Source organism: Tyto alba, unplaced genomic scaffold (assembly GCF_018691265.1).
Source record: "Tyto alba isolate M040663 unplaced genomic scaffold, T.alba_DEE_v4.0 Super-Scaffold_14, whole genome shotgun sequence".
Taxonomy (NCBI): Eukaryota; Metazoa; Chordata; class Aves; order Strigiformes; family Tytonidae; genus Tyto; species Tyto alba.
In genome coordinates, this window is record NW_024881276.1 from 14,442,069 (window position 1) to 14,689,210 (window position 247,142).

At 39.1% G+C, this 247,142-nt stretch overlaps 2 protein-coding genes and 1 long non-coding RNA gene across 11 annotated transcripts; 2 read left to right on the top strand and 1 right to left on the bottom strand.

The window, feature by feature from the left end:
- The first annotated feature begins 14,436 nt into the window (after nucleotides 1-14,436).
- Nucleotides 14,437-234,767, top strand: CNKSR2 (connector enhancer of kinase suppressor of Ras 2). Of its 9 annotated transcripts, XM_042788744.1 has the most exons (23): nucleotides 14,437-14,598; nucleotides 50,740-50,903; nucleotides 62,888-63,090; nucleotides 74,359-74,446; nucleotides 89,815-89,856; nucleotides 101,989-102,108; nucleotides 108,711-108,770; nucleotides 113,514-113,582; nucleotides 129,448-129,594; nucleotides 139,569-139,702; nucleotides 143,684-143,895; nucleotides 147,829-147,918; nucleotides 149,527-149,741; nucleotides 171,654-171,702; nucleotides 172,306-172,478; nucleotides 176,254-176,327; nucleotides 178,667-178,738; nucleotides 184,618-184,685; nucleotides 189,970-190,070; nucleotides 191,262-191,799; nucleotides 204,377-204,388; nucleotides 228,913-229,097; nucleotides 232,220-234,767. In XM_042788744.1, exons 1-23 carry the CDS (start codon nucleotides 14,535-14,537, stop codon nucleotides 232,433-232,435), a joined length of 3,096 nt encoding a protein of 1,031 aa, XP_042644678.1. In that variant the 5' UTR covers nucleotides 14,437-14,534; the 3' UTR covers nucleotides 232,436-234,767. The 9 variants fall into 9 exon arrangements, with proteins under 9 accessions (XP_042644678.1, XP_042644679.1, XP_042644680.1 ...); XM_042788745.1 differs by lacking the exons at nucleotides 147,829-147,918; nucleotides 204,377-204,388 and having other exon boundaries at nucleotides 228,901-229,097; XM_042788746.1 differs by lacking the exons at nucleotides 129,448-129,594; nucleotides 204,377-204,388 and having other exon boundaries at nucleotides 228,901-229,097.
- Nucleotides 234,768-235,948: 1,181 nt separating this feature from the next.
- Nucleotides 235,949-237,724, bottom strand: KLHL34 (kelch like family member 34). Its single transcript, XM_042788977.1, has one exon. The coding sequence runs from the start codon at nucleotides 237,722-237,724 to the stop codon at nucleotides 235,949-235,951; it is 1,776 nt and encodes a 591-aa protein (XP_042644911.1).
- Nucleotides 237,725-238,884: 1,160 nt separating this feature from the next.
- On the top strand, nucleotides 238,885-242,911 carry LOC116965694. Its single transcript, XR_004409569.2, has 2 exons — nucleotides 238,885-239,175; nucleotides 242,780-242,911. It is a non-coding gene; the product is annotated as an uncharacterized LOC116965694 (long non-coding RNA).
- The last annotated feature ends 4,231 nt before the right edge of the window (nucleotides 242,912-247,142 follow it).

Sequence of the window (247,142 nt, forward strand, 5' to 3'; positions counted from 1 at the left end):
GCTGCCACTGCTGACCCTGTCTGCAGACCCCTGGGCTTTGAGAGGTGGAGGTGGTGGGAGGGTGGGCTGCAGGGATGATACGTAATCAGAGAAGGTGTGGACAGCAGGGCTAGAGCCAATATTCAGTGTCACCACCCGTGATGCCTGCCCAATCTGCATGTGAGCAGCCCTACCGTGCAGCAGGGATTTCACAGTGCCTTTCAGTGACTACTTAGAAAAGAATTTAGAGGTGAATGATAAAATATATACCTCTATATGACTGGTTGCCAGCTCCATATTTTCATTGTCTTTAAGGAAGTTTTATATTTGCTGTGTAACCTAGAGGGGACAAAATCTAAACCTGTCTCCTTCGGATGGAAAAGTCTAACCTCCATGGATACTGTTGTTTTAATATATCTCCATAACTCTGTAGCTGGACTCTAGTTTCCCTATGAAAATAGATCTCTGATGAGAAAATCTGACTTTTTTGGAAGCTCTAGAATTATATCAATAAAATTATAGAATATTAGAATTATGTCAAGAAAAGCACAGAGTGGTTTCACTTTCGCTAAATAATCCCTTAGGTTTCATTGCTAAACCTTGCATCTCACAGTAAGTTCACATTATTTAATATGGGCATATAAAGCATCTTAAACTGTGACAAGGTGTTGTAGGTGACCTCAAATTCAACTCCTAAGGAAAAGCAAATATGCAGGGAACTTATGCAAGAAAGTAAGTGCCCAATTTCTGGACATTTTACAACCAAGAGCCTGGGAGAAAAGGTAAAAATGTAAAAAAGAGAAGGAGCTGACACAGAGCTTGAAGAGTGAAAAATATTTGCCATGATATCAAATATTTGAAAAAAGTAAAGCCTTGTGAGAGTTCAGAAGTTTTGCATATCTTACTTCTTTATTTTTAGATTTCTTTACACTTCTGAGGGTCTGGAAAACTTATAAATGCCAGGACTACTTGGAACCATACTTACTAGCTACTTAATGTATACTTGCTGCATACTCTAACTGATATACTGGTCGAATGGATACACTTAATTTGTGAGGCAATCAAAATTTTAGGGGGGGCCTCAGTGACTACATCTGGATTTCACCCCGAGTGGAGGCAACCGCACACACCTCCCTCCCGACTCCTGGCTCCCCGTGCAGCACGGAGGCACCGGTGGGCCAGCGGGCCTGCGAAAGCGTGGAGCAGTCGGGCTCCAGAGAGCGTCCCCATGGCTGCCGAGAGCACGCAGTCATTGCTATGGCTGGATAATCCACGGCTGTGCCCTCCCCCCGGCCCCACGCGTGGCGGGGTGGGTTGCAAAGGCCTCCTTCACCGGAGTGGCAGAGGGCCGGGTGGTCCTGCGTGGCATGGGGGCTTCCCACCCTGAGCGTGCCCCCCCCCCCCCCCACATCGCTCGTCCTCTCTGTCCTCCAGCAAGTCGAGGCATCCCCCCGGGGGTACCAGCGTTTTGTTGGGTTTCTCACTGTACCAAATCCCACAGGATAAAAATCTCGGGAGTGCTGTGGGACAGCCTTTTGGGAATGTCTCGGAGAGTTACAGGCTTTCTTTCTGAAATGTCCAAAAGGGAATAGAGCCTCGTGGTTAGGAGGCTGGGAGCCAGGACTTCAGGGCTGCCAGCTGTGCGTGCCGCACAGGTTGCTTAGCCTTTGCGTGCTGCCTTTTCCACCTCCGCAAGAAGAGGATTATAAATATTTCAGAGGAACATTATACATTTTCTTTTATTAATACTGGTACTGCCCGAGACCCCTGAATGAGAGATCCTATATAAACATGAAGGCAGTGACAGGCAGTTATGTCAAGCACTGGGACAAATAGAGTGGAAAAGCCTTTAATGGCTAATCCCAAACATCCACATGCGCATGCACACAGGAAAAGAAAATCTCAGCTTGCTCAATGTAATTCTTGAGAGTTGGTAGGAATTAATGGAGTTACCTGTATGGATACCATGAAGCAATAAAGACTGGAAACAGTTAAATGAGTCTGCCTGCTCCATTCGTGGCAGAAACATAAACTACATGCTCTCTGCATTCAAATGACACATTAAAAGATGTGGCGCATAAATTTGGATACACAGTTAAGGAAAGATACTTCTGGAGTATAGGAGTGTTGATACACTGGTCAGTCCTTGCCAAACACAGCATTTAAAAAAAAAAATAATCTTCCCCCAGTACCAACTTCCTATTGAATATGTGATTTACAAATGCTAATTTTATGAATTTTTTAACTCTTGTAAACTACTCTGAGGGCCTTGAATTGGGTGCAAATGTACAAAATCCTTTTTTACAGTCTGACATAATTTTCTCTGACACTTTGAGCTCCTCTAAGTAGCCACTTGAATACAAATTATAACACACTTGTCTTTTCATATATAAAGGGTAAATAGCTTGAGATATTTTGAAGCTTTATTCAAGGTGTGAGCAGTGCACACACTGGATTAATATCAGTGGGAAACTAATCTTTGAAAAAATCCAGTGTTTTCTTACCACAAATGTTCTCCTTCCTCTTTTTACTCTCTGAAAACAAAATAAGATAATATGTAACATTATGATTATACCACTGTATTTGGCATTTGCATGGTGTTTCAGTATGTGTTTCTCTGTTGCAGTTGTTACTTTAGAAAGAGCTGATGTGACAGAGAATTATGACGCATTATGACGAAACAAACTAATTGACTTTTAGGAGAAAAAGAGCAGAACAATTTATCCTAGTACTATATATCTTTTTCTGGACAGAAAGGTCATGATGACAAAGTAGCAAAATTGAAAAATGATACAACTTTCAAAAAACATGAAAAAAACCCACTTCTCTTCTCTTTGACAAGCTTGTGACGAAGATGAGACTAAAACAAACCTCCAGATACTCGATATTTATAGGCAGTGATGAATGATGAGGTTTCCTGCTCTCTCCTCACGTGCAAGGGTGTTCTGGGAAAAGCAATGCTACTGAAGTTGATACACTAAATTCCATCTTTCATACACTTAACACTCACTTGCTCAGTGCTTTGAAGTTAATGGAGTTATTCTGGAGTTAATTGGGTTTAACTCAGTGGAAAAGTGGACCTACTCGAAGGAGCATTAACACAAAAGACTTTGGAAGCAGGCCTTCACTGCTGGTCAGAGAGCTTAACAGAGCATAGGAAAAGGACGTCTTAGAAAGAAAGGAGGACAGGAGGGTGATGCAGAGGTAACTTGCCCACTCTTTTGAATTGGCAGCTGTGTCACACGCTGTGATGAGGAGGCACTCAGCACCACTCTCCACCAGTTCCAATCAAATATCTTCTCAGTTCTTCATCACAAAAGTGATGTCTATGAGGTAAGATGAACAAAAGAGGACTATCTCAGTGGTTAGCACAGGTCTGAGCAGATATGGGATAATGTTTGCAGAGATCAGAATTAGTTAGTCATATCTGATGCCTCAAATTTATACATGCAACTGCACTAAAAAAAAATAGATCCAGAAAATATATTTTATTGCACATTGTTTAAAAATCTGTCCAAATTAAAAGATTACATCAATTCTAGCTTCTCACAGTAACATTGGATCAGCTGGTCAAAATAATTTTTGTAATCTCAAACCAAGAATGATGCCACCAGCTATAACCTAAATTCCTTCCATGGTTACTGTGTGCATTTGCATAGTAATTGCATTTACAGTACAGTATGCAAGCCCATATAAAATGCCCTAAATGAAATTCATCCCTAAGACTTTTATATCCTTCAAATACATGCATATTAACCAGCAAGGTTTCCTCTTTCACATACTGACTCATTTCCTTCTTCAGTAAATGATCACCGTGTAACTCACTGAGTTTCTCCATGATTATTGGCAGCTATAAGAAAGATTTCTTGCACTAACAATAAGACAGGTGCCATGGAAATTGGGATACATTCATGTCACTTTATACATTTGTGAACAATTTAGCCTGTAATTACTGGAGATGGTGATGGTAATTTTCTGTAGAGTGCAGAAGGATGTGTCACATGTAAAACCTGCTCAACATTTTCTCCTGTTGAGCTGTTACTTTTTCTCTCCTGGACTGAAAGGAAAAAACAGGTGATTGGTAATTTTTCAAATACATCACACTGGGTTCATCTTAGATTCACTGCTAGTATTGCCAGCAGGGAGTACATTTCCTTTTGGTATAAACTATGGAAAAAGGCCATACTTTTGGTTGTCTAAGGCACATTATATGCTCTTGCTCAGCAAATACTGCTGTCAAAGCTCTTTCATCAAAACTAAGATGCAACATGGTCATTCAGGCCATGTTAAAATTATCTCTGAAGGCTGAAGAAGCACTTGCGTCTCATTCTCTACAGGGTTTGCCTGTGAAATTACACAGGCAGCTTTCCTCTTCTGTTTGACACCCAAGTATAACTGCTAGTGTGCTCCAGCCTCCGGCTGGATACAAGTACCTGCAGTGTGAAGGTGGCACATAGTGGATGGATATAAAGCAAGGGGGGGTTAGTGGGCAAGCAAGGAATACAGAGGCTTTTGTCACCCCCAGCATCACCGGCTGGCAGTGTGTCACCCATGTCAAATGATCAGATCTGGTCAGGTGGCCATGGAGCTTCTGTAGCTAGACTGCACATGGTTCTGAAATGTTACCTTCAGAGAGAGAGAGGCTTCAGAGAGGGGTTTTAGCTGTGGAATCATCAGAGACTTTTCATTGCTATTGGGTTTTCCAGCAGCCAAGGTTGTTAGAAAAATGTTTTTCATGTGAGGATAGTAGCCCAGTCCATGACTGCCATATGCTGACTTGGTTCTGAGCATTGCTGACTTCCAGAGTGGACAGATGCAATCCAGTCAAGTTCAAAATAACCTCATCTCTGGAGAGGAATATGTAGAATTCAGGCTGGTTCAGGAGACAGCAGCTGATCCACAAAGAAAGGGCAAACGTACAAATAAATCACTGCAGTGCCTCCAGACTCTGACCTGACCTTTGGCAGTCCCAATAGACTCATTCCAGGCTATTTGCAAGATGACTTATTTCTAAAAAGCCATATGACCACATTTGCACAAGAGGAATTCACATCAGTGTAATGCATTATGCAAGCTCTGATATGAACCTGCACACAGATGCGAGGCAGGTCTTAAATGTGATGCGGTTCCATTTTGAGTATGCAACCATGTACGCCGCAGCAGTGCAAACATTAATATGATGCTGTACCACATATCTGCAGCTGAATAGCTGGTTGAATAAATCTGGATATGCTAGTGCAAAGTCCTCCAGTGTTGTCTGACAATGTGAGAGGAAAGTTTTCTCTGAGACTCCCTCCTTTGAGAAACTGGAAGAGCCACAGATATTGATGCCCTCTGGCTAAAATGCAGGACTCCTCTTTATCATTGCTTTCCCACTGTAGTAACTTTAATAATAATAATTAAACTACATGAATTATGTGCCTTCTCCTCCTGCCTGTGTTGAGTAAGAAGAGAACCTAAGATCGATATTAATTAGATTATGTAGTAGATTCATTTAATTCCCTAAAATGCTCAGAATACTACAGAGAAGAGCACAATGGAAATGCCTTGGAAGATTAGATTAGATAGGTGTGAAACCTGGCTGTTATTGGGATTAATAGAGTTTTTAAAATTGAGATGGTTAGAAGAATCTGAAATGAGTCCATGGCTTGCATTTTTGCTGAGTAATTATTCAAACAGCCGTTGAGAGCTTTGCCAAAGTTTCTGATCTGTGACTCCTGTTTCCTGACTTCTCAGTGCTCATCTTTGCCAGCTACAGAAAGAAAACTTTCAGAACGCTGGGCTGGGGCAGCATTAGACTGTCTTAGACTGATTAACATTAGACTGTCTGGGTAGAAGGATGGCCAACTTTCAGGTGGGACTCTGAGGCTGTGAAGCTAGAGGGAGCTAATAAATGAGAGAAAATGGTTTTATTTGTAGTGTGGCATTGACTATTTGTTCTCATTCTCCTATTTTGTCAAGCACAGGTGTATAGGGGTACCTTGTAGGAAAATAAGCTGTTGTGATACTTCCAGTTGATGTCAAACCGTTTCCTGGAGATTGTACTTAGATCACCTCTTCCAGTCACCTCCAGGGCAACCTAGGGTTCTCCTTTAGGACTTATAACACTTCCAGAACATCCTTGATTTTTGGTTGCCAAAGTATAGAGAATGGGCAACCAGCTGGAGACTGTCCAGGCCCCTGCCCAGCCCTGGCTTCACTGCTGTGGGGAACGGGTGCTGCCGGCTCCAGTCTGTTGTTGACACTCAAGTCAGAGTACAGCAGAGCATGAACTTAGACCTGGAAAGCAATGACAGAGCCTGTGGCATGAATGTAGGCTCTGTCCTTAAGTCTCCAGCAGTAAATCTATCAAGGGCTGGGAATATTTCCAGGCACGAGAATGCTTGTGCTACCAAACTGCTCAAATGTTCCCCAGCACAGCTTTGGGCTATGCCAGCTAACACCTCCTGAACAAGTCCCAAAAACTGTTTGGGTGTTATCATGGCCAGCAACCATTCAAAATATGCAGAATTGTTTTTTGGAGGTAAAGGCTATTTAATGCCATGGACAGGAGCCATTCTGTAGTAGCTGAGACCAGTGCTAGAGAATGAGCCAGGCATGTTTAATTTAGAAGAGTTGAATTCATCAGCTCTAGTCCACCAAGGAACAAGAAAAATAACAACAAAAATGTTTTTGTTTAGCACTTGATCTCAGTATGTTTTGTGAGAAACTGTCTTGCTTCTCTGATTAAAGTTATTTTGACGACTCCGCCGCAGCCCAATTCCTGCTGAGTCACTTGAGGTATTTCGAATCCAACCTGTCCAATCTACCTGCCTTCTTAAATCCTTTTCTTCTAAAACCTGTCCATGTTTTGGATGTTTTGGCTTTGAAGATAATATACTTACATTTTCTCCTTGGTTTCCTCACAGTTTCAATACTCTCCCATGTCTTCCCACATCACCATTTTCTCACTCTTTTTAACCTTCCCCACCCTTAATTCCAACTGTACCTACAGATTGATCCATATGTACATTTGCTTTCATTTCCTCTTACATTCCTTGTTTTTCCCAATTTCTTGTAATATTTTCTTCTGATTATTGTATGGCTTCCTATAGCGTATTCCCCATCATTCTGTTTCACTCCTTTTAAAATGCCAACTTTTCACCTTGGTCCATCATTTCCTTCTATATTGATACTTTTCCTTCGTTATTACAGTTCTTTGACACTGGAAAAGTTCCTTCCCTTGCAAAAATACTCCCCACACTTCCCTTTCATAAAACAATCTTCCTTAGCCTTGTACTTGTTTCTTATGCTTTAACCAGGTCTGGCTGTAAACAGCAGTACAAAAAGAACATTAATGACATGGTGGTATAGAAAAGTCCAAACTATGGCACTGCTGTGATATCTGAACACTTTGCATATTTAAATAAGTCTAACATGTACTCGGGTTAACATTGATCTGCAGGCATCCTTTTGATTTGACCATCAGCATTCCTAAATTCCCTTTGATTTCAGTGTAACACCATATGGATGGACCTTTAGGTCTATGCGTAATCCCAACACAGTTCCAGGGAGAATGTGGGGACCAGGAAGGACAACTTGTAGGAGTAGGACCTTAGGTCACAAATTTCTCAAGCTGTAAACATGAAGCTTCATGTGAATGTATGAATTCTCACATGACTTCCAATCATAGCAATATCAGGGCACATCAGGGCGTATTTAATTGTGACATAGATATGTTGCTTAACACCAGGAATATTTGAAAATATGTGTCTTTCCTTTTCCTAAGAATATGTTTGAAAGTAGTAAATGCTTCTTAAAGCTGGGAAATTTGAGGCTATTTCCATAACAATAGCTTTTAGAGAAAGTTGTCAGGTCTTAGAAAAAAAGCAAACCTGTCAAGTTTTCCTGGTCATTAGGAGCCGAATTGCTCCTGCCCACTTCATCCACAAAAGCTGGCTGATATGAAGTCTTGTGGCACTGGAAGATTTATACTCTCTTTAATTAATTCAGAATAAATACTGTCCAAGCAGGATGGAGCCTGCACAGCACAAACAATGAACATGCTACATTTAAGAGGCCATGTCTGATTTTGAAGACATATGGCAGTGCTTCCTGAAGTCAGAAATAAAATGTAATACTTGTAATATGGCATGTAATACTTTTTGTACTCCACCAAATTACCAGGGAAACAGATTGTGCTTTTCTGAGTATACTGACAAATGTCCCTTCTCATTATGGTTTTGCCCTTTTACATTACCATATCATTATTCTTTTTCTTTTGTACTCCAGTGTGCAATTTAGATGACTACATTCTTCGGCAATTCTAAATGTTGTTTTATTTCCAGGATTGCTTAGAAAATTATCAGATATTTATTATACTTTCACTAATATGAATTAATCAGTAAAAATATATTCCTCAAGGGGAGCCACCCATTGCATTTAGCCAAGCCAACCGACCATTCCAAAGGTAATAAAATAGCATTTAAAACCAGGAATAAATGGTGATATTTCTTTCTAATGAGATTTCCAAGCTGACTCTTGTTGGCAGCCATTTTACATTTGTGATGCTAATAACGACTGGGAACCTGATGTTAATAATTAGTAGCTGTTTTCTTTCATAATCTTTGTCTAATAATTTTAGCACAGAAGCACATTTCCCCTGGGTTTCTTATTGTTTCAAGCAGGGCATTTGTGTTGCAGTAGCATAAATGTAGCCTTAGCCTAGCACGGTAGCTGAACAAACAAACAGCCTCCTCGAGCTCGTGCCTAAAAAAAGAAAATGAGAAGGCCCACATAATACCACCTATCTGTATTTATTTTCACAAAGGAACGGAAAACTGTACTTTTGAGATGGCAGCTCCCCCCACACCTCCAACGGGGTGGCTAACGTTCCTGAAAAGCCCTCTGCATCTGCAGGGGCACATCCACCACCCCTCTGCTGCCAGCTCATACCTTCCCTGTGGCAGCATTGCTCCTTCCCCGTGGCAGCATCACATCGACGTGAAGCTGCACCAAGAGCCTCGGGTGGGAGCAAGTGTGGGATTCGGAAACACAAGAGCCCATCACAGCGACAGGGATTCCTGCTCTTCTCAGCAACAAAATGAACCAGCCACTTGACCCATACAGAAGGAAAAGAGAAATGGATCCAATTTGGTGAGAAGAAGAGATATGAGCAGGGGAAAGATAATTCCCCTCACTGCAGGAAAGGCTGGGAGAAATTCTTTGGCAGGTGTCAATGCAGGAGGACACGTCAGATGGTCAGGGTGGTCCCTCCTGATCTTCAAAATCTATTAAGCCTTTGCACATCCTCCCAAACCTGGGGAAGGAGGAGGTCTCAGCAGGCAATTATTTGAGTCCACTGTTTAAGAGAGGCACTGGGACTCAAATTGCATGTGGAACAGTTTCTTTTTTTATTTTAAATGAAGAAACCTAATTAAAATGATAGGAATTTCCTGGGGAAATTTTCAGCCTGTTCAGTTTTTAAGAGCCTTCGTATTACAAAAGGTGTTTAAGTCCTTGATTTTTTACCCTTTAGCCACCTTTAATCTAATTTTTAATCTCTTAGTAGCCTTAATTGAGTTCTGAATACTTTAAATTATTAAACATCTTTGGGGGATTATCATTTGTATTTCTGATTATACAAACCCAATATCAATTGCACATCCTCCCCCCACCAATATTTCTGTCAAATTAAACCATCAGGGATGTAAGGCATATACTTTAAGGGCAAAATATTTGCTCTTGAAATACTATTTTAAAGACGACTTGTGCTTTCAGGCAGGTTGAAGGAGTTGAGTGGTGAGAAATGAGGAAATGGCAAGATCTCAATGTAGGCTCCACATTAAGTGAGTGCCATTGCCTTTTTGGCCTCTTTGTCCTATGGGTCGAGGCTGCCCATGGATGTGGGGCGAGCGACAGGCAGCTGCTGGTGGGGCGGTGGGCCACGCAGCCCCCCGAGGCACAGGCAGGAGAGCCGCCCGCTCTTCTCAGCTGGGATGGAGCTCCTTCCCACCCCAGGGCCTTCACACCTCCCCACTGCTCCAGTGCCAGGGTCAACTGGTCAGTATGGTGTGTCTCTCTGAATTGGCTGAGGTCTCCATCTCCACCCAAGCCCCTTTGCTCCTCTAAACTTCCCTGATCTGCCCTGCCTCTACCCTCCTCAGAGGCTTACTACAACACTGTACATCTGCTCTGGCATGGACCGTTCTCCTCCTCCTTTACCTGCCCCCTGGCATCAAGGATATTCCTCATTTCCTCTCTTCCTCCCCATCATTCCCACTTCCTCTTGGAAGACGCCTGCACTGGCAGGGACTGAAGTCCTTGCATTGTGAGGCATCGGCTCAGATACCACTCTGGAGACAAAAAGACTCCAGGGAATGGAGGACAGATGGCAGCCCTACCAGGCAAGGAATGAACCCAGTGTCTTTACTCAAGAAGAGTAGCAATGTGCTTTACACGATGTCCCAAGCTGTGAAATAAAATACTCTCCAGTAATGTGGATACAGCATCCAAAGCAGATATTTGAGCATGAGCCAATACCAATGGAAGAGCTCGATTCTTATCAAATAAAGCCTCCCTTGTAAAAATCAGGAATTTATTACTTGCCAAAACACAAACAAGCATTCTTGAGGAAAGTACTAGCTTTTTCACCTTTTTTTTTTTTAAAAAAATAATCCAGCTGGGTTTGTTAGACGTCAGGCTTAGTTACTGTTAGTTTACCTCCACTTGTTTTCATTCTCCTTCCTCTTGAAGGATCTGCTTTAATATCTAGCATCAGAAACAATGTCTTTTGAGAGCTAAATCCCTTCCCTAACTTCAGGAAAAGATTTAAACTTGTCATTGCTGAGCACCTTGTATGTTTTCTAGAGACCCTAGCAGAAAGTCCATGAAGTTTCTGGCGAACCTACAGCTATGCTTGTACCTATCACTGGTATCCACTGTAGAGTCTGGCTCCCTATCCATAAAACAAATGCCCACCCAAGGTACCAGTATTAGAACTTGGATCTAATTCTGTCCATTACCCAGGCTGAGCAGTGCTCTACTTCTGTTGTTGTCCTATTGATTAAACAGGCACAAAAAACATATTGTTAGACATACCTGAACTATTTACTGGTATTATTTACAATTTGTATTGCTGTAGCAGCTACGATTGCCAGTCAAACTCTAGGGAGGTTTGTTCTTGACAATATACCATGACAGAAAGGCAACATCTTCTGTGAGCTGGCAGGCTGAGGTGCTGATCCAGGAGGTGTGCATGCCCAAACTTATCTGCTGGGGCTGTCCATCCATGTCCATGGATGTTTGGAGAATGGATATTTAAGCAGATATATAGTCTACACTGCTGGGTTCAGGCTTGTACTTCAGTAGTAAACTCATTCCTGTTCCTTTTATTTTTCTTTCAATATTGAATTTTACTGTGTACTTACTTTTACATTTACAACCTAATAAATTGAGATTTACCCAACAAGGACATGTATAGATATATTTTTTTAAACACAGTAATTTCTAATGTGCTATATGGACCAGAGTAATTATAAAAGATGAGTTAAGACATAATTCTGCAGTTCAGCGTCTCTGCAGAAGCCTGTCCCACATGCTTTACATAAAAGGCCTGACTCATGCAGGTGTGACGGCAAGATGAGGGCCACTAAACTGAAAGATGAAAACAGCTGAAAGACTTTTGTTAAGGCATTTTGCTGAGACACTTCAGTTTAAGAAGGTCAGCATGAAAAGTCATTCAGCTCTCCTTTTGCTGCCTTACCCTAGAAAGAGAGAACAATAATAAAATCAGGCAGCAATAAATTTAGAGCAAATTAGAAAAATACTTTTATGTAGCACATGTCCTGACTACAGAATTCATTGCTGTAATGGGTCATCAAGTTAAATACCATGGCTGGATAATTTTATCATCACTCATAATGAGCCAAATCCTCCCCACCATAGCCAAGCCAATGCTCTCCAGTGAGACTGAAACAAGAACCAAGTAAAGCAGTGTGATTTACCCCAGCATTTATGAGATGGCTATCCTCTATGAATTTCATAAAGAACAAAAAAGGTGATTAGATCCCATGCTCAACACATCACCTGTTTGCTGAAGCAGGGGAGTAAGCTCCCTTTTACCATTCCATAATTTGCTAAAACACTATAAAAGTAGTGCCTTAAAAGTATAAAAGTAGGCTTTAAAAGTAATAGAGACACTGACCACTGGGACAGTACCGGGTCACAAATGCTTTACTGAAAAACTCCCTTTAGCTACAAATTACCCTAGTAAGCTACAGAGACATCAGTGCCTGCTATAATTACGAACTATAGGACTTCATACATATGTATTGGGAACTTACTTCCCTTCTCACCCATGAAGAACTTCTCAGCACAATGAGAATTACATAATGGTGTTATAAATTATATGCCAGGTTTCAGTCTGATCTTGGGTATTTACTTCTAAACCTTACAAACTACTGGTTTCTAATTAAAATTATGACACGTTCTTTCAACAACAATAACCCAGTATGTAAGGATCCTGCATACCTTACAAGCCTTTCATAAGGAAAAAAGTCAGCCTTAATTTGCAAGTGAGGTTTACTGTTTCGGTGGCTTTAGGTAACGCAACCTCTTTAGAAGCAGACTGCCTCATCAATGTGCTGGCAGGAATGTGACACAGGAGACACATGTCTAAAGCCAAATTCGAGGAAAGTTACAGTGTCTAAGCCCCAGTTTTCAGTGAAAAGAAGTTTCTTCTCAAGGATAAGTACAACCTTTACGGTGAGAGTCAAGTCTAACTACTGCTGCTGGGGGGAGACTTCCTGGGTCTCCAAGGAGAGGTGTCACCAACCCTACGAGTGCCTTACTGGCCCTCATCGCTAGTACTGCAGCCCCCCGTATCAAACCGGGAGAGTTTTTGTCACTGCTTGTGCCATGCAAAGGGATTCCTTCACCACTGCCACTTTGGGGCTGAGGGAATCCTCTTTTTTCCTCACATAGATATTAAAAGTCAGCGTCAGCAGCTGGCGTTCAGCAGCCGACACTGTCAAAGGGAACATCTCGATGGCCGTCGCCTCAGCCTTGGCAGGAGGAGCAAGGAGAATGCAAATGCAAGCAAAGCTGCGCACCGGCCAACTCAAGTAGCAGGAAAACACCCTTTAGCGGAATTTATCCTCCGCCTGGATCTCGGAGAGCTGGGGCACCACCTCCTCAGAGCAGAGGCTCCTAGGAAGACATGCTTGAAAAGCACCCACAGCCATCGGAATCGCTCTGGGCTTGGGAGGGACACCTACAAACAGACACTGTGGCACAGGAATTGCCCCCCCGGGGTAGCCTCTAGGACGATGTGGCCTGGGGAGGACGCAACGAGAAGACGAGCAGCTCCAGCAACGATGGTCCGCTGCAGGGACGGCGGATTTTCGCACCTGCAGCCACCACACCTTGGCGGGGCAACTCAGGGGGCAGCGTGGGCAGAGGAGCCCCCCGCGGTGCCCTCTCCCTGCTGAGGTCGCCCCATTCCTACCCACCCCAATTCTGCTAGCTGACCTCACGCCAGTTTGCCCCACTATCCGCACCCTCGGGCCGAGGCAGGCGAAATAACGAGGGGCAGCTCCTCTCCCTGCCCGAGGCCGCCAGCAGACCCCGGCCGCCGCCGCCGCCCGCCAGCACGGCCCCTTCGAGGCGTTCGGCGACACCGTCCCTCACAGCCGTTTGACAGTCGGGCTTTACTTTAACCAACCAACAAATAAATAAATAATTACCTTTCCCGCCCACGCAGCGATGCTTTTTTTCAAGGGGAAAAAAACCCAGCTAACCCAAACCCCAAGCGCCAGCTCGGTGCTGCTGGCTGCGCTCCCCTGCAGACCCGGCCCCCCCCGCCCCCTAACCACCCCCCCCCCGCCCCGGTGCCCCCGGCCGGGCGGGAGCAGGTGCCCGGCGCTGCCACCGCCCCAGGCCCGGCCCTCCCCGCCTCTCCCCCCGCCCCCCGCCGGCAGTACCTTGCTAGTCATCCCGCCCCCCCCCCCCCCCCGCCGCTCCCCCGCCCCGGGCGGCCCTCGGGTGCCGCTTCCCATTTCAGTTGGAGGTATTTCGGGTGGCAAGGAGCCGCCTCGTCATTTCCGCCAGGAGAAAAAGACACCAGCGCGGCGGCTGCCGCCGAGAGCCGCGGAGCCGGCGGGCAGAGCCGGGCACGGCACGGCACGGCACGGCACGGCCCCGCCAGCCCCCCACCTCGTTCCGCCGCCCGGGGACCGAGCTCTCGGCGGGGCCGGGAGCCGCCGCCGCTGCCCGTGGGGGCGGGAGGCGTCGGAGCGTGCCGCCGCCTCCTCCCCCTTCCTCCTCCTCCTCCTCCTCCTCCTCCTCCCCCTCCTCGCCGAGCCGGCAACATGAACTGAAATCCCCAGAGAGGCACAGAGGCGGCGAGCGGAGCGGAGCGGAGGCAAGCGAGGATTTAGCGGCTCTTTCCTCCTCCTCCTCCTCCTCCCGCCGCCGCCCGGGCTCCGGGCAGCGCGGTCCCGCCGCCCCGCTCAGCCTCACCCCTCGCCCGGAGAGCGGCGGCCGCCCGCGCCCCCCCCCCCCCCCCCCCGCCCCCCATGGCCCTCATCATGGAGCCCGTCAGTAAGTGGTCGCCGAGCCAAGTCGTCGACTGGATGAAAGGTGAGGAGCGGCGGCGGGGCTGCGCGGTTCCCCCTTCTCCCATCACCGGCCCCGTCCCCGCAGGTGCGGAGAGCTCTGCGGATTCCCCCGCGCCGGCTCTCCCGGCGTTTTGGCTTGGGGGGGGGGGGGAGGGAAGAGAGGCGGGCGGCCGTCGGGGACGCGCCGAGGGAGCAGTGAGGGGTCCGGGGGCCCCGGGCTGCCCCGGGGCGTGGGGCCGCGCTCCCCCCTCTGCCCCCGGGCGCGGGGCGGCGGGGGGGGGTGGGTGCAGCTGGGGACCCCCGGCGGCTCATGAAGCTGAGCGGGAGGGGTGTGGGGGGTGGGTGAGTGGGGTGAAAGCTGTGCCCGGGGGACCCGGGATGCTCCCGGGCGGCGGCCGCGGTAGGGCTGTGGGGGGGGGGGGGTGTCGTCGTCCCCCTCCCCCAGAAGCGCGGGGATGCGAGGAGCGTGGCCGGCGGCTCCCGACAGATTCGGTGCGAAATGGCTCGCGAAATAAAAGTTTAACCTAACGTGGGGCGAACGCCCGTGGGGGGTGGGGGGGGGGGGCAGGGATGCAGCCGCGCCCCGCGGGGGGGGGGACGGGGGGGGCTCCGCAGGCGGCGGGGTCGGTGGGTCGGTCCGCGCCCGCGGGAGCGCCGGGGTTGCACCCCCCCCTCCGCCCCTGCGGCCGGGCCGTGGGCACCCACGCGTGGAGGGGTCGCGATCCCCGTCCCCGGGGGCGGCGTTTAAAGATCCGTGATTTACACGAGCCTGGAAGAGTCCGACGGGCTGACGTGTATTTGCACTGCTGCCCTCCTCCTCCTCCCGCTCCCTCACCTGTCCTCCCCAAAATAAAGTCTAATGAGAATAAAATTTGGACTTTCTGGAAATGCTTTTCTGTTAATCTGAATGCACCGACGTGGCTTTAACGCTGCAATTAAAAAAAAAAAAAGGTCTTCTTGTGATTTTTTTTTTTTGTTTTGTTTTGTTTTTGTTATTACCTTTAAGTTACACTGCAGCTGTGTTTTGAATAAATCACCAACTAGTATTATATATCTTTTTATAAAGATAGAATGACCGAATGGGTACAACTTTTGAACAACTGCTACATTGTGGGAGTTCTTTGTAACATGCTGCGTGCTACTAATGTGACAGTTTCATCATCCTTAAAATTTCAAGCATATAGCATATGTTTTCAGTTATTCAATCCTGGCATTTATAGCTGTTGAGTTATAATTATATTCAGTAATATATATAGTTTTGCTGGTTTTGAAGCATTCTCAACCCATAGGATACTACTACTAATAATAAAAAAAAGAGTAATGTGATACTTCATCTTACAATTTAGTAAATATTAATAAAAAACTTGAAGGAGCTACAGATGATCAGTACTTAAAGCAAAGACTTTTCAACTTCAAAATGTTTTATTACAGCTATTTAGCTTCCAACATTTTTACTTCTATATTAAAAAAAAAAAAAAAAGGTTGTGTAGGAGATTTTTTCAAATCCACATCTGAGATACCTCTCCCATATTTTGGGAATGTAGAAAAAATAAGGAATTTGCAGACAGTGAATTTTTAAAACATTTCAAAAATGTAATACATCAAATACTTCCCATAAATGACAGGTGAAGTACATTGCATAGTCTGTTTTTGTGCTGCATCAGTATGAAATCAGTTATTTAAAGACAACAGGCTGACTAAATGATAACATTAAAAATTGTGAGGCTGGATAAAGGTTTGTGGTTAGAAACCTGTGACTAACAGTGCTGTAGATCTGTTTTTTTAAAATTATGTGAACTTTACAAAAAAAAACAGTTACTGCAATTGTGCCTACTTTTTGGATTAGGAAGCTTGCTTTTTAGTGTTTAACCGGTTTATTTTAGTGCAAAAGCTCAATTGGTTCTCTGGAGTACTTTAATTTTTACTGAACAAACACATATACATCACTTCAAGCTTTCTTTTCTTCATTTTCTATTCTGAATTGCAGATGAACCTTCATTTAGAATGAGGTGCAAAGAGACAGAGCACCAGCCTTTGACTAGCACTGTTTGAGAAAAACCTCCTAGATAGCCACAGTAATTCCAGAAGTTGAGCCTTGGAAATAAGTATGACCAGCAGCCATGGGCAGGTCTGCTCCTGCCTGCTGGATGACACCTTGCCGAGTTTGGGGGAAGGACGGTGTGGATAAGGGCAATCGGTCTTGGCTGCAACAACTTCGTTTTCCTCACTTATCCTTTGTAGTGTTGCAAGAAATGTTATTGAAATCTGTGTGAAAAAAAATGCCCTTCTGATGCTTTAAACACATTGTCTCCAACAAATTACATTTCTGAGGTTCTCAAAAATAGCTTATTTGTGTTTTAAGAGGTACCCAAGACAGTTCAATGAGTAAAACATGAACGTGTCTTTGTCATGAGAACTTTGGGGTGAGTGCATTAGTGGTCTTTGCATTAGCAGCAGTCAAGTCTGGTTTGCATAAATTACATTAAACTTCAAGATGCGAGAATATTTTGCTGACTTGCTGGGCTTATTTTACAGAATTATAAATGTTGAACTCTGTTTTAACCTCTTCCTTGAAGTAAGTGCCCTGCAACGTAATGTGCCTGCTCAGAGCAGCTCTCTAAAGGGCATTCTTAAAAACAGATTTCAATGTTCAAAGCAAAATCTTTCCTGAAAAAGGAAAATCCTACTGTTTAACGTTGTTTACAGTTATCTGGAAGTGAGGGGAAATGAAACACTTTAGATTTTATTGCTCTCAGTGTTTTCGTGATGGTCTTGCTGGTATGACCTGAACATTTGCAATAAAAGGCCCCGTCTGGAATTCTTTATTTAGGCAAAAGAGCCATTACCTCAGTGGCATTTTGTTCAGACCCAATGCTTTATCACTGCCCTAATATTAAAGGACATGAAAAATGAAGACAGGGAAAGCATTCCCACTCAGAAGTGTTAGATAAAAGTGCCGACTCTGGGCTGGATGGCTGGATAGGGAGCAGGGTCAAGACCGTGGGTATTCATGGAATAAAATAGAGTCTTTCCAATGTCTTGTCACTTTTTAATTCCTTGATATACACGGTTGGACTAGGGATCCTTTAATAGCCTATGGACTCTAATGCTGCTGAGATACAGAGTTGTACCTGGAATTGGTTATGCACATAAGTGACTACCTAAATTTCAACCTATGAAAATGTGTATGATAAGTTGTGGACCAAAGTACCAGTTAAAACTTTCAAAAGAAAAGGACAAAATGAGTGGAGCCTGTGTCAGCATATGAGGTTTTGTATGGTTTAAAATGAACCTGCTGACAGAAGGTTAACTGTCATAGAGCTGGAAAAAGAGCAGATTGATTAGCTCATCTCTCCCACAGGATGGCATATTGTACGTGGAGGATAAGATGAATATTTAAATTGATTCAAACTGTGTATTATTTTGCTTTTCATATATTTAGTACTAATTTTAAAGGCCCTGCATGGATCAGTGAGCTGAAACTGTGTCAATCACCTCCTCTGCCTTCCCTTTGGAGGACATATGTGGATTTCACTGCCGCGTTACAAGACGTTGGCACGTTGCATAGGCGAGTGCCGTTGAACGTCATGGCTTTCACTGACTCAGGAAGGGAACGTGTCAGATGTGTTTTTGATTTTTGAGGTGCTGAGAAAACTCCAAGACATGCAGTTACTTTCCAAACATTGGATGTTTTTAACTGAGTCTTTTAATTTAACTTCTTTTGTCTGAAGTTACTTATAATGACTGTAGCTTGATAAGGACTTGCTGCTTTCAACAATATTTAGTTTTAATTCAGTACCATCTCTCAATGGCAGAATCTGTTAAAAAAGACAATCCACCTGGAAAAATCGATATTACTTTATCTAACAAAGATTAAATATTTATTTTTTGTTTGCTGAATGACAGCTTGTAGAGCTTATGCTAGGCTCATACAGCTTAAACCGTTGTAATGATAGTCATACTCAAGAAGCTGACGTCTGAGGCATGGAGTTGCTCTGAAGCCTTCTAATGCTAAGGGACGGGGGCTTTTTACCTCTATAAACTCTACCACTGTTTAGAAGGATGTAAATATTTAGGACTGGGGGAAGAGAAGGAGAAACATGAATGTGCTAGCAAAGTGAAAGCAGAGTGCAAAAGGTCCCCATTTGGATGAATGAGTATTGCATGGATTTAAGAACTGAGTTGTCTGCTTCTCGTGTACAGAAGTTCATGTCCATTTTCAGTAGCATGTGTGTTTGCACGGAGTCGTCATGGGCTGCCGACAATTGTGCTCCACTTTGTGTAACGGGAATAACGTGTTCAAGAAAACACAAGAGTTTGTGAGAATGCTCTGAAATGAAAGACTCTAATGCTTAATAATGATTTTTTTTAAAAAATGTTGCCGTGGGGATCCTTTTACTCCTGTTCCTGCATGTGCAGAGCCCTAGGACTTGTGTGGCAACACCCCTGTCCCGCTGCAGTTCCTGAACCACTGAACAGGAGCAGGGAAGCTCATCAGTGAAGGCATGAGCCCTCTCCCAGCGCTGGGATCTAGCAAATGGACTTAGGTTTTACAAACAGTAAGGATAACTCCTGTATTCAGGGTCACTATCAGATCTACCTCATTTTTTTGCCTTGGCTTTCTCTGAAGAAGACTGTTACAGACAGTGTTTAGGAGAGAGCTTTTTCTGGATTGTAGGCTGGACTATAGTGCTACAAAGGCCTGTGAGCATCTACTTTATGGTAGAGAGGAGGTTTGCTTGCACATATGTATGTACCTCATTTCAGGCTTTCAATTTTTTCCACCTTTTTAGTTTTGTTTTTTTTTCAATGGTTTACTGAGTTAAAGGTGCTTTTTTATGCTGCTTCCCTTCATATGGCTTTTGGTAGGGCCCTTAACAAATGTGACTATTAGAAATAATGTGGAAAAGGCTGAGTTGTCTCAGAAAAACAAAAGCTGGATATTTAAGAGTATGAAAAATGCTTGATTCTGAAACTTTAGTTCCTTGTGAAGCTTGTGTAGATGACTGATGAGTTGTAGAATAGTCATGGGCTTGAATAGTCATTGCGAAGTGCCATATGTGGAACAGATCAGGTGTTTTACAATTTGTCAGCATTAAAACTTTTTTTTTCTCCCAAGAAAAGCAAACTGAAGTTTTGCAGTATTGGAGGGTACATGTAGTACTTCATTAGCTTTGAAGTGATGCTATTAAATGGAGTTACGACTTCTACTGTAATGTCTAGCAAGAAAAGCTGTGGAAAAGCTGTAGAAAAATGTGAAATAGTGCTGTAGTTGGAGTTAATTTTCATGAACTCCCAAACTTTTAAATGTATAGATAGTTACTCCATTTGTAAAAAAAGTAATAAGAATTTCAGTAGGACAAGTTGGGGTCTTTTTGGAGAGGGGAGTTTGTAAAAAGACGGATAGTCAAGAGTCAAACTGCGCTATTCCAAACTTTAGTTTTAGGGACTCTGGCTTTAAAATTGTAGTGAAAGCAGTGCTGGAGGATCTCTCTCTTTAGCTTGTTTATTTTTCCTGTGGATCTCTCACTTTTTGCTTGCCCTTCTGATGTAAGGAATTTTAGCAGTATCAATGGCCACCACATCAGTCATGGTGATGTGTTTTAGGGCATCTTAGTTTGTGATTAGAAAACCTCTCCTGCCATTGTTTATCAGCAGAAAATGAAACTTCAATTGAAACGGGGCTGTGACAAAGCCTAACACCCTGGTGTTGCCATAGCAAATGCAATGTTACATAAGCAGTCACTCTGCAAATAATTCATGCAGCCAAATTTTAAGCATAATATGATAATTCATTTCTAAATTAATGATCTTTTGGGGAGGGAGCTTTCCTAGATGAAGTGATCTCACTCTACTGAAATTAATGTGCTAGTTGTGAAGCTTTTTTAACACTGCCTGTTTACACCTTTATTTTGTTTGAACATATTGTTCTGTTTCTGAAACATCTGTTAGTTTAAATATGGCCTCACAATATGTTTTCTCAAGTGCTTTTTTTGAAACAGTTCAGCGAAGTTCTATATTCTGAGCTTATTCAGATTTATTTGCACACTGCAGTGTTAAACCAAGAAATTTACAAATGTCATTTCTGGTTAATGGGTGTCAAGAATTTTGCAAGGTGGCGATATAAGCCAGATCACTTCTCAGATGAGAGTTTTGAAATATATATACAGATGTATTTTTAGAATCTTTGCAAGTTGTTGCCTTTTAGCACTCCATCAGTAACAAACCAGGCAGTTTTATCTGCTAAAACCTGAAGTGGCAAGTGGTCTAGCCTTTCTGTCTGCTCCTCAGAAGTGTAGGTAACCATTTAATCTGGGTAATGTTACTGTAGCATTTGACTGTGCTGTAGTCTCAGAGTCAGGTAGTAATGTTTGTTACTGATTTCCAGAGGAATAGGGGAAAGCTGTTTCCTGAGAAAATTCTTCATGTATAGGCCTGCATTCCGTGGTATGCAACCAAGAGAAAGAGAAAACTCGCTCACCAGGCTTCCTTGCTATGCTGATGCTGTTCTGTGTTTTTGGTTTTTTTTTTTTTTTTTTTGTTTTTTTTTTTTTTTTTTTTTTTCTCCAAGAAGTTACAATTTCCTTATTAAATCACAGGATAACTATATGAATAATCACCTATAGCAAGCATTTACATTTAGTGTGATAATTTAGCTTTAGATTTCTAGATCCAAATAAAACAAAACTGTGCTACTGTCACATTTACTGCTTAAATAATTTACTTAATGAAACCTTTAAACCTTCTGTTTAGAAGCTGAATAGTTATCAAGGCAAATGCTGTAGGATAAGGGTTCCCAAATACCTTACCGAAAAAAAAAAAAAATCCAATTATGGAAGGGCTGTGTTGTGAAACTGAAATGCCACATTTTCTTCATTCATCTCTTCCAGCTTTCCAAATGCATCCACTTTTTCTAAAAAGATGAAGAGATGGAGATGAGTTGTATTTTTCAAGAAGAAGAATTTTGGGAGCCCAATATTAGGTCCATGTTACAGTGAAAATGCAGTGGAAAGCAACTGCCACGTGAACCTACTTTCAGCACTGTGCAGGGAGTTGGACCTAGCAGGACATCTGCTCTAAAATTTAAAATAGTTGACCATCCAAGAGCAAGCGTCTGCTGCCCCTTATAATGCTCCTTTCCTGTGACTGAAGAGTGAAGGGCTGGAAGACACAGGTCCATTGGCTTGGTGCACCCAAGAACTGGAATGCTACACAAGTATCCACTCACATGCAGGTTTCACCCTCACTGCATATGGGGATTAGCAGATGTCTGGTAAATGAAACATTTTTTCCTTGAGGTCTCCAGTGCAGGCATTTCTCTTATGCAAAGGGAATTCAGTATATCAAGTCATTTTAAAGCACCAGAGGCTTGAAAGTCTAGCCCTTTTTGTTCTGCTTATCTGCCAAATAATATTATCTTTGAGAAAATAGCTCTGAGTGTGCACCTTGTAGGGTGCTTGGCATTTCCAGTGTATTCTTTAAGTAGAAATTTAGGGCACTCAGTACCTCAAATGAAGTGCCTAGAACAGTAATTTCAAAGTGTTTGGCCTTACATGATTAACATCTGCTACTGTACCATATGGTGGGAATTTCCAAGTAAACTGTTAATTAATATATGAGTGTACCAGAGTAAGCCGTAATTAAACTTTATTCAGCTGAAGTGTATTATTTTAATATAGTGGCATGCAAAGAGCTATACTTTTGTATTATACCTTCTGTGGTGTGTGTAGAAGAGGGCAAAAAGTTGATGAGAATTAATTGAGCCTTTAAATTAAAGGTTCAAGTAGCTTTTTAAAATAAATGGTGTAAGACTCACATCAACATCAAACAACTACTGATGTGAGTGGAACAGTGCCTTTGGTAATGCTGAATTTTTGATTGTGAATGTTGTGGAGACTACTCTGGTGGGATTTACTGGTCTGCTGTGGGTGGTCAGTGGACAGTGGATGTCCAGCTGAGCTGTGCAAGCATTAGAGCCATTTTCACATAACTTCTGATATTACTGATGGGGCTATGCCTGCACCGCTTGGTCTAATACTGCTGATGGAATGAAATCTTCCTGTGCAAGTTGGCCAAAATGGTCTGGAGGAATGTTAGGATGGGAGCTAAGGGTACGCATGGGCAGGGGTAATGCTGAGACCTCATCCTTGGCCCTCTTGTATTTGGAAGGATGAACGTACCCGTGGATACTGCTGAGCTGCTGGCTGGGTCACCTCTAAGGGCTCTACCCTCCCACAGAGCATGATTGTCATCCGTATAGAAGTTTATAATATTACTGTTTTTGTTAAAGTGTACAATTTATTTTTAGTTTGGCCAGATCCACCAGTTGCCAATAGCTACAACTATAAATGACCTATTTTAAAATAGATTCTTCTTCCCTGGCTTCCCTTCCTTCTCTCTTTCCTTTCTCTCCTGATAATCTTCACATCAATAAGAAGGTGAAGAAAACCTTCCTTTGCATAATGAGGCCAAGTAAATATATGTGGGACATGTCAGTGTTGTCTGAGTAATTCACGAGATGGCATTCTTCCCTCTGAGTCAACACTGAAACCCTTTATGGGAATGACAAGAGACCATGGTGTTTTTAGTGGGATGTCAACCAGAAATCTTGACCAGCTGTGGCTGCTGAAGGCTTGCTGGCATTCTTCATAATAGTGTGAGAGTTAACTAGCACCCTGATTAAATTCCATGTTAATAATTAAAATCTTTGTAACCGGATTCCCCTCATTGATATCCATTACTGACATGTGCCTGCCTTTCTTTACTTGTTTTGTAGTTTTGTTTGTTGCTTTCACGCAGTTGATACTTTTATTTGCTAGGTGCAGTGCCGTTCTTGTCCTTGTTTTGTTTCAGATTTTCATGATATACCAGTGCAGGGACCTGTTGAACACAATGTAGAAGTTGCTCTCTGAAAAAATAACTTATGTTGTCTACAGTCAATTACTGTGAATCTATACTTGTCCTGCTTTGTGTGCGCCAAACAAATAACAATTTTCTTCTTGATTATGCTGATTGAAGTGTGACTCAAGTATGGGGTGAAATATCCAAAAAGTACCTTCTTGAGTGCTCAGCATTGGTTGAATTCTGGCTGGCTTGTTTATTGTCTTGGGTAGAACTGTGCGCCCTTTGTCTCCAGTTCTCTTAAGAGTTTAAGCGTGGCTCTTTTTGGTAAACTTTGTTTTATTAGAGATAATATGAAAAACAAATATGAATTGGTTAGTGTGTTTTTGTAGTCTTTTACTTGTTTAAAAAACTTTCTGTAAGTGCACAATGATGAAGTGGTCGTTACTGCTTTTCAGAGAGGTATTTATTGTTCTGTTCAAATATTGCAGTCTTCAAATATGTTAAAATAAAACTAACTATATGTTAGTTTAACCTATAGTGTGGAAGCTTATTGTTTCTTAAATTTTTCTTTGTTTTTTAGCATAGTCTTGAGTGTTGTGCCCCACAGGTCCTCTTGAAAATACCTGTGATCAGTAATTTCACTGTTGGGTGCTAGACATCAAAATAAGATGTAGTTTTCATTACTTTAGCCATTATTTCATTGTATGTTTTAAACCATATGGATCTTAGCTATTTAATGCAGTCTGTGGTCAAAAGCCTATTTCTGGAGTCCTGATAATTGAATCCAAGAGCACAGTGTGGTGTGAATAATTTGTCATGCTCTGCATGTGGATTTGAGAGAGGGAGGTTCAGCCTGGAACCGTAATCATCGCATGTAAGAAATTTCCATGTAAGTGTCAATCTGAATGTTTGAAGGAAGTAGGACAGTTTATCATTAGAAAAATAAAAAAGTTATGTATATGACAGGGCTACCTGAGAGCAAATAAACTAATTTTTTTAAAGGACTGGATATTTCATAGCCTTTAAAGGATTGTTTCAAATGTCTGCTTTAGCAAATTACATTGCTGTCATAGCATTTGAATGCCTGCATGAGTTAGAATGAAGCTACCTTTAGCAACTATAGAAAGTAAAAATGGTGCATATGCAATCATGAAACTTCCACATTCCTAATATTAGCATGTTCCCTTGTATGTGTGTTGGTTTTTTTTTTTTTTTTTTTTTAACTTTTAAAAAAAGAATTTGGTGTTCCTGGTAACTACTTTGGCTTGAATAAGGCAGCTGAAGAGTCATGGCAAAGCTAATGAAGGAGTGTTAGCCATCTCCCTGATGGAAATGTCAGTATTTGAAAATGGTCTTACCAATTTACTGACCCAAGGTCTCGGGAAAAACAAAACAGTTGGTGCAAGACAAAAAAATTAGTTTTCTATGAAAATATACTCCATGTATTATGTAGTATTCTCTAGATGATTAAAAGATAAAATTTGTTGTGGAAGGCTAAATGTAATTTCTTTTCAGTTACTAAAAGTTTACCAAGCTGACAGGGAGCTCAGTGATTCTTTGCATGTGCTGGCTAGGTCTATAAAACCCTTTTCTGCTACTTATTTGGACATCATCTAGTTTCTCTTGTTCATCCCAACTGTTGTCCCTCAGCTCACTGTAAGCCACACTGAACTATTCAATTATGAACTGGAGGTAACTAATGCTAATGAGATATGAATGAGTAAACCCGAACAGACCAGACAATTAGTGACTGCCTCTGGTGGTGTCATCAGATCACAGGGGTTTATCTGTCTTCCTGAGACCGTTGCTTTCCGCAGCAGGGTGCAGCGGCATGCTGCGGGTGGCTGCCCGGGCATCCACGTGCCAGGGACTGTGGGGAAGGGGCTTGAGACTGCAGGATACCCTGTCCTGAATTCTTTTCACCTCCGCAGGTCTGTGCAAATTCCTGTTTGGAGGAATGAGTGCTCTGTGTGATAGAATAACTGAAAATGTAACTTTGATATGTGATGTGTTCCTTCAAACAAACAAAAATTAACTGAAAATTTGTTTTCTAGTTGAAAAGAAGCTAAAGCTGAATAAAAACTTTGATGCCCAGCTCCTTATAAAAAAAAAAAAATTGAAAGATCCTTATTTTAGAGAACATTTGTTTTTCAATTGATAATGTATTGCAGTCTGTGGTGAGAATGGTTATGTTTTAGATCCAAAGGAAAAATGAACGTTCTCATAACTCTTCAATTGCATATGTATGAAATTAATTCAACTAACAGGCAGAATTAAATAACATCTAGGAATTGTAATATTGTCTTGTCATTTCATTAGATTTCCTCTTTGTCTATGTTCAGTAATATGGTCTACTTCTTACAAGGTAATTGACTCGTATTTACCCTAAGAATTAAAACTGTAAATCTTAAGCCTGTACCCTCTTGCTTAGTGCTCTGAAATACTGTAAGGAGTTTCCTGCAGAATACTGTTTTGATAAATCTTACTAAATCAAAATTCACCTCAAGAAAGAATTAAAATGAGACCTCTGAAGGAAAAGATTGATGTGTGTTGGGATTTAGTTTCAATCGATGATAAAATTGTTTCTAAAATTACAGATTTATCTAATTTACTTTTGTTTTGATAGAATCTTTCAAAGTGTTATGGCAGTTTACAAAGTTGCAGCTCAAAGTTTTTGAGTTCAAAGCATCTCAGTAATGTCAAATGTTATGACTGTACTCCCTAGAAAAATGGCTTCCAGATTACAGTAATTTAAAAATGAGCAAATAGAGAGAAATAGCTTTTTAGTGGCATGATTAGGTATTTAAATCTCAAGAGGTTATTTTTGTTTACTGCTTACCATTTTAAGATTTTTCTGTCACTGTGGAACAGCACAAAATGATAAACTGAAAATGGTTTAATGGTGAAAATCAGCCATCAGTGTTGAGAAAAATAAATACGTGTAGCTCCTCTAGAAGAATGCACCCTCCTTGCATGTAATGGAGCACCATAAGAACAATTGACTTGAATGAACTTTCAATGAGTTCTTAGATGTGTGCCCTTTAAAGTTGTTATCATATGACAGATGGGGAGTAAACTAGCTAGGAGTTCAGAGAGGTCAGATAAGGCCGGCTATAAAGAGTTGTCTGCCTGTTGTGGTTTTTTTTTTTGTTTTGTTTTGTTTGTTTGTTGTTTTTGTTTGTTTGTTTTTGTTTTTTTTTTTTCTTCCTTTTTATCCCCCTTCCCTTAATGACTTTTTGCTGTGGCATATGTGACTTTATTTAAGTTTGCTCTGTGTGCTCTAATCCAATTGCTTTGTTTTGTCAAATGAATGTTTTTTGTTTTGTTTTGAATTTTAGCTTTTGTTTTTAGTATTAAATGTGCATATTTAATTAGGATATGTTATTAAAGATTAGATTCTCACAATGGGATGTGTGCCAGCTCTTGAAATGAAGTCATGCTTGTTAGGAGATAGTAAATAATAAGCTTTGTAAGGTTTAAAAGATGTGTCTTGCAAAACATTAGCCCCTGTAATGAGTGCAAAGTGGCAACAGCACATAAATATCAATTGTTTTTCTCCAGTGGATCCATTTGAATATGAGTTTTCTTAATTTGAATTAAATTTTCTTTTGCCAGTTTAATGAAACAAACAAGGAGGGATGTTTGTCTTTTGAGAAACCACAGTTTCCCATCCCAGAACAATGACTTGTTTTGAACTGGAGGGGAACAATCCAACATTCATACAATATCTTGTAATCTCTGTTCCCAAAACCACGTTAAAAATAAGAAACTGCTGTCCAGCGAATCCGCATTTAGCTGCAAGGGGGAGTCTTGGATTCCCAGCTTTGTTTTCAGGACTGTCTATATTTTGTTGTTCATTTTATCCATAATCTTTTAATCTTCCTGGGAACAAGGGTTTGGAGCATAAGGTTCCCTGTGCTCTTAAATACCTTTAACATCCTGGCTGGTGTGTGTGTGTGCATGTGTCTGGTGTGCCCAGGGTGGCATTGGCAAGAACAGGGTTTGGAGACAAGGATGGGTCAGTCTCCATCCTAATTTCATCAGACAAAACTGTCTGTAATGATGTCCTGAAAGATTTAAGAGTGGCTTTTGATGACTGTGGTCTTAAATTCAGGCATCTGATTTCTGTCTTTAAGTCGGTGAGTGTTTCTGTGGGCCTGGGCAGTGTAACTCCTCTGCTAATAATCTGTGCAGTGGGTTTTTAATTGATGTTTGTGATGTATTCCCTGGCCGCTGTGGGAGAAGGAGGAGCTGGCATAGCCCTTCTTTGGAGTGCAGCTCTAGCCTGAAGAAAGGGGGTAAGTGGGGAACAGTATGTTGGGATACAAATGTATGACGTGGAGAGGAGAAAAAAGGCGTCCTATGCATACACACATATTCCAAGTCACATTGGGTTTATGTTAAATTATTTTTTAAATTTTTAAGGTTTTTTTTTGTAACATTTTTGAAATTACATGTACAAAATAAGTGACTCAGGAGCTATGTGGTATGAGATGTAACCCTGGGAAAGAGAAATTGCCTTTACTAATGAGCAAATATTTCACTTAGATTATTAAAAGGAAGACAAACCCCAACAAGTAATGAAGAAAACTCCCCATATTTAGGAATGCGGGGATGCTTACCAAGTGACCAAAACCTGCAATATCTGGTGCTGAAACTAAGTAGGCATTATGCAAAGTAACAGCATATTTGCTGTGGCTACCATGCTGCTAAAGGCACCATTTTTGGTTAGTACACAAAACTTATGTACTCAATACTGGAAAACCTTAAAAATCCTACATTTCATTTTGTAGGGATCTCTCCTCCGGCATGTCTGAACAAAATTACAGAAAATGGTTCTTCATACTCCTGAAGTTTTTCCCATGTGTTGCTGGACCCTCTGTATTGTTTGCTTTATTGGGGCAGTTACCAGTATTTCCGCAGCAGGTGAAGCGGCTGCTTGCCATCCACTGCATCGCAAGTCCTCTGGCTCCTCCTCATTACAGGGGAGGGAGGAGGTTAAATGCCTTGTGTCATGTCTACTTTAAGTGCACTGAAGCATTTCTAACTGACTGGTTGCTTTTTTTAATGAAAGAAATTTGTCTTGTAACAGCTTTATATGCCCAGCTAATTAAAACCACTCCATTATATTACTCTCCATATATCCTGCTTGGTAGGCAAAAATTGTTTGCTTTTTGACAGATTCATTTCTTGTTGATGCTGGTTTTGTAGGACGCCACTGTCTTGGACTTGTATAACTTAGAAGTAATAAGGCATTAAGGCATTTTATATATTGGAAAATACAAAGATTTGTTAATCATTAACACAGAAAACATTTTCAGGCTTGCTTAGCATCGTAAGTTGCAGTTTGCTCTGTGTGCGTAAAAGCCTCAGCTTTATGGCAAGACTATGTTGAGCGACATTTCATTTGATACATGAAGCTTGGGAATGTGCTTTAAATAAAGAAATCGTTACAACACGCTATGCCTTTGCTAGCAACCTTTTTAAAAGCTGTCAGACAGGAAAAAGCCTTTTTTTAGTGGAGAGGTAGGGTTGTTTGTACTTTCTTAGGCACTCAGTGTTGGTTGATGCCCTTCAGATTATTTGAAGCTTTGTATGTTTTTCCAGTGGTCTCCTCATTGCAGCACTTTGATTTCTACCAGACGGATCTGAGTGTGCACAGGTGGAACTTGAAGACTGCCATGCTGCCTGTCACTCCTGATTTGAGACCTGGAGGTCTGAGGAACTTCACCCAGCTGGGAAGCCAAATCGGCTGTTGAGATGGAGTCACCTTCTAAACAAATCATGCATACCCTACTTTTCCTCCTATCTTTTTCTCGTGCCAAAAGCTGTGGGGTAGACTGAGGATTAACGACCCCATTAACTTTTGTCCCAGCTGTCGAGCAGTCCCTTGACAAATTGTTTGGTGGTCATATTGGTGTAGATTCTATAGCAAGTGGAAAAGGGAAAAAGTCATTATTAGTGGCTTAAAATTTCACAAATTAGATTTTTATTCAGTATATCATTGCTCAGCCTGTTGACCAAACAAGTCTGGCTCTTTTTGCAAATACAAGAGTCTTAAGAATGAAGACCAACCACCCTCACCTCCCCAAAAGGAAGGAATGGAGAGGGGCTTGAGTAGGCACCTTTCTTCATCCCTAAATAGAGAATCATTCACTAGGGATGTTACAGCCTGAATGGCACGACAGAAAAGGTGAATTATTGCGTAGGTTATTTGAAGGGAGAGATCTGGTAACCAAATGATAATTATGCACGCTTCTGGCTGAGCAGTAGAAGCCATCACAATTTGCCATCTGGTTCACTGTTATTCTGACTGAATGTAGGAGGGGAGAGAGTGTTTGTAATTCATAACATGGTATTTTGGGAGAGGCTGGGTGCGGGATACCAATGGAATGGGTGTCTCTTTGTCTCTAGCTCTGTAAAATGTAGGCCCTGTATGACCTGTTTTTTCATACATGAAAAGAGAGGGGCAACATATGAATAGAAGGGGGAGTACTGCAAGTTTTTTTGTTTATATAATAGGAGACCCTTTGGTGTAAAATTCCTTCCTGCTATAAGCTATAGGTCTGCTTTGATCTTGCAAGGTGCTTATCACTGTTACAGTAACCTAGACACTATAGAACAAATTTGTGCTGATGAAAAATAAACAAAACAAATCACCAAAACGTATTTCAGAAGCTCCCTGAAGCTGTATGAGAAATATCAGAGCTTTGACAAAATACTGATACGTGACGTTGCTGTGGGTAGGGGCTGGATATGCATCCCACTTGTTACAAGGGTGGGTGGGGCTTCAGTACAGGTTGCTCAGTAAGTTACAAAATATGAGTCAGGTCATAATAGGACTTTAAGGATTTTTAAAAGTGCTCTACCTGTAAGATTAATAGATCATTTGGTAAGTCTGTATAGTACGTTCATGTGTTAAACTCAAAATGACAGTTGAGGTCCTGAAGAGTACTCATTATTAATAGTCATAGTAAATGCTGACATTCTTGTAAGCTCTCTCTTTTATTTGCATCAGTATTTGTGATGGCTTTAAAAGGAACATTTTCGTGGGTATTTTTGGACTTTCTCAAGGAAAATTTGGAATTGCATTGTCTTACGGTCTGAGACTAAGCTGTTTCCGTTTCTGAGTTTGCATAAAAGAATTGATATTAAAATATCAAGACTGGTAGGAAAAGAAGCATACCATAGAAATTATAGAAAACCAAAGTAACTAATGTAACATGCCTTGAATACACTACGCACCATTTTTCTTGTTTTATTTCCTAATGGTAAAATATTATGACAAATGCTTACGGCACTTACCATGCGCCAGGACAGATTACAGGGAAGAGCAGGTGGCGATGCTTTTCTAGTTTTGGTGGAGGGACGAAAAGAAGATCTTTCCCGGCTCTTGCTTTGGCAGTTACTTGTGCGGTTACTGGTGTGGGCGGTGAGCCCAGTTAGCTGACGTGCCGCAGGGCTGGTGCGGAGCCGCCGACGGGCCCACGGGGGCAACTTTTGCCGTACCCCGGCCTCCCAGCGGCGTTCATGGGTTATTAACGTGCTCACTGGGGGTGAAATTACCTGGCAGGTGAGACAGGCCTGTGTCCAAAGGAAGGGCACTGCAAGATCTCACAGTCAACAGAGACCTCTTTCAGCTGGGTTAATCTGAGAAGGCAAGGTGGGGTTTTAATATTGTGGTTTTAATTAGTGTTAGGTTTCCGAAATTGGTGGCTGCCCTTGTACAAAAGTGTGGGCTGTGGGGAGCAGAGGGAAATCAGAAAGCCTCCTCGCTAGGTAGGCATGAGCTGAGACACCTGAGAAGTCCTCTAAGGAAGTCCTGTAAAAAGTAACTCTGTGTATTTGGTGCTTAAGCTACTGGATCTGCGATGTTCTGATTGTGACTCAAGCAGAACAAAAAAGTGAAGTTTATTCATCACTCCACGATGTAGCGAGAAGCTTTGTAACAGTTGACATTTTTGTCATGTTTTGAACACTCATTAGCACTTCAGATTAGCTATTAAAGGACATGAAACGTTTAATCACCATGTCTTTTCTTGTTAGCGGTACTGCAATGCTTTCTTTAAAAAAACCTGTAAAGTGGAAAAATTGTACTTTAACAATTTTACTTGGGATGCAGCAATTTCAAGCATTGAGATTGCTGGTCTAAGCACTACATTTTCTTATCCCTGAAATCATGTCTTCAAACTCTTGAAATCTTAGAATAGTAATAAAATAATTCTAAATGTCATGCAGAAGCCTGGAAGATCCTCTTTTACTGCCTCTGAATGTTTGGGCATTTTTAGTGTTTGGTGCAATGGTGAATACTTTTACTCATGACTGAAACTAATAATTTCTCATATTCTGTAGGTCTGCTGCTTAATGAATCATAGAATCGTTTAGGTTGGAAAAGACCTTTATGATCATCAAGTCCAACCGTTAACCCAGCACTGCCAATTCCACCACTAAACCATGTCCCCGAGCACCACATCTACACGTCTTTTAAATACCTCCAGGGGTAGTGACTCAACCACTTCCCCAGGCAGCCTGTTTCAATGCTTGACAACCCTTTTGGTGAAGAAATTTTTCCTAATGTTATAAGAATGATACAACATTGGTTCTGTAAGTGACACATTCATTGAATTGCTTTTTCCTTCCCTAGTACTAGTTAGCTATTTACAGAGCTATTTGGAATACACTTCTGACTAACTTTAAAAAGGAGCTCTCAATTATAAATGAAAGGAAAATTTATAAGCTTCAGAAATCCTCAAAATACTGAAGCGCAGTCTTTTATTATGTTTTCAGCCTGATATTCAAAAGGTTCCAAATAACCATAAAATAAAACAGCTCATTCCTTCAGGGGTCTGTAATTGTAGGACCTTTTTCTTACATCAAGATCTACTCCTCTGTGCAAAAGTGGCATTTAATCAAAATAATTTTCATGTAACTATTTGTATTCTAAAAATACAGAATGTGTGAAAGATTAAAAGCAAACACTCATTTTTAATAGTATATTCCAGGGAACTCTGAAGGGAGTGCCATGGAAAATACTAGTTAAAGTTTGCTAATCGACCCCTGTCCTTCCCTTTGCTGTTCTAAATGGCCAAGATCTGCCCTGAGCTGTGGTGGGAGAAGTCTTCAGAATGAATTAAAGCTGTGAGGATTTCTGCCAGCTTTGCTGATCATGAGCACGCAGGCAGCTCCGTGCCTGTGGTGATGGGTGGCGAGGCAGCCCATGGCATCCCATCCCGCTGGGAGGGGAGGCATCAGGCTGAAATGCTGAGTGAAAGTGAGAAGATGAGGGGCTGCAGCTTCTTGCAGCTTCTCCCCTGGCCTTGCAGGGAGCGGGTGTCTGTCTGTCTGTCCCTCTGCCCACATGGAGAAGCTCTGAGCAGAGGTCAGATGGGCTTTGGGTATGGATTGGGGGGTGATCACACCAAAGTCTTCCCCAGCTGGGATGGACACAATGAGGGACCCAAAGTACGGATGCTACAGGGCATGGGTGGGGAAGGAATAGTGGTGGGTTTTTATGTGGGAGTTACCGATGAGAGAGGTGACTTGTGTGGCTTTTGTTCCTGCTTGCATTGATGAGTTGGGACTGGGCTGAGGCACAGTTCTTTCTCCTTGCCTCAGCTGCCCGGGGAGGAAGACAGTGGACCGCAGATGAGGACTGCTGCAATTAGGGAAGAACGGAGATGCAGAAAATAGACTTGTGTTTCCTATAAACGCTGAATGGTAAAGTTTTCTGTCAGAAATAACTCTGAAAACCTGACCAAGAAAAACAATACCTTGTTATGTTTTTCCTGCATGCCAATGGGGTAAATTTTCCTACTGGCATTTAGAGGATACTGAGTGATGAGGATTGGATTTGCAGAAGAAAATCTTCTCATTCTCTCTAGAGCTTAGCTTCTTTCATATGACGATGGAAAAAAACACCTCCCTGCAGGCCTGGCTGAAGTGTAACCGTAGTGGTAAGCCCTGGGGAAGGTGAAATTGATGAGTAAGATGCAAACAAAAAAAGGTCAGTTATTACTACAACTAAATATATTTTTGTGGGCTTGACAATGCAGAAAGTATTCCTTTAAAAAGGGGAAGAAGGATTGTATATACTTAACAGTTTATAGAATCCTATGCTTATCCTTGGCAAAGCATCTTAAGGTCTCAGAAACTGTAAGATGTTACAAACATCTCACAAGGAGACATCTGGGACCCTGCTTCTTGAGATTTCAGTGCAGGGTTTGAGCTGGAGATCTTCTACCTGTGGGCCGTGTGTTAGGTTTTGAGGTTCTACGCAGAGATTAAGTCCTTGAAATTTAATTGCCAGCTATTGCATGTTCAGAATGCTTGCTGATTTGTTGGGTTTTTTTCCTAATACATAACATGGGAAAGTCTTGAAGACTAAATTTGGAAAAAATGGGAATTGAGTTATTTTACCAGTATTAAAGCATTTCTGGATAAAACCCCAAAATTAAGGAAGAAGTCAGTAGGATTTATGCTTGTATAAAACTGTATTAGAATTAATTTTGGAACATAGTCTATATATTAACACTGGCTACTAATGTGTTTTTAATGGGAAAACTTTTTTGAAAATATATCCAAATGCTGATGCTTTTGAGGTTTTGGCAATATTCTAAGGTAAAGACATTAACTTCTAAGAGAGACTGTAAAGGACATGCTTAGGTCTGACATGTATACCTTCTGTAATATCAGTTAAATGATTTAGTCTCCGTGTGCTAACAGCTGAATGTATGTAAGTCCGCAACTTTTTACTAGAACTAAAGCTTCATCACATAACAAGGTGCACACTAGCATCATCTTCACTAGTTTCAGTAGGAGTATTTAAATGCTTGAAGTTAAAATCACGGATGGTCTCAGAAATGAGGCCCATACTGGAGAACTACAGTGTAGCTGAGGTACATATACCTTGGAAACCTTCCTTTGGGGATTTTCTGATTTTGACTTTTTTATTTCTGCCATGTTAATATTGCATTTGTGCTAGCATCTATCATTCAATTTGCACGTAGTTTGTCCTTAGTTACTTTAGTGAGGGTGGTATGTTTTTGGGTTGCCCATAGCTGTGAAAATAAGGTAATAGTGAATAGTCCTGCAAAAGTACTTGTGTACTGACATTGTTTGTCTGTTTTATCTGGGATGAAGGGTTTAAAAGAGAAGCTAAAAAAAGCAGTTGGTTTTTTTATGTCTGTACCGTCAGAAATTTTTTCTAGTTGTTCTCATCTAAGGCATTTTTAAAACATTACTTTCTAATTGCTTTTGTTTAATTGCTTTTAATTGTTTTAAAATGTTTGGGCATTTACAGGGCATTTTTTTCCTCCAGATGAGAATAGGCTTTCTTGAGATGATTTAGAAAGTACTGTTGCTACCAAGTGTCTTAGTTATAAATTTAAACTTGGCAATTTACTTAGTAAAATTCTTTCAAAACTTAAAAATGTTAGGATCTAATGATTTAAGTTGGGCTGTGAAAGCCTCTAATCCTCTGAGTCCAAATTAGTCTTCCTCATCCTATGTGCAGAAAGGAGAGGAGAGACATTTTGGGATGGAGTTCAATAGCATCAGGCCAAACATTGAAAGATTGTTTGCACAGCTGTGTCTAAGCAGTGACCAAACTGTTAAACAACCTAGCAGGGGGAAAATGAATAGAAACTCCTGTTGGCCAGAGGGCTGAGTTTCCTGGACAGTGCTCAGGACGTTATGAAGTCATTGCACATGCTGGGTCAAGGCTTTTACCCATATTTTCCCCTTGTGCTTGGGAATAATTCATGCTTTGCTTTTTCATAATAATATAATTGGCTTAAAGCATTTGAACAGAATTCTGTATTGACCAGTGATGCATTGTAGTGTACTTACCTATAACTTCAATTAGGGAACCTTTGCCTGCCAGTAAACGGATTCACTGATGTGAGAGGAGCCAGCGCCTGTATATCTGTCTTGCTTCCTTGCAAATTGTAAATTATGAAACTGGACTACTGAGCAATAATTTAATCAGTGGCATCAGAAGAGCATTAAGCTCCATTAAATGCGGGTCACCATCAATGTCAGATGAGTATTATATTATGGCTTGCAATTTAGCAATACTCATCCAAAAGGCAATGCTTAGGTTCTTGGCAAGCATATAACAGTTTATTATGGAACAGATGCTTCAGAGCTTAACATATGACTGAAGTGTCAAGTTGTGTCAGAGAAGATGTGCCCAACACTAATGTGGTGCTCAAACTTTGTGAGACACATGTTAGCGAATTGCTCCCTACCTGAACGATGTGTGTTAAAAGTGTTTCATTAATAGGTTCTCCTGTTGAAATCTTGGAAGTCAAAGCACTGCTCTGTCTGCCAAAGACTGGTTTATAATTTGAATAGGTTATAATAACATTCTCTCTGCTAATGGTGGAGATGCAGTTCTCCTAATAAGGAGGGAGGATTCCTATAGGCTGCTCAGAGTTTGAATTTTTATGTAGAAGAAACATAATTTGCTTTTTGGTTCTGGTGTACCATAATATTGCCAGCCTGGTATTTGGAGGATGACTTTGATACCTGTATTGCTTGTCACAGATTTTCCAAGTAACAGCAGTAAGGTGAAACTAGTAATGCTCTTTCTGGGTGGCTTTGCTGATGTTAGCAGCAGCTCTCCCGCAGCAGCTAAATCATATAGAGGCTCTTGTCAGTCTACTCTACAGCTCCTGCCACTTAGGAAAGCTGCATGCTCTAGGAAATGCTGATGTGGAGCTATGCAGGGAGAGAGAGGACGATGAAAAATGGATGCTAGAATAAAATGGTTTTCCCATTCCTGTTTAGGTGTGAAGAGAATAAGGAGGAGATAAAGAAAAGAGGGAGTGGGTTGGGCTGATAGTGACAGATGTCCTGAGGAAAATTTTTGCTGGTGGTGGTGCTGGGAAAGGAATAAATAAGACGTTGATATAGGTAAAGTTTACTTGGTCTTTATGCAGCCTCTAGCTTGGTGGTAAGGTGGGTTCTTCAAGTGGGAATCCTAACAAGATTTCCCTGCCTATCTCCTGAAGATAGTGGTTAGCGTTCTCACCAAAATCTTGCCCATGGTTAAGGTTTTCTTATCTGATTGTAACCACAAGTTGGCCGCATAGTGTTACAGGCACAATATCATGGCAGGATATTTTAAGCCATGTTACAGGTTTTCATTTATAAAGGATTTAATCACTGGTGCTCAGATGTTGCCAGCTAAATTCTTGCTGCTGTGCAGAAACCATCGTTTTTCTGTTTTGTGGCAGTGGGCTGCAGATGGGAATGCTGCAGTTTCAGCTTCAGGAGCCTGGGACAGCTGGGCAGAAGGCAGTGGTCTTCAGGAAGGAGTCCTGTCCTTTGGCTGCAGGGCAGGCTGACTGAGGTGATGGGGCAGTGTGTTGCAAAACCACTCCAGTCAAGTCTCCAGAATCTCCTTCTGCCCTTAATTTTCACCCTAAAATTTGATGTTCGTTTGCTTGTTAAAAAGTACTGTCCCAGAAATCTGCATGTCCTATATTGTTACACTGTTGTCTGTCTTTTAAATGTACCAATTTGTTGAAATTTTAATATTAAGCTATTAATATTAAAACGTCAGAAATTTTTTCAGTTTTCCTTTTTTTCCTCCCTGTTACAGTTGTGAAACTGGCCATTATGCAGAGAACCAGTTCAAAAGGGGACTTTTGCAGTGCAGAACCTGTCAAGAGAAGGGGAATTGTACCTTATCTTTATAGACATTGGAATTGCCATTTCCTATCTACCAGTGCTTAACTTTATTCATGCTTTAATAATAAAAGCCCTGTTATTTCTGAAATAGTTCAAGTTAGCAAAGAGATTCTACAAGAAGTGAAGAGTGTTAAGGTATTACTGTTTCTTAACAGGAGGCTGAAATAATACATTAGCACTAGGATGCACGTGATGCAGTGCAAGATCAGGATACAGCTGATAAATATGCGTTTACCTCACCGGTTGGCATTTGGAAATGATGGTGGAAATGATGCATTTGATACCTTACATCAGGTAATTGGAAATAAAGATGTCTTCTGTCTTTTAAAACAATTCACTCTAAGTCTCACTCAGGTTCAGAAAGTTTATTTTAATGAGAACAAAGGACTTTGTGGTAGGTAACAAGGACAGTCTTTTCCTTCAGTCTTTAGTGACAAGGAGGAAGGCATGCAAAGTCAGCCAGAATTAGTGTGATCAACATAGTAATTATTATTAATTCATTCAGGTTTTATAACTACTTGAAATGGTATCTAACCTTATGTTTCAGGTACATTTTTAAAAACAAATATGGAATAAGGAATCTCTCATACAGTAAAAAAAAATCGTACATATAACAAGTCCTGTTAAACTCTGCAGAGTGAAAATTCAGGTATTTTCTTGTACCTTTTGATCTTGATTTTTTTTTTTCAAGCTTTTGATTAGGTCTGGATGAGGTGCTAACCAAAATACTTAGTATTTTTATACTGATACACCCTCTCCATCCCTTTTCAATATAACGTATACAATGCTTAAAAGGGCAGGAAATAATGGAGCAAGACCAAGAAAATACTACAGTTGGCTATACACAGCTAGCACACAAAGTGTTAAACAGCATTTACCTCCTGGTGATGTCTTGTGGAAATGGGCAGGAATATCCATAATTGGGACACTTTATCCCATGCTGACTGATACAAGTATTTAGTTCTGCCAGCCAGGGATATTGCAGAATAAAGAATGAAGATCACACAAAGGGAACCCAAGCTCAAAATTAATTCAGTGGTAGAACTTTATATGTTTCGTTGTTTTTTTTTTTTTTTTTTTTTTTTTCTTGTTATCTGATAAGCTATGGCAACAATACACTAGAGCCTGTGAAACTGCAGCTTCAATTAAATCTCAGCTCTGGTTTAGCTTGCCATGCCTTCCACATGGCTTAGGGCAAGGCTGTTTGTAAGTATGGCTAAGCAAAATGCATGAGAGCATCACTTTACCTTGTGCTGCCTCCTGGAGGGCACGGTACAAGTACAGCTCCCACTGATGGCACATTTTCTGTAATGTTTCTGGCCTCTTTCTACATGAATGGCTTGGGAGGCTGAGTGCTGTTCACATCTTCCACCTCCCCATTGGCGGTTTCTCAGTGTTGCCTGCAACAGTGGCAAAGTGTGGAGATTTCATGTTTTTCTTTGTGTTTCTTAGCATTAGGCCTCTGAATTAGTTAAGTAAATGTGTGTGTATGTGTGCATTATAAAGCATTAGTAGCACTGAACTGCAGCGTTTTGCACAAGTGCATGTAGTGTGTAATACTAATATTTAATGAAGTACCTCATCCTCTCTTTGTGAAAGAGCTTCAGGGACAAGTTTCATACCATTAACTTAGTGGTATGCAGTTAATAGTTTAAAAAAATTATTAATTTTATGTGACGTGTGCACACATTACTTTCCATGTGAATGTTCATTTCTCTTTCCTGGGGATATAAGATTGACGAGACCTGAAAGAGACTAATATGTTGCTGTAGATTAATTCAGTCTTTGAAGGGTCTAATTCCTAGTTACTGCTTTTTGCTCATATGGATAAATTGTACGAGCAAGTGATTATGCAAAATGAGAAACTAGCTAAAGTGTAACTTAGGTTGTCACTTCAACAGATTTTTTTTTTTTTAATTTTTATGTATTTACAACTTGTGCAGAGCTGACAACATTATTTTAAAAAGTATAGTGCCAAAGAAAATTAAAAACTAACAAATGTACTTTGCCATGATCCAGTTGTGTGGGTTTCACTCCTACTACTTTACAGGCTTATGGTTCATACTGTAGATTTTACATTATGGAATGTGTTCTTTTAATGAGTGAGAGGGAGAGTGGGGAAGAGCAGGCATGTAAAGATGTCCTCGCACATACTTTTATGTAAAGCTCTCTACTTTGAATATAGTTTGAGGCAGATTGTCTTAGCCAAGAAGCTTAAAACTGAAATGCTTTCGACTTCTTAACGTACACTCAACCTGTGCATATCGGAATGTAATACAGATGTACTTGTAGGACTGTTTGTAAAGTTATTTGGACATACTCTGTCCAATTATGGGTGATGTCATTAGGGTTCTTTCATAATTCTGAAATCCTTCCCGAGAGAAGGCAGATAGAGCTAGTGAAAGCTGGATGATGTTATTGATATTAGAAGGAAAATCAAATGTAGGGGAAGGAAGAATAGTTTAGAGTATGGATGGAAGTCATCATATAAACACTCCCAACCAAGCCTTGTTTCTTGTCTACCGTTGCTCCAGAGAAAAGTTCAATGTAAGCATAGCAAAACTGAGGAATTGTGCATGTTGAAAAATGAATTGCATGGGTTTTAACCACACGGCTGGGCTGCACAAAACCCACAGACCCAGAGTGATGGCATCACCAAATCTGAAAGCCTTATCTGAACCATTAACAGATTTCTTCAGTGGTGTGAGACAGTGTAAAGTACTGAGGTAAAGGGAAGCTTTAACAACTGTTGTATTATTTCTTCAGGGACACAGTGTTCCAGCTTGCTCCGAAAGGATGCCTTCTGACATAATAAATTCTTGGCAGCAAAGCTGTTTTTCGTGGTGAAAAACTATAATAAAGACTGTGGCAGAGCTTATTCAACTGTTTTGCGTAATAGCATATATTATCCCATGTGAGGGACGGAGAAGAGGAGAGCCCTTCTTGTGACAACAACAGTGTGTTTAATGTGGCTGCTCCAGAGCATGATATAAAAATTCAAACATGGGAAGGCATTTGAAAGAACAACCAGTGCTTTTTTACTTACTTGTTTAATGTCAGGATGTGCTTGGCTTACATAGAATCACCAAATGGTTTGGGTTGGAACGGACCTTAAAGATTGTCTAGTTGCAACCCCCCTGCCACGGGCAGGGACACCTCCCACCAGACCAGGTTGCTCAAAGCCCCGTCCAGCCTGGCCTGGAACCCTTCCAGGGAGGGGGCAGCCACAGCTGCTCTGGGCAACCTGTGCCAGGGCCTCACCACCCTCACAGTAAAAAATTTCTTCCTTATGTCTAATTTAGATCTACCCTCTTTCAGTTTGAAACTATTACCCCTTATCTTATTACTACATGCCCTTGTAAAAAGGGCATAAACATCTTCTGACTGTCTTGAATATTATACTTGTTTTTTTCCTTTTAATATATGATTCATTTATATTTTGCAGAGTGGTGGGATGGTTACTGAGACATCATATGTGAAGTGATGGAAGTGATGAATATTAGAAGTATAGCTTTCCCTTTCTTCTTCAAGACACTCCTACACATATCAAAGTATTTGACCAGTGATTTTAAGTTACAGATGTTTCTTTGTCATGTGGAGGGGGATGTACAGCTTGTTCTGCCCACAACTCGAAAACCATCCCAAATCTCACACTGTGCTGAATTGTGTGAACTTCTGCTAAAGAGAGCTTCAAGCCTGGGAATTGCATGGGCGTTGCAAGAAGGAAGAATGAACGGGAGGGAGTTCACTCAGAGTTTGAAGAAACTTTCCCTCCTGCCTGCCTGCCTGCTGTAGGCTTGCACGTGTGGTGGCTTTGCGCACTTCCTATAGTTATATGTGCTAGTGTGAAGCACAGCTGCAAATAATCATGGGAGATAGTGGAAACGCTATGGAAAATTAAGACTTTCATATCTTATGTCCTGAGGGGGTGTTTCAGCTGTATAGCCTCTGCTAACCTGTTGAAGAAGCCAATACCACACCTATTTAGACAAAGCCTCCCATCCTTTGGGGATATGGTGGTTTCATTTCAATGCTTACAGTCATATTTGGGAATTTGGTAGTTTGTCATTGCTGCATGGTGGAAAATCTTTCAGAGGGCAGGAGGTGTGCATTAGTGCAATTGCGGTCGGAGACACTGAGCCGTAGCCCCAGGGCTGGGGCAGACGAGGGCTGGTTTGCTTCGGGTGGACTGCACCCTCGCTAGCCCCTTCCAGCTCTGGCACTGTTACGTTGGTGGTGTGCTTGAACCTGGTGGTACTCACTTCAGCCTATTTTAATATTATTAGTGTTCGCTGCTTGCTTGAGGGATGTTTTGGAGAAGTAATAAACCCACACACTGTTGTTAGATGGACAGTTGTTCTCTCCATGTAAACCAGTGGTGTAGCCTTTTTGTTTGCAGGCACCAGAATATTATATGTTTGGCAATAAGCTGAATTTTAATCTTGTATGTTTGACAGCAAGCTGTGTTTTAATCTTGTAAAGTTGCTTTGCACTAGTGCAAAGATAAACCTGTAGAATAAAGTCTGAAGGAGACTGCTGAGAAAAACCTGTTGTGCTCGTTCATAAATTGCTTTATATTTTAGAGGGAGCCAATTGGTAATAAAGTTACTCCTTATAGGCTGATGTATGGTAGCAAATTCTTAGGAAACATCAAATCCCTACAGTAGTAGGGATACAGACAGATGTTGTGCAAGGAATCATTTTAGAGGAGAAAAATGGCATTGCTTAAAATTTTAAAAAAATTATCTGATGAAACACATACCAAACAGATGTTAGCTAATGGTATTTAGAACCCTGATTTTATAATGTTGATTGAAAATTCACTATATGATAAGATAGTTGCAATGTATTCTAGTTTACACGTGATAACTGGAGCAGAAATGTAGTACTTTGAGGAAGAAGTTAAACATTGACTGGACCCAGGAAGGTGTCCCTTTCCTGAGTTACACTGCAAACTGGAGTACATGTGAAAAATGGGAAGCAGAATGATTGTGAGAGTGTAAAAGCTACAAAATGAAACAGAATAGAAATAAAAGTAGCTGTTGAAGGATCTGCCTTTATTAACTGTCCAGCTTGAACTTCATGGAGAAAGAGAAGTTTATCAAGTGACTTGGGTCAGGGCCATGTCTCCTTGTATATTACTTTGAACAGACTCTAGCATCATGGGGCCCTGAATAAGACTAGACTGGCTAGATTCTTGTGTATCATAAAGATATATTATTACATGTAAAGTGACAATGCTACTTTCTCCTCTTGCTTTTTGCAAAGTTTTGGTGGTACGTTCCATGTCCTCAAATCTGCTTCAAAAGTCATGAAGGCATAGATTTAAGTAGGAAAAAAATCAAGACAATCATGGCATTTCGTCTTTGAAATTTTAGGGGAGTATTTCATTGAGTGTTTATAGTCTTACAATCTTGATAATGCTTGGACAACTTATTGGAGAACTTCTGCTTTTGGTGGAATACACTACTTATACACACCCCCACCCCACAGGCTATCTGGTCTTTGTTCATAATGCAAGTAGGTTTCCCTGGAGAGGGGGGGAGGGGAGGGAAAGACAAAAAAATCATTACAGTTCAGATATTTCCAGTTTAACTCTAGATGCTTCCCAAACTGTGCTGAGCTTCTGACCCAGAGCTTAAAATTTGTCATTTTACACATTGAAGTATGAGAGTAAATGCACAGTTTCTTATTCCATCCCCACTGTGGCTGCTCTAGTCCTCTGCAGCTGGAGGTAGTAGTGTTTATCAGGAGTAAATAGATGCATTCCTTTGATTAGCTTCATTTGGGGGATTCCTGATATTTAATGATGCTGTGGGTTGTTTGGCTCCTCTCCCTTCCACTAGCAAAGAAATTTCCGCTGCCATTATCAGCCACACTAACTTTTCAGCACACTTCAGCATTTCCCATGTGCAAAGGCCACAGCTGTAGTTGAACAATATAGTTGTTGTAATCCAATAATAAGAGTCCTAAATATAACAATAATTACAACCTCTTACATTGAGAACAATATTGATAATCAGGGATACTAATCCTTGAATTTCATAGAAATAGAGCTTGACACTGGTTGTTGCAGTGTTATCCATGTTTTAAGATTTCAAATACTTTGCAAAACTTCTGTGTGCTTGTGTAAAGATTTGCCTTTGCTATACAGATGGGCATAATGGAAAGAGAACACCCGGAGAAGTATGAATGATTACATTTATCAGCAGCTAAACAGAACACTTTGGATATTATTCTTGTAATTAAGAAGTCTAACTTGCCATAATAAGCCCTGATTATAAGTAAGCAAGCCCTGATTATAAGTCCTAACATCAAGGGCTGATTTTATTGAAAAAATGTCCTATTAGACACTGCACCCAGTTGAGTCTTATGTATCTTTAAGTCATGCTTGTAGTTAGTCTACATGTACGTTTCTGTCTTTGTCTCTTCTTTTAAATTTAATTTTATTTTTTAAAGAAAATCCTTTTAAAATGTGATCAGTGTGAAAGTCTTTGTAAAGTAGAGCTGTTGATGAGCCATGTATGATCCACTTAATCTTGATTTTTCTGCAATTTTTTGATGAACAAAATTGCCATTTATTGCCAACATGGTCATACAGTTAATATATCCAGGTCCCGTTCATGATCATGAAAAGAGAGTGTATCTGTAGGCATAGAAACAGCAGACACTTCAGAGTTAGATTCCTTGAACAGGATTTGATTTTTAATTACAGAATTCGTATTGACTTGAGACAATACTTCTTTCACTTCAGACTTCTGTTTCAACCCACTGCTGTCACAAATATACAGTTTGACTCTGAAATTCTCACCTGGCATAATGCCATCTCCTCATTCACTGGTGGCTTTTCCTTTGACTGACCACAGACCCTTCTCCTGGCAAGGACCTTAAAAAGAACAGAGCAACATGCAAGGTCTAAAATATACTTCTATTTCAATTCCTTAATTTGCACATCTCCTCAGGAGCCCAGTGTGATACCTTCCTTACTTACCTCACTGCTATACACAATACCTCTGGTCTAGCAGCCAGGGGCTCGGCATTTATAACACCTACAGGATAGGCTGAATTTGGATTATGTTCCTGCTTCTCATGTTCATATCTTCTGCATTCTTCATTCTACAAACTTTTTCTGGATGTTGTAGTATATATCCAGTGGATATCAAGTGGGGTTTTTTATGTATTTTGTTTCTCTTTCATTGTCTAAAAATGTAGTTTTTAGTTAGCAGTACCTCTCAGCTAATGTTTTGACTATGAACAGTTGAGTGTTCCTAGAAAAAAATACATCTACCCTAAACTGTACACAGAAGACATGTAATCTTATACTACATTCTATGAATATGCATGTTGGGCTTGAAGGAATAATTATTTGGATCTCTTCAGTCATTTGTAATATTTATTTTAATGCTCTTATAATTTTATTTGGCTCAGATATATACAGAGAGGGAGAAGGAGTGAGAGAGAAAGTAATAGTGTGAAAGATAAATATGTTTTGCAGTTGGAGGGCTTTTGCCTGAAATTTGCTGATAAGCAGGGCACAAAATGATTGTCCTGCTCTTTTGCAAATACTGCTGTAATCCCGGCATTTGTCAATTATTTTTTTCATTAATCCTGTACCCATTCATAAATCCAGCCCCCCACCCCACCCCCACCCCCCCCCCCCCCCGTTTTAAATATATTGTAATTTTTTCCCAATCTTTAATGAAAGCTGCATCTGGTGTTTCTTTTGCCATCCTACCTGCACTGCTTCTCTGGGATGGAGCTTTACTCTTTTGTGGCAGTTCTGTCCATAGTAGGCATTTGCCATCTACTGCACTTAAAACATTCTGTTCTTTGCTCTGTCTTTTGGCGCTGATAACTGTGACATCTGTTTGTCACATATGAAGCCCAGGAGGTGCTGAAAACCCTGAAGCAGTGAGCATCCCTTACGTGAGCATCCCTTACGTGGGCAGAGGAAAATTATCTTTGCTCTCAGGTGGGAAAAGCAGCTGGTTTGGCTTGCTCCCAGTTTCTGTGGTGACATTCAGACCAAGGGACATGGAGAGTTTCCAAATGCTCATCTCCCACATACAGATTGTGGGAAAACCTGGCCTTTCCTAGTCTCCTGCTCTGGTTCTTCTGGGGAGGAATCGTGAGTGTGCACCCCAAACAGGAGCTGCTGTGGTGGGGACAATTACCTGCTCTGGGCTGCCTGCAGTGTCTGTGCCCAGGAGCAGCTCTCTGGTGGAGGTGGAAGAGAGGGAGAAGTTTTCTGGTTGGTTGTCTTTCTCTTTGACATAAGCAAAGCTTGTATTTTTGTGTAAGTAAAGTGAATGGGTTAGTAGCCTACCAGCTCTAGATTAATAATGCCTAGGTGCAAATGCGTAAATCATAGCACAGTGTTTTAACTTATCAGCAACTCAGTTGAACATTTATGTTTGAAATATATGTAGATTTGTGCAGTTTCAAAGGTGGTCAGTCCTTAAGAATAGTTGGCTTAAATGTAATACATATTTAACAGTGAGCAGGGAGAAAACAACCGTGATTTTTTTCTGAGCATTTAATGTTTTAGTGGTCCCTTCCATCATGCTAGTTTAGGTAAAACCGTTGCAAATAATAGTTTATAATCTGAAAAGGCATTGGAAAGTGCTATATAAATGCCCAGCTTATATTAAGATCTAGTTTAAATTATTTTTTAATGCCTTGTTAAATTCTGTGCTACAGTCCATTGCTTGAACTTGTATCTGTTCAGGTGTAAAACTGATGGAGTTCAGATAGGGCATACTCTTTCTGTTTAGATTGAAAGATGAATTTGTTTGCCTTATATTTAAAAGAAAAGCCCCAAACCTGTCATTTGTTTTTTAAGAAAGCTGTGTGTCTTTCCCTCCTGTGCAAAATTATTCCATGTATTGTCTGTATGTTACTGCTTTTCAGTAAATGCTGGGTTTACAGCATAAGGACTTGCCAAGGGAAGTTGTTAGTTTTTATCCTCATTCTGATTTAACAGGGAAACATAAAAATATACTCTCTTGTCAAAGTTTCAGATATGATAGTTATACCTGTAATGTTCATCATCTTTCTGTTAACCCCAAACTGAAAAGAAGGCTGATAAGGACACAACCTCTGTTATTTTCACTGCAGTTTTCTAAATTTGAGGAAAAATTCTTTTGCACCAATTTGGGGAAGAATATTCTACCTAGTTGCCACTGTTTTTAGAACTGTATCTTCTCATATATATCTGAACAGCTGATTACAAATTGTAGTTCAGATCTAGCCATAGAAAAAGTATTTTAATACTTCTTAGTCTCTTAGAGGTGGGAGGAAAGACTGAACTGCTTGCAGAGGATGAGCAGACTGTGGGATCAGAACCTCAGGATATATTTCATGGAGAGGGTCATTTGACTGTGAATTAGCACAGATCTGCATAACCTGTTCTGACACTGAATTACAGGGCGGTTTGTCAGTTTTCTTGTTTCAAAAGGTAACCTGTTACACACATCAAAATAACTTCATGATCTCTCTGAGGTATTGTCTTGTGTTACTAGGAAATTGCAAGCATGAAGATTTCCCTGGAGGGTAGTGCTGCATCTTGCAATCTTATTCCAGAAAATCATATGAGTAAAAAAACTGAAATGAAACATTTTTTGATCAGTTTCTACTGTGCTTTTGTAATAAAAAGAATTGATTGCATAGAAATCTGCCCAATTTCACATCTGTGAGCCATTAAAAATGGTTAATGATTTGATGAGCTCTGACTTGGCCCACATGAGGTAGGACTTGATGGAATAGGGGAAAAAAACCAGCTCCAGTATGTTCTGCTTACAAGAGAAACTTTTATAGAGAATTTATTTTTTTTTTAATGTTAAATCACTGAGTCTTCTGAGCAGTTTCATTTGGAGGAGCACTCTTTACTTTTGCTATTGTTTTTTATTTGTTTATTCCCACAGACAAGGTAGAGCTTGATTTAAACTTAATGAAGAGTTGTTCCTTTTCTGTTAATGCACAGAATAGTCTATCTGTGTCCATAACACCTCACGGTTATGGAAGCTGACAAAGGTGTGCAATGTGTTAATATCTTAAATGCTCTTCTAGGTCTCAATCAAACTGGCCAGGTAATGAGTGTATACTGGGACTGGGATCGGGACAGCATTGCAAGACTCTGTGGTTGATACGCTCAGGTGGAAAGCATGCAGGGCAGGGGAGTGCTTCTTGAGTAGTTAGGCATCCTTGGAGGTCTGTGTTATTTCTGGGGCACAAGATGAGGAATCTTTCAAGAAAAAAGGAAAAAAAAAAGTTACATTATACAGTGCTTCCTTTAAAGAGTGGGTCTATAAGGAAGAGGAGTACCATACACAGTTTTACTTTAAGCTCTCTTATTATTGGAACATCTGTGCCTTTACATATACTCAAAGTATAATGGGGTTATTTTGGGTGAGCAGCAGAGTTGTTGAGTATGAGACTGTTGGTTGTGTATTGACATCACAAAACCTGTTTGATATACTACAGGGCCTTATGTATCCAGAATATAATAGCGAACCTGAGTTTTGGAGAGAGGCCACTGTTTTTGAAATAGCCAGGTCCGCTAGATGCTTGGCAACCTTAGTTGCACTCATGGCCAGGAGCAGTGAATAGTATACCAAACTGAGTTATTTGCTGGGATTTCTGTGGTATGTGGGTTGTGTGACATCCTCTGATATGAGGGCATCTTGGGGTAGAAGTGCAGCAGACCCTGACAGCCAGAAAGATTTCTCACTACTCTGAGGTTGGGTGGATGCTGGACTTGCAGGAATATCATAATAGACAGAGTGCTCTTAAGAAAGCAGCGCTTTCCATATTAGCTTCCAGGGTGTCTCCATGGACCCTAGGCACCTGATGTTTTTTGGTACATCTTGTCCTGTCCCAAGTTAAACGGCATTATCAGCCAGGAACGCCTGTTCCCTGCATCTCCCCTCCTGTTGATCTGAACACAGCAGTGCTGGCCGGCTGCTCGCAAACAGGGCTGTCTGCTGTGGCTCTGGGGACAAAAGGTGTGGGTGAGGAATGCTGGCGGCCTTTTTGTGTTATTATTATTTCCTATCTGTGCATGGTTTTGTTTACAAAAAGAATTTCTGCTCTTTAATTAAGAAATAGAATGACAGAAATAAATTACTTTAAAAGGATGTTCTATTTAGGGAATGAGGGGAAGTAGTTGTGGCAAGCTATACTGAAAATGTCGTGCAATCTATGGTTAAATTATTTTGTTCATTCCTGGCTGTAGTTTTTACGAAATTGGTGAGTCAAGCAATTGTCGGTAATATTTTTGTTGTCTTAAAATTTTTTTCTTACCCTTTATGAACTACACGCATCTGTCCAGATTACCTTTGAATGACAAAAATACATAGATAGCAGGAGGAGGAAGAGTAATGGCTTTATTTAGAATTAACTGTCACTAAGTGTTTATTAAGTGCATCTGTCATGTCTTATTCTGGATTTGTGTTGCTAGTCTCTTAGCTGGGAAGTTTTTATTTTATTTTTTTTTTTTTGTACCTGATGACGTTGAATATTTTAGTGTTATTCTCATTCATCAGTCTGTGTAAGCAGTGTGGGGCTTCAGGAATATCAAAAGTACTTACTGCCTTCTTTTTTTAGTCATTTAGCAAAAGCACATCTGTGGGCTATTTTTAATGCATTTTTAGATTAATGTTTTATGTATTGTAAAGAATATTAAATTTCTTTCAGAAAATAAATGCCATTGTACATGGGACTGTACTTGTAAAACACTTCATGCAGTTAATGTATCAGATGGAAACGGGCTAAGAAGGGCTCTGGGAGAAAATACATGCAAATATGGATAAATCCAGAAAGCTCAAGTCAGATGATTCAAGATAATGATATTTTGTGTGTGTGTGTGAACAAGTGACAAGGATTCAAGAAGATTTGAGAAAAATTACTTCCTTTTGCAACCTCAATTTAAATGTCTAAATGAGTTCTTGTAGTGCTGGACCTTGGTAAATGGCCTTAGTTTCAAGTGTCAGGCAGAGAAGAATACCCGATTTTTATTGTTTCTTGTCTGTTTGCTAATAATGATGAGCATTAGCTAGCATGCAAGAGAGAGGGCAGCATTTGGATGAACATTTGGATGGCTCCCATTGAAATGCCTTGGGAATATGCAGGATTCATGCTCTTTGACATGTCCTGAAGCAATGGTGTCTGAGAGAAATTAAGATCTTCCCCTTGTACCTCATATTGACTATGCATGTACTGTGTTCTACAGTGAAATATTACTTTTGATTAACAAGCAGTTCTAAGGCCAAAGGCAGAGTATTCAAGTACAAAGGGAAAAAAAATCAAAAATGCGGTGGGGTACCCCACAAAGCAGCATGCTATGTTGTTTTGACCTTAGTGAGTGTTTCTGTCTTCTGTGCATATGTATGGCAACCAAGTAATTTTATGGATCAGTCTTGGTGGTTCAGATAATTCAGTTTCCCCTATTGTACGGGAATGAAACTTGGGAGAATAAAAGCTTTAGCAGATCATTGCTCTTACTGAAAGTTTAATCATTCGTCTTTTCTTTGTTGGAGAATTAGGGAACAATTTTTAGCTCCTCACAGGCTGGTTCAAGCACATCTGAGAACCAGGCTGTGTGGCAAGATGTGATACCTGATCAGTCCTGGATCACCATTTTTGTTCTCTGTTAATATGTTGTAATAGAGTGCATGACTGATTTGAGCAACTATTTGATTAGAAAAGGAAATGAATGGAAGGCATAGCTCCAAATGCTTGATTAACCTAAGCCACTAAGTGGCTTTGTTTTGGAGGCAGGAAGTCTTGCGGCAGGCTCTGGAAGGACGTGGTTGGAGGCTGCTGGAATTGCAGACCTGCTCCTGTGTCTTTGGCCTGGAGTATCTGATTTACAGTGTGTTTGCATGTGGTTTTGTTTTGATGTGTGAATTCTAGATGTTAAAGGCAGAACAGGTCTGTTTCTGCTCCCCAGTTACTCTGTTCTGTGGAGCACACCCAGGTCTTGATTTTAATGGCTGTTCATGCTCAGTAAGCTTTTGTGTGCAGGAGTGACTCCATACAGTTTCTGAACTGAAGTACATTGAGCTGGATCTGCTGCTGCAGTTGGGGCACTGCCAGCTTGTCACTCCTGGATGTATGGCATTAAGCATATTCACACTCTCATTATTCCCTTTGAATTTGTTTTTGACACAAATGCTTTCTTTTTTTCCAAGTCTCTTACAGTGCTGTAATAATTAACAGCATCTGCTGATATGCTGCACCAGAGAAGGATGCAAGTCTTCCTCCCTTCCACTGTTCCCTCCTCTCCCCTCCCAGATGTAATGGAGGCATTGCTAACATACCTGTTATGAGGGGCTGCCAGATAGGCATTCACAGGGTAGTATGCTACAAGAATTGAGGGCTCTGTTTGGGGTTCAGGAGCAGCTGGTGTCACCCACAGGTGGAAAAGCCATGGCTGCCATATCTCTCCAAACTTAAGATTTCTGGGTAGCATTCAATTTTTTATAATGTTGAAATACTTCTCTTAAAGATAGGACAAGTGACCTCCATTGACTTGATTTTTGGTTCCAGCCCATTTTTACTTCCTATGGCAGTACAAAATGTTGCTAAGTTTTTTGTCTTCCCTTCTTCCATCCTGTTTCTGCAGGTCTTGATGATTGCCTGCAGCAATATATAAAGAACTTTGAGAGAGAGAAGATTAGTGGTGACCAGCTACTACGCATTACTCATCAAGAACTGGAAGATCTTGGAGTCACACGAATTGGCCATCAGGAGCTTATCTTGGAAGCAGTAGACTTGCTCTGTGCACTGGTAAACTTCCTGGGGCAGAACGGGGCGGGTGCGAACAGTGTTTTCAGATTCACAGTTTATGTGTTCAAATTTCTAGTCCTAAAAACTATCTAAGTAGTTCAAGAAACTCCTGACATGTAATGTATGAACAATTCAGCATTTTAAACCAGAGTCAAGATAAAGAGCAATATCCACTGACAGGATGGTGCTTGTTAAATGAATTGGTATCAGAGACTTAAGGCTTGCATATCTCTTTACAGAAGAAAAGATAATCTGAAATCACAAAAGAACTAGACTGGGTTTGGTCTGGAATGTAAAACAGTTATATGTGTGAATGCAGTATTTGAGTGCCAGTTGCTCTTTACAAACGAAATATCCTGATATTAACCATGTCATTTTTCACTGATCCTTTCATGCAAATTATGTTTTAGATGATTATTTGAGCTTGCTGAAACATAGCTGCTTGCATTTCACAGAAGAAAGGATTAAATGCTGAAATAATTATCTTCTGTGCAGTTAATACATACATCTTTGATGGAGCATACAGAGGGCTTTTGGTAATGGCCTTTTCAGTCAGGTCAGGTCATGCATAACTGGGGTTATCCCCTCATTGAGGGGTGCAGTGCTGACTTCATCCTTCTTATGAACTTCTTCTGTGTGCCTGTAAAGATTAGTGATGGATTGGGTACACTGTCTGCATTCTCCACTGTAGGAAGGATTGTGAACAGCTCTGCTAAGATGTACCTGACTGCCTAAAGTGGTGTTATGGATTTTTATTGCATGCTACTTCTCCAAGCCCCAGAAGCAGCTTTGAGGAAGCTGAATCCCAATAGAGGCAATCAAAGATGGTAGGTAGAAGGGCTTGTGGGTTGTCCATATACAGCAGCTTTTTCTGAATATCCTGTTGTTGCATTTTTGGGAGATGTGAGGAGTAATGAAGAGAGCAGGAAAAAAAACCTAAAAAATGCAAAAGAGAAAGTAAAAAAGGGTAGAAAAGCTTTTCCATACAAGAAGACATTTGGTTTTAAACACATTTTAGATTCTCTTCTTTAGAGTAGTATTTCTAATATTGCAAGGTCGCTCAGAGAAATAAGTTAACTCCTCTATTTGATTTTAAAATAATGGATAGGATGTAATCCTAAAAAAAAATATTACTGATATAGAAGGGAACATAGAGTTATTCACAAAGTACGTTTCTCATCAGGCAGTGCAAAAGGAAACAAACAAGTAAATACTTTAATTAACTAAGACAAAAATCTAAGTTAGGGTGAACACTGACCATTCTTCCCAGGCACAAAGGGAGACAGATGGTGGCTCTTTCAAAAATAACCTTTTTTTTCACAGAAAAAAACATTGTTTATTAGCTGAAATGTCTTTTCTTCCCAGGTATGTAATTACAGATGTTATCTTTGGACAAACAAACACAACTTGTCTTAGTAACTCCCTTCTCTTAGGCAAAAGTGTATGGAACTAAGTTGAACATAAAGCAAGGAATTTCTAGTGAAGGGTAACACTACATCCCTAATTCATGCAGCAAGTCTTTACCTTCCTAGTCCTTGTTGCACACATAGTGTTGTCTGTTTTTCTGAGTTTGTCCTAAAGAAAACTTCATCACTGGAACACAATAGATGTGTTCAGATCACAGCTTCTAACTTAAGCTGAGGTTTTGCAGTCTCACAATTGGCTCCTGATGGCTCCTCAGGGATACGAAATGTGATTGTTATATTGATTTTCATGGACTTAATTTGAAATTATTGTTCACCAATCAGATAAACCTCTTAGGAAATTTAATTCAGAGACAATCTTTTTGGCTATACTGGTCCTATACTTACAGGCTTTCCTTTTTTTATTGCACCAGTAAGTATCTGTCCCAGGTAGTGCTTGCCCATTCTTCTGATTAGCTTCTAATGTTGACTGTATTGTTTAGGAGAACTTTAAGCCTATGACTGTCCAGTGTAGGATAACTGCTAGTGCAGGTAGTCACTGTGCAAGGGTTTTTTAATGAAAATTATCTGATTATTTTTTCTTTTTCACTGGAGTTTGACAGAGGTTTCGTGATAGAATTTGGCATGGGTTAGAAGTGTATGAGCCAACTGAGTTGACATCTATTTGGATGCTGGAGATGATGGGTGACATGATGGGGTAGGAGTAGTAATGTTAATTTTGCCTTACAAGCATAATCTCTAATCATTAAAAAACAAATGCACCATCACTTCTGATACTCCTTTCCATTCTCTCTGAGTTAGTGAGTAACTACCTAAACAGTTTTTGGCATTGAGGACAATTGAGGGGGACAGAACCACCACCCACTGTTCATTCCTGCTCCCACTCTGCAGGGGAGAGTTTCCAAGACAGAATTGCAATCAGTGAGGAAAGCTTCTGCAGTGTTGATAGCTGATGTGTTTTAAGAACTGCTTTCTTCCTGCCCCCCTTCCCAGCATTGTTTTGGGGTAAACTTCTACTTGCAGTTTCTGCCTTGTCAGCTGTGGACATGGCAAATGGCAAACCAGCTGCTTGTGCTGCATGTCTGTAGTTCACAGTGCAATGTTTTCTTCCTGGAGGAAAGTGGAGAGCCTGAACGTGTGTGTTTGGCTGAGGTGGAGGGAGCATGGGACCTCCTTAACCCAGGCAGAGGCTATTGAACAGCACTAAATACACAAACTGATTACTGTAATAATAGTTGGGAAACAGTTACAATTGATAGCACTATTTAAAGGAGGTTCTTTATTGATTTTTGACAGAAGGTGGGTGGGTGGCTATGGTCTCTCACAGTATTCCCCTCCTGTCATAAGCACTTGTAACAATTGGATCCTCCAGTGTTCATTAAATGATCAGAGAACAAATGGTGGCCTGTGCTATCCATCTTAGTAGAGTCTCTCTTGGATGCCAGCCTGCCATACTGTGCTCTTGACAGGAGAGCAGGCATCCCTGGGGGTGAGATTCACATGTTTTCTTTTCCTGTAGTGCTTCAGAGAAGGAGGAATAAAGATTTTCCCAGCTGTTACTGCTGTTACAGGTCATGCTCACTGATAATGGTGGGGCTGTACATAGTGCATACCATCACTGGAGCTGAACGTGTGCTCCAGGAGAGAGCGGGCAATGTCACTAATGTGGTTTGTCTTCCCTCTCTCCTTCAGTCTGTGAAGGTAGGAGCATGTTCAATAGATTATCTTGCCTCTGTGCAGTTCTGTGGTTTATAAATTCCGTATGTCAGAAAGGGCAAGATAAATGAAATGTTCTCTGTGCTTAAAAGAAAGAAGTAGTGATGTCTGTGATGGCATTTTGTTGCTGCTAAGAATTTGTTGCATGGCTTTTGATCAGTCCTTAAGAAGCCACCATGATGGATATATACCTGTAGAGTTACTCTGTTTCCAGTAAGGCAAGTCTCTTGTCCTTCCCTTTCTGTTCACACTGAGACATAAAACCAAGATCACACTGGTGGCACCTACAGGTAGATTCCTGCTTGATGTGTATGTGCATGTTTGTTCATACTGACAAAATCTCAAAAAACAGTTAATGTCTCAAAACTGGTAGGCAAATGGTGAACTAAGAAACTTCATGTCCAGCTCGAGAAATATAGAAGAAACTGTACTAAGTTAGGGACCATGGTACTTTTTCTCCAGGATACTCCCAGGTAATAAAACATAACATATAAAATATAACATATAAAGTGTATGTTTATATCAGTTATAAAAATTACCACCCAGATCTAGACTCAACAGGATCCTTTTCAGTGTGTGTGTGGTGGTGAAGCTAGTCTGATTGCTGTACATTTCATCAGTAAACAAACAATAGCGTAGCAGACTTTCATCCACACATAAAATGTGCCGAGCCTTGTTTCTTTGATGGTTGCTTTAAGAACTGCATGTGAATGAACAATGCCAACAGAAAGTAAATTGGGGAAAGATGGAGGTGATGCTTATGAAAAGAGAAATGCATACTGAAGAACCGATTACTTAGATAATGCCATCAGATCGCTGTATCAGTCTGCAGGTTTGGAGTGCATCTGGAGGTCTTGTAGCTCCTGAAATACCCGACTGTGCTGCAGAAAGCAAAGAAATGCACATAATTCTTTTTCCATCATCTGTTTGTCAGGAGATGGAGTTTCATTTATCAAAACTGGGCGTGACCATATTTTGCTGAGTGTCCATGAACTCTAAAATTTATGTCACCTTAGTATAATATTTTTCGCAGAAAATGTTACCCTTTGCTTCACTGCCTGGAGAACACAAAGACTGAAGACTGCACAGCCAAAGATTTCTCCTTCCATCTTTAAGAAAATGATCTTATTTACCTGACATATCACCACAGTGCCTCGATGGATGAAGATTTTTTTTTTTCTCTTCAAAATATCATGTAAATTTTGTTTAGATTTATATTTTGGTTTTATATTAAATTTTGTTAATCTAATTAAGATTAAATTAGTTTAATTTGATTTTAAACATTTTCAAATATTTTTTAAAAAGAGACCTTAAAGTGGGAAATATTTTGTTCTGTGAAGATAAGAATATTTAGAAAACTTCAAAAAATAATGTTTGTATGCTTTAAAGTTTTCCTTAAACAAAGAACTGAGTAAAGTCCCTGTGAATTTGCAAAATACTTCTTCAGGGAATCTGAATTTGTGTAGAATAGAGTTTGTTTAAAAAAACAAAACAAAACAGTTTTTGCTTTGTACAGCATACGGGTTTCATGCTAGTTATTTAAATCTGCTATGGCTGCACAGGAATTTATTATACACTGTATATTTGAATCTGTAAAGCTGGAAGATTGCAGCAGATGAAATAACATTATTATTTGGCAGAGAAAACATTGGTGTGCACTAACAGCATGAAATTACTTATCACATTTACCACTAACACAAAACATTTACATGTAAATGAATATAAAAAATAGACCTATTTTACCCATGAATGATTCGATTCCTGTTAAGAATTATGCCCTTTTTCTTAATTTCATCTCCTTGCCAGTTCTTACGCTGAAATCCTTTCCTTTGCCCTTATCACTAGTCAGATCTTAAAACTACTTTTGTCAGTAATAGTGAATCTTAATCACTGGAGTGCTAAATGAGGAAGACTTCATTTCAGAATGGAGATTTGTATGTACTGGAGTTGGGATTTACTGTTAATACTCTGCATGCTCATAGCAGAAAAATTTCTTACCCTTTTTACTATTGCCCTTTGCAAGTTAAAGTTCTGCTTATATATCATCTGCCTTCCTGTCTTCAGCCTGAGCTAACTTAACTGCAGAGAAGGAAATCCTGAAGTACATCACCAAATCAATAAAGCTAAGGAGTTAAAGGATTTCTGATAGTTTATACAGATCACGTTCAAAGTGTTTGTTGCTGTTGTTAGTAAATCTTTTATACAGAACTGCAGTAAACCCTGTGGTATGCCAAAGGCAGTAAATATGTCTGTATGCAAAGGGTGAATGTCCTTCCTCCCACTTGCTTTACGAATCAGTTATGGATCCTGGATACTTTTCTTAGTTGCTTTTTTCCTTTGGGCTGTTTGGAGTTTTGAGCAAGTACAAAATATATGCCCTGATTCAAAGTCGTAGCATGGTTTGGGTTGGAAGGGACCTTTAAAGATCCAAACCCCTAGTTAAAATCAGGCTGGATAAAAATATAAATTGTTTTAAAGAGGTAGTGTGTTCATAATAATCTTTTTTTTATTTTTATTTTTTTTTTTATTTTTTTAAACTGCTGATGAGCTGTTTAAGACTTTATGAAATGCATGTAACGGAATATTTAACTGTTAGTTTGGATTCTGGAAAAATAAGAGCACTTGGCTGGATAGGGACAAAATTACATGAGAAAGTAGCAAAAGAAAAAAATGAGCACTTGGTCTTGCAAAGTCTGCTGATCAAATCAGAGTATGAAGAATAGTTCATATAATTGCTCTATTAGTGCTACAAAGCATGATCAGGGCTTGGCTTTTTGATGTGTTGCTTGATTGTGCTGTAGAAAAAGAAGGGCATTTTTCAGGAAAGAGGATGATGATGATGATTATGAATATTTCCCAGGTTCTGCAGGGCTGTAAGTATCATGTACCTGATCTTTTTTTCTGACTGTAAACATTTTGGACAAATATTTATACTCTTTGAAATAATTTGCCTTTTAATCAGTATATGTTTAATAATTGCAATAAATTATAAGTGTCATTTGAGCTATCTGGCTTTTTTTTCCTTATCTACTTATTCTGTGTTTATGAAACAAATGTGTAAGGATCATGTGTTGTGTACTTCTAAATTACCCCATATGTCAGTGCTATTTGAAGGAGAGATAACCTTAGTGTTGGCATTTTGTGACGCTGGAAGAAGGGTTGTTAGAAATATATGTTGTAGGCAGATATGATGAGGTATAAAGTTACATAAGGCACCTTCCATATGACAAGCTGTGTTCTCAGTTGCTTGCAACTTTGGGCTGGTAAGCTATCTGCCTCATATTTTGTAGGATGTGTTCAGCCAAATGTTTTGGAGAATGAGGTTCAGATGCATTTAGTTCATTTTTAAAAACAACTTTGGAGACAAAGGCTGGAATTTTTCCTGGCAAAATTTTGGCCACCCCAGATTTTGAGGCGTGGTTTTAAAATAGCTGTCACGTGCCATGCTATCAATTTGATGCAGTTTTGATTATTCCTTTAAAAAACTCCTGAGAACTCAGGACTCCATAAACGTTACTGTTTCCAGGTTTCTTGTTTAAAAGCAATAAATAATACATACAGAATTGATGCTCAATAATTAAATATGGAAGATAAAAACACTGAAAAATAGTGAGGAGCAGAATTAAGCTTGTCTGTTGTTATCTGTCCATTTCTTATCAGTCATACACTATTCTTACTCCTGCATTCAGTCTGTGAATAAGTGGAAAGTAACTTTTTAAAAAGTTGCATTAGAAAGAAAACTTATGATTTCATCCTTGTGATTGTTGTCCATATTACTGAGAGGTATCAGGCATAACTGAGAAGTTAAATTTCTTTACATATTAGTATACACTGCACATAACTTATTACACAGTACAGCTATCTAGACTGTAAGATTTGTCTTTTGAAAAGATTGACATTTTTTTTCCTCCTTTAAAAAATAATATTTGTGTGTGTAATGACAAACATTTTCCAAAGAAAAATAAACCTTTACTTTCTGTAGTTTATACAGTCATGGTTGCCTTCTCCAGAGGGGCAGCAGAAATTAATCAATGTAAGCACTGCTATCTGCTCTGCCTGCTTGGAGAAACTGTTTTTGATTTCCTTTTGCCCGCAAGCACCAGTGTTACAGCAGTATCTTCAGTTTCCATCTTGTGTCTCTTCAGTAAGAGTTAGTACTGGTCTCTGTATGTCTTTTTCTCCACATGGTTTCCAGCAGCTTTCTGGGCTGAACAGTTATCTAAGGAGGTAGGCAGAGGGCCCTGATGCTCGTTTCTCTATCTTGGATTGTTTGTATGAGTCAAACAATGTCATTGAACTTGATGTGGCCTTTGTGCTTGGACATGTAGAGGCATTTGTGGTTGCATAAAAGTTGTGATCAAGACATCTGTTCTAAGGTATTTCAGGATTTGTTAATGGGACTGTGGCTATGTCTGTATTGCATATTGTGGTATGTTTAGATCCAGACTTCTTTTGGTATCTGAGCTTGGCTTTTTCAGTTAGCTGCCATGTTTGTGCATTTGCCATAGGTAGCATAAAAATACCCTAAACTAAAGGTCTTGGCAGCTTATAGACACGCTGTCTGAGACAGCAGAGGTAGTTAGTTATATGAGTTAGGAAAACTTTACTTTTTAACCTGTGCTAGCAGTGTGAGCTGCACTTACCTGCCAGCAAGGGTTAAATGAATTTTACACAGGAAAGATATGAAATGAGCTCTGATTTTTTTTTTTTTTTTTTTTTTTTTTTTAATTGGGTTAAGGGGGGGAGACACAATTAATGAACATTAGTCAAGGTAATCCAAGAAAATTGCACTTTACTTCCAAAGTTTGGTTTCTGAACTCTCTTCGGACACTAGTGCTGGTGGAAGGATGGGCTGGCAGAAGGGCTAGGCTGGCTCTCCTCACCAAAAAAAAAGCAAAACTCATCAGTGGTGATTAGAGCTGCTTCTAGTCAGCATGTGAAGAAAAGAGCTACAATTCATTACTCACAATGTCATGTGAAGCCACAGAAAAGTGATTAGCATGTGAAATGTCTATTAATAGCTCCTACCACCTTTAGTTTGAACACCTGCTGACAACCTATTACTCTGTGTAGTTTAGCTTCATCAAGTTCTTGTTTTGTGATTGCCAGAAGAGACTGCATTAGAGCCATTGCTGTTGAGGCAGGGTGTCTCTGAAGAGACTCCTGCACCATGGACTCTAGTTGAGAGAGTGGATGCGTAGACTTGCTTCGCGTCTCGTAATCCCTGCAAGCATGCAGAGATTTCTTTGTGGATCTTTCAGTGACTGAATTTATTTTGGCTAATGAAAGCATAACTTGTGTTAGTGCTGGCTAAATGCAAAGTAGGGGGAAACAAAGAATTGTCTCCTTTGCCTGCAATTATCTTCTTACGGTGCTTGAAAATAAACGCAGTACATTTCTAAGAAAACCATATTGTTAATAGTATATTATCACATATAAAGTATGATTAAACTTGGCAGTTATTATTTGAGCAAGCTTTTTTCCAATATTAGAACATGCAACTCTCTGTTCATTTTTAATGTGGGCCAGAAATATTAGTAGATAAACACAGAGGGATTTTTGTTAGCTTGGCTGCTGTTTTAGGATCCTTCTACTTGAAGGCTTCAATAAACACAGCTGCCCAAAAGTGTAGTCTGCCTGAAATTTATCTCTGTATTTTCTATGCCTGGCTTTATCTGTCTCATATTACAGGTGGAGGCTTTACCAAAATCAGTGCCATTCATCATGTAAGACTGAATTTTATATGTAGCTTAGGTGTTACATTTGTGCCTCAATTTTTTTACGTTAAAGAACACATACACATTTGATGAATATCTGTGAAAATAGACTTCGTATCTGTTAATGTGGTTTCTTCCTTTCCACATATCTGACAATGAAAAAAGACATTTGAAAAAGAGTGCATCTGTAGGTGGCTGTCACTTGAAATGTTAACAAGAGGCCACTAAGCATTGTAGGAGCTGATTGTCTAAGGAAGCATATACATAAATGCAGCCTATTTTCCTGTTGTACAACAAATTTTTGAGTATCAACTTGCTCAGTCCACAGTGGTCAACACTGCAGGTTTTCTTTTTTGCTGGTGCTTCACTTTTGGGTGGGACTAGAGGCCTGTACGTTGCCTGTCAGGGTTCCCGCTATGGTGGGCATGGCACACTGGTGCAGGCTGGTGCCCAACACCTGCCTCTCTAAGTGGATGAGTTACAGTCAAGGTGACAAAGCAGGGATGGAGAAAGAGAGGGAGGTGAAATAATTTGGGGTTGTCGAGGAGGAGTGTTGGGATCCAGCCCGGGCCTCAGTGTGGTCTCCCCCAGCCATAGGCCCAGTGCGTGGCTTGCCTGGGGAGGTGAGTGGGTGCCCAGGCCCAGCCAGCCCCTTCCCCACACCCACCCCCGCCTCAGTTGACCTCATGTGGTTTGAAGACCCGCGCGGTATTTGGATAATCACACTCATCTTATTAGGAGCAGCCCTCTGACTTAAGTTCAACATTTCAGTGTGTCAGAAAGAAGGAAACCCTTTGAGGAGCCCTGTGGGCAGCCTGCGGTTTGTGGTCATTCCCCCTGTGTTTGGGGGCGGTGAGCACCATGTTGTGTGGGTGTCATGGGGCTCACTTGTGGTGTGGTTTTGGTTTGGCCGATCTGTAAGACATTTTGTGTGATGTATGTTTCATCCAGAATATTGTTTGTTTCGTCTCCCCTTAATTTTGCCAAAAGGAGCTAGATGCTCAAGAAGCAGGATGAAATAGGAGCAAACCTCGTATTTTTTCCAACTTACTTCTACCCAGTCTTCAGTCTCCATTGTGCTCTCTCAGCCACAACAACCACAGAAAACTGCAGCAAAAAAACAGATTTATTTTTATTTGATGTTTATCTCTAACTTGGACTGATTTAATAAGTTATTAGTTATAAGATGTTTAGCTGCATAACAAAGCATGTTTTATTTTTCCATCCCAATTTGTTGTTTTCATCTTGTAACTTTTTATTTATAGCCCAACTCTATCGGATGTATAATTGCTATTGAATATTAACATGGTGGAAAAGTCACTGCCTAAACATACAGTTTGTCTAATTGGAAACTGAACATGGTGGCAGAGGATGGTGCTGGTGCGGAAATTGTGCAGTTGGGAAACATGCCTGCAAAGCCTTCCTTGCCAAAATAGGGATGTTCATAGAAGTTGCAGTAGCAGTTTTTAAAGCGCAGCCTTAACATATGGTCATTTACCCTTTAAGCCAAGTCCCAAAGTGGATCTCTGCTGCAGAAAGATGGATGCTGTTTTAGTGGCTCCCTCACAAAGCGTGTTCAGTTTACAAGCGCAGAGAGGGGCTGGCTGGGAGAGGGCAGACAAGCCATGTGCTGAAATCTCTCCTTTCCATGATGATCTCCCATTTGTTTGGGAGTGGATATAGTGGGAGTGCTGGGTCTCTCCAGGGCTAGCTTCAGTGTGATGTTCCTGCAGTCCTTGTGTAATTAAAGAGGAGATTAAGTTCATTTAGTAGATGGTTTGGATTAGGACCATGACAACTGCTGTAAATAATCACACACATCCTCCCCCCAACCCCCCACCCTCCCCGGCCATTTCCTATAGAAAAAAAGACTAAGGGAAATAAGCTTCAGTGGTTTTAAATTAGTATTGGCAAATATATCCCTTTTCCTATCCCTTCTCCTTGTGGACAGATTATCCTGGGGACCAAACTGGGGGTCTGGGAGGAGAGCTGGTGAGGACAGGTGGGGTCACTGGGAAGTAGAGTTTTCTGTGTGCAGCTGAGGGGCTTTCTGCATCCTACTTCATCAGTTGTGGTAGGAAATGGTCCACGTTTGATAGTAAGTAGCCCTTCCCATTGTAAACTGAACAAGTTGTGAGCACCCCATGTTATAACCCTGTGATGTGGTTTAGGCAAGGAGCACCTTCAGAAGTCCCATCTTTTACAGGAACAATATCAAGCCTATGCAATTGCTTACTCCTTTACAAAGGCAAAAGAAGATCTCTTTTGAAATAACTCTATTATTCTTTGCATTTGTGAGGAAAACAAATCTATTCTAAAAATAACAAATCACTGATGATACTATATTATATTGTAATTGAACATTAAATTAAGGCATTCTCTAGCGCTGTTTTAGCAACATTTGTATATATGAAGGATTTTCAAGTACTATTTGTTAATATTTCTGCATAATTATTTCTGTCTCTGCTGCACAGCTGAGGAGCACAATTTAAGTTTAAGGGATTGACTCTTAAATGGAAGCAAAGTTTACAACTTGACTTTTAAAAGGGCAACATAGACATTGAGCAGAGTAGTACTGTCTTCTCTGGTCTGTGGTTCTGGTGGTCCTTTACTGCTAGCAAGAATAAAAATAAGGTAATGAACATGCTTCCTTCATAGAAATCAAACAATAGCAATTTGGTGTCACACTGTATCCATACTGCATACTTCTGCTAGTTGCAAGCCCTCTTGCCTAACATGATTTTAGGAATCAGTGGGGCTATGGACATAACGGACTGATCCCTAACCATCAGATCTACTGAGAGAGCCATCTAATCTACTGAGAGTGAAGCACTGCTTTGAAAATCAATCTTCCAGACAAGGTTTTTTCTGCATTTTGAGATGTTTTTCTCAGTGCATTTAAAACCAGCTACAAGATCACTCATAATTTTGTTCTTCTTTTGTTCTATTTTTATGCACTTTAGAAACGGAACATGCCATACATTTAAAAACTAATGAGTGGGTGTATTTCTACCTTAATTATTAGCAATGGTTAAGTTTTGAAGCAGTAGAGCAGTCTTTCTGTTCTCAGTACTTCATGTTCAGCTGCAAAGCTAACTTTCTTTTCTCTGTCTTTTTTTCAACGCAGAACTATGGTTTGGAAACAGAAAATCTAAAAACCCTTTCTCACAAACTGAATGCATCTGCCAAAAATCTGCAGAACTTCATCACTGGGAGGAGGAGGAGTGGTCACTATGATGGAAGGACCAGCCGCAAATTACCAAATGATTTTCTGACATCGGTAGTGGATCTGATTGGAGCAGCTAAAAGTCTACTGGCTTGGCTGGACAGGTAAAATCTCCCAAATGTGTCACAGGTAACCAGATCATGCACATGCACAAACCCCAACTTCTTTGCGAAATGTAGTGTAGACATTGAAATGGAAGCAGAATTCACTTACAAATTCTGAGAGGATGTTTGTAGCAATTTTTTTCTTATTAAATCAGCATGCAATTCAGAAGGCATTTCAGTACAATACTTCTAAATGCACTGCAACCCTATACATATCTGGAAATACAATATAGCAACAGGATGACATCATTAGGTTATATGTGTATTTTATTTTTAATATAGAACAACACTTTGACCTGCGTAACTCAGATTCTTTGCTCTGATAGTATCAAATTCACAAAACTGTGATCATACATTTCATTATACAGGTGTCAATATATACTTTTAGCGTGTGTGTGTATGTATGTGTTTGTGTGTGTGTGCAAACAAGTATGTTGCATTATTAGGTTTTTTAAATGGCAGTGAAATACCTCTGAAACTGTAGATGAAATTGGAACTGTCTTAATACTTCTACCTCTGTTGCCTAGGAAGTATGTGGGACCAGGACTTATATCTATAGTGACATTTTTCTGATGGTAACAAGAGTAATATGCAGGTATTTAAGATGATCATTGAAACTCCTGAATTGGTTAAAGTTAGTCTATCTGTATGTCTTTATAAAATGTATTACAGTGCTTTTTTATTAGCGAAAATAAAATGCTTACTGTGATTTAAAGGTGTATCTTATTTTGTATCCAGCAGCTGAAGTTTTGTTAAGAGTATGGTCTTTGTGTAATTCTTAGAATCCAACAGTGTTTAATTTTCTTGAGGAAAACTGGCTTCTGTCCCATAAATTATTTCTATATGAAAGGTTTAGGTGAGGCATCAATTTTTTCCACATCTTAAGCTGAACTGCAAACTCTTTCTTTTGTTCAGTAGATTGCAGCTACCACTGCTGCTTCTCTTCTCCTCCCTTTCTAGCCTTTCTCCAAGTTTCAAAACCAGATTACCTAAAGTTGGTCTCCTAAATTTCTGTTTAGTTGTTTAACATTAGATGCGCAGAACAGCAATACAATCTCATGGAAAGAATTTAGTATTGAGACTTGAAAAATTCGAAGTATATTTTTAGCTCTGCCTCTAGCCTGTTGTTGTTAGTTAGAAGATCTGTAGGCTTCACTTTTTCTCCCTGCAAATAACTTTTGGCAGAGAACAGCATATCGTTATGGGCTTTAAAACAGAAGGAAAAGTAGAAAGCCATGTTCTTTTGCATAGGCAGATCAGAATTTGCCACTTCTTTCTATTGAGAAATAACCTTGATTGTTTTCTCATTGGAATTGTGGCTAATGGATAAAGACTGTTAGTTACAATGTTGAGATTTAAAAATTTTTTTTCATAATGTAGTCTGGTATTAAAAGTAAACTTTCACATATATACACACGTTTAATACACTGGAAAACAATGTGGTTTTGGCATCTTAATATGAATTTAGTAGTTGAACTTCAGGAAGAAAGTAGTTGTTGATGTTAGGAAACATCTGCATCTGAGCTGTAATGTGTTACCGTAGTACTGTGCACTGCACCCAAATTACGCACTTTTAGTATTAAAAGACAAATCCAATCTGTAAAATTTGTTTGTAGCTCAGAAGTGTGTTGAGAATTACCTCTCAGTAAAATTGTGTTTATAAAGGCAGATATATTTAATTTATCAGAGAGAATTCTGTTGGCAGGTTTTAGTAGTCGGGGAAGATCTCCAAAATAATTTCTGAAAACATAAGTATTAATTGTACTCCCAGTAAAATCGCAATGACTTTTTTATTTATCTGAAATGATATCTGATCAGACCTAGGAGTTCCAAGAAGTTAAAAATGAGGGCAGCCATGGTGGTAGATTGCATTTAGCAATGCTGCCTTTAGTATCCAAATAATGCTTTCTAGAAGTGATATTTTAATTTCATTCAGATTTCTGGGAAAGTCCTTTTGAAGATCTGTGTAGCTTAAACACCTGGTTCTGGCAGATGTTTTCTGTAACATTTTAAGGCTTTTCTGATTTATGAGCATGTGGGTATTTTGGTTAGGTTTGTTCTTACTTCTTTGTGTCACCCCCAAATTAGGATGAAGGCAGGCCAATAACTACATTTTTCTCAGGAAGTGGGAACATCTGGAGATCAATAGGATTCTGCTTATTATATGCCTTCTAAGAAGCTATTTGGGCCACTAGGGGGAGATAGAAAGATTTTAAAAATACAGTATTTAAAGTCAGGAACATAGATTTAATTTTATTCTTCACAGCTGCTACTATTAAATCTGGGCTCCAAATGTTAGGTTTTCGGTTGTTTTCTAACACCAGTTCCATCTCTGGGGTGAGAGAGAGAGGAGACCAAACCTTTAGGAGGAATAGTGGCTACTAGGTTTATCCACCCTGTTCTAAGAGCCATATTAAGTCATCTCAGTGCAGTGTTTTTTCCAGTCACGTCTGGAAAAAGCAGCTAGCAGCAGCTTCAACATGTACAGAAATGCAGTGATGTGGTTTTTACGTGTGGGGATTGATGATGACTCCATGCAACTTGTGCTTTACTTGCTGCTCTAGCAAGCTCTCTTTTTATGATGTTTCTGTAGGACGCTTGCAATCTATAAGGACCTCGTTAGGCCAGGCACAATTATCAAAAGCAGTGTGAGAGTTGTGATTTACTGAGTTACTTTCACTGTGGCTCTTGCAGTGCCACTGTGCAGGGCCAATCTAAGGGCGCTTTTTGTTCCAGTTCTCTGCCTGGAACAGTCCTACTTCCAGATGTATGTCAGAGATTGAGTTTTACTGAAAACTAGGGTAGCTTTTATTGCCAGGCTTTAAAAATCTTCTGGTTTAGTTTCATTTAGGAACTGGAAAACTTAGTAAATTCTAGCTATTTTCAAAAGAGATTGGTTAATGATTTTGATGAGCATGAAACAGATCTCCAATAACATCCTATAATGAAACTGTCATCACACTAACAAATTATGTCCTTAAACTTTTTAGGCTAATTTTAAGTTCTTGTTACTTTCTCAGCTCACAAAATCTATCCTCTCTTCTACAAGACTTCAAAAAAATGTTTTATCTTAATAATGTTTTATTTTATATTCTTCCCCTAATCTTCAAATTCTTACAGACCATTTTGCTGATGAGATTGGTGCTTTCTTGAAAAACTATAAGTCTTTTGAGAAAGTGTGGTGCATTTCCACTTGACACTTAATGTAGCTCTTAGGCTGATGGAAAACAATGCTTTAGGTTGTAGCAACAAACTACTCACCTGGAATTCAAAGCAAATTGGCATCAAAACATCTCCAGCAGTACTTCTCAGGAATTAGAGTAATATATACAGTCATCCAGGTGTTCAAGACTCCAGTTAGATTATCGGTGTTCTTTTCAGTCTTTATTCCTGTAATTCATGAAAGTTGTATTCTTTGGAATAGTAATATATGCTACCTTTATGAATCCTCCTTCTCTGATGTGTCAGGTTCCTGGAAATTCTTCTGCCATTTGTAGGTCTGACGCATGCCGTCTTGGGGAGGAGTTTTTAAAAATGTATAATTAAAGTAGGATTACTGTTTTGAGTTCACTTCTGTGGATCCACAACATGAATGCATTGCAATTTTGTGTCATGAAGCTATCTCTAACCTCATAAAAATATTTTTTTTTTGGTATAGTAGTATGTCCAGTTGTATCTGCATGTTTACTTGAAATTGAAATTAGACATTTATTTCTGTTGACCCCAGGTAAGGTTTTGTTCTTACAGAACACATTTACAGTCAACTTGAAAACCACTTTGTAAAAGTGTTGCTTCGTGTGTGGATGTGTTAGTGTTCACTGCCTCTCTGGGATTTTTGAATTAAATATATATAATCTATCCATGACTTTCTTGATCTAAAAGCACCATGAACACCTGGAGGATTTTATAAATCAAACTACTTTTTTCATCTTCAACAAAATTATGTTAGATTTTACTGTGTTACTTGCATTTTCAGTGAGACCAGTGAAAACTTCCCACTTTTCAGTTCATATTTGCCTATGGACAAAAAACAATGACATCATAAGGATCCCAGAATATTATTCTGAGCACCAAGCTCAGACCATTTAGCAGTGCTCATAACTAACTTTGTCTCTCGCTGGGACAGAGCAAGCTCTTGTATTGTACTTGCATCTCATTCCTTTTCTACTGATTTGCTACTAGCTATTGTCTGTAATACTGAAATTGTGGTAAGTTCTGAGTGAAGGGTACTCAGATTCATCCAACACTTTTTTTTTTCCCAGAACTTAACGAACTATCTGAGAGACAGACAGAAGGTTGTATTTTCATCAGAATTTGGCACAATGTTGAGTGTTGAGTTTGTCTCCTAATGAGTCAGAGGCTGGTGCAAAGTGAAGGCAGCCTTGGGAGAAAAAGCATCCTTCAAACAAATCCTTTAAGCACTCTGTTTTCCCCCTTCAAGTCCCACTGTATATCATATGTTTTTCTTTCATGGGACAGCTAGATTTAACAGGTAGAGCTCATTATTACAGTCTTAACTGGAAAGAGCTGTAATGCTCTTTGTGGAAGAGGAAGGATTGTGAGGGAACCTGACCTGGGGTGACATTTGGTAGCAGCTGCATGAGCTCTTCTCATCTTGTCTCCTTGCTCTTTCATAACACAGCTTGTTTGGATTCATTTTTTCTGCTGGGTCCATCCTCCATGTTGCTCTTGGTTTGACATGTTGTCTTTATTTACCTCCACCACACTTCCGTTGTCTTTGCCAACCAAACACCCTGGAAATCTGTGTTTCCTGCTGACTGCACTGCGCGAAAAAAATTTCTTGGTAATGCTTCTGGGCTTCCTGCTTCTGCCTATTCTGTAGTGCTTGGGCTGTGTTATCTGAAGCAAGGACTCCTCGTACCACATATCTTGTGCAACATCGAGGAATGTTTTGGATCTTAGCCAATTGTAACAATATTTCTATAAACTATAAATGTGGACTTAGAGACTTGGAGTGAGGATGAATGTTCTTAGGGCTTTAGTTGAATCTTCATTAAAGACGCAACAAAGATAATGCAGTAGTTTATTTTTCAATTAAGAATTTAAGGATATATATTGAACTTCCCATGAGATAATTACTACATTTTCCGTCTGTTGTTGTGTCACAGACTTTAATGGTCATGAATTAGGATTTGTCAGGGAACACTAGATTTTTTTAGTGTACTGTTTGACTCAGCCATCTGTATGGGCAGTGATTCAATATGTCTTTCACAGCAACTTTCCTGTATCCCTTGTTTTTCATCCTAGCACTATCCCCCTTTTGGAAATAAAAAACTTAAACTGCTGCTGCAGATTACAGTGAAGTTACTGCTACTTAGAGTAGTAGTAACAAAGAGATCTTGTGGAGCTAGATTTTGTATTCAAGACTTTCAGTGCTGTGGCCAGAGAAAAGCTAGCAGACTGACAAACATGCACCAGTCTGATTAATTTACCACTACTGTCTGGATACATGAACAAAATGGAACAAGGAGATGAACAAAAAGATCAACTGTAAATAAAAATTGTTAGTCATCTAAAAAATATGGGTCAGATTGCTGACAGTAGTAACAAAATGTAAAATTTCAGAGTAAAAGGCCTTTCTGTCAAGCCTAGGTCTGCTTTTAGGGTCGTTCACAGGGTGGTGGGGTGTAATCCATTGATTTCTAACCCCAGGTGGGTGAGACATTTCAGCATGGCCTTAAATGTGCTAATATTCTGCAAAGCACTTACATGTATACATAAATCCTCTTAAGTAAGGCTAAAATATGTGCCTAAATTTAATGCTTCAGTGGTTAAGTCTGAACAGAACAGGACCTCCAAGCCTCACTGTGGGATATATAAAGTTTTTTGGTGCTGCTGCCTTGTCTATAGAGAAGTGCAGTCTGTAATGATGTAAATGTTCTTTGTTCATGTATGAACAATTGTAGGTGTTCAGCTTCAGCACACCCTTTAAGCCTGCTTTGTATGAAAGCATTGTAGTAGCAGAACACATTCCCCACTCAAAAATGGAGCTCCCTCTTTTCACCGTGGTGAAATACACAATGCATACATTTTCTTCCACTGTAGGTAACATGTTCAGCTAGATTTCTTTGTCTCATTGTTTTTGGTGAATGAGCTTTGGTGATGTTTATGGTCTGACTATTTTGTAGTTTTGAGTGATTCACTGAGAAAACAATGCTTGAATGTTTATAAGCCCATAACTTCTTACTTACAAAGTGTTACTGGTTTAGAGTCTCCTTTATAAGAGACTTCATAACACCCTACTAGCCATTCTTGGTTATTGCTTGTCTTGACAGGGTAAATCTGGTTTACGCACGAGATGGTGGGGGAAAACCAAAAGAGTATAGTGATTCTGTACTCGCCACACAAATAATGCACTTTCTCAACTGGTTTTCAGTCTTAAACCTGTGAATCTTAGATTTCCTTTATGCATTTTCCTTTATACTTGTTTGAATGGTATGCCAAACCTGTCAGTAAGTGCTGCCTAAGAATGTTACGGTACTTACTGTGTTGTGCTACTGGAACAGCTGTAAATGGTTAACAGAGCACGCATTCAAAGAATTCCTTTATCCAGTGTGATTTTTACTGCATTTCTCCCTGATTCTACATAAAGCAGTTCTATAAGAAATACAAGTAAAATGTTTGTTTCATGAAAGCCTGAAATTATGAATGTTAGATGGATTTGGCACAAATATATATGCAACAATATTGTACGTTCAATATTTTATTTGAGCTTAATGTGTTACCTTTGAAGACTGAATTATATTACTGATTTGTTTGCCTTTCTCTTTAAAAGATTTTGGACTATTATGTTTAATCAAACTGCTCTGAGGGTGTTTTCCCTTGTTAGGATGCTAAAACAGTGGTTTTAAACCCCTCACAAGGTCTGTTGTTATAAAATAGGTCAGTACTACAACTAGTAGTGAAATACAATTAACTTTTGTTTTGGGGCAATGCTTTTACTAACAGCAGTTTGTATTTGTTAAAAATACAACTTTTAAAAGTGAAATAGTTATTTCTATGTATCATTTCTCCCTAACCAAATGTTACATGAGGAAAACAGATGAGGAGGCTAAAGCATATGAGGCTGAAAATGTTGATAATGTAGAAATATTGGGTGTATGCATCCTCTTCATAATACACATCTTTTTTTTAATTGGGAAAGATTTTCCTTCACGTGAAATCAGTAGTTGTGAGTATTAATAGCTGTTGAATTGCATTATTTCTTAATTCTGTGAGGGAATTGGCTGTGCTATATCAGTTTAGATGGGGTTTCTACCAATCCTTCAGGGTGGCTTAATTAATTAACGTTAGATAATACAATTTTTTTTCGTTCTGAAAGATGTTGATACTGCTAAAGATTTTAATTGGATCTCAATTCATGAAAGTGTACTCATACATGCATGTGTGTTGCAGTCTGCATTACACACATATAAAAAAATTCATGTTTCAGAGGTGGTTACTATTTATCTCAAACACTGGTTTAAAAAACATGAAAAGAACTAGTAGCGCTCTCATGCCTGGTGTTAGGAAAATCTTATTTCCTATAGATTAAGAGTCTTGAAGTTGATTGACTTTAATGTTAAAATAAAAAAAAAAAAAAAAGCACCGATTGTAAGGGTGTTTTTTTTTTCCCTGGGGAATAAGAGGTTTAGAAGCTCTTCAACTCGCTGGAATCTGTGGTGTCTCATAAGGTGCAGGCTCCCAGTGTGGATTCATACAATGGAAAAATTAAGAGGCTCCCACCTTTTCAGCTGCATACATGATCACAAAACATGTATAAACTTAATTATCCTTGGAACCTATTACCCACTCATTTATGAAAGTGGTTTGAAAGTGAGAGAAAAGGGTGAGACAGTGGGACACTGAGGCCAGCGTCACAGCAGGAAGTGGGGCAACATATGGCCCCAGTCCAGCGCAGTTCCATAGTTCTTGTTTAACTTTAAAGAGCACTGAATTGGACAGCACATGTGTTGAAAATTGCAGTTGTTCTCAGGAGCTTTTCTTCTTTGGAACCATAGGAGGTACCTGAGACTTGGAGGTCCAAGTGGATGCAAAAGATGTGGCTTTGAAAGAAAAGAGTAAAGATTGGAAGCTGATAGAAATGTATCAGCCAAGCCAAGGAAGTATTTTTTAAAAACTAGAGAGAAGTGGTCTTATTAAACAAGGAATTCCTTTTATTTGGTGTGTTTCTGATGCCTAGAGAAGAAAAGTGTTTCAGAGGCCAATTGAAAAGTTATAGTGTGTGTAGGCTTTATTTGCATTTATACATATTGTTTCATCTGTTCACAGTCAATAATATTGTGCTGTACAAAAATGACAATCAGTGGATATATTATCAATGAAGAGGGCTTTTTTGTCAGATTAGTGTTTCACACTGTGTCTTTTATGAAATCCAGTGATCCTACAATGAAGTTTCTGTTGATGTTTTAGTTGAAACAGCTGTCATGTTGTTATGCTAAGTCTTGCTGGACTTTCACTGTTGAAATTGAAGCTTGGGATGTAACACCAAAATACATTTCCTTTGGTAGTACATATTTAAACAGGCCCTCACCATTTCCCCAGCTGCTTATACAATAGTGGCTGTATAGTTGTGTGTGCAGATTGCCTCCAGGAAAGTGGTCTGAACTGGAGAGGGGGAGGAAAGGGAACTAGTTTTACTGGTCCAATTTGAATCTATACCTCAGAGAGACATCAGCAGACGCTGATGTGCGGGAGTTGGTTTATAAGCTAGAGACCTACAGAGGAGGCAGCTTGAGGACCCCATATGTTTTCTGCAGGAGCAAAGTCCATATAACATGGATCTGTCTTCTTATCTTTCCAAGTTGTGAAGCACTTTTCAGAGTATTATTGATTTTTAGTAGTCTCTCTCCTGCCTGCTTCACATGCTGTTTTCAGTAAATCTTCACTGTATAAACTTCAATGTAACAAAAGTGAGTATTGTCTCAGTCCCTTTCCCTGTTCTTTAATGTCAACAAAGTTTCTTTAGGGCATTTCTAAAAATCTTCACTAAGAGCAATGACAGTAAAAATGTAATTATTTTCCTCATGAACCGTGAAAACACTAAATTGTGAAAGTATGAGGGAAGATGATGTGGTGTTAGAAACCAAAGCTTACCATGCGATTTTGTTTAGAGAAATGCTGGAGGCTTTGAAATGTCAAATAGATTCCAGTTGTGTAATTTGAGGATCAACATCCATACTTAAAGTAAAATAATACTATTTGCTGGCTTGATTCCATTCATCTTCAATAAAAGTGAGTTCATGAATGAACATGACCTTTTAAAATTAAGGTTTCAGGTAGATTTCAGAACCTCAACAGTTACAATTTTGAAAGGAAAAATATCAATGTTTTTATACATCTTGGCTAATGTACTACTTACAATTATGGTTCATAGCCACACAGTTCACTTACCTTTTATCCTTTAATATTCTCACATGTCTCCTGAACTTCAGTAATGATCTCTGTGTGTGTCATTTGGGTAGGCCTGCTGTAGTGTGTACCTACTGTGCAGTTGCCATATACTGTATAAAATTTGGACTTTGAATTGTAGTTATGCATCTGTGTCAAATAGCTTTTGTAAGGCACCTTTTGGAACTTATCCACATGCTGTCTACTGTCCTCACCCTCTTGTTGCTTTTGTGTTTCTTAAACTCTGCCTAGCTTCCAATTTCTGTACTTTTATTTTAAAAAGAATGTACTGCTTTTCTCCCTAGAAAATAAGGGCAGAAAGTATATGTCGCTGAATGATGTATTACATCAAATTAAAGCTGCTAGACTTGAGTATGCACCTCAAAGTTCATTCTGTCTTATAAACCATGAGGGCTGGATTGGGAGCCCTGGAGGAGAAAGAGGGCATTAGAAGAAGCAGGTGGTAGGGGAGCTCACATGGATTTATTAATGGACGGTTCCAAATCTACCCTCACTAAAATTTCCATAATACTGCATATGGAAAAGAAATTTAAAAACCTATTAAGAAGCAGTAGAACTACATTTGTAGTTATCGTTTGGACATGCTTATAGTGACTTTCTACTGGAAACTTGTCTCTAAGCTTAAATGAGGAAGGTGTAACACCAACCAGCACTGTAAAACTCTTAAAGGTATATACAAATATGTATGCTCTAAGAAGTGACAGAATAAGGCAGTTGGGGTAGCTTAATTTAAAGGCCACCACACTTGAAGTACTGTTTAGAGATCTTGGCACATTAAGTGATCTATTGTTAGTTTATTCAGACATTACAAGCTTTGTGGTTCTTTACCACTTTCTTTATTTTAAATGTTTGAAGCAGGTATATTAGGGAGAAATGCCATCTTTGTGATGCTAATAATGCCTATAAAAACCTCATTTACAACCCTAGTGAAATGAAAATCTTGACTTCTTTAGAGAAAATAGCAGTCCTGCCTAGTGTTTGGCCACTTCTTGAATTTAGAAAATAGGCCAAATTGAGTTTATAGTTTAACACAGACTTGTAGTACAGAAGTCAGATGACTGCCAGCCTCACTAACCAAATACGTTTTAGTAGTGCCTTTAGGAGGCAAGCAAGTTTCTAGGTAGGCAAGCATTTTAAACATTCTAACTAGAATTTTTAAGGTATAGGATACATGTAGGTGATGTCTCTAAATGCTGGATTTCACTTTTAATTTCACTAAGCACTTCTGATTGTAGCACGGTGTGTGGGGATGTTAGGTTGTGTGTCCAGTTTAGCCTTTGCAGCTGCCTCTGAGCATTGATGCATCTCTGACTCTAAATGCTATTCTTCCCTTTGGATAAAGAATTTACTTCTTCTGAGTCTCTCCAGTACTTTTAGCAGATATTAGATCAGGTCCCAAGAATCTCAGTGAACCGGTAAAATGCTTTTCTGATCCGATTCACATCTGGACACCATTCATATCACAGGTGGAAGTGGTGCCTCTGGTTGTTTTTATGAGGGTATTCCCAAACAAATGCAGAAGGCAAGGTGGGCTTTTTCCGGGGGACTAAATGCAGTCCAGAAATAAACTAGAAGGCTGTGAGAAATAATGCTTTTATAGATGGAATTTCTTAAAGAGGAACTTGAAAACTGCAAAAACAAGGAGAGATGAACATTTTCCATGGATATGTATCCTGTATTTTATAATTTTAGTAGTACATTCTGGGTATTCTCTGTGATTTTAATATCACTGGAAACAATGTGTATTAAGCACATTGTGCACCAGTGAAGCAAGTGGATATATGCTAGTGCTATTTAACGTTTTTTTTTCTTCTTTTTTTTTTTTTTTTTTTTTAGATCACCTTTTGCTGCTGTCACAGATTATTCAGTAACAAGAAATAATGTTATACAGCTCTGTCTGGAACTAACAACAATAGTGCAACAGGTATGAGACCATCTGCTTAGCAATTTATATTTTCCTAAATTGTAAATGGCCATTACCTACCTACTCTGTCTATATCATTGTCTAAAAAAATAAGGGAATAGTAGTAATTAGTGAATGCTTTTTAAAAATTCTGCTTCCTGGCTTTATAATACTAGTTTGGGTTGTGCTATGTATATACTTCTGCATATCTCAGTGTTCATCATGGGTTCTCTAGTCTAATATCATCACTATAAATTTGTGAAATCTACTTGATAATTTGCACATTTAATTATATTTTGTCTTTAATTTTTAATTAACTGTCTGGTCCAAAAGGACTGTATCTATTGGACTTTAGTCATCTGCTCTTTCATACAATTCAATTCATCTAGACACCTATTAAGATGACACATGTTCCCATGAGACTAGAATATTTCAAATACATTTTTGTACATCCTACCTTTAAGAAATGCAGAAGTAGGTACTGAGAAGTACTTGCTTAATGGGCTTTATTTGCGAGTGTAATCTAGAGAACCTTCCCCACCCTTCTGTTGCTTCGCTGTGTGGTTTAGGTCTGTCCCTATCTTTGTCATTCTGCTGAAACTGAAAAGTCTCTTTTGCTGCAAGTTCAAACTAATGTTGATACCAAATTCTGTAGAAATAACCAAGGAAGTTAAAGTGGTTCTGTTCTGTTGAGCATCATCATTTACTCTGATGCATGCATTTCTCAGACCGGTCTGCTACAGGTGACTGTTAAGGGCCTTGGTACCATCTTATACCATCAGTAGGCCATGTGGTTCAGCAGTGCCCGTCATGCAGAGGGAAAAGGGTCCAGAGAGGGTGGCCTCTCCTGGTGGTTCAGCAACAGCAGAGGGAAGGGACCACTGCTGCCAAGCAGAAGTTTGAGGGATTGTTTGCACTTGAGAAGGTGGAGTGGAGAAAAAGGGAGAGAGTGGGCTAGGTAGGAGCACTACGGAGACTTTCTCTGGTTGTCAGAAGCATCACTCCAAGGTGAGCAAAGGTAAACTTCTCATATGGCCTCTTGGCACGACTTTATATGATGTTATTCTCCCTTTTATTAAAGAAATGCATTTTTCTCTGACCCTTTCGTAAATGTGTGCAACACCGATGATTAGCCGGGTTTGGCTCCCACCTGAGTTGGAGACAAGCAGTGTTGCTAGTCCTGTGTGTTCAAGCTTGGGAAATTAAAGTTTCTCGCTTTTCTATATTATTATTTAATAATAATTTTCCCTCAATTATGCTGGGTTTTTTGATGTGGAAATGGAGCATGGGATGTTCCCTCCCCACAGGCCACATAGCGAGGGTTCCTGTTTGTTTCCCAGGGCCAAGGGGTGCCCTAACAGGCCTGTCCTTCAGCTGCCCTGTGTTTCCCCATCAGGCTTCTTGCTGTCACCCTGCCTCAAACTGGGACTGAGGTACCAGTGGTGGTGGCTGTGGAAGAAGAGCCCAGACCTTCGTTTCCTTGGCTGCCTTTATAAAGACACGTGGTTTTTGTCTGTTGTCCTGTGGCTGCTTGTGCTCTTGTTGAGCTGTGAGAAGCAGTCAGTACTCTGGCAAAAAGGAGGCATGGGGAGCATCCCTTCCTCTTGGCCAAACTGCTAATTTTCCACAGAAGTAGCTGTGCATCACTGTCATGAGTCCACTATTGGTGCGAAAGTGGGTAAAATATCAACCGCTGTAGTATTTCCCAGGAATTAGCTCAATATTAGTTAATTTTCTTACAAATTCATCACTCTCCATGATACTGCTAATTCACTAGGATGTAGGTAAATATTTATCTTTGTATATTTTTCAGTGTGAATGAGAGCAAATGTTGCTATTTAATACCTTTGGAGAACAGCAGTTTTATCTTTGCCAAAACTGACATGATTCCCCAATCAGGAAGCAGTTCAGTACATGAATCCATACTCTGAAGTCAAAAGGAGCATTTACATGCCTAAATATAAGCATGCTCTGAAATTGCATTGGGCTGTAGTCAGAAGAATGATAATGAAAAATTCCATTAGTAGTCCCAAACACATGTGGTTTGATCTGTACTTAAAACAAATGCATTCCAATGTAGCATTACAAAATGTCTTCGCTGAGCTCTTTTTTATAGGATCACTGAACACACTGAAAATCCTCACTGTGCTTTCTTAAGCCTGTGAATTGAATGTTTCAGTATCACCTTACTGGGTGTTTTTTCTATCTCAAAATCTGTTTTCTTTTGTATGAAAAGTACTTTAAAGTACTTCACTAACTTACAAACATTTATAATTTAATTTTAAAATGTTTGTGAAAGACCTACAGAAGGCAGTGTTACAATTTTTCTTGTAACAGTAGCTAACAATAGATTTTTATAAAGCTTAGTGGTTTATTGAAAAATATGCAGTCTGTGCATTTCCTTATACCTTTGACTTTTTTTTTTAAGACATTCATACAATTTAAAAAGAGAACTCCAATATTCACCTTAGTAACTGAGCACTGTCAGGATGGAAAACTTGGTTTTGGTGTTGCGTAAGTTACAGCCAATGTTCAGTTTTATTAACCAAAAATGTTTCTTTAGTAAATATGGATGGAAAAAAGCTAAAATTAAGCTGACTTGCTTGAATTATTTTGCATGTTTTAAGGCTAATTGTAATGTCGGTGTTTCTTCATAGAATTAAGTATTGCTGGGTTCCCTCTGCTCTATTATCAGTGCTAAATGAACAATGAAGAAAAAAAAATGACAGAATTACAGTGCTTTCTTATAAGAAAGAAGTCTAAGAAAATCTTTTGAGTGTCTGTGCTTTAACCTTTAAATAATTAGAAAAGTTGGAGTTATAATACCTCCTTAGAGACAGACTTTGCAATAAAATGCAGAATGGCACATACTTTGTTTTAACCATTTCATTTCCTATGTGTGTTGCATGTTGCCCAGGACCCAACTAACAGGCCAGCACGCAGTGCATATTTGCCAGTGGAAGCAAGTCCCTCAGAGCACTGCAAGTTATTACTGTTACTTGCTTTGCATTCACACTAATTGTCTGCTTCTATGCAGCTGTTTTATTTTGGCCAAGGGATTTTTTTTTTTCTCTCCCTTAGGACTTCAGGATATTGTTTCAAAGCCACTTCCTGCAGGTTTTCACTCTTAATACTATCTTCCTTGCTGATGGCTCATTTAATTCAGGGCTTGCGTTCTTGTTTCATTTTTATAATCAACTCTTCCTTTGCTGCAGAACACTCGAGGAACAAAAAAATTATTTAAATAACAAATATGTGAGACCATCCTGATTTTTGCTACCATTGCCTTGCACTCTCTGCCTTTCTCTCCCACACCTATCTGCCTCCCCATAGGAACCAGAGACTGAGCATTACCTGGATTCTCTGTTTACATGGCAATAAGGAAAAAAGGCCTGTTCTTTGTTGATGGTACAAAATGGGTGTTAAAGGATTATGGGTGCACAGGTTGAGGGGGAGGTGTGAGATTGTTTTGGGTTGTGCTTTTTTCCCTTTTGGTTCATTCATGAGTTTAGATTTGTGTTGGCAGAATTGTTCCAGTCACAAATGCATATAAGGAAGAATATGAGTGACTCCTTGTCTTTATGGTGTTCTTGAAAGTGTTGCTATTGACTTAGTTGGGGTGTTCAGCTTCTGAGAGTGCCAGGAACTGGTTCTTCTAAGTGTGCTTGTTTTGTGTTAGAAAGGTAGCAGTAGCTACAATGATAACTGTAAGGAATAGAAGATATATTGCTTTCTTAGATAATCTCTAGGTAGCTTTTATTATCATTCTCAATGCTCTTATTGCTCAGGAACCAATTAAGGTTTCACTAAAAAATCTTTCTTCTTTAGAATTAAACCGCTGGAAATCTTGGGAATATCTGAAAAGTTTAATTTTATATTGACTTTGTAAGTTATCAGACATTTAAAGAAAACTTTACTGCTGAACACTGTAGTCCTTATTACTGCTGTTTAGTAGTGATCATTAGTAGCACTCGTCACATGTTTTTTACTTTCCTTAATCAGCTTTCACAATGATTTGCAGTGTTTATTTAGTTTTAAAACCACTGATGTTTCTCTCACAGCTTTAATGTCTTGTGGGATTTACTTAGCAAGATGTTCCAGCAGAAGCATAGCTGTAGGCCTGTAAATACTCCTTTATAGAAGCTTCACTGCTATAACTTCTCTGCCTAAACACCTTTTTGAAGAGGGACTATGCGGTGGAAGCAATTCTGTGTAACAGAGGTGGAGATGTAGAACAGTCACTTGGCTGACATGGATCTGGCTTTCACTGTTGTCACAGAACATACTTCTGACATCATCTGTCTCACAGCAACATTTGGAGGTAAACTCAGATTTTGGGTGACACAGCTTGAGAACCTGAGTGATGCAATTTGGAATGTGGCAGTGGGAAGATAGCTAAGAAAGACCAAGACAAGCAGCTGAAAATACTGTGTTTGGACATATAGACACCTGGGATTTTGAGCTAAAAGCCCTCATTTAGAGCACATACAGAAGTGCTCTGTGCACTGCCTCAGCTGAGTAATTTGGAGCTTATTCCCCATTTTAAGATGTTTGAGATTTGAAAAAGGAAGTGTCCATATACTCCATGCCCTGATGGACTCACTTCCCATGCTAGAGGAGTTAATCTTTGGCTTCTAGCCATTGTTATCTTTCAGAAAAAATATATGGAAAAGTATCACAAATTGTTTATTGAGTAATGCACTATTTTTGTATGACATGGCATTTTTTATAATAAAATGGCTGTAACTTATGTGACGAATATTAAGGCGTGCTAAGTACAGGCTTGTTTTCCAGTTTAAAGGATAGAAAGGGAACTAACTTTCTCAGCCCCCTGCCCCAACTCATAAAATGGTTGTATTCATTTTGTTAGGACAATGTCAAATGCATGAATAGAGAAGAATAATTAATATCCTTGGTATTAGTGTTACAAAGTGTCTCTCATATAACCTTTTCTATTACAATTCCTCACTTCTGTTGTTAAGTCCTAGTTATTAAGGACTTTAAGGACTCACTAAATATAGCTTCAAAATTTTTGAATTTTGGGTCATACCAAGTACCTAATTACCTCAGGTATCTAATAAAGGTAACTAATAAAGTGACTTTCATAGTTTAGTGGTGTGAATGCTTGATTGGTTCCTCATTAAAGTTGCTTTGCGCTTCCAGATTTTGGGCATTTTCAAAGCAACATGTGTTTGATGGAAACAGTTATGTATTAAATTTTAAAGTTTTTTGTTTTAAATTTTCAACATTATTCCTTCCTTCCACCCCAACTGTGCTATCAGATTTTTGCAGGAAAATCTTTGCTAGCCAACCTGGTAATAATCTCCTCCGTCCCCTCTTTTTTTAAACTAAAAAGGCCACATTCTTGGAATTTCACATATATATGCATAGTACACTGTTTATACAAAATGCCCCATTTCTGATAAGTGTACAAGTGGGGGGGTGAGTATACAAGTGAGTAGGTGAATAGCTGTGGTAAAAAGTTCAGAACAAAAAAGCCCCCCTTGAAAACAATAATATGAGTGTTACAACTTATTGCAAGTAACACTGACAGAAATTTAGACTCACCTTCTATCCTTCAGGTGCTGCTCTTATGAAAGATTTTCTGTTGCATAAGGTTCAAAGCACTGCTCAGAACTAGTGGTGTTTCAGGATAAGTGTTATTCTCTGCAGTTGTTTTCTTCACATTTAGAAGTCAATGTATAAGGTAATAGAATTTAAAGGAGTGTTGGAAATATGAAACTGTTTTTTGTTTACAGGAAGTTATATCAAAGTACTTTCAATTTATGCTCTTTAGCAATGTTTTTCTCTTTTTCATAGTAGAGTAGCTTATTTATCTATAGCACATTTTTATGGAAAATTTCAGATGTAATTTATTGTAATGTAAAAAGTGCCTAAGGTGCTTAACATTGATGTCTTTTTCTGATTCTGGTAGATTATTTCTGCTATTTTATTATATTTTATAAATGACCTACTTGTAGATATATTGTCTGTTGATTTTTGAAGTCCTTGTTGAAATGGGATTAGGCACAGAGTAGCTCAAAGGTTAAAACATCAATAATAGGCTATAGGGATATGAACCGCTACTAGAAATAACTTGATGCCTTATTAGTTGTCATTGAGATATATGCTATAAATAGTTATTTTTTCCTAAACTGTGTGGTCTATGATGTGACATTTTCAAAGTAGTTTATGAAACCACTGCATGCTTTCATAAAATCCACCCTGTAAAGTCCTGTGAATTTGTTAGCTCTGTTTTCATTTCCATTCTTAGAGAAAGTAGTTTCTTTTCCTTGTGGATGGAAGAAGAAAAAAATAAACCCCCAAAATCCCCAAAAGATTTCTGAGTAATTAAGAAGATTAGTTACCAGAAAGCAAAAATGGGTTGGTGGTGTTGGCTTGGTTTTTGTTTGTGTTTTTTTTTTGTTGTTGTTGTTTGTTTGTTTGTTTGGTTTGTTTGTTTTTCTTCCAGATTAATGACTGGCAGCCTCTGAACATGGGGAAAAATGAAATTCAAAGCAAAATAATTTGTGGAAAAGGAGTAGTCTTTTTGATGGGGCATATGTTGGTGAACCAATGTGGCTGTTAAATTTTTCTAAGAAAAGGAGTCTGAGTGGGTCAAGGTAACAGTGAAAGAGTCAGGGACTGTTGAGTTAATTCATGCACTCATGGAAGCACTTACAAAAAGTAGCAGAAAGTTGGTGGAAACTGAGATAAAGTGTAAACAGAGGGGAAAAATGTGTTTTAGTATCTCATATGTTTCCTTTAAATAAAACCTTTTCTTTCTTAGACTGATTGTTGTGGGCACTGTGTCAGTGTGTGTCGAGTGGCATCAGTTTCCATTTGAATAGAAGCAGACAGAGGGTGTGTCATGCTTCCTGTGTAATTTGTTATAAATGCTAAATGTAATCATTAGTGATGGTGGATTAAGATTATGCTGGTCATATCAGTAGAAGTGAAGACTAAGACACTGCATTTTTTTTTTTTGTTATGGAAACTGATTTCCCTTTCCAGAGACAATACAGTCTCTGTAACCAGGTGCAGCAAAGCAAGATTTCACTTCAGTATAGTGAATTACAGAAACTATGTGTTGCTAAGTAGCTAGTAGGACCCTTGATCATGAAAAAAGTGTAGGGTCAATCTTTATTTCAGGAATATGTGAGCCATGTGTGTATTTATTTGCTTAAATCTATTAAAAATGGATCAAGAAAAAAATCCATCAAGATTTCAGATGATCCAATATGAAACAATCAAGTCATAGCTGAGCCTGAAATGCCATCTACTTAAATATTCTTTTTCTCAAGTTCGATTCATCTTATTTTCTATGTTGGCAGAATAACCACCTAGGCACTATATGAAACATAAAATATTTTGCTGCAATTATGTTTTATAAACCAGAATTCTTTTCCATGACAGTATTAGAGGAAAAACATAAGTGAAAAGATATTTACCTCTAAGTGCTCTTGGAAGCGACATTGAAAACTTAAGAACTGCACAACATATCGTGCTACAAAATATTTTGCATGTGAGTTGTAAAAGATTTAGTTATGAATGCATGATGCTTATTTTTCTGAATTAGAAGTGTGGAAAAAAGGGTGTTTTGACTTGGTTGTTCTCCTTTGGATGGAGCATTTTTGCCTCATTTCCAACTTCTTATCTGTTGATAGTTTCAGAGAATTTTATTTTTACCTGCTGAGAATGTTGCTTCATAGAGAAAATCAACCTAAGAGCTGAAATTCAATTTAGACCATGTAAGCACTTAGATTCTAGCAGGATATATGATCAAGTATCAATGTCATTTTAGTTGGTGCTAAAATACTTGCTATGGTATCTGACCTAATGGCATACCAGCTCATTTCAGAAACAGCATAGCAGGAAGAAGTGTTACTACTCTCTATATGCAAATTAAGAACTAATATGTGACCAGATCCCAAAGGAAAGCAAGATGATGTCTTATACTGAAGGAGAGTAGAAGTAATTGGAAATGGAAAATTACTTCAGAAAGATAGAAGAGTTTAGTATACACATTGCATCTCTCTTAATCCAGCGAGCAATTTTTCCCTGTAGTTGCTTGATCTGTGGGTGATTTATGTAAGTTGTGTTAAATTTTCACATGAAGTATTCTGTTACTATGGTGATAGATGCCACTCCATGCTGATTGTTTAAATAAAATTAAGGCAATTCTTTGTACTCAGTAAGCTGGCTAATTGCTATTGGTTTGTACACAAGGGTTATGAATTTAGAGAACTGCAGGTTCATTAAATATTCAGGGAAAGGCTCTAGACTTTTAGAAGTATTTGTGTAGGTTGCATAGGAAATGTCCTTCTAAGTAGCATTTATTTAATAGCTTGCATTGTATTTTTCATAATAGAGATTTTTTTCCTCTTCCCTTAGTATCTTAAATGGTGTGTGCTCACCATTCTGTTTTCTCCCATCTCTGTCAGTTCTTACGTGTGTTTCCAGTGGGGGAGGACAGAGTGGGTTGCTGTAGATACAGATGAGCTCTGGCTTCAGTGTGGAGGGGCAGGAATTAATGATAGAGTGAGGATGCCATAGACCCGATGGCAAGAAGCTGCAGGAATTGAATAATTGTAGCATAAGTGGGAAAGAAATCAAATATTTCTGAATGCAGTGGGAAGAAAATCGACAGGATCTGTGTGGGAAGCGAAGAGGAGTTGAAAATGGCACCCAGGTTGTGAGCTTGTGGGACATAAGGTGGTAAAGTTGTTGACAGAGATAGGGAAAGAAGGGGGGAGCAGGGAGGGTTTGGGAAGAAACGTGATTTCAGCTTTTCGGCATACTGCGTTAGGGCTGGTGGCAAATATCCAGAAGGAGATTCTGAACTGCGAATGTGAACAGAAGGGACGAGAGATCTGTGACTCATCCTCACAGAGATGATAATTAAAGCAGCATGATTTTAGGAGGCTGCTGAGCAATAGGGAAGAGGTTGCAGAAACGGGGAGAGTTGAGGATAGAGCTCCCTGAGACTGTGGCAGTCAGAAAGAGGAGGAACAGCCATGACAGGAGACTGTTGGAGCAGCTCAGTGGGAAGAAAGTCATGGAAAGCACATGTTTTGGGGTGACCACTTAGAAATACAGTATAGGTTTTTAAAAATGGCTGTGTGATTTTTAAAATTCATTTTGTATGGCAGTAGAAGGTTTACCTATGCAAGCACTGGATTGTGGCATAGATTAAGATGAGCTTGCTATTGCATTTTAGGTAGTGAGACGGGAAAAAGATATTTCCCCTTCCCATCTCTCTGTTCTAAACTCTTGTAATTGTTGGTGTCCCCAAGGCCCATACCTTTTGTATTTAAAGTCCTGCTAGATCTCTTAAAATCTAAGATGTGGTAAAGCGCCTCAGGAAGCCTCTGACTGTGTCACGCACTTAATTCTTTGCCTGTTGCGAGAGGAGATTGTTACCTGCTTGCAAGCATTTGTAGCTTTGAGGGTATTTAAGTGCTTTGCTTCTTGCTTTTGTGAAGGGGGGTTGGAGAAGAAGGTGTTGAACAGAGCTGTGTGTCTGCCAATTCTTATTTTATTGTTCCAGTAATTACACAGGCATACCTGTAAGTCACAGCCTGAGCAGAGTTCCCCAGTACCCTTCAGTTTTCTAATCGCCATGCTCTATAGAACACAGCATTTTGCTATATCCTATATTATATCAATCAAGTTTACTGCTTCAAAGCAGTCATCGTTTAATCCTGCTATCAACTTATTAGATATATTTTCTGTGCATTTTCTAAGTAGTGAAAGGCTAAATTAACTCAACCCATCTTACTCTTGTGCCTTTTTAGAAATGATATACCAATCTTGGTCCAAGAAAAGTGATGAAGGATAATAATAAATGAAGGTACTATGATAGCTATAAAACTGTTGCCTTCTTCATGTGTTGGCAACACTTTAGACTTTGTTGTAGTTGTTGTTGAGAACTTTTGTGAGAACCGTCAGTGACAACTCCAGCAAACTTCAGCCATGTGGCTCTCTTACCATAGCTGAATTGGGCAGAATTCAAACCAAATGAGCATTTCTACAGCCAGTGGCATAAATTCCCTAGAGCTAGTGACACTTGAACAGGCTCAGAGGGGACTCCTTGAAGCCAGAACAACTTATTTTTGATGGTGTGGTGCTGAGGCTGAAGGGACTGGGAGTTATGATCTGATCATTCTCAAGTTAATTATTTTTTATTGTTGCTAAGTAGCAAGACTGACAGACCATCCATCTGACATATACTGGTATTAAAGGATTCAGTTACAGTTTTAATCAGTTTGAGAAGCAAAAGGATTTAAAGGATGGCTGGGCTTATTTCCAACCAGTGGCTACATTGATCAAGAGAGATTTTATGCCAAAGGTTTGGCAGTGCATGAGTCTGAACCCCCTTTTAGCAATCGTGTAATTCATGATTTTTGTTACAAATAGAGAGCTGGAGTTACATAGTTTAGAACATTTTGCATGACTTCAAAATAATGGTGACAGCACTTCTATCAGACATCTGTTTTTAAGTTGTACATAAAATCTAGCTGTTGCTCTCTTAAAACTAGACATGGAAGATGTGTGGGATTGCTTATGAAAGATGCATTTCACATGCAACTTCACTGCCATGTTTAAAATTGTGTTCCTAACCTTGCCTACATTTTTATCAGCAAAATACTGGCAAAAACAGTGCAATATACACAAACACACATATGTAAAATGCTTTCATGTAAATTCAGTTGGTCTGCAGAGGAAAACATGCTGTAGCATCACACAACCTGCTTTAGAGCAATGCTACTATTGTATGAATTCACAAAGAACATTTTGGGGCGAATATGTTACCTGAGAATCAGGAGATCTGGTTTTTGTTCTTGACAATCGTGAAACCTGTTTCTGTATCAGTTCTGCCTAGGAAATTTCCTAGCCTTGGAGGAAAAATAAATTAGGATGACTAAATATACATGAGCAACTAAGGGATTCTGCTGAACAAGAAAATACAGTGAAAGAAGTCCATGCCCTCTCTTGAGCACTCTGATCCAAGGATTACTAGAAATGCTGAAATGTTCCTGATTTGTTGCTGAAAGAACTAATATGCATAATTCTGCAATTCTCCCTTTTTGTATCCCTTAACTATTTGTATGTATATATTTTAGTTTCTGAGCTAGCATAACTTTATTCTAAAGTTAAGTCATGGAGTTGACAGGAACTTAAGACTGCCAAGAAGAGTGTAGTGCAGCAGCTGCCTAGAATATGTGGCAAAACCACAAATAATAACAGTAGTAGTAGTAATGATGATGGTAGGTTTCAAGATTATAGCCTGCAAGTACCCTGAGTGGAGAAGTGTTTGACAGGTAATTGCAATAGGTAATTTGACAGGTTGCCAACTTGGACTTGTAAACTAGATCATATATATGTAAAAATAGAAGTCTTTTCTGCTGAATATTATCTCATAGTTATAGTACTGGAGAACTGCATGAACATTTTTTCCCTGTGGGATATATGAACAGTAGGATGAATTGGCAGGTCTTCTAGATATCGGTACTTCACATTTTGAGTTGAGATTTAATCAACTCAGGTGCAAAGAAAAGGACTAAAGATTAAGAAAAGTGCTGGTGTAATTAGCTGACCCCATTCCCCATTTCTGTGGCATACTAAGACGATTGTTTAAAAAGAAAGCAATAATAGTGAGGGGAAAATAAAATAAAATTGAAAACTAAACCATCATAAACATTGTTTTTAAAAGGCAAAATCGACAAATATTTGTGTTTTATATATGTTGTCTCACATCTGAATTGTTCTAGCAGTGTCTGGGGCAGGGTGGTGTGAGATGTGTATATTTTGCAGAACTGTCACCAATCAGTGGTGTCTAGTTCAGTGGGTTTAATTTAAATGTCTTAAGCAATTACTATTTATGACATTACAATAGTATCTTAGCAGCTAAAACTTCTATTTTTTGTAGAAATAATGCAGAATTGTGGTTATGAAGGTCAGAAGTTCTGGAAGAAATATAAATGATGCTTCTCAGTTGCAATGTATCAGAGGTCTTTCTAGTCTTAAAAATAGGTTTTAATATTATACTGAGATTGAAAGTGCAGAAGAACCCCCTTTCTGATTGTTGTGGTTTCCTCGTGCTCTTCATATCTTCCTCCCTTACTGCATCTTTTATTTTTTCTTCCAGTTTTGTACCTCATGTTCGCCTTTCTTTAGGATCTTAGCCTAGTTCCAGCTGCCTCCACAAAGGTCAGTTTTGCCATTTTTGATGCATGAGGCAGAACTGGAGTGGCCATGAAAATCTGATATTATTAATTAAGTTGTTCCATCATATTCCCCTTTTATTTCTCTTTCTTTGAAGATGATACTGCTCATTTTCCTCTCTGAAACTGCTAATGGCCAATATTTGACTACAGACAGGAAGTATAAATTAACACAGAACTGGATTTGTTGCTTTATTTGCAATCTGCATTATTAATATTTTAGAAAATAATGTGCATTTGGAAGATAACCTTATGCTGTTTTAATTGAAGTTTTGTTAGGTTGATTAAATATAGATCACATAGCCTAGCTTTAGTTCTAGTTTTTCTGTGAATATATGTGTGAAGTTTGGAGAATAAGCAAGTAAAAGTAAAATACCTCCTCCCTGTGTATTTCAGTTCATGGGTAATGACAGTATTGTTTCACTAAGTGAATAGCAAATTGGTAGCTTGTGTAGGAGTAAAACTTGGTTGCAGATTTTTTGTGTGTTCCTGCTTTTTTAAAGTAGAAAAAAGTTGTTGTTAAACTTGCAAATGATCTGTTTCTTACCTTAATTGCAATGTTTTGATACTGTGGTTAAACAGATACCCAAGAAAATCTTTCAGGGGTAAGATATGGGCTTGTAGACTAGGTATGGAAGGAAGAGATGATCTTCAGCTGTGGGTGGTATGCTATTAAGATTACAAATTTATTTCTAATTGTATAGTTAGTGACTCTTTTTATAGTTCTCAAGTGCCTTGAGCTCTTTTAGTTGAAATTAAATGGGTATGAAAAAGCAATAATTGTAAATGCTAAAGGCCCCCAGTAATAAGCATTCAGCTTATCATTCTACCTAAGGGATGTTTGAAGAGGGTGGGCACAGTTATCCTCATCACTTGCTTAAAGATAAAGCACAAAGCAGTGGACTGACTTTAAAAATCTAAGGGGAAATAAACTGTTCACCATGAAAGAAAGTGACATGTAGGTTTTGCTCTTGGGATCATTCAGAAGCAGTCTCAGCCCTCATCTCTAGGGATGGCTGTGGGAAGTTAAAACGAGCTTGCCACAATGCAGGGATCAGCTTAGTGACCTTTTCTAGGTTTCTTTGACTAGGTTTTCTAGACTTCAGGGCTGCTCTGGGCTATGCCAGCATGCATCTTTGCAGTCCTGCACATTTCCCTGAGTTCATGCTTGAATTATGTTTAGTTGGATGTCATTCATGTATGGAAAAAGTGTATTTTGGAATTGTTTTTTACCTAAGCAGCTTTTTACCTAAGCAGTTTTTCTGTCTTTTATGAATTACTGAAATGTTAATTTTCCTCTTGCCTGAATATGGAGATGTAGCATTAACAATCATCTGGCTGCTATGTGATGAACTTATTTAGCAATTCCTCCTCCCAGACCCTGTATTTGTAGGGAATTGTGTGTTGAGGAGAGAATTTAAGGGTGAGGCCACCTGCCCCTATTCATAGAATGGATGCCTGAGAAGTTTTCCACTTGCTTGACTGTCTTTTGTAGATTAAGAAATATATATATATATATATATATATATATATATACACGCACACTCTTGGTTTGTCAGAAATAAGCATATTTCTTTAGCTTCCTTCATGCTCATGTGAGAGAGTTTCATTTCAAGGATGTAGCAATATTTCTCTGTTATTCACCGTTTTCTTGGTTGTAATAAGCATTTAAGAACTTGGAGTCCTTCTTCACTTAGGAGTGAGACTTCTCAAATACTATCCTTTCTAATCTGAATCTTTAAACTTACAGTAAACTCTTCCTATTACCAATTAAATAATTGTCTTCTTAAAAGCACTTTTTTCAGTATAAATGTTGCAATCCCTTCCTGCTATTTTTGCAAAATGATTCATAATAAACCATGCAGAACATAGATGTATCCAGATTGAAAATGTTACATGCCCTCCCACATATAACAATGAAATGTGTGTTTTGCTACTAAGATTGCAAATACTTCATTGATGTCTGCATATAATTAAACGTGTTAGATTTTCTTTCCGGCTGTACTTACTGGCAAATGTTTCCTGAATGCCAACAGCTGTTATTAGGAAAATACTCCCTGAACAACCTGCTGCTTCTGCATAGGTTGCTTTGTATAAAGCTTAAGAACACATTGGCTTTTCTTGCCTGAGTAACACTAGAAGAATTTTATGGATTAAAAGTTCACTTTTTTAAAACAGTTGCATAGAAAAAAGTTGTTTTTCTAACAGGATAAAGTGATTTAAAAATGAGACTTGAACTGTGAAAACTTAATCACATTTTTCATGTGGGTTATTAGGTAGGATTTAAAGCATCTATTCTAATCAGAGCTTGCACTAATTACTATAAAGCTACAGCATATGATGAACTTAGAAAAGACTGGTTCTTTCATCAATGTTGGTTGTATTTCGTATGCTCTCTGCCTTGCTAATACCATTTCTCTATATCCACTGAGATTTTGGCCTGTCAGAAAAGCTTTTAGAGCCCCTAGCCTCCCATCTGTTAGTCTTGCTTATAGAAACTGCCTCACATGCTACATAAGGTGACAACAATGTGTATGTGGTCCCCAGCAGGCTGTATGTAATAAGATGGTCCAACTCAAGTTTCCTGTGCATTTTGTATTCCACGTTTGTCTTCCCTCCCGTTGCATGGAGCGTTATAAGCAACCAGTGGTTCCCTTTTCTCTTCTTCCTCCTCCCAGGGTTTTCCTTCTCTTCTTTGGCAAGCTGTGCAAACATGTCGGTTCAGCTCAGATCAGAAGGAATTGTTCACCTTAGTTTTCTTTCTTAGTTACTTAAGACTGTTGCTGGCACCTCTGTTTTTCAGTGTTGCCACTAGAAGCGGGTCATTTTTGTCCATGGTCAGGAACTGCTGGTTGAAGCCACTTGTTTGGCATACACGTGACTAGCCGGTATGTGCCAAAAGGATGTAAAGTGGAGGAAGATTGTTACCTGTCTCAAGGAAGGAAGCAACAGGAACTAGTGAATAGATATTAACATTTACCAGTATTTCCTTTGTGTGGTGGCTTCACACTTTGGTTGCTTGAATCTTTCCATTGCGTTTGAGGACTTGAAATCTTCTGTTTCATCCTAAACACTTTTCGATTCATTTTCTTTTAAGGATAGGTCTAAGAAGAGTGAATGGTTGGATCAATTTAACCTGCCTTTTCTGCTTTGCTTTTTCAGGATTGCACAGTATATGAAACAGAGAATAAAATTCTTCATGTGGTGAGTAGTGTTTGGATTTCTATTAATAAATATATTTGTACAGACTACATAGAATTATAGAGCTGTGTGTTTTGTGCTTTTTCTGTGCAGTGCCAGTGTGATAATGAACCAGTCTGGGTATGACTGAGTGAATGTATGGAACTACTTGTGAATAGGTAATGATGTTATGGAAGCCAAACTTGGCATATGAGAAGCCAGGAACTTTGCAAGGGCTTGTGTTTGTCTGCTCAGTTCCATCTGTTATCTGTAAACCATGGTCAGAAGAATGATTTTGAAAATGGCTTTTTTTTTGAGAGAGACACATATCTGGTTGCTAGGCTTCTATGAAATCATATATATTTCTGTTAGTGATACAGCTTCATTTATACAGCTTTATTCTTCATAGGAGCGTGGAGCTAGCGTAGTGTTAGGAAAATTAATGAAATTCTCTCCTTTTGAATTCTCAGTGTAAATACAAGGGTCTATTCCCAGAATCTATAGTGCTATTGATAATAAAGCAGATGAAAGTCATCAGGTCATCAGAACATGGGGTGAGTTTGAAAGGCTGGTACTTTGGTGGATGAAGTGTCAAAAGCTTGAGTAAACTTTGTCTGAAAACTGCACCTAAGTTTTATATATTAAGTTGTGTTTCATGTTGTGACTGTAGTTTAGTGAGTACTAAGTTAACCCAGAGTTTGTTTCTAAAAGCTAGATACTGAGATATCCTTCCTAAGAGTGAGTAATGAATTGGTTTAATTTAGTCACTGTATTTCACATTTAGGTAGGTTATAATATCTTACTGTTCTTATTACCAGAGCTTAAGCAAGAAAATACTTCATTTCTTTATTTTAAAAGGTGACCTTCCCAGTAAATTTTGCTATACTTTTTTTTTTTTTTTTTTTTTCAGTGCTCATATCAAATGGTTGGCAGGCTGAATTCTATAAGCTTTTGATGTTTTGATTTCACAGTGATGTGGGATAAAACATCTCCTTGTATTTTAAAGTTTCGTTGACATTTTTTCCCTATGGGACACAAAGAATTAGCAATTTTAGTGAGGCTGACATCATCATCATCTTTGCTAGGCTGATCTCTGCAAATATTTAAGTAATGAAGTTTTTAATTGCATAATCTTGGCAAAAGTTGAAGTGCTAGAAGTTTGAAATCATTATATATATCCTGGTTTTCAATGCATGCTTGTTTTCTGCTGTAAGAGCCAAGGGTTTTGACATCTGCTATATACCGTATATATCTTTTACAAATTAGCACAAAGGATTGTAAAGGGAGCTAGCAGTGTTTAGAGCTGATGAAGCGTCAGTTAATACAGTCTTCAACAGAAAATTTTGAGGAAACAGAGGGATTTGTTTAAGAGATGTGGGTGCACAAATTTGAGACAGCTTTCAAAAGTTTTATTATCTTACATTATTCAGACTCACATAAGCTTATTTCTTTAATGAACAGTAACTTCATTGTGGTGACAAGTGGACATATGTATTATTGTGGAGAGCTTAATTAGCTTCTACAATTAGTGCTTAAGCTTTTGAGAAAACATGAACAGAGTGTTGAATGTTTTACTGAAGCCTAGGATTAAAAATTACTTGGATCATTTCTGACCATATTGAATTTCAGCTGATGGATGGGGTCTCACAGGGCAAAAGTTGAGCAAAAGCAATTGAGGAAAGACATAAACCTGTGATTGAATAATCAAAAGTTGGGATTTGAAAACATATTTTGAATTTGAAAGGAAGTATTTTACATGTGCAGCTGAAAAGGTTGATGATAGAATTGGAATTGAAAGCACTCACAGTTCCCTCTAACCTCTCTCCTTGGAAGACAAAAGAGGTGTTGTGGCTTTAGCCCATTAGGCAATCTGTGAATGAGCAATCTAACTGGTAAATTAAGGAGGGGAAAAGCCTACTGATGTCAAGATCTTGAGAGAGTGCATGGTATTTTTATGCCAGTGTCAAAGAAGACAATGTTAGATAGCAATATTTGAATGCATGAGAACAAGCCAGATTAAAGATGTTCTAGAGAGGGATTAAGCATTTAAATCTCCTGTTATAGACTGTGCATCCAGTAAATTTAGAGGTGGATGTTAAAAAGAAGGTTCTCTGATCTAAAAAGAATAGTAGTAAGTTTTGGTAAAAGCATAGAAAGAATCTTGAATGAGAAATGCTGGGAGAACTAGGAAAGAACTGGAGAAGGGAACATGTGCACAGATATTATATATAGAGAAAGTAAATTTTCTCTTCTTAAATTCAAAGACCAAGCTACTGCAAGTGTCTTTTCTGAGTATATTTCCTATCTGCAATCTGTCCAAACTCCTGGAGGTAACAGAAGTGATGTCTGGCCAGCCATCACATCCAGCTGCCTTTGAATGATCAGATACCAACATACAACTGTGTTCACTGGGATGACTTAAAGAGGAAATTGATTTCAAAAACCATGGGCTCACCTCATTGATTTAATATACCACATTCTCTTCATGACACAAGGAAACAAGCTTCCTCACAAAAGTGAAAAGCGATGACTTACAACTAATTAGCAATTCATGCAGTTAGCCTGAGGAAATCCTTGTTGCAAGGTATTGTTCCCACTAAGGATGGAAGGAAAATTTTAAGAGATCCTTCTTACATAAGTAAAAAAGGACTACAGCTACATAAATGAGAATAAATTAAATGACAGTTATGTGCTCTTATTCTTTAGGACACCAAGAAATTTACCATCTTAGGAGCAGATCACTGGGTCAGAGTAGTTGATTTTTGTCCTCATTACCTACTGGTAGTCCAGTGGCTTACTTTGGGTTGAACCTGTGTTCTGGGTTGAACATCTCTATTGTTCACGTGGCTCAAAGTGGTATCTTGGACACATGTGCTATGGTTCAGGGGCTGGAGGTCTGTAAGCACACATCTCCTATGGAGATGCTGCCCCATTCCCCCTGGAACAAGCCTACGTGGTGCCAAATCAGGGGTCAAGAGGGTGTGTGGGCGTAGGCAGGGGCTGTGAGACCACTCTGCTGCTGTTGAAGTGCATACACGGGTACCCCCAAAGTTAACCTGTTACTGGGTTTTCATGCTTTCCTCTAAAGCATGGTGCAGTAGGCAACATCCCTCACCAAAGGCAAGATACTCAATTAAATTGATTTTCTTTAATTAAGTAGGGCCAAAAAATAATGTGCTCATATTCTAATGGCAGTAATTCCTTTTGAATAGCAAATGAATGCCCTCTTTCTTTCAGAGATGGCAGTGTGGGTGTTCATGTGGAGAGACTACTGAATCACCTTGTCCATAGATTGTATGTTTTAATGTCAATAAGCTTACTCAGTTGTTAGCTTTTTAGATATCAGTGATACATGTAAGAAACAGCATTCTGTGGAGATGGAACTGCATAGCTTCAGCATATATTCAAGAAATAAATATTTTTATTTACTCCAAGCAATTTGAATTTCAAATGCTAAATAAAAGCATTTTGATTGTCACTCACAATATTAGGTTAAGTAGTAAACTAATCTGTGTTATTCAACTAAACACATAAAATGTATCAAAGGGAAAAAGGCCTTGTGGAAAACTGATGAAGTTTTAAGATGAAGTTACTTCAACTTGTTTATTCTAAGTGGAGTTGCAAAACGTGTCTGGGAAAAAATGTCTCCTCTTTAATTTTCTGCCCTAGAATTGCAAGTGTGGTAAAACAATTATTTTAAAGACAACTCTATTTCTTAAAGTTGTTTTTTTTTTTTTTTTTTTTGCTGTGAATTTATTTACAGAAATACTTGGTTTCTCTGGAATAAGAAGCATTAAGCCACACAGGAATAATGTGTTGGTTTTTGCTCATTAAAATGTTGATGCTTCTGAAATATTCATGAATACAGAGAAATGCTTCATGTTTCTGCAACTTAATTTCTCAGTGGTTTTCCCAGGTTACCTTTTGCTCAGTAAGTGATGTAATAAATAAATAAATAAATGTAATAATTTATTAATATAAAGCAAAAGTAAATATCACCAGAAAATAATACCAACAGCAGTAGATGGCAATTGAAAATACTTACTTAAGAAAAACAGGTTTTAAAATACAGTGGGCCTAAATATGAAAGGATAAGCTACAGGTGTGGTGTTTTCTTCAAAACTGGAAATTAGTATGCCCTTGCTAGTTTATATTCAGAATTTTTATATTGATTTAGCTTGAGATGATATATGGAAAACTGCTGAGCTTAACAGGGTGTCAGTTCTGCTTATTTGGGGAGTTATAAGTTAATTTTTGTGAAAGTGTGAATGGAGTTTTAAAATCTTTGAAGAATAATTCATTGATTCCATCCAGCAGTTCAAGGCTGTATATGATGGAAAGTTCTAGTTCAGATTAATCCATGTGAAGCAGTAGAGTATTAGTGAGAGCAAAGAAAGGACTAATTATAGGAAGTAGAAGCTGGGCTCCAGTCAGACCAATAATAATTTTTAACTGAATTTTCTTTTTAGTTTAATTCTATAAAAAGAGAATGTTTTCCTAAGGAGTCTCACTTTCTTGAAATTACCCTGCTTTTCCTGCAAAAAGATATATTTTTATTGAATTGGAAAACCATAGAAAGTAGAACCACAGAGGGGAGTTAATACTCAGAAGTTTTTGTAAAACAATGAGCTATTTAAATTTAAAGAGAGTTACTAAATTGAAAAAGAAAAGAACAAATAATGGATCAGAATGCTCTCGTTTCGCTAAGAGCATTGCAAAAACCACAGTGACGATAATTCACTTCTGCCCACTATATTTGAATATTTGTTATAAAACTATAATCAACTAAAAATGCATTGTCAAAGGTGTCATTTGTATAGTCTTGTTAAAGAAAAAAAAAAAGAAAAAGTAACCACCTTCTTCCTTTCAAGAGTCTCTACCTTGCTAATGGGGCCCAGCAAACTTCATTCTAATAGAGGCCTCTCTTTGCTTCCAAAATAACATTTAGTTCACTGTTTAAACTTATGTATGTACAAATACAAATCCAGGCCCAATTGGTTCTAAGATTGCTGGAGGTACTTCTGTATTCCCTACAGTACAGAAATGTTTTGGACTAAAATTTTTAATTGATTAATAGTTACTTAGTTTGGCCTAAGCTAACTAGTTAGACTTCATCCTTAATGTTCATGTAGCATGTTGCTTCATCTCAGTCAGTTGTAACTAACTGAGCTTTGTTTTTCCAGATTAAATTTAACATTAGCAAGACATTTTTTTTCTTTCATTTAGTACTGAATGTCTGTGTGTACTATTGGCATCCTATTCTCATTCATATGATGTAGGTGAGGGAGTTGGTGGGGGAGGCTGGTGCTTTTCTTGTCCTCAGTCCTGGGAATGTGTTTAAGCCCGGATGCTTCAATATTGCACATACTTGGCAAGATAGATTTAAACTTGGTCACTAGCCTGGGTAAAATTATGGACAGGAACAAACACAAGTCTCTTTGCTTGATCAGAAATGCTTGGTAGCCTGCCGGGCTGGGCGAGCCGAGGACCCAGGCCAAGGAGGAAGAACGCAGCCGACTCAGTATGAGTGATAAAGCATGCTTCAGTTTATTGATTTTTGTTACAGCTTTTTATAATCCTTCTACTAATTATGCCTACTAGTCACTAGTTGATTGGCTTAAGCTCTAAGGGTCGTATTCGCACGGTCCACCTACTTGCAGTTAGCTTACAGCACAGGTTTCTCATAACACTAAGTTTCTCATGCTACTATTTCTGATTCCTGTTGACTTGTTTTCGATACACGACAGTACCGTAACACAATGTTTCTCAGACCACCGTTATCATAACACTGGGTTTCTCAGACCACTATTCCTAATTCCCCTTAGCCTGTTTTCGACACACCACGGTACACAGGGCTGAAGCATCCTTGACATTCCTCAGGTATCAGCAGCTGCGAGCAGCTGCAGGCAAACCCTAGTGAGGCTCAGCATCAGCAGCTAGAGCAGGCTCTGATCATACAATTGCTCGGTGGGCTCAGGACCCTTGTCTCTGAGCCATTCTCCAACAATTCCCCCTTTTCCTTTTTGTATGAGCAGAGCCTGCGCCAACGTTCGTTCAAAGATTTTCTTAATACATGACAAGGCACAACTTAAACATGCAAGCTTACAATCTACTGGCTAAAGGCACTTATCACGTACCCGGAAGTGCTGTGATAGGACTGCATCGTTAGTACGCGTGAACAAACTAAATCTACTGTGCAGTTAGTGTAACCAGGCATTCGAACAGGGCGTGAACAAACTAAATCTACTTTGTGGTTAGTGCATCCAGGCATTCAAAACAGGGAGGAAGCATTAGATTGACTTCCTCCTTGTTTCCCAACCGTCACGGGATAGGGAATGTTCATCTTAAGACCTTAGTCAGTACTTTTCCACTTACTCTTGTTCTCTTTTTCTAATTAAGGTCTACTTATGCTAACTTAAAAGAGACTTTCGTTGCAAAGAGGATCTCTAGATCCATGTCCCTTCTCCTTTAACCATTCCCCAACAGTAGCCCTAGAGCTGACTGAATTGAGCAGATAACAGATGAACCGTTTGAGGAAGGGCCACGGCTTGTGGAAGCCTCTGAAGCTAGCCATGTCCCTGTGTACTTTCACTCTGCTGCAAAAGACAGACATTTTCCCAGCACAAATTCAAGTAGCCACAGGAAGTCAGAACATGCAAATCTAATTTCATCACCTTTAGGTCCTCACTCTCCTGGCTGAAGGAAAGAGCAATTGTGGAAAATCTATTAGATATTGGTACACTAGAGTTTAAAAATACAGGTAGAAACTATTATCTTTCATTCTTCATGCTCTGGGGTGCAAACTAGCCTACTGAGTGAAAGAAGATGTTTCATTTCCAATTTCTACTGGACAACTAGATGCTGTGTAGTGATATTTTTCATCCCCCTTTGAATCATTTAGCTTTGCACATAAAGACTGTGGTGTAGCTTCGATCTGCAATTATGTTTGTCACTGAATAGAGAAGAGAATTTATTACTAAAGTGCAGTAATGAGCTACTACAAAAGAGAACTGAAGTCATTTATGTAACGCTTCTAGTGAGAACACGGACCGTGTGACAAAAGAAGATGTAATCTGTTGATTTCTCTCAGTTAATCTTTTGTAGCTTGCTTTTTTTTTTTTTGGCCTGGCCAAAGCCTTTTCCTTTGTTCAGATACCTTGCACGCTGAAAGCTGAGTGCAGCTTGAGAAAGGCTGGGCATTTTTAATGCCTGCTGATTTTTGTAGGAGCAATTGGACGCTCATCTTCCTGTGTGTCTTACTGTAGCTAGTACTGCATTGCAGCGGGGAATCAACAGCTACAGAAGATAAAGGATCCTGATCTCATTAACAGTGTTTGCATAAACAGAAATGTAGTTTTACAAAGTAACAAAAGGTAACTACCATTTGAGAGAAGAGGTGAATTTTATTGTTATTTGATATTAGTGAAACTAAAATACACATCTGTGATACAGCTTGTGCTGAATAGTTATGCTGAAAAATAATGTATTCATAAATTTTTAGGAGCAAAATGAGTAGCAAAAATGCACTGTTTGTGTGCTTTTACTGAAATTGAGTAGCCTACATGCAAAATATGTCAGACCATTACTTTCCATCAAATAAAATAATAATTTTAAAACTTTTTATTAATAAAGAATAATAACAAACATGTAATAATAAACCCCCCTGTATTTCTCACACCTACATAAATTGTCAGATTGGCTTTGTGACTGCCAAGGTGAAAGCTCCACTGAAGTCTTGAGAGTCTAGGGAAAATTTAGTCAAGGTGGAAGTGAACTAGCATTGAATATAACTTTAGATTTAGGCAGGGTTGTTGCCTGAAGGAATATGCAATGAACCTGATGAGCCACAGTGTGAACTCTTTAGTAATGGGAGCATAGAGAAGTCAAATGCCGTTTACTTGGGAACTTTCTAAATACAATAGCATATAGCCTCCATCAAATTAACATTGTTCCTGTGCCATGTGGCAGCATCTTTGCAATGGGAGGTCCTGATCCACTGAATAGGTTCAAGGTCTTTTTCCGTAAAGAGGCCTAATGGGGAGGAAGCATGCTTCTCGAGGAAAAAAATGTTTTGTCTGTATGCTGATTTATACTGATTGGTATATTAAAAAGCCTTGGTCCGTGAAGTCAACAGCAGTAATCTGGGCAGGAACTGGATGGTAGCTACATTCAGAGCCACTGGTTAAACTGTTGTAAACTGTCACAGCTGTACCCTTAGGAATGTGTGCCAGAGCCATCCGAGCTCCGATATGTTCCTGTGGCTGAATTTCCCTTCTCCTCCTTCTCCCATCCTCCACAGACACACACACGAGAACAACCTATAACTGTAAATGAGATATTTCTGAGAGTAAGGGCAAGGAAAAATGCATTATTTTGCCTGTGTCAGCCTCCAGACATGTTTCCAGTGAGAGCCTGTGTACCCTGTCTTTGCAGTGGGGAGAGGATACCTGCTGTGTAAGTGTGGGCCCCTTGCTGTCCTGTCTCTGGGCGAGCTCAGAGTCCATGAAAATTTGCCTTTCGCAGAAGCCCAATACACACTTGATCCTACTTACAGTCCAACTCTTTAACCAAAGAGTATTTAACCAAAGTTATTTAAATGTATAATAGTTAAGGGAAGCTTGTAAGTATTCTAACACAAACAGGCTTATATTTTCAGAAGAAAACTAAAGGACTTGATAGATATATTGTTGTAGCACCTAAAAGTTTTGGATGGTTGGGCAGAATGCAGGCCTATCTTCTGAAAAAAAAATTGCTTTTTGTTTCCAAGGTCTTGAAATTATGATGGATCAATAAAACTGAAATAAAATGCATAGTATTCTGAAATTAGATGAGCAATTAATTAAAAACAAATTAGCTAGTCATTCCTTGGAAGTCCAAGCAATGTGAATATGTCAGTTTTCTATACGCTAGCAGTGAGTCTTAAATTGAAAATCCTCCTACAGTGAACAACCTTTCCCCTCCAAAGGAAAAGACAGTTCTCACAAGCAAACCGAAACATGTTTTAATTAAATGAGTTTGCTGGACAGAACTACTTCATAATTACTAAGCAGATGATGTTGTGATTAGGTCTCATTATCTGGAGTGACTGTTTCTTGAGAAACTCTCTTCATGGGTACAGTTAGTTCATGGCATGTTGTCTTACTGAATCACTTAGGTCTGATAGTGCTCTCTTAGAAGAAAAAGAGCTAATTCTGTTGATCAGAAATTGAGAGAAGTAATTCAAGCACTTTCATTTTCACTTTCCTGTACCTTCTGTTTTCTTTTGCTGTTTCCAGTCACCTCTGATACTCATGTATGGTAATGAACCAGATAACATTTAACGGAGCTTTAAAACTTCTCTGTCTTGAACTTTTGTTTTCACCCTGGTGAGATCTGGGTACTCATGAAGCGGAAAAGATTTGATAATAATGTAGCAGAGTTTTGCCCCTAAATACCATTTTTCTTGGAAGACAGTTATGTGTGCATCCCCACATGTCAAATGAGTGTTTACATTTTGGAAAGGTCATAGAGTTTGAAGCCTTAATCTGAAAGAGCATCCTCTAATCGTAGGGTCTTCTCTAGGGACTTTGCTGTAGCTCATTTATTGTGCTTACAATGGGCACGACATCGTGCTGTTGGATGCGGTATGAATATCTAAGATGGAAAGAAAACCACAAGACCCGAAAGACAATCATCTTTCAGAAATGCATAGAAGCATATGGCAGATTTTTTTTTTTACTGTAGTAACTTGGTGATTTTGGCATCCAGTACTCCCAGAGCTCCTCATGGAGAATATTCACACCACCTTGTTTTAGGATTGCAACCAATGTAACCATATTGAAATGCTGATCTCCATCGGCTTACTGTATAGACTGTCTGCACTCTTCTCACGGAGAGGCAAAGGGAGAGCAGCTGCTCTAGGGATCTATTTAATGCATCTCAGTTTAGGCTTCTGTTCTATGCCACATTCTGGTCTTGCCTCACTCCTCTCATCATCTGTCAAGGCAGCTGAGGACTTTTTTTTTTAACAAGGAGCCATGTCTGTGAACTTGAAATGGCATACCTTGTGTTAGGTGGTAGGAACACTCCTTTTCTGTGTGTTTTGGCATCTCTCTGCAATGCAACAGCTGGGTATAGGAGAAAAAAATCATACATTAATTCACTGTAAATAGAAGTTTCTCTGAAACTGCTAAGGACCCTATAAATTTAGTAGTTTTAAAAGAGAATACTAAGAAGAGCAGGTGGGTGAGTACAAGTCTAAATATATATGAAAAATTCAGTTTTCCTCACCAGAGAATGATTTGTAATGTAGGTAAATCTCTTCACTTTGCATGTGGAAAACTGTGTTCTGTAATTTTCTGAAAGCAATTTTTCAATAATTTTCAGTGCAGTTACAAGGCATAAAAATACAAATAACATGCCAGCATTGTAGTAAAAAGCCCAAACAAACAGGAAATATAAACTTTCATTTTTATTATGGAATTTTATACCCTTTTTACCCTTTTATAATGCCAGCTCAAAGCAATTTTCATGTATCCAAAAAGCCATAAGAAAACAATTTTGCAATAAAGTTTACTTTTTCACTTCTCTCTAATTCAGGTAAAGCACAAAGCATTCTTAACCCCATTTTATATATTTCTTGACTTCCTTTTTTCAGTAATGATTCTGCATCATGAAATACAGATAAAGCTGAAGGGGTGGGGGCGGGCATGTATGTGTGCTTGAAGGTAATATTATCTCTGGAAGAAGGTCATGTCAGTAATGTAAATTTTGTTTTATTTTCCATTTGATTCAAATTTATTTATTCATTCTGAAACATTATTGTTCAATAAAATAAGCCATCTATATACAAACCCGAACCTCCAAATGTTTGTAAATAATTTAAAGAAAAAATCCCAATGTAATGGTCTCTAACAGGATTCAGATTTCACTGTCCCTGGATATGTTTTTTTTTATCACTTCCAGTTTTTTACTTTCTTTTTTCTGTAAGATATTTGTAGTTTGGCATTTGGAATTATAATGGTGATTTTTCAGGGAGTTTATATCCAGTTTTATATTATTTTTCAATAGCATTGTTGCAGATATTTTTTACTTTAAGAAATATGCTTTTCAGTCTAGGAAAGGTGGTTGGTGCAACAGTTGTGTGCACTTGTGTTTTAGGCATTTGAGGAGGCTGCTTAGCTTTCATCTTTTGAGTTTGAGAGCAGTTGATCTGGTTCTTAATTGGTTTTGGAGGTACCCACAGTTCTGAGACCAGAAGAATGTCCTAATCCCTGAATTTGCTGACAAAACACGCATTTGGAAACCTGAACCAAGAAACCAGTTTTAGTTGCTGAAAAGGGGACTTCACAGCAAACATTGAAACTCTCAAAAATCACTTTCTTACAGAAATAAGAGAGAATGATAGGAAAAAAGTCACACCTTCCCTGCTTCAGAGAAGAGAGGGTTCAGGGAGTGAGAGCTGTAGAGATACTCTATATGCATTTGACAGTCCCAGCCTTTTTAGAAACTTTTTATTTCAATCTTGCTGCAAAGAGGCTGCCAAGGATAACAGATTTAAGAATTATCCCATCCTGAAGCGGTTATTTATTTTAATCTTCATGCCTGCAATAGTAGATCATGCTTGGCAGCAATAAAACGTGAGAAACTCAGTCCAAAGTCAATTAGCATGTTTTATTAGTATAGAATAAACTCCAGAGTTAATGGAAGTTACCTGCCGCCATTAAGAGCCTGATTATCTTCTGTGCTGAACATCTGCACTTTCAACAGAAATCAGTGGGGTTTGGGAGCACTTAATGTCTTTGCAGATGTGGACAAAGAGCGGGGTTGGAGCTCCCAGTGTGCTCCCTGCGTGCCTGAGCACATCTCGGAGGCAGGGCACCCAACCCTCAGAGTGCATGGGAGCAGCTCGCCCAGTCCCTTTTTCTCTCTACTCAGATGCAAAAGCATTTGTCTCTTGTTCTTCACTGGTCTGACACTGTGTCAGTACAGGGTCATCACAGAGACAGATTTTGTGCTGTGCTGCTGACTTGAGGTCCTTCCCCTCTGCCTTGTAGATTTAACAATGTGATTTCGTATGTATTTTTTAAATGCAGTAGTTTAAATTGTAGGTGGTTATGAAAGTAGTTAGCAATGTTATGCTTATTATGACATTTTATTTTCCTTTTCCTTTCCTAGTGTAAAACTCTCTCTGGCGTCTGTGACCACATTATCTCGCTGTCTTCTGATCCGCTCGTTTCCCAGTCTGCCCACCTTGAAGTGATTCAGCTTACAAACATCAAGCCAAGTGAAGGGCTGGTAAGAAGTACGCAGTTAATCAAACCCATCATCCAGGATGAGAAAGTGATTTTTTAAAAAAAAAATAAGTTGTATATATGGAAAGGAATAGGACATTTTAGACCTTTTTATTTTAAAGTCTGAAAATAGGTTGTTTTCTCATGCTAGTTTGATTTCTCATGCAGCTGGGCCAACAGAGAAGTATTTTGTAAGGCTGACTGATGTATGCAAAGAGTTTAGTGAACAGGGAGGAATGAGCGAGAAGTTCTTGCCATTTATACCAGCTTCTGAAAAATGGTTCAGATTGTTCTAGGATCTTGAAGTCTGAAGGGATTTAAATTACTAAGATCAACTCAACCAAGAAGCTTGCGTGGGCTTATGCACAAAACCTGTCAAATTCTGGAATATACTTCATAGTATCTCTGGGATATAAAGCTATTTTATAACTTATTCAAGAGCTCTACAGCATTGCTGAGAAGTAGCTTATCGAATTTTATTGCAAAAACTCTGTTTGCTTAATCACATGCTTGTAAAGGCTCAGTGCAGCCATCCTATGTTTGTTGTTTAAGAGTTGACCATTGATCTTTTGTTTACTTGAGTATCCAACACCCACTGCATGGAAAAAACCCCAAATGGAAAACAGTTACAGCTGTATGACTTTACATCACTAATAATACCTCTTCCACAACCCTTGGAGGTAGTAGAGGGTGATCAGAATAGAGTTAACCATTTTTTGCCTAATCAAATAGCTTTTGCAACTTCTGCCCAAGTTTATTCTTGTTCTGTTTTCTTGAATAAGGACTACCGCTGTACTCTTTTGCAGTAGGTTTTTTAAGTTGTTTGGATGGTGTAATTCTGGAGAGTATTTTGGTTTGTGGGTTGGTTAGTGTTGTGGTTTGGGTTTTGGTTTGGCTTAGGTTTTCTTGACAAATTTGGTATGCCAAGGTACTTACAGCAATTGTATATTAAATTAGTTTTCCGTTCTTTTGGAAAATCATAATTAAAATCTGAGAAATAACCCAAACGTTTGGATAAGTAAATATTGCCCCATCCTTTGTTTTAGTCTGCTATTTGTATTCCCTTCCGCCACTGGCTTTCTTTTTTATCTCTGAATGCATTTCAAACTAGTCCTCCAGGATTTCAGCTTTTCACGGATTCTCTCCTCCCTTTCTTTCACCTGCAATTTTAACTCTTCCACAAGCTCACTGCAGCCAACCTTTTGAAATCCTATCTTCTACTGTAATGAAGAAATCTTCTTCCCCTTTCTCTTGATCACTTTTTTTGGAGTTCTGTCCATTTTTATCTGAACTTTTATTTCTTTTCCTTTCTGTCTTGTGACTGTTTGTTGGGGTTTTTTTTCTCATTTAAGTCTCTATGTAGGGTGGTGCTCACCCCCAGTGACTGAAAAATGTTGAGTGGTATTTTTGTAAATAAGAATGTGTTTCATGGGTCTGTTCCTGCTGGGTTGCTGATTAGATAGAAAATCTCTTCCTCCTCTGTCCCTCTGTTATACACCCCTCTGCCTGTGTTGTCTGTGTAAGCTGAAAGATCTTGAGGCAGGGCTTTTTTTCTTTTAATACGTGTTTGTGAACCAACTGAACAGTGTCTTGATGCTGATTGAGGACTACCATGTCATCGTTGTAAAAATAATTACATGTATTTTTAAAGAAAAAAACCTGTGCAATGTACGAGCCTTAGAAGGATACAATGCTGTTTTGATGCAGTCATATTTTTTTCCCCTTTATCCTTGCCTGTATGCCACTATTCTGTTGCCTGTGTATTGTGCTGTCTCCTCTAGATTGTGAGCTCTCCAGAGCAGGCACCAAGGATGATATATTTGCGCCGGAAGGGTGAATATCATACTTTACAGTTTGTTACAGTGCCAGTCTTACTAACAGATAATCTTTGTCAGGTTGCTCTTGGTGTTTTATATGAAAGCTTTGCTTTTGGGTTGCTGGGCTTTTGTTTGTTTGTTTTTTAAACTAATATCTTTCAATTAAGATACTGTGAATGCATATCAGTACCACCCCATTGAGTGTTAAGTGTGTCAGTTTAAAAATTGATGGTGGAGCTTGCAGTTGTGAATATCCTCTGCACAGCAGGAGCATTTGGATGAATGTGAAACTCCATAACTTCTGGACCTTCTTCCAGGATTTGTGCAACAGTAGCGGTGGAAAAATGGATTATTGTCAACTTTCTTCTAGATTTTTGACCCACATGACAATTCTGTGCTGTCTCTACCAATCACTAAATAAAAGCTTCTATAAAGATGGAAAGACTTCAAGCAGAGGGAAAAGGACAAAGATGGCTGCTAATTGGGAAGATTTTTTTGTCACCTAGCATAAACGGAATATCTAACATGTCTCTAATTTATTGTCTAAGAAGCTAAAGTAGGTCAGGGAGAGAAAAAGGAAAGGAGAAGAGAAGGAAATAAAAAGTTTGGAAAACTGCTATTTCCCTACACTCACATGGTAAATACATGATGGAATTGAGAGAATGGTTGGAGTTCTTACAACTTAAAACAGATTGAAGCACTATCAGGATGTTTTAATGAGCACAAACAGCTCATTCACTATGTTTGATCTTTTCTTGTGGAAACGTAAGTATCAGTCAGAGGTAAATGTAAATTGTCAGACTAATACCTTAGTGCAGAAGGAACAGGTAAATGTGTTGCAGGGTTTACAATGTCTTATAGACATTACAGAAAATGTTAGGGTGTAATTTGGGGAAACTCTTATGTACTGGGTAAAGCAATATTATGGGTGGGTTTTGATATTGCTTGCTTTTTTTTTTTTTTTTTTGGTCCCCCTTTTTTTCCCCCTCTATCCCTGGTCTGTTGCCCAGGTATGATTTTGTGACTGGATGCATAAACATGTTCTCCAGGGAATGTTGCTGTGTGAAGAGATACAGCCTGCAGTGACTCTGAAGTAAGGGTGAAAAGGGAGTTGCCAGACTAGAAAATGACTTTAAAAGCCCTAAAATGGGTTAATGTGGTCAGATTTGCAATCACTGGCATGCTCTCATGTGTAGTCACTACTTTTTGTTTTTTGTCTTTTGTGGACTTGGAAGTTGTTTCATCTGTATCAGTAAGCAGAATTTAATTTTGTGTATTTTTCCACTACTGATGCTCTAGAAAGAGACAGAACTATTTTAGGTAGTATCTTTTGCCATGAAACAGACTTAAAACCATTACTACTTGATTGAAAACAGTGAGTGTATTTAGCAAAGAAGCAGAATACTGTACACCTTTTGTTAGACAAAAAGCAGGTAATCAAGTTTTCCTTGGGAAGTTTTTATTGAACAGTCCCTGTCTATTGTATCTTTATTTTTAATACAGAACAGAATATCGGAGAACTGTAGCAAGGGTTAATCTTCCATTTCAATTTTTTCCTCTTCATATTATCATTTTAATCCTAGTCAGTTCAGGTACTGTGATATGATATCAGGTTGCAACTATTCACCTAGTTTCCTAGATTCAAAAATTCAAAAGTGCATTCACCAGACTGCAAGACTGATTGTTCTGGATTCCTCTTTGCGTGCTGAAGCAAACACAAAATGATCCTGTCATGAAGAATCACTCATGAAATGCAAGTTGTAGATATAGTAGGGCGTGGCAGCTGATTAAAGGTGTACTGCTGACACCCTAGCTAGAAAGTATTTTCCAGGAATCATGTGTACTACTGTTCTTAATATTTCTCCTGAGTTATTTGGTTTGAAATACTGGAAAGCTGGGAAAAAATATGAATGGGTTCTGAGAACTGTTTGGGGCTAAGCATGTGCAACTTTGGGGGACCCCATTAAGATGGTGTCACAGTGAAAGTAAAAATTCAGTTATGTGTGTGATAAAATGGAATTAGTATCTTCTTTTCTTTTCCACCCTGCATTGCGTAAAATATGTTAAAATGATACCAGATTCAGCTTCTATTCTTTTCTTTTTTAAAAAAAAAAAAATGGGAAAAAAATAGGAAAAAAGGCACAAAGTCTCTTTTCTTAGCTGAATAGTAGTTCACACCAAGATAAAATGTAATGATTGGTTTGAAATTAGACTTCTACTCATAACTGATCAGGACAATCTCTGATATACTGAAGTATGACTTACCTGATCTTTATTCTAAGCGTACATTTTTTCTTGATTACTAGGGTGGTTACCTCATGGTTATTTTAGTCATATTAACTGAATTATCTTTCCTTTTAATTGACCTGACTGATACTCGCAAATTCATAGGGACCGTGGCATTATCTTTGGATACCCAAGATGTGTGTCTGCTGATTTGTTTCAGTACAAGCAAACAGCACACACACTAATCTCCCCTGTATCCTTGGTCACTAAAAGCACTGTTGGTACCGTGCAGCCACAAGGAGGCAGAGAGGGGAGAACTTGTAAATGTCTGTAGTATTGTTAATTCCATTCCAGATCAAATATAAGCCAGAAACATTCTCTTCTCTGTACCATTTGCCATATATTGTTCACTTAAAACTAGGAGCGGAGGAATGTGGGTGAAAGGGTAGCTCATCTTTCTGTTGCAAAATGTACCCCTCTCCAATCAAAAGCTGCTTTGTAAACAGAGTTATGTTGGCTCTTGCAAAACTAATGTGGCATGGTACCAGTGTAACATTTATTAATTTTGCACAAGTGTAATAAATATAATCTGGGGGGTTTTTTTGCATCTTCCCTCTTCCTTCTCTTTCTTAACATGTGCAAAATCTTGATCTTACCCCTTAAAGCAAATTATGCAAAAGTTCTTTCTCCTCTTTTGCTATTTCAAAGTATTTTAGATTTGTAGAAAAGATCAGACTATATTGAATGTGAATTGTCCTCTGCCATGATAGCATACTTGTATGACCTAACTATCCTTCAGACTAATGCTTTGCACAAAACTGAACACCATGTAACCATTAAGTGTGAGACTTCATCCTTGGCTTTCACCCTGATATTTTAAGTTGAAAGCAGTAACTCGCTGTCAATAAAAACAAAAACATGACTTTCTTCTTAAATGGCGCTGTGTAGGGACCTGACACAGATCCTGTCACCATGAAGTCACTGTGATTTCAGCTCTTGCCATGTCACAGGGTGTATGAGCAGGTCACTTAGATCCGGATCCTGAGAGGGATTTAAGACCTGACTTTTGGTGGTTTGAGGGTAGGTATGAGTACCAAATAACAGATGCCAATGTATCTCAGCCTCTTGTGTGGCTCATTACACTGTCTGTAAAATGTGTGTATATTAGTATTTCCCTACCTCACAGGGGTGTTGTGAGGATAAATGTATAAGAAATTGCCATTCTCTATTTGAGATAACTGAGTTAAGCAGGAAACTATGTGGATGGAGCCAATCAATGGAAAAAGTGCTGAAGGTACATAGAAAAGCTAGAAGTTGAAGGGTAATGCTAGGGGCTTCTACCTCTGTAGCAATGAGCAGATTCTTGATTTGTTCTCTTCGAGTTGTAGCAGCCCATCGTGACAACTGGATTTGATGCCATTACCGCTCTGTATTGTGCAGAGCAAAATAGGAGTTTAATTTTGACCCCCCTGTCTTGAGAAACTCATAAAGTCCTTTTTTTTTTTTTACTGGGTATGTCATCCACTTAAAAAAGTGGGAGGCACTTCCTTGTTCCCACTACCAAAATGTCTGTGAGTTCTGGTCCCAAATTAGATTAGTCCAACCTGATATGTAGTCTTTGACTCTTTACCATACTTACTTACTAGTGTTTCACCCTATTCCTCAGCTAGGAACAGGCTTCTTTGTGGCACTCTGATTAAAAGAAGAAAAAGTAGGTTATGGAGAGAACGTTTACTCAAGATTTGCCTGCTTTCTGTGATCCAGTCGGGGGAAATAAGATTCCTCAGAAGTTGTTGAACTCTCAGCATATGCCAATTATCTCTCCTTTTTCTTTCTCTCATTGTCTTAGTGGATGCTGTCCAAATGTTTGAATTGTGACTTGATGAAAAAACAGATTTAAGACACTGTCTCAGACTACCCATGCAGGAACTTCTGTCTGTTCATCAGCTATCCCTCTTTCTCCATATTTTTTTTTTGAAAGAAGAGGGATATCTAACAAAGTTGATGTTTAAGTTTTCATCGTTGAGTTTTACAGCTGAACTGCTCACTGAGATGAGTGAGGCTATCAGAAAGTCTTGGAGCCATTTTGCAGGCATATTTCAGAGCATTGGTTATCAGTTTGAAAGTTAGTTTGCAGCATTGCCTACAAGAGACTCCAGTTCTTTTAAAGCCTCTGTACCTTCCAAAGCAAAATGGAAGTATTGATTATCCTAAGGCAATTTGTAATTCTGGAGTTATTTTGTGATCAGGTGTTGTTATATTTGTAGTTGAAGGAGTGTGTTAAAAAACTGGGGAGTATTTATGGAGATGACTGCGGTAAAAGTTTTAGTTTGCTATTGCTACTAAAAAGCACTTTCCTGTTCAGAGACTAATTCCTCATGGCATATATTAAAAGTCCACAAATCTTAAAAAAAAAAAAAAAAAAAAAAAAAAAAAAAGAGAGAGAGAGAAAATAAAGGAAAAAAAAAAAACACTTTTCTTTTAGAGATATGCAAGTTATGTTTAGATGGTGATGGTTTGTGAAACACTTTAAAAATTCTTTCCCATGATGTCTTTTTCTTAGGGTATGTACATTAAATCAACATATGATGGTCTCCATGTAATTACTGGAACAACAGAAAATGTAAGTATTGTTAATACTGTACGTTCAGGCCTGGAAGCCTTTTTGACCTTACCTGTGGTTTATGCTTTCCCTTTGCTATAGGCTATATTTTGCTTGCCAAAGTGTGCTAGTTGGCTGTTGAGGACCAATAGCATGTTGGACAGCAGAAATGCTTGTGCTTGTTTACCTCAGAATGGAAAGAGTTGTTCCCAGTTGAGGACCAGGAGAATCAGTTTTGATTTGTTCTTGCAAGACACCTAAAATGCTGCAGTTGATCAAGATAGGAAGTAGCAGTCTTGAAGCTACCTTGCTCTGTGAATAAAAGATAAATGTCATTATTATGTATAGGCTGATATGCTGAAGTTTGCTGCAGTATTAGAAAAACAGCTTTTATATTTTCCATCTATCAAGCTTTATTTTGTAATAAATAAATGCATGGAAATGAGGACATCCCTGCACATTGACAAATAACCATATATTTCTGCATGAACTTCTGAGTAGTGCCTATAGAAAGGAACACTTACTACTGGTGTGCTAATTCTTGCTGAAGATATTAAACAGCAGGCAAAACATAACAGACTACTTTTCAAATGCCTTTGAAATACAACCTCTTTTCCTTGTACACCATATTTAGAGAACTGGTTGGCTGCTAGGAACTGAGCAAAATTATCATTTGGTGGGGAAAGGCTTCTATCCATAATCTTGAGTGAACATGGAACAAGCACTAAACTACAGTGAACTGTTCCATAATGGTTTAGGCAATTCCTTTAAAAGATTTTGATGGCATTTTATTAAAATGAAGCTGTCAGAATGTTTATTTTATCCTGGTACTGTGTCATACTGTGGAAAGTGCAAACTACCTACACTGTATTTACAGCTGCTGCATCTGATCTGCAGTGAGTTTCTGTTAACATCTCAATAACATAGGAATATTGTTTTCATCCCTTCATAAGCTACAATCTGATAGCCTTTCTTCCCTCTGTTTTCTTCTGCTGCGGGCAGGATATCCATGGGTTATGCCCAATAGATAATATCCGTTGTAGAATTTGTGTGAATGCCACCTGTCTCAGAATAAGGAAAATGTAAGGAATTTAAACCTTGAAATTAAAATTCAAGGGAGTCAGACCTACAGCTATAGATATCATCAGTGAAATTAGAAAAAACAAACAAAAACAACAGAGCTGTAGTTGAGCTTAATCTAGAAAATATATGAAAGAGGATGGTTTTTACATTTGAATTTCTTTCAGATTAAAAAAGGAACCATTTCTCTCCATGGCTTGCTAATATTGGATTTAATTTCCCAGGGGCAAAGATAAAAATAAAATCTTAATGCATTCCCTCTAAACTTATCTTTTGTGATTCATGAACATAATTTAAAGCCATGTCAGGAAGCTTCAGTCGTGATGACTTTTCTGCTGTTGTTACTGACTTTCACTCACTCTACACCGTGGAGGTGCTCACAGCAGACCAAGAAACTGCAGTCTGCTATCTAGGGAAAAAGCTCTTATGTGTTAAAGCATTTGTGAAAATTAATAAAGCTTTAGAGAAAGTAAGGTGTCTCCTGCTTTTGAGCACACTGTTGCTAGCTGCTTCCTTTAACAAAAAATTTAAAAAAAAAAAAAAAAATGGTGTGGATCTGATAGATGGGAGGAGAAATATCTAATCATCATGGCCAGAGGAGGTCATGATGGCACAGATGTGGTCTGACTTGTTGATGTTGACATGTTTTCTGTTTGTAATACATTTATTTTCTAGGAAACAGAAAGAATCCAAATTCTTTCCCCTTTGAACAAAATTTTGTGGCCTTTTCAGTTCTGCTCCTTCAAGTGAGGCACTGGCAGACTTTTTGTCTGACAGTTTCCTGAAAGATCACAGAGAAGCACTTGTCCTTTTAATAAACACTGTAGCATGGCAGGGCTAGCCACATTAATGTAACAGAGTAGTTTTTGTAACCACAGTCTGCTTTTTCTGTTTGCCATTGAGGTGTTTGATGTCCAGCTACAAAGCCCATTAGAGTTTGGATCTTGCTGTTCAGCATTAGGAGTCATCTCTCCCAACACATCAGCCCTGCAATTCAAAGCAGCTGAGCTCTAAAACTTGAACTGTGAGAGAAGAGGGTTCCTCACAGGTCACTGCCCCGTAATAGCTGCTCCCTGGAGGTCCTGTGGCATTAGAGCAAGCTGAGCTTTCTGGTTCATGTCTTCTCTCTTTCATTTGGAAGTAACAAATCTAAAGGGTGTATTTGTCCAGCAAGAGATTACAGCTTTCATGTTAAGTAGCCCTTTTAGACTATGTTGGAGAGATTCTTTTAGTTCACAAAACAAATGTATTCTTCAAGTAAGGCCATTTTGTAATTTGGTTTTCCAAAAGAAGGAGAGTATTTTTCTAAAGTAATAGCATGCAGTACATCTCTGGCAGGAGTGTAACTTTGAAGGGGGTGCTCCCAGTGTCCCCCCTTACTGTGCAATGGTTGAGTTTTCGGGGTGCCCTTAGATCTCAGGGAAGAAGAGGCCTTTCAGAAGAAATAACACCAAAGTCTCCACTCTGGGCATGCAGAAAATATGCTCCAGGGGGCCTAACCGGGTCATCTTTCACAGTGTGGGTACACTGGGGGGAATGGGACAAAGACAACATTTAGCCTAAAGAACAAAACTAAATCTATTCTGAAGAATAAATCCTAAACAGATTCTGAATAGTTGGTGTATAGTATTGATGTGCGAGCCTCAGCAACAGGTACTTCCATCTGTTGTTCAACTCCCTGTTGAACCAACTTACCAGCTGATGAAGATATAGCTGTGATGTGACACACCTTGTTCCTCCTAGTAGGGCTTCATGAATGGATCTTTTGCTTAATGATCAGCATATGCATCTAAAAAAAGAAAGAGCATATCGATTCTCCTCTATTTTCCTTAAATCACAATGATAAAAGATACTACTTCCTTACAGCAAGGTCTGTATTTTTTACTTGGGAGGAAAAAGCAATAAGGAACAAGAGTTGCAACCTCTTCATAAGACCACAGCCTTGAGACTCTTTTGTAAATGATTTTTACCTCACCTTGCAGTGTGCTTGAAGTATAATTGCAATGAGTTTTTTAAAGTAGACTCTTCAATTTGAAGATTCTCAAACTGTATTTTACTGGCTTGGCAAACTGCTACACAAAATACCTGTTTTGTCAAGATTTAAGCTGCAAGTGCTGAAGTCAATACAAGAGAAAGTTTATAAAGTCCTATAGAGTTCAAGGGTAATGACACAAGATTCACTTGCATTTACTTTTTGAAAACCTTTGGTACACCTACATCTGAGCTAAAATAGCAATATTACATAGGAGGATTATAAAGACTGTTAGAGGTATGAATGAGTACGAGTAGTGAAATGGCAGGCAGAAGACAGGTCATTAGAACATAATCACCAGTGTTAAAATTTTTCACCAAGTCACTCATCCAAAACCTTTAATGCTGAAGTAGTGCCAAAAAGTCAAGGCTGCTATTCTTTATGTAAATAAAATTACACCTTTACCAGCTCAGATTCATTTAGGATGTTCTGAGCAATGTCTCTGAGGACTGAGTCATGAGTGACCCTTCTTCCAGCCTCATGTTTGTCTTGGATATCTTCCATTTAAACAGTCCTTGAATTACGTGGAATTGTACTAGAAAGTCATAGCATAGCTATGGGACTTATATTTTGAAGGGGGATGGAGTATATAGGTTATTACAAACAGTCCACATTTCAGGCCTGGAGCATATTCTCTAGATGACCTGTTGTCTCACCTAAAAATGAATTTAATTTCAATCCTTTCTGTAAAATTCATAGCAGCTTTTCGGAAACATAGTCCTGGGCAACTTGATTTTTTTTCAACCTGCCAGTCTCACCTAACTTTAAGTTGATTATGTGCCTTCATAGGCTGACAGCCACAGTATTGAGAGAAAAATCAAAGTGTTGCCGTACTATGAAAAGCTGAAGGAAGATATTATCTTCTAAACATAGGGGTATATCCCTCAGAAAACAGTTGGTTTACTCTAAATATAGAAGACAGGAGAAGAGAGAGGAGAGTTCTGGGGGGATGTCACTTTTATGGAGTAGGGTTGGGGTTTTTTGTTTGGATTTTTTTATTGTTGTTGAGGTGTGTTTTTTGAGGCAAAAGGAAATAACAAAACTACTTTGTTTTTTGAAAATGTGATCTTTGTAGAATTTTGTTGCTAGTTGCATTTCTTTCACCCTAATAATGACCCAAAAACTAAGTTACCATAAAAACATATGATCTTCCTAGCTGGTACCTAACCTAATCCTCTCTCCTTGTATACTCTTCGAAGAACAGTAATTTACTGAAGTTCTCTGCAACTTATTGAAACATTGTAGAATACAAAGACAATGTTGTGAAACTTCTTTATGAAGAATTGCCAGTTAGTCTTGATAGGTTCAAAATTCAGACAAAGACTGGCTTTCAAGGTTTAAGAGATGTCAGGCAGATTAAAGCACTCTTTTCGCAGAATGAAATTTAAAAGAAATCTTTAGGACTCAGTTATCTTTTAATAAAAAAATATTCCTACATTTCTTAACATTTGATTGTATTGTATACAGTAGTGCAGAGTATTCTTCTCCAACAAAGAATTGATTTATTAAATATTTCTTTAATTCTTTATTTCACAGTAGAATGTCATTATCAATCTAACCTGATTTACATAGCTTAGCAATCATACTGCTGAAAGAGAGATGATGACCAGTAAGAACTGTATTCTTTATCATCTCTTTTATTTTAAATTCAGTCACCTGCAGATCGGTGCAAGAAAATCCATGCTGGGGATGAAGTGATTCAAGTTAACCACCAAACTGTGGTATGTATAACTATGTTCTGTGTCAATTGGAGATAGAGTTGTCACGGGACATCAGTATGTGTAGAGAAGAAATGTGTAGAAAAATGTGTTTTTATAAATCATTATTTATTCTAACATTTAAATTTCCCTTTTCTGTTCTGAAACCATGTAGTTCTTAAGTGAAGCCCCATTCCTCTTACTTTCACTGAAGGTATTGAGTTAGGCTAAATATCTGTGGCTTGGGCGTTATATTAGGGTGTTTTCTGCATACCCATTAATAAACAGTTTTAGTGTAATAGAAGGTTTGGGTCAAATGGATGCAGGGAGTTGGAAATACTGTGCCCTGGTGAATTCAAGATCAAGATTACTTCCTGGAAGCTGGAAAACTTACTACTTTCCAAACCTGTTGGAATATGTAGAACATGTTTTTTGGGAACAAAAGCACATAAAATTCCCATGGTGTTCAGCTTAATTTAAATTCAGATTTTTAAACCTGAAAAGTTAAGAAGTAACAAATCTTTCAGATATGATGGACAAGAAAACTAATACCATGCAAATGGATCTTTGTGTGAACAGATACATTTTAGTTCCTGGTGCTTTTATTTAGGATTGGTGAACTGTTAAAATAAAATGACCCTTTGTAAGGTAACGCTTGGTGACAGAAAAGAGCAGACTGTCAGTATAGAGAGCAATTATTCTTTTTCCAAAGTATATGATTTCTTAAGAATAGTGAAAGTCAGTTTATGGTATTAATTACATGTGACCTTGCAAGCAATTTAACCGACAAAAAAAAAGATCCTACATCGCCATTATCAATACAGCAGTCATTTGTTAAAAGTGTGCTTTAACACCATGGGGTTCCATTTCTAGCTTTAGGCCATTGTACATCATGTCACCTCCTCTGCACAAATTAGTATATTACTTCAGTGTATCCTCCAGCTAAGTTTGATACCAAATATACTGCGCATATGTGGAACTGATAAGTATCAACTGATGGGAATATGTTTTTTGAGTTATGCAATGTAATTTGATAAATCTATGCATATCAGGGTGAATTTTAATACTTTTTTTGGCCATATAGATTCTTCATAAGTATTGTATCCTGTGATAACTTACATGTATAGTTGATGACTAATTTCTTTATTTTTTCTGCACTAAGAAAGCTTATGACATCAATTTAATATGAAGAGCATTTTAGAACATTATTATTTTAGCTATCAAAATGTGTATACATCTGAAGAAGTATGCCAACAAGCATTCAGTCCTTTTGCTAGCTGTTTTTTCCTGCAAATTCTAATGGTGCTATATAGCAAAGTTGCCTTGTCAACTTGAAAATTTCCAATCAACTAGGTATTTAGTCAAATTTTCTTGGCACATCTACGCTGCATTTATTTGAGGGAAGATCAGATTCTTACTCCTAACACTAATAATAAAAACATTTTGACAAGCCTTAAGATAAGCTCTCTTACCTAGTTAGGTGGAATTTTGAATGTAGGATTTTGATGTTTTGGCTTTTGCATCAGTGAAGCTAGGTATTTTGACATGTACAGAAAAAAAGAGTTGATTGTAGTTCTAGGAAAAAAGACCATAGGGAGCTAAGACAAACTTAATTTAATTTTTCAGCAGTAACATTTGATGTAAAGGATATGTATAGTAATAGAATAAATCACACATTTGCATATGCTCTTGCATTGTTCTGTCAGCAATGTAATTAAAATAATTGGTATCATTGTTATTGTATACAAGTAAATTCCTTGTATTTTAATGTCACTTTTCCACAGTGAGAATCAGCTAGCATTCTCTTAGAAATCTGATAGGACCTACCATGTTACCTTTACAAAGGTGTGCTTCATTCACTTTTCAATTTATACAGCCAAATAGTAAATCTTTTCTATAGATAAATGCAGCATGTTTTTAATCTTTTTATTTCTTTTGGCAAGAGTCTAAGTCAGTCTTTTTGTACTCTGGCCCCTGTTAAAAGGAATTTACTGTCCATTTCTAGGAATTTGTGTTTCTGGGGAGAAAAGGTATTATTCTTTACAGTGATTCTTAATTCAGAGATAAGTAATTTTGAATGTGTTACATTTTGTCTTTTCTGTTCATTGAATTTTTTCACACTTCATATACTGCTCACCGGTTGAAAACATAGGATCTGTTTTTCAACTTGCCCCTATGACTAAATTTTTTAAAGATCTAACTCTAAAGCTGTAGGGAAATATTGTTCACATGTAGCTGTTATTTAGGTGATGTCTTGTAATTGGAGAATCAAAATCTAAAAGAAGTCTAACTTTAAATTTAGATTTGTTTAAGGTAAGAACTTTTTTTTTTTATGATTTTCTTCAGTTATTTCAGTGCATTCTGTTTGTCAAAGTGAAGCTAATACCTGGCTTTCAGTAGTTTATATTTCAAAGAATTAATACAAATATGGCAAATAGAAGTTCCACACAATTATTTTAAAAATCCAACTTGTTAGCTAACACTTTTTACAAGAATCACGTTTTAATAATAATGAAAAGGCTGTTCCTTCAGAAAGCACACAGGCATTCAAATAAGCAGCATGACAAAGTAGAATAGTTAAGTGACTTATACTGATTTTTATTACAAATGTCCTAATACTGGGTGTCAAATAGTTTTAAATTCTCTATTGACATCCTCTGCTTGTAGTGATGCTTAATCTTCATAGTATTTTGTCTGGCAGTGAAATCAGAGGATTTCAGGTGATTACCCTGATCTTTTCCTGTGTTGATAGAAAGCATGCATAGCAGGATGTATTCCACTTGTTGCTGGCAGGATGTCTGGAATGTAAATAACTTCTGATTTTTTAAAATAAAAATAATAATAAGATTAAGCCTAAAGTCAATGAAAAGTTACTGCTCAGAAAATTGTCCTTTAGATTGTGGTTTATTGAGGTTAGATAATTATGTGAATTTTCTGTGTTAGTTTTGCCTTACAGAATATACTATTTTCTTTTTAATAGCTCTGTAACTAAGAGGCATGGCTGCCCCATTAAAATTCAGAGGATTTAAGCATTGTCTTCTCTTAAACTTACCTGTAAATTCCGTCCTTAATCTCCTCTAAAAGCCTGTCTGAAATATTTCCAATGTAAAGAACAATGACAAAAACTCATTCAGGCAATCCAGAGTTTGCATTGTACTGCAGTACTCATGTTTCTGCCCATATATAATTCAAGAGTGTATTTTGTCTCAAGATTGTCCTCCTTTTAACCAACTGAAAATGCAGGAAACAGTATTATTGCTTACATGAATTATTACTGTTCACAGTACTCTTTCTGGTTGCATCAGTGATAAAGCAGTAGAGAAGATACTCCAAATAGAAAAGAGGGAGGTATAGGCTCAGGGTGGTGTAGGATTCTTGAATAACAGGCTGTTCTTGTGTAATCTTCTGTGCATAGTTTCTTTATTTTGTAGGCATTTTTGGCACATTGCAAATAATTATAATATAAGTATGATATGATTTATGGCTTTAATACAGGTATAATATGATGTGACAGACATGTAGATTCCCAAAATTTGTGTTTGCTAAAACTCATCAGAACATATGTAAAGACAGATGACAGAAAAAGTATGTTTAATTTGACAAAATAGGTGAATATGGTCAGTTATCAATCTGCTTCTTGTAGAAGTTGATACATTTAATGTCTTTAACACCTATAAGTTACCACTGAAACTGGATTTTTTGGAATCATGTAGTATGTAGATAACACTTAGCTTTTATATGGCACGTTCCTTACTGTGGAAACTTCTGAGGGCTCTTGTGGACCAAGACAAGTCCACAGAAGTAAGTTACTGGAATTCTTTTTGTATTTATAGTACAAAAATTTTGAGATTTTTGCTAAAATTTCTCTGAAACATGATGGATACATTTGAGATCATACCTTGCTTTTCTGTAAGAGTAAACACTTAAGAAGGGTATGATACCTTTCTAGCTCCTTACCCTAACTTAATCTTTGCTTAGAAAAATAAGGAACAGGTTTTTAGGATTCACTGTACAATTAGTGAGAAGGGTTCAACTTCCACGGAACATTTCAGGGTTTGTGGGAAGCTGACAAATTTCAGCTGATAGGAAATACTGAACGTGGGAGTGCATATGAATCTCTGGAGTGTATGCATCCACAATGGACCTTGCAGCGGATGTCTTCTTACCTTGGGAAAAACAAAACAAAACACCTTATAGAAAAATGGCATTGCAAATATTCCTGTTTATTTGGTTTTTTCTGCACTGTTTATCAGGATCTGTTTCAGATCCAAACTAAGTGTTTTTTGAACATAGGTATTTCATTTAAGGTCTTACTAACTTGGCTTTGAAGGAAATGGTATTTCTAAAGAGACTCAGTAGGGAAGTGGGCTGGAAGAGTGTAAGGGAGGGAACATCAGTGTTAGTACAAGATTTTGACATTATGTTTGTCACCTTATACAACATTTTCCATTAACAACTTCTTTTATTTGAAATAATATTTTTATTCTCTTGTGCTGCTTGACTTGAACAACAAAACAATGCAGCAAGATCACAAAAGTTCAAACGAAGTATGCCCTGCACTCAGCTTCCTTCTGTTGCTGTCATGCATGTGCTTTTATGGAACAGGAGATATAGTAATAGCTTCCAAATCAGGATTTTAATCCTGTCCAAATCCTTGGGTTTCTTCTGTTTATAGTAGTTTGGTACATGTTAACGTGAATATTTAATTTTGAAGGTAGGTGGGATTTACATCTAAAAGCTATTTAGATCTATTCAGAAATGTTAATGGAAGTCTTCATGGAAGTAACCTAGTTCTCTGCATGGCTCTGTCCTGAACTCTCTCTAATTTGTCAGGATATGAGGACAATAACTCAATTTTGGCAAATGTAGTCTGTCCTCCAAATACCTTCTCAAAATTTCAGTTTCATTCTTTATTCTTTCTTTACGGTCTCCAGAACTATTGTGTAATACTGATAAAGGAACTACATTGTCATGACCCTCTCAAAAGGAAAAATCTTTTTTTGTGAATTTGCAATTCCCTTTAGCTTGGAATTTGTATTTAGATTACATGGAGTTATTTATGATCTCTCTTCTACATAGATGTGCAAATACACACAGAAATATATTATTTTATATCCCTTATGTCAGGGAAGTGTGATATTGCAAAAGGGAAATGTGTGAGGGAAGATGATCTTTTATTTCCCCATGGTGAGTGCAAATGTTTTTACATGAGTATAAACAAAAAAGAAAAAACTTGACAAATTTGACAAATGCAGATGAATTATGTTGTGCTTTCCAATAATTATTCTCCAGGGAGAAAGGATTCTCAGGTAGAAGTTAGTCTTTTAAGGAGTTAGGAAAGTGCCCATGTGCGTGTATGTAGATAGATTTCATTTTTGTTTTCCACAAATATTTTTCAAATGAAGTAAATATTTGGGAAAATAAAATTAATGGAGGTCATTGACAGCAGCTCCATAGATAAATTATCTCTGCTTTGAGAACTGCTTCACTTGAATTTGGAGTTTGGAGTTTGAATGGTCAGGGACTCTCCTGCCATTTCTTGCAGCACAAATGCTGGATGCTCTTGTCCACGGAACCTGTTTTTCATTGATCCCTGGGGCACGTTCAGAGTTGACGTGTGAAACGCACACCACTTTGATGAGCATGGGCTCATTTTTGTGTAAACAGTGTGCTGTGTCAGTGTGGGCATCCACTTGCACTTCTAACTCTGACGTGACAAATCATCTAACAAATCATCATCGCATCTGTGTTAGAGTAACATAAGCTTGGCCAGCCCATGTGGCTTCATGTTTCTGCCAAACTTTAAACAATTTCCCTTCGTTCATTCCACGTGAAATTTTCACACTTAACTACACACCTGTGTCACCAGTCAGTGGAATTAGTTCAGTTGCTGCAGAAAGCAACACTGCTGCCTTTCAGCAGCTACCTGTCTCCTAGTGATTACAGTTTAACTATGTCAGTGCTTCGACCTTAATTTCAAGTCAACATGCTTGTCCTAGCAGAAGGCATTAAACCTGGATGGCTGTCCCCCAAAATGGAAAGGGAACACTGGCAGGGTCACTCATAAGTCACAAGTGGTTTTGGAAACGGCTCCTTGCTGCCTCAGGCTTTGTGAGTGGTGGGTTTGGCCCTGTGACCTGGGCACCGACATCCCACTTTCAGTGTGCTCTTTGATCTGTGCTCCAGAGCACCTGATCCTGACCCTCTGCTGCAGTTACAGCGCACTACAGTACTTGAAGAAAATATGCTGAGCATGTTAAGCCTCATCTGTGGGATTGCTACTGTGGGGGTATGCTATTGATGGAGCTGCGTAACAGTGAAGCACTGAGAGGTTCAGATTAGACTGAGTCCTTTCAGGAAATAATAGAAGAAACTGATGCAACAGGAGATTCCCATCCTCTCATATGACTGGGATGGGGGTTCGGTGGCCATACACTGTATTTCTAGAAGTATTCCCTGCCAGCTGATTGTGGTCGTGGTCACCTGTTGCCATTTGCTGTGTTCCAGAGCTCACTCAAAACCAGATTTTTTTAAAAATTTCTTTTCTTTTGGCCTGGATGTATCCCAGAATGGACAACTATTATCATTGAGCCCTAGTAGTTGACTTATGTGATTAGGTGAAAATATATGAATAACCACTCAGCAGACTACTGAATTCTTCCATTATTTTACTTCAGGGGAAGAAAAAAAAAAAGAGTTCTTTTGTAATTGATGACATAGACTGTTCTGTGTGGCACTGGCTACAGTTTGGGAATACACACATGGGCTGACTTTGAAGGCACCAGTGTCTCTTTTTGGAAGCAGTGCAGCTGTAGTAAGAATTCTGCTGCAGTAGAATTGCAGCTTTTTGTTGTTAATTATGTTGATGCTTATAGATCAGAATACAGATTATATTACTCTTTTTGTCTCATAAGAACAGGTTAAAAAGCTTGCTGTTAATGTAAGTTCAGGTATGTGTATTTGGAAAGGAAGACGTATTATTCTGCTGCTAAAAATCTTCCTTTTAACTGAGATTGCTGAAAATTGAAGTATACTGTAGAGAAGGAGATGAAGGGTAAGGAGAGATCACTTCATAGTTTTGCAAATTGATTGTCTGATACTACAGTTGTGCACATCCTGGACCACGTACAAGTTAGGATTCAATAATTTTGAATATTTCTGTGCTCTGTGTAGGTAGCAGCTGTGTAATTTACACAGCTGATCTTCAGGTTTCAGCCTAATTTTTTGTTGCATAATTCATGATCTCATTCTGATGAAGTTATGAGGTAATTGTGAGGAAGTGTAAGATAGTGATAGTTGTTGTAAAAGTAGATCAAAACCATAAGAAAAGCAAGTTAATGCTGTGTCATGAGGGAGGAAAAACTAAAGCAGGGAAATTCTATGCACTTCTATGCATTGAGTAGATGCACTCTGAATATGTAATTTTTTATTAAAAAACCTCTCAATACCGGCTTAGAACACCCCAGTGGCTTGAACACTGTACATTGTCTATGGCTGATTATTGTAATATCAGTAAAATGGAAGAAATAAGAACTGTTACGGCTAAATAATTACTGCTTTATTATGACAATTTCTTTTAACTACCTATCCCTGTTCTTCCTTTAGCTGAGTGGTGCTACATAAGTTTTCAACTCAATTAAAGGCTTTTTGTTTCGGTTTGGTTTGTTTTTTTCCAGTTTGTTTGGTTATTAGTGATCTTTAAGGATTTTTTTTTTTTTTTTTTTTTTTTACAATTTCTTTGTACACATGTTAATTTATTTTCAGTATATGAATTCAATCTTAAGAAACATCTGTTTCAAGGATAGCAGCACTATGTAGCTCTAGGGCAACTGGGGATCTCAGGTAGTTTATTTATACATTGAAAAGAGGAGGGGTCAAAGACTGTTGGAATTATTGACTTGCTGGAATTGTTCTAAAATATTAAGTTGAGGTAATGTAAATTTAATCTGAAACAAAATTATTTATATATGTGTGTATACTTGTAAGTTTATGTACATTTATTGTTTTAATTCCAGAACAATCATTTTGGGAATTTAAATATGAGAATATGCAATGCATGCATGCACACACATGCCTCAAAATCCCATTGTGAGCTGAAGCACACAGCAGCACAGATGAGGTACTGTAAGGCAGACGTGGCTGTGGTGGGTTAATACTGCAGGGTCAATCCCAAAGTGCACATTCCTTATGCTGTGTGAAATCTGGGGAGCTTGGCTATTCCCTTCCCCCAGGGAAGGATGAGGCCACCCACATCTATACTGCAGCTTAATCTGTGAGAAACTGGGATGCAATCCAGTCTGCCTAAATCCTGCCTGAGCCTTCAGCTCATACCACCAACTCTCTGCGCCTGCTTAGACATTTATCAGCACATAAGGCTCTTTAGTACTCACCTGTGGCTGCCCAGGGATGCTGAAATGGCAGTGGAGGTCTGTCCCTTGCTGGGAGTCCTGCTGAAATGGAGGTAGGCATCTGAGCTCTGGAAGCTCCTGAAAATGAAGACAGTTGAGGACACTGGTGACAACACCTTTATTCATAATAGTTTAATGTATGTGCCCCTGCTGAAGAAGGGCTAGGGCCTGCTCATCATAACATGGCTTTCAGACCCTATTTCCTGCAGTGTGTGTGTAGTTTGTATTGCATTTCTGTTACACAAAAAAGTGGCCACTGGGAATTGGGACCGGAACCCTTGTTTCCAACACAGGGAGCTGATGGCTTCTTGCCTGTTGTATAACTGGGATTCGTCCTCATGTATTCCTGTCAGCACAGTGCTTTGCCTTCAGGGAGGCCCTTTAACTGGAAATTATGCACATGTTCGTGCTCAAGACACCCCTCTAGGGTTTGAAAGGCTGAGTTTAGTCCCATCGAGGCTAAATAATGCTGAGATCCACATTCTGAAAGTGGATGAAAGGCTGGATGAAAACCCTCTCGATTGCCAGTCTCTGCCTCTTCTGGTTATTTGTACTCCTGGTTCAAGAGAGAGATGCCTTACAGTCATCGTGCTGGAGGCAGCCAGTCACTGTGGGGAAGAGCAGGTACCTATGTGAGGCAGGATGCTTCAAATTTCAGAGGTACACCAAAACTGAGCAAACTGAAATCAACCTCATTTTTTGGAGCCATACCCTAAAATAGGGAAATGAGACCCTTTTTTCTCAAAAATGGTACCTACCCTCTCATCTTGCATTTGTAAAATAGGACATAATCAAACCCATAAAGTTGGAATGTTTGCTGTTCCCAACAAATATACTCATTTATTTGTTCTAGGATGTTGCTAGCAATGACCCAAAAGCAAAACAGTGAGGTAGCTCTGAACGGAAGGTTGATTGTATCAGTGAAAAGTGAAAGGTAAGCATTGTTATAAAACAGTGTCCAAGCTTCAATACAGAACTGATTCTTTGTCCCTGGATAATTCAAGTTTCAGTTCCCCCATGGATAAAACAGATGCTTGTCTCCATTACAGAGGTGCTCTGTAGACATGTTACTAACTTTTATGAAGTTTGTTGAATTATGGTGGAACTGAGCTGTGCAAATACCTAAAGGGAGCAAGGTACTAAGCTCAGTCAGAAGCTATGCTCTAGATCAGATATGTTTTCTGAGAGGGAGATGTGATTAGAGCTGCTTAATGAGAGGCAGTAACTTCTGTATTCAGCTCAGTTTGGGTCATAACTTAGTTTATTCTTGGGAAAGTCTTAATTGTGAGCTTTAGTTTATGTAGCCAAAAATGAATATAAAAATTAATTATTTCATAGTTTGGTGGTAGTCAGCAGAAGTTTTAGTGAAACATCATGATTTTCTCAAGTAAAAGACATGATTTTCTTCAACGTACTTTACATACAGACTGTATTATTGTGACTTTGGACAACAATACGGTGTGGTGTGATCAGTGATATTCTAAGGATGCACAGAACTGACTTTAACATTGGATTAAAATTGCATTTATTTAAATAACATAGCCAAGATACTCTTTAGTTAGAATTGCAGCATATGCAATCACAATATTATGAACCTCTCCTCTTTGGGAGAAAACTGTTATGTAAGTGTGGACGCTCATTATCGTGCTAGCGTAAGAAACTGGATAAATCCCTGAAAAAGGCATCTGCTACTCTCCTGACACTGCTTCTCCTACTGCATACAGATACAGCTTTCATCTCTGTGGTAGTCCATGTTGTAAACATCCTTCTGTGGTTTCCTCACCTGGTAATGTTTTCTAGAGGCAGAAGACCTATGGCCTTCCATTATTTTTTAGCCTTTTTAGGCATCTGCAGCTGGGGGAAGGAAAGGAGATGCTTGCTAACATATTTGTTTCTTTGGGCTGCCAGCTGACCATCCTCATTTCTGGCCAATGTTCACTGAAATCAATCTGTTAATTTAACAGCATGATTCCGGATAGTTTCTTGTCATATTCTGACTTGCTTAATAACATGCTAGGCTTGATAGACCGTAATTTGAAGTGCAGTGGTGTTGTTTTTTTTTTTCTTATGCACTAATCTTTATTTATAAAATGCAAAATGGGTGATAGATGTGGAAGTTCTTAAAAAAATACCTGTTTCTTAAGGTATATACACCTTCCTCCTATAAATAATATTTTTTTAGCTGAAAAATTAGTAAAAGCTTGAAGCTTCAAATGCTAAGTCAAAGAGCTCTGGCTGCATGCCACTTATAACAGGCAACATTGAAAGAATAAGAATTTTTGTTATCTCCTCATTCCAGTAAATTTTAAAAATTAATCATAAGTGGATTTTGCATATTTGCTTAACTAGAAAATAGCACGTGGCTTTGCAGGTTATATTTAGCAGGAAGATATTACTTTTCATTCAAAACTGTAAAGATATTACTGCATTTCTCTTTTACAATTCTACAAATCAGGAAAGAATTACTATAACTGGGGAAAAAAAAAAAAAAAACATTTTTCTTTTAATGGAAGCAAAAAGATGTCATTAAATTTCGTGGGACTCTGGTGACCCTTTGAACAGGAATACGCCTGTAAAAATATGGGCTCAGTTCTATTTATCATTTGGCTATAATTCCACCCTCTAGATGATGTAGTTTCAGTGCATGTTACATTTGCACACAGCTTTTAAATGATGCAGCTGTTCCATGGTTTCTTTGGGATACATGTGCTAGATTTTTCAGACTGTAGGTTATTTAGTACTGGATCTTATAGCATCCTAAAAATACTTGGGTTAGGTCCATCCAATTGTATTTGAGCTTCCTGCATGTTAATATTTTACAGAACTCCTCTCTGGCTCATAACAGCAGTACTCACAGAAATCATAAATGGGCACAGGAGTTTGGGAATACTGTCATGGGTGTGGCTGTGTAAAAAAAAAAAAAAAAAAAACAAACAAACAAACAAAAAAAAAAACACACAAACCAAAAAAACAATGAATGGTCATGATTGCTTTCAGAAAAAGGAAAGATTACTACCAATTTTCCAAGCTTGTCATAAAGGGGGGAATAGATTCATCTGGGGAAAAAAAGGTCAATAATTTAAGAGCAACTTTTTAATAGTTTAAAATGTTGACGTTCTTGGCAATTTAGAATAGGAATTCAAAACAAAAGTTCCATTTCAGGCCATTGTAATATTGTCATCCAGATGTGCTTGCTGCAAGCCAAAGAAACATTGGACTCTTTTAAAATATGTCTCATCTTGTTCGGGAGCATTTTCTTTTCCCAGGTGGTAGCTGAGGAAGCAGACCTCTAACAGCACTCTCTGCTAAAGGGTTCTGCTTTTTGGGGTAATAGGTGCTGGGGTATTCTAGGTGGAGGAGAAGCCAGTGGGAGACGAGGGGAGAGGCAGGAGAGATGAGGAGGATGTGTCAGGACTGAGCACAGCTGCATGGGGATCCTGCGTGCCCATCTTGTCCCACTGAAGCAACCTGGGTGGCCCCAAGTGTCTCTGGAGCATTCTGGTGATGCTTCCCAGCCTGGCCACAACCTCTGAGTGGGATGAGATGAGCAATTTGGAGGTGGCTGGATGCTGATGTTAGAGGCACCCTGCCCACAGGCTCACTACTCTTGGCGCAGGGCATTGCCCTCCCCTTTGGGAGGGTGATGTCCCTTCTCATGCCATCCCCCAGCAGCACTGTTCATCTGACCTTGGGGTATCCGTCCTTGGGTGGCATGTATCTGGGCTACCCTATCTGTCCCTCCTTTAACTTGGCAGTAGACTCCTCCAGCAAAGGTGTTGTAACCTTCTTGGCAGAAACAGCTCAGAATGACCCTGCATGGCACCCCTGTGGTGCTCCCTCACTCTCCTCTCCCTCTTCCTCTAGTTCCTCTATCTTTGCATGTCATGCTCACCTTCCCTTCCTGCCTCTTGAGCCCATAGTCCTCCTCCTTCCTCACCAAAAAAACCCCCCGTGGACTATCCTGCTCCAAGCTCCACCTTTCCACGGAGTGCTCTGTGCTCCCTTAGGCACCCAGACCTGCACCCATGCAGCAGGCACACTTTTCCCCACCCCGGGGCTCCTGGTATTACCCAGGGACCGGCCAGGTTGTGCCTGTGCCTGGTGCCTGACCCGTGGGCTGCCCTCCTTGCGCTCGGCCATGAGCTGCACTGGCAGCCAGGAGTGATTCAGGCACTGCGCAGCAAAACCCAGCGCTGGGCTTAGGCTGCCACTAAAGAGAACTCTCCTGACTACCACTTGTTGATGGCACTTGGTTTAGAAGTGTAAATTTATTTTAAAGTAAGCAACAGTAATCTTGCTTGGTCTTTAAAAATGGATGCCTGGTCAGCATAGTGCAGTTTTAAAAATTAATTGCTCAGGTTGTTTTAATGTAAGTAAAGTTCTCTGCTAATATAGTCTTTTTACTTATCTATTGAATTTTCAAACCAATAATGAAACTTTTTTATTACTGTCTGCTTTTACAGTATATGGGTAGGATAAAGGTTGTGGTAGGGACTTTGAAAGCTCTGCCCTAAAACCTGATGATTAGAATTTGAGAATTGATAACTGGTGGTCATGAGAAGGTACAAGATCCTGAGGAGAGATTAGAATAAATTTACATTGTGCTTTAAAAAAAAAGTGTAGATTACATATCACTAAAGTGGATTTCTGGAAAACAGTTTCCAGTTCCTATTTACTCCCTTTTCCTCTTTCCAACCTGACCTCCCCAAATAAGATTGCTTCTGTTTAGTCTGTGTCATTACGAATTTTGATGGGATCTAAACTAAGTGGGAACTGAAGAGCATGCCTCCTACATGGACATCAATTTCCTTCAATATATTGTTGACAGCTTGTTCCTCTTAGGCCAATTCAGTCGTTTCTGTTCAAAAGATGAGAAGCAACCAAGGACTGTCTGAACCAGCCAGAAAAATTATGTCAGGGAACTAAGTAAAAGCAGAGGATGATTTTAATTTGAGATTTATAGTAAGCTCAGAGTTTTCCTGTGAAAAAATGAGTTAAATTGTTTATATTCATGAGCTTCTAAATTAAATACATCAGATTTAGTGCTTTGAAGTGATTTTTTTCTTTAATCCCCCTTTATAAAGAGACTAGATAATCTCCCATTTATTGCAGTGGAAGGTGTAGTTGAAATGCACCATACATTTTATCTCTGCAGAGTATGAAAGTGCATTTAAAATAATTCTGAAACTGCTAGCATAACCAAAAAAACCCACCCCAATTTTATTTATATTCCTCTGGCTATTTCAGTGAGAAACAGATGGCTTTAAAGCACAGCTTTCGCATGCAGCATCTTACCAATTTAAATGGCAAGAATTATATATCCTGACTCTGCAACTGGGGCCGCATCATGTTTTCCTCAAGGCTCACTCTGCTGCTTTGTTCAGCAGAAGGATTCCTCTCCAGAAATCTGTCTTTGGTTGTTACATTAGGGAATTAAAGTGTACAGTAACTTACATACAGAGATACCTTACATGAGCTGTAGGCCTTTAATTCCTTCTTTTGGGTAGCAAATGAGACCTTGCATATGCCCACAGTGACCTTATGGAACTATGGGAAATATATTGTTTCTAAGCAGTGGTGGAAGTCTCTCTGAGTAGGAAAATGGTGTTATAAATCACAAGGTAATTTTTTATAAAATTGTAATATTAAGACACAAAACTTTGGCTTAAAGAGACTTGGGTTAGATACCGTTGAAACAGAATGGAGACTTCACCAGGATGTGGGAATTGAGCTAAAGTTGATTACATTACATTCATGTTTCATTTTATTCTAAGTATAATAGCTGTATGCCTAGTACATTGGACTGAAAATAAGAATTCCAGCATGTTTGGAAGTCTATCATTGACGGAAAATATTCCTTAAAGACGCATGTTGTCAACATCCTGTTTCTTTGTTTAAAATAATATTACTGTAGAAACGTATCCTGGATATAATCAGCTTTTCTGTGGTGAAAACAGGACAGGTAGGTTCACAGTAGCTGAGGGAGGGTGGTGAGATTTGAGCCATGTCTGTGATTCCGTGTTGTTGGTAAACATCAGTGTTGGCTTAAGTGGCGTGCTCATATGGGAGTATCAGCTCTTAAAATAAGTTATACTAAACAAATATATTGCATTTTTGGGTAATAGGGAATAAGGTAAAACAAAATTAACAACAACCTATGTGTGATTACCTTGCTTAAACACAGGTAATATATGTATATTTGTGTCGTATTGTACTATACCAATGAGAAGGAACATTTTCATTCTCTTTGTTCATATTGCCTATTTGAGTTTTTTTCAAAAATATTGAGATGATATAAAGTAACCTTTTTACGATGGTGTTACCTTATCACTTCAGGGTTCTAGATGTTTTTTCAGTAAGACTTTAACTTCTCAGTTGGATAATTTTATTCTTAACATTGTTCTTGTACAAGTTGCCAGAGCAGGAAAATATTTGTAACTGTGATCCTTTAAATATCAGGAAAATTTACTTGTGTGTTTAGGGGGAGACAGAAACAAAAAGGTAGAAAAGCTGTCAAGTTTACAGGAATAACAATTTCTAGGTTTACAGGCCAAGATTTTCAAGGGATGTATGTTTCTGTGTGTTGCCACTCTAGGTGCCAAACTTGAAAAGGCAGGGATTGAATATCTTAAAGGGTTTCAAGATAGATACCTAAAATCAGGCATTATTTAGACTGAAAACCGTTGTCATGAGTTGTACTGTTTTAATATTTGAAGTACTTTTTTTCAAAAACGTGAATGATTCAGAAAGTTCTATCCTGAGTTTATAAATAAAGACTTGATGCTTTCCATGTTAGTCAAGTTCTTAATTTTAGAATATTTCAAAATGCTCTAATTCAATTAGGAAAATTTTACTTTGGGATAATACTCAAGTAGTGGCTAGACTACATTTCTGTCATCAATTTACTGTATTTGTTTCTGAAATCATCATGAAAGAAGTACTATTTAAAAAAAAAAAGGCCTTGTGATTCTGATTTTATTTTTATAGCAGTGTGAAGAGTAGAAGATTTCCTGAACTGGTTTGTGCTTGCATAAGCTGCTAGGAGTAGAAGTAGTATGACTACATGTGGTTAGTGGACTTTAAATAGTAACTGTGGAGTGCAAAATGCTCAGTATTGAATTGAACTGTCAATGTGGAAGCCAGGGCTTTTTAACTTTATGGTCTCTAAAATCTATGTATAAGAGCTAATTCTGAAAACACTTTGAGATCTAATTGTGCATTTACAGTGGAGTAACAGTAGTTTATTAATTCTAAAACCTGAAATGATGCATATCCATCTTAACACATTATAATAATAATTTTAGTTGACATGATTTTTATGCAGTAATTTATTTTTGACATTTCTAGATTTAATCTCCTTTAATATATATATATATATATACACTCCTATTATGTTATTTTACTAATCTTATTTAAAAAGGGAACATTACATATTGAATACTGTACCTCAATTTTATTGTAATGATTTTACTGGTTACCAGGTGGGGTGGCAGTTGAAAAATTTGGTGAATGCACTACGAGAGGATCCGAGTGGTGTTATCTTAACTTTGAAAAAGCGACCTCAGAGCATGCTTACCTCAGCACCAGCTTTACTGAAAAATATGAGATGGAAGCCCCTTGCTCTGCAGGTAATGAAGCTTAATCATAAGTCATACACCATCATTTTAACTATAGATTATCTCAATGATGCTTTATTGTGCTTCATCTCAGCAGCATATGGATTTACTCTTGTATACTTTGAAAAATTGTTTCTGAAATGATTTCTCTGCAGTTTGTTCTCATAGGCTCAATTGAAATTAAAGCTGTTAGTAGAACTTTTCAAAGTTAAGTAGTAATCATCCCTTACAATGCAGAAAAGTAGCCTCAGATAACTTTTGTAGCTAAGGGGAAACAAGCATACGTCAGAAACTAATAAATTTTAGTTTGACTTCATGTTAAGCTCTCAATGCAGTATAACCTCAAAAAAAAAAGAGGAGAGGAAAAGATCTTGAGTTCTCAGTTTGATCAATGATGGAGTTACAGGAAAATCTATAAGGTGATTTTATTCCATGAGCTACTTGACCATCAAAATTTCCTCAGGTAAATAAAGTCATATTCATGTCAAAGTTGTCCTTGAGATTGAACCCTTGCACATAATGAGGTGTAGCACAGGATGTCCAGCTAGGCCTCTAATTTTAATAAGCCTGCAATGTGCTGAAAACAATGGAACAGTTTCATTAAAGCTTTCATATTTCACTCTAGGATAAAATGTCACTGTGATGGATTACTCTGGGAAATAAAAGTTATGTCCAGACTGATGAAAGCATGTAACCAACATATGGAACTGACAAATAATCCCCTTTTTCATTCAGTTCAGATAGAACAATGTTTAGAAATTTATTTCCTTTGCATAAAGAATGCACTCTTTGGAATATTTTTATTATCACAATAAAAAGCCTAATTTAAAATTAAATACATGTGAGAAAGAAAAGACTTGTTGCAAAGTTTGGGCAAAAGGAAAATGAGATATGGAAATGCCACTGTCAGTAGCTGTGGTCATTGCCATTTAAAATATTGAGACATTCGTAAAAAAAACTAATGCCAGGAAGAACTTCTTTCAAATATGTGTATATATAAAAATTATTTTATAATGGTCAAATGCATCATTGTCTTTGAAACTAATTTTTTGAATGATTGAGATGTCTTGGTCTTTCAGATATAAAGAATTGACTAGATATGTGACAAAAAAACTTTCAACCAAAATATCTTATTAGCGTCTGAATATAAAATTGCAAATCTGTATATATAATATGAGTGTATGAATGTCCTTACTTGAAGGCTGCATTTTTATTATAGCTTTAGTGAGAATAGAAATACAAATGAAAAATGCACATCATTGCTTTAAATGGGGTCAAGTGCTTCCAGTCTAAATGCATTTGGGGTGAGTTTGGTATTCCTTTGGGTGAATTAGGTCATTCCTCTAGATATTCCTTTTGATTCACTTTATCGTTTGCTGCCAGAATAATTACACTGAAGACCCCATAACAAGAGTTTCTGACATGGCCCATTGATGCTGACAATAGCAAATAAATAATTAATTCAAGACTGGCTACTCCAAAAGGGTGGGAAGAAATTGGACAGAAGCCAATTTCCGCCATTTAAACTTAAGTCCAGTAGGAAAGTGAGAATTTCTGTGGTCCTTTTACAGTGAATGCAGTCATGAGCTAAAGTTGTGGGCCTGCTTGAAACTCCACACTCACTCCCAGAACCAAAAATCCCGTCATCTGTTAGTGTTTTTTATTTGGCTCTAATTTATATCTCAGCATCCTTAGCTCAATACAGATATTAGGCTGTTACCCAACTGATCTGACTTTAGATATCTGCTGTGTACGTATCTACGTATCATTCAGGTTCCTCATTTTTACTCCCTTTGACCAGCGGACATACGTAACAGTAACTGCTTCATCTTGGCCTATGTTATTTAGACTGATCTACCTTGGGATGAGGTGAATTGGACCCTGCTCATGCCTCTTTCTTTCCATTTGATGATAAAGGGAGTCTGGACATCTAGCTCAACTTAATTATCTGCATTAGATAAGATCACACTGACCCTAGATAGAGGTTTTCTGTAATCTTATAAGTTTGATGAGGGGGGTAAAGAGAGTATTGGTTTTGGTGTGGGTTTTTTTGCTGATAGCATAGCAAATATTGATATTTTAAAGGCTGAGTACAAATAGAGATACTGTTAAACGTTAGAGATATGATTCTGGTATCGTGATGACATTGTTCTGATTTTATCAAACATGACACCAGGAGAAGGCCAGAACCTCATTCAGTGCTTATGTGTGCAGAGTGCATACATGTGTAATATGTTGTAATTTACGATTTTAGTGTGAGAAACAGCAATTTTCTTAAGTAGACCAAGTGTCAAAAAAGCTCCAGGGTGAAGTGAAGACAAACTTCAGAAACTGCATTATGTGTAGATTTCCACTGTTAATTTATGCAGATCAGAGGTGAACAGAGATTAAGGTCAGATGATGTTGAAGTTTAAATGTAGCCTAAGTGTGAAATCGGTATTGTATGTTTGATTAATAACAAGCAGCAAAAGCAGTCAGAGTGCAGTGTAATTTTATAGCTATTAAAATATGAAGAAATTATGTTTATTTAACAGAATTTACTTCAAATATTTCTGAAAAAAATCTTCAGAAAAAATGTAAGTTTTGTAATTGTAATTTGCCCTATGGCTGTCCTGAAATTTATGTTCCTGGTTCATGTAAGGGTGCTTTTCTTTAATAGGAGCTTGGGACGCAGGGTGTGAGGAGAGGGAGGAAGTTATAGCAAATAGCAAAAAAAGGAAAAACAATATATCCATCACTTTTGGAAGCAGGAGAAATTATGATAACTTGTTTCCCTGTATCAGGGTGTCATGAAATAATTGAGAATGTTATAACTGTGCTGTCATCCCAGAGCTAAGTTAATTGAACCAGATGTATTATTCAACAGACAAGCTATAAGGAAATTATGACTCAGTAATAATTCTGTTAAAGTATGAAATATGAGCAAAATACTGAAAAGACTCTAGAATAAGATATACAGATGAAATTCTGATAAAATGGGTATTAGGATCTGCAAACTGGCTGCTCTGGGTTTTTTGGTTCTGCAAATGAAGTGAACAGAAGAAAAATGTGGTGTCATATCCTACTCAAATTGCAGTGAGTAAGGTGGGAAGGTGGAAGTTTGCCCTAATGTAAGAAGGCTGACACAAAAGCAGACTTAGTTTTTGTATACACCTCACCAATTAATATGTTTAAGAACTGTGGCAGCAAATGTAGAAGGTAAATATTTCAGTTAATTAAATTTAGAGATTCATTTACATTGAAATTTACATTGGGAAGTTTTAATTGAGGGCCTGCAAAACTTAATTTTAGCTGAAAGTGAGTAATATTGAGGCATTATTGGTAAATTACATTCTGCTTGTTTAGTCAATAATTGTATGTAAGAACATGAAGTTTGCCATTTGCAGCTACATGAAAAACTAGACTTAATGGAGAGATACCAAGTATGTCTGTAAGCTGGGAAAGTGCTAGATGAGTCTTCCAGTTTAGGCAGTATGCAGGTACTACCAGTGTATCAAGCACTTTGGTGTGTGAGTGACAGAGCATCCGGGTAATTAAATTATGCATACTGATAGTTAAATGTTTAAGAGCTTGCTGCCCACTGTTAATGATCTAGATTAGCCATATGCCACCCAAACATTCATGGTGTCAGAGTGTGTGGAAAACGCTTTTAGATCATTCAGATATTAGCTGGTTGCTAATTGGCATAAATGCTTCTTAGAATGTTTGGTCTTGCCATGAATAAGGAGTTAAATGCAGTCTATGTAACTACTGATTAATTATTTAGGTGTTTTTCTTTTAGCAGAAATGCAGTATATTCATTCTTTTCACAAATATTCTTATCCTTACAATAAATATGAAGTGTTAGGGGAAAGAAAGAAGAAGAATAATTATGCATCCTGTGTAGCAGTCCTGAAACTGATATCGAATGGCTTGATGTACAGTAAAATAATACAATTAGCCTATGGCTATACTATGCACCGTTACATAATGAATTTGTATTTACAAGTGCATTAATTTCAGTTCTAAGGTCAGTCAGTACAGCAAGAAAAACATCCTTTTTTTCCCCTTTTGTCCTGATTAAGGGAAGTGCTGGGTTTATTTTTTTGTGTTCAGTCTCTTGATGATTGTCTCTTTTAATATCCATCAGTATCCAACTTCTTGCAGATAATCAAAGTTCACCCCTGACTTATTCTGGAATCGTGTCCAAATTTGTGAAGTCAAGGCATTTTTCAGCCTCTGTTTTTCGTTACTGCTTTTATAACATTTGAATTAGGCAGCTGTGGCCTTGGGGAATTTTGTGGTTGCCTTTGCAATTGAAGGTATTCATTATTATGACACTATACCATAAATATTAAGATGTTATGCCTGTGAGACAAATCTTATTAAATTTGCCTTTCAGTTATTTTTTCTGATACTCTGATCCATTGTGTGAAAGCCTAGAATGATATTTCAGATTGTAATATTTGTATTTCTGACTGCTACTGAATGTGGTGAACAAACCAATTAAGATTAACCTTTAATTTTTTTATTTTTCTCACTTGACATAGAGGTGACTTAATTATCTCTGAATTCTCCAAATTCATGTTTGGTTCAAAACCTAACTTAAATAAATATCCTCTACTCTAGATTGTCTCTTTTATTTCTCCTTTCCACTTTGTGTTATTTTGGGGCGCTTTCAAAGGGAGGCTCCCTGAAGTGCTACTTGAATGAGGGTGGAAGGTTCAATAGAGAAGATTCTCAGAGCATATGAGATCTTATGTAAGTCACTGTCATCACACTAGCAGGAAACTAGCTGCAAAGTCCTCCTCTGCCTTCTGGAAAATGTTTTGTTAATTAGGCAAAAGAAACTGGACTTTGACTACAATGTAGAAGACTCTCCATCCAGTTTCTTTATAATGCAGATATGGAATTGTAAAGCAATGTGTTGCCGTGCTTTGGCTAATTTGGACTACACCTTGCCATTATCAATGAAAGGTCTGTAACTGATGTCAGTGAGGTTGGGGACAGGTCTGCTGCCAGCCACATGTTGTGTGTTGACTTGGAAAAAAACTTCTGACCCCTCTTAAACATCCTGCCACACTCTTCACCAAGCTTATTTAAATGTCACCTTTTGTATATTTGAAATAGTTCACTGTACTGTTTTGTATGTGATTAAATTGTACCATTATAAAATCACCAACAGCTCAGTATCTGTAGTTTTTTTTTGAACAGACATTATTTTGGATTAGGTATGCATCATATCTCCACTGTGATATGTTCGGCTATTCAACTTCCTAAGAAGCAACAGCAACAGTAACAACAGAGTCTGCGGTTTGGGAGAAAAAGCTACTTTTATTATTTTTGTTTAGTATTTTTCCTTACTTGATTATATGCCTCCTTTATTCATCTAAAGACAATGCTATATTCTGTTTTCATCTATGATTAGAATTAATGACGTTAAACTTTTATTAATTCAGTTTGAATAAAATACTAACTTGTTTATTCTTCAGTTGCTTAGTTGTCTTTTAACTACATGGGAACTGGGCATTCTTTGCAGCACTGTTAAAATGGATTCTGACTGGGTTTTCCCAGAGAGTATGAATTAGCTGTAGTATTTCATTATTTCATGTCATGGTCGGTCTTATAAAAAAATTATTTTATCAGAAACATTCCATTCAATACATTGTCATAACCTTGATCCAATATGACAAATGTATCAGCAGTGAAATCTGTTTACTGATGCAAATACTGTTTAAAGATATTACCACTTAAAATTTTGTATTGGTTTTGCTTAGATTTTTAAAAATTGTATGTCTTTTTCTGGAGCAATGTTTCTCAAACTGTATATTGCAGCTTCCAAGGGAGTTAAAGAAACATTAAAAAGAATTTTAGATAGTATATGTTAAATATTAATTACATTAATTGTTTAGAGAGAAAAAAAGACCAAAATAATATGCAGACTTACTGGGGGCACCCTCTTAGTTCCTTCAGGATTGGGGATGGGAAAGCAGCAATAGGTCCTGGTAGCAAGAGGAAGGGAGGGACTACAGGGCAGAGCTAACCAGGGACAGGGCAGCTTCTGGAGGAAAGGGGAGTTAAATGTCTGTGTGCTATCAGTCAGTACTACAGGGACTCCTTATTTCCCCGTGTTAGAGAAACTGAGCTGCTGTAAGTAAAGACAGTTGGTTGTCTGTTCCCTGGCCAATGGACAATTTGAGAAGGGGTCCATAAAGACTGATGATCCTGAAGGAGTATGTTGCATCCAAAGTGTTTGAGAAATAGTACTCCAAAATATATTGAAATATGGATTTTGTGTCTGTCGTTGTGGGTTAAGATTGATGCAGGGTCTTCTGTGAGACATTTTTTAGGCTATTCAAGCTTTAATATGTAACGTCTAAACTTTTTCTGTCAGGCTATTCCCATGGGCCAAGTATTTAACTCTTTGGACCAGAAAACTTTTTAGTTTTATTGCTGTTTCAGCAATCCCACTTGCCCTGGACAGCCTACCAAAAGGGACTGCAGCAGGAAAAAGCTGTAGTCTTTGGAAGATAATTAACTCAGTGATAACACTGATCTCCAAGGCATCCAATTCAGAAATAACTGAATGGAGTTCCATGTGTTTTTCTGTTCAGTGTGCCTGCATATGGTCTGCTGAATGCCTGCCACTGAACTGGAGAGCTACATGGGCTGATTTCCTTGCAGATGCACAGATTGATTCAAGCTGAATGGTTGGGGTCTCTAAATTGCCATGCAAATTGCCATGTTTTGAAGGTTCTCTTTTCAACCAGGAGGGTCTGAAGACTTTTAATTTTTTTAAAATGAAAGCTGAACTACAGCATAAGGTGGTAGTTGCAGCAGTGCTCTCAGTGTGTTAATCTACTACCAGGAGAGACCATTTGAATGCTTCTAGCATGTAGCAGTTCTTACTGAGATACTGATTTACTGGTGAAATGGTGATAAATTTAAAAAACAAAAACAAAGTAAAAACGTTGACCTATTTTTAAATTTGGGTTTATCCTTTTCTTTCTAGTTACTCAGCTTTTCTGTTTTTGTGGAAATAATCTGGAGAGTTGATTTGGGCACTATGACCCAAATATGGAAAAGATAAGAGACATCCTAGTATGTTTTGAGACAATCCTACAGGATTGTGCTTCTACTTGCACTATGACAGTTTCTGTCCCCTAGGGAGCTCTGGGTGCCCTAGGAAGGTGTACCCATAATGCCGTCCTGTGAGATACCACCGTTATTCAGACTCTCACCAATTACACTGTAATTTCATCTCTGAGAGTGTCTCACATGGGAAGAGTTTGAGGGAAACCTTTTACCTTCGGATATCTGGATAACTTGTGTTTTTATGTGGTAGATTGAATACCATTTCTTCCGATTGCACTCACTGTTTTAAACACCTTGCCAAGCCAAAAGATGAACCAAAATATTCATTTCTCAAAAATACACATACCCCAACTGATTTCCAGCATCTTCCAGCAAAATGTTCAGGAGGATAAACTGAGCTGTATGCACTAACAAAGACTGGTGAAGTGTGAAGCTACCCAATAGAATCCTCAGACTTCGGCGAAATCGTTTATCCAGAAATTAAGCCCGTATCATTAGTATTTAAATAGTTAAGCCCAGCTATTGCAGGCTGTAGCACAAGGGAAATTCTTTACCCATGTCCTCTAGCCTTCCAGCAGCAGATCAGAACCACCAGAGACTTATCAAGCCATTGTAAGTCCAGATCACTGTTATGCTTGAGCATGATTTTCCTTACGTGACATAAACCATAAACCGCCTATTGATTGTCAGTCTAGTCTCTAGGGCCCCCTTTCCTCTTATCTGCCTGTTCATGCAAGTAAAGTAAAGGGCTTTCTTCTTCCCCAAAGTTCGGAAGAGCAAATCCATCTCCCCAGCTTGTCTTCCTCTCCGTGCTTCTGCCAGAATGAGCCATGAACAACAGCCTGGACTTAACAAGTGTAAACAGGGTCTAGGTCACAAAATTCTTTTGGCTTACAATGAAAATTAATTCTACAGGCTACTCAACAAGCCACAAAGTGTACTTGTCTTAGAAGTACAAGGTATCAGAAAGGAAATAACTGGTATTGTATTAGTAAATGGTTCAAGAACATCTGTGGCTACAGTGTCATGGATAAAAATTTAAAGGATAAGATTTTTGTTTCTGTGAAAGAAGGGGTTTTTCGTTTTTTACCCAGTTTTGCCACCAACTTATTCTTATCTTTGCAGACTTCTGTTGTCTTGTTTTTAATGGTTGTAAAGTCTTTTACCTGTCTGGTTTTGTGTGTGTGTCTTTCTCCCTCTCTTGCTGTAAATACTGGCACTCTTTCACTGGCCTGGCTATAGAAATACTCACATTAACTCCAGTGATCAAGGATAGAATTTATCAGTATCGCTGTTTACAGGAGATAGTTTTCTAACATTCAGAAAAAGGAAACTTGGGTCAGTTTACAGCTGTTGCTCTAAAGCTGGACTTGCATACATTTTATTTTGTTTGAGATAAATAACATCTAACACAGCTCTTTTCCTAAAGCAAGGCAGTAACTGGCTAAAGGGTGAGGCTTCTGAGGTGGCATGCATTATTCTTACATGCAGCTCGAAAAAAAGTAACACGATGGGGGCTTTGCTTGATAAGCATAAATTCGAATGACTCATCACTAGGTTATGAAAGTCCAACATTTTGAAAAAGTTCCTGCTATTGAACTCTTGGGGTTTTCAGCAGTACAGGCATAATGCTACAGTGTCAAGATTAATATCTAGGAAATTAGAGCTGATTATTCTCCACAGGAACGGCCTGTTAGTCTCTCATATAGCATTCTTAATAGTGCTGGCAGAAGGATCTTTCTACTCACCCATTCAGTCAGTATTTAGAGCTTCTCTGCTATCAATACATTGTGAAATGTTTGTGTCCTCCAGTAGTTATTTAGACCAGAAATTATAGATAGGTGGACTCTCTTTGATCCTAACACTTCTTTCTTCAAGGAATTCACTTCCAGAAAGATGGAGGAGAAACAACTCTTTGAAAGCAAAACTCAGCCTTCATTTAATATTAGATTAATTTTAGGGTATATGAAGATGCTGTTGTACTTGCTGTTTGGACATTTTTCTTCTGGTTGAGTTTAGCTATCACACAAGCCAAGTAACATAAGGCTTTTGTTATTAGGCAGACTTTATTAAGTAAACTAAAGGAATCTCATTTCATTTTTCTGCATCTGCATACAGACTGTTAGAAAATCTTGCTGTAATTTCCAGCTCTACCATGGTTTAATGTCTTCAAATGGTTGGTCCGTATTTAGCTAGCCAAGATAGTTAAGTTGAGGAAGATAAGGGGGTGCCTAATTCACGAGAGAGAGAGATGTGCTTAAGAGGAAGTCCTGTTTGGACTGGAATGATTGCTAGAATGCATGATTATTCTGCAAGGAGTGTACAATTTATTTACCTGCAAATAAATGTTACTTTGTGAGGAGTGTGCCCAGGAGAGTGGAGAATAATAATAATATACAGTTTATTCTGTCTCTTAGCACGTGTGCTCTGAGAACAACATCTGCAGATGTAAACTGAAGCTTTTACAGTTAATTCTTAAGCTGTAGAGCAGATGGGGAAAGATGACATTCAATTTAATGCCTACTTATGCACCTTTTACTGTAAACACTAGACTTTCTCTTTACAATGTTAGTTTAATTAAGGAATTCACTGGATTCTGTATGCTACTTACTCATTAAGATTTCACCAGTGACTCTGATTACTATTTTTGTGGCCATTGGCAATAAACTTGCTGTGCGAAAGGGAAAAAGATGTAATCAGGGGAGTCAATTTTGTAAGCACAATACATGTCCATTTGTAGATCTGTCTCCTTAACATGAGTGTTTTTTCAGTCAGTTTAAAAACACAAAACATTAGAACTTCTAATTATTTCTTTAACTTTCTGAACTATAGAACGTTTCACAGATTTTTCAGATAAAAATGTACAATATATAAGGATAATCTTGATTGTTTCTCTCTCTCTTTTGAACCAGCCTCTTATTCCTAGAAGTCCTACAAGCAGTGTTGCTACACCATCCAGCACTATCAGCACACCTACAAAAAGAGACAGCTCTGCCCTTCAGGATCTCTACATACCCCCTCCTCCAACAGAACCTTATGTTCCAAGGTAAAAAAGATCATTTCGGGTACCATTCAATGTAAAAAATATTTGTAAAGTGACTGACCATTTTGTTCCTACCCATTTATCAGCCTGCTCTGGAGGATTAGGCTGATAATACTTCATTTTGCAGGGGAACTGGTTATTTAGGGTAGATATCCTGAATTGGACACACAATGGTCTGAATCGGTGTCTTGTCTGCAAAACAGATGGTAGCCTTTAGAAAAAAAGGTTCAGTACCCTATTTTCTCAAATATGGGATAATCTATTGTCTGTAAGTCTCATCGTATTTCAGAAGAGTGAGAATTAACTGAATCCCTGAATCTAGCTAGGAAAAGAGTTTGTATCTGTCCTCTTGCCTTATAACCATGATGCAACAAAATAGGCTGAGCTAAAAGCAAAAAACTTTAAACAACAGGAGTACTGGTTTGTTCTGCCATAGTGTTTTCTTTTTATGATATATTTGGGTTTTGATAGTGTTAGAACAAATTTCAGGATTGCATTTTAGTTTGGCTGCTGTGCTAGATTCTGCAATGACTGTGCTGTTCCCTGTAAATATATCTGCTTCTCTGACCTGCTACCTGGAGCAGGCATTTTCATCTCTTCCAGGTCTCCAGGCTTCCAAAGCCAGAAAAGCAGCAGATTCTCCATTTAGATTCATCACTCTACCCTCACATGACCTCAAATGATTCAGTATAATTCCATAATGTACACAGATGTTGCTTTCCTAAAATTCTTAGAGAGTTACAGCCTATAAAGAATACAGAAGTAGCTACCTAGAGGTCTAGGAATGTATTTAAGAGGAATCATTATTTTTAGAGCTTCCATATTCTTACATGCAGGCTATCATATGTCCAGTCAATGTATTTTTAAATTACTTCTTGCTTTTTTTTTCGTTAACTTTCTTGGAAAGGTTGTAAGGGCTGCTTGTCCTTTCTTGTACCTGAGTTTCTTGTAGCTGAGTTTTTCTTAGACTTTCTTATCAGTAACTCTTCTAGACAGTTAATAAGATGTATGACCTGATACTGACAAGACTTTCCTGGGAGTTATTCAACAATGAGGTATATGACGAATTAAATTGCCCAGTGGGGTGGAGAAGTTGTGATTCTATGATAAATCCTTGCTCTTCAGAGATATGAAAAACCTTCCAGGACAAAAGTGTGACTTTCCACTTCATGATTTAGAAGATGTCACAAGACTTTTGTGAAACCATAAGCTGAGTCCCATGTTCCTTCCTCATCCTTGCCTCATCTGTTACCTGGCTTGGGTTTTATTTCTTAAAAAAAAAAAAAAAAAACCAACCTGCCATTTTATTTCAAATGTGGTGCATAAAATGCAGTTGAACTTGCTAACACAATTAATGTAGTATCTGTCGTAAAGTGACAGAGACAAACAGAATACATAGTCCAGTTCATTAATTATTTTTCTTTTAACATAGTCATGACACATTAATTGTTCATAGGGATTGAATGTGTCTTTTAACTTTCTGATAACAGTATTTTGTTATGTCTTTGTAAATATTTTAAGGACATGGCTTTTAGAAAATCCACAGAAAAAATCAAGTATTTAATTCTAACCCATTAACATAAAAAAGCTGCAAAAAGAAACCCCAACCAAAGCATAGTCTTAGGTTTCTCTTTGAAAGCGGTAAATATATGGTAAATACTTGTTGCTCCTGAAGCTGAAACTGTACTATCTTAAAAGAAGCAGTGCCTTTGTACTGCTACTGATCATGCTTACCACCACAAAAATACTTTTCTTTGATAAGAAAATCATCCTCTTTTTTGAAGTATTTTTACTGATTATTTCCTGCTCAGCAGTTTTTGAATTCTGCTCTAGAAATTGAGATATTCAAAATGCATTTTGATTATTTATTGATAACATCTCTTAAATCATGATAATGATGCTTTAGTTTGGACCAATTCTGATGAAATCTTATAACACATATTAGTACAAGGTGTAATATTATTGAGAGATTAAGCTTTGTACATTTGAATGGGTTTCTATCAGCTTAAGCCTAATGGACCATACTTAATTTCACAAACCTCCCACATAATGCACAGTGTTTCTGAATAATCTGTTTTTGCATTTCATCAGGTTTTTTTGTCCATGATTAACTATATTTAAGCATGTCTTTATTTTGGGTATTATCAAACCGTTCAGCATTTATTTGTCAGTTTGTTGTTGCCATTCCAAAGGGGGGAAAAAAAAAATTACAAAAAAAAAAAAAAAAACACAACCAAAAACCAACTATCCTTTTGTGACTGGAATAGAATAAAAGACTTGATATTTTGATGTAAATTGTAGAACCCTGAAGCCATACTGCCTTGGTGATGATCCCCACAGACAGTACAGCTGCCAGCATAACCGCACATGGATGGCATGAGGAGAGACTGACGCTTTCCTCATACTGGTTACTTAGAAATGCTGACTGTAAACTAGTGCCTGCTCAAATTTGTCAAATACCTTTGGGGGCGAGAACTGAAGCCCTCATCTCCAGAGGGCTGTGGCAAAGTGTTTGCCTGATGGCTCTGCACTTCTCTCTGTGCTCCCAGTAAAGATCCCTCCAGCTCAGGCTGCCCTCCTTATCATGGAGGCTTCCTTGTGCCAGCCCTTGATGGAAGCTGCAGCACTGATTAGCATCTGACTGTTTTCTGTAAGTCTCCATCGTGTTACTTGACAGGGTCCCCCAGCTCTGTCACTATAGGAAGTCTTTCCGTGACTGGAGATGAGCTCACAACCCCCGTGGGGTTGCACCAGCTCCCTTCACTAAGCCAACACCATCCCTGCTCTGGGAAAGCAGCCTGGCAAAGCAAGTGTAGTGGTCAGTGGGGGTTTGTGGTGCTGTGCTGTTGTAGCCAAGGCAGAATGGCCCTTACTCATCCTCCGTGGCTGCTTGGATCCCATGAGGAAGCTTTGCTTCATCCTCGGATTGGGGATCAGGGTGCCAAGGGATGTATGGCTCAGCATGCTGGCCAGCTTGGAACTCACATGGCATTCCAAAGGGACAGAAGCCCTCCAACAAGGGCAAAAAAGGGCATGAGGCCCCAGCTTCTCCTTTGGCTGCCTCACATGCATTTTGCTGCCCAGAAATTACTCTCTGAATAGGTCTTTTGCAGCCATCTCTAGGCACAGACCTACCAGCACATTTACTGAGCCCTATTTCATCTAGTGCAAGGAAAGGGCTCCTACCCCAGGCACAGTTTCCTCTCTTGTCTGATGCCTTTGAGTAGTTTGCATTTTCAGAGGGTGCAGCAGGGAAGGAAAAAGCAATCATATGGGAGATCTGTACACAAACTGCAAAGTGCATGCCTTGCAAGGCATTGCTGTCTTGGGATAGCAGCTCATGATCAGGTGCTGCACACCCTATTTGGTACTGCATGGATGTACCTATACATCTTCTAGGCCTGAATCAATTGTGCAAGACTTGTCAAATGTCTGTACATCATCAGTCTCTGGTTCTTCTTGCTCTGGGGTTCATTTGCAAGTAACCAGATTGAATTTGTCCATGCTTGCCATATAGCCATGTCTTAAAACTATCTGATGTACTTAAAAATGCGAGTATAAAAACATAAGATTTACATTATTTCTCTGCCCTAAATCACAAAACGTCAGATAGATTCACAAAAAACAAGAAAAAAATAGTAGCTGCATGTCAGCTCTATTTCTACGATTCTTTTCAAGAGAAACCAGTAAGATGGATACAGTCTGTAAAAGAATTTAATATGCAGACATGTGCGAGATATCTGGCACATACATGCATACTTATTCATATATGATGTGTGATCCTGATGTTGGTTGTTGGCATATGTTTCTTGTTTGTATGAAATGCTGACATATTCCAATATTTATTGAAATATTCACAATAAAAAAAAATTAAAAAAATAAAAACAAAACAAAAACAACAACAACAACAAAACAAAAAACAACAACAACAAAAAAAATCAATGTCTTATCCCAATATATTAAAACCTCTCTTGTTTTCTAAAGGGATGAAAAGGGAAATCTCCCATGTGATGATGTTGGCAGACATATAGTGGGCAAGCCAGTTCATACAGGATCCGAATCTCCAAACTCATTTCTTGACCAGGAATATCGGAAACGCTTTAATGTAGTTGAAGAAGATGCAGTTTTATACTGCTATGAATATGAGAAAGGAAGAACAAGTGGTCCTGGAAGAAGAGAGAGCACACCAACATATGGTATGGCATTGATCTAATAAGATAATCACAATTTGTTTATTTTAGGATTTTTGTGCATCTGCTTTTGTTTTTAAGCATGAAAATATTTTCAGTGGCCATTGATTTTGCTACGAATTCTATGCTACTTTAGTTCAATTTCAACCTAAGAGCTGTGTAAGAAAAAATGAATTACTATGATAGGGAGGGCAAGTCTGGTTCTATATTGATGATTTTTCTGAATATAAGTTCTATAATTTTGATATCAGCATAATTTGCCAGATTATGCATGAGTATCATTTTATTAAAAAAAAAAACCATGGCAGAAGCCCATGTATTTTTGCTAAAAATACAGGATGGAATTGTTCTCCCAGTATAAGGGCAAGACTTGCATGGGTTGAGGAATTCAGCGTTAGAAAATTTTACCCAGGTATGATAGTTTTAAAGAGCAAAACCACTTCATATTTACCAAGAGATGACATGCTGCTTTCATGCTGCACTGCTCTCTCAAACTTTAATGTTTCTTTAGGCCCAGAAATGAAGTATGACTGATGATAGTATGCTTTTTTTTGTAATACTGTATTAGCCTCCTGTAACTTTCTATATGGGAAGTTATGACTTCCTATATATGGTGCTTCTGCTTTATTTGAGGTTATGTGTTGTCTAAGAAGAACTTTGCATGTAAAAACACACATGTATTCATGTTACTTCCACATCTTGGATTTTGACTTATTTAGGGTGAGAACTCAAACAATTTCTGGTGAGAGTTACGCTCCTGAAACCTTTATGCTCCAGGTTATTTTCCCTTTGAATCTGTTGGAACTCTTCTTTTAGCTAGTATAGTAACTTGTTTCTGCTTTGGACTGGGAGAATTTGTTTTCTGTTGCCAAGTATAAAAATGTGAAGTCATAGAGTTGTTAGGACATAGAAGAAAATTAAGAGGAAACCTCATGTTTAAAAATGATATTTTGACTACTATGATATTAGCTGAGCACACGGTTGAATATTTTTTCACCCTACTTGCTATGTTATTTAAATTTTATACTGAGCACAAACTGTATGTTGGAGTTGTTGCAGTAGTCCTGCCATCGTATCCCTTTGAGAAGAAGATAGACTTAATTTATGATGAAGCACAGATTTAATACATCATGCAGGCAAGCTCCAAAATCATCTGGGAACCTTGATATAAATTGAGCTTGAGCTGTGTGAAGTATCCTGAGGACCTGGAGCAATGTACTTGCACAACATTAAAGGATGCATTTTCATAATGTTCAGTAATTTCATAATTCAAAGTTTCTATGCAACTACACAATCCTGCTGCAAAATCCTCAGTATCCTTCTGATTTCAAAGTGTTTTCAGGTGTTTTCTAACCATGCCCATAGTGTACAAAATAACTGCTAAATTTTCAAAGTGGATATATCAATTTTATTACTCCAGTATTTCAACTATTGCAATTGGTGGATGCATTCAGTTCCATTAACAGAGATGTACTCTCTGTTCCAGATGTTAAATTTTAATACTCGTAGTCTAGAGTGAAGAAGAACACATTTCTTCTGGTAGGACTGCTGAATCCATTATTTTGTTACAGAATAGCTTTTTTAGCCTTTTTTCTATTAACAGGAAGGGTTATAAATACATGGATCAAAGACTGAACTGAAAATCAGTCATTATTTAACACATTTGTTAAACAGCCTTCCACTTTGGATCTCACTTCTTTTTTAATGAATTCATACGATCGCCTCCGTTTTCATATCAGTGTATTTTTAAAAAATACTACTATTTCAGCATTAAATTCTAAAGTTTCCCACATGGCATTTATTAGCATAAGATTTGTGGCTAGGCTTGACCTTATGATTTCACCGAAATCTGGAAGATTACAGTAACACTCTTCTGGCTTATGGTATTCCATTAAAGAAGGTCAAACAGAGTTCCAAGGCCTAGAGAAATAATTGTTTTCAACATCTACTCATCATTAATTATGTGGTGGTGTTAATTTATTTTTTCTAATATTTCTCAGTCCTCCTTCATGAGAGGTTAATAGGGCCCTCCATAATTTCTTTACAGGAATCTTTTGACATTTTTTGACAAAGTTAACAAAGAGATTTATCTTTCATGCTCTTACTGGCTTCCAGCTGTTGTATAATTGTTGCTAATTGACCTCGTAAAGCTTCTGTTCACATCCCAAGGAAAATAAATTTTTCTGAGTGTAGTCACCAGGGAAAACAGATGTAAGGAATCCATGGCGGTTAACAAGAAGGAGATTAGCAGAAGTAGCAGGCAAATGAAACTTGAGTTTAAGGAAAGAAACAAACCTGGTTATTGCAGTTTTACTGCCAGATACAAAAAAAAAAAAAAAAAAAAAAAAAAAAAAAAAACAAAACCATGCACTTTGAACAGCTTGAGATTTTGTAGAAGATTTGTTATGGCTATAGCTTTTGATAACCATCGGACTTTACATGATTTTGTAGCTTTTATATCTTTTTAAGTGTGCAGGTCCTTTCAATAAGATACTGTGAGTTCAGCCTCACAAAGAAGAAAAAGTAACTGTTGAAAGTTACTTCTGATCAAGTAAACATGAGCCGAATACATCCCCACTCAGGAAATTACTTCTTAACTGTGTGCTTTAAATCTCACCATCTTCAATCAGACTTAAATATGTGTCCATAAATAGTAAAATAAGTGATAAATAAAAAATTAAATACATGTTTTATTTCCTGAGCAATGATGTATTTGTGACCTGATCCTGTGGTCTGTACAGAACATACACCTTTTCTGTCAATTCTTTAGAAAGACAATACAAACTTGTACCATTATGCTGCCTGCATGATATTGATGTATTTCCCATGGATGCCATACTTCAATAGGTAGATACACGTTTGAATATTTGTTTTCATTGTAAACACATCTTTCTTTTTTAGTGTATCGTGAATTTAACCTCAAAAATGTGTATTAAAACCAATCAACTTTATGTAGAGGTTTTCTAATAAAACAATTAACAGGACATCTTAAATTTTTACTTTAACTTCTGCTACTTTTAAAAACAAATTATTTTCCCACTTTTCAGTTTTGTGACCAGTAGATAGATTCAAAAAAGAGCGAGGGCTGACCTTGTTGTGAAAACATTTTGTTTTCAGTCTGCCAGATATTGTGCCATATGTTATGCTACTCTGTGTTCTGTTTCAGTATACTATTTAACTTGCTTAAAACTTCAGACCACTTTAAGTAACCCCACTAAGTTATATAGCACACTTTCAATGAATTGCCAACTATATTTGTGGAATCCTTTAGCAGAAATCATAGTTCACAGCATTTTTAAAAATTAATTGAGCAGCTTCCAAATCAAAATTTAAAAGATATAAGAGACTTCAGCTATTCTGTCTCTTGCTGTCTGAAATCAAAGCAAATTTACCAATAGTGATGTACTTTGCTTTCTGTGGATGAAATGCTACAAAAGAAATTACATGTAGAGGTTTTCTGCTTCTTTTCTTACTCAGTCACTGATGGATCTTTTAAATCCACCAGCAAAAATGCTACTTTTGAAGGTACTTTAGTGATGTGGACATGTTTCCGTTACCAACAGTTCACCTATGCTTTAAAACAATTCTCTCCGTGTATGTGCCAAGGGCTTGCAGAATAATAAATAGATACTGTTCAGTGAAGACTAAAGTAATTTGAATGCTTTTGTCAGTCTCAAACATCAGTCCACTGATGATTTTGTAGGGCACTGGACTTATTTTCTAAACTTCAAAAAATCTACTAAATACTTAGCTGCTTCTTGTCTGTTAAAGAAAACAGAACAACTATCTTAACCCCTTGTTCAGAGGTGATGCTGGATCCTCTTTCATAAGCAACCCTGTAGAATAGCAGCTTAGCACATAGTTTGTTCGTTCTTCTAAAGAATGTTAGTTTAATGCTGCCTTATGGTGCATGATCTCAATTTTTTCCTCTGTTTCCAGGGAAACTAAGGCCTATTTCTATGCCAGTAGAATATAACTGGGTGGGGGATTATGAAGACCCCAATAAAATAAAAAGAGATAGTAGGAGAGGTAAGTGATCTGAACACACATCTTGTACAAGGCATTATGGGTTTTGTCATGCTTTAAGCTATATATTTCAACCTCATTTTGCTGCTTGCTTTGATATATATTTTTATGAACCTGTTTTGGGTTCTTTCATTATGTATACTTAATTTTTTGCAGAGCCTCTTAAGAGAGGATTGACGAAATTGCTCATCCAGGCAAAAGAAATCATGACTGCAAAGCACTGCAGTTTAACTCTATATTGGCATTTCATTGATTCAGCTGTATTATCCAGTCCATTTTGAAACTGGCCTTAATTTTATAATACTAGAGGACAAATGTATGGTTATTACTGATAAATATTGTTATGCTTAAATGAGAATTATATATCACATTTCTCTGTCTTTGAGTTCTTTTTGGATGAAAAATATTCTAGAGCAGCATGGGATTCACCTCAAAATTGTCAGGGATAAGTTCTTCAAAATTCTGGTTTGTGAGGGTCAAATACGTAACTTCACATACAAAATGATAACCTCTTAGATGGCTATTGCCCAGGAACAAGATGTTACAGTAATGATAGACATTTCTATTAAAATATTAGCTACATGTTCAGTAGGGATCAAAAAAGGAAACACTTAGGAATTATTAGTAAAAGAATACGAGAAAAATTAAGAAGTATTATGCTGCTGTGTAAGTTCTTGCTCATGCTGGGTGTGTGTGCAGTTCCGGTCTCTTCATCTTAAGAAAAATATAGTAGAATTGAAGGAGGATTAGGACACTCCAAAACTGATCAGATGTAAGGAGTGGCTTCTGAACCAGAGTCAATTCAGTAGGCTGGCTATAATCAGTTTGGGAGAATTTAGGCAGGACATAATAAAAGTTTATGAAATCTTGTGTGGAATGAAATAAGGAAATAGGTTTGTCACTGTTTTTTTTTCTGAAACAAGACCTGATAAATATCAAATGTCTCTATCGAGTGCTGGTTAAAAAGAAAAAGAGCTGACTCCTCATGCAGTTTGAGTTCAAGCTAAGGAATTTCTTGCCACAGGAGAATATTAAAAGTTCACATTAATACAAGGAAAGACCAGACAAGTTCGTGAAAGACAAATCTGCTAAGGTTTCCTAAATTCACAAACATTTCTTCTGGCTCAGGATGTCCCTCAGTTACAAGCTGGTAGATACTGGAAGAATACTTGGGGAAAGTATGGATGATACGGTGAACAATTTCAAATGAATGTTCAAAGCAAGTTACTTTTACATGTATGGCACCACAGTCATTTATATCCATTAGGATTTGTTTAAATAAAAGATTACAGATATGATCATAAGTGTATCATTGCTCATTTATTGAAAACTCCAAGACAAAATTTATTGATGTGGGGCTTGTTTTATATTCTGTTCCTTTTATTGTCAAAGATACCATAAAACTGCAAGAATCATGAATTTTCCTTACCAAAAGGTTGATTTCTTATTATATCCAGACCAAAGAATCAAATGGCTTTTGTTAATGAAATTAACAAAATAAGAGTTACAACTGACAGTAGATTTTAGCAATAATATTAAATATTTTGGAAGCAGGATTAACATACATACAACAATTCACAATGATGTTTTGTATTACTTTTCTTTCAACAGAGAATTCGTTGCTTCGTTATATGAGCAATGAGAAAATAGGTCAAGAAGACTACATGTTTCAAAGAAATAGCAAAAAGGATACTGGGAAAAAGTCCAAAAAGAAGGGAGACAAAAGTGGCAGTCCAAGTCATTATTCGCTGTTGCCTAGTTTGCAAATGGACTCACTGAGACAAGAAGTCATGGGCACACCTGGACCAGAAACTGCTTTGTACCATGTGAGTAAAAATAACCATCAATGGAAGTTTTTTCTCTGTGCTTGTGATGAGAAACTGTTGTGTTTTTGTAGTGCTGTTAAAGCCTATTTTGGACTGCTGCTGTTGCACTGATTCCTATTCTTTGGAAAATAACTAGATCTCAAATATTTTAAAATTCCTTATTTTGCTGTTACAGATGTGGGATCATAGAATCACAGAATGGTTTGGGTGGGAAGGGACCTTAAAGATCATCTAGTTCCAGCCCCCCTGCCACGGGCAGGGACACCTTCCACTAGACCATGTTGCTCGAAGCCCCATCTAGCCTGGCCTTAAATGCTTCCAGGGAGGGGGCTAATTCCTACTGATGGAAAGGAAAAAAGCAGCAAGTTTCCAGACAGACTAGAAACTTTCTTTCCAGCATCTATGTCAGTGCAATATGCTAGGTCTTCTCAGACAACCCCTTTACTACAGGTACTTGAAAGGCCTGATAATGGCAAGAAAACTTGTGGGAGGTGTTTGTTTTTCCTTTGAAGTAAGGAGAGTCCTAATGCATGTATCTGTTTTTAACATATAGCCTTCAATATCTCAAGTATATGTGAGGGAAGGTGTCGTGGTTTAGGCCTGGTTGGTAGCCAAGCACAATGCAGCAACTAATCACCCTCCCTTCCCCCTCCCCACCTGGGAAAGGGGGAGGGGATTAGAGGGGGGAAGGGAGACTCGCAGGCTGAGATAAGAACAGTTTAATAATGGCAATAAAACGAAAACAATAACGATGATGGGGGGAAAACAAAAAGAAATATATAAACAGGCAATGTACAGCGTAATTGCTCACCACCCGCCAACCAATACCCAGCCCGTTCCCGGCCAGCGACACCGAAATACCAAGATCCCGCAATTGCAATCCCGGAAGCGAGAGAGCTCCTTCCCAACCACCCCTCCTTTATATAGTGAGCATGACGTTCCATGACATGGAATATTTCACTGGCCAGTTAGGATTTGATGCTCTGTCCATGCTCCCTCCCTGCTCCCTGTGCCCTTGCGCACGGGCAGGACATGGGGAGTCGGAGAGTCCTTGAAGTCTCGGTAGCAGCTGAAAACATCAGTGTGCTATCAGCATTTTTCCCATACCAAACCCAAAGCTAAATCCAAAACACAGCACTCATCTAGTCCCTGAAAAGGAATATTAACTCTATTTCAGCCCAAACTAAGACAGAAGGGATTCTGCTTAGTAGCATGTAAAAGGAAAATTGTAGTAACTTGCTAGTTTTTAAATGTGTCAAGAAAATGGAGTTGGAAGATCACAACATATTTTAGATATCACCTTCACTCCATAAAAGTATTTCTATTTTAGATCTCAGTAAGATATGTCATTGTAGAGAAATATACACACAGCAAGTGTACAGCAAAACAATAGAAATAATTTAAATTATCTTCATATGCTAACAAAGTGTATGTAATTTAGATTGCCAGTGTCTAAGGGAGACAGCAGTGTGGGCTTGTCAGGAAGTCTGCTGTGAAAAACTGGCACTTGGAGCTTCACTGAACCTTTAAGATACAAGTAACTTGGTTTCCTGTTGTAAAACATCACTGCGGATTATCACATTATAATTGGTGTAGATTAATTGAAACTAATGGAGTCTTTACATCCTTTTACATCATCTGAGTGCTTGGTCCACTGGCTTCTAAAACTCCTTAGAGTTCTGCAGTGTATAGGTGAGTCTAATAAATTTCAGAGATTATGTCATTTAGTATTAAAAGTAAGCGCTTGTCGTGCACTTTAATTAAATCAGGTCCCCAGATTCAAGTATTGCTATTCAATTGTTTTTTTCATTTGTAGTATTTTAGGTATGATGATAAACATTTTTCCTTACATTATTATTTCCAACTTTAGTTTTATGCTGTCTTTGTAAATTGGAAATCTGATAGTGGGGAGCCTTCCATTTGCAAAGGCAGACTGATATGTAGTGTTTCCCTAATACATGAAGCCACAGAGACTGCAAGTGTCCCCAAACTGTCATCTTTGTGATGTCTGCAGTCTTTTCTAGAAGGAATCTAATCAGTTCAAGAGCCCTTGAAATCAAATACTTACAGAACAAAATACAAAAGTTTGCAACACTTCCCACATATTGAGAGAATACTTGCCTCTCAATAACATTTATTTGCTAGTATACATTAAATTATAGACGGTGCAGTGAGGGGAAAAAAAACAGTAAGGTGCCATCTTCATTTTTCCTTGGTTTCCTCTATTAACCATTATGTTTAGTTTCCAAATTGTGTACAAAAATAAATGTACTCAGGAACCGGAAGATCCTTCAAAATTTTAGTGTGGAAGTTAATGAGGAATAGCAAACTTAGAATTGACAACTGGCATTTTTCGTGTACTTTTGGATACCCATCCACAAAACACCTGAACTGTTAACACCACAAATTCCACCAGTGTCTGCTAATCCTTTTTGTTCATCATTACCATTAAAGGATGTCTTTATAATGCCATTAAATCTACAGTATCTTTTTGGAAGTTTAGTGGGAGCTTATTTATATACAAAAATAAATAAAGGTTATTCATTCTTCAGAATACAAATCAATATTGATCTGCTAACTGGCTTTGAAGCAAAATGCATGAAATAAACAGAAAGAGGAAGCGTGGGCCATTGATTTGCCCCAGGGAAAGGGGAAGGAGCCCTTCACAAAGTATTTACAGCCCTCTGCAGCTGAATATTGCTGGTCCTATTGATGCAAGCATCAACTACCTAGTTTTCACGAAGACACTGGATTATCTGCAAATGGGAACCTCTGGATGAGCAGGAGTTTAGTGCAGAGGAATGGTGGTAACTCCAAAAACTGCACTAATGGTAGTGAAAGCGACTGAGGCTTTTGATTTGGGATTTTGTTTGGTTTAAATCTGTTTGGTTTTTTGTTTTTTTGGTTTTTTTTAAGAAGTCAATGTTTTCATCATATTCAAATATCAGATGAAGAAAGAGTACTGTGACTCTGCACTGCATACCATGAGCCAGTGTTTTTTCCTGAAGTGCAACTACTACCAGGTGGCTGTAGTTGAAAATGCACCTGTAGTGCCTCAATTGTTTGTATTAGTTCCCAGTACTAGATAATACTCCACCAGGCTTGTTAACTAGTTTCAATCCCTGATTGCTCTTGCTAAAAGTTTCCACCTGTAAGCCTGTGTTTACTTGGCTTTTGTGTCCAATCTTAGTTGTAAAAGTACCTTTATCCTCTAGGTTTAAACATCTTTTGTTATCAAATTGTACCTCCCAATTTAGGGATTTACAGTTTATAATTGAATCACTTTGTAGCCTTCTCTTGCTTAAAGGAAATAGAATGAGCATCCTCGGTTTGTTATCAGAGAGTGTGTTTTCATATCCTTTCATCATTCTCATAATTCTTTCAACCCCTCATATTTAATCCCAAAGTCTCCTAAGCATCCTTCCTAAAGTATGTATGCCAGAACAGGACATAAATTCCCAGGAGCTGGATAGAAAGGTAATATAACTTTTCTATCACTGTTCACTACCTCTGTATTTAAATATTTAAAGGACCGTTTACCAATTTTAACCATAGGCTTGCAGTGGGAGTATGTTTATTACTTAGGTTTGGTTTTATTTTTTCTATAATGACACTTTTTCAAATCACTGATGTGCAAGACTGGTATTCCCAATCTAATCATTTATATCTTGCATTCTTTGTTCTTAAGTATATAACATTGTGTGTGTTTGGTCATGTTGAAACATGAATTCTTGAGTATGCTTGCTGAATATTCTGTCTCTGAAGCAACCCTAAGTATGAAATATCAGAGAATAACATGGAGTACTGAAGCTCCAGGAATATGGGGGTCTGCTCTTGCATGGAACTACTGAAATCCTTATTTTGAAATTATCTTTTTAATATGTATATTCTGTGAAATAAAAAAAAAAAAACCCCACACATTTAATTTCTTTATTTTTTTCTCAATTTTCTTTTCCCTTTTTGCTGAATTACCTGGAATAGAAACCATGCTGCTCACACAGCATTCAGGTCTCAAATCATTCACTGGTCTTTGATTCTGTGTTGCCTTTATTCAATGATGTTTTCATTCTTTCTTGAGTCTGTTGGTATAAATGTTAAATAATTTTGGACTTAAGAATTCATCCCACTAATTAATGATGAATTCCCCTTACAATTCTAGGCCTCTCTCCTTTTGAATTTTGCAGCCATTGACGTGTGCAGGTTGATTACCTTATAATTGTAAAGGTTTGCTTCAGAAAAGAAGCTTTTACAATTATGCTGACTTCAACTCCTTGCTTCTACTGCTTTTATACATGGCTCTGTAGAAAAGAAAAATCTTTGATCAAAAAAAATACACTGATGAATTAAATTGCCACAACAGAAATGGTGTGGGTTTTGGCCTGTAAAAAAAGTGAATGGCGTTAAAAAATCACCATGGTGATTCAGAAGTGTGTGCAGTTGTTTTTTATTTGCTAGAAGTTATTTTGAAAAATGCCAGCAGATTCAAATTGTTGTATTCTGAAGTGATCAGAAGAATGCGACAGTCTAGCATTTTCCTGACTGTCAGTATACTAAATTTGCATAAAATTACTGGTTTTAGCAATTTTGTTTATATCATTGACCTGCCATTACAGTCAAAAATTGTGTGGTCAAGGAACCATTTCAGTTATGGCCTTGAAAATTGAACAGCATTTACTTGTGTCTGCTGAATATAACTGATGTGATAGCTGATATCATAGCAAAGGAAAAACTAATTTGTGTTATGTCTGTGAAGTAATCATCTCTTTTATCCATTTACGGTATTTTTTTTTAATCCTCACATACAAAGTCTGTTCACCACTTTGCTTTTTTTTGTTTCCCATTCCAGAAAGCCTTTCAAGCGTATGTTGATTTCTAGCCAAGTTGTTGGTTTTGCATTCTATTTTTCTTCCTCCGTATTGCAACAGAAATGCCAACAGAGTGTGTTAATGTTTTTATTAAGCCACGGCAAACTGTTCGAGCTGTTGCTAATCTAGTGTGCAAGCAGGTGTTCAGTGTGATCTATTACTGTAGATATAAAATAGTACAGTTAAAATTTTCTTGAACTTTTGGGGCATAAGACATGAAAGCTCTGACACATGATTATAGTTAAAGTTCATTATGTAATTCTGTGTAGGAATTTCCTTGGTACTTTGTATTTTATTTTCATTGCAAGAAAATAATGTGGTTAGTTAGGAGGGAGATGGTGCAATGAGTCAAAAAAAGTTCTGCAGCAGTTTAATAATAATCTGCTCCTATCTTGATCAGTACAACTTTCCCTTAGTCTAGAAACAGCATTGCTGTGGGAAGAAATGATTGCAGCCTATTGTATATAGTAGGGAGTTATATAAGAAAAAGTAACCTTGCTTACAAACTGTTTTCAAACCTACACCAATAAACTTATGTTATTGACCTGTTCCTTCTCCCTTCCCGCCTCCTATCCCTTTACCTTTTCCAGTGTATGCTCACTCGTTCATAGGTATTTAGCAATACCTAATGACTTGCTTGTCATAGGAAAAGTGACAAAAAAGTAACAGCTTCTCATTTTGCTAATAACCAGCCAATCTAAAATTCTGTAATTAAGTACAGTAGTTTTCTTGATAATTTTAATTGTGTTTGAAAATAAAGTAAGTTTAGTAGCAAGATGTATCATTTAAAATTAATACATCTGGAATAGGTGGTTCAGTAATGGATGCAGGAAAGAAACAGAGGATTTGTTCTGTAGGGATTTTGCTAAATCTACATGTGTAGAATTGTACACATTCACTATTTTAATGTTCCAGTTTAAGTAAGGGAGGAATAAAATAAAAGCCATCAGTTGGAGGTTTTTTGCTGCAAATTAAATTAAGTTGGTGCATCTTTGGCAAACTTATTTTTTCCCTCTTTAGCAATGTGTAACTGTCCATGCAGTTGGAGTGCAGCTCAGTGACTCGTAACTCACATAATTAATTTCCATACTTGCTGCAATGAGCACTTACAGAGAGCTAAGCACCCTCCTTTCTACTCTGCCAGTGAGGACACTGAGGCAATAGGATGAGGGATTTAGCCAAGGTTACAATTTCAGTTTTCTTACTCTGACAGTCCTCCTGAGGTTGCTGTACGGGTTCAGCTCAGTGACCTCAGCAGAGCTGGTGGATCTACATCAGTCTGGGCATGCAAAGTTCAATTGATTGAAACAGTGATCTTGTTGAACATACTGTAAGTGAAAAAGATTTGCTTATGGACCTATTGCAAAAATCAGTTTTTAGCTGATAAGATTCATTGGAAAGGAGACAGTAACTTTTGAGAAAAATAACTTCTACTAAAATGATGCATATTTCCAGATATTTGTTGCCTCCCACCCATCCAGAGAAAAACACAGGAAAAAGCTTTCTAAAAGTTCATTTCAAAACGTATGTATTTAAGTGTTCTCAATACAGAGAATAATTTACCAAAAGCTCGTGATTTTGAAAACTTTAAAGTCTAACTCTACTTAAGTGGTTGATTTTCTCTTACTTCTCCTATTCCTCTCTGCAGAAAAGCTGAAAGGAAGGAAAAAGAGAAGGTACTTGAACATAAAGTACCTACATTTTTAATGAAAATTATTCAATCAAATACTCATGTATTTATGAAACCTCTTAGTTGTAGTAGTCAGTAATTAGCATTTAAGAAAGTGCAGAACATATGCATATTAGTTTCCTAATAAACTGGTGCACAAGCTAGCCATCAATTTTTGTTGCAGAGATCTTTTTAATAGATATGACATCTAATAAGCACTATATACTGGAAAAGTATTCACCAAAAAAAAAAAAAAAAAAAAAAAACCAAAAACAAAACAAACAAAAAAAATCACAAAAAACAAACAAACAAAAAAAAATGAGAAACTTGCAGTTTATTATACTTGTAAGCATCACAGTATTTAAAGAATTTCTGCTTGGGGAATTTTTGTTATGGATATTTGTAATTAAACAAAAATAAGTTTGTAGAGAAAAAAATTGAAAAACAATTGCACAGATTTTAAGTAGGTGTCTGAAATCTAGAATGCCATTGTACTATTACAACAGATGGAGTTGGTACATTTTCTTCTTCAGTATGTTTGAAGTCCAATGATGGCAGTATTTAAATATTAAGGCTTCCTTTCCCTTTTTCTCCTCCCTGTTTTCACAGTTGTTTATATAGCTACACTTGTAATTACTATAGAATAAAAGTCTAGCTGTTGATATCAATTCCAGTTTAACCTAAGTGCATAGTGAAAAATATTTTCCATAAGTATTTTCACAATTGTTGTTAACATTTGAATTAGTATTGCTTCTTCTCCATTTAAGTATTTGTAGTAATCATAGAATCATAGAATGGTTTGGGTCAGAAGGGGCCTAAAAGATCATCTAGTTTCAACGCCCCTGGTCCAACCTGGCCTTGAGCACTTCCAGGGAGAGGTCATCCATGACTTCTCTGGGCAACCTGTGCCAGTGCCTCACCACCCTCACTGTAAAGACTTTCTTCCTACTATCTATCCTAAATCTATGCTCTTTCAGTTTAAAACCCTTGCCCCTCATCCTGTCAGTGCACTCCCTGATGAAGAGTCCCTCCCCATCTTTCCTGTAGGTCCCCTGTAAGTACTGGAAGGCCTCTATAAGGTCTGCCTTCCCTTCTCTGTGCTGAACACCACCAACTCTCTCAGCCTGTCCTCATGAGGAAGCTTATTATTCATAATACTGAAGCTTGCAGAATGATTACAGGCTTACAGGCATAAATCATCGGCAAATTAAATTTTAAACTCCTTGAAAATGTACTTCTAAGAAATACTTGATTTAAAAAATCATACTTGTGTTAAAGTTAAAAAGTCATTGGCATTTTTATATTCCCAGATAAGAAAATATTCTGGATTTCAAATAGCTGTCCAGAAACTAAGTGATCATGAAAAATTCTTGAAATATTTCATAGTTATGAAAAATTTCAGTCTATCCATTACCACAGTAAGAACAGATTAAAAAGCTTATTTCTCTGCTGCTTTGTTGCAAGTTAGCCCTTTACAGTCTTAATAAAATTGTGCATGCACTAGTGTCCATCGTAAAGGTAGGAAGACACAAACCTGAACTGGAAGTAACACATAGTGTTGAAATTTCACAAGTGAAAATATTGTAATTTCTCACAATGTCTAGCCTGTTCAAATATAGCTCTCAGATTGGACTCCAAGTAGGCTCCCAAGTGCCTCAGTAGAACAAGCCCAATAATCTGAACTGCTGTGATGCCCTAGTTTCTTCTCAAGTACTCATGTTCATGAAGGTCCAGAATAGCTTGGCTCTGGTGAAAACTAAATACTGGGATATCCCTCTCTGGAGGTGACTGGAGCTTTTATGACATTTACATCCCTTTCTTCTGTAGGTTGCACTGATCATATTTCACCTTAGTTTTTGTAGCCTTATGGGAATGTAGGAGAGCCCTTTGGCCTGTTCTACAACTTCAACTCCTTGTTCATTTTCCCATCAATAAGCATGTAACAAGGAAATGAGGCTGTGACAATGTCTAGGTCCACATGTGTGGAAATGGAAGAAACTCACCATTCAGCCCTAGAAGCAGAGCTGAATAGACTTATGACGTTATAGAATAATCTGATTTGGAGTTCTTTTAAAAGACTCAAAGCCCATTCAGAATCAAAATTGCTGGTAGTGTTTTATATAATGCAATGCAGAGTAAAATACCTAGTTTTGCTATGAAGGCATCATGAGTACCTAGATTGTATCCATTTCTCTTGTCAGCTTCCTCACATTTAGTTCAGGTATAGAAGGTCTTTTGCTCTGAGAGATAGCTGGAAAGAACAAGAATTTAAAAATTCAGTAAGGGGAAGATAGGTAAGAGGGAGAAACATAATGGAAAATACTTATGTGGTGCCTTCATGAGTCTGAAACACCACCATGCCCCACTGCCACAATATCTCATTGGCCATAAGCAGCTCTGAATGCCTACACATTGCCACATGTTGGGTTTCTTTCAACTGGAGACTCATGGCTTTATGTGTCTGATTCTGGCAGAAGAGCAGCAACTGTCACATTCTCAGGCTGGGATAGTGGTTCCAGCCTTTGGCCAGCTTCTTCACTCCAAAGAAACCATCTAAATGATACTGTATATATTTCTTACTTCCAATGCAGCACTTTTATAAATGTAACAAGTACAAAACAAGTAATAAAAATACTAGTTATGATGTTAAAATCAGTGTAGAAACTTCACCTAGGCCATAAATGAACTGAGTGGCATATAAGACAAACAAAATGGTGAAACAGTTAACCAAAAAGCAAAATATGTCTTACTCCATAAGGTACTTGTGACAATTGAAAGTGATTGTGGTAGCCATAATACTGTTGTGCTAAAAGGTAAATTGAGATATTCCATCTGGGTTTGGTAAAAATCTGGTCTGAAATAAATCTTCTACATTTATGTGAGAAAAGGCAGGAATGAAACAGCATATAAATTCCTTGCTAATGGAGGATGCCATTGTATATTGTATTATTTTGAGACCAGCACAATCAACATAGAGGAATAGAGAGGCCTCATGGGTCTAGTCCTCTGCTATTGCAATTAATCACCATCATTTAATCCTATTCAGATATGTATTAAACTCCACATTCAAACATGGTATGAATTGCTGTTGCTAATGTGATGGGACCAGTAAAAGGTAGTAAACTGGCTGAATGGATGGCCAGTTGTCATAATTCCAAGAAAAATGTTGGACAGCAAGGAGGAAAGAGAACAAAATGGTAATTAGCCTGCCAGCAAGAGAAAGGTATTACTCGTAATGAATTTGCTGCAGAAAAATATGCAAATCCCTCAGAAACCATCATAAAGTGCAGAAGATAATAGGATAATTCAGGCTGGGAGGGACCTCAGAAGGTCTCTACTCTGGAATTAGGCTCAAAGCAGGGACAGCTCTGAGGTCAGACAAGACTTCCCGGGGCTTTGCCCAATCAGGTGTTGAAAACCTTCTGAGATGGAGACTGCACAAGCTCATGGCCAACCTGCTGCACTGCTTGGCTGTCCTCATGGCAAAAAAGTTGGAGATGAGTGATAAAACAGATTTCAGTAGTAGCTCAGAGGATAGCAAGTTGCTCAGATTTAAGGCATAGTTTCTGTTGTTTCTCATCAGGTGCTTCTGTTGTTCTTATCAGCTGCTTAGCTAAAATCATCTTGCAAAAGCGCCTCAGTAATCTCACACTTGTTTTGCCAGTTCTAGACTGTCAGTACTTTGAACTCAAGACTAAAGAGAATGGGTGTGCACATACTTGAGTTCTGGTTAAGCATACATTTTGTGAAATAGTAATATTTCCTCTCCTTAGGAGGGGGTGCTATTTTTTTTTTAATTATATGGAATAATATCTGCATTGTTCATGAGGAATTTTATTCCTGTCACAGATGAGAGAACATTTTCACATCTGCATTGCTTCTCTTTGAAAGAAGCAGTTAATACCATGAATTTTCTCTTACTGGGGAAGTGGTTGCCAAAATGAAATTTGAAGGTGTTGAATGAGGGAGATTTTACATCTGTTTCTATATACTCTGTCATTTTTATTAAAATCCAGAGTTAACTATTGCAGCAAAGCAAAATGCACCAGAAAAGAAGTAAGATTGGTTTATGGGCTATCATGAAGCACAACTGGAGTTTTTTGTGGAAAAAACTTATTTTAAACTTTCTGTATTACCTTTTTTTGCATCTGACCATGAGGGAAAAAATGGCCTGTTATAATTTCTTTCCATGAAAAAGCTGTTGAATTCTTTAAAAATGAGAGTGTTACTGTAAAGGTCATCTGGTCCACCTCTGCCAGTCTAGATTTATTCCTTACTGCATATGATATAATGCACTGAAAGTGTAATTTTACATTGTCAAGAGACGCAGATCTATAGACTAATAAATCTCCCATCTCAGAACATTTCCTAATTTCCTTTCACATCCCCATTCTGTATTTTTTGTTATCTATTTCAATCAATCATTCCTGGTTGTATCCTGATTTTATTACCTGATAGAGGACTTTCGCCTTTGTAGGTATTAACATTGTACACCAGCAATTACATTACCTGTAGCTGGTACAATCACAATAGCACAGTTGAGAGATTCTGGGTTTTTTAATGTAGAATAAGTGATTTAGTCCCTCGGTTATTCCCTCTTGATAAGAGATTAAGCACCGCATGTTGTAGCAGAGAAGTGGATGTCAGGCATTGCACAGAGGGGACTCAGCATGAGTTATCACTGCAATATGGTGAGGAGTGTCACATCTATGAGGACTCAGGTCTAGGTCCTGACTTCTCAGCTGGCTCCTCTCTGTACTTCTTTCTGTACAAGGAAGAGGGAGGTATCAGGACTATGAAACGGTGAACCAAGCACACTGGCTGGCATGCATCATAAATTTGGCATTCTAAAAAACTTGTACTGAGTGGTGCAAATGTTGTTTGAATTAGGGGAGCACAGATGCCCATTTCAGAGTACCATTTTATCAAAATGTTTTGACAAGCAGCACAATTGTTTCTGAACAAGTGATTTTTTTCAAAGTAGTGGTTATGACTGCAGGAGTCTGTGCCCCATTCCTCTGCCCTGCTTACACGGTGCTGGCCCCTCAAGCCAATTGCTGACATATAACATGGGAGATTGTATGGTTGCACCTGGGAGGAAAATGGCTCTTTGCAGCAGTGCGGCTCCTGAAGAGAAGCTGTTTTATTAGGTGTTTCTATTTTACTGGAAAGAAGTGCTTGTTGCTTAGCACCTATCTCTGAGTCAGCCAATCCATCTCTGCTACTATGTTGTGGAGGAAAAAAACCCTCATATTTTTCATATAAAGGTAGCTGTTTTTTGGTCTATTTCTCAAGTATATCCCTTTGCTTTCAGATTAACCCAAGTAGATAATATTTCTAACACTGCAGAATTCTGACTTAAGAATGAAGTGTAAAACTGATTTTGTAAGCTGGTTTGTACCTATAAGGTCACCATAGCCAACACAGAATTAAAAAGACCTGGTGTTATCCCCACCTTCTGAAGAGTGCTGTTTCATCTTATGCTTAGAGGAAATTTTACTTGCTTCTAGCAAGTAATGTGACTTTTATCCTGGAATGAACTGTTCTTTTTCTGCCTTAATTCATAGATGCAATGGAAGTCTTTGGTATGAATTTTAGTAGAATGTATAATGGCTGAGTTACAAATTCTCTTTCCCTCATTTCCCCATGGAAACTTCCTCTCTGTTCAAGATCTTGTTACTTCCTATAGTCAGGAACTACCCGAATTCAGCCCTGATATATAACTATTACTACAGCTATTGCTGCAAGCTATTCCTGGTAGCATGGTGAAATGATAAAGAGGCACAAAGCACTATGCTCTGGAAATGTCATTTTAGTCCTGAAGGGTACAAATGCTGAGAAATCTCCAAGCCTTGGAAATTATTATAAGGACATGTCCTTAAAAGTAATGTAACCAGTAGATAAGGTTGTCTCATGATGAATAGTACTATTTAAAAGGAAAAAAAATTGCGTCTATGTATTTGATCTTCTAGAGATGAGCAAGGAAAGCATTTTGGTGACTGTAATTTCTGTTGTGCATCTCCTTTGCTAAGACTGCTTCTTTCACACACAGCTGTGCACTAATTTCCTGTTTCACCAAAGCCTTTGTAAGCTCACTAGCTCCAGAAAAGCACAATTTTCTGTTTTATTGAATTTTTCCCAAACCCAAGATCTCTGAAAGTCAGAGTGAGTTTTCTGTTTCTTTCACTGAAAGAATATTATGCCCAAGTGCTAACAGAGAATAGCTTACAAGAGTATATCTTCCTTAAAGCAAAAATCTGGTCTCTCAGTTCTGCCCTCTTCACTACAGTGCACCTACATCCCCTGCACTTTTCCCTGTCACACAGTCAGACTAAGCAATATGAAAGAGAACATGCCGAAGGACACAATCAGAAGTGTTTCTAACTGCTCCTACAGAAGGAGCTGTGTATGTACTCTTTTCATCATAAGCAAGCACCTAGGTGTTGTAGGGGTGCATGGGACCTTTATTTTAAGCTTATGTTTTTTCATCTAGAAATACTGTGGGCCCTATGCAAGATTTTGTTAATGCCCTGGGGTTGACTTCTGTAGTGTTTTACAGTAGTTTGTTTTCTCCCCAGAAGGTCCAGGATTGGTTCCATGCTGTGCCACAGAGCACCTGTCTAATCTAACAGAGATCACTTGCATAATAAGTTTCTTAAATCTGCTTGGATAGTCTTATTGTTTTAATGTTTAGCTAAACATACAGAGGAAAATCTACTTTTCCTGTGACTAAGGCAGAAATTTTCTAAGCAAACCAGATTTTTCCTGGAGGAAATTTCATTCTTTGAAAGACATTTGTCTGACTGACTGATATCTGCTGGAGGGGCAACACAGCAGGGCACAAGCAATCCACGAGGCTTCTGAAGTGCATACAGGGTGACTTGTCCCAGTGATACTTTGCGAAAGGACAAGAGGCAGTGGACATAAATTAAAACACAGGAAATGCCATGTAAAATAAGAAAAATCTACTTTTACTGTGAAGATGGTTTAACTGCAGCAGCTTGCCCATGGAGTTTGTGGAGTCTCCATTGTTGGAGATATTAAAAACCCAACTGGACCCAGCCCTGAGGAACCTGATCTAGTTGACCCTGCTTTGAGCGACAGGGTTGAGTAAGATGATCTCCAGAGGTGCCTTCCTGCCTCAGCTGTTTTGTGGTTCTCTGGCTGGTCCATTCTCTTCAGTAAGGGATGAAACTGGGAATTGCTCTCAGTAGAAATCAAAATAAAGGGTTAAGTACTATTCTGTAATGGGTGATAATTAAGTTTCTTTTTCATTCTTAAGTGGATGCAGTTGAAACATACACAGTGATGGAACAACTGATGCATCTTGGACTTTTGCCATTGAAGAATACAGTTTTTGAACCCTCCCTTTCTCTATTAGATTACTTACTGTCAATAAAAGCAGTGTGGGAGGTACCATAATTACATGTTTCAGAGTAGATATAGAGCAGAAGAATGATCTCAGAATAAATTATTCTAATGAACAGCATTTGTCTAGTTTAACTTTTTACTCATTTGCTTCAGGCAGCTATGACAGTGCTGCAGTCCTTGTTCTGTCAGTCGAAAAGACAGTGGGGGAATATGAGAACTCTCATTCAAATTTTATACTGTCCAGGAGTTTTACTGCTTCAGAATTTCACTTAAAGTCCTGTGGCTTAATGGCTAAGAAGGAAAATCTTTCTCTGGTGGTGGAAAAGAGGACTGTTGTATATTATTTTCTCAACCTGAAGAGTTAAAAAAGTTTTACTTTTTCTAGGTTTTGCATGCATTAACAACTATGCATGCTAACAACTTTGCACAAACAGTTTGCACTAGCTTGTGCAGCTGCAGATTTGCATCCAGTTAATGCAGCATTTGCCACAGAGCCCCCCAGATTACAAGAAAAAAATTAGGACTGGGAGAATGAATAAGAATCCCTGAACAGAAAAGCTGTGCTTGCTACCACATATTAGACAACCACAGTTCTGTCCTTAGCTAGGAACAGTTGTATGAAAAGAGTACATATCTTTGGTATTATCAGACCTTGTAGACTATGTAATGAGAGCATTCTGCACAGGTAATGTAATCATTGCCTAGAACAGAGACAGCTAGAAAGTTGTCAGCTCCAAGGTCTCAGGCTACATTTTTTACAGTAAAAAGCTCTTGGCATATTCCTCTTAAGACACATACTGTTTCTTTATCCTTGTGGTCACTAACAAAATGTATGTGTTGGGAATTCAAGGTTCCAAAAGTACAAGAACTCAGTTAGAGCTGTGACCATGCATGATAGATGGCATGGCCCTGTACTGTAGATGTAGTACTTCCTAGAAGCCTTTCATAAAGCTACTGTGGGGAAAGGAGAGAAGGTGTAGGAATAGGGCCATTGGTTGTCAGGTAAATCTAGAAAATCATCTCAACTGAAATGGACTTTTTGGTTGCTGCCAAGAAAACTATTGCCTTGCCAAATTTTGCAAATACATGTTCATTTGGCCTTAATAATGAAACACCTTTTGCAGCTCTGAAAAAGCAAAACTGAGGGAGGGGGAGGAATATAGTATGTAGGATAACATACCAAGCCATGAATTCTGGAATCCTTTCTTCCAGTGACTGCTAATACGTCTGTGCCTCTTACAACCCATTTGACAGAACCAGTGATTCATGCTTCTCTCTGTCTGAGGTACCTGCCATTTGAGTGAGAAATATCCACAGGTTATTTAGTATAATGATTCTGCCTTAATTGTTGACATTAGTTTGTACTACAAAAGGTGACTTCTAGAAGTCTTTTCGTATATAATGTTCATACTGTGTTTTAGTATTAAATGTCTTAGCTAGAACCTTAGTGAATGCTGTCCTTTTACGCACCGGTATGGTATTTTTATTATAGAGTGTGCTCAAGATCAAAGCGCTCTATGCAGGAAGAGCAGAAGTGTGTTTATCAAACCACCAAAAGATCAAGATTTGATTCAATATGTTTGCTTTTGGGATGAAAGCCTGAAGGTTTCAGGGCACTGCTGATCAACTGTGGCATCCTTTGTCTGTAAATCACTTTTAATTCCAACTGACCACGGACTTATGAGTTACTCACATATGTTGTTTTGTCATCAGCCTGTGACTTTAGCATAAGAAATATTTCTGGATCTGCTTTCATTTGTGTTAGATTTTCTCTCATATGGACCATCCCATTTACTGTATTTGAATTTTACCTATCCATTGTGAAGACCCACTTTTAGAAGGGTTGTGCAAACTAGAGCTCTTGCAGCATAGTAAAAATACTTTATTCACAACTTAGTACTACTTGTTACCAGTTTTGGGCAACTAAATAGTTGTAGCCACAGATAAATCGGAAAATGTTCAATGTATGAGAAGTTCAAAATCCAGAAATAAAAAATGAACAATTATTCAGCAAAATGTAAGAATAAAAGAGAATATATGAGCATTTGGAATAATCTTACAGTTCATGATTACAGGAACAGAAGTACTTCCTAAAACACCCTGCATGACCTGACAAATCAGATACGCCAAGCATGAGGTTTTTTGCAGATACTAATTCTGTTAGCAGTCTCTGAACCCCGGTCAACACACAAAACTATTCAAACAAGGCAGTGAAGTCTTTACCTTCCTAAATAGGATCGTAACTTAGAGCATAGTCTTTCCTTATCCCACTTTTTAGAGCGTTCCCTTTTGAGTGTAATTTCACCCATAGGTGCTTCATTTGACCCTTAGCCCTGGTAATGGATGCCTTCAGAGCATCAGGTCATGCCTCATCTCTTCTCTCCTATGCCAATACAGTCTTGTGTGGCCCAGCTTCAGGTCTTGTTCCAAAAACTGCCTTGCAGATGCCCTGTGTGGACGCAGCTAGCTTCAAGACCTAGCTGACTATAAACAGTAATCTTTTTGCTTATTTTGAGAGATAAGTGTAGTAACAGGACAATACTTGCTCCTGCAATAAACAGAACAGTTATCTGTTGTGAATTAAATTCTGACTCTGATTGGCAGGAGGTTTCAAACTTTCTGAGCTGCCAGAGGTCTTCTCTCATCTTACCTTTGTAACATAGCCCTTGAAAACTATATTTTCCACAAATATCCATGAAAACAATTAATACTACCTATCATGAGCTCTTGATGGAGTCTAAACAAGATGGTAACCAAAAAAGATTTTGGCAAAATCCTCTGTTGGGAGTACCCTTAAGCATGAGTTGTTAGTAGTGACAGATAGTGTGACAATGCAATATAAATAGCTTTGAATTTTTCCCCTCTGAAATTTTGGATCTCAACACACCAAATGCAGAGAAACATGTATATGTGGTGTATCAAAACTGAAAATAGAACATTGCCAGTGTTCTTAAAGTATTGAGTGTGAGAGATCAATCAAATAATTGGCAGCAACAGTTTTAATTTTTTTCCAGATACTTGCTCTTCCATCTGCAGCAGAAAGTTCCAGTAATCATAAATGTTACAAGCTACTTTGCTGAAACTAGTGAAAGTACTCTTACAGTGTCAGAGGGGTACTGTATGACTGTAAATAATTTCTTAGTGTCTAAACTTGAAACTTGAGAAATATTGGATTTGACTTGAGCTGTCAAAAAACCTATAAAGATACCTGCCATTTTTCTTCCCAATTAGACTGAGCTCAAATTCAGGTAAAAGAATTGGAGGTTATTATTTCCATAACCCGGTTCTCTCTTCCAGCTTTCCAAAAATGAGCAAGTGGAAAATCTCTGAAGAAAAGTGAAGAAACAAATAAGCACTTGAAAGAGGAATTTAGAAGCTCTCAAATGTAGTACTAATTGCTATGGCAAATCCAGGTCTTCAGAGAAGCTTCAGTTATGGTCTTTTTTGGGTAGATATACAAATTCTGTAACCGTGAAGGGTTTCATGTAACTATTAGGCTATATCTGTTTTTTGGACATGGATGTCACTTTCTTTTGGTCATACACAGAATTTATATTAATTCTTAGAGAAGCTTTTATATAGGAATAGTTTGACCCCAAATCTTTACACTTCCTCCTCAGACTCTTGAAGTTTGGCAAAATAACTAGTCCTCCCTAATCAATCCCAGTCTACTTGTCTTCTACTTTTATTTGAGGTATCAAATGGAATAGAAATTTTCAAGGTATCAGCTGGAATAGAAATTTTCTAACATTCATCATATCATGAATTTTATCAAATATTAATTTCCTCTCATAGCAGTTTCACTGCAATTTAATATTGGTATTGGAAAATGAGTTTATTAAGTTTCCATTTTAGCATGAAACAAATAAACTAATTGAACCTTAAATTATTTTACATTTTTATTTAAATACATTTTTCCAAATAGAGAGACATCAAATTACTACTAAGTAGTTCATAATAAATACTCACATTTTCAGTCATTCTGAATGTTAATGACTAACTTTCAATCTTGCTTCCCTTCTGAGCAAATATACAGAAAGCGTGGTTCTAACCAAGAATGAATACTTTATCCTAAGAGCTTAAAGCAGACAGAAACCTGGATAACTCTGAGGATGAGAGAAAAACCTGATAACCTCATTTTTTGAAAATCATGTGTTGTACATAGGAAGATGCTGATGCATGATTGTATGCATGCAGATATTGTTGATTATACCATCTATATATGAGTATTTTCTTGCTAGAGGAACAAATACAGTTACAGGTGGTTGGTGACCTCTTTTGTTAGTATGAGCCTCTACCTGGAAGTTTTTTACTATTTAGCTGTATTTATGGCACTGTAATCCTAAAAGCATGGAAAGGCATACCCTAGGGCAGATTGCTATTTACAGCTGTGTATTCTTCTGATAGGATTTCAGAACTCTGTCAATCATTTTGAAAAGTGTTAAAGTAAATGTAACCCACATAGCAAGTTTAGTAATTAACAGGAAGAGAGGAGCTGTTATGGCTCTTCCATGCACAGTGAAGTAAATCTCCATTGGCTGATGAGATGAACAGCTAAGCCCTCAGAAAGGTTGGGCTACAGGTAGGCTAGCACATTTTGTTATTAAAAAAAAACAAACAAACAAACCCAACAGAAATATAGCAAGAATCCCTTTAATAAATGATGTTTTTTTCCTCTTGAAATACATGTGCATTGGAGGCTGCTGATAGCAAAGGCAGACATATATAAACCTAAAATGTTTCTTTGATATTCTACTTAGACGTGCATTTGTCAGAGGGCTTAGTTTAGGCATATTATTAAGTGCGACAAACTGAAACATCACATTACAGGAGAAAATTGTTGCATTCAGAAAGCTGAGGCTCATGGTATTCAAGGGAGTTTTGATATATGTTAAACATCAAGTGACACCTTGTTCTTGGATAATGGAAAGTTTTGCTATTTGTATTTTGGGCGACTGGAAAGCATATAATCAGAACATGATTAAAGAGCTTCAGATTTTCTTCAGAAGTGACAAATTTCCATTTGGGTTAAGATACTCGTCTATGCATCTTTTCAGTGGCGGTCTTGTTTCCATTTTATTTGTTATTTTGAGTTACTAACAACTTTTTTTTAATATAGAATGCTGTTTTCCATTTCATTTCATGCTTGCTCTCAGAATTAGCAGGAGCAATGAATTCTTGGAAACTGGGACAAGATGTATGTGAAAGCAGTTGCTCAAAACTCAAGATGTATCAGAATCAAAATGCAGTGAACATATGTTGTGGGTGGGTGATTAAACAGTATCATGCAGCAAACTTACTTTAGTACAATTAAATTTCTGCTTTTGGTGTAAAACCATATTTGTAGGGTTTGTGACATTAAAAAGAAGTATTTATATTATTTCCATATTTGTCACATCACAGAATTAAGCTGTAAAACAGGAAACATTATGGTGGCCAACGTTAGGACAGGTTCCTTAAAGAGGTTGTGGAATCTCCATTTTTGGAGATAGTTGGATCTAGACTGGATATGACCCTGAAGAACATGATCCAGAATGGGCTTCAAAGCAAGCCTTGCTCTGAGCAGGAGGAAGGACATGACCTTCATCATTCTGTGTTTCTAAACAGCACTGAGAAAATTGCATTAAGCATTATCTAATAACTGGGAAGAGACTGCAGACTGCATTTGATGCTTTCCTAAAAAAAGCAACTGAAGAAGCATTTTTAGATTTCATCCTCACTTAGGTTTTTTTGGATTAGATATCATGTGAGTTTGAAACTGAATGTCACTGACCAATGCATTCTGCTCATACATCTTCTGGGTTAAAAAAAACAAAACAAAACAAAACAAAACGTAGCTGTTGCTGTTTTTGCAAAGGACAAACCAACATGAAGCCTGAAGTCTATGTAACATAATCTAAAGTGTTAGCTAAAATCACTGAAACCAGATGAATAGTTCACAGGAACTTCACTCGTTTGTAGGTTTTGTCCTTAATTATAATTTAATTTAATGAGCTAATTTAGAATAATAACCAAATTAATAAAACCTTTCTATTTTGCAATGTGACATAATGGATGAAAAAATGGCTAGACGTCTAAATTACATGCTATCTTTCTATTAAAAACTGATACCCCTTTATTACCCTTTCTTCCCCAAAACTGACTCAGAAGTTGAGAGGTACAAGCTCATGTTTGAGGTTCGGTTGACAGACAAAACATTTAAAGAGAAGGCTTTCATATTGTTCTCATATGCATTCAGAATCACTTATAAGAAAACCAAGCAGAGGTTTTCATTTTCTGTTTTGACACTGTGAAAACACTAGTGCAGGAAAGTCAAGCAGCAGAATGAAATTGTCTGGGTTGTGAACTGAGAAGTGCTAAAGTTTTGGGTCTGTATGTGTGTGTTTTTTCAACCACTTTGAATGAGGTAAGATTTTCAAAGCATCTGAGAGAAAGTTATTTACACACTACTGACAAGTCACTCTTATTCCTGGGCCATAAAGATCTCTCTTAGTCCTACACAGGTTGAAATATTTCACATGATGTAAGTGGGGATGGTGTTGGTGGCTTGGCTTGCTGAGAGCTTGTGCTGATTGAGTTGATACCAGTAGCAGAAAAAAAAGCATGAGAGCCAGGGAATGAAAACAAATAGGCTCCTTTTTTCTTCCCAGCGGAGGCCTATTCTGACCATCTGAGGTGGCAATACAGTTGAGTAGCTTTCTTCAGATACGGTCTACAAGGGATCAGCACATCTACCGAGTCAGTTAATTTTTTATATTACACTTAATTATCATTGTATTGGTGGTAATTTATCTCTGTGGACATGTTAGTTTTTGCTGCCTGAGAATGTCTCAGCTGTGAGGCAAGACATCCCTTGGAAGCTAAGCCTCAGCCTCCTGCATGTGGGCTCAGATGTACAGGAAGCAGAAGAGAAAATGAAAAGAAAAGCAGCTCTTTGAACTGAAAAGGGAGCCTTGTAAGCTGGAGTGAGGGTTTGTTGTATCTGCTAGGAACAAGATTTGTGTTCACAGGGCTGTCAGTGCTTTTGCCTCGATTCATTTTTATCATGTGGCACAAAAGCTTTGATTTTTGTACTGATTCATGGTAAGCTGAAGTAAGAGGTTTTAATACTCAGACACTGTAATGTGGCCTTTTCTTTACTTCAACACCGATACATTTGTCTGTAGAAAACTAAAATTCAAAACAATGAAAACCATGTCTTTAAATTTTGGAGTGATTAATTAAAGAATTATTTTTTTAATACACTAGAGCGATGGTGATTATCTGAGTCAAAGTTTTTTAACAGAAATGACCATAAAATGTGTTACTATGTATTGCCATTTTTAATAAGCTAGGATCTTAAGTAAAGGAATAATTTCCATTCTGTGTCATTGCCAAGGCAATGGATTGGTTCATGGGAGTGGATCAACTGGAGGGAAATACTTCCAGTCAAACCTTGGTAAAAAACCCAATGTTTTCTATTTCAGAATATTTATTTGGGAGACTTTTTTCTGGTTGTGATTTAGCAGAATTTTATTGCTGTCTTTAAAAATATTAGGCTGATTTCTGAACAAATTGTCTGATGTTCTGAAGACCATCATATAAATGCATTTACACCTGCATTAGACAGTGTGTTAATTTGTATATTTATGTCAGGAAGACCTTAATCAGATGATGTATTAGATATGCACAGGCTGTGTAGATTCGCCATCATACTAACCAAAGGAGAGGGAGACATTCCTTCCTTATTAACAGAATGAGAGAAGATCAACCATTTTAGAGAGAAACTTAAGTTGTTTTGGCAAACTAATTTGTGGTCTATTTTAAGATGTTTCACTGTCTGCATTTGCTTTACAACCTTATGAACAGATGAACTAAAATTGCCTTTTTTCTTAGGCGTAGTAGTCTGTTGTCTGGGGTTACTTGGTGATGACTTCAGTGTTTGCAACATTACACTTCTTTTATGATAAGGACGTGGTTGAATATAATCACTGTATTTTCACTTCTTCCATTGTGATTTTTTTGTAGACATTTCAGCAGTCTTCTCTACAGCAGAAAAGTAAAAAGAAGAACAAAGGTAAAAAAATAAATTTGTTTTCATGTATTGGTAGGAAGGGAATTGCCAACATTAATGTTTATGGTATTGCAGTATCTGAGGAACTAGAACTTGGTAGCTCCAATCCAATGTTTAATTCAGTTGATTATATTGAGAAGGTGTTAGTCCATTACTGATGTCTCATAGTTTCCCAGTGCTCCTTTACCTGCATATATCTGCTGCTGTCTTTTTTTTTTTTTTTTTTTTTTTTGAATACTAGCCTCTTTGGGGCCAGGACTGGTTTTTCCAGCTGTGTGCATGTAATGCCTTACTGCAGCCCTTGTTCATTCCTTAAGCTATCAAGTAATTTATATCATAATAAATTGTCCTACTTTGGTTTAGAAGTACAAAGGCCTTAAGAAATGTTTAGGTACAAAAGGAGCTGCAAAGAAAGGTTTTTTAATAGCCATGATGCATAGAATTTGTGGTCAGAATAGAATGTTTGTAATAATTTATTCATGGCAAATCGAGGTTGAAATGATTAATTCATTTTCTTAAAGAAATATATAGTGCTTTCTGGCTAGCTGTCTTGTTCCTTTAATGGACAAGTCACATTCTTTCACATCAACTCGTTGTCATTTTCAGCTCCTATTCCTGGTAAAAGCAAAAGACGGATCTCATGTAAAGATCTTGGTCGAGGGGACTGTGAAGGCTGGCTTTGGAAAAAGAAAGATGCCAAGAGTTATTTCTCCCAGAAATGGAAAAAATACTGGTTTGTCCTGAAGGATACATCTCTATATTGGTATATCAATGAAGAGGTAAGCATCTGCGCTCATTGTTTCAACAAGTGCCCTGTCGAATGCTGTTATGATTTAGTGGGAAGCCAGTGCTTTGAGTGCTTATATATATGAATAACTTTATTCACCCAAATAAACATACTGAAATTAATATAAAGTGCCTGACTAAATTACCACTAAGGTCCAGAGATATTCGATCCTTCAAGTTAACCTTGTACTACAAGGAGAAATATGCACTTACTTGTGTTCTTCTCTCACAGATTTAGAATAAATCTATCCTCAAACTCTTGAAAGGGAAAAGGTAGTTATTTAATCCTTTCACTCAAGCTTAGTGATGGGAATGTAAACTTTAATTATATGCTGCCTGGTGTTCCTTGTTTACCTGTGCTAGTGAAATCACCAAAACCTCTGGCAATTAAGGAAGATGCTTTTGTTTTCTTGGTTGTGTTCTCCTGTTGTTCCTTCTTTGTAGCTTTTGATACGATTTCAGTGCTCATATATGCTGAACTTAAGAGCACCGGAGCAGCCCAACTGAGTTGTGTACAGCTTTGATAGTGCAACATGTTCTGCATTTAGTATGCAATTATTTATATCGGCTTTAGCAAAAAAGCTTTTTGTCAGTGAGCTAGGAAGCCTTAATTTTAAACGCTATTAGTCTCATTAGTAAATAAAATCATAGAATGGCTTGGGTTGGAAGGGACATTAGAGATCATCTAGTTCCTACCTCCCTGCCAGGGGCAGGGCCACTTTCCACTAGACCAGGTTGCTCAAAGCCCCGTCCAGCCTGGCCTTGAACACTTCCAGGGAGGGGGCAGCCACAGCTTCTCTGGGCAACCTGTACCAGGGCCTCACCACCCTCACAGTGAATAAATTCTTCCTTACGTCTAATCTAAATGTACCCTCTTCCGGTTTAAATCCATTACCCCTCATCCTATCACTCCATACCCTTGTAAAAAGACCCTCTCTGGCTTTACTGTAGGCCCCTTTAAGTACTGCAAAGCCACAATAAGGTCTTTCCAGAGCCTTCTCTCCTCCAGGCTGAGCAACCCCAATAGCTGAGCAACAGCCTGTCTTCATAGGAGAGGTGGTTCAGCCCCCCAGTTATGTTCATGGCCTCCTCTGGACTGGGTGCCCCAGAGCTGGACACAATACTCCAAGTGGGGTCTCACAAGAGTGGAGGTAGAGTGGGAGAATCCCCTCCCACAAACTGCTTTTTATGCAGCCTGGGATATGGTTGGCTTTCTGGGCTGCAATTGTATATTGCCGTGTCATGTTAAACTTCTCATCAATCAACCAATACCCCCAAGTCCTTCTCCACAGGGCTGTGCTCAATCCACTTATCGCCCAACCTGTATTTTTGCTTGGGATTGCCCTGACCCATGCGCAGGACCTTGCAGTTGGCCTTGTTGAACTTCATGAGGTTTGCCTGGGCCCACCTCTCAAGCCTGTCCAGGTCCCTCTGGATGGCATCCTTTCCCTCCAGCGAGTCAACAGCACCAAGCAGCTTGGTGTCGTTGGCAAACTTGCTGAGGGTGCACTTGATCCCACTGTCCATGTCACCGACAAAGATGTTAAAGAGCGACAGTCCCAATACTGACCCCTGAGGAATGCCACTTGTCACTGGTCTCCACTTGGACATTGAGCTGTTGACCTCAACTCTTTGAGTATGACCATCCAGCCAATTCCTTATCCACTAAGTGGTCCATCCATCAAATCCATGTCTCTCCAATTTAGGGACAAGGATTTCATGTGGGACAGTGTCAAATGCTTTGCACAGGTCCAGGTAGATTATGTCTGTTGCTCTTCCTTGATCTACCAGCTCTGTAATCCTGTTATAGAAGGCCACCAAATTTGACAGGCACAATTTGCCCTTAGTGAAGCCAATCACCTCCTTATTTTCCAGATGCCCTAGCATAGTTTCCAAGAGGATCTGCTCTGTGATATTACCAGGCACAGAGGTGAGAGTGACTGGCCTGTAGGTCCCTGGGCCTTCTTTTTTCCTTTTTAAAAATGAGGGTTACATTTCCCCTTTTCCAGTCATCAGGAACTTCACTGGACTGCCACAACTTCTCAAATATGATGGATGGTGGCTTAGCCACTTCATGTACCAGTTCTCTCAGGACCCATGGATGCATCTCATCAAGTCCTGTGGACTTGTACACCTTCAGGTTCCTTAGATGTTCTCAAACCTGGTCTTCTCCTACCGTGGGTGGTCCTTCATTCTCCCAATCCCTGATTTTGCTGTCTGCGACTTGGGCGGTGGGGCTGGAGAACTTGCTGGTGAAGACTGAGGCAAAAAAATATCCTGAGATAAAATCACTGCCAGCATGTGGATGCGCTCAGTCCTGGTCATGTTATTTCAATCAGTGCAAGTATTTGTACATAACCTTTTTAAGATATTGTGGTCCCCAGCTTTTCCCTGAGTAGACAGAAAGCAAATCGTTTCATAAGCAGAGTTGCCAAAGCCTGTTTTCCCACAGAGTTATCCCATTTGTGCCTCGATCCAGCTTCAGATCAGTAAGCTTAACTCCCTCCACTCTACCCTCCTTCCTCAAGGTCTACTATGGGGTCTTCATCAGGATGGTAATTAATATCTACAAGTACGATGATGACTGGTCATGAGACATGGCCAAGGAGCATATGGAACTGCTGAGTTGTGCCTTACTTTCCTGTGGAGAGGTCTCCCTGCTGTCCCAAGTTTCCCTGAGACTTGCTGAGATTCAGTAATTTTTGAGACCTCAGCTCCCTCACCAAAGTGTCTGCAATCACCAATAGATTGAAAAGCTGGTGGGGGGGAGCCTCAGTGGCACATGAACAGACAAGCAACCAGCACTCCTGCCAGAATTTTGTTTCCTTAGGCAACCATGCAAAAAAGAAATAGCAAGATTATTCTAAACAGTGTCCTGTTGATTTAAAATACCTGCTAATGCAGAACCTGTTACAACCTTGTACCTTCCACAGAACAACTCTAGTTCCACTTTTATACAGTGATTTGTGTCTTTTATTTATTTTTAAGAAAGGATATAGTCACATGGACTGCATATATATAAAACCACTTAATAATGATGTATAATCATGGAGATTCTGAGAAAAAGATGTAATTCTTTGGAATTCCTTAATATACATTTGTGTTTTCTGCAGCTTCACTTTAATGATCCTGTATTAATTTCTCATGCAAAGTTATGAGCAAATAAATATGAGATTCTGTGTTACTGATATATTAATGGCTTAAAATAAATGCTTTCAGATTGTGAAAAGTCGAGGAGATTGAATATCCAATAAAATAAACTATGTGCAAGTCTTTAGAGGAGAGGGGAAGAAGGCCAGATGTCCTCTCTTGAGTATTGTAGAGATGAAAGTAGCTGAAGAGATGTCATGCCTCTTAGCTGTGATATCATGTAAAGGTGGTAAACAGCACACGTTGAAATTGCTTTTTTCCATATTTCTTACAGTAGGCTGCATTTCTCCATACTAATTAGTCCATCTTTCCCCAAAATTAACTAAATAACTAATTGTCAGAATATATTTGGTCATTTTGTATATTTTTCAAATGCTGGTTCAGCTGTGAAATTGTTTGAGAAAACTGGATATTTAAAATTGTATTTTACACCAAGGGATCTGTCTTACTATTTTTTCAGAAGTCCCGGTGACTTCTGTGGGAGGTTTGTCAGAGCAGAGCATACATTAGTATTCCTTATGTAAGAAGCAGGCAAGTGAAAGTATCTTTAACTTTTCAGTGTGGTGGGGTTTTTCTCTGACACCTTAACAACAGTAACATCTATAACTATCTTTGCAGGATGAAAAAGCAGAAGGATTCATCAGTCTACCTGAATTTAAAATTGACAGAGCCAGTGAATGTCGCAAGAAATAGTAAGTATGCTCAAAAATAATGTGGTGATACAATGGAAACAAGTGGAACAAAGGGCAAGATTTTCCCTCAGAACAGTGTCATATTGGACTTTGTTACAATGGCTTTATCATGAATCACAGTGTTTGACTAGAGCAAATTAAATTAAGAGCAAGAAGGCCGCTTGGCTGCTTCTGACCATTTATTTTCCTAGTTCTCCTTTCTTTTTTTGTTTCCTTTCACTTTTGGAAGGTCTTTTGTTTGTTTATTGGGAATTGGAGTGTGTGTGTGTGTGTGATACCTCTAAGCACAATAAAGACATCATCCAAATAAAAAAGTCCCCACAGGTTCATGGCCAGCCATAAATCTTTAATGTAACAACAAGTTAGTTAGCATCATCTCAAAGTTTGCTGACACAATGTAAGAGTCCCAAGACAGAGTGAAAAAAGAGAATGATAGCGATTTGCTATATTTTTGAGTTATGACCTAAACGTCTCGAATAACTTTTATTCTCACCAAGCTGTGTGTGCTGCTGTCCAGATTTGTGCCATTGCACAAATCCATTTTTTATTTAGATGCAAATTCAAGCATATGTGGCAATGTGACAGGTGCATACTCCTACTGAGGTATTTTTAGAGTCATTATTGTTGAAAACTTTTTGCCTTGCATTCTAATGTTTTCTACTGTTCTTTTAAGTTTAGCAGGACTGTGGAATCACTGAAATTTGTACAGATAAGCAAATGCAAAAGTAAAATGGTATAATTTGTAGTACTAAAGAAGACACTGACCTTGTATCAATTGGTCTACAGATCTCTTCAGGATGAATTCTACTCTTCATGATGGTCTCAAAGGGCAGAAATTAAAACTGCATTTAAAAAAAAAATAAAGATACATCAGCTTGGGCTTACTGTCCTGTGTCCTTGGGCTACATTGCTGGAGTGCTTGATTTTTTCTGTTTTTCTTAGGGCAGCAGCATAAAGTCAACTAATTTCTCAGAATTGCACCCTACTTAAATTGATTTTTTACTTGATTTGGTATCTACTGGATAGTAGAACATAAAATGTGCCTTTTAAATTTCCTTACTTGGGTGGCAGATAAAGAAAAAACCTCTTAAGAATCCAGACAACAGGTGCTGTAGCAATTTTAAGAAGTCAGGTTTTGGGTCTCAGTAACTTGATGATGTCTTTCTAAACTGAGCAGATGTCACTTTACATCTGCGTTCACTTGCATAATGTTGTGTCATGCTGTAATGCATTAGAGGACTTCTTTTAGTCTCAATTTTACGTTACCTTCATTAGCAGTAACTTTCCTGGATATCAGTTTCATATCCCTGGTTTCTTAAAACCTATTTTCACATATTTACACATATGGACACACACAGACATACATATTGAAAAATGCAAGCATGATACACACGAAAAACATCATTACCATTTTTCTGAGACACAATGGATTAGAGAGTGGGAGATTATTTTTTTTTTGAAACCATTGTGTCTCAGTAAAATGATGATGATGATGTTCTTCATGTGTCATGTTTTTTGTTTTCTTTATTTTCTTTGGGACCATTAACACATTTTTTGCTCTTATTTTGAGAGACACCTTCAGGCTATTTCCAAAAATGATTTTTCTATACTGTGAATTATTAATTACTTTCAGATGCATTTTCTGGATCTTCAAGTACTTCACCATAAATCTTTATCCAACATAGTTTAAAAATTCTTTCTAGTAATTTATTTCATATTATGTATGAAATGCAGTAATTCTCTCAGCCCAGTCATGTTGATTACTTTGGTGGAAAGGAAAGATGAGATATAATTGCCCATTGCTTAGAATGACCTCAAGAACACATTGTTAATTTATAACAGCTTTTCTGAAGTCAATTAGTGCATCACATTTTTTCTGTTTGAAACTCAGTCATTAGAGCTAAAGGTAATGTCAAGGTCATTGGGATATGAGAAATCACAAGGACTGAGACTTTTCCCGTTATATCAAATAAATTGTTCAGTCACTTTTCTGTTCATAAAAAATTGACACCTATAGATATATCAGGAAAAATATCTGTTACATAAAATTATATCCTTAACTGGTTAACTTTATCCAAATATAGTGCACTGCAGGTGATTATTGAACAATATCTGTGCATGTATGAATCAAGCATTATTCATAAAGTGGAAGTTGAAGAGCACTTTACTTGGTGAAATCTGGCACAGTCCTAAAAATTGTATGTTTATATATTGTTTGAGGGTACCCAGCAGCTCAGGAAATCTAAACTCATCTCATTCCTTGGTGACCATATTATCTTGTATTTTTTAAAAAATTAGTTGTGTCATTACATTTTTATAATTATGTTTTTCCTCTACAGTGCATTCAAAGCCTGCCATCCTAAGATCAAAAGTTTTTATTTTGCTGCTGAACACCTAGATGATATGAACAGGTAAGAAAATCTAGCAAAGTTCAAAGAACGATTCCTTAAATAGGACATTTATTTAAGCTATTAGTAACACAGTGATAGTAAATTATGTATTAATCTAAAAAATTGAGTTTAATAGCTGAGAAAATAAGTGCAGGGTAGCATTGTTTTCTGTGTGGCTGCGTATGGAGGGAATAAGAAGTTGGAGAAAGATTTAAAGCAGTCACTGACCTTTCTTCTGCCAGTCTTGGAAAAGTCTTGGGAGAGGAGGTGGAGATTACAAGGAAGGAATGTTGCAGGTTCTCTCTACTGCTGTGAATTTAGCCTACATGTTGAAGTGATATTTTAGTGTATTGAATTTAGTGGGGAAAATTTCAGCAACATAAAAAGAACAAGTACTTAAGTCTTAGTTCTTTGAGTATTGAGTTTTACCGTATCTATTTTAGGCCACTTGTGCATTTGTTTCAGAAAAACGATCGAGACTTCAGCACAAAATAAACACAGTTCCTCTTAATTCATTTGAATAGTAAATTAAAAATACAGATCTTATGTCTGTTCAAATATTTGGGGGGTTATTTAACTTATTTTCACAACATAAAATTAATTCAGTTCAAAGTAATGCACCATTTTCATCATATGACAAAGGACACAAACAAAAATCTATTATTGCAACCTGAGAATTGTTCTATCTTAGATAATGTCTGTAGACATCCTCGCTGAGCAAAACTGCTTCTAAAACAGAGGAAAAATGAGATAAAACTCATCCGTAAAACTGTTAGTAAGTGCTATAATCATGGTTTAATCGCTCCTGTGTGTACTAGACTCAGCTACCTGGCAGAGCACTTTCAGGGTACTGCCAGTACTTTACTGATAATATTTGACTGGAAGAGTATGCCAATACTTTACCATGCTTGCTTTCAGTTAGAATTAGATGTCTGTTAACATTTTTTCAAAAGTTCATGCACGACTAAGGCTCACTTCAAAAGTCTATCCTCAGTTAGAAAACTAAAAACCCTTTTATTTGTTTGTAAAATTTTAGGCTTGCCTTTCCTTGATAATTCTGTCAAGCCAGTCACTCAAAATGCAATTTACTGCACAGCAAACAGAATAATGGCATGGTCTATTCGGCATATCTTAAAATACAGCAGAAGATAAATAATTTCTGTCAGCAGGTCCTCAGTCAGTATGACAAGGCACCTTGTTTCTAAGGATAAAAATTTATATAACTGTTCAGTAATCAGAAATCAGCAGCAAATATACATCAGTTCTTTAAAAATATATTACACGGTCTAAAAGCCAAAAACTAAAAGATTTTTAACTTCCCAGCACAAATAGTCTTTTAATCATATTTTGAAATAAGTGCTTATTATTTCATTTAAATTAAAATTTGGTCAAACTCATTCTAAGTTATACACATTTAAATTTAAAGGAACTCTGTCAAGATATATGGAATTACTTGAAATTCTTACACCTTAGTTGCCATCAGAGTCTTACCAAATAATTATATTTTTTCTCTTTGTTTATGTATTAGAAAAAATAGTTCACTTTCACAAACATTGAATTAACTCAGTATATTGGAAAAAAAATGGGTAATTGAAAAACAATCATTCAAATGCAGAGATAATAAAATACTTCCTGTCTAAATGCATTTTGTAGCCTAGAAAAGTCAAACACAGAATCAAGTTATTATGTTAAATTAAGACTGTTTTGATCAATTTCTGCAGGTTTTTTGTTTGATTTCTGACATATGTTTTAATTACATTTCATGCAGTTATTTCGGTTCTGTTTATACTTGAACCAGAAGAAGCAAAAGTAGAAAACTGTTAAGACATAGTCTAAATGAATGTTCAAAATGGTTCAATTCTTTCATCCCTTTTATAAAATGATTTAGTTGTTTTTTTAGAAAAAAACATGTACCTAGGATACAAATGTTTTGTTTGTGTGTATCTGCTTACAAAAAATGGATATTTTAGTCTTGGGTAACTGTCACTATTCAAATTTTCTTATTACTTTCATGACTGTGCCACACCAGTATGCTGGTAAGGAGTCAGGAGAACTATGATCACTGAACTTTATTGTTGTGGCATCTGAAGTTCCTTTCATCTGCATGGCTGCACCAGCAAACGTGTTCTTTCTACCCATATAATGTGTTTAATCTGGGTGAGAAGGACAGAATATCCTTTATTGATGCAAAGTACTGTTTTCCTAGTGCAAGTGTATAGTCATAGAAACATGTTGCTTGGAAATTCATTGTTATTCCCATTCCAAGAAAATATTCAGATGCAGAAGACATTCCATATATTTCTGCTTGATGATACTATATGTAATTTTATTTCGATTTTCCGTGGTAACTGTGCCTGCTGCCTTATGGACTACCTATTTGTTCTTTACTCAAAGATCAATATCATCAACTCAGAGGTAGATGCTTCCTCTCCAGGGCTGTCCAGCTTAAATAGTGAAAATACTTCTATCCTTCCTTTTTATTCCAAACTGTCCTTTTCTTAAGTGATGACATATACAGCTGCCAAAATTATATCTTCTGGGAAGGGAAATACAGTCAGTAACTTCATGTGGAATATTTGTCTGAGAACTGCCTTGACTTGCTGTACCGGAGCTGTCCTCTCTCTCTTTTTGTGACATTAAGTCTTGACATTTATAAGAGTTTTCTTCCTTAGTGTAGCTCTATGATCAAGAGGAAAGACGACAAGTCAGCTTGTAGTAGTAGTGCATGAAGTAGTAGTCTGTGGAAGATTACAGTGAAGAAGGCCCCTAAAAATTCTCCCGCATTGTCTACAGGCCTCTTCATTCTGGTTAAACTGCAGTTGAGTACTTACAGACACTGTATGTTATCCATATTCCCATATAACAAGTTCATGTATCCTTGAGCTTTATGATTAAGGACCATTTGACACCCTGCTTTGACTAAAAGCATTGCATCTACTTGAGTGTGAGATAAAATAGAAAAATGTTTCCTACTCTTCTGTGGCCGTGCCGGTACTATGCATTCTTTACAGAAGTTACAGGTCTACAGAAAGATTGTTTTGGTTTTTTTTAATCCTGTTCTAAGTGTCATAAAATTGTTTTAATTAAATACTGACAAGAAATGTATGTGCTATTCCTAAAAAGAAAAAAAAAAAAAGCAAGAAAACCTAGATGACTGATGCAACTACCAGTGCTACTGTATTTATTGTCATACCTAACAAATAGATTTTATAATTCACACAAGAAAATTAAAGCTGCATTTGCAGTAAGGAAGGAATATTTTCTTGGCCTCTTGCCGTCTAAAAGTTACAGTGGCTACCAGGACACAGCACACCGCATGGAAGAAAGATTTAAACCTTCCCACATCCTAGGGCTTTTAATATTCATAGCAAGGAATATTGTATAACTTATTCTTGGAACTTTTTGTCCCCAGGGTGTTGTAAATTGGGCATGGTTTACTCCTCTTCCATTCTGCTGGAGATCTTAACATTTCCCTGTGATACAAGCCCAGCGTGTTAGATTTCTTACACGATTCTAACTTCAATGAAGCATAACTCAAGCCACGCTTTATTAAAATAATATTAATTATCTAACCACACCCATTCTAGCCATATCTGAAGATGCTTTAGGAGCCACATATCAGAGAATATGAAGAAGTCGGCAGTACCATTCTTTCAGTTTCTAAACTATCAAACCGCTCAAAAGCTGTGGTTGTTAAAACCACATCAGTACCGTCTCACTCACCCCACAGGCACTGCAGGTGATGTTCCAAGCCATGACACAGATCATGACCTGCAGAAAATCACTAAATGTGAAGTCAGTCTGCTGTCTCTCTCTCAGACTGGTATATATTTCCCAGGTTCTCATCAGATTATATTTTTCAGATAACAACATTTTTCTGGAAACAGTCATCTACCATAGCTGTAAGCAGTATCAATTGACTGTCAATTAAGTGTTTGTTAATTTAACTGGTTATTTCATTCTCATGCACACTTAACATGAAATGCTATCTCATATTTAGAGCAGAATAAAGTTTTCCAACAGGAGAACCTTTTTAGGTTTATCATCTAATACTTTGTGGTCAGCAGCCCTGTCCAAAGGGGTTCAGTAGGTGCCTGTTCCCTGCTGGCTCTTCTGGGGAGTGGTAAGCTGTGAGCTGAATTGGAAATGTGAAATCTAAAATAGACGAGAGGCAAGCAAAGGGCCACCTCCACTCTCCATGCGATTTGACAGTGCAGGCGCTTGTCATCTTGTGTTGCTTTACCCTTTGGACACAAACAAGTCTGTGGCCTTTGCTGGTCCCTCAGCAGCACGGGGCTGGGATGCGTTGGGTGAGGTTCCTCCCTCAGTGCCTCTGATTTGGGCTGGCAGAGCTGTCGAGGCAGCTGGGCTTTATTTCCCAAACAAAGCCTTCACACGTCAGGAACGTAAACCTAAAAGACGGCTTTGTAGTGGGTCACCTTTCTGCTGTGAAGATGTGAAATCATCGTCTGAGACATGATTTGTTGGATTTCTGTTCCGATGTGCCAGTTATTTTATAAGTGTATGTCACTTCCTAACAATTACAACAGGAATTTTAAGTCTCTTCTTCAGCTTCCCTATTCTTCTGGCAGAAATTTTGATTGTATGCTAACATGATGTATTCTGTAATCACTTCAGGAGCAAATCTCTAGCTTTCTTTCCAATGTACAATGATTTATGGACCATTAACATGATTTACATATCATATATGCAATCACTGTTTTGTGGAAGGACAGTGACAGGAGTTAATTTCAAAGAAAGCAACTGTATTTTATGATCTGATGCCTGCTTACCCTGAACCGAAATGTCTTGAAGGCTGGCATGCAGGAGTGAATACAAAGGCGTATCCACTGCTGAGGCAATACTACATCCTGTTTCCATGCACAGTTTTCTGAAGCAGGGGTTTCACATTCCTGAAGAAAATGTGAACCTGACTTCAGTTGTCCTTCGGTATACCCTAGCAGTAAAATTGCAAGCCAGTAGGTTGGCAAACCAGACCTGTCAAATCCTGACTGTGGGATACTGGAGCAAATAATTCCAGGTTTACCATGGAATGGACAACCACGGGAGATTGTCATGGTGATTTAAAGCCTTGTTGATGAAGGACTTGATTTAGTGTAAGAATTTAGATAATGAACACACTGAGAGCCCCATGGGGGAAGAGAGCAGGTTGAAGCAGTGCACTGCTACAGGCGGTTGAGTGTATGCTTGGCAATGACAGCCCTGCTAGAAGAGAATAGCAAGTTTGGGTGGATTTTTTTCAATTTGTGCAGCTTATGGAAGCATTTTTTGAAGTCTAAGTTGAGGTTAAAGCCTTAGATGTGAACTGCATTGAGGCAACTGTCTTTTCTCTCTCTGCTTCTCTGACATGAACACAAAAGTGAATCCTGATATGCCTCCTTCTCTTTGTACTTGGCAGTGTAGGTAAGCTCTAAAACACATAATGGCATAATTAAACCTCACTGTCTGTTTGGGAGTGAACCTGTTCTTTTTATTGCTGGTTTCTGCTCTGTTCCTCTGCTACATTGCCAATTCAACCTTAAAATATTGTTTAAATCTCTGAAAAGTGGTGTTTATTCTTAAGAAATCAGAACAGCAGGAGTATTTGTGTGATGGCATTATATCTAAGTCCTTTATTTTACAGATGTTTGACATCATACATAGTTTTCCATTTGAAATAAAACCTTTGCTGTGAAAACAATTTGTTCAACAGCAAAATCATAGATCTTCGGAGACTCCGTGAGTAAAAGTATCAAAGAAAACAGCTGTCTAATATGAAAAATAACATTATCCTGAATCTCCTTCAGATGCTGTTAACTTTAGTTAGAAATCTTTGTAGAAATGCACCCAAAAATTAAGAGGCTGTATCAGTATCACTGCCTTTTTTAATATTATTTCAGATGGCTAAATAGAATTAACATGCTTGCTGCTGGGTATGCAGAAAGAGAGAGGATCAAACAAGAGCAAGGTAATGTGCTGTTATTTTGGTTTCTTCTTTCAGCTCTTATCACAAGTTCATCTGTTCTTTTTCCCCTGCTGTGTATCAGGCCTCATTCTCATCCTCTGAAAGCAATTCACATACGGGTGTCACTGTTGTTGCTTTAGAGAATTCCTTCTCTCAGGGGTTTGGATGAGCTCCTTCAGATTCTGGTCCACAGACACTGGGTTATTTAAAAGAAGGCCACAGAAGATAGCTAAAAGTGGCAAATGTATCACTAAGCTCCAGTATGTGGTACCAAGGAGTCTGTGACCCCTATCAGAAGAAACTTTAGAGTCTGCAAACTAAAAAAAAAATTTAAACATTGCATTTGGTGTTTGAATTCTCAAGGGGCAGGAATGCATGAAATTGATCTCAGGAACAAAACCATTCTTCTAACGTCTGTTGACATAATTGAATTTCCCCTAAAGACTTTAATTTGAAGACTATTTAATTTTTGTGATTTCTGCAGTTTTTGCAATATTGAGGTGTGTACTAAAGCCCTGGTGGCATTTCATTCAGAGTTGCAGGTTTACAGCATTTTACATCTGTTTATTTTTAATGTCTGATATTTCATGGGTTTAAAAAAAAGAGACATATATAAAATAATGAATTGCTTTGCTTTAGTTTACTGCAGTAGAAATCCTGTTTGCAGACAGTAAAAAGAAAGGGTCAGTCCTCAGTTGTCTTGGGGAGTTTGTTTCCTGGAACTGCCAGTGACATGGATCCACAGATGTCTTCCTATCCAACTAACTGTTTTGGCAATCAGCTGGCTTTTGAAACCATGCTCTTTTTTACAGATGTACCTGGCAGCAGGCATCAAAAATTTTAGTGGTCATGATGATCCAGAGCTTATCCAGATGTCTGTCTGCCTGCTGCTCACTGAGTCAAAACCTCACTTTATAATTCTGTGGTTCTGCAGCCTTCATCAGTAAGGATTTGTCTTTTGGTCCAAAAAGCTTATAGCTCAGAGCTGCAGCAGTAATGTATTTCATCTAGTCTATTCTTTACAAAGACTGTATTTTGAACCATTTTTCAGGGAGAGTTGTGTTCAAAAGGCTATTGCTAGGCTTCAGAATTTGCCACATGGTGTCCTTGCCCCCTCAAAGTCATGGTTCTGTACCAAACTATGTGACAGCAGCCTTAGCTCTGACCTTCTGGTCTGATACTGTGAGGAGGAAGATGTGCATGGTCTGTCTCTCTGCAATGTGTTGCTGTGGTGCTGTTTTCCTGGGACACACTGTTCAGAAACCTCCTTTACCCAGTGAGAAGCAAGGGTGACTTCATCAGCCAGGTAGAAACATCAAGAGAGTAGGATATTCTGTAGTGGTAGAAGATTAAAAGACAACATCAGAAAATTACGTCTGCCTTGATTCATACCCTGACTGCCTCACCACAGAGCATTCTAGAGGGATCAGCCTGGGATTGAAGAGCAGTGGCTTACAGTATACTGCCATAATTTGATGGTAGCAGTGTGCATGGGAAGGTTTTTGAATGTTCTGTCATTCTTGCACATAACTAGGTTGTACCTGCTGTTGCCTCATATCTAATCATGTCTTCCAGTAAGTGCAACTGCTTATCCTGGGAGTGTTTCCCACACCCTGTTTTGGTCTGGTATGGTCCATGGCACATTATGTCATTCGTAACCCCAGGCCCTCTGCATTCACACAGCCCAAGATAGCAGCACCGTGCTCACTGTTCCTACAGTCATGCTCTCAGTGCCTCACCAGACTTCAAAATCAGTTTGGGAATCTGTACTCCCCAGGCAGCGCTATCATTACCAGTTTGGAAGGACCCATATACCATCTGTCACCTCTTGAAGAGGCTGTGAACAAACTCTGAATCTTGGAGTCGTGTAGGAAATCCTATGTGTTAGCATTCAAAGCCAAATTCAAACTTTTATTGACAGCAGGTTGGCACTGGAATTACAATAACATGTGAGACAGTAAGGGAAAAGGTGTATGAACAATTATGCTAACACTGTCCAAGTGCACAATTGCAGACGTGGTACACCTTTCAAAATACAGATGGATGTGGAGAAATATTTTTGCTACCAAGAAATCACTGAGTAATAAAATATCAGATGATCCAGGTCCTAGAGATGAGATCATGTGCATTCAAGCATCATGTTACCTATTATTAAAATGTCTCCCTACTGAAGATAATTAGTGAGGCCCCACATACTATGGAAGTTACATCCCAGGCATTGATGGAGCTCTTTATTACTGGTCTAATGACATTCACTTAAATTGATTTTCCGTATACAGGTAGGTAAAACTGTATCCTCTTTGTGTTGCTTAGTTGTGTTCAGTGTGGGAAGCAGTCTCACACTCCTACCTTGCTGCTGAACAGTGGTTTTATGCCTCTGGTGATTATCCTTTGCTCCCAGCACAAGGGCTATTAAACAGCTCAGTACTGTCCCTAATTAGCAGAGGCATCAAGTTAGCAAAGTAAAACCTCTCTATCACTTCAAGCATTTTTGCAATTATAAAAACTGAAGCTGGAATTTTCTATATTCAGTGACTGTACCAATTGTCATCTACATATTTGATTTTACAAAAGGTCTTTTATTTCTGTTCAGTTCAGCCCTTTGCAGCAAAACTTTATAATAACTCTGAAACAATTCAGCAGTAGTTGTCAAACCTGTTTCAATTAGGTGCTGAATGGTTCTGAATCTAAAGTGCATAAATAATTTCAAGTGCTTCAGATATGCACGAATCACCAAACTGTGGGTGTACTGCTGAATAAAATGTCACATTCTGTACAGAACAGTTTTATAAAAATACCATCAAGTTTCCATATTAAATACAATGAATGTTAGCAATATGGCAAGGGACTTCCTTGGATGGAGAAGTTATATACTTTCCAGTCATAAAATCAGAGAAAAAAAATCTATCTTACATAAATAGAAAATATTTCATTGGCAAATGGCAGGTCAGTGTTACTTTATATATAATATGTGCAGTCTATTGCTCCTTCAGAAAACTTTCGAAATATGCCAGTGCATTGAGCTTGTCAGTCACTGAATTGGACAAAATTTGCAGAGAGAAATATGGCAACTGTTTCATAGTATTATACACATTTTAGATAGACTCTAATGAATCAGTTGCCAAAAGCAGAACATTTTTAAAAATTGGTGGGAGGTTATTTTCATACATTTCATCTAGAAGTTGACCCCTGTGACTGCAGAATTTTTCTAGACAAGCTATAGGTTGCCAGCAGAATTTGCTGTCTGAGGTAAGGTGTGCAAAATCCTGATCATACAATGTTTTACTGTATGTGGATTTGACAGCAAGAACATCTTTGTATCTTTAGCTAAAATTGGAACCTGCACTGAGGCTGCTAAATTTTACTTTGAGAATAAACAGTTGAGCTCCAAGTCTGCAGAAATGTCACTGAGTGATGCATTTCTGACAAGCCTCTCACCACACATTGTGCCATTAGGCTTTGCTGTAATAGGAACAAACATGCCTATATGCCAATATTTTCAGGTGTTTTGAGTTGCTGGAAACAAGTTTTCTTAAAACTAGGAGTGATTTAAAGAAAGAGTTTTCACTGATTTAGTCTTTCGTTCACCAAAAATTAATTATTTGCATATCTCTAGAGATTAAACTGTTTGGAATTTTTTATTTCACAGTCATCAAAACTTTATTTATGATATTTATTTATTACCCTATTTAAAGAGAATCTCTCAGCTCTAAGCTTGCAGGAAGCAAATTGAGACTCAAGAGTTAAAACAGAGTTGTTACTGCTTGGAAAAATTAAATAGATAAATAAGCCTGTCCCCACCATTACTACAATCTAAATATATACAAAATTTTAGGAACTGCTGTTTCAAGATGGTGTCATTTAAAGGTAAGTTTTTGGTTTAAATCTTGAATAAAATTAGGTACAGTAGGTCATTAATCATACAATACAAATAATCATCATAGTAACAAAAAAATTATTAAAGCCAAAATTATACGTTGTGCCAGCGTAGATTTTTGGTTTAGGATGTTTATGAAGCAGTAATCAATCTTCTTCTCCTCATCTACCAAAGAGAAGGGAGTAAGTCATGCAGTTCATTGAACTCTTACTAGGCGAAGTGGAAATTGCCTGTGATTAGTCTGTGAATAGTCTGAGCTAAAGTCTCCTGTTCTACAATGATTTACCCAAAGACTAGAAGGTAATACAGTCAGAGACAAAGTGACAACAGAAATGTTTGCCTAAGTCTTACAATGTGTAGAAACATTAAAGTTATCCATCTTGAGCTGAGTTGGCAATTAAGTAGTTTTCTTTTGTAAGGAGTATTAAAGTCCAGTGCCCATTTAGTTAGATGTTGTTCTGCTTCAAAAATATTTGCAACAGAATAAATATAAATTCCCATATGGTACTTCCTTCCACGTGTTTTCCCCTTTGACCAAGCTACCAAACATATGACACGGGCTTGTCCAAGGCTTGATTTTCTGCCAAAATGAAACCTCATATCCCACTAACTTTAGCCCACAAGATCTGCATCCTTTGTACTTTCTCATAGGTCTTTTGGAACTCTGTGCTTAAGTGTCATTGTCGTTTTTCCTTATGATATCACCTTTATGTTTTTGCATGGATAACAGGGCAGCAACTGTTTTATGAAGCAGATATATCATATAACAGATGGTTTTTCTTATCTTAAATTCAGCTGTTTGTTACTAGAAATTGAACTGAAAAACTTGGGTAACTGGTAGTATACAGTGGAGAAAATGGGTAGAAGAATAGCATTGATTATTCATGTGTGCAATAACTCCTACTTGTTTGATTTGCCAGTTGGTTTTAATTACATTTTTTAATGCTATTTGAAGTCAACAAGGCTTTAGCAAGTTACGTTTTTCATCTTTTCTGTTTGAAAACTACTTTTAGTATTTTCCAGACAATATATGTCCAATTGCAATTATATTTATGGCTGTATAAATATTTGTAAATCTGATACTTGAATTAGGAGCATTCTGTGCACATACTGTATTTATAAGGTGTGTACAAGAGTTAAACTTCTGACTCATTTGCAGGTTCTTGTTTAATATCTCTGCAGTGGGGCATTAGACTTAGTATACCATGTAATGTTTTTAATTTTCCCTCTTCACATTAAAACAATTCCAAATTACAGCAGCTAAACTTTGAAGAGTCAGCATTCACTAGTATTTAACCCAGTAATATCAAGGATGGAGTTTCCAGTTGCTTTTGTGAAAGCAAGTTTCTGATATACAAACGTACCAGAATGTGTTGGTAGTTTTTGATCTGCTCTGTATGTAATTTGTAGATTACTGGAGTGAGAGTGATAAGGAGGAAGCTGACACTCCATCAACACCCAAACAAGACAGCCCACCACCCCCGTACGACACATACCCACGGCCACCTTCGGTAAGTCACCTGCAACTGTCTACAGGAATGACGACATAAATTGTCACTTTTACCTACTTTCCTGCTTAAAAGCACGTGCACGCACACATTAGGACACTCTCCAGTATATTTTGAGTCAGTACTTGATTTAAGGCAGTTGTTAGGTAACATGCATTGCTAACTTCAACAGCCATCATTGCTGTTTTCACTGATTTGTAGAGAACGTAGATTTATAATCCCATTCACTGTACAAAATAGATTAAGCTGCAGAATTCTTTCTTCCTGTTCTTCACTCATGATGGACCCCTATTCATCCATGCAATCCCTCACCACCCCCTAATCCACTTCTTTGACAAAATGTTGTTACCTCAGTAACAACACAGACTTTTCTCTAAGGGTCCAACAGTTGTGCTGTGAAGCTTTACAGTAACAAATTACACTCGAATTTCCAGAGAAATGCCAACACAAAACCGTTCTGTCTTATATCACAAACAGTGATACCAGCTGTTCTGTTGTTGTGAAAAAGTAGGTTTCTCTATAAATTAGAACAAACGGGGATTTGTTTTTTATTTTCTTCTTGAAGCAGTTGTTGATACAAAAACAGAACATGGACTTCTAGCTTATTTTGCACTAGCATTTTTCATTTTCATGTCCATATATTCAGATGGTGTTAGCTAATGCATCTTACTTGAATATAGTTTTTAAAATGCAAAAATTTGGAATGAAAATTTGGGAAAGTCTGGGGAAAGAGAGAATTCATGATGTTTAATTTGAATGCAGTACTTATCTTCCAAAACCATAGAGCTTTGAACTGCACTGAAGCATTGTAAGAACGGTTCCAAAGAAATTTTTAGCAAGATAGGATGACAACAGGTCATTTTTAATATTTTCAATGGACCAGCCACACCTCTTTTATGTCTTTCACAGTGCCATATTCTGCAAAATTTTCTGCAAATAATTGTGTTGGCTTATTTTATAGACTAAGGGACATAAGGATACTTATTATGAATAAGTATCAGTGTTTGGCCTGCAGGAATGACAAATAGGTACGGGCATTCCTTAAAGTTAGGATCAGAGCAGGCTGGTCAGGTAACTTTGTGCCTTTATTACTGACCGGGGTGCCACCAGTAACAATGAAAAATACATAATAGTTACTAGAAGTAGGTCTCGGTCCGCACTGATCTGAAGATTGCTCTGTTGCCAACATTGTAGATGAGCTGTGCCAGCCCTTACGTGGAGCCAAAACACAGCCGACTTTCGTCCACGGAGACCTCCCAGTCGCAGTCGTCGCACGAGGAGTTTCGCCCGGAGGTGGTGGGGAGCGCCACCGACTCGCCGGTGCGCAAGACGGCGAGCCAGCGGCGCTCCTGGCAGGACCTCATAGAGACGCCGCTGACCAGCTCAGGACTCCACTACCTGCAGACGCTGCCGCTGGAGGACTCTGTGTTTTCCGAGGCGGCCGTGGTCTCCCCCGAGCACCGGCGGCAGTCGACCTTGCCCACCCAGAAGTGCCACCTGCAAGACCACTACGGCCCTTTCCCCCTCGTGGAGGGTGAGCGGATGCAAGTGCTGAATGGGAATGGGGGAAAGCCCCGAAGTTTCACTCTGCCTCGGGATAGTGGCTTCAACCACTGCTGCCAGAGCCTTTCAGTTGGTGCCACCGATCACCACGAAGAAGCGCAACAGAAGGACGTGGAGGAGGAGGAGGAGGAAGAAGGCAAAGCCGCAGAAGAAAACCAGGAAGATAAAAGTAAGTATGGGATATTTATGTGGCTTTTCAAGAGTCCTGTTTGTGTGACATAGAGGTTGTTTTTCCTTTTTCCCATCAAAAAACCCCGACAGTCTTTTAACATCCCCCGTGTTTTACCAGGTCTCCTTTGTCACACACCTCTTTGATCTGCCTTATGTATAAGGCTTAATAATCAGAGAGAGTGCTACATGACCTCTTACGATCACCAGACACTTGCCCGTAGGCTGGTCTCCAATCACCTCCTCCTAATAATTCTTAGTTATAAATGGATTTTGCTTCCATGCTTTCTTCACACTTCTACTTGCACAGAATCGTCTCCCACTGACAGATGTATGTCTCTGGACATACTTAGTAAGATTTCCAGCCAACCCCATCTGGGTTGTGAAAAACACTCAGTAAATCCTGGAGTGTGGAGTCAGGCTGTGATTAGTATGAAGGCGGTCAGGTCACAGGACAGCCCAGAAGCTTTAAGAAGTTGAAAAAGAATGTATTTTCCACACTTCATCACCTTATGATTTATAGAGAGAGAAGTTCAAAAAACATTTAAAACATACGCAAAAATTAATAGAGGACAACTATGTGACCAGTGGGGCTTAAAAAAAAATCATAAAACTGAGTAACTGTTTCTTACATGGCACATTAACTCCATAGATATTAGTACCACTTCTCAGAAATAATCCAAATAAACAGGGATTGGAGAAGGTCCCTGCTCCTCCTGAACGTGTAAATACATTTCTGTGTCTGTTTCATGCTCTGTCCTTCACTGTCATTTATGGAGCTTCTCAGCGTGTGTTGCTAGTAAAGTTGAGTTCACACCCAAGTTGTAGGGTCAGTCAATGAAGCCTGCACCCATGAATTGTGGGGTTATGCTGCAGTTAAGTTACCTGAAGTGTCAAGGAAGGAAGGATGACCCCTGAAGCTCTCCAAGGGTCTATGCTATCTTGTTCCTTCAAATTTTTCACTGTAGTAAAGGAGTATAAAAATGGTAAAAAGATAGGAAAAGGTAATGAAAGCTTTGGATAATTAATGACCTGCCTAAGTTAATTCATTAAGGTTAGCACCTTTGTTGAGCATTAAAATTCACGTGGACGTTACTTAGACTACTTGGGAGAGATCAACAGTTTTCCATTGCCCTCATGCTTTAGTCAGTAGGTTCTAAACATCTCAAAATCTTGACTTTGAGAAAACAGTGATTTCTTTTGCCGATATTAAATTCGATGCCATTAAAAGTTTAAAAAGGCATGATTTCAGTTCCGCTCATGCATGGCACTTTCCAAAAAACCCATACTTTTATTAGGGTAATATTAGACTCTTGCTGACTGTGAAATGAAGCTGTCTAATTAACAGGGTTAAATTTCATCAACCATGAAGAATGCTTTGTCCTATTTTTAACCTTCAATTTTGATTTTCAAATGGGTTTTTACTAATACCGATATAAAAATTATTTTAAAAAAATTTCTCACAGTCAATAAAAAGAGTCAAGGAGACTTCCCACTTGATTTCCTATGCTGTTTGGGCACTACTCAAGGATACTGTTGCAGGGCCTAAGTTGTTAGGTGTTTTAAATCTCAATTTTAATACTTTTAGGTTCCTGGTTGTAACATTTTATAGTATACAATACTAATAAAGGGCTAGTGGTTGATTTAATGGGCCAGAACTTGGGCTTCTCTCCATCTTTGTATACCAATTTCCAAAAAGGGAGAAAAAAGTTTAATTTTTGAAGTGGTCTCCCTGTATACACATACTTCATTTTTCTTCGAGTGAGGGGGTTTTCTTGGTTGAAGCTTTAACAGGAGATTGGTTTTGAAACATTAATGACCAGGTAGACAAGTAAAGTGCTCATAGTGAATTACTGACCATGAAATTATAAAACCAGAAAGAAAACACTGTTCAGTCTGTTAAAAAGTTTAAGCATTGAATTGCTTGTTGCTATGGCTGCAATGTTCTGTTTGCAATGCTGGCTTTTTCCAGTGCCCTTCCCAGTAAAAGGCAGGAGGGATTTCATGCAAGTGGTGTTCTTAAGTGCACAATCCAATTTCTGAGCTGAGAGATGTGCTTGTAACTGCTAAGTCCGCTAACAGGATGGGTGCCCTTGTGTGTACTACATCATTGCCCCCCACATCTCCATTGCTCTGGGAAAATGAAACATTGCAACTGGCTGGAGAAGGGGAATCCTCTCCCTTTTAGAAATGTTTTAACCTCACTTTGAACCTTCCCTGACGTTGTATCATATGAACCTTTTAAATGTATTTATTTGCCTTACACGTTTGTGATCCTGACATAGTACTGAACTCTTGGATGATTATATGTGTTCTTGTGTGTACATGTACGTGTTTTAAAGCTTAATCATTCTTGTTGCTTTTTGTGCGGGACAAGGAATGCAGCTCCTTTGCAGTTGTTGCTATACAAGTCAAATGCCATTGCCAAAAGTTTGTTTTCTCAGCTTTTTGTTTTTACATTCCCACTTTTAAAACCTCCTGAGTTTAAATCAAATAGTAAAATGCAGTCCTGTTTCTTCCAACTTCTTTTGCAGAATTATTTTCAAATAACCACACCACAAATTAGGAGCTCCATGCTTTTTTCAGATGATGTCCCCAGCTGCTATAATTTAACAGAGTTCTGTTGACTTTCCACTAAAGCTACACTGATTTACAACAACTAAGCATCTGCTCTCTGTTAATCACTACTTTATGCCTTAAATAGGTATTGAAATACTTTACTGACACTGCAAATAGTTCTGTGTTTTACTGACACTGCAGATAGTTCTGTGTATCAGCTCTGCTGTAATGCCTAGATATATCATGGTAAACTGAAAATATGGGTTGTCCTTTCCTATGTTTATCTGTTAGGACTTAACTTTGTTGTGTGTTCAGTTGCTTCTTTTTGTCTCATTATAACACATTGACATTGCACTGCTAATCTTTAATGGATTGTTTTATTTCCCTAATCAAAATGCCTTCTGTGTAAATCATTTAGATGTTCCATATTGACACTGTCCTGTAATGGTCTCTTGCTTTGTAATCGAAGAGGGTTCTCTTGTGGGATATTTGTGTTTGTCTGTGTGTTTGCCCATGAAGCTGTGAAGATGGCAAACAACATTCAGACCTGTGGCACTGAACAACCCTCTTGCTGTGTTGTTCAGAGCCAGCCTGCCCACGGAGGGCAGGTCAATGCCTGTGGCACAGTGTGTTGCATTTCTGTGATTTGGTTGTGAAGATCAAGTTGGGCCTTTTCAGGTTTGTCTTCTGTTAGTGGGAGGTAATAGAAGGAGACAGCTGTGCATCATGGCACGGTCACCCCCTTCCCCTCTGGCCCTACCGCTGTCTGCGCTCTCTGTGTTTCAACAGATTTTACCATGTAATGATAAAGAGGACTTCTAGGGAAACTATTTCTGGGGTTTGTCCCAGGAAAGCTTACTTCCTTTTTTGTTTTATTATTTGAAAGTATTTTTGGTGGTGGTTCCTTCATTTTCAAAGACTTCTTTGGTTTGTTGGACAGTAACAGGAATTACTGAGGGTTTAGCAATGAAGAAAAGCAAATACTAGCTCTCTACGGAGTGTAACTGGCTGCAGATTCTGCCGACTTAGCCACAGAAAACCCACCTTTTTTCCATACTCTCTCAAAAAGTCTTTGGAGAGCAGTAGCGTCCGTGGGAGTCTCTGTTGCTGCCACCTGCCCAGACAGTGCTGGGACAGGAGCGGTGCTGCTGGCACCACGTGCTGTGGGTCTGCCAGAGCAGGACTGGCACGCCTTCCTGGGGACTCACACCTGGGACCTGCAACAGTGTGCAAGGGAGCTTTCAACTGTGCGGGCTCTGTCAGACTTCTTCAGGAATATGGATAGAAAAGCACTGATCTCTGTGTTTGAGTTTGAAAAGGTATTTGGAACAGGAAGAAATCACTTAAACTTTCTTGCCACTGTTCAACCCCATTTTCTTCTGTATCGTTCCTCACCTCTTCATTCTCTTACTTCTGCAAGTTTTCTGTCCTTTTCCTGCACTCTGAAGTACTGTAATTCCTGTTTACATGTGGTTTAGGATGTTTTTGTTGCTATCCCATCATCATAATTTTGGAATATCTTCTATATAGTGTGGACAACTACAACAAAGTCTTAAATAGATTTCGGTAAATCAACGGCTGTCCTTTTGGGGCAACTGAAGGGTGGGGACCATTTGTTTGCTGCACTGATTTTCCCCCGCAGAGTATTTACAAGATGCAACAATCTTCCATGTGTGACTTGGGTTGCCTTGAAAAGATTTCACAATGTTTCTTAAGCTTGGGCACACTCACATGTATTCCCTGGCATTTTGCTCCCCCACCAACAGCCCTTGTTCAGGTTTGCAACATCTCCTGGCATCCCATCCTTAGTCCCACACAGTCTAGTGAGCACTGCCCCAGAGGAACAAAATAGCCTCATGCTCCAGTCTCTGAAACACGGCTTTTAAACCTTAAACCACTGAAGACACTTGCCAAAGGCTGGTGCTGGAATTTTGCAGCTCAGAGATATCCAGTCCCTGTAAAAGGATTCCAGGAAAGCTCCCCTTCATGTCAGTGAGAGCTAGTCACTGACAGAGATATTGAATGTCTGCTTGTGCTGAGGTACCAAGCCTGAGACTTTTTTCTTTTTTTCCCCACTAACAAATTAGGAACCAGCAAGAGAATAATAAGAGAAACTGAGAGCAGTTTCTCACACCCCACCTACCAGTCATAGAAATTAAATTCAAGATGGCAGTATACTTTCACAAAATAGGACAGATAGGTTTAAGGAGTCCCATGACTAGCACTGTGCCCAAGAAGGTATATCTGTGGAACATCATAGGCAGGATTTGCCTTCAAGGAGTTTGCGCTAGTAAAAAATGTACTCTGAATAAGGTCAGGGATTTCAGATTCTGAAATATAGGTACAAGGAGGCTTGGCTCTTTTTAATGAGACGTCTGTAAGGTACAGCGCAAACCATATCTCTCAGAAAGATCAATGTTTGCTAATTAAACTCTATGTTATGAGGTGGTACACTGTGTACCACTTCAAGGTTTTGCTTCTCTGCCTTTTGGATAGGGTGTCTTTTCACTTTGACAAGGTTTAGGCAACAGTAAAATGTGGGAGTCAGGATGAATAATGCGTAAAGCTTGAATTGCGCGCAACACAGTTGATGGGGATGTGTGTCTGAAATTAATAGGGCAGTTTGCTTTTCTGACAGCCTCCTTCCATTTTAGAGAGGATATCATTAGTGGTGTCCTGTCATCTGACCACCTAGTTAGTTTTATCTGCACCAAGGGGCAAGGAAGAGACCATTAAGATACCATATCTTCCCCTCTGGAATTATTCAGGTTAGTGAAGGTGTGCATGCCTGGTAGTGTCTTAAATAAGTGGAGCTATGAGAAATGACAGTTAGTGTTTCACATCAGAAATATTCCTTATGAGTCTGGCAAATAGGACGAAGTGCAGCACCCTCTGGGACACTAAGGAGGATGTTATTTTAACTTCCTACATCCACTATCAGTCCTGTACAAACCAGAACATTTGCCAGGGTTGGGGGTTTGTTTGCTTTACGTCCTTCTGGACAGCACAACCTGTGCTTGCTCAGACACTGAAGTAGACTAATGAAATGGCTGCTTTTTCTGAGCTTTGTTTTCGTGATCAGATTTTTCATTCCTAATTTGCATTTGAGCCTTCCTGTGGTACCTGACTGGGTGTTTGCACTCCTCCGGGCTGAGGACCATCAGCGGTTTGTGCCTTGTCTGCTAGGAGGAGGCCTGCCTCCCACTGCCTCCAAGGCGCTAGCTTTGCTGTTAGCTCAGAATGAGCTTGCTTAAAAAATACTGCCAAGTTATGTTCAAAAATATGATCTTAAGCCTGTTGGTTTATAGTGTAAATGGCGAGTCTGCACATCTTTGGTATGGATAGTTTATATATTTACAAGGAAATTTTCATCAGTGGCTCAATGTCAGGGAGGAAGGAACCATAGAAAAGCAGGGCAAGGCAATTGCTGCTGTATCACCTGGTCTGCTTTTCAAAGCAAGTGTTTTATTACAGAATGTCTAGTGGAGTGGCATGTTTTCACATACTCTTTTTTTTTTTTTTTTTAATATAACTAAACCATTTAGTGCTTCACTTTGTCATAAGATCCAGTGAGCTCCTATGAGAGCTGTTATATTTGAAAATGAATGGGTGGGAGGGACAGCATCATTGATAATCTAGGTTATATGTCAGGCTAAACTTTTTTATCCTTGTTAAATTTTAAGATACTTAATCTGAGTATAAGCTTCGAGAATCAACTGCATATTTGGGAAAATTGTCACCCCAGATAAGAGTTGCTTAGTTATCTTCTAGGTGCCATTTAAGTGTGTATGTTCAGCTGCATTTATAAAAATGTGGTTTAGGCTATTATATTAAAAATACTGATATGAAGACTAACTTGGATAAACAAGTACTGGGAGTGGGTATGTTTCTTTCTGAGTATGTTCTTTAGTTAAAATTTTGAAATTTATAAAATAAGGCTTTTCCAATTCTCATATGCAAGAGCAGTTCCATTATAGAAGTGAAATTGTATTCTAAATAAAAATGATGGGATACAAAACCTCTGTATTCTGGTTTTAAATTTCACTTCAAGGGGAAAAAATTGCCTGCAGTGTTTGAAAGCCAAATATTGAATCACTTACTAAATAGCAATTCAGAAAGCAATATGGGCTGTCAACAAAAATAAAAATAGTTTAATTTTATGCCTGTCAGTGTTTTTACATATGAAGGCATTTTACTCACAAATATGTTGTTGCCACATTTTAAATTTTAATTGATTTCCATTGCCCATGCTGCTAAAAATGCAAAGGAGAGGTGAATTACTACTCTTATTTGGGTTTTAATAGCTTTGGGTGTCATTGCCAACAAAGGTCATCTGCCTTTGCCTGAAATATATGGATTAAATAGTCTTTTTACAAGCAAACGAAATGCATGAGAGAATATTTTACACGGCCGTTCTTATAAATTAATTTTCTTGCAGAGTTTCCTCAATTCTGTTACTAAGTTGGTGGCTGTCAGTGGAGGCGTGCTACCAGAGACACCTTTGGGTTAGGTGGTGGAGCAAGGAATCTATGAATGTGAGAATACATTTCTGGGTTTTTTAATGTTCTGCATTATTTCTCTTGCTTGGTGTTATGTAACCAATTTGATTTGCCTTTAATTTTTCCATTTCTTGGCAAAAGCAAGCTCTCTCCCTGATGCTGCCCTGTCTGAGTCTGGCTGCAGAGATGCTGTCCTTGAGAAAAGACAGCTCATAAGTGGCAGACCACTTCCAAACGATATAGGAAAGATAGTCTAAGCCCTCTAGGGCTCTCTGTTTACCATACTGAAGAATATGCAATTGCTTCCCAGTTTGTTGGCCTGATATGTCTCCACTGCAATATAAAAAAGCCTTTTTTTCTGCTTGCAGATTCCACCCCCTCAATCCCAAATGTGCTTTCATTCTGAAGCGTAATATAGTCACATTTCTTAAATGAGGAAATGTAGCTTTTTTTAAATTATTATGTGTACAAAAAGGAAAATCAGACTTTTTTTTTTTTAATTAACATGTAATTTCCCATTAAAAAGAGAGTTTTCTTGACCCAAAATTTATATTCACATTCATTTTGATTCCAAACACAAAAAACAATGTATGTTTTTAATCATTTGCATAAATCTTCTCACTGAAACTCACTGAAAATTGTTTTAAAGACACTTTTAGATTTGATCACTGCACTATACATGAGGAAGCCATTTTTCTCTGGGAATTTTGCAGAACTGGGATAATTCCTGTCTGAGATACAGCCTAATCTGAAAGTTTCCAAATGCAAAGGAGACAGACGTCTACAATGAAAAAAATTAACTAGCTATTGTATGCATGAGAATGTTCTTTAGAAATCTATAATTTTAAAATTCTTAGCTTTTTCCAAATCTAAAAAAAAAAAAAAAAACAAAAAAAACCCCAACTTTTTATAATCGATTATAATTAAATCAGATTAATATTACATGGTACCAGTAGGACTGGGAGAATAGAGGACTAAAATCTTTTCATATGATATTTACTACATCTCCAGGTGGTACCATCTGCTGTCTGTGGCTCTGAGGTTCTTTCAAGGCAATTGTTAAAACATAAGCAGGGATGAACTTGAGTCAGTAGCGCTTGGAAGGACAAAGGAGGGGTGTAGTTTTATTAAACTACTACCATGCTGATCTTCTGTAGTGTCACCATGTAAACATGCATTCTTGTTTAATTGCTGTTCATCATGGGAAGCAGGGTGAGATATTAAAGCCTTCGGTGCGAACAGCCATCATCTTGCTAGAATTTTTTTGTTGGACAGGAGACTCTGGAGAAGCCAAATTTGTTTGGTTTAATCTGTTTTTAAAATAACTCCTTGGAGTTCTTGGCTATAACATGAAGATTTTCATAGAGGCCTATGAAATAAATGTTACTGGGCAACTTTTTGTGAATTTTCGTAACGTCCCAGCCTGGCCTTTTGGCTGACTTTCCTTTCCTTTTAGCCACTAGTTGCTGCTCCACAGGATCACAGATCAAGTTTAGGTCGTGTGTCCAGCCCTATGCAACTTCCTTGGATACTCACTGACCGCTAAAATGACACTAGGTGCTTATGTATTCGTATCCTAATCTCCTTACTTGTTTCCTAAACCTTCCCACTGCAGGAAGGCAACATGTAGTCTAAAATCTTGGCCCCTCTGGTGAAGCTGTAAGTGTGCTGTACATGTCTTGGAGCCAGGGAGCTGGAAGTGAATTCAGAGGTTATCCAATATAGCTCTGCCCTCTAAATCTGGAGCAGCTATACCTACCGAATCTGTCCTTAAACACGCCCAGCGGTGGGCACTCCTCATTCCCTCCAGACAGTGCTTTTCCTCTTTGCTGTAATGGAAAGGAATTTTTTTTTTTTCTCTTAATGGGTATTGAATTGTTCCCTCTGCAATTTAAGCCTAGCATTTCCTTTCCATTATGAAACAGAAAACAAAACTGCTTCATTACAGCAGCTCTTTATTCAAGCTAAAAGGTTGTCGTGAAGGTTGATTTAGTTTTTCTCACAGACAGTGTTTTCTAGGTTTCTGACCCCTCTTGCTGAGCTTCCCTGCATTTTCCAGCTGCCTCCCACCTCTTCTGGGATTGCAGCATCCAAGCTGTGTGCAGCTCACCTGGCTGAGACCAGAAAGGTCGCTTTGCTCTGGGTGTTTTATGCACTGTACTGTGATGACTGTCTGTTTTGTAACTATATTGTACTTCATATTTCAGTTCATGTTTTACAGGATCCCAGATGCTTTTCTACTTAATGGTTATTTTTCTAATCGTAGTTGAGCTGATTATTCCTGCACCTCTCACATATCCACGTTAAGTAGCTCATGTTAATAAAAGCCTCAGGTGATTTAAAACGTCTAATTAATTGGGCTAAAACCAACCAGCCAACAAACAAATATGACATTTTGTAAAACAAACAGCCTGACTAGACAAAAAAAAGCATTGCCAAGTTCTGTGTCTGTTAGCATTTACCATATTGTTATATGAAACTTGGCAAGGGATTTCATCCCTCTAAATCATTCCAGTTTCTGAGAATGTCCTCCAGCAGTCTAGGAGCTGTTTCCTGCTACTTTCATGCTTGTGGATTTTAACAGGTTTATTCTCTTCCACTGTCCAGGTCATTAGTGAAGTCTGGGACTGTTTCTGGGTGCAGAACAGCCTCAGAACACCACATAGTGCAGCCTTCCCTGTTAACAGTGAGCCTCTGGTGTCTCCTCCACCTGGGCTTGGCTTTTGCTATCAGAGGACACCTTGGGTATGAAAAGTGGCTCATTCCGCTCACTTTTGGGAGATGAACGTCTAGAAGGAAAAGAGTGTGCCCTGTCTCACATCCATTCTGCATCTGAATAGCCAAGGAAGATGTTACCTGGAGATAGGTGGGGACCAGAAGGCTCATCCTTTTCTCATTTGGGATTTCACCAGTCCCCCAAAAGAGCTTAACACTCAGAGTTTATACTCACCATGTGAGTTTTATTTGTGAGATCTTTTGTTGGTTTTTAATAGCAGGCATTGACAGTTCTTATGAAACAAATGTGATAATATGGTAATTTATTTGAAAAAAAAAAAAAAAAAAAAGAAAAAGCCCTATAATCAGGCAATTTTGCAAGGATCTCGGTTCTCATTAATAATAAAAAAATAGGTTTCTAGCTTTTTTAAAAAAAAAATGTGGTTCAAAATCTAGCAGATAAACATTGTTTGTCTCCTTTTGTGGCCTCAATTTGCAAATTTTGGATCTTGTTGATGGTAGTTAAAACTCTCACATTGTTGTGCCTAGTGTGGTACTATTAAATAGCATGGTATCATGGACAAAGTGTGAAACAAGTTCTCTGTGGGTTCTTCTTGTATTTACATGAAGAAAATGGCTGCATTTTAAGTAAGATGGTTGTTTTCTGGCTCCACATTTTGAGTTCTGCTGGCACAAAATAATAGCAGCTAATTATTTCTTCTCTTCTGGATTCCAGAGGGATGAACTTTGGCCTTTGGAATATAAAATATCGCCACTGATTTGTTTAAAAGCATTTGAGTTGTTATCACCGTTAGAGAGTGAGGAGAGAGGCTGCCAAAAAACTTCAATTTAAAACCACTTTTCAGCCAGTTTTTGAAGTGTTGATTTAATCATGTGAAGATTTACATGCAACAAGAAGGAGGTGAAATTAAGGAAACCTCACTTGGGAGATTTCTCCTGGCTGTAAATTCAGGGCTAGGCAGAGATCAGGCAGCGGCACTGCAAGACCTGGCCACAGGGTATGAACGGGGAGGAAGTTTACCCTGAGCGCTTTACCCATCAAGACTAATGAGAATAAGTACTAAAACTTAACTAGGGATAATTGTGCATTTAGTTCCGGGTTAAACAAACCTCTGATTTGAAGTGAGGTGGGATGGCTTGGGGAAGCTCCTGGTACGGCTCCTGGAACAGCGCCTGGCGAAGCCAGAGGCCCGTGTCAGTGGGCTCCTTGCAGCTAATACAGTGTTTGCTATACATGCAAAGCAGTCGTAGTATACTTGAGAACCGGTGAACAAGAGACCTAGAGAATTAGGGAGTATCTTCCTATAGTAAAAATAGCAAAATCTGGTTTAGAATTCACGTAACAGTATTTAAATAGCCTCTACTTTTGGCATTAAAGTGATATTTTTAGTGAAGTGAACACTTGAAATCCAATATGAAAATCATACTTAATCTATAAAAAACTTGAAGCTGATTATTCTGAGAATTCTTCTGTTTCTTTCCTCCCTGCTAGAATGTATCCTGCCATTTGTTTTCACCTCTTAATTATGAAAATAAATTTTATTTTCAAGATTTTTTTTTTTAATCAAGCTAAGTACAACAGTGCAACATTTATATTTTTTAACTTTAATGTAATGGCTTTTGGGACAACAAGAGTAGCCGGTTTATGTCTTTTCAGAAGACAGAAAGAGTATTTTTATTTATTTATTTCTGGCTGTGTAAAGAGCCTAGGAAAAATCTCATTAGAATTTTACACTCCCACTCCACGCTCTCTGAGACTATTTTTTTTTTTTTTTTTTACATTTTTTTTGACACTGAGAAGAACTATGCTTACTTTCTCCAGTGTTACTATACGATCTTGGTATTTAATGTCTTATTTCCTAATGTAGCCTCAAAAGTTTCATGTGATTCTTATAGGGGCTAAGAATACTTATTAATGAACTAGAATAATTTGACCATACCATAAATTTTTTATACCAACACATAGAAAATTTAAATCTCATAACTTTGACAATGGTTTATGAAATGGTGAGGCTGAGGAATAAAAATAAAATAAAAAAACAGAAAATGCACTTTAGACATTAGTGCATTGCGCATTAATAAATCAATAGTTTCCAAGTTCTCTGCTTATTTTGCATTTTAACCTTCTGCAGTTCAATTCACAAGTTCTGCTTGCAGATGTGGCCACCTTATAGGGGCCATCATGAATCTTATAAACAGGTGATCCTTGCATCTGTGCAAACTCTAAGTTGAGAAAATTGATTCTATGAACGTCTCACACACTCTATAAAATATAGTCTCCATAGTAAAAGAATAGGAAAAGAGGATGCGTGTTAGTTTTCCTGGGAATACTTATTTAAAAGATGGCTGAAATTTTTGGTTCAATTAATTTTGAACTATTGGTAGAAGGTGGAAGGAAGTTTCAGGGTTTTCATAAAGTAAAAAAATGGTTGCCTTGGAGCTTCACAATTTGGAAATGGCTTTTATAGTTAATGAAACTCAAAAATGTCAGCCACCTCTCTATTACTCTCCTCCATCCCAAAAGACCAGTTTCCTAAGCTTGTACATGTTCTGGCTAAGCAAGATTATGGGACTTATAGTGAGAGTACAAAAGTCACTTGAAGCAAAAGTTAGGCTTTTCAGTCAGTTTTAAAGATAGTACTTGGGTCCTTCATGGTTTTCATTATTCCTGAACTTTAGGGGAGGTTGAACATGGGGGGACAAAAGCATAGTCAGATGGCCCCAAGCAACCAGCACTGTCCCTTGGAGGGCTGTGACACCTGTAGTCTTTGGGTTTCTACTCAGAGGAAAACAGGAGTAGAGGGGTGAGATTTTCTATTCTACCTAGATTTGGCTTTTCTGCCATGGCTTCCAGAAGACTGTGTGTGTTTCTGAGCATCACTGCTCCCCCTCCCCCGGGATGATGGGGAGTAGGAGGTTGCTGAGAGTAGCCCAATGAACAAAGAAAGGAAAGGAGACCCCAGCAAGGTGGTGGAGACTTAATTTACCTGTGTAAAAAGAAAGGAAACACTTTCTATAGGCCATGATCTGTAGTGCTTGTTGGGAACAGAAAACATCGGGGTAGCTGGGGAAGAGATGGAAAAGTCTAGTGGGGTGAGATGGAAGCAAAAGTCAGAAGACTAGACAGGACATAAATCTGTAATGGTGAGGATAAGCTATAGAGCAAGGTTCCTTAAGTTGTGATTTGTTTTGCAAATGAAAATCCCATCATTGTTAATGTTCTGTGCCACAGTTGAGGATGGTAGCGTTACAAATAGTTCCCCCAGTTAGAAAAACTTTTAAAAGCATTTTGTTTTGATAGTGACACATTTTTCTTACAGGATGACCTACTGTAAATGCACCCATGCCGCCTTTGCCTTTGTTTCACAGAATCATGTAATTTAGCACCTGCTGTGCAGGTGAGTCAAGTGGGTGTATTTTATGATGGGGCCATGTTCTGGCAGACCGTGCCAGTGCACAGAAATATTTCCTCAGCCAAAGTTGTCCTCCAAGGAGGAGAATATGGTGTAACCTCATAATTATGTGGGAAACCCTGTAATATATCTGTTCATAATTAGCTGAGGTGACAGTTATTTTTGACAAATAAAACCTTCTCATAGTGTCCCCTTAGCTCATGTCTTCCAAAACTACTAGTAGAGGCATCTGGTGAGGCTTTTTATTTCAGATGATTTACTCAGTTGTACCATATTGAAATGGAGTAGGTATTTTAAAAGACAAAGTCATGAGCCTGTTTCTTTATTTTGTCCTTGTATGTTTTGCATTTCTTCAGTCTGCCACTGCTCATCTTTAGTGGTTGCCATAGCTAGCACTGTTATTAATGACCAAAAGTATATAGCCAGATCTTCATCTCTGTTCCTCCTGGGTTTTATTAACATCTGTCTCTTCCTTCCAAGGCAAATGTAATGGTTGTAGCATTTCCGGGCTGGGCAGGGGAGGTTGTTGTCTGCACTTAGACATGTAACTATAGATCTCCAGTTCTGAAATCCTCCCAAGGTTTCTGCACACACCTGCTAAGAGGTTGTTTTAAAAACCTTCAGCTTAAGCTAACCATGTGCTTGCTGTATTTCATAGTTCACAGAGAAATGTGTAAATCAGTCACCAACATTTTTTTCATCACCAGCAGTTGTGTTGATACGGTGCCTATCACACCTTAATGTAACAGAAAAATTCTTGCCCGTTCCTGCGTTCTTGTGTACTTTCTCATAGAAAACTTCAATTGAAAGTTCTTATTTTTTCCACAGAGTTGTTGAACAGATCTATCGTATCATATACACTGAACTTTGTGGTTACGTTTTAACCATAGCAAAATCTTTAATATATCAGATAAAAGCAAGGACACTATAAAATGTAGTATCATCTCTGTGCATTTCGTAATTATTTTCCCTGGGTCTCTTTTCCAGAAGCAATCTTGTTTTCTGTGATTCTTTTACCCTAGTTATGAAAGATATTACATCAATCAGAGATAAATTTATAGCCTAATTCCATGTTGTTGCACCGGGATAATTTCTCCAGAACGTCTCCATCTATATTTCTGGAATAAAAAACACTGAGGAAGATGAACATAAATTCAAGTCACTGCAAATTATTAAAGCATCAGTGACAAGTCTAATGTTGTAAAGCCTCTTTGGAATATCTGGTTGTACTGATAGCAAGTCCTGGTGTTATACAAGAAAATTAGTGAGCTTGCCATTTGATACACAGCTGCTTTAAGAGGGATGTTTACTTTCTTCTGAAAAAAAAACAAATCCTTGTAAAATTAAAAACTCACTAAGCTTGTTGTTTTTACCATTTCATCTTGCAATCTCATGTTTCCATTCTGCACAGCAAATGTGGGCTTCGTAAAGATTGTTCAAAATGTTGATTTGTGTAGATCTATATCAGATCTCAGACTCTGAGATTTCTGCATTTAAAAATAACCCTGCAAGCACAAGTGATTTTACTGAAGAGCACCAAAAGGCATTGTTCCCCACGTTCCAGCTAACCCAATTAGCTTGCCTTGAACTGTGCCTTAAAAACATGTTTCTAGGGAAGGGTTAAAGCTGTCTTGCTTGTAGCCCTTGATGCATCATTTGTCCACAAAATAGTTTTATCGATTTTGAACTCAGGTGTACTTTTAGCTGTATCATGTGGCACCAAGGAGTTGCACATTTTATCTCCAGGCTGAAGAGAAAAGCATCTCTTTTGGTTACTTTTGAGCCTGCTACCAAATTTTCAGATGTTCCTGTTACTGGAAGAGGCAATGATCAACCTTTTCTCTCTTTACGTAGTGCATATATGTGCTCATAATTATATAGACCTCTGTTACATCCCTCTTGTTTATAGGGATGACTAAGTCTTGAACAGTCCTAATCCATGCAGTCACACCTTGCAGGAAAAACCTTTCACACCACCAGTAATGCTAGCTGCCCATCTCTACCTTTCTCAGTACCACTTTTTGAGGTGAGAAGGCCAGAGCAGTACACAACCTTCAGTATGTGACACATCAGGGATTTACAGTATTTAATTTTATTTTTTTTTCTGCTTTATCTCCACTACTTTATGTATTTATTCAGAATTAGAAGCCAAACCTCCCAAGCTCTCTGTATTTGTGGACACTTATTTGATATTTTTAACAAATACCATGCATTCATGGCTTTGCAATCCACGAAGAGAACTAAGGGGAACTGTTTGATTGTTTGCTGTAAGATGGTTCTGCCTGATAGGAAAAAAAATAGAAGTGTAGTTTTGATGTTGGTGATGCATGAAAAGAGAAATGTAATGCTTGTTCACATACAAGACTGCAGAGGAGAAGAAAACTAAAAAAGATGATGTAGTTACTAAAGAAATTAGCAGAGGACATAGCTAACTGAGCAGCTGAGGAATCAGTCAGTAGGAGGGAGGTTGCAATTGTAGGATGAGAACAGAGTTCAGCTGCATGATATTCAGTGTTTTCAGGCTGTAGAGATGCTAATATTTTCTTTGTTTAATGATGATATTTTGATGAATAGCACTTAAGCAAACCAAAGGGGAAGTGAGTAGTGAATATATCCACTGCAGAGCAGCTCTGGGTTGTGCTAGAGGTGGTCCAGGGGAGGAGTGACCATGCATTGTGACTGGTCTGGACAGCAGAAACCCCTCAGGACAAAGCCTCCTTTGGCTTACCATCCTCTGAGGCAAGGGCACTCTTTCCTGGCAGTTTCCAAAGGTGGCTGTTTTTATAGGTAACCCTTCCCCCAGGTTTGGAGGGTGTTTCGGGCCATTCCCCCCAGCCCCTTTACAGAGCAGGATTCCCTTGCACACAACAGCCACCGGTTGTGGTGACAGGAAGAGATGTCTTCTTCGAGCCTCTCAATACCCTTTCTTCTACCCTTGGCAGGAACGAGGGCTGAGCACCCGGCGGCTCAGGGCACTGGCACCGCTTGCTCGCCTGGAGGCTGCCAGGGGAGCGGGCTGCGCCTTCCCGAGCACTTAATACCATTACCCGGATCAAGGGGGTTTTTTAATAGTAATTATGTCTGAAACATGTTCCCCATCGGGTCAGGTGTGTGGTGGAGCTATTGTGGATGCTCCCTCCCACCTGGTGTCAGCCTTCTCACCACTTCTCTCCCTTACCAAAGAATTGGGCTCAGCCTGCTCAGCTGCCATCTCATACCAGCAGTACCCCTGCTACCTGGCTGCACCCAGAGCTGGGGCAGTCTTTGGGGAGGGCTCCTCTTACTTTTATGAGTCTTCTCTTTTCCTGGATATGGTTAACTTTGAGGAAGCTACAAATACTTTTCCCAAAGATTTTGTGATCTAAAACCCCGGACAAGGTAGCAAGAGCTAGCAAGTAGTCATGCATATCATAAGTTGGCGCTCTCATTACCAGTTGAAAGCTGCAGAGATGCTATTTCCATTCTCCTGAAAAAGAAGAACACTTTTGACATCTCAAAGGGTTTTGAGAAGTTCCTGTCTCCAACATAACCCTGGTGGTTTGTGCCAGTAGAGGAGCTTGAGCTGCTGTAGGAAAAGGGAGATTGGTACCTGGGTGCCAGTGTGGCCATGCTGGTGGCCCTGTGTGCTGCTCCATCACCCCAGGAGGAGGAGGACAATAGGTCTCCCCCAGGCTCAGGAGTGTTGCCCTTGGCTCCTCAGGAAGGGGCACTGAGGCAGGAGCTGGACTCTGCCCTCCCGCACTGGGAAAGGGTCAAACATGCAGGAGAAGAGAACCAGTACCCAAATCAGCTATTGGTGCTGTAATCTTTTCAACACAGGATTGATTCTTCTGGGAAACAATACCATTGTATGGAAGTATAGAAACTGCACCTTGTCAAACACTACATGTGACAGAAGTATTTTTGTGTTTCAGAGATGATTGGGGACAAATTAGGGAGGAGGACGCTAATGAGAAGCAGTGAATTTTCACACTGATGTCTTTGTACCTTTGTACAAAGATCACTGAGGGTAAAAACCTGTTGAATTGGTGGATGAGTAGGAATTGATGGAATTGTAGGAGTAACTACTTCCTGGTTATCTCCAGTGCACCAAGAACTTAATCTGGATCTTCCCTTAAAAACTGCTGGGTGCACCATGTCCTTTCTTGTCAAGAGGGTCTTTGGTAGGTGCCTGGATTTCAGAGGAAGGCTGGTCAGCAGGGCTAAGGGCTCCTCCATGGCTGGGCATCACGTTGCTGTGAAACCCTGGCATGTCATCCTTAAGCTTTGTCTGGTCTTCCTGACCAGTGTGACAAATGCCTTTTACCATTGCTTTCCATGAAAGGCTGCCTTGTGGTTTCCTGGGTGAGTATTTAACGAGGAGCTTGAACACATAAGGTGGTATGACAGAAGACTCCTTTGATTAGTCTGCTGGTTTTTCCCTCTCCTAAATTTTCTATAGAAGTACTTGCTTAGCAGGCTTGAAGAGATACTATCCAATTAAAGAGATCATACTCACTCTAGCATATTCAGGGATTTGAAATAATTTAAAATTTGTTGTTTGCTGCTATATTTACAGTTGAAACACACTGGGAAACTTCTGACATTTTCAGCATTTGACTCCTGTAAGAGGAGCCTTTAGCCTAGTGAAATGCCTGTGCAGCTCTGATTTTCTCTTATTATACTAGTGAGGGCATTGTTTGGCATAAGGTAGGCTTGGGATATACTTTTTACAAAAAAATTGGAACCCCTCTGAAAACAGATCTTGCATGTTAAAAATGTACAAGCAAATATAAGCAAAAAGCATAGCAATGTTTGGCTTGCCAGAAGGGTAAGTTACATAAAAGCGTTCAGTGCAAGCTTTTCATGTAGAGATAATTATTCTCATAAAAGATAAAAGTTAAATTCACCAAATGAAAATATATATTTTCAGTACCCACCAGATGTGAAACATTTTATCATTAATTATTCATTTTATATTCCCAAGTACATAATGAATTCACTGCAGCAAAACAAGGAGCTCACTGTTGTGTTGGTCTGATGGGCTTTCAGGACACTGTAGACACCCAAGAAAGCAGCTGAGTCATTGTTTTAAAACAGGAGAGGCGATTTCTGCCTCAATTTTATGGAAACTAAATTAACTAGAAGTAAGGTTTCTAAAAGCAGTTTCTTTATATGCTAATTTTGTGCAGTGTGTTTCAGTTTGATGATCTGAGGGAGGGGTTTCAGGTCTGGTAGCATTTGTGTTGCTAAATATGGTCCTTCACGAGCCTGGAAGAGACCTGACTAAATCAAAAATAGAGTTGGAGCAGAACAATATGACTTGCCTGGGAAGAGTCAAGGCAAGTTGGATTGACAGATCAAACATGGGCTAGTACATGAGGAGAGAGAAGGGGATACCTTTGGTATATGTAGCAACAGCCAGCCAGGGGCTGTTGTCAACATTTTGCTTAACAGCCTAGCCAGATGAGTAATAACGTAGTCCGTGTTTTGTGTGTGTGCTTCCCCAAGGGAGCTCCAAGTTCAATTAAAATATCTCAACATGAGTAGTAGTAGTAATAATAATAGTAGTGGTAGTAGTAATAATCATCATCATGATCATCATCATCTGCCCTCCCAGCTTTCCCTAACTGGATGGGTTTTCACACTATTCATGTTGAATGTTTTAACAAAAGCTACTGAATAGCCTCAGTAGAACAGGGCACAAAGAAGGTGACATTTTTTGCTCAGTCTGTTCATTTTACTTTAGCCTCATGATCGGATATCAATAACTTAAAATGTTTATGTGATCTGCCTTTTTTATTGACGCACTCAGAGAAGAGATCCTAGGCCAAGGTGGCAGGTTGCTGCAGTTGTCAGCAGCTGTGGCAGGGGCAGCATCTCAGTTCTCTGCCCTTGGATGTAGGCAGGCAGTGGGGAGATGACAGTCTGGCCATGCATTATTTAGTCACATGAGTGATTTTGACAGTGTGTTGGTATTTTTGTTGTCAGTATGGAAGGCACCATCAGAAAGAGCAATTATACTACTTGACGATGGGCTGTTAAAGTGTTCTTTATCTGAAGTGGTTTCTAGTGGTTGAAGTTAGAAATTTGCATGTGTAAATTTAAATTTAACATGTTATACTTAATTCCATACATTTCTGTTTGTTTTTAAAGCCCTGAGCGAGTTAATGTATAAAAATTCCCAGAAATATGCTGCTGATAAAAGTGATATAGAGAATTGTCTGTTATGACCAATTCTCCTTAAATATTCCTTATTAAAAGATTTGGTGATACAAATGCAAAAAATTAGTACATTACTTTTTTTTTCCAGGATAAAGTCCAAAGTATTAGTCAGGAAACACAACTCCCATTTTTGTGCCGTATAGTAGCTCTTTCATGGGGCAGCAGACTGGAACTAGAGGTCCTGCTTCATGGTTGGGAAACAAAGACATGTCTTTTCAAGCAGTTCTCAGTATAAACCATGCTGGAGGTGTGGTAGATTAAATTGTGGGTTTTAATTGTGGGTTTTATATGCCATTACAATCATAGCCTGGCTAATTTTAGCTTATGACAGTATGAAGAATTGGATTGAAAGGAACCTCACAGTTAGATGTATGCCTCGTGTTTGTCCTTTGAATGTAACATAGAGTTCTCCTGGGTGAGGCTTGTCCCATAGGCATATGTAACTTAGTTTCAGTGTAATCCAGCAATTAAAGAACCAATATGCAGAAATTTTAATAACATTCTCAGATTTCATAAATTGCCCAGTGGGATGCTAAAGTCCTGATTACATCTTGCACCCTCTGAATGTATATAAAACTATAAGAAATTCAGCCAGCTTCTTTTTTTTCTTTCTCAACATGGATATTCAACTGTCTCTCACTGTTTATGTCCCAAATTAGAGGGCTTCTGTCTGGAGGAGATATTGTATTAGTTTACAACGGTTATGAAACAAACTACTCTGGAAAAATAATGGCGGATTTCTGACAGAGCCACAACTCAAACTGCTCTGTCTTGGTGCTCTGAGCCATCACTCCAGTAAGACTCTGGTAATGAGTTAAAGAGAATTTCACAGGTATTAGAGACCTGTACAGCACAAAAATAACCATGAGATATATCTAATATGGAGGGACATAATATGGGCAGAGTTAGTAAGAATTAGTAATTTGACAATCTGATGTGCTACATTTAAAAAAAATCCACATACCAGAGAGGAGCGAAAAATGGGGTCCTTGTGGGTGGGGGGCACTCTGTCATTAGATGTTTAGCTGCTGAAACTGGTATCATCTTTATTTGTTGAGCAAGCTGGAAGTGCATCACTTAAGAAAACGTCCATGAACAAAGAGCAAATAATATAAGGGCTCTAGTGGCACTGTCAAAAAGCTTCCTGTCATTTAGAGAAACAGTATTGGTAAAGCAAATGCATATTCTTTATGTAAATAAAACTTCCCCTTGACATCCCTGTGTGAGGTATTACTTTAACAGAAGGTATTGCAGAAAGAAAGGTTAGAAATGTTTGAGAGGTCTGTCTCCACAACCTTCCAAGTCCATGGCTGTTTTTATCAGAGGTGGCTTTCACAGAGCAGTAAGTGCACGTTGAATGAAAGCTGCTGCAGCATCCACCACCCACATAATGGCTGCATTTGCGCCCGGGGACAGAGTGGTGTCAGGCACTGCCACTGCAAGGCTAAGCAAGAGTCTGGGGAAAAGCATGATGAGTCTATAGGGCTTGTAAGTCTTCCCTGCACATGAGGTGAGCTAGATATAATTCAGCATACGTGTGCACAGCTTAAGATAGGATGATACAGCGAATAATGTTATTCTGTATACTACTAAATACACTAGTGGTGTGGTGCTGGAGTGTGTAAGACAGCATTAATTATGAATTTTAAGTTTTCAGGTGCTTTTTATTGGATGTCCAGTGGGATTTTTGCTTACTTGTTTGTTTGTTTGTTTGGGGGGGGGGGGGGGGGGGGGGGGGACACAGGGGACTGGGGTGTGTTATTTAGTTCATTAGTAATGAGTAGATAGAGGGTTATTTAGCCATAACTGTAGTATACGAAGTGCACATTGGGAGAGCTGGGATACATTTGCATGTTTAGAAATACTGTGGTTAGTGGGAGGAAAAATGCTTGCCGATCACAGCCCTGTAATATTCCCAGGCCTTGTTCTCCTGGGGCCAAGTGCAGGACTTGTAGAGGAGAAGATACTGGAGGTTATACATAGTCTGATTCCATCATCTGTCCTCTCCGTCCCCCTTCCTCATTGTGCTGCTTTCTCATAGAACATTTGTGCTCTTGGTGTTCCTTTGTTTAGCTCAGTGAGGACATGAGGGACATTAAAGCATATGTGATGTTGGAAAAGCTGGAACTTGCTATTTGTAGATAGCATATTCCTGCATTATCACTGTTTGATTTAGTGCCCTTTACTGCCGTAACTCAGTCTCCAGAGGAGTACTGACTCCTGCTGCTGCTTCCACATCTAACAACTGGCTCCTTACAGGATCATTTGCAGAGATGCTGCTTTGGAGTATAGTGTCAGGGGGCTGCACTGGGTGTGTTATCGAAACCCTCTTTCCTCAGGGACTCTCGTTGCCAGGCTTTATATCAGCTCCTTTTTATCTCTGCATGGCATCTGTCTCAGACCTGAGCAGTCCTGAAGGTTGGTAGGAGCTTCCCGCTGTTGAGCAATGGACAGTTTGTAGATCTGCCAGCAATCCTCGCAAGGACTTTGTGTCAAATAGCGTTGAGCCATTTCCCTAGTAAGGAGGAAGATGTATCTGCCACTGGACTTACAACAGGAGCAGCCAGGTAGCAGTTCGTGGTACACAGGGAGGAATTTCTTTTCCCCAGTATTTGCATTCATTCTTATTCAGAGCCTGATTACTCACGCATAGTATTTACCTGGAGGGGAATATACGTTACTAGACATGCTTCATTACTGGACTAGATAATAGGTGAGAGCTTGTACTCAAAGTTCTTCTGTATTTCTCATGAGTATATAGACAGATGTAGAAATATGTACACAAACTAGGATACAAATGAAGGAAAGGATAGAGATTCAGAAGGTGGCTACAGTTTTACTGATTGTCACTATAGATGAGAAGTCTAAAATTTCCTTTTCTAAAACTTCTGTACTTATTTCAAAAGTAAGTTTGTTACCCTGCTATTATTCAACCTAACCATTCTTTGAAAAGCAAATTTACCATAAGCATACCATTTAATAATCAGGCACCTTGTCTGCTTAGGCAAAATATATAATGTGAACATTCAAAAGAAAGTGTAGTCTCAAGTGAGAGTGGTAAAATGTTATGCATTTTATTAAAAAACACATCAAAGTGAAAACTAACTTATATTACCTCTCATTAGTGACTGCTGGTGTGTCTTCATTATTGATAAATAGGTCTCAAAGAGAAAAAGAAATAGTTGATTCACCTTCCATGACCCTTTCCTTACGTAGGACTTCTTGTATGAGAGCCATTTTGAGACCTTATTGATTGTGACTCTCAGAATATTTCTCTCAGCTAAGAACTTTCTCCTCCCCTTCTCTTACATTTTTACTGGGTTTTGAGACATCGTGCATGCCTGGAAAGGCCTGCAGAGCGTTCCTTTGCTCTTGCTTGGCAGGCTGGTCCCAGCCCTGATGCATTCTGTCTCCACCACTTTCGGTGGGTAAAGTACCTCCCAGTGCTACAGGTTTGCTTGGACATAAGATTCATCACATCTTACATGACCGCATTAGCTGAAGAAATAGGCAGAGATTCATAGCAGGCAGTTTTGTTTCTGTAACCTCTGTGGAGAAGTCATTTGCTGTAAAGCTCTTCTCATAACACAGACCTCATTTGATTGATAAATGCAGTAGGTTCACTTCATTATTTTCATAGGGTCGCATTCATTTTTGTATGTGAATGGCAGTTGGTTTCTTTTTCAAACTGTTTGCAAGTCTCATGAGTTTCATAAGTTGTAGCGTTGATAATATCCATCCAAAAGCACGTTACTTGTTCTTTGTTATTTGTATTTGTTCTCCTTTAAAACAAATTTAAAAACCCTTATCTAGAAAGGGAACCATATGCCAGAGATCTTTTACATAAATCATTTTTCTAATGCTAGTGGTACAGAAGGAAAAATGTGAGTTTTATAATGATAAGGTAAAATAATGTTACTACCAAAGCAGAATTTCTAAACTCTTAATGTGCATCAACACTAATAGGAAATATTGTACAGTTAGTTACTATCACTAAGAGTGATATAGTAAAATAATGAGAAAATCTATTTAGAAAAGCCCCCCAAGTGCCTGTTAGTTACATTCATCTTCAGATAAATAGGACAGTGTATGCTACCACTTATCTTAAGAGGTTCTAATGAAAGGCTGTTCATGCACATTGTGAATTATCCAAACTGAGACAGTGAAGAACTACCAGTGTTTGATAACAGGCCTATAAAAGCCTTAGCAATATTCCTGAATAATCTTTTCAAAAGTGTGTCTTATTAGCAAGTTTTTTTCAGAAATAGTCATCTTCTAATGCAAAACTTAGTTGGATTTTAGGTACATTTAAAAAGTCCTGTCCCACCATCTGCTGAAGGTAGCACAGTTCTTCCATAGACTCAGAGGATGTGTCCCAGCCAGCCTTGGCAGAGCCTGTGGAAGAGCTGGGTATAGACATGCACTAGGTAACACCTTTGCCTTAACTTCAGTAACCCTCCTTTATTTCATAGCCACTTCGTTTCACGAAAAGGGAAGTTTCTGTCCCTAAAGCCTGACCTTTGAAACTGAATTTCCTGAATGTTTAGAGATAAAGTTATATGAGACAACAGGATCTCCTGAAGCTGCAGGAGTCATACATATGAGGCAGCAGCATCCTCTTTCACTTAGTGCCTTTTTTCAAACAAAGCCAAGACTCTTATTTTAAATGCTCTGACTGTTTGTAGTATAAAACAGGATGAAATGTGAAAAACATTCCCTTCTGCAGACTATTGAAGTCTCCCTTCCCTCTACCCTAGGAGTCCTGAAATGTGCTGGTTTGGCCTTTTGTTTGACAGGGGTTTGGGTTTGGGTTTTGGGGGTTGGTTGGGTGTTTTTTTCATTTTGGTTGTAGAATCAAATGTTCCGTATTTTAAACGATGAGTTATGTAAAAGTTTCTCTTGACTGCTATACTTAGGATTTAGTTATATAAACTGTTTTCCTCTCCCTTCTTCTTCTTCCTCTCCTTATTGATGCACAGAGTCCCCGGGAAATCTCAGCAGTGGAGGAGAGGCTGAACTCGGTTTGAGTTCCATATAGCATTGCTCACCCTCTGCCCCTCTGGAAACTCATTTTCCAATTGCTGCCGTGGGTGGAGTAAATGGCACCGATGTTTCCATCTGGGATTCTTTCCACCTTGTACCTTCTGTCACTGAGACAACATTTCTTTTCTGCTTTCCAGACCTTTTGTGATATGCTCAAGAGTAAAAATGGCAATGCTTGATATTTTCCTTCCTTTTTCATCCTGTCTTTTGGAAAAAAAAAAAAAAAATCTCTTTAACAAGAGTTAAACAAATCTCAACAGTTAAATTGGACTGAATTTGTACATTGTTATATTCTGCAGTTGAACTCTTCCAAAGTGTTTTTTTTTAACAAAACATCCCCCAGCTTTTCATATCTGAGATCTAAAACCACAATGGATTTCAAGGTCCATGACATACCATTTTTTATTACAAATAAGTGTAGTAGACAATAGAATAGGGTACGTACTGAGAGCAGCTGGGCTTTTGAAACTGCCCTGTGTGCAGAGACTGCATATCCACACAGAAACTCTTAAATGAACAACTTAGCTGTATGCTGTTTATTCCACCTCTCTCTTTCTCTTTTCTTTGCTAACACAGGTCCACAAAGATTCTCGAGTTCTCAAGCCCTAGCTTTTGGATGTATGTAATGTCACTGTGATTTCAAAATCACATGATTTCCTAGCTCTGTATCTTATCCTTCACCCAACATTGCACAATGCTGGATTGTCAGCTAGGATAATGAAAGGAGCCAGATTGTATTGTGCCACCTCTTTTTCTAGTTCATGCATAAGTTGCCGACAGGATATTTTTCTGTGTTTGTAGCACGTTTGGTGGATTTGGGGCACATTCTTTGCTTCCTTTCTCCTCATTCATGTGACCCTTTTCCAGTGCTTCCAAATGAGCTAATGTCTCATCAACATGGAGGAAACCAACCCAAGTTGGTTAGGATGTGTATTGTTCTTTTGTTTTATTTGTGGGTTGTTTTTTTTCAATTGGTCTTTGTTCTGTTCTTTTCTTTTTTAAAGCATATCCACAAAGAGAGAATAAATAACTTTCTGCCCCAAATACTTCTTTTGCATTAGGGATGGATTTTTTAATGGAGCAAGGTGTAATAGCAGAACAGTGCCATGTCTCTGTCCTCATGAGCATAGCTGCATGCAGATTAAAAAAGCTCTGTAGTGCTGCTACTGTATGACAGATTTGCTATTTGCTCTTGTTTGCATGACAGTATTTCTAATATACTAATATGATATGGAAATAATGGCACATCACAGTTCTTTCAACATATTGTATCACTGCTTTATCGTATTAGGCTAATACACTGCGAGAGTTGATAGCACCTCTCCATGTCAAATGGGATCCACTTCTCTTGGCACTGAACCGATTGGACTCAAAGGTTGATAAACTTATCATTAGAGAATTGGCACGACGGAGACTCAACTTCAGCCTCTTGCAAGCAACCTAATGGCCTCCGTTCAGAAAGTCAGTTCTTCTTGAATAACTTTGATGTTTATAACAGAGAACAGACCTGTTAAAGCATAGACAACCACATGCCTGGATATGAGGCCTCCAGGAAGGTGTCAAAGGGCATGGCCAGTCTTTTGAAGAATGCACCCTTTCCACAATGGGACTAGGCACAAGGTCAGATCCAGTCTACACGGAGCACATTTGCAGAAAATACTGCCCCCCGCATGGGAGAACGGAAGGGGAAGAGGGTCTTGGCAGGGGAAGGGCTTTGATGTCACTCAGTTTTGTTCTGCAGACCTCAAGGAATTAAAGAGGGATTCAGCCATGGTAACTGTAAAATCCTGTTGCTTGTACTGAACTCCAGTGAACCCGTTCAGGCCAACCAGACAGAGTCATGTCACTTAAGCGTACTTCACAGTAGTGAAGGAAGTCATTTTACTGTGTCATGCTAAACTAAGTGTATTCTGCCAAGTGGAGGTATGTACAGACCTTTCGGAGACTTCCATTTATCTAATGATTTGTAATGAATTACCAGAGGGCACACTGACACTCGTTTGGATGATGACGGAGAAGATACCTCACGCTGAGATTTATTAGACTCTGCAGATAAACTCTTCAGTTACTCTTTATCTTCTAGGACTTAAAGATGTGAGTGATGCTGCCTGGCCAAGCAGGCACAAAGTATTGTCTGTATAACACCCAGACTCCAGAGGGCTGTTTTGGGGCCAGTATTTGTCTGGATGTCACTCAAAGTAGATTCAGATATTGTATTTATCATTATGTTCTGGGTCCCCTATGGGTTGATGTTTGCCTCTATCTCTGTGGTTAGAATGTGGATTTTCCTTAATATATTTGGCTAAGGGTGTATTGTAATAATGTTAATGCTAATTACTTGATATTTCATACTATCTTACGGGGAGATACTTTTAAAAAATGTATTTTGAAATGTTTTCTTTCTGTTTGCTCAATGTATGGTATTGCATTATGTTAATACCAATAAAATTATATATATAGTTATATATATATTTCCCTTTTATAAAGAAGTAAATTATGCTTTTTTGCCTCACAAACAGGAAATGTGCAGTGAATAAACTTACATCATTCTGCCTTACAGCAGGTGACAAAGCTTATAATAGTTTTAATATTCTTTTTTGAAAAATAAAAAGTATAGTATGACATAAACTAGTTGGAAATTCATCAAAATGCATGTTTTGTGTTTCTGCTCAATGGGACTGTCACAAATCAGCCTAAATATTTAGCAATGTTGTTTTGGCATCTTTAATTTTTTCCAATCAAAAACATACACTGTATTGCTATTATTGATTACAAAACTGTACTGTCATAAATTTTTGCCTGTTGACCAAATAGACAAACCCACTGAGTTTTTATGACTCTCTTGTCTGTAGGAATTGATTTTTAAATTTAATTTAGTGCTCTTTCCAACGCTTGGCAAAGGCAGAATTTATTTTTTATATAAGGTTGCCTTTGAAGTACCTGCCTCTGCCAGGGCTGATAAATCACTGCTAAGTACATAAAGATTCTGCAACCTGAAGGATATGGCATTAAAGCCTTGTTGGAATGGCATGCAACCCCAGCCAGTCCTTTACATTCTGTCATTATATTCCATAATTAGTTAGAGGTGAAATGTTTTGGAAATGAATTAGAGAAGCAGAAGCAAAGATGTGACTCTAAAATGTCCTTTGGCTGCCATTTGGGGTTACACGGATGGCTTATTTGCTGCTAGTAGCCAAAGGCCAGCATATATCTGTGCTAATATGAACTAGATTGTCTTCAGCTTCCTCTCTTTCTTTTCCCCACCCTTTCTAACATATTGTATTGAGTATCTTTGTTTTGCAGAGGCATTCAGAAGGGCTGTAATTAGCAGTCCCTGGCATTTAATTGCATACACATTTGTTAAATATTTTTCTGTATGCCTTAAAATAAAGTATAGAAAATGGCAGTAAATGTTTCTCTAATGAAGGCATTTGATTTATTCATGAAGTCAGGATTTTTTAAAGGTGTTATTTTGGGCTTAATAAAGGAAATAAGCCAGCAAATTTTCAGTTTTGCCTTTGCGTAACCATTGTCTGTCAGGGCTGATGTTCATTTCCTTTCTCTTGTTTCTTTTGTGTGCAAACACATTCTGCCCAATGGATGGGGAACGGACCTTTCTTATGTGATGACTCTCATGCCAATTTTGAGAGAGAACTTTATATTAAGGTGCATACATGTTCACAAGTTCTTTATGACGTCTGATGACAGGAGTAACATCTAGAAAAGCCACATGGTATTGCATTTCTGTCATCACAGTAATAGCTTTTGTTCTCAAAGGTACTTTGAACTCCGCGGGGTGCTTACGGACCGTGGTGGTGTGATGGGCATTGGGCAGCTGGCAGCGGCTGCTTAAGATTTGGCCGTGTTGTGCCCTACATAAATAACATGTAAATCAGGGTGCAGATTAATTAATATGGAATCTAATCAGTGCAGCTATCATAACACGTGCAATTATAAATCCAATAATAAATCTGAAGATCTGAATAAATATGACATCTTCTGGGATAACATTTTCAGAAGTATTTCAGGCCCCTCTCTTAAATGCCTCAGGAGGTGCTACCCCAGAGGTAACTGAGATGCTTATTAAATTAATCTGGCCCCCGCCCACACGAATTTGCCATGTTTCTTTCATGTTGAAAGTAGGATTGCAATTCCCAAGTGATGCAAGTGCTTTCAAAAATGTTACTCTCGGCGTTACATTTTCATAGAAATAAGCAAACTTGGGAAGTAGAGTTCATTTTCTCAGTGGGTGTTGCTCACCAGGAATACACTTCTGTTCAGGCTGGCTTTCAGGTATCAAGCCCTTAAACCTTGACAGGCATTGCTGTTGTGCCAGCGTGACTGTAGCTTGATTCTGACTGGTGAGTAATGTCAAGGGGTCCATATCGTTTGTCACTTAACCTTTCACAACTTCGTGTGCTGTAACAGCTTGTGAAAAAATATTTTCCTGAAGGAGTAATTGCTTCCATAGATTGTTTGCGAGATGCATCTGTAGGGATCTCCTCGTTCTATTTAAAAGTCACAGCATCCCCAGGCGTATAGCACTTTACCCAGTTTGCTTCGGCTCCTGGCTTACCTCATAAATACGGGAAGTTTTTCATTGTTTCTGAACTGCGGGACTGGGGGAAAGCGTACCATCAAAATATAATTGCGCTGTTTATTTCACTTCAACATTGGTAGCTTGTGGTAAAATTAAACAGCACTTATATCAATGTGTGGCACAGAAAGATGTCAGGATATCTTATCTCATCATGTTAAAATTATCCCAAAGAGTCACTAAAATCTGTTCAGCAGATGAAGGGTAAACTGGTGCCTTCACAGGCAATTTAATGAGTAGAGTACCGTGTCCAAATACCAAAGGATGAAATTATAACACTTCTGCCAAAAAGTTCTGCCGCTGATCAGAGTTCCCTGTTACTTTGGGAAGCGTTGGAGTTATTTCATCTTCATTCTTATGCCTTCTCTGAAATCACAGCCCACCAATATAACCTCATGAAACAGCAGGACTGGGAGCAAATGAGGAGCTTCTCCCAATGCTCATTCGAGGTGTATAAGAGCTGTCAAGAGGCAGCACAAACAGAGCAAGCTCATTATTCCCTCTGTCTGTGTTTTCCCTTCTCACTAACATATTAACCCATTTGCTGGCACCTGTACTTCATTGCTAAATGGATGCTGAAAATGCCTAAATGTTACTATCAGCACAACATGCAGGTCTGTGGGGAGAAACGTTGAGGACTGAATTTTTACTAATGCCGAGTTTAGTGTCAGCTGTTTTTAATAAGCAATTCCAGTTGCATAGAAAGCTGAAAAGAGGTGACTGACATGGGTGTGAGACTTCTAATAAGAAAGATCAAGTGTCCCATGAAACCTGGAAGTTGCACGTGCTTCAGCCCACCAGCTCACCAACTGCAGTCAGCAAACCAGTGGTGGCTCATAAGGCCGTGACAAGGCGGAGGCAGCTTGTCATTCAAATCACCAGAAAGGTGACCTCAGAGGAAAGAGATTTTCAGGGACCTACTGATCCAAAAAGAAAACCACTAGCGCCATAAATAGTTCACAAAAAGGATTAGACCTTTGGTGCCACAGCAAGGGTTTAGCATCTCTCAGGCCTTACAAAGGCTAGGGTTTGATCTTTTAAAAGTGGTTATTGTACCTAACTGCTTCTGACTGAGCTTGGTTGTAGTGAAAAATGCCTGAAATACCTTTGGAAAACTGTCCTATGGGAGATGAGTTTTCCACTTGCCTGCACAGTTCACTTTATTTCAAGAAACCAATCTATGCTTATGTATATGAGAGGAGAGGCAGCCTCATACCATTGGGTGGAAAACTCCAGCACATTGCACAATGCTGTTGTGTTGGTGCTTTCAGTGAACACCCTCTTTAAGAATGATCTTTTTTGCCTGTAGGTTTACATAATAGGAGAGGACAAAAACTGTGTACAACTACCCTGATAACCCCAAAATACCTCTCCTTTAGAAGAAAGGATGGTATAAAATGTAAATTTAATACATGTTCTCTGATCTTCCAGCCACTAATGTTTCACCAAACACATGGATCAAATCTTGTTTTTAAACACTGCTCCTCCCTTCCTTGATTCAAGACTTTGGGAAGAATCCTGCATTTTCAGGAACACAGGGCCAGAAAGGATGGAGGGTTACACAAATCAGAAAGGGGCAGGCAAAGGGAAGGAGTATCAGAGAGAAGGGTTGCAAAGGCCAGGCACTGCACAAGAAGTCCCCAGCTTTACTTCAGCTTGCTTAAACTTTTCCTCACTTGTGGAAAGCATTAATATATATATATATGTGTATGTTTATACACATACACACACATATATATATATGCACAGGCATACTCACATACCCAGTCAGGCCTTGATTTTAACATGGTGTAACAGATGATGCAGGTTTCTATTTGTGCTTTAACAGTGAAATCTGCTCTCTATACCCAGAGCAGATGATTAGCAGCTGGCTTCCATGTAAACCTGAACTGCATCTTATTGTACGTCCTGCCTGCTGTGCCAAGCCAGGCTCCAGCACTATGTTGCTTCTTCCTTGTCTCAGTAATCAGGGATGTGACTTGTAGCATTCTCCTACCAGGAGCTGACTTGCCATGTCACCGTGGCTCCCCCCATACCTGTGCAGGGGTGACCTCATACGCAGCACACAGCTGTGCAGACACCATCTCCTTGTAAACCTGTCATCGATTTCACCATTTCATTCCTTTTAGCTTGTAGTCTGGGGGGAAAGAAAATGCCTAGCTTAGTCTGCCTGCTATCTATCCAAATAGTGTAAAAAATTATTAATCCCTTGTTCTTTGCATCATAAGCATTTGCATATGTCTCCCTCTTGTGCAGTTTGGACTCTAATGATTAACCTGAACAGCAGCAAAGATGGATTTAAGCCTTGCACTGAGAAACCAACAACTACTTCTGTGGAGGATTTCTTCTCTCCCATCCCCTCCAACACAGCTAAAACCCATGTCCACTCTCCTTCCATCCTTCTGCTTTTATCACCTGAAATATAGGAAGATCCCTTCTGTCCTTCTCCTAACTGTTCCCCAGGGTTTACAAGCCCAGCCAGGCTGTTGGACCCTGTGGCTGCGTTACGTCCCCTGCCCTTGCCTGCCTGTTAGCCCACTCGGGCCAGTGGGTAGCCTGAGCTGGGGCTCGAGAGCTTGCTGTGGGAGGCCTCCCCTCCCGGAGGGATCGGCAGGCATCTGTCTGCTGCACAACCTATCAGTGAAACCATCACAGGACCGGGCGGGTTTTGGTAGATCTGTTTAGTTAGACATGGCACAGCCAAGATGCTGTGGCATAGGAAGATTACAAAACCCTTTGTTGGTCCTGGGATTATATCATTTATTAGATAGCTTGTGGCAGACAAGCTTCTCTGTTCCCAACAGATGCATCAGGGTAAGAAGGCAAAGAAAAAACCAAACCAAAACAAAACAAACTAACCCAGAGGTTTGTGCAGCAGGGCCTATTTTACCTATCTTGAGACCATTTTCCAGAGGCCGGGGATGCTCTTTGTTTTGGTAAAGCATTTACTGACACTCTCAGAAAGTCTCTGTGAGGCTTCAGGTAGAGGCTTCCCCTGTGCAAATGGTGAAGTGGAAAGGTGTAACTCTCAAATTGGAAGCAAATCTTGGGGATCTGTAGGGGGGAAATGACATATGACAGCTGTTTAGTAACGTAATTAGTAATGTATTCGAACAAAAGTGCCTCGTTAAGATCTTGAGAAAGCTGAGCTGAGATGGTTCCTCTGCCAGAGAGAGTGAGCTCGCCAAAGGAATGAAAATGGGAGTTTAAATTTCATTGAAGCCAAGGGATTTCAGTCTGACTGTTTGTACCTTTTTCACTCTCTCACAGACTTTGCAGCAGCTTGGATTCCTCAGGATTTGCAGAGGGTGGTAATTTTGTTCAAATGCAGGGCGAATTGTAAGTAAGGGAGTGGGCGAGCATGAGAGGAGTTGCACTGCAAAGGAGAGCACGTCACTAAGCTGTAAAGATAGCAAACAGCAAAGAGGACAGTGAAAAAACAGAGAATGCCATCAGGGTGGCAACGGTGTCCATCACTCAGGAGTCTGAAGATGACGGGAGGAGCCTGGCTGGCATTAGGAGGCACTGACAAAGCACAAAGGGGCCTCAAGGGAAAGCTTCAGCCCCTGAAAAATCTGACCTTGTCAGCACAATGGGTGACAAAATTTATGAGTAACTGTGTTGTACTATCCTTGCATGGGCAATTACGTGCACTTATAGTCCTCAATGCAATCACTGGTTCCTCTGGTACCTTGCTGAAAGAGAAAAACCATGCAAACTTCCAGTGGCTTGAGCTTTTACAGGGAAAGTGAGTCACAGAAGTGCAGGAACCTCCACTGAAAATTAATAGAGATTATTCCATATATGTAGAGCAGATTTATGAGAAATGGGTGCCTAGAGATTCTCTGTGTCCAGAGAGCAATGTATTAGCTGGCTGGGTTGCAAGGGTCACCTTCTGCATGATCCAAATTCAGTACCATCTTCCTGAATCATCAGTTTACACAGATCAATCGTCTCTTGATCCATGTAAATACCAATGTTAACTGTTTCTCTCTGGTTACTTTTCACTCAGATGCCTGATGTTCTTATATATTGCTCTTTGGTTCTTGGTTTTTAAGAGGGAAATAGTGGGAAGACGAATAGCCCAATGGAGGTGGTTACACTTAGTACATCATGGAGCTTATGACATGCTCTTCCCAACAGCAAATGACAGCACAGTGTAAGAAATCTGACCAGTTTTTCCTGAATGCCAGCAACCCAAACCATTCCTGACCTCTTATTTTTTCATCCACCCGGCCACAATCTCCAGTTCCCTCTCCTGAGAAAATGTAAAAGTAGGTACAAAATGTACAGCATTTTAAGAAGCGAGGGTAGAGTACAAAGAGTTCAGAAACTTGTCCTTGTAGAAAGCGGAATAATGAAAAATAACATGCCATTTACTAGACCGATGCATTCTTTATCTCCTGAATTTAATGCAAATAACTTTGCATTCATTGAAGACACAGCAGAAGCTTCATTGTTACAAAATGTAGTACCTGTGTAGTCTTGTATTTGGAAGATACAGTTCTGAGTTTAGATCCAGTGTTCTGCAGAGTTTACCAAGCTTTATTTCTGCTCTGCAGTTACAGAGTTGTTCAGGCTTGGGTGGGGCAGAGGAGAAAATTACTGCTTCAGAGAGGAAACCCTCCTTTTTAGCAGGATGTGGAAACAGCTACTTGACAGTGCATGCAGAGAAGCAGGGAAGATGCATCCATGACTCAGCAGCCAAGTGAGGGTGAAAAACAACCTGGGCATTGGCAGCTGTTCTGGGGTTGCCTGCAAAACTCATTAGGCCACGTTTTCTGCTCAAATAAGGCATTACCTGAGGCCTTATTCTTCCTTAAGGAGACAGCCCTGCTGTAATAGCACGACTCGCATACAAATCCACCAATTTAAAAAAAAAAATAAAATATGTTTTAAACTCAGCTGTATATCTAATCAAGTACCTCAGATGCTTTACGGTGCCAAGGGTTTCACCAACACCTACAGGAAATCAATCAAAGCCTTTAGCAGAAGCGTGAGGGAGAGGAGATTCATGTATAATCTCATTCCCGCCTACTGAGAGCCCTTGAGAGCAGCAGTACCACCACCTTCAGTGTTTCTCTGGAAAATATTAAGGGCTTGGGATGTGTTAGCATGACACCCGCTGCCCTCTCCCCCGCCGTGGGTGGAACAAGGCAGAGTCTTGCCCTGTTTGAGCTTCCCTAGCCTCAGCAGCAGTGAGACATTTAAGGGAAGGGACCTGCTGGTTTAGTTCCCTGCTTTTTCCTTTATAGCGAATCCCGTCCCCTTTTCTACGTGGCGCTCACAGCCACAGTGCCGAGGCAGTGACAGAGCTGGGGCTGGCACTCCGAGCCGGGTGGAGGTGTTGTGCCGATGCGATGCAGGTCACCTGCCAGCGGCGCTCTGCCGCCTAACCCCGCCTGCACCGGGCCCCCCCTAGTCCTGCGCCTCTTCCCACGCGGCCTCGGAGATGTTCCCCTCCGGGGCGAGGGCAGAAATCCCCTGCCTGGGGTCCCTCTGAGGCCCACGCCGAGCAGCGGCTGCCTGCCCGAGGAGGTGAGCACAAGCCCCCCCAGCCCAGCGTTTGATCCTGCACAGGCCATGCTGCTGCCTTCCAGGCTCATTAAAGGCACTTGTCATTCGGGATTGAATCCAAGTGTTGTCCTTCTCCATGGTGGGGACCTTTCGTGTTTCAGGAAGCCGTGGGTTTTCAGTGGCAAGCCTGGACATGGTGGCCAGTTGCTGGTCCAGGCTCTAGGTCACCCTAGGAAAGTAAATTCTGGTGACGTGAAGTCAAAGCACTGGCTTGCTTCTTCAGCTGACTTTCCATGTACTAGTCCCCTGAGGGTGCACCGTGGCAATGCTGCTAGGGAAAAGAGACCTGAGGAAAGATCTTTTTTTCCCTGTATAACATGGGGTAAGAGAAAGAGAGAAACAGATGTAAAATACTCCCTTGTCAGATCAAGGTGTTTTTTTCTGTTTGCCCTTTAGCAAATTGCTCGCCTTCCCCAGCTGTCAGAGTGGTTGACTTCAGCATTGAGAGATCTGAACTGATAGAGAGAACCCAAACATCTGATCTCGTTGCTTCATTGACTTTTTAGGAAAGCATAAAAATCAAGACTGCAGGGGATTTTAACCAATCTTTAAGTATTCAGCTACTGAATGTTTTGCCCTTTAACACATTAGATGTTTTAATAAGAAAGAAATCGACAAGAAATAGAAATGCATCTCGTTTCTGTTTTTCTTTAAGTCCTGACTGCCCCTTACAGTGATGAACCCAGCTCTCCAAGCAGGCTGGCACACGATGGGAGGATTTAGTAAGCTCTGTACAGACCCACAACACATCCATCAATAAAAAGCCTCTAACTTCCTTACTTCCATATCTCTTAAAAAGAAATGAGTGCTTTGAAAACTACCACCCCTAAAAAGGGCAAAGGAATAAACTGATGGGAGATCTAGCTAGATTAGTTGCTGGCTGCAACACTTTGTGTCAAGATCTGTAGAGATGCAGACACTTTTTGTGATGGGGTGTGGGGACTTGGCTCTCTGGAGTTCTTGCTTGAGCCTGGGGTGAGTAGTTGCCACCCTGCATGGTATGGGCTGGAGTGGGAGGTTGCCTCAGGTAGCTCCTCGTGGGCTAGAAATGTCACTTCAAAACAGTAGCAGTCCTCCCTGTTGGTACTCGATAAAAAACCCTCCAAACACCTGAGGAGACTGAGGCTCACTACTTAAGGGTACTTCAGCACGTGCTGAACTTTCAGCCAGTGGAGATAACAATGTCTTGGTGCAGGGTTAGTCACAGGCTAAAAGTCACGCTTGAAACCAAACAGCTGTAGCCCTCCTACAAGAGCTTTCATGAAAGCATCCTGAGGGCACAGGCACCTTAGGCCAGGAAAACAGACACCACTAAGAAAGCCAAGACTGAGTGAGAAGAGACAACAGGGAGGCTGTGCAGAGGCGGTGGCCGGCTGCTGCGTGTACAGGCGTGTCGGTGTGCGAGGGGCAGCAGGGACGGAGCTGCCTGCCCCGCGGGCTGGCTGCCCCCCAGGCTGCCCTGGCTTCCCCTGGTCACCGCTCAGCTAATCCTGGCACTTCACTGGCACTGCCCACGTTTGTACGGAGTCATGAAGCAGTTTCTTCTGGGGGGAATGGTGTGTGAGAAGTAGAAATGTTTTGATGTTTTCCAAATGAAGGTTTTCAAATGCTCATATTAGAGTAACACTTCATCTCCGGCCTTTGCTTGATTTTGGTTTTAGAGAAGCAAAATTTTTATTTTAATTATTTTTTTTCTTTAAAATGCTCCCAGTACTAGTTCGAACAAATATTTTAAAATCTATAGCAAGTAAATAAATAAACCTATAATGGAAACAGCTCTGGTTTGGTTTGCCATGCTTCTGGGTATGCTGTCACAAATGCACTTGTGCGTCCAGTCTATAGTCTGCTGCTGAACCTTCAGGGAATACTAACTAGAGTGAGTAAGCACCACAAGTAACAGCATTACTGACTATTGAACAACACTCTTTAGTATCAGAAATAAGAGACAAAAAGAAGTGGACTTTTTTAGGAAGGAAAATGACATGTCATTCCAAAACCGCCATCATGAACATAATTTTGAATGCCATTATCGGGACTCTCAGGCTGAGATCTGATCCCTGATCACTTTCCTCAGCAGGATGCTTCCAGGGCTTCCTTTCTCTGTAATAATGAAGTCACCAGCATATTTCACTGCAATACCAGAGATGTGATTTCTGACAGTATGTCACTGTAATATTACTACACCTTGTACTAGTTCTCTTTTTTTCCTTTCTGTGTGGGTCAAGACTTTACATTCTTGAAAGTTTTTCTCACTCTTTCCTGAAGGCAATAGCAAGAAGGAGCAGTTACAGTCACAGCACTTTTTTCTGGAACTTAGCAGCTGCGAAATATTCTTCTTATGGTCTAGGTAAACCTGTTAAATGTTTTGCGGAGTATTTTGATAAATCTTCATATAATCGTATTAATGATATATTGTTCCTTTCTCTATTTTTTCCTCTTCTTTTTTTTTTTTGTTTTTCTTTTTGTCATTACAGTTGAAATTATAGAGGAAAAAACAGCAGACTCCTTGGAAGATTTGTACAGAGCCTTGGAGCAGGCCAGCCTGTCTCCTTTAGGAGAACACCGGATGTCCACTAAGCTGGAGTATAAGAAATCTTTTATAAAGAGATGTAGCGATCCAGTAGTCAATGAAAAACTGCACCAGCTGCGAATTCTGAAAAGCACTTTAAAGGTGAGATAAAAGCTGGAGGAAAAATCCTGCCCCAGGGTTGGATGGGACTGTAGTGTATTTGGAGATTAACTGTGCGCAGCTGGAGTCCAGGCTGAGCCTCGTGTGCAGAACAAGTGACAGAGACTTGGGGAAACGCTGTTCGCAAAGCAGACAAAAAACGTGCCTTTGGAGAGCAGTGGAAGTGAGGGGATCTGGTTTTATTTTTGCGCAGACAAAATCTCAGTCATCTGCTCCTCCTCTAGCTGGTTTAACAGAATTTGACACCAAATTATCAGAGAAGACCTTAATCCCTTTTTCGTCCCTGAAGATTTTCATTTACCTAAACGCATTCGTGCTGCAATTGCCAAAGTCTAAAGTTAAGCGAAGCCAGCCTTTCAGAGGGGAGCAGGACCTTTTACAACACTGGGTTATTTTCTGATTGCTGAACTTGTCCAGGAAGAACCTGTGTGCTTGCTTTTTGCATAAACCAATAGGATCATTGCATGTAATTAGTAAGATTGATTAAATAAATAGATAGTAGTAATGACAGATTTGAAGATTTTTATGGTTATTCTAAATGTACCACAGCTCATTTAGCCTCCCTGTCAGTTTCTTTGTTTGTTACAGCTCTTTCAGTTCTGTCCTGATAGAGATTTTGGCAAACAATATGCTGGATTTCCCCAGGGACCCTGTTAACTATATTAAATTATCACATTTTAAGTCACTAGATAATTGCACAGTGGATTTTGTAACAGCTTTCATCAAAGAGGGCTTTATCAACATTAATTAATTTAGTTTCCCATCACCTAGAGAAGCATTAAAGCAATATTATTTTCATGCTGTGGGGCTCCCATCCTGAAAAAATCTTACACATGCTTAACTTTCTGCACTCTATCATCTCACTGAAGGCAACTGTTACTTGTAGTATTATCTGGGTATGTGAATCCTTACAGAATTGAAGTCTGGCAGAGAAAGTCAAGATACAAAAGCTTTCCACACGCCTTCTACAAGCGTGAGAACCTGAAACAAAATCACAGTACTCTCAGCTATGTCGGGGTGGCAGGAGGTTCGCACTGTATCTGTGCTTTTGCATCATGGCTGGATCACTCACACCAGAATTGTGGTTCAGTGTTAGCAGCTTGCTGCCATATTTAATTGTTTTTCTTGTTAGCATTTACTGATACCTGAGCTGCATTACACCATCAGCTTCCTACAAATGGAATTGCTTTCCTCCAGGGAGTTCCAAAAACAGTTCAGCCTCCTGACCCAGCAGATGCCTGGGTTTGTGCTTCTCTGGGACTTCCTTCTTCTGGACCAAGCAAACACAATTTGTTAATTCCCTGTCCATGAGCCATATTTTCTAAACCTGTTGCCATTCTTGTTTGGACCTTGATTAGTATAAATCATTTTTGAAGTACATGACACTAATAGTTGAAAATGCAATGGCAGCAAGTACCAAAGACAGATAATTGTTTCTTGTTTAGAGCAACAGTGTAGAGTGACAGGTGCCTGCCTGTTTTGCAATGGCATCATGGCAACTCATGATGATCTTCTAGCTCCTAAATTATAGCCCAGAGCTCTACTTCTGCCATACTACTGGTAGCTGTATCTACTGGTAGCTACTGCTGTTACCTAATCAGTTATTCTTTCTTTTTGCCAGTGCCTTTGATTTCTCCTTCCTGAATGCAGCCAATTGCACTGGCCTGTTGGAGTTGGTTTTCTGAACTGTCCTTGAATTTATCAAAATTAATAGCAGCCTGAGACAGCCCTCCAAATTGCTTCTAGCTCTTGCTGTCCATAGGCTCTCTGTCCTATCATCTAAGTCCTTAATGAAAGACCCCTCTGCTCTTTCCTGTGACACGACACAAAACCATTCTCCTGCCAGTGAGTATGTGCAGCCAGGCTGGTAGTGCAGAGGTGTGGGTAGCAGCCACAGTCTGTGACAAGCAGGTTATGGTAGTTCAGGCAGAGATATGGTAATCAGGAGTTCCCATGGTTCAATTTCCATTGGTCATTCTCAGCTTGCACCTCCATTTCTGAAAATGAGTATTCTAGCACACACCGTGTTACTTAGCTGCTGTTTGCAAAGCATGAAAAATACCTTTCAACCTACTGCTTATGGGTGACATCTCTGACACTTGTGATCCTCTCCCATCAGTGTGGGCTGACACAGCTTAGCATTTCCTTTTAACAGGCTCCCCAGAAAGATAAAACATACTCGTAGCATGGACATGGAAAATGTGAGTTAGCAATGAGGAGTGTGAAAACCATCTGGGCAGGAGGACAGAGGGGAGGTTGCTGGTGACAGTGCCATTCTTACGCAGAGGAGTAGTGCTGGCAGCCTGCATGTCAGCTGTGCTCCCAAGGCTTACGTCTGTTGCACCCAGGTTCTACCGCTTGCAACAACCACGAGTGGCTGCGGGTTTGCCAGAGGCTTACCCTGATCTGTGCTGGCTGCCTGTCATCTCTGGCCAGGGATTATGATACAACCACATCCCCTGCCTCGGTGATGAGTAAGGAGGTACCAGCAGCTAGGTTAGATTTTCCCTGTTTCTGCCTTCTTTGGAGGAGGTTTCAGCCAGCCAGCCCACCTCATACACTGGATCTTTAACGAAGACGAGTTACCATTAACACGAGGGTCCTTGCACAAGCTTTTGCAGCGTAGCACTCAGATGTCCCCATGACAAGCCTGGTAAAAAAGGCTTAGCTCTGCTGGCGGGCGAGAGGCCATCTGTCTGCATCCCACGCACCCACGCAGTGTTTCGTATCCTGATCAAGAAGAGCAAACAGATGGCACTTCGCCGTGTGAAACTCATCTTGAGAAATGCAAGCTGCTAATAGTAAACACTACAGGGCTTGCTTTTTCTTGAGCTGAACAAGGAGCGAGGAGGGGGAATAGGGGCTGTTTCCGAGGGTGCTGGACAAAGCAAGGGAAGCCCTAGCCCCGCAGGGTGGTGTGTGACACCCCGTAGGAAGGGCCCCTGTTTGCGAGAGGTTGTAGAGCAGTCGGATAGTCCCTCTGCTTTTAGGGGTGCCGTGGCTTGATTTTGCTCCCCCCCGTTCTCTCCTTCCACCCACGTAATTGATTTTGCCAGTGACTCACCGCTCGCATTGACTCTTTGCTTGTTCCTTTTCTCTCACAGGCCAGGGAAGGAGAAGTAGCCATTATAGATAAAGTTCTGGATAATCCAGCTTTGACGTCTAGAGACTTTCAAGAATGGAAACAAGTGTACCTTGATCTCTTCATGGACATCTATCAGAGCAGCACCCCGAGGGACTCTGTTAATGGCTCCTCTGAGGTTGATGCACTTATAGCCTCCATAGCGCACACTCACTCTTACATTGAAACACATGTATAAAGGTCCCTCTTTTTGCCCATTTGCTACACCCCAGCCCTTTACTTAAGTGCATAAAGTAGTTTTTATATCAATATGTGGGAGCTCTAGTAAATTATATTTTAATGTTACTCAGCTGCGTGAAGTAAACCTTCAGTGGTCAACAATACCACGTCTTTAATGAGGATTTGTATATTTTATATGCTACCAATGCTCCGCTTGTGTTTACCTTCTGTGAAATAACAAACATGATCTTTAGCTATTAAAGAAAAGTATTTAAAAGCATTTTTGGAAGACTGTGGCCTTCATGCAGGAAGTTCCACAAGCTAAAGGTTTTGTTATCGAAGGTCACTTTTACAATGATATTTTATATTATATAATTCCAGTATTGCATTGCATTTTTGGAGTGCAGGTACTATTTTGGTGGTGGGAGAAAACCAATTTTTATATTTAATGAGAAACTCTAGGAGTTTTCTTAAACAGCAGGGAAAAGGTATAATGTAGTGGTTGTGTTTCAATTTTGTCAAACACAGAAAAGGGTGAAAATCAGTAGACAGAAGTGACTAATGTGAATTTAAGTATCAAAAGGTTAGGTCTTATTTCCTTGTGCTTTAGTAAAGCCTACTGCTAAGGTTTACCATCAGTGCAAAGGGATGCTGGTTTGTATTCTAAATAAGACCAAATTATGTGTTATTTGTCTCTTAATCACATTGGGATGATTTTTTTAAATATTAGTTATGGTACTGTCATTTCTGATGCTTTTGTACTGAACGTATCAGTAGAATGCGTAGATTTTGCAAAAGAGAAAATGTAGACTTTGAACATCCGTGATGGCGTCATTTCTCCTGCCCAGAAACGTAGCAGTGGAAAAGGGTCCCAACGAAATGCTCCAAATCTGAGAGACTTTGAAAATTCCCACAATAGAATAGGAATGAATAGGATCTTTCAAGTAGTCTGTGTGTTTTCTGAGCTGTGAAATTTGGCTGTATTGTATGCAGGGAAAACGTTTGGTGGGAGCAGAGGTGAGCACAGAACCTGAAAAATAGCTGAGGAGTAAAAAAGCCTCTGGTTTGCTTTGAAGGGGAGGGGATCTCTGGGTTCTGCTGAGTTCACCAGCCAATTCAAATGTTTTAAACTTCCATGAGATTTGAGATGTACTGGAGACAACCCAGTGAATAGAAATAGCTCCTTTAGAGTCTGGCACATACCTGGAATAGGAAAGTGGGAGGGAAATCTTAAATCACGTACTTACTTTTTATAGGCTTGTTTTCGAAAAGTGATCAGAGCATGACAAAATATTTCTGCTGCTTTTCAGTATTTTGCTGCATAAGTTAGGACTCATAACATGATTAATAATGCTCATGTGAAAGGGAAAAACCTCCTTTATACTTTTTACAGAGTTGTACTCTTTGCCAACTTTAGACTATTGCCTGTACAGCTCGGTGAATGTACTTTAAACTTTATGAGCTCTGATATTTCCTGGCAGTTATATCCATGAAAGGATGAAGGAAAGAATGGACAGATTTATTTTCTCTCTCCTCCTTTCTTTCTTTTTATTCTTCTCTCTTTCTCTCCCTCTTTTTCTCTCTTTCTTCCCTTCCTCTCTTTCTCTGTTTCTTTCTTTTTCTCTTTCTTCCCCTATTTCTCTCTTTATTTCTCGTTCTTTTATTGCATTTGGATTGCAAATGTTTTGCAGATTTTGCACAATTGTACAGAAGAGTGGCCTTTCTGTAGCCCATTTTCAGTAACCCTGTATTCAAGTCAATATGGATGACAAATCATGTATTAAGGTTTGTATAGAATTCTGGATCCAGTGTAATATTTGTATCATTAGAAGAATATTGTTTGTATAAACTGGACATTTATTTACTGCATGGGTACTGACTTGTATATTAAATTTGTGAGGTTTTTGTAAATTTCTCTTAAAAATGCTTGACTTGAAATGGATTGTGCTATAGTTCCAAGCATTTAGATTCTCTTGCTATCGTTTTACTGGACCAAAATTAAATATATTCATATAAAAAACTCTTTATATCTGATGGATGTATATGCACATTGTGTAGTTGATTCCTTGTCAAAACCAAGGCAGTTCAGGAGACTTAGATCTGTTGCTATGCAACAGCTATTCTGCCTGCACTTTACATTAGTAAAGTCAGCTTGATTGCTTTAAAGGTGAAAATTAAACATTGCAGTTTTTTAAGCTAGTCTAGTGACAAAGAATATGTGTCCTATCCGTTGTGCTGCCTTCTTTTAAGACTATTAAATGTTCTTCTATATATATTTTTATTGTATTAACTCTCAGCCTAGAAAGGGAACACTGTAAAATGAAGTACAATAAATTTAGCTTTTAAATGAACATTTGTGACTCAAGATTCAATTTGCTCTGTACCAAAGTGATTCTGCGGCATCTGACCATTTTGTCTGCATTTCACAGACCCACGTACATTAAAGTACCCCCATAAGATGTGCCTTTGAACTCTGCCTACATGGCCAGAAAGAAGTGAGAGTATTGCTGTTTCGTATGGAGGCAGACACTGAATAAAGACTTCTGAAAACCTTCAGTTACCTCCCTCCCGCATCGTACTCTTTGATGAAAGTAAACCCTTTTTGACTACAGGATTCTCTCACGTACCAGTTCAACAGCTATGAACAATTTTACCTTTATGAGTCGGTCTGATAAAACAGCATATGCTACTGAGGTAAGTATCAAGGCATTAGTTACAGCAACTCCTGTAACAAGTTTCTCAGAACCTAATAATAAGTATGCCCATTCAGCTCTGGCCATCTAAACTAACACAAGGTTTGGCTACAAAACAAATGTACTGTACCGGTAGTGTGCATCTTTAAAATTACACAAAATAAGCATCTGAAAGGCAGGCTACAACAAAGGACGCTCAGAGAGAAACAGCTTCTATCAAACAATCATTGTTTCAACTTATGGCCATAACTGGGTCTACATATCAAAAAGTCCGTGCTTTCTGTCCAGTAATTTTGTGCTGGTTAACTCAGACATTCTTGCCTAGCAGGTAGCATATCAAATAATACCTTTTCCTTGGCAGGACTTATTATTAGTTCTCGTAGGCATCGATTTTCTAGTCTTTACACAGCTCACTTTCATTTTGCTTAGCCATAGCATAAAAATTCAATAGCACTTACCAGCTGGGAAAATTACCTCTGATTAAGAAAACAGAAAAGATGGATTATATTTTTTAACCTTTGAAAAATCTGATTTGCAACACCTATTAATTGCTACCTAGGTATTATTCATCAGAAGTCAAGAAGTACGATTCTCGCCCGTCTAAGCATGCTACTTGCTACATCCTCAGTGAGATCAGCTGCCAGCTCCATAAATCCCAGCACCTTTTCCCATGCTGGAGCCAGACTTCCTTGCCTGTTTCCACCACGCAGTTGGCTCATCAAAGCAAAACCGCCGCTCTGTCACGTTCGGTGCCACTGCAGTTTTCTTCTTCTTCTCCAGGGCCGCCCTGCTGGCTCGTCTCCTGGGATGGTTATTCCTCAGCCTCTGAGCTCAGCAGTTCAGTGGCCTCTTCTGCTGTCGCTCTCCTGCTCGTCGGCCAGTTCAGAGAGTTGCAGCACTGCACATTGCATCCCGCACCAAGGCAAGGGCGCTTTGCAGATCTCTTCCCAGCCATCATTGTCGATGTCGTAGCCAACCACGTCTTGCGTGGGGACTTCCTGTGAGTTTTGCCATTTCTTTCCCCCGATAAGAAGAGCCGTTTCCTCTACCACTGCCAGGCCATAGCAAAATCGATCATAGATCAAGGGCCTTAACCGAGTCCATTGGTTTTGATCAGGGTCATATCTTTCTATTTCAGAGAATGGTTCATATAATCCTAAAAAGGTGAATATGGCTTCTCTGATTGTTGCCATCTGATGCCCAAACCGAGCAATGTTCATGGGGGCTTGTTTCATCCACTGTCCTTCAAGTGAGCTCAGAGAATATACATCCTTGCTTGTGTTGTCTAGGTCTGAGTACTTGCCGCCAGAGATGTAGATAGTATTCTTGCAAATGGCACTGGCGTGGCCATGTATCTTGCATGGCAGTTCCTTGGCCTTTGTCCATCTGTCCCTGCTGATGTTGTAGACTTCCACAGACGAATGCAGCGACCCGCCCTCACCCTTTCCACCAATGGCAATGATATCCTTGCCTAGGACACTACAAGAAAACTGGCATCTCTTTTCCAGCATGCCTGTGATTTGGGTCCACGTGTTAAATCTCGGATCATAACGGTGGACCTTGTTTGTAACCAATAAGATCTTTTCGGTTTTAGCGTCACCTAGGGCACAACTTTCTATTTCCCCACCCAAGACATAGAGGAAATTCCCCACCACACACACACTGTGATTCTGCACCCTGTCCTGCACCTGAGTGAGATCTCGCCATTTGTGATTGTAAACGTCGAAGGCCACCACATCGGTGACGAGCCCCTCGCTCGCTGTCCCTCCCCCCAGCAAAATGATTCGAGTTTTCTGGTTCCTCAGCGTGGTGGACTTATCCTGCAGGACAGGCTGTTTGAAAACAGATGTATGGTAATTTATTGCTTTAATGATCAAGCACTTAATACCTGCAGAGAGGGGCACTTCTGACTGTGTGTAGGTTTTTCTCAGTTCCTCCACTGGGATGAGGCCATATCTGATATGCTCTAAAAGGCTGCTTGCGTGAGCCAACCTGGATTTATCATGCACAAGCCAAAGCAGCACAAGATTCAGCAGGCAGGTTTCTTTCACCATGGGAAGATCTGGTGATTCAACCACTGCTAGCAAAGACCTGAAGTTCAGCTCCAGCAGTCCTGACAAATCCAAGTCCAGCAGCTTCCAGAGATTATTGACAATGTATTTTTCTGTTGCTGTTAAGGCGTCTGGCAGGTAGAACCTCCTGGCCACGTTGGCAGAGTAGCAGCAGTTTTCCAAGGCAAGATTGTTTACTAAATACTGATTGCACAAGCCAATAGCATCAGTCACTTGCAGGTAGCTTGCAGCTTCCAAGGTATCTTCCAGGCTTTCAAAGGAAAGGGGCAACAAGGAAGTGTAAATGAAATCCAGGACATGCTGGAGGCCGGTAGGTGAGACAACTTGCAGGTGAATTACACTGGCTTTAGACTCTTGGGTGTAACTTTTGAACATGGCTCGGAAATAGTCGCTGGAGCATGCCAACAAGGACTTGTGTGCCGGAAACTCGTTTTCCTTCACTTTCAGCAAAATATCACAAAGAAAGCCCTCTGATCTCAGGGTCTGGTACTGGGCGAGCACGGCGGTGCAGTGCGTTTTGCAGTAGGACAGGAAGTAGCTCATGGTAGGCAATGCAACACTTTCCCCTTGAGTTATTAAAGCTAAAATGCAATTAGATATTGAAACAGCTGCCCGGTTCAACAGCCATTGCTTAAATGCCCAGCAGACCTCCAGCTGTTAAGAGTAAAGCCCAATGAAAAAACAGTAGTAATCAGTCTCTTGCCTGGCACAGGGGGACAGTTAGTAGATTTGTAGTGAATTCAATGCATTCCTTTAGAGAAAAAACAGCTGAGTGTCGTAACAGCTGTGGGATGCTTACTTCTCTCGCCTCCGCCGCTTGTGCAAGGATGAATGGTCCACGGCTGTGCTGAGCACTTGCTTGGCTGGCCATCAGGTGACAGATGAGGGAGCTAGATGACAATCCTAACAAATGACACTTTGTGTCTGCTCAGCCGTCGCCCTCGAGACGTCTTGCTCTGCGGGCAGATCGAGTAGATCCTCTCTGGCTGCCAGCTCATGGCTCCAAGCAGACACAGGCGAGAAGGGAGCGCTGGCTTTTCTCCTCTCTCGTTTGTATTTCCAACTCAGATAAGTTTAGACCGCGCCGTCCCTGGGACAGCAGCCCCCTTTTCGTCCTCTTTTCACACTCTCTTAGGAAGCCTCCACTGAAGATCAAACCAGCGCCCAGGGATTATTACATGAGGATTTTCTGAGCCCATCAATCTTTGCCCAGCAGGCACTAAGACAACCAAAATATCATGATTAGTCACTGGTTTGATTTGACATGCATTTCTGGGCTCTTTGCTTCACATGACACCGCCATAGCGCACAGCTACCAGAATAGCTGCAGGCGCATCCCCCCTGTCCCCCCTGCCCCAGGCCGACCCCGGGCCGGCGAGCAAAGGGGCCAGGGGCCAGGCGGATGGAGGAGCTTCCACTGACAGCCACGGCCAAAGCAGCTGACTTGGAATGACCTGCCTGGAAATCACAAGGGTAACACATTCTCACAAAGCGGTGACAAAAATAGATTCTCCCAGTTCAGCTGTAATAAGCCGAAATCTGTTCATAGAGGAGGCTTTGCATAATTGTGCTCTCGATTACCAGCCAGGAACAAACCCGGAGCCCCCAGGGGTGGGCTGGAGCTGACTTGCTCAGCTTTCTCACTTTCAGTTTGTCCCAATTAGAAGCACGTATACGGGGATTATCCCTGATTTTCACCCGGGCCCTTCAGGGTCTAATTTCTACCAGGAATAGTAGCTCTGGGCGGGCCACACATTCTGACCTCTTAAAGCTTGCTTTTATTTTTCTTTTATTTTCCCTACATAACTCTGGGTGGAGGTGTTCAGGAATCTCCTTCTGACACCTTTCTTTCCAAGTCAAACACACTCAGGACTTGCAAACCTTGACAGGGTTGATAAATGCCTGACCATTTTGCTGCATCATGAGCCAGCAGACTTGGGGACAGAGAAGGATCCCACAGGACTGAAAATTTTCACCTTTTGCTCAAGCCCAAGGTAAAGCCTTTTTACTGTATTTGCTTATATTTATTTATGTGATGTCATGAAATTCTGGCTCACCCCTGTAATCGAGAGGTGTTTGGGAGCTGACTGGACCCTCATGTGGCTCATTCAGGCTGTGTGACTGTTCTAGGTGAGTTTAAACTGTCTTTTTAAGCAGCCTGATATCTACATGTGCTCTAATCTGTGGGGAAGGACTCCAATAACATCATTCTTCATTGCTGTATAGTTCTGAAATTTGATTTCCTGCTTGAATCCACTTTCCATCATGGCATTATAGACCATATTTCAGGATCTTGCTAAGAAATCTTCCCCTCTTGCTAGCAAAATGACATGTATGGCCAGTGGGGATGAAGGAGGAAAGGGATGCCTTGCTTCCCTTTCCCAGTGGTTTTGCCTATGTCCAAGTTGGGACAAATCTAAAATATTTCAGACATTGTTAGTGAAGCTGTGCAGTTGAGTCCAAGCTTCTGGTTTGGTGCTTTTCCTGTTTTGGACAAACCAGAGACCAGGTACGTCTGTCACCCTTCGGCAGTCATGCGTGCTGGTGATGAGAGACCAGGCCTTAAATGATCCCACTCCTAAAGATACTGCTTTCCCCAGTTTAACCCCATAAGGTACCAGATTTCAGTAACACGAGGTGCAGATAAACCTCCACCATTTCAAAAGAGCAAGCCAGCCATCACACTGGCCCCCGGAGACTGAGCGGTGAGCACAGAGGGGCACAGGGGCTGAGCCTTCAGCGCAGGATTGAGTTTGAGGAGCATTTCTGCAGCAGTTCTGGCATAAGCAAGTCCTGGCACCACCTCCTCTTCGCCAACAGTCCTTGCTCTCCATCAGCCCTTCGCCTGGACTGCCACGGCTGCTCTGGGGTGGGGGGCTGGGAGCTGGGGCAGCCGAGAACTGAAGCTCAGAGAGGAGTGAGGGGAAACCCAAAATTTCAGCAGCAGAGAGGTCTCTGTAGCTTCTGTAGAGGTCAGGTCCTCAGCCTCCCTCACTGTTTGGCCTCCCAAGCAGAGGTAGTGTCCCAGTGCAGAGCGCAGCAGAGGTGAGCCACTGGCTGGGCAGGCAGCTGGGGACCCACCACTGGGAAAGACCCTTGGTACGTGACGCCCACCCCATGCACAGAAACTGGTCTGTTGTTACTTTGTGTACGCTGGTGAGCCATAGATGCTGGGACTGAAGACACATAATTGAAATCTACTTCCCCCGGACCCAGAGGTACCAGAAAGGGGTCAGAGAATGTGGCTTGGGCAACTGTGGGCATTGCCAGCAGCAGCCAAAGCACATTCCCCCCATCAAGTGATGCCCTCCCAGGTAAAGGCAACGTGCCCTTTCCTCTCCCTCAGCAAAGCCAGGCCAGGCGCTACCCAGGTTTGCTCTGGCTTTGCTGGCAAGGCCAAACTACCAGCCCGGCACCAAGCACAAGCGCTGGGCCTTCCGAGAGGCTGGGGGAGGCTCCGTCTGAACGTCCATGTCCGTGCCCAGAGTGACGCCACGTTAACCAAACTGGTAGCGCATCACTTGGTCTCCAAATGAATTGTGTACGTGGGCTGCAGTTCATGCAGGTCAGTTGCCAGCTGATCACAGTGCACTGCCACAGGAGACAGCGCTGATTTAACCGACCTGATGTGACACCAGTGCTGGATAAAGCAGGTCCTACAGCTGTATGCATGTTTGCTGTGCGCTTCCCTCTCAGACCTACTTCATCTTCATGGCCAGCCAGCTAATAGAAATAGTAAGAATCACGATCCTTATAAAGCTGTTTATTTGTCCAGAGAATTCTTTTTCTTTCACTTATAATTGAAATAAAGCCACATCCTTTCCAGTTCCTTGCTCTGGAGTGACAAAAAAAAAAAGATTATCGTTATCAAAATGAGGTTTCTCCTTGCTTCACTTTTAGGCAGTTACTTCTGTCCAACTAGGGAGCCTACTCAGCCAGCACCCTCCTTTGTCAACAGACAAATTATCTCCAGGTGACAGCTCAGGTCTTTGCCACCTTTGGAGGAATATTTAATGTCCATTATCAAGAGAGCAGACAGTGACTAAATGGTTAACTTATGAATCTCAGGAAGAAACTTAACACTAGGTGGGATGCAGTCAAGCCATCTTATTTTTCTCAGTCATAATTTGGAAGATCAGATCCAATGTTTGACACTCTAGGTGGTGCTTAAAATTAGGGAAACATTAGTGTTTTGATGATATCGATTTGCTGGGAATAGATATTACATTTTTAATCATGTGCATCGTTTAGACTTTTAAATAGATTTAGATTTCAGGATTTTTGTATATTTTCTGTTGAAATCATTGCTATACTACAGTAGACAGTCGACAATAAAAAGCATTATTCAGAGGTGTGCTGTGAAAAACGCTGGCGTCCACGTTTGCAGTTATTTTTTTTTCTATACAAAGCTGAAAAATGTCCTGAATTGCAATGCCACGTTCAATTTAATCTTGCAAGTAGGCCATCAGTTAACAAACATGTTATAAATTTTCCCAATTATTTTTTAAGAGTAAGGGTTATAAAAAGAGTTGTACAAGTAAAATTAGGCTCATTAGTAACAAGTGGCTTACTATAAAATATTAATTATAAAAATCCACAGCGGAGGATTTCTAAGCTACACATTGTTCCAGAATAAATCAGTGCGGTCCAGGGGACAACAAAGCTAATGCTTCAGATGCTTGATAATGTACCACATGAACAAATATAGCAAAAGTGATCCAAATGCTGAATGTGATAGGGATAATGTAGCATATAGGTTTTCTAGAAACTGCTCATCAGAAAGATCGTATTGATTTAAGTGGCCTTGTAAAAATCATTGGACTAGAGTCTGTACTTCATCCTTGAATAATCATTCACAGTAGTATTTGGGTCACCCCTGCTATTTAAAGCAAAGGATGTTTAGCCCAGGAAAGCAGTCTTTTAGAACAAAACAGTAAGAGGGAGAAATTTTCTTGCAGCTAAAAGCAATATCTGGCAAGATCTTGTCTGTGTATAAAAGCAAAGGAGAAAGTTACCAGCTTGGATGAGCTGGCTTAGGCCGTGGTTTCCATTTTGGCAGGGGAGGCTGGGGACACGTGTGGCTTTAAGCAGTGTGTGTGAAGGAGAAAGAGGTGCCCACAGGACATTCAGCCCCCTGTGAGCTGTGGCAGCAGGAAATCGGTGCAGGGCAGTGTATCCCCCAGCCCACCCGAGGGGCCCACAAACCCCCAGCACACCATATCCATCCACGTGCCACCCAGGAGGGGTCTGCCTCTGGGGATGGTGCCGGCAAGGAAAAGTGTGGCTGAGTGCAAGCATCCCTCTGCCACTGGGGAGAAGATCTGATCTGGGAGTGATCAGGAGTCGGAGCAGGGATCCCAGCCAAAGCCTGCTGCAAGGCCGTGTCTGCTAAGCCATGGATGCATGGCAGTTTTCTGTGGTTTTTGTGGAAAAAGAGGAGGAAAGGAGGAAATACCATTGACACACCTGGGTTGGGGGTGCCATGCCCCAGCTGGGTTACGCTAGCGCTAACTACACAGATGCGAGAAAGCATCCTGTTTCAAATCATGAAAGGCAACAGGCTTTCAATCTTCGTTTGTTTCCTCTCCTTTTTTTCAGGTTCCCTTTCGTTCGCCTCCCATGAAGACAGATGTTATGGCTTCCATTTCTCTCTCAACGGGTTAGATGTGAGCTTCCCTGGTGAATAAAAAACAAATTGGGAAAGTTTTTAATGCGGGTTCCCATTTCAGAGCAACTGCAGTGGGATGAGTCAGGCCATGCAGCTGCAGGATAATAAAGGTGAATACGTATTTTAACGAGCCCATTCCAAAGCAGATGCACTAGCAGCCTTCGCAGCGGAGAGCAGAGGGCTGCTTGGGGACCATCTGCTCCTGTGATGGTCTGGTGGCACCAGTGATGCTCTGCATCGAGCTCCTGCTTTCCCCCCGCCCTGCCCATGCTGCAGCCGGGGCAGAGAGGGACCTGCAGCCCCTGCCCAGGGGCACTTTTGCTCTGCATCCAGCTCGGGGCTGCTTGGAGACCGTGGTGGCTGCTGACTGCACAGTGAGGACACGTACAGCCCTAGATGAAACTGCTCTGCTCACTTCTGAATGCGTGGAGGCCCCCTTGCTACAAAACAAACATTTCTGACCCCTATAAAACACTCCCGCCTCCCCAAGACCTTGTGACTGTTGAACTGGGCTCCCAAACATTATTCACTTGGGTACATCTAGTGGCAAAACATGCAGCTTCTGGCTATATGACCACTCATGGCAGGAGAGCTGCATCTTTCCCTTCCATCTGTGGTTGGATACACCAGCAGCTCCCAGCTCTGCCCCCACTGCAGATAGCCCAGTCCACCCTGACATGCTTTCTGTGGTCCTAATGATACATGTATCCAGTACAAAACCAACATAACTGGGATCCACACCTCGGGTCCAAGAAAATGATAAGGAAATGGGGACTGGCTCCCCATATTGCAATGGTCTCTTATTGCATTTACTTGTAGTTAAGAGCTAGGATTTTTTTCTATAGGGATAGAAACATAAGGAACAACCAGTGCTCTGGGACTACAGAGGGTAAAACACAAATGACATTTTCCTCTAATAGGGAACAATATAGAAGAAGCAAATCTGCAGACTGCAGAGGTCTCTGCAAGTAAGGTGCTTTTCACACAGGCTGCTTAGGGTCTAGCTCTTCCGTCCTCTTCCATTCCTTAATTCACATTCAAGCAAATGCTATCGAAGATATAGACCGTTCCTTAGCAAAGTAAAGGTTACAGCATAATCAACTGCTGTTAGTGGTGTTACTCTATGAGATAATGAGATCCTGATGTCCACACTCAACTGATCACCAAAACTGTTCCTAGAATCTGTACACTACGTCATCACTGTTGTCAGCAGCAGCAGCAGCATGTTACCTAGTGACTCGGATTTGGTCCCTCCATGGTCTGCAACTCCCAGGCTTACCCTTGGGATGGAAAGGGTCGCACCTGCACCTGATAATCCCCTTTCATTTGTTCACAAGAACTCAGGCTTGAGAGTGGGAGCTGCAGCTAAAGGAGGGCACCCAAGCCCTCGCACTGAGTGAAGTGCAGCTGGAATGAATTGCACATGCTGAAGGATGGGAAGAGGATGGCAAGCTACCAAGTTTGTAGAGGGCTTTTTGTCTTAACAGCTTCTGACTGAATAAAGCCATGCTGGAGTGTAGCAAAGGCAATGATGGGATGTGTTTTATTCACCCTCCTCAACTTCATGAGTTTCCGAGTGGTGTGTGACTAGTAAGCCTCACTGACCATTTGTCAGGCTGAGCTCAGAGCCAGTCTGTAGCAGTATAAGGTAACAGTGGCCCTGATCACCTAATGCGGAGAAACATATCTTCTTCCATACTAGACACAGTCTCTAAATTCCACTCCTGGAATAAATTTCTAGGGTAGTTAGAGGAACCGGGCTGTATGTGTCAAGTTTTCTTCCCCAGACCAGAGTCCCAGCAGACCATGGCTCCAGTCATCTCCCCTTTTCCCCTGGTATGGGCTGGATGCATACTGGGCAGGCATACAAGCTGTGGATAACGGTGAGCCAAACCCCTCATCCACAAGGTGTTCACCAAGAACTAATGCACTATCAGCTCATTTTTATTAATTTTTACTTTGGAGTTCTTGTGCCAGCAACAATGCAAATATTGACTTCCTCCTGGAAGTACAAAGGTTTGCAGACTGTCCTGGTTGGGGCTGGCCTAGAGTTCCCGTTGGTCTGGCAGCGGGAGGAGCTGCAGCCCCCTGAGACCCCAGGGGCTCCCCAGGGCCCAGTGCCCTCACCTGTGTGCGGGGGCGGGGGGAGCACAGCTGGAGGGCTGGGCCCCGATTGGCCGATAGTCCATGTCATGTGACATTGTGCTCACTATATAAAGGCAGGAGAGGGCCAGGAGGGGCTCTCACTTCTGGGAGTGTGGCTGTGGGGCCTTTGTGTTCGGGATTGCCAGCTGGGAGCAGGTGGGTGTTGGTTGGTGGGAGGTGAGCAGCTGTATGGTACATTACCTGTTGGTACTGGTGTCACATTGTTCCGTCACTGTTGTTAAGCTGTTTTTACCTCCACCCGCGAGTCTCCCTTTGCCCCTCCGATTCCCTCCCCATTCCCAAGTGGGGGAGGGTGGGTGAGCGACTGCGGGGCGTTTAGCTGCTGAGTAGGCTCAAATGGCAACAGTCCTTTTTGGCGCCCAACGTGGGCCCAGAAAAAAAACACATAGTCTACTTAAACCAGCTCAAAAGAATGTAGAGATACTGACTTCCATTTCAGCAAGTTTATTCTGGTCTCATCTCCCTGGGTTAAGGATTAACATAAATGTTTCTTGCAGGGAGTGAGCATAGATAGCTTATGCTCTGAACCCCAGCACATACATGCCTGATGTGACAGTGCAGCATCTTTTTCTTGGCACAATGGCCAAGTTTTCAGGGGACCTTTGGATTTTGCCTGAAGTGGAAACATCATTGCTGTATGTTAACTCTTCTGTCACACCAAATAAATGAAATTGTAGAGAGGTAAAGAAGAAAGCATAGGACAGGTGGACCTGAAACCTGTGAAACCCTTTGGGGGAAAATGCCTAAGAGCAAACCACTTTCCCAATACTGCAAAGACTGATCTGTCTGCTGGTCTCCCAGGTGGCCCATCTCTCCAGGGCACTTGGTGTCTCTCAGCAGAACCATGGGATTTGTCTGACTTGAGAAGGCAGCAGCCCTTGGACGGGCTGCTCCAGCCTTGCTGGGGTAAGCACACACCCTCCTGAGGGACACAGGTCAGCCAGAGGTGCCCTCCGGGGTGGACTGGCAAAACTCCCTCCTGCACTAAAGGGACAGTGCTCTTTTGAGGTGAGGGTGGGGAACATGCTTCAGCAGGATGCTGGGATCCTTCCAGAAAATCCAGAATCCTCACACACACAAAACTAGTCCAGTTGCATCCTCCTCTCCCGTTCAAGGAGATAGCACTCATGTCAAAGAACCTCCTCTGATCCTGACAGCTCTCACATCAAAGGAGAGGATGCCAACAAGAGCTGGAGTTAAATGAGAAATTGGTTAAGTAGAGCTACCATATAATGGTGTAAATTTGATATCTTACTGTTGAAAGGGAGAGGAGATTAAAAATCTACATGTCTCAAATTCTTTAAAATTACAATGTCATTACTCTAGTACTCTCTGGAGGTTGTACAATGACAGCAATACAGTAGTTTAGGCCAACGTTGACCATCTTAACAGGGTACAACCATGGCTTCCCAACCTTTTGGCCTATTTCAGTCTTCTTTGCTGAACTATGGTCCAACAAGCAAGTTACTGAAAAGAAACTCCTTTAATTTGCACTATGGAAATGACAAATCTGGTCAGAGGAAATCTGATTTTAAAAGGTAAGTAGGTTTATATATGTAGAAGAGTAAATAATCTCTCTCCCTACACCTTCAATTAGTTCACAGTAACATATGAATGTGACCATGGCCCTGGTGGAAAAAAAAAAAAAAAAACAAAACACCTCAAAATTAATATATTAGCTGCACAAACTAGGCCTGAGGCAGACTTCTAGCCCATCGCTATTCAGGGAGCTACTGTGCACTGCTTGTATAGCACTTCCATCACACTAGCTAAGCCAAAGCTTTTAAAAAGATAGATTGTATTAAGAGTATTCCCCCTTACTTCCCAACATCAGTACCCTAACATCATTTCCAGGGCTGCATGATTACACTCCCTTGAAAAGAAAGCACTCAAGTTCAGAAGATGACTTGAAATAGCCATATCCACTCCCTTCTAACACCCACCAGCTGTACATGTAAAATAACAAGCAGGCTATGAAAACAAACTGCACACCTTGATATTTCTACTATTCCTGACTACGGTTAAGAGGCTGTAAGTAGAAATAATAAAAAGAAAATGAAAGCAATCATCATACAAACCGCCTGTCCATTTTTCCCCAAGCAGGTTTATTTGCCTTTGATAAAACTA

Excerpts from the sequence above, each read along its gene's own strand:
- CNKSR2 (XM_042788744.1), top strand. The coding sequence starts at position 14,535 with ATGGCCCTCATCATGGAGCCCGTCAGTAAGTGGTCGCCGAGCCAAGTC. Across the intron at positions 50,904-62,887 it reads TAGACTTGCTCTGTGCACTG|AACTATGGTTTGGAAACAGA; the intron begins GTAAACTTCCTG and ends TTTTCAACGCAG. Across the intron at positions 229,098-232,219 it reads TTCTGAAAAGCACTTTAAAG|GCCAGGGAAGGAGAAGTAGC; the intron begins GTGAGATAAAAG and ends TTTCTCTCACAG.
- KLHL34 (XM_042788977.1), bottom strand. The coding sequence starts at position 237,724 with ATGAGCTACTTCCTGTCCTACTGCAAAACGCACTGCACCGCCGTGCTC.